Genomic DNA, 240,291 nt, shown 5'->3' with positions numbered 1-240,291 from the left:
ATGAACGGGAGCACCCAGAGGGATCCCACATGAACACGGGACAGCAAGTGTATCCAATCACATGACATCAGGAGGGTTTTCTGGCAAAACAAAAGGGTGCAAATGAATAAACAGATGAATTATATGAAAAACTTTTCTAACTGCAGACTTATTTTGTTTGTTTCTGACTACATGGTTTCTGGATTTGGTTCTTCTCTCTAACCTGCTTCCTCCTGGTTTTCATTTCTTCTTCAAAACGTGCATCGCTGCATTTTGTTTTTTCTGCAGTGCTGCAGTTGTCCTGTAGATTACGTTTATCCCAATGTTTTGTCCATGCAGTCTGGTTATATTCTCACATGTAGATATGTATTGATGGATGGAAATCCAGTGCATCTGGAAAGTATTCACAGCACTTCATTTTTCCCACATTTTGTTGTGTTACAGCCTTATTCCAAAATGGATGAAATTCATTTTGGAATAAGGCTGTAACATAAAATGTGGGGAAAAATATAAATTATATATAGTATACATAAATTATATATCGTATACTTAACTTTGCTGTTTTACCCAATAATCTGTATTTTTACACTGCTACTGCTTAAATTTAAAACAATTGGCAAGGATGCCAATCAATCAGTTTTTGTAGTTTTTTTGTTTGTTTAGTTTTTCCCACAATTTCATATCCATGAGCATAAACCTCCTGCCCAGGTCAAAGATAGCGATCCTGGATTTTATGGAAAAGGTGTCATTTTTCACAGGTCCCAAATTTAGTCAAATTTTTATAACAATTGGCACAGGTGATCTTCAGATCAAGTCCAATAGTTCCAGCTAGTACATGGCATTTCAATTCTTCAAAGCAGTGTCCCATAACAACCAATTAAATTTAACCCAAGAAAACAAACAAAAAATTAATTTATTGATATGGCCCAAACAGGAAGTGCCAAAATTTGAATCCACAGTAAAAAAGGAAATGTCAAATACTTCCTAGATTTGACAGATGAGATCCCATGGAATCTCGTGGGAACTCTGTGGCAAGTTCACACTGAAACAGGAAGTGCTAAATTTTAAGTCCACAGTGAAACAGGAAATGTCAAATGTTGAATACTTCCTGGCATAGGTGGAGCTAGAGGAGAGGCCAGGGTGGCACTGGACTCCCCTGAAATCTGACTGGCTACCCCAGGTGCCACTGCAGTTGATTGACATGTCACAGCACCACACGTCTGTTTGAAAAGAGCCATTTTGAAATCAGTGACATGTTGACTGCTAGGTCCCTCCTGCACAGTAGCTGATGCTGTGTACCACAAAAAAGTTCTAATCCACCTTAGTAGAAGAATAAAAATCTTTGAACCAGAACATGTCGTCTGAACCATGGACTTCTAATGACACCAAAGTTATATCAGTGAGTAAACGGCCATATTTTATGCCAGAAATGAGGTCCAGGTTGTTAAAAGTGGTATTGTGTGGTGGTGTCGTTTTTGGGCTGTTTGTCCCGGATAGAGATTTGGGCATTTTTGCTATTTTTACCCCATAACTCCATAGAATTCAGTCATAGATAATCCAAACTATCTTTTTGGAATCTTTATGATCAGACAAATACTGTGGAATACCTTTCAATATGATTGGAGCATTTTTAAATTGTGACCCTTGCAGTGGTGGTACCAAGGGGGGACTTGGGGGGGCCTAAGCCCCCCAATAATGAGCCAAGGCCCCCTCCCTCCCCAATAAGTCTGCCAATAATGTGAATAGCGACGGACATATTTGTGGATCTCAGCTGCAGTTTTGCACTGAGAATATCTCAATATTGCGTAACTGAGCAAAGTGATGAATGTGTGTGTTCGGTGATCCACCAATGCTAAATCACCCTTCACAAACAGAATTTTCAGTTTTGCAAATAAACATTTATTTGTAAAAACCCACACACAAGCTACAAATCAGAAATGTGTGTTTGTGGATAACAAAGCAGGTGTACAAACCAAAGGATATTTGTAAATCACCCTCTGTGCATTTGCAAGTAATAATGAGACAAATTTAACTCCATACTCCAAAAATTTAGGTTTCCTAAATATTGATTACGGCCACTTTAAAACTTCACTTATCTTTAGGATTTTCTTGCTGATAATTTTTAGAATTGATTTAGATGAGATATACTTATTATCTCACAGGAATATATCACAGTTATCTGGGAACAACTTTTTGCGCAGGAATTTATCAAGCACGTCGGCCGCAGCCGTGCACTAATACAATATACAAAAGCTGTATATCATTGTTCGGCCAAAACCTCTGTGTTAAATTGGCAATAAATCTTTGATATAGACGATTTGTGTAAGGTTGATTCCATGCATTGTCTTGAGCACCATTTCAGTGAATTCAGTTTGTATACCTATGTGCAAGTTTAGTGAACTTGCAGTCATTCTAAGTGATGTGTGTGTGCATTGATACCACATTTTAGAGGAGCACAGGCAATTAAAACATATACCTTGGTATTTATAAAGCAATTATTATATATTGTTCATTTCAACAACATTTTGTGGAGCCCCTCCAACTTTTACCCCAGCTCCCCCAACAAACATTTCCTGGCGGCGCCACTGGACCCTTGTGTAATTTTTCAGTTGACCCCTACCTGGCCGCCTATTGGAAATTTTTACAAAAGAATAATGTCTAGGGAGTATTTGTGCCAAACTTGCTGCTTGTAACACCATTTGAAGAATTCATTTGTAAAGATTCTCATATCTGTTGCACAATGTTGAAGAATGCTCATTTGACCCCCTCTCCCCCTCTCCAGAGTATCACGTGACTCTCCCGGCTGTAGTCACGTGCGGTGAGGGTTTTAGTTCCGTCATGGCGGCGTTTCGTTGTTGTCGGTAAAGTGTTTTTCGGGGTTAACATGGACTTCATACAGACGCAGCCTCGGGAGACAGTGGGTTTTTTTTTTTCTTTGCCGAGACAATTTTCGGTATGATTTTTAAAAGCTGTCAGAGTTTCGCGTGACCGGTTTTTAATAGAAAGCACGAAGAAGAGGAGCGTCTGAATCATCGTACAGGTAAACTAACAAAAGCAAACTACCACCGATTAGTTATTAAGGTTATTAAGATTATTTATTAAACTCACCGTCATTCTCCATACACGAGGATCACATTGAAAATAAGTGTTTTATGATTGTGTTATCCTAGATTTTATTTTATGTATTTGTTACGGGTATGAATTCTACTAAGTCGATCCAATCTGCGCTGATCGAACCGAACAAGTAAATTATTTGCTGAAAATTCAGAAATCTTTGATAAAGACTCGTGTTTCTTTTGATTTGATTAAAACATCTTTAAATGAAAATATTTTAAGCATTAATGTCCTTTTATAAAGCTTTTGGAAAGCGGGGGGGGGGGGGGTGGAAAGTAAAGATCTCAATGAAGTCATAAAGCAGTAATGATGTCTGAGGCAAAAAAAAAAGAGTGAACTTATCTTTACACCTGTATCACCACACAAAATTTTGATTTCATTCTCACGTTTATTGATGGATCTGTGAATTAAATATTATAAATCATGTTGCATGTTCACAGTGAGAAGGCCATGGGATCGATTCCCACCTGTAGCCTTCCTGTGTGGAGTTTGCATGTTCTCTCCGTGTTTGCGTGGGCTCTCTCCGGGTCCTCCGGCTTCCTCCCACATCCAAAGGCATATACGTTAGGTGGACTGAAAACTTTAAATTCTCTGTAGGTGTGCATGCTGGTGTGAATGTGTTTGTTTGTCTATACGTCTGTGGCCCTGAGATAGACTGACATCCTGTCCAGGGTGTACTCCACCTCACGCCCTATGACTGCAGGGATAGGCTCCAGTCCCTGCATGACCCTTAACTGGAGTAGGTGGATATAGAAAATGGATGGATGTTGTTTGTTGATGACAGTTTGTTCTATGCACAGTTCTTTTCTGCGCAGTTTTCCTCTGCTCAACATAAGAGCTAGAAAATACTAAAAATCTGCATCTGCATGATTTGAACTAAAAAAAAAAAAAATCCATAGTCTGTACCCATACCTTGAAAGTCACTCTGAAAATCCTCAAGTCCATTTCCCTTCTTCTTGGACATGATCATGGATTCTGCGGTTTTCTGTTTTCTAGATGGATTCATAATGCCTGAATCACAGATCTCTAATAGGTAGGCTGCTGCATAGGTTAGTAGGCTCATTGCTTTGACAATAAACAAACTTGCGATTAGTATTCCTGGATTTACTCTATGAATTTAGTACTCAGTATAGCCTCTAGTAACAAAGCTGCGGAAAACCAAGCAGGTCCGAATTTTGTTACGATGTCGAGGAATTAGGCTCAAATCAGAGACGTCTCTGGGATAAAATTTATCAGTTTATTGTTAGGAATAGAATAGAGCATTTATTGTCATTGTACATATATAGAGTGAGGCAAATAAGTATTTGATCAACTGTCGCTTTTACATTTCTCACCTACAAAGAAGAGAGGTCTGTAATTGTTATCGTGGGGTCACTTCAACTGTGAGAGACAGAAGCTTTAAAAAAAAAAAATCAAACTCACATTGTGTTGTTTCTATTTAATTAATTTGCCTTTTATTGCATAAAATAAGTATCTGATACAATAGAAATGTCCCCTTCGGGTCATTGACCAGGTCCTCCTCTAGTTCTGGGCTTTCTCAGAATCATCCTTACCCCACATGGTGAGATCTTGCATGGAGCCCCAGACTGAGGAAGAATGACAGTCATCTTGTTTCTTCCATTCTCTAATAATTGCACCAGTAGTTGTCTTCTCACCAAGCTGCTTGCCTGTTGTCCTTAGGTCATCCCAGTCTTGTGCAAGTCTACAATTTATCCCTGGTGTCCTTAGACAGCTCTTTGGTCTTGGCTATGGTTGTCAGGTTGGAGTGTGATTGATTGACTGTGTGAACAGGTGTCTTTTATACAGGTACTGAGTTCAAACAGGTGCCATTAATACAGGTAGAGAGTGCAGAATAAGAGGGCTTCTTAAAGAAAAATTAACAGGTCAATTAACGTGACTTTCTTTGCGGATAGGATTTTGACTATTGGGGAGGAGATTGTTCATGACCATCCCAAAGACATATCTTTATGTTCAGCTGCTTTCAGTAATGCTGGTATTTGGTTAGACTCTCTCTCTGATTGTTCTGTCTGAGTTACTTTCATTAGTCACTTCCTCCAAACCATCAACATGTCTATTAGACCCCATTCCTACCAGGCTGCTCAAGGAAGCCCTACCATTAAGCCCTACCATTACCATTTGAGCGCCTTGAGGCAACTGTTTGTTGTGATTTGGCGCTATACAAGAAAAAAGTTGATTGATTGATTGATTGATTGATTATCGATTCTGCTTATCGATCCGATTCCTTATCGATTCCCTTATCAATACCTCTTGTGAATTTTGTACTAAAAGTAGGCTTTACAGGTTTTCTGTGTATTTCATTGAGTCTTAAAGTAAATAAATATGAAATTGGTCACTGTATCCTTGATCTCTGGACATAAAAATAAACAAAGCGGTGTTTCGCTTTGAAGTTATTAATTCCGACTGGACTCTATTGTTCTAACTTGACTTGTCAGAGAGCCGCGCAGCGTTTGGAGCTGTGTGAACAGAACGGAGGACGATTCTTGTTTCTTTCTCGCAACAAGACAGGAGTCCCAGTTAGTAACTTTAATCCACACAAAAGTGACTCATGATTTCACATATTCGGGGATGAAAGTGGTGGAAAAACAAAAAAGCTGAAACACAAAATTACCCCCCAACACCACATGCATGAAAATGTTTCAGTTCTAGAAGCTCTGAAATGCAATCTGGGGCTATTCCAGACAATAAACTGCAGTGAGTGCAGCATCCATTTAGTGAGGAAAAAAAACAACTTTCCTTATTCAAATTCATTCCAGTAGTATTCTGCTCTTACTAGGATGGAGCAGTTTTCCAGCTTGGCAGATAGTTCTGGAGGAAATCACATTGAAAATAACACATTGAAAATATGGTTTGACCGAAACAAACTGTCATTAAACTTAAATAAGCCAGGGATGAAGTGGAGGTGTAAGAGTCACGAGGTGTTCACAGGAAACACTTATTTATTTCTGTATGTATGTATTTATTATGTATGTTCATTGTTAGTTGGTTTTATACTTTCTGTTTTGTTTTTATTGAGGTACTTTTTGTCTCTTTCTCTAAAATTGTATATAATCATTAGATTAGTTATTATTACTATTATTGTTGTGGTTGCTTTTATTAATATATAAACAAAAATAAAAAATAAAAAAAATTGTAATACATTTGACTCTTTTACAACAAATGCTTGACAGCTGCAACTGCTTAATGCTAACTTTAACATTGAAAATGCCATAGACATGCTAATGTGTTAGCATCGGCCCCGTTTTTAAGTTATAAAATAAATCTATCAACTGTTTCAGAAGACCATACAGGTCGGTTTAACATAAAAAAGGTAAATAATGCTCACAGCCATATGCTCTTTAGGGTTTTAGTGTGGGAAATTAAGATAAAGTGAAAGAAAAAAAAAATGAATCAATGAAGCAATGATCGAAGCACTGCTTCGATCTGCGAATCACTGCTTCGATTGGTTCAAGGTTCAAAGCAAAGCCGCGCTGCAGAAAAGTTGATCAATGTAGAGAAATTATAATTTTCCTGACAAACACCCCCAAAAACAATGGCCACTCTGAAGGACCGATAAGTAAAAAGGTTATTGATGTCGGTGGATCGAATCATTTCTTAACGATACCCGAAAGGAACCGGTTCTCGATACGCATCCCTAATCTCACATCAACAGCATGACCTGGTCAGGCTATTTCCACTTTCACCCCTCTCTCACGCCTCATGCTGCTCCTATTCTGGTTCACATTCCCGTCACTTCACGTCTTGACTACTGCAATTCCTTTTTATTTGGCCTTCCCCAAAAATCTCTTCCTAAATTGCACTTAGTTCAAAATTCTGCAGTACGCACCATCACTGTGACTCCATTCACTGACCACATCACGCCTGTACTCCAGCAACATCCACTGGCTTCCCATCACACCCTGCATACACTATAAAATACTGCTTTTGACATTTAAAGCCATTCACAACCTTCCCCCTCCTTATTTGTCTGACCTAATTCACCTCACTACACCTGCCCGTTCACTCCGATATTTCTCTTCTATCCATCTGACTGTTCCATTTGTTTCCCTTGTTACCATGGGAGCAGAGCAACTGATGCTCTGCTCCCCATCCTCAGCTTTGGAACTCACTCCCTCCTGACCTCCACAACACTAGGTCACTTCCCTTGTTCAAATCCAGTTTCAAAACACGTTATTTTGTGTTGCATATTCCATTTGAACCATTTTATAGTTTTGTATACTTTGTAATGTTTTGATTTTATTGCTTTTATTTAATGTATGTGTTTTAACCTTTGTGACCTTGAGTTCCTTGAAAGGTGCCCTTAATAAAAATTATTATTATTAAAGCCAACTATTTTTTCCTTGATTGTGTTTGATAGAATGTGTCGTCATGGCGGAAGACGAGCACAGAGCCAGCGACGATGTTATTACGATACGCCTGCAGAGCAAAAGCAAAAACACGAGCCAGGATTTCTCTCTGCACAGAGTTCGTAGCTCGCCCCTTCAACAATTGTTCTTATTTTGGCTGCATGTTTGAATGCAAACACTGTTCTCTTGTATTTCAACAGGAGACGCCACTGAGCTCCGTTTTAATCGATATCTGTCCGAGAGCCCAAGCTCTCAAAGCGCAAAGTGAGCTTTCAGTTTGACGGCTGCAAAGTGACGCACAGCCAGACACCGGCTCAGCTGGACATGGAGGACGGCGACATCATCGAAGTTTGGATTTGATCATTTAAACCTCCAGGTCGGCACAGTGTGTACAACCCCTGGCATAATTATGGAATTGGTGATTCTGGTGATTCCATAATTTTTGCCAGGGGTTGTATGTGTGAGAGAGTCACTTATTTTTAATTCATGTGATGAGAAAACATTTTTTAAATTAAATATCAGGTTCTCTCACTTTTTAAATTAAATAATTATAAACTATCTCCATTAATATTTTCAGCTGGAAATAATATTTCTCTTTTTCTGCGTAGGAACCGCAGGTGAGCTGGACGAGGATTGTGATGATTACACCATATGTAGTTTAGCGACGGCACATTATAGGATTTTATTTTTTATGTTATTGGTAAAATATGTGACTCCTGAATGCACTCAGTCTGTAATGACTATAAACTTCTCTTCAGAGAGTTCAGTCTTTCTGTATAAAGTTGCAAAGAAATGCTCAGCACAGTGTGTTCAGCTGCACCAGGGATTTCCAAAGTATGCCTAGAAAAAAAATTAATGTAAATGTGTTTTAATTTACTGTGTGTGTATTAATTCTCACCTGATGTCCATTGTCACTTTTTTCACCTTATTTTGAAGTCCTTTGATTTCATTTCTATTTTTGTTTGATGTCATTGTTGGGGTGATGATGATGCATGTCATTTTTGCTGTTTTACTGCCCCCTCATGGCCATATGAAGGCTGTGTTTGACTGACAGGGTGTGTAGCCCCCTGACCTGGCAGCTTGGGGGAATTCCAACTTGAATATGACACAGGCAGAGGAATAATTGATGTTTCACACATTTAATAAACTTTTATTTTGTAATTTACTAAATAATATTCAGTGTAAGGTTTCTGATCTCGACGTCTTGTCATGCCTTTGTGAGGGCAACGTTCTGTTCAGATACAACAGTTGAGCTTGTTGGTGAAACCTCACAGCGATCAACTGCAGAATCATTCTTTCATTGACTTTCTATACGAGTACACTCTTATTCCAATTAAGGGTCACGGGGGGTGGAGCGTTTGCCAGCAGTCGTTGGGCGAGAGACAGAGGACACCCTGGATCGGCCACCAGTCAGTTGGACGGGCCACATACTCTCGCCCTGATTCACCTAATTGTCATGTCTTGGAAGTGGGAGGATGAACGGGAGCACCCAGAGGGATCCCACATGAACACGGGACAGCAAGTGTATCCATCACATGACATCAGGAGGGTTTTCTGGCAAAACAAAAGGGTGCAAATGAATAAACAGATGAATTATATGAAAAACTTTTCTAACTGCAGACTTTATTTTGTTTGTTTCTGACTACATGGTTTCTGGATTTGGTTCTTCTCTCTAACCTGCTTCCTCCTGGTTTTCATTTCTTCTTCAAAACGTGCATCGCTGCATTTTGTTTTATGCCCAGATGGAACGTATCCTGCGGGCTATGTCCTCGACTCCTGGGGGTGTCTTGGCGTGTTGCATGTTGGTGCCTTTCTCTCCGTTGAGGACGTTGAGGATTTACATTTTTGGTCTCATGGCAGCAGGGCTTGTACTTTTTGGCTTATGTGCTGCCCTGATCTACCGGAAAATTGGCAAGACCGTGGCATCAAGAACCACGGGCACTTGCTTGTCCGTCATGATTAACGAGGTTGGCAAGGCAGTGCATTCTCGGACTGCATTGACTCTTGAACTCAGACGCAAATTGGATGACACCTTGGAGCTGATGCGTGCCTTGCAGTTGAAGCTGAAGGTTTCGGAGGCCAGTGAATATTCTTAATTCATAATTGGGATTTGGCTGTTCAAGTGGAACTGTTAAGTGTTTTTCACTGCTCAGCTACAACACTCCAGGCTTATCTAGCCTCAAGGACAAATTGCCCACTGTTTACCTCCAGAGTAATTTCTTCTCAAGCACAGTGTGTGATTTGTTTTGTGTGTGAGTATATCTTACAAGAATTAGCAGTGTCAGTTAGCTCAAATTATGTCTCAGGAGAGTCGTGTCCCCCCCCCCCCCCCCCGCGCGCGCGCACACACACACACACACACACTGGTCAGCGCTTGTGCTGGTGTGCGTGAACAACAAAAATAAGACTGTGTACGTCCTCAGTGCAGCAAAAAAAAAATCACATCAGAAATGAGTCCAGCTTTTGTTCTCTCTTCCTGCTAAAAACCTCCAGGCAGCACAGTGGATTGGATTTTTGTGTGTGTGTGTGCGTGCGTGTGCAAGCATGCGTGGGTGCACACGCACGAGTACGCTCGCATGTGCATGTGAGAGTGCAATGGTACCAAATGTATGGAACCAAATTTGCACTCTAAATGGAACCAAGCCGCACTCTGAATGCAATGCAACACAAATGGGATGAATTAATCCATGTCATGTGAGATACAAAGCACCAATCAAATGACAAGAATCCACTCAACCGTTATATAAAATGGATAGCTTTAACTCAGTGGGTGAACTGAGCTGAACTGACTTAAAACCGAGTCGCTGATCTAGAACAGTACACTCGTGTAAACAACATTATGGTAACCGGTCTGGAGACCGAACCCCGGGCATGTGCCTGAGCAGTGGCGAGGAGAAATGGAGAGGAGCAGAGTGTGGAGTACGCAGAATCAGTGAAGCAACAGGTGATGACTTTCATTCAGTCCACCCGAAAGGGGGCTGGACTAAAAGGAACAGGAGGTCAAAATATCACCGGAGTGTGCAGGAGGCCTGAAAAAGGAAAAAAAGTGCTGGCAGCGACCTTGCTCTCTACTATGTTGCTGTTTTACATACTTATTCCCACTCCCGCTGATTCACATACGTCGTGGAACGGCAGCAGCGATTCACAATTTGAAGTGGATGACAATTCCAAACCCTGTGAGCCTTAAAGAGGTTGCTGGTGATTACCCTTAACCCTTTTACTGCTGGGGACAAATTTATTTCTTGTTAGGACACTGAAATGCTCTTTTTTTCCCCAAAATCTGAGTTGAATTATTACTTAAATAAGCAGAATTTTCAAATATTGAGTTCTACAGTGTTCTGATATTATAAAATAAATTTTCTCCAGTGGATGAAAATTCCAAAGATAAATTCAGCAGTGAAAGACTTGCTTGTGCTAATTGCACCTTTCAGTCCACCCTGGGGATTGAGGGAGACGAGAACAGCATTGAAGCCTGTGGCTCTCTAGCACGAAGAAGCAAGACAGACAAACCTGCCATTATAATCTGATTTGCAAATACAAAGTGTAACCGTGAATTATTAAAACAAGGAAGAAGCTGAGGGACTCCGATGTATATCTGAATGAGCATCTGACAAAAAAAAAAAAAAAATGCTGACATTGCAAAAAAGGCTCGACTGCTTAGGAAACAAGGGAAGATTCAAGACACTTGAAACTAAACTCAATGGGACATCAGAAGATGCCAGGATGATAGTCATCCTTGACATCAATGACCTGGACAAATACAACTGAAGGAAAAAAAGCAAGTTAATGAACAAAACCTGTGAACAGAACACACAATTATGACAAAAACTGATAGGATTCAATCATCTTCATTTGGAGCTCAGGAACAACAACAAACATCATGGATAGTTGACTTTGGGGAAAAAAAAAAGGTTGCTGCATACCTTATGTACATGGAGCATAAAGAACAGGAGATAGAAAATAACATTGGTCCAGAAACAATTTACTTAGGGCCCCTTCACACATAACACAATGAGGCCGACTAGCGCACAAAAGAGGAATTGGCATGCCGTTCGTGAAAATCAGAGTTGCCTCCGACACATCGTACACGTGTTGCTACTATTTGCGAACACCAGCGGCAGAAAGACAGAGTGTGCCTCCGAGAGCCCATTCGATCCCTCTCGCTGCAGGTGTCGGCCATATTCCAGGTGACACACACGAACTCCAACACCGCTCGCTTGTACACTTAGAAAATGTGGCCGTTTCGCACTGTTACCACAAAAATAGTGAGCAGGACCATCACTTTCGAGCTGAAGGTGAAATTTGTCTAAGTGCCCCCACAAGTGTGGCATTGCAAAAAGCAACATGCATGTGGCTTGCATGTGTATTGCACCCTGCGCGTTGTGTCATGCCCCCCACCTCCACAACACACACACGTAGCGTGCGGGGGGAGAGCACACTTGCATGACATGCTGATGATATGATTTACAGACTTGATCATATGGGGGCCAGACAGCCACATCTGAGTGCACACAGCCCGGCTGCAGCGGCCGGCACACAGCGCACGTTGGCAGGCTGCTGCATGTGAAATGGTCCGTCAGATCACGCAGCCGGTGATCTGAATGTCACGCATGTTCTGCCCGACACAGGCACGCGCTCCGCAGGACTATGACTATATGACAAGCCAACAGCGCCACAAATACGCCACTTTCACTCACGTATCACCAAAAATATGCCATAACAAATGCCTTTTGTCAGTTATTACGGTGCATTTCCCTTTTTAAAAAAAAAAAACATTCATCTCCTTGTTCTTTTGAGCTATTTAATGCTCCTGTTATAAGGCAGTGATTGTAGCACAGTATTAAAGTTTCTGTCTAGTAATCAGAGCTTTTGTAAATTGCAGGTTCGAATCCTGTGAGTGGCATTTATTTTTTATTTAACCACAGGGTTCTGTATTGTGTCCAATATCAGCCCAGTGATATTCACTAATTATACAGCTGGTTTTTATTTTATTTTTCTCCACATCGGCACAATGTGGTGCAACACATTCTAGGCTGCTTGCACTGTGTTCGTGCACGCGCACAATGGTTTGTGATTCCCCATTTCGTGTTGGTTTGCGGATTTCCTTCCGGTTTCTGCGTCTTTCGTGTTATGTGTGAATGGGGCCTTAGTAATGTGATGAACAGCTGTAATTATCGCGCAGAAGATCAGTTTAATAGCGTGGTTAAATCGGAGCATAAAATATCAGTAATATACTTCAATAACAGAAGTTTGTATGACAGATTTGGAGCAGCTTTCATCTCATGAAATATTTGTACCATTGAACTCATTCATTATTTGTATACTAAGGTACATCTAAATATCTAAACATAAAAAAAAAAAGAAAAAAAAAAAAGAGGTAGAGCCTCCACCTAAGTGGCTCACGAATATGGACAGCATATAAGTGACATTTACGCAATCAGGGTAGTAAACAACATATACAAGAAATATAGTTACTACATAATATTACAGGAGTTAGCTCCTGACACCAAAGTGTCTGATCAAAACTGGCAAAATGTACTGCATTTCTGGGAAGACAAAAACGCATACTGGACTATAAAGCTTTACACATATTCTACTGCTGTTCATTATTTTTATCATATCTGTCTTACTGTGTGGAAGAATGGGGAAACAACTACAGAAGCACCCTGCAGCCACTATGCATACTACAGAAAGAAGCAATACAGATAATAAATAAAGTGGGATACAGAGGACATACCAACTCACTATTTCTAAAATCAAATGTCTTGAAGTTTATGGATTTGGTGGAATTTAAAACATCACCAATCATGTACAAAGCCAGAAACAATTTAATTCTGAAAAATATACACAATATATTTATGGGGAGAGAAGTGGCTATAATTTGAGGAGAATTCAACTTCAAAAAGAATAGAAGTCAAGCTAGTAAGAGAAGGATGTGCATATCAACCTGTGGAGCAGTTTGGAGCTGGAGCTCAAACAGAGCATCAATATAAATAATTTTAAAAGAATGTACAAAAAAATCTGTCTTAAGTAGTTACATGTTCACTAAAGTATTCAAATGGTAAAAGAAATTGAAGAGTACTAGTACCAGTGTACTGTTTGAAGTGTGATGGTAATGTTTTGTTTTTAATATTGACACGGTATAAGTGGGTTAGGGCATTTAAAAGCTAGATTGCGTCAGTCGTGGCCTTTTTCCGTCAGCTACATATTTTATTTTTTCCAGTATTTTATGTATTTTTTGTTTAATTTTATCTATTCATTCATTTATTTTCTGTTATTGCAGGAGTATTCTGACTGAAATAAATCAAATCAAATGTCTGTAAAAAAAAAAAAGACATGCCTGTTTAAAAAGGCCAAATTAGTTTCCATTTGCTCCTGGGGCCAAAATGGGTTAGTTCATGTTTTTTAAAAAATGTTGTTTACAGTAAATAAAGTAACTTCACATTGTTTTAGGAAACCTGGGATAAGTTTAAGAAAATATACTGAAAACAAAATTCTGTTACTATGAAAAACATTTTTATACCTGCTAGGATAAAAATGATTTAAAATTGTACTTTTATTTGGAAAAAGTCACAATATACTGACTGTTGCTATATAAGAGTAAAAGCATCATTTGAAATATTTATAATTGTAATATTGTAATTTAAGAAATGAGATATTCTTTAACAATTACTTTTAATAGTTTAAATATTGTAATAAAACTTTTAACAGGATAACATTTACTCAAATTGACAACAGTTTGAATTTTAGGACAAAAAATTAAGCAAATGTTTTATTAATGAAGTAATATTATGAGAAAAATCGTTTATTCGTTTTGTGACTGTTTCTGTGAATTGTTCTGTAATTTATGTCTGTAGCATGGCCCAAGCAGAGGGTCACCCCTCAAGCACCCCTCAAGACAAGAGGTCTGCTTGAGGTTTCTTCCTCAGATGGAGTTTTTCTTTACCACTGTTGCTCTGGTGGTTAGTTAGGTTAGACCTTACTTGTGTGAAGCGTCTTGAGGCAACCCTGTTGTGATTTGGCGCAATATAAATGAAAATAAATTGAATTGAATTGAAGAAAAGTGTTAAGAAAAAAGATTGTGTTGTCAGAAGTTAATGTAACTTTAATAAACCTTTGAGAGTTTTGTCTTTGAATGTGTTGATCTGATGTGGGGTGGGCGAGGGTCTACGGTCTGTGATTTCTCCTAGTTGTGTTTCAGGGTCACTGGATGCTCTTTGTCTCCACCGCCGCTGGCAGAAAGTCCCATGAAGAAACTGTCCAGAAAGGCCAAAAAGAAGATAAAGTGCGTCTGCAGTTCAACATATACACATTTTCAGATCCACAAAAAACTTCCAGGTTTCAGACATCCAGCTCCTCAGAACCAGATAGTCAGATTTGTCTAATTTAAGCCAGTTAGTGGTGGTGGTAGTGGCGGGGGGTGTCTGCATCTTAATAGCAGACCTGTCTGATTACTTTGATCCCTTGAAATGTTTTTCCTACACGGGTTGATCTGATTTGGTGTAAGGCTCCTTAGTCGTCATTCTGTGAACTGATATTCAGTATATGTATTTACAGATAATGTTCTAACCGTTTAATGTCCAAATAAATATCACCCTAACTGTGGAAAGGTTGACGTTCACAGAAATGTGTTTAAAGTACTCCTTTGTCTCAAATCAGTGAGGTGGACAGGAAGCTCCAGGCCTTGACCTCCCTTCTTAGTCCTTCTCCTGAGACACAGGGGAGGAAACCTCAGAGGCCATTGGTCTGAGCCATCAGAGGATGAGGACCCTAGGAAAGGTGATGTGAACATCCTCAGTTCCTCCGGTACCTTATCAGTCCGGGAGATCCCCCTTAAGGTTCGCTGTCGAATGGAGATCCACAAAGTCCCGGTTCTTTCTGTACGTGAACAGCAGCATGTGTAGGAATTAAACATTTATTTATGAAAGTATAAGAAAGCTAAGAAAATATAAAGTGTGATTGCTATTATACTAACACTATTTCAGTTTGAGCTAACAGCATACAAAACAACCAGGGCAAATTCTGTTGCTGCTAGCATACTAGCATGCTTACATGGTGTTTGCTGCACACACTTTCTCACTTGAGGGAGCTAGCATAAGGCATAACCCTCCTCAACATTAGCATTAACATGTCAGTTGAGAATAAAATTGACATTCACAGTAGCATTATAAAACTATTATTTATAGCACAGCTAATGCAATGAAATGCTACATCATCACTAATATTAATGATCATGATTTTGTGTGTTGTCAAGCTAGTGTCCTATTCATGTTGTGTGTGTGTGTGTGTGTGTGTGTATATGTGATATATTATTGGTACAAAAGTTTTTTTATTATTGATTATTAGTACAAAAGTTTTTTGTTGATGTTAAGTAGTTCACTTGTAGTTCTCTAATGTTATATAGCAGCTAAACATGCTGAAGACTAATTATCAGTGGATTTGCATATCAAAATATTGCAACTCTCGAGGTGCGGGATTTCGTCGTGTGACAATTTCAGTTTGTAAGTTGTAATCTTTTTTGGCTTTGTGTGGTAATCCTTAGTATGATCTCTTGATCGCAAGCACCATATCCTTGCCAGATGAGTTGCTGCACAGTGGAGCATCACAAAAACAACTTGTATGAACCATTTTCTTCTTTTCAGACAAGTTAATTTGGGTGAATCACTCAAAAATGGGTGCCTTCTGTGGCCCACCATTGTCCTCATCTTTACCGGAATTTGTTGCACGCTGCTTTTCACGCCAAAAATCGTAGTGGGTTGTAGGAAAACTACAGTGCATTTATGGAAACACAAAGCCACTGAATAGTTGACAGCAGGCTGGTGTTGGCACGCATCAGCTTGCGTACCTGCCAGTGCTGATCTATACCATAATAGAGGCTGTACATGTTATGTGTTCTGCCGTGTAGCGGGTTTCAAAAATTAGCATCTCTCTGGGCAACTTGTTGACACACAATCCATCACTGTTTCTGATGTACCCACTATCAGTGTTAACCAGAAAACAACTGCAAGAAATTCTGTCTAGGAAAGGACCACATGTATGCCACAAAAACAAGTTATTAACATTCGCAGAACAGGCAGAGGCAGGTAACTCTACAATCCACGGGGTAAACAGCCAGGTTTTTCAGTTTGCTTGCTTGAGATGTACATTTTGTAGCTATAGAGAAGAAAACCATGCCATCTGTGAACCATTAACCAGTAAATCACCATAAGTACACACCATATAACAAAACTGTAGAGTGACGTGATCACATATAGGCTGTTGACCTTTTTCCCCAGAATGCACTGCAGTGACGTGAATTTGTACGCACTAGTCGACAGCACACGGAACTCAGGCAGCCTCTATTGACCCAATTGTGTGTCTGTTATTTAGCTTGTGGGGTGGAAAAACTTAAAAAAAAAAAAAAAAAGTTTGTTTTTTATTGTTTGTTTTTGTTTTGTGTTTTTTTTTGGGGGGGGGGGGTGGGTTGTTGTTTTTTCTTTTCAGGCAATATGTAAAATTACATGAAGATGTGCCGTAAGAGTTAAGGCCCGGTCATACGGCACTTAACGAAGGGCAACGAAGCCCAAATGAAACAGAAATCTGGACTTTCATTGACTTGCTTTGGCATCGTTTAACCCTTTGCAACTTTGTTCCTGCAGCTGGCGCTTCATCAGGATTTTAAACTGTTGAAAAATTTGAATGAATGCTGCCAAAACCCTCAATTTGTCCGTATTTCCTTTTGCTGTAGTTCTTGGCGGGTTTTTTATCATTTGCTTAGTTTTTGTAACATTAGCATTTAGTTTGACTTCGTTCGACCAGCTAGATGTTTTCACACGGTGCAGAAGCCGGTTTTGAGTGCTGCTGCTACGTTTCATGTACCGTCGGAAATACAGGGCAAACTCAGCCTGCTGGATTTTTTATTTTTTAATCTGGTTTGAGGGCGGGGGGTGGTCAGCTTCACTGGGCACAGGCACCTTATATAGGTCAGAATTAATCTTTTTGTGTGGATCATTCATTATTTTACCAAAAATCAAATTAAAACACACTCCTGCTACAAGCAACTGCTGAATTTGAAACAAAAAAGTCGTGTAATATCCGACGGTACTTGAACGCAGCAGCAGCCATCACCTCCTGCGTGTGCTTATTATTTTTATTAAATATAATAATATGAGTGTAGAATGACAATCCAGCCATATGTACATATGGCAACAGGTAGATGATTATATAAGAGCTGTTCTTTGAAGGCAGAATTCACATTGTGGATCATGCTGCGCAGTGATCAGTGGTTGAAATAACCGCACATGGGGAGTCAATGCGCAGCGTTCACACGGACTGATCAATTTACTGCTCTGATATGTTCAGTCATCTTTACACTTATGTTATTCCCCTTTTGACAGTTTCTGTTTATAAATCATTATATATGGCCTTAGTAACATAATACAGTGATACAGCAGCCACCACAGCACACCAGCGTTTTTTTTTGTTTTTTTTTAGCAAGAGGAGAGCACAGCGTGTCATCACACACTGAGGATTCTAATGATGATCCCTCTTTGTTCTGGATGAGGAACTAGAGCAGGTGGATCCACCGACGTGCGCACAGATCTCAGTGGGTCGGATTACGCGCTTCTGTTTGCAGTTTCTCCAGGACTCAGGCGCTATGAGCTCCGTCCCAGCGCCGAGTCCTGGAACTCAGAGATGCAGACACACTCACTGCTCCAGCAGTGGCTCCGGGCGCATTTCGTTTAAAGCGTGGAGATCGACATTAGCTTCAGTTTCGTTTTGTTCCTCTTTCGTCCCTTGTGCGCTCTTGATTTGCAGGCCATTCGGTGATAAAGCTCATTTGTTCACCTTTTCTCAGCGATTTGTGACTTTTTTTTTTCTTTTTTTCCCTTCGTTCAGGAATCGTATGCCGTGTGCCCAGGCCTTTAAGCAAATTTGTAACTGTCAATATTTCTTAAGCACATTATAAGTCCCATTCCTCACAATGGAGGCAGTTCATGCTATATTAGCCCATTAGCATTGTACTATGTGATGCTTGTGAGTTTTCATACTAAGGTTAGCCTGCTAGTGTCACATTATGTGATGGCAGAAAGTTTTCATTACTGAGTTTTAATACGAACATTAGTTTGTTAGCATTGCTAAATGGCTGATAGCATGGATGTGTATTTATGTTCGCTTGTTTGTATGTAAGTATGAATTTTTAAGCACATTAGAAATCCCGCTCATGCTACCGTTAGCTGCTATGGAAGCACCTGGACATTGGACTTAAAGCCATGCTAGTGCCAAGCCAATTGTACAGTCTTATTTTTTAAAGAAGTAACCTTACTAAAATAAGGAAACAGTGCTACAACACAATGAAAGCTCTTATCCATTATGAACCACAACTGGATTAAATGTGTATATAATTTAGAAAATGCTTCCCAATAACTCCCCCTCTAGCTGCCACCTTATCGTGGTGGGGGAGTTTGCGTACCCGGATGATCCTAGGAGCAATGTTGTCGGGGGCTTTGTGCTCCCTGTAGGGTCTCCCAAGGCAAACAGGTCCTAGGTGACGGGTCAGATAAGGGCAGTTCAGAACCTCCATGACCAGTAAAAGATCAAGGACCGTGACGTCGCGCGGTATGGCAGAGCCGGGGTCCCACCCTGGAGCCAGGTCTGGGGTTGGGGCTCGCGAGCGCCTGGTGGTCGGGCCTTAGCCCATGGGGCCCGGCTGGGCTCAGCCCGAAAGAGTGACGTGGGCCCGCCCTCCTGTGGGTTCACCACCTGCAGAGGGATCCATGGGGGTCGAGTGCAGAGAGGATTGGGTGGCGGGTGAGGGCGGGTGGCCCGGCGGCCAGGTCCATGCTCACAGCCCCTGGCTGTTGGGACGTGGAATGTCACCTCGCTAGGGGGAAGGAGCCTGAGCTTGTGCGGGAGGTTGAGAGATACCGACTCGAGATAGGCGGGCTCACCTCCACGCACAGCTTGGCTCTGGTACCCAACTCCTGGAGAGGGGCTGGACGCTTCATTTTTCTGGCATCGCCCACGGGGAGAGGCGGAGAGCTGGGGTCGCATTGCTTATTGCTCCCAGCTAGCCAGTTAGCTAGCTGGGGACCCTCTCGTTCAGCCAGAACGAGAGGGTCGAGTCCCTACGCCTTCGGGTCGGGGACAGGTCTCTCACCGTTGTCTTGGCCTACGGGCCGAGCAGCAGTGCAGAGTACCCGACCTTCCTGGAGTGCCTGGGAGGGGTATTAGATAGCGCTCCGACTGGGGCCTCCATTGTTCTCCTGGGGGATTTCAACGCCCACGTGGGCGGCGACAGTGAGACCTGGAGGGGGGTGATCAGGAAGCAACAGCCTCCCCGATCTGAACCCGAGTGGTGTTCAGTTGTTGGACTTCTGTGCTAGTCACAGTTTGTCCATCACGAAACACCCATGTTCGAGCACAAGTGTGTCCATAAGTGCACGTGGCACCAGGACCCCTGAGCCGGAGGTCGATGATCGACTTTGTAGTATCATCTGACCTTCGGCCACATGTCTCGGACACGCGAGTGAGAGAGGGGCAGAGCTGTCGACTGATCACCTCCTGGTGGTGAGTTGGATCCGCTGGGAGGGTAGGAAGCCGGTCAGACCTGGCAGGCCCAAACGTATCGTGAGGGTCTGCTGGGAACGACTGGCGGAAACCCTCTGTCAGTGAGGTCTTCAACTCCCACCTTCGGGAGAGCTTCTCCCAGATCCTGGGGGAGGTTGGAGACATGGAGGTCCGAGGGGACCATGTTCTCCACCTCCATTGTCGATGCAGCTGCTCGTAGCTGTGGTCGCAAGGTCTCTGGTGCCTGTCGCGGCGGCAATCCCCGAACCCGGTGGTGGACACCGGAAGTAAGGGATGCCGTCAAGCTGAAGAAGGAGTCCTACTTATCTTTGTTGGTAGGTGGGACCCCAGAGGCAGCTGACAGGTACCGGCAGGCCAAGCGTGCCGCAGCCCGTGCGGTCGCACAGGCAAAAAACTCGGGTCTGGGAGGAGTTCGGGGAGGCTATGGAGGAGGACTAGCGGTCAGCCTCGAAGATATTCTGGCAAACCGTCCGACGCCTCGGGAGGCAGAAGCAGCTCTCCACCAGCACTGGTTACGCTGCGGGTGGGGAGCTGTTGACTCTGACTGGGGATGTTGTCGGGCGGTGGAAGGAGTACTTCGAGGATCTCCTCAATCCCATCATCACGTCTTCCGAAGAGGAAGCAGAGACTGGGGACTCGGAGGCGGACTCATCCATTACCCAGGCCGAAGTCACCGAGGTGGTTAGAAAGCTCCACGGTGGCAAGGCTCCTGGGGTGGATGAATCCGTCCTAAGTACCTTAAGTCTCTGGATGTTGTGGGGCTGTCTTGGCTGCCACGCCTCTGCAACATCACGTGGCGATCGGGACAGTGCCTCTGGATTGGCAGACGGGGTGGTGGTCCCTCTGTTTAAGAAGGGGGACCGAAGGGTGTGTTCCAACTATAGGGGATCACACTCTCAGCCTCCCAGGTAAGGTCTATTCCAGAGTACTGGAGAGGAGAATTTGACCGATGGTCAAACCTCGGATTCAGGAGGAGCAGTGTGGTTTTTGTCCTGCGCGGCACACTGGACCAGCTCTACATGCTCCATCGGGTGCTCGAGGGTTCATGGGAGTTTGCCCAACCAGTCCACATGTGTTTTGTGGATCTGTAGAAGGCGTTCAACCGTGTCCCTCGGGGCACCCTGTGGGGAGTGCCTCCGGGAGTATGGGGTCTGGGGTCCTTTGCTAAGGGCTATCCGGTCCCTGTACGACCGCAGCAGGAGCTTGGTTCGCATTGCCGGTAGTAAGTCAAACCTGTTTCCAGTGCACGTTGGCCTCCGCCAGGGCTGCCCTTTGTCACCGGTTCTGTTCATTATTTTTATGGACAGAATTTCTAGGCACAGCCAGGGTGTAGAGGGGGTCTGGTTGGGAACCACAGAATCTCAACTCTGCTGTTTGCGGACGATGTGGTTCTGTTGGCTTCATCAAATCAGGACCTTCAGCGTGCACTGGGGCGGTTTGCAGCCGAGTGTGAAGCGTCCGGGATGAAAATCAGCACCTCCAAATCCGAGGCCATGGTTCTCGACTGGAAAAAGGTGCTTTGCCCTCTTCAGGTTGGTGGAGTGTCCATGCCTCAAGTGGAGGAGTTTAAGTATCTCGGGGTCTTGTTCACGAGTGAGGGACGGATGGAGCGTGAGATCGATAGACGGATCAGTGCAGCATCTGCAGTGATGCGGTCGCTGTATCGGACTGATCTACATTCTGATCCTCACCTATGGTCATGAGATTTAGCTCATGACCGAAAGAACGAGATCGCGAGTACAAGCGGCGAGATGAGTTTCCTCCGCAGGAGATAGGGTGAGGAGCTCGGTCACTCGGGAGGAGCTCGGAGTCGAGCCGCTGTTCCTCCACGTCGAAAGGAGTCAGTTGAGGTGGCTCGGGCATCTTTCCGGATGCCCCCTGGACGCCTCGCTGGAGAGGTGTTCCGGGCACGTCCCACTGGGAGGAGGCCCCGGGGAAGACCCAGGACATGCTGGAGGGACTACATCTCTCGGCTGGCTTGGGAACGCCTTGGGGTTCCCCCGGAGGAGCTGGGGGGGGGTTGTGTGTGGATCGGGAGGTCTGGGCGGCTTTGCTTGAGTTGCTGCCCCCGTGACCCGACTCCGGATAAAGCGGAAGAAAATGGATGGATGGATGGATGGATGGATGGCCTTCCCAATAATTGCTCAAAAGAAGGACTAATAATTCAACAGAAATTAGCCATATTTATTGGTTGTGACAAAGCATATTAACTCAATTTCATACATACTAAAGAAACTTAAATGATAGCTGTTGGTGTTTGGGAGATTTTATATACTCATTGATTTAATAAATTTACTGAAATATTTGTTTTTATTTAGTGAATTTGGCTAGAGTTCAGTCGATTTATCCACTAGGATAGCGGTAGTATTACTAATCCTGTATGTTACAACAAAAGTGCTATTCTAGTGGGCAGACAATAACATTAGCGTTAGTGTGCTAACATGTTATTGATATGTTAATTCTTTAGACTAACACCATGTTAAATATCATAATTTGTGGACAATTTGTTGATGCTGATTTTTTTTTTTTTTTTTCTTTCTTCTTCTTTCAGTCGGCACCTTTAAGTGAGGTAGTCACTCAGCTGTCCATCAAGCTTAAAACCCCACCATCTTCGCTACTCTTGATGAAGCAGGAGGTGGAGCTTCAGACTCACCTGTCAGTTGGTGAGCTTGGCCTTGGTATCGCTGACATTATTGGTATGTCACATGACTCAGGACGCTGGGTTTTGGGCTGTTGGTCAAACTTTGGCCAGTGGCACAATGACAAGCTTCATATTTAATATATATATGTGTGTGTGTGTGTGTGTGTGTGTGGTGTGTGTGTGTGTGTGTGGTGTGTGTGTGTGTGTGTGTGTGTGTGGGTGTGTGTGTGTGTGTGTGTGTGTGTGTGTGTGTGTGTGTGTGTGTGCATACAGGTGATGATAAAATTATTATCCACTCTATAAATGCAGAATTTTTCTAAAATTTTCCAAGTGCTTTTTTAAACAAAGTAAGGAATTTTCTATACTTTCTATTTTGAAGCATTCTGATTTTACTGTTATGGGTTAGGACAGGGTTTGGATGTTAGACCCAAATGCAGGGAGCAGTAAGGCAGGCAGGGTGAAATAAACAAGAGTTTATTGAACACAAGGAACTGTGCAGTGGGAAGTGGGTACACCAGGATTTAGACAGGATGGACCACGGGGATCTGACCAGCTCTAGAGACAGGTCAGACAGGACAGGGATGGGAACCAGGTGACACGAGCCTGTGGAACTGCTTTAGACAGGCTGAACTGCTGGGGAGAGCAAGAGGGCAGGTGAGTGTGGAGATGCACTTGGACACACATCCAAATATGAAAAGTCAAAACTAAACTCAAATAAGTTAATTCAGAGTTTCAATTCAATATCAAAGTCTTAGTTCATTCCAGATTTCAGTTCAGATTAAAGGTTCCGGATCAAAGTCTCAGGAGTTCAGTTCAGATCAAAGTCTCAGTTCTACATAACTTTCCCAAAGGCATGCACATGTGGCAGACAGACGAAGTCCAATGACCACTGCAAGTGCCAAGACTTAGGAGCGAGCGCAGCACACTGTGAACTGCAGTACAGCAGAGTCAAAATTCTCTGAAAACCACAACTACATTCACTGGGAACTCAGCAGCTACATGCGGACCCATTCCAGACTGTTCAGCCATCGGAGAAACTGGATTACTGTGCACATTGTTCCTAAACAGCGCGGATGCGCACAAAGTCTGATAACTGAATAACAGCTGATTTTGCTGAAAAGACAGACTCTGAAAACTGAAAACGGTTGGGATTGCTGAACAGCACAGAGGAGAATGGACTCTGATGATGAACAGCTGATAATGCTAAACCGCGTGTGATGACACACCAGGCGAACAGCAGCATACGTCAGGGTAGAAGCAGAAGGCGTGACCGTGGAAAAAACACGAATGATCCACTTTTAAATAACTGAAGTAATATTAAGAGTTGGAGCTCACACAGCAGAAAAAAAACATGACAGACTCGACAGATTGTGTTCTGAGCCTGGAATATCACAGCAGGAAAAACACAAGTTAAATTCTGAGCCTGGAAGCTAAAAAGAAACACAACAGGTTGCATTACCTCCATAACGGGAGAGACACCAAAACAAGATCATTAAACAGACATTAAAGACCACGTTACCAGCTGGGTGTGTTGTTGCATCACAAGTGGAACCCGGTGGAAACCGGGTATCAACCTGGAGGAACACAGAGATTCTGGCCTAGAATCAGTGGATGATTCGAGGTTATATACTGGTGGTGATGGGGCGGGATGACAACCAGCTGTGAACGTGCCACTCTGTAGGAATGACGGTCGTTGGTGAGACGCCACTCTGACAGCACCCATGTACTGTCTTGACAGCGGGGAATGAGCCATGACGTCACCAACAGCCGACGCCACTGTCCAAATAGAAAACTGCCACAGTCAGCTTCACCTAGAAAAACAGACCAAACAGGAAACGGGGCAAACCCCAACATTTACAATGATTTTACTTTCCACATAGAAGCTAATTATGTCACAAAAACTACCAGGGTCAAAATCCCCCCCCTGTGCTAATAGTCAGTTGTGTGTCCTTTTTGCTGGATAACTGTCTGCAGTCATTTGGTGTAGTTTTCAGCAAGTCTCAGACATGACTCCTGAGGAATCCCAGCCCATTCTTCTTTGGCAAATCTCTCAAGTTCCTCCAGATTTGATGGTCTTCTGAAATGGACCTTGGTCTTCAACTCACCCCACAGCTTTTCATTCAGATTCAATCAGGGCTTTGTGCAGGCCAGTCAGTAAAGTTCACTTTGGTCTTCTGGAGATAACAGTAGTTCTTCACCAGGAGAGACTTATGTTTGTGTTGTTGTCATGTTGGAAGACAATGCGACAACTCAGACCCAGTTTTGCTGCTGTCTGCTTGAGGTATTCTTTCAAAATCTTCACATATCTTTCTTTCTTCATGATTTCGTCCACCTTGAGAATATTCTCACTTCTAGTCGCACTGAAGCGTCCACACAGTGTAATAGTCCCACCGCCGTGTTTTGGGGCAGCAATATCTCAGTTGGTAGAGTGAGCAGTCTTATGACCCAAGGGTCGGCGGTTCAAATCAGGCTCCCAAACCAGTCAAAAATCTGCATATTGCCAATGTGTCCTTGGGCAAGAAACTTAACCCATCTTGCCTGTGTATGAATGAGGTGGTGGTCGGAGGAGCCGTAGGCGCAGAATGGCAGCCATGCTTCGTCTGTGGCCGAAGAGCACTTGTTTTGTCTCATCTGATGGCAGACTTCCAGTATCTCCAAGTTGTCCTTAGCATACTTTTATTCTGGCTTGAAGGTGTCTCTTCTGCAGAAGTGGAGTTTTTCTTGCTTTACTACCTCGCTGTCCATTCCTGTCCAGGGCTCTAATGATTGTCTTCGTTGAGACTACAAAACCCACCTGGCTAAGTCATTCACTAGTGTCTTGGCAGTTGCTCCGGGGCCTTTGGACACATTGCTCATTAGTTTTTCTTTCTAGAGTCTTTCGCTTCCTGCCCCTGCCAGGCTGGTTCTGTACTGTGTGGTTCTTGAAATTCTTGATGGTACTTCTCATTGCAGTTCTTGACACTTGGAAATGCTATGATAACTCTTTCTCTTGCTTTGCGAGCATCAACAATTCTTTATCAAGTCTAAACTGATTATTTTGTTTTTGGCAATGTTGCTTTCTCAAGTGACAGCTCAAACCCTGGCGTTTTTATACTGTGTGTACATTGGAAGATAACACTGTTTTAACTTGATTTTATAAGCTTTGAGCATTACAAAGTTAAAACACTTTGCACAACTCATTGCACAACAGTGGTTTGTGCTACAATTCAACATATGGGTCCATTCTTAAGCGGGCTAATAATTTTGACCCTTGTAGTTTTTGTGAAATAGCATTTCAAAACATCCTAGTTTTATTTTGGATGCTAACATTATTTTACTTTGCAAACAGAAGCAAAACTGTGTTGAAAATTCCTTGCTCTTTAAAAAAAGAAAAAGTACTTAGGAAGATTTTGAAGAAAGCATTAAACTTCATAGGGTGGCTCATAATTTTGTCCGTGTGTGTGTATACACACACATACATACATACATAGTTTGTAACATTTTATTATTTTAAATAATTGAACAGTAATCGATAATGTAAATAATTACTTGAAACGCTTTTTTAAATCAATTCTCCGTTAAAGAGACTTATGTCTAATTTCCTAAAATTGAACAGTGATAAAACCAAGATGCTGATCATCGGCACTAAATATATCCTAACCAAAGTCCCCCAGTTTTACAGTTTCTCTTGACAACTCCTCCATTGTGCCCTCCCACCAGGTTAAGAGTTTTGGTGTCTCTCCTTCATATCTCACATAGGGCTGGGTATTGATTTTGAGTATAAGATTTTATCGATATCGATGCCATTATGTAAACACACCTCGTGAAGTATGGACAACAAGACATTTGGCACGGCAGAAAGTCCATCACAGGTGCTACACCTCTTCAAGATAACTCTCTCAACTTAAGACAACTTGTCATCATCATAATCGCTCATAACTCGTTGAATTGACACAATCTATGTCCTTGCTAGCCATTGTTTACATGGCTTTGAAACGCTGGAACTCTGCTGGAGCTGTGATGCATTCTGGGAAGCGCAGGGGGATTATGGGAAACGTTAGTCCCAAATAACTTTTTGGATGATATATATATATTTGTAATTTCGCCTCTGTACATAACCAGGACCCAAGTCTGTTCCATGCTGTGGAGCCCAGTGTGCTGCTCCCTGACCTGACAACACCACAATGTAGTTTTAATGCAACAGTCACAATGTGTGTGTAGTGGAGAGGTTTCGCTTTAATTCAAAGCGAAAAATAATAATCACATTAAACATTAGGAATTAAACCCATTTTCATACACAGTCCCTGCATTTTTGGAGGGTTGAATAAGTGGACAATGGACTGACCAGCTGTTCCATGGCCAGGTGTGGGCTGTTTACTCACTGTTCCATGGCGAATTGAAGCGGTCTGGCGATGATTCCAAGTTGAATTTGCATTTGGTAGCTATTCATTGATCTCAAGGTTCAAAGCAGTGATCCATATGAAGGACACTATAATTAGGCTGACAAAATAAAATGACCATAGTTACTCATATTGCAGAAACGTTAGGAGTCACCAATCAACAATTTGGTTCTTTCATTAAAAAGTAAAAAGCACTGGTGATCTGAACAACACTTAAAGAACTCGAAGATCACAGATGACTAACATGGGTGATGGCAGAATTCTTTTCTGTTTTTTTTTTTGTTTTTTTTAATAAGATAAATCCCTTCATAACATCTAGTCAAGTCAAAGCAACACCTTGGTCAGTGAAGACTAACATGGAAACAGCATTTTCTGATCACCTTAACCTGAATGAAGTCATAATCAGAGTAAGCAATAATGTACACTGTTGAAAATAATTAGGGGAACACAGTGTTCCTCTATTTTGAGCAGTATGTTTAAGACCTACAGTATTCTGTTCATGGTCAGATAGGGGACATAATGTGGCCATGAGTCATTAAACAGTAATATCCTTAATATGCAAAACAGGAATAAGAGGTGTATACTCTAAACAACTCATGGAAAAACTGTAATCGAAAACTGTCTTCTTTTGAATAAGATCAATAATGGGGCTATTGCTGTCCATGTAAACATAATGTCAGCAATCAAGAGGTGCCTTCCTCAGTGTAGATAACCGAGTTTATGACAAGCTGTAAACCACTGGAAACACTCAAGTATAGGAAGATCAGATTATAGTTTGCCGGTTCTGAAACTTGTACACCAAAATGATTGGAAGAGAAGAGTACAGAGGAGGAATGATCGGCGTGTTGATTTGTTCTGCCTTGCAGGGGCCTGGTTGCAGCGGGATGAGTGTGTTGGTTTGGATGGGTCGGCACCCCCGGGTCACATTGACTGTCGGGGTGCTCGGGGCACGGGTCGGGGAGGAGCGTTGGCAGCGGTCTTCCACTCCATCTTATTGATTGGTCGGGGACCCAAACGGAGCTTTGGTTCGTTTGGGGGCTTGGCTCTTGGTCTTGTCCATCCGGGTTGGAGGTCTCAAGGACCAGTTTTGTTTGTTGTTGTCTGTCGTCCGCCTGGTCGTTGCTGTGAGTTTCTTTGTGGTTTTTCGGACCTTTTGTCTGGCTTGGTGCTTGGCTCGGATGGGGTGATTGTGGTGGGTGATTTTGGCGTCCACATAGGTGCTGAGAATGGCGGCCTCGACACTGCGTTTAGTCTATTGTTGGACTCGGTTGGCTTCGCTCGGGATGTGGATGAGTCCACCCGCCACTTTGGCCACGCTTTGGATCTTGTTCTGACATGTGGCGTGGGGATTGGAGACTTGGCAGTGTTCCCTGGGGGCCCCTTTTTGTCTGGTCATTTCTTGGTAACGTTTGCATTTGCTTTGGGGGACTGCCCAGCAGTGGGGAATGGGTTTCGTTGCAGTGGAGGTCTTTCTGAGGGCGCTGTGACTGGGTTTGAGGATGTGGTTCGTTCTTTGTGTTCTTCGGTGCCATGTGCCGGCGCGGTGCGGAGTGGCTACCTAGACTCTGTGAGTGACGTGGATTGTCTCGCCAGTGGCTTTGCATCCTCGTTGGGCATGACTTTGGATGCTGTGGCTCCTCTGAAGGGGAGAGCCTTGAGTCGGGGGTGCCTGACTCCGTGGTGTGGCCCACGGACTCGCGGCTTGGGGCGGATGGCCCCTAGGCTGGAGAGGGGGTGGCGTCTCACTAATTTAGAAGATCTTCATTTGGCCTGGAGGGGGAGTCTGTTGCTCTATGGGGAGGCCCTCCGTGGGGCTGGGACATCTTGCTGCTCATCACTGGTTGAGGAGGGTGGGAGCGGCCCCGGGTTTCTTTTCGGCACTGTGGCCGGGCTCACGGGGAGTCGGCACTCTATTGAGCCGAGTATTCCTTTGGCTTTGACTGGTGGTGGCCTCGTGACTTTCTTTGCGGATAGGATTTTGACTATTGGGGAGGAGATTGTTCATGACCATCCCAAAGACATATCTTTATGTTCAGCTGCTTTCAGTAATGCTGGTATTTGGTTAGACTCTCTCTCTGATTGTTCTGTCTGAGTTACTTTCATTAGTCACTTCCTCCAAACCATCAACATGTCTATTAGACCCCATTCCTACCAGGCTGCTCAAGGAAGCCCTACCATTAAGCCCTACCATTACCATTTGAGCGCCTTGAGGCAACTGTTTGTTGTGATTTGGCGCTATACAAGAAAAAAGTTGATTGATTGATTGATTGATTGATTATCGATTCTGCTTATCGATCCGATTCCTTATCGATTCCCTTATCAATACCTCTTGTGAATTTTGTACTAAAAGTAGGCTTTACAGGTTTTCTGTGTATTTCATTGAGTCTTAAAGTAAATAAATATGAAATTGGTCACTGTATCCTTGATCTCTGGACATAAAAATAAACAAAGCGGTGTTTCGCTTTGAAGTTATTAATTCCGACTGGACTCTATTGTTCTAACTTGACTTGTCAGAGAGCCGCGCAGCGTTTGGAGCTGTGTGAACAGAACGGAGGACGATTCTTGTTTCTTTCTCGCAACAAGACAGGAGTCCCAGTTAGTAACTTTAATCCACACAAAAGTGACTCATGATTTCACATATTCGGGGATGAAAGTGGTGGAAAAACAAAAAAGCTGAAACACAAAATTACCCCCCAACACCACATGCATGAAAATGTTTCAGTTCTAGAAGCTCTGAAATGCAATCTGGGGCTATTCCAGACAATAAACTGCAGTGAGTGCAGCATCCATTTAGTGAGGAAAAAAAACAACTTTCCTTATTCAAATTCATTCCAGTAGTATTCTGCTCTTACTAGGATGGAGCAGTTTTCCAGCTTGGCAGATAGTTCTGGAGGAAATCACATTGAAAATAACACATTGAAAATATGGTTTGACCGAAACAAACTGTCATTAAACTTAAATAAGCCAGGGATGAAGTGGAGGTGTAAGAGTCACGAGGTGTTCACAGGAAACACTTATTTATTTCTGTATGTATGTATTTATTTATGTATGTTCATTGTTAGTTGGTTTTATACTTTCTGTTTTGTTTTTATTGAGGTACTTTTTGTCTCTTTCTCTAAAATTGTATATAATCATTAGATTAGTTATTATTACTATTATTGTTGTGGTTGCTTTTATTAATATATAAACAAAAATAAAAAATAAAAAAAATTGTAATACATTTGACTCTTTTACAACAAATGCTTGACAGCTGCAACTGCTTAATGCTAACTTTAACATTGAAAATGCCATAGACATGCTAATGTGTTAGCATCGGCCCCGTTTTTAAGTTATAAAATAAATCTATCAACTGTTTCAGAAGACCATAACAGGTCGGTTTAACATAAAAAAGGTAAATAATGCTCACAGCCATATGCTCTTTAGGGTTTTAGTGTGGGAAATTAAGATAAAGTGAAAGAAAAAAAAAATGAATCAATGAAGCAATGATCGAAGCACTGCTTCGATCTGCGAATCACTGCTTCGATTGGTTCAAGGTTCAAAGCAAAGCCGCGCTGCAGAAAAGTTGATCAATGTAGAGAAATTATAATTTTCCTGACAAACACCCCCAAAAACAATGGCCACTCTGAAGGACCGATAAGTAAAAAGGTTATTGATGTCGGTGGATCGAATCATTTCTTAACGATACCCGAAAGGAACCGGTTCTCGATACGCATCCCTAATCTCACATCAACAGCATGACCTGGTCAGGCTATTTCCACTTTCACCCCTCTCTCACGCCTCATGCTGCTCCTATTCTGGTTCACATTCCCGTCACTTCACGTCTTGACTACTGCAATTCCTTTTTATTTGGCCTTCCCCAAAAATCTCTTTCTAAATTGCACTTAGTTCAAAATTCTGCAGTACGCACCATCACTGTGACTCCATTCACTGACCACATCACGCCTGTACTCCAGCAACATCCACTGGCTTCCCATCACACCCTGCATACACTATAAAATACTGCTTTTGACATTTAAAGCCATTCACAACCGTCCCCCTCCTTATTTGTCTGACCTAATTCACCTCACTACACCTGCCCGTTCACTCCGATATTTCTCTTCTATCCATCTGACTGTTCCATTTGTTTCCCTTGTTACCATGGGGAGCAGAGCAACTGATGCTCTGCTCCCCATCCTCAGCTTTGGAACTCACTCCCTCCTGACCTCCACAACACTAGGTCACTTCCCTTGTTCAAATCCAGTTTCAAAACACGTTTATTTTGTGTTGCATATTCCATTTGAACCATTTTATAGTTTTGTATACTTTGTAATGTTTTGATTTTATTGCTTTTATTTTAATGTATGTGTTTTAACCTTTGTGACCTTGAGTTCCTTGAAAGGTGCCCTTAATAAAAATTTATTATTATTAAAGCCAACTATTTTTTTCCTTGATTGTGTTTGATAGAATGTGTCGTCATGGCGGAAGACGAGCACAGAGCCAGCGACGATGTTATTACGATACGCCTGCAGAGCAAAAGCAAAAACACGAGCCAGGATTTCTCTCTGCACAGAGTTCGTAGCTCGCCCCTTCAACAATTGTTCTTATTTTGGCTGCATGTTTGAATGCAAACACTGTTCTCTTGTATTTCAACAGGAGACGCCACTGAGCTCCGTTTTTAATCGATATCTGTCCGAGAGGCCCAAGCTCTCAAAGCGCAAAGTGAGCTTTCAGTTTGACGGCTGCAAAGTGACGCACAGCCAGACACCGGCTCAGCTGGACATGGAGGACGGCGACATCATCGAAGTTTGGATTTGATCATTTAAACCTCCAGGTCGGCACAGTGTGTACAACCCCTGGCAATAATTATGGAATTGGTGATTCTGGTGATTCCATAATTTTTGCCAGGGGTTGTATGTGTGAGAGAGTCACTTATTTTTAATTCATGTGATGAGAAAACATTTTTTAAATTAAATATCAGGTTCTCTCACTTTTTAAAATTAAATAATTATAAACTATCTCCATTAATATTTTCAGCTGGAAATAATATTTCTCTTTTTCTGCGTAGGAACCGCAGGTGAGCTGGACGAGGATTGTGATGATTACACCATATGTAGTTTAGCGACGGCACATTATAGGATTTTATTTTTTATGTTATTGGTAAAATATGTGACTCCTGAATGCACTCAGTCTGTAATGACTATAAACTTCTCTTCAGAGAGTTCAGTCTTTCTGTATAAAGTTGCAAAGAAATGCTCAGCACAGTGTGTTCAGCTGCACCAGGGATTTCCAAAGTATGCCTAGAAAAAAAATTAATGTAAATGTGTTTTAATTTACTGTGTGTGTATTAATTCTCACCTGATGTCCATTGTCACTTTTTTCACCTTATTTTGAAGTCCTTTGATTTCATTTCTATTTTTGTTTGATGTCATTGTTGGGGTGATGATGATGCATGTCATTTTTGCTGTTTTACTGCCCCCTCATGGCCATATGAAGGCTGTGTTTGACTGACAGGGTGTGTAGCCCCCTGACCTGGCAGCTTGGGGGAATTCCAACTTGAATATGAACACAGGCAGAGGAATAATTGATGTTTCACACATTTAATAAACTTTTATTTTGTAATTTACTAAATAAATATTCAGTGTAAGGTTTCTGATCTCGACGTCTTGTCATGCCTTTGTGAGGGCAACGTTCTGTTCAGATACAACAGTTGAGCTTGTTGGTGAAACCTCACAGCGATCAACTGCAGAATCATTCTTTCATTGACTTTCTATACGAGTACACTCTTATTCCAATTAAGGGTCACGGGGGGTGGAGCGTTTGCCAGCAGTCGTTGGGCGAGAGACAGAGGACACCCTGGATCGGCCACCAGTCAGTTGGACGGGCCACATACTCTCGCCCTGATTCACCTAATTGTCATGTCTTGGGAAGTGGGAGGATGAACGGGAGCACCCAGAGGGATCCCACATGAACACGGGACAGCAAGTGTATCCAATCACATGACATCAGGAGGGTTTTCTGGCAAAACAAAAGGGTGCAAATGAATAAACAGATGAATTATATGAAAAACTTTTCTAACTGCAGACTTTATTTTGTTTGTTTCTGACTACATGGTTTCTGGATTTGGTTCTTCTCTCTAACCTGCTTCCTCCTGGTTTTCATTTCTTCTTCAAAACGTGCATCGCTGCATTTTGTTTTTTCTGCAGTGCTGCAGTTGTCCTGTAGATTACGTTTATCCCAATGTTTTGTCCATGCAGTCTGGTTATATTCTCACATGTAGATATGTATTGATGGATGGAAATCCAGTGCATCTGGAAAGTATTCACAGCACTTCATTTTTCCCACATTTTGTTGTGTTACAGCCTTATTCCAAAATGGATGAAATTCATTTTGGAATAAGGCTGTAACATAAAATGTGGGGAAAAATATAAATTATATATAGTATACATAAATTATATATCGTATACTTAACTTTGCTGTTTTACCCAATAATCTGTATTTTTACACTGCTACTGCTTAAATTTAAAACAATTGGCAAGGATGCCAATCAATCAGTTTTTGTAGTTTTTTTGTTTGTTTAGTTTTTCCCACAATTTCATATCCATGAGCATAAACCTCCTGCCCAGGTCAAAGATAGCGATCCTGGATTTTATGGAAAAGGTGTCATTTTTCACAGGTCCCAAATTTAGTCAAATTTTTATAACAATTGGCACAGGTGATCTTCAGATCAAGTCCAATAGTTCCAGCTAGTACATGGCATTTCAATTCTTCAAAGCAGTGTCCCATAACAACCAATTAAATTTAACCCAAGAAAACAAACAAAAAATTAATTTATTGATATGGCCCAAACAGGAAGTGCCAAAATTTGAATCCACAGTAAAAAAGGAAATGTCAAATACTTCCTAGATTTGACAGATGAGATCCCATGGAATCTCGTGGGAACTCTGTGGCAAGTTCACACTGAAACAGGAAGTGCTAAATTTTAAGTCCACAGTGAAACAGGAAATGTCAAATGTTGAATACTTCCTGGCATAGGTGGAGCTAGAGGAGAGGCCAGGGTGGCACTGGACTCCCCTGAAATCTGACTGGCTACCCCAGGTGCCACTGCAGTTGATTGACATGTCACAGCACCACACGTCTGTTTGAAAAGAGCCATTTTGAAATCAGTGACATGTTGACTGCTAGGTCCCTCCTGCACAGTAGCTGATGCTGTGTACCACAAAAAAGTTCTAATCCACCTTAGTAGAAGAATAAAAATCTTTGAACCAGAACATGTCGTCTGAACCATGGACTTCTAATGACACCAAAGTTATATCAGTGAGTAAACGGCCATATTTTATGCCAGAAATGAGGTCCAGGTTGTTAAAAGTGGTATTGTGTGGTGGTGTCGTTTTTGGGCTGTTTGTCCCGGATAGAGATTTTGGGCATTTTTGCTATTTTTACCCCATAACTCCATAGAATTCAGTCATAGATAATCCAAACTATCTTTTTGGAATCTTTATGATCAGACAAATACTGTGGAATACCTTTCAATATGATTGGAGCATTTTTAAATTGTGACCCTTGCAGTGGTGGTACCAAGGGGGGACTTGGGGGGGCCTAAGCCCCCCAATAATGAGCCAAGGCCCCCTCCCTCCCCAATAAGTCTGCCAATAATGTGAATAGCGACGGACATATTTGTGGATCTCAGCTGCAGTTTTGCACTGAGAATATCTCAATATTGCGTAACTGAGCAAAGTGATGAATGTGTGTGTTCGGTGATCCACCAATGCTAAATCACCCTTCACAAACAGAATTTTCAGTTTTGCAAATAAACATTTATTTGTAAAAACCCACACACAAGCTACAAATCAGAAATGTGTGTTTGTGGATAACAAAGCAGGTGTACAAACCAAAGGATATTTGTAAATCACCCTCTGTGCATTTGCAAGTAATAATGAGACAAATTTAACTCCATACTCCAAAAATTTAGGTTTCCTAAATATTGATTACGGCCACTTTTAAAACTTCACTTATCTTTAGGATTTTCTTGCTGATAATTTTTAGAATTGATTTAGATGAGATATACTTATTATCTCACAGGAATATATCACAGTTATCTGGGAACAACTTTTTGCGCAGGAATTTATCAAGCACGTCGGCCGCAGCCGTGCACTAATACAATATACAAAAGCTGTATATCATTGTTCGGCCAAAACCTCTGTGTTAAATTGGCAATAAATCTTTGATATAGACGATTTGTGTAAGGTTGATTCCATGCATTGTCTTGAGCACCATTTCAGTGAATTCAGTTTGTATACCTATGTGCAAGTTTAGTGAACTTGCAGTCATTCTAAGTGATGTGTGTGTGCATTGATACCACATTTTAGAGGAGCACAGGCAATTAAAACATATACCTTGGTATTTATAAAGCAATTTATTATATATTGTTCATTTCAACAACATTTTGTGGAGCCCCTCCAACTTTTACCCCAGCTCCCCCAACAAACATTTCCTGGCGGCGCCACTGGACCCTTGTGTAATTTTTCAGTTGACCCCTACCTGGCCGCCTATTGGAAATTTTTACAAAAGAATAATGTCTAGGGAGTATTTGTGCCAAACTTGCTGCTTGTAACACCATTTGAAGAATTCATTTGTAAAGATTCTCATATCTGTTGCACAATGTTGAAGAATGCTCATTTGACCCCCTCTCCCCCTCTCCAGAGTATCACGTGACTCTCCCGGCTGTAGTCACGTGCGGTGAGGGTTTTAGTTCCGTCATGGCGGCGTTTCGTTGTTGTCGGTAAAGTGTTTTTCGGGGTTAACATGGACTTCATACAGACGCAGCCTCGGGAGACAGTGGGTTTTTTTTTTTTCTTTGCCGAGACAATTTTCGGTATGATTTTTAAAAGCTGTCAGAGTTTCGCGTGACCGGTTTTTAATAGAAAGCACGAAGAAGAGGAGCGTCTGAATCATCGTACAGGTAAACTAACAAAAGCAAACTACCACCGATTAGTTATTAAGGTTATTAAGATTATTTATTAAACTCACCGTCATTCTCCATACACGAGGATCACATTGAAAATAAGTGTTTTATGATTGTGTTATCCTAGATTTTATTTTATGTATTTGTTACGGGTATGAATTCTACTAAGTCGATCCAATCTGCGCTGATCGAACCGAACAAGTAAATTATTTGCTGAAAATTCAGAAATCTTTGATAAAGACTCGTGTTTCTTTTGATTTGATTAAAACATCTTTAAATGAAAATATTTTAAGCATTAATGTCCTTTTATAAAGCTTTTGGAAAGCGGGGGGGGGGGGGGGGGAAAGTAAAGATCTCAATGAAGTCATAAAGCAGTAATGATGTCTGAGGCAAAAAAAAAAGAGTGAACTTATCTTTACACCTGTATCACCACACAAAATTTTGATTTCATTCTCACGTTTATTGATGGATCTGTGAATTAAATATTATAAATCATGTTGCATGTTCACAGTGAGAAGGCCATGGGATCGATTCCCACCTGTAGCCTTCCTGTGTGGAGTTTGCATGTTCTCTCCGTGTTTGCGTGGGCTCTCTCCGGGTCCTCCGGCTTCCTCCCACATCCAAAGGCATATACGTTAGGTGGACTGAAAACTTTAAATTCTCTGTAGGTGTGCATGCTGGTGTGAATGTGTTTGTTTGTCTATACGTCTGTGGCCCTGAGATAGACTGACATCCTGTCCAGGGTGTACTCCACCTCACGCCCTATGACTGCAGGGATAGGCTCCAGTCCCTGCATGACCCTTAACTGGAGTAGGTGGATATAGAAAATGGATGGATGTTGTTTGTTGATGACAGTTTGTTCTATGCACAGTTCTTTTCTGCGAAGTGTTTTCCTCTGCTCAACATAAGAGCTAGAAAATACTAAAAATCTGCATCTGCATGATTTGAACTAAAAAAAAAAAAATCCATAGTCTGTACCCATACCTTGAAAGTCACTCTGAAAATCCTCAAGTCCATTTCCCTTCTTCTTGGACATGATCATGGATTCTGCGGTTTTCTGTTTTCTAGATGGATTCATAATGCCTGAATCACAGATCTCTAATAGGTAGGCTGCTGCATAGGTTAGTAGGCTCATTGCTTTGACAATAAACAAACTTGCGATTAGTATTCCTGGATTTACTCTATGAATTTAGTACTCAGTATAGCCTCTAGTAACAAAGCTGCGGAAAACCAAGCAGGTCCGAATTTTGTTACGATGTCGAGGAATTAGGCTCAAATCAGAGACGTCTCTGGGATAAAATTTATCAGTTTATTGTTAGGAATAGAATAGAGCATTTATTGTCATTGTACATATATAGAGTGAGGCAAATAAGTATTTGATCAACTGTCGCTTTTACATTTCTCACCTACAAAGAAGAGAGGTCTGTAATTGTTATCGTGGGGTCACTTCAACTGTGAGAGACAGAAGCTTTAAAAAAAAAAAATCAAACTCACATTGTGTTGTTTCTATTTAATTAATTTGCCTTTTATTGCATAAAATAAGTATCTGATACAATAGAAATGTCCCCTTCGGGTCATTGACCAGGTCCTCCTCTAGTTCTGGGCTTTCTCAGAATCATCCTTACCCCACATGGTGAGATCTTGCATGGAGCCCCAGACTGAGGAAGAATGACAGTCATCTTGTTTCTTCCATTCTCTAATAATTGCACCAGTAGTTGTCTTCTCACCAAGCTGCTTGCCTGTTGTCCTTAGGTCATCCCAGTCTTGTGCAAGTCTACAATTTATCCCTGGTGTCCTTAGACAGCTCTTTGGTCTTGGCTATGGTTGTCAGGTTGGAGTGTGATTGATTGACTGTGTGAACAGGTGTCTTTTATACAGGTACTGAGTTCAAACAGGTGCCATTAATACAGGTAGAGAGTGCAGAATAAGAGGGCTTCTTAAAGAAAAATTAACAGGTCTGTGAGAGATAGAATTCTTGCTGGTTGGTAGAATTCAGATACTTACTATCAAATACTTATTTCATGCAATAAAATGCAAATAATTTAAAAATCATACAATGATTTTCTGATTTTTTTTTTTTTTTTTTTTTTTAATTCTGTCTCACAGTTGAAGTGTACCTAAGATAAAAATGAAAGACCTCTCTATTCTTTGCACATGGGAAAACTTGCAAAATCGACAGTTGATCAAATAATTATTTGCCTCAGTGCAGTAAACTTGCACATACAATGAAATTTGTCCTCTGCATTTAACCATCCTAATTACAGTTAGACACAATCCAACCACTAGGATCAGTGAGCAGCCACAGTCTGGTGCCCGAGGATCAACTCCAGATGTAGAGACGCTGCCTTGGTCAGGCACAGAGGAGGAGGAGACCCTAAATAAGCATGTTTTTGATTGTAGGAGGAAACTGGAGTGAAATGGTAAATGGACTGCATTTGTATAGCGCTTTTCTGTCTGCATCAGAAGCTCAATGCGCTTTACAATTATGCCTTGCATTCACACAATACACTTACACACCAGTGTCAGGGTGCTGCCATGTAAGGTGATCGCTACACATTGGGAGCAACTAGGGGATTAAGGACCTTGTCCAAGTGCCCTTAGCGATTTTCTGGTCAGGCTGGGGTTTCAGTTCAATTTATTTCACTTAAATAGCGCCAAATCACAACAAAGTTGCCTCAAGGAGTGCGCGGAGGAAACCCTTGCAGACACGGGGAGAACATGCAAGGATGTAACAAGGATGCAACATGTAGGATGTGGATCGAGCTGGATTGCAGACCCCAGTCTGAACGGGACCTACTAGGATGAGCTACATTTGAAAAACAGGTCTAAACGTTATCTGGCTAGAAAGCAACCCGGATTGATACTGGCTTGAAATGGATTTCAAACCTCAATCTGAATCGGATCATCAGGTTCTAAACCCTTCTGCTCACCTTTGGGATGAGCTAGGTGTACACCTGGACAGTTTGACTGACTAATGCTAACTTGACTCAGTAGAGATGTTGGTTTTGTAACTGGACATAAAAATGGTTCTGATGGTCACCAAAACCTGCTGCATGTGCATGTATTGAACCGATCACTTGACTGTAGTCACATTCATGGCTGCCTTGAGCTCTTCTTCCTCTTTGTCTTTACTGCAACATTCTGCAGCAGATAACTGCTTTATGTTTGTCTCCTGCAAACTCTGACCTGGTTTTACGTTCATTTAAGAGCTAGATAATTCTTTGTGCATTATGTCAGTATTAGTTTTTTTTTTTCTCAAATCTTTTAACATTGGCCAGAAAAGCAAGATTAATAAAGGGCTACAAGAAGAATGTTGTTTGTTTTGTTTGTTTGTTTGTTTTTTACACCTTGAAACAAATGGATGATCTAATGTAACAAGACAATTTCTTCAAAAGTAAGCTGTAAAAATGAGAGCTTAATGAGAGATTATGTGTAACTTTTAAAGAAATCACAAATATATCAGTTCACAATGACATCAAACCTGTTCATCCTAACAGTCACTGTGCGACATTCACTTGAGCTGTAATTATACAGGATGAACACAAAAACACTCCTTGGTTTCAAATGTTTATAATATAAGTTACATGGATAATTTTAGAATTTTGAAGAAGAAGAATCTGCAAAAGAGAAAAAAAATATTTGTTGAGTTTCTGCAACTGTAGATACTAAAATTGTTAAATTATTCATTATTCAACTTTTGATATTATCTATATTTGACACCAAGGAGTGTTTTTGTGTTCACCCTGTATTTGCAAGGGTTCATCTGTTGTCAGTTCTACACTGCGTCATGTGAATTCACATGCATGTCTTATTTTTGTGTTGCCCTACGCTTTCAAACTTAAAAATGGGATTTCTGTTTGACAGTGTTGCGATTTACGAGGTCTATTAGAAAAGTATCCAACCTTATTATTTTTTTCAAAAACCATATGGATTTGAATCACGTGTGATTACATCAGACGTGAGCATGCAAGAGTTTTTTCATGCCTGTCGGTTCCGTCATTCGCCTGTGGGCAGTCTTTGAGTGAGGAGTCGCCCACCCTCTCGTCAATTTTTTCATTGTTTAGGAATGGCTCAGAGACTGCTCCTTTGTTTGATCAAAATTTTTTCAAAACTGTAAGTCACAACTGAGTGGACACCATTCGATAAATTCAGTTGGTTTTTGGTAAAAATTTTAACGGCTAATGAGAGATTTTGGTCTGGTAGTGTCGCTGTAAGGACGGCCCACGGCACCTGACGGCGATCTGCGCTTCGAGGCGGCAGCGTCTCGCCGTTTCAAGTTGAAAACGTCCACATTTCAGGCTCTGTTGACCCAGTAAGTCATCAGAGAACTTTCAGAAGAAGTCGGCATGAGGAGTTTATTCGGACATTCCATTGTTAACGGACATTTTGTAATGAAAGAACGTGCGGGCAGAGTCGCATGTCGGGCCGGACCCGACCGCGGGGGGTCGCGACAGGAAAAACACCTCCGTTGGAAACCGTAATGGGCAAGTTGGAACATGCCCAAGTTGTTAAACAATTTCTCAGTTACTCACTTGTTGAAAGCCTTCAAAAGCCGCCTGAATTTTACAAATAGTTTTCAACACAGAGGTGTTTTTCCTGTCGCAGCGCACACAGATTCGCCGAGTCGTCACGGAAACGACTCGGCGAATTTGCGCGCACGTCTTTCATTAAAAAATGTCCTTAAACAGTGGAATGTCCGCATAAAGTCCTCATGCCGGCCTCTTCTGAATCTTCTCTGTTCTCTCACGACGTCCTGGGTGAATTAAGCCTTAAATTAGGATGTTTTCAGGTCGAAACAGGCCGACGACGGCGCCTGGAAGCGCTGCACGACGTCCCGCTCCGTGGGAAGTCCTTACAGCACAGCGACAGAAACACCCCATAATCTCTCATCAGCCGTTAAACTTTTCACCGAAAACCAGCTGAATTTCTCGAATAGTGTCCACTCGGATATTCCTCACAGGTCCAGAAAAAATTTTGATAAAGCAACGCGCGCCGTCTCGAGCAGCGTGTGAAACAAAGGAATTCAGCCGAGAGGGCGGGACCACATCTCACTCAAGGCCTGCCCACAGGGAAATGACATCACAGACACGCGTGAAAAAACTCACGCATGCGCACGATGGTTCAAGCATGATTGGTGTAATCGCATGTCATTCAAATCCATATAGTTAAAAAAAAAATGTCGGTTTCTTATCTAATAGACCTCACATTTTTTGTATTTTTTCTTTGTAAATCATTAATTTTGCAACACCACGGTGGACTGACACACACACACACACACGTATATATAATATGTTTTTGAGTGCAGACAAGCATGAATGGCAAAATGATAAAACCTCTTAACACTGGTTATAACGCTGAAGTACTTTGACATGTTGTTCAACATGTTGTTCAGCTGGAACACGTGATCTTTTTGACTCTGGAGGCTAAAGCTGGTAGGATGAGTTCTCCACTGACTGGCCGAACTGGTTTATATATCGCAACTTCAGATCTTTAGTGTGTGCTCATGCGGGCTTTTGCTGCTCTTCACTACCTGTGGAACAGTGAGGTGAGCCCATATGGAGCTGACACCATGTTGTTTTTTAATTCACCCCACCTGAGCCCCATGTCTATAGACCTGGTCACCAGGTCATCTCCCGAGCGAGGTCTTTCAGACACATCCAACTGGAAGGCGGCTCCGAGGAAGACACATGACAGGCTGGAGTGATTATATCTCCCACATGTCTTGAGAATACCTCAGAATCCCCCAAGAAGAGTTAGAGGACTTGTCCAAAGATAGGGAAGTGTGGTCTTAGTTGCTTGATCTGCTGCCGCTGTGACCTAGTCGAAGATTAGTGGCAGAAAAGAATGAACGATGGTGGCCTAAATGAACTGTTTTGTTGATGATGTTCATCTTCTATGTTCCAGTAACATGTTGTCTTTAAAGTTGTGGACTATGAAATTCAGATGTGTAAAAAAACAAAACAAAAAAAATTATAATCTGGCCTAGATCAAAATATACCTGTGGAATGTACACCAGTCAGGGCTGTTTGACAGTCTCGGCTGTATTTTGGTCTAGGTAGATAGATAGATAAACTTTAATGATCTCACAGAGGAGAAATTCACGTTACTCAGCTCTTAAGACAACACACAAGGTGGGTGCAAGTAGAGGAAATTGTTCGTCGAACAGTGTGTGCAAGGATAAGCAATAATAATAATACTGGTAACAGTACAAGTCATAAGAAATGAGGTAGAAATAGAATGTGTATGTATGTATGTATATATGTGTGTGTATATATATATATATATATATATATATATATATATATATATATATATATATATATATATATATATATATATATATATATATATATATATATATATATATAAACACCCATATTTGCATACCCACATGCACACACATATACATATGCTTATACATAAACATGATTGGGATTGAAAGGGAGATAGGAGCATCTTCTTTACAATATGTGAAATGGAGTTTAGATGTGATAAGGTGACATTAGTGCTGGGATTTGTAAACAAGTTGTTCTTGCACATGATATTTGGACATATTAATAATATTGCACGTGATTTGTGGGCATATTATTGCATATGGTTATTTCACAGTGGTATTGTACAGCCTGACCACAGCAGGGAGGAACGACCTGCGGTATCGTTCCTTCTTGCACTGAGGGTGCCTCAGTCTGTCATTGAACAAGCTGTTCAGCTCAACTACAGTCCGTTGCAGAGGGTGAGAGGAGTTGTTCATGATGGATTTGAGCTTGGTTAACACCATCCTCTCTGTTACCTCCTCCAGAGAGTCCAGAGGACAGCTCAGGACAGAGCTGGACTTCCTGACTACCTTGTTCAGTCTTTTTCTCTCCCACTCTGTGCTGCCCGGGGCCCAACAGATGACAGCATAGAGAGCTGAGGCTACAACAGAGTTGTAGAAGGTCTTAAGCAGAAGCCTGCTCACTCCAAAGGATCTCAGTCTCCTCAGGAGGTGGAGACGACTTTGACCTTTTTTGTACAGGCCGTCAGTGTTGTGAGTCTAGTCCAGTTTGTTGTTGAGGTGAACACCCAGGTATTTGAGACTGTCCACAGCTTTTATGCCCTCCCCCTGGATGTTCACCGGTGGATGAGGTGGTGGTTTACTCCTGAAGTCGATCACCATCTCTTTCATCTTACTGGTGTTGAGACATAAGTGGTTGCGTTCACACTGGTACTCCAGCTCGTTCCCCTCAGACACTCGACCCACAATGATGGAGTCATCAGAGAACTTCTGGAGGTGGCAGCTGTCCATGTCTTAGGTTAAGTCCAAGGTGTAAAGGGTGAAGAGGAAAGGCGAGAGGACGGTCCCCTGGGGGGCCCCGGTGCTGCACCTTACACCTCAGACTAACAGCCGCGCAGCCGCACGTACTGCGGGCAGTCAGTGAGGTAGTCGATGGTCCAGGCAGCGAGATGTTCATCCACACCTGCGTCCTCCAGTTTCCCCCTCAGCAGTGCCGGTCTGATAGTGTTAAAAGCACTGGAGAAATCAAAGAACATGACTCTCACAGCGCTCCCACCGGTCTCCAGGTGGGTGAGCGCTCATTGCAGTAGGTAGATCATCTGCCTACTGCAATGAACGCTCACCCACCGATGTTGGGCCTGTAGGCGAACTGCAGTGGGTCGCGGGTGTTGCTCACCACAGTGTGGAGGTGAGACAGGACGAGCCGTTCCATGGTCTTCATGAGGTGGGAGGTCAGGGCAACTGGTCTGTAGTGGGCCGGTTCCTTGGCGTGTGGTGTTTTGGGAACTGGGACCACACAGGTGGTCTTCCACAGGGTTGGTCTAATCCAGATAATACCCGGTACACCGGAATATTACATGGGTTCCAGTGTTTTAAAAGTCTGTGGGCAAGTTAAGGTGTGATGATGATGTTGATTCTTGCCCTTCAGGAGCGGCCATGTCTGCAGGTGAGCCCCCGTCAGACTCCACCCCCTTCTTGTCTGATGAAAGTGAGGCTGAGGAACAGGGCGGGGTGTCGGCTCAGGGTCCAATAGAAGAGCCAGCCAGCGGAGTGTCCAGAGTCCGAGCTCTGCTGACGGTCTTCATCCTGTGCTATATTAACCTGCTGAACTACATGGACCGGTTCACTGTGGCTGGTAAGATGCAGCCAATCAGGAGCTGTCTTTTCACACAGGGTCCTCACCTGATTGGACAAATAACACAGTGGAATGTTTTCTCATCAATAAATGTTTTGCAGCTCTTTACCAATAATTACTAATCAGCTCAACCAACACTGTTCAGTTCACTTTTTTGTTCTATATTATATTAGTTTAACTTTTAGATTCTGTTGTGACTCCACTAGGTGTCCTCCCTGAAATCGAGAAGTATTTCGGGATTGATGATGAGAAATCTGGTTTGCTCCAAACAGGTAAGACGTTCTGACATTCCAATTAGCCAAACTAAGCATTGCTTGCATATTGAGTGCATATTTAATTTAATTTAATTTAATTAGCTTATAATGCGCCAAATCACAGCAAAAGCCGTCTCAAGGCGCCTTACATAAAACAAGTCAACATAAAATTGAATAAATAATTAAAAATTAATAAAAAAAAATTCAGATACATAAATAAAAACAGAAGTAAAAGAATAAAACAAATAAAAATAAAAACTATCCATAAGAAAGAGAATAAAAATAGGTTTTGAGTCTTGACTTACAAATGTGTTCCAGACAAATCCCAAACTGGTTTCTTTTTCAGTCCAAGAACAGTGATAATCACTGTGATAGTGTTTTGGTTATCCAAATCGATATGACTACACAATCTGTGAACTCAATGGTGTATTTGTCCTTTATTTACATAAAGGTGTTATTAATGGTGTGTCAAACATTAATACAGCAGCCATCAAACTATTTTCTATGTAACACAATTCTGTGTAGAGAATGAAGCAACACTCCCTCTGTGCTCTGAGCTTTTCTGTCCCATGTTTGCATTCTCAGTCTGGCTGGAAATATAGAATCTCACCCTTTGAAACTGTTGCTCCTCCCTCATTTATAAAGAGACAGCTGTATTCACAAGTCACCACTTAACCTTTCCATTTATTTATTTACCCCCCCCCCCCCCCCCCCCCCCCGCCCCCTCAAGCTGTGGGATGGCAGTAAATTTCCAGAAATATGTCCAGAAATCACATTTAGACAGGGAAGCTTTGTTTATGGTGACATCTATTGGAGGAAGAAAAAAAATCATTCATAGCAAGTTTAATGTAGATTAAAATATTTGTGTCTGAGAAACTGATAAGTTTATAAAATCCTACCAACAATAGAAGATTATCTTCTGTGATCTGAAATGTTTTTTTTAATTAATATTTTTCATATATGTAATAAAGTTCTCTGCAGTTTCTTGATGGTTCAAGATTGTTTATTGTTATTGCACATTCATACAGTGTACATTAGCACAACAAAATTGGGGCATAGTCCTCCTCCTAAAATATCGCAATGCAAAAAAATAAATAAATAAACCTTAGTGTATGAGCATGTAATCAGTGAAACAGTGTTTAGAAAGAATGTGACATTTTGACCCCTTAAAATAGGTCAAGGTTAGCCATCTTTGAACTTGTCCAAGGTCTGTGTCCCAAGAATATTCCCTGTGAATTTGAAGACTCTGGCATTAACAGGACTGGACTTACAGTAGTGTTCAGAATAATAGTAGTGCTATGTGACTAAAAAGATTAATCCAGGTTTTGAGTATATTTCTTATTGTTACATGGGAAACAAGGTACCAGTAGATTCAGTAGATTCTCACAAATCCAACAAGACCAAGCATTCATGATATGCACACTCTTAAGACTATGAAATTGGGCTATTAGTAAAAAAAAAAAAGTAGAAAAGGGGGTGTTCACAATAATAGTAGTGTGGCATTCAGTCAGTGAGTTTGTCAATTTTGTGGAACAAACAGGTGTGAATCAGGTGTCCCTTATTTAAGGATGAAGCCAGCACCTGTTCAACATGCTTTTCTCTTTGAAAGCCTGAGGAAAATGTGATGTTCAAGACATTGTTCAGAAGAACAGCGTAGTTTGATTAAAAAGTTGATTGGAGAGGGAAAAACTTATACGCAGGTGCAAAAAATTATAGGCTGTTCATCTACAATGATCTCCAATGCTTTAAAATGGACAAAAAAAAAAAAAAAGACGCGTGGAAGAAAACAGAAAACAACCATCAAAATGGATAGAAGAATAACCAGAATGGCAAAGGCTCACCTATTGATCAGCTTCAGGATGATCAAAGACAGTCTGGAGTTACCTGTAAGTGCTGTGACAGTTAGAAGACGCCTGTGTGAAGCTAATTTTTTTGCAAGAATCCCCCGCAAAGTCCCTCTGTTAAATAAAAGACATGTGCAGAAGAGGTTACAATTTGCCAAAGAACACATCAACTAGCCTAAAGAGAAATGGAGGAATATTATGTGGACTGATGAGAGTAAAATTGTTCTTTTTGGGTCCAAGGGCCGCAGACAGTTTGTGAGATGACCCCCAAACTCTGAATTCAAGCCACAGTGAAGACAGTGAAGCATGGTGGTGCAACCATTATGATATGGGCATGTTTCTCCTACTACAGTGTTGGGCCTATATATTGCATACCAGGTATCTTGGATTAGTTTGGATATGTCAAAATACTTGAAGAGGGCATGTTGCCTTATGCTGAAGAGGACATGCCCTTGAAATGGGTGTTTCAACAAGACAATGACCCCAAGCACACTAGTAAACAAGCAAAATCCTGGTTCCAAACCAACAAAATTAATGACTCGCAGATGTGAAGAAATCATGAAAAACTGTGGTTATACAACTAAATACTAGTTTAGTGATTCACAGGATTGCTAAAAAAGCAGTTTGAAAATAATAGTTTTGAGTTTGTAGCGTCAACAGCAGATGCTACTATTATTGTGAACACCCCCTTTTCTACTTTTTTTTACTAATAGCCCAATTTCATAGCCTTAAGAGTGTGCATATCATGAATGCTTGGTCTTGTTGGATTTGTGAGAATCTACTGAATCTACTGGTACCTTGTTTCCCATGTAACAATAAGAAATATACTCAAAACCTGGATTAATCCTTTTTGTCACATAGCACTACTATTATTCTGAACACTACTGTATACTCAGCACAGACAGACAGATGCAAAGTCTTCGCAATACCCGATGGTCATATTTTGGCCTCGGGTAAGAACCAGATAAATAATATACAACTAAAGAAGGCATGCATTTATCAAAGAAAGACACTATGTACAAATTGAACGACTAAAAACACAGAGACAAATCTATGATGTAAGAAAGATTATTGCACATTTGTTGTGTTAAAAGGTTGTTGTACATACATTTATTTTCACTTATACGACACATGGTTTTCAGCTGCTTGAATTTATCTATTCTAAAGTATTCACAGTTTAAACATGTAAATAAAAAAAGGTTTTGTTTTCATTTCTGTGATGGTCTTTGTGTATTTTCAGTGTTCATCTGCAGTTACATGTTTCTGGCTCCGTTGTTTGGCTACCTGGGCGACAGGTACAACAGGAAGTTGATCATGAGCTGTGGCATTATCTTCTGGTCTGTGGTGACGCTCGGCAGCTCCTACACACCCAAAGACGTGAGTTGCGTGTTGCTTTAAGATGCAGTCACATTAGCTACAAGCGACAGAGGCAAGCGATGACTTACCATTCATTTTCAATCAGAGTGGCCGTTTTGCAGCGGCAAGAGACAACAGTCACTCTGCTGCCAGGTTGGCAGGTCAAAAATAGATCTGAAGATGAACAAAATAATCTAAGATGGTGGAAAACACTTCGAAACAACTGTTTTTGCATCAGTCTAATGTGTTTGTCATATGTTTTGTAAAAGTTAGTGAGAAGTAAACACTTCGAAATCTGAAAACACTGTTTTTTTTAATCAGATAACACCTTTGAAGTGATTTACAAGAAATCTTACAGCAATGTAGCAGGCACGCCACGGGAACGCCCATGAAGCAACCAAGCCAAGTGTGCGTCTCCGCGCTTATAGCTAATGTGACTGTAGCATTAGTAAGATCTGTGCACAGTGCATGTTGGGTAGATTACTGTCTGACTTGACTTCTTGTGAAATCATGATGACATGAACAACAACAACAGAGCAAGCACCCAGACCCATTTATCTAATGGAAATGACTAAGCATATGGTGTGTACCATTTTGAAGGGTGTACCATGTGGTACCAGAAAAGTGGATCCTTAAGTGCACCCAATGATGGTCAAAGGTTAAATGAGAAAAAAAAATCCAGCTTGTTTTACAATTTTTTCATAAAATCATCTCAAGTTACCATAGAATCCAAAAAGAGGTACTGTGGTAGCCACATTTTTCTGATAGCTCAGTTGATAAATGGGTACAAAGGGCCCAATATTTGTATTGTAACCCTTTTGGAAGCTGAAGTCTTTTCTCGACTGTAGACTTCATTCTGTCCCACTTTTCTCTGTCAGACTTTTTCACAGTGTCGTATTTCGGGTAAGAGTCATAAACTTCAGGCTAGATCTGCCGTTTATTTGGAAAGATAGTTTATTCGATGAATAAATCATATGAGATTTAAGCCTGCGCTAATCCACTTTACATGTACAGTGGTCCCTCGTTTATCACGGGAGTTACGTTCTAAAAATAACCCGCAATAGGCGAAATCCATGAAGTAGTCAGTGTTATTTTTTTACAATTATTATAGATGTTATTATAGATGTTGTAAAACCCCTCACTACACACTTTATACACTTTTCTCAAACAGGCATGAACATTTTCTCATCTTTTCTCTCCTGTGTAAAAACTCTCTTTTTTTTTTTCTTCTGGGCGAGAAGATTATAAACAGACACATGCAGAACACAATGCACGTGCTCTCCCTTCGCTCACTGCCTCCGGGGATACGGATGTGGGACCCGCAAAGAATCCAGGTCATGGCTGCGGTTACCGAGACCATGCAGCAGACGCTGCCGATTTTTCCGCAAGAAGTCTGTCCTTGCGGGCTGGCGGAGCACTCTGCATCAAAACAGCGAGCGTGGTCTCTGGACCTGTTGCCAGAGTTGGCCGCAGCTCCGCACAGCAGAGAGGGAGGCAGTGTGAGTGGCCTGCTGCAGCGTTTACCAAGCCCGCAGACTCAGTAAGCGCATCGGAGGCAATGAGAGCAATCGCGGTGATGCTGACCGGCCCGCCTGATAAGGACGCAGAACACAGTGCGCTGTTAAAAAAAATAAAATAAAAAAAAGGCATGCAAAATTGCACAAAAAAAAAAATCTGCGAAACTGCGAGGCCGCGAAAGGTGAACCGCGTTATAGCCAGCGACCACTCTACACAATCTACAGTGGCGTGAAAAGGTGTTTGCCCCTTGAGCTTTTACATGTTAGAAATTTTTTAGGACATCAAAAAACAAAACAAAAAAAATTCAGGCTTTGTTTATGAAAATTTATGAAAATTAAAATGATGCCCTTTAAACTCACAGTTATATGTAATCTCTACATGATCAATTAAAAGAAATAAAAATCTAAAAGCCAAAATGATGGTGTGAATTAGTAAGTGCCCCCTTTAGTATAACACATGTAAACATCACGTTTACAACCAGTTTTCTTTGGACAAGTCGGGATGGATACATCAACATTCCCAACACTGTTTGTCTTGGATTTTATTTACATGAATTATGAAGAAATACAACCAGTATTTGTTTATACACATGTTTTAGTTGTCTCATCTTATTGTGAAAAGTAGGCTTTCAAAGTACTGGACAAAATATATTATTTTAAAGCACTTTTAGAAACAGAGTATTAATCGGACTTTTAATTGAAATAGAATTTAATACAAACTACGTATTTCAATTATTTCCATGAAAAAGTAAAAGCAAAAACATTTTTCACAACAAAATGTTCATAAAGACCAGTAATCTAACAATAATCTTTATGACGATTTGGACTGAACTGTTTGTAGTTATCAAGTCAAATAATTAAATACAGGGTGGGCCAATAAAATTCCTCTTCTTTGGATTACTTTTGTAATCCAAAGAAGAGGAGTGTGGATTGAACATGTCATCAATTATTGAACTGTGCGGAAAACAAAAGACAAAGTGGGAAACCTTTGGTATCAAATGTTAATTTGATGCTTCTTTTACAAGTCTGTAAATAAAATTTTCAAATAAGTTCTCATTTCAAAAATTTGTGTACGATCAAAAAGTGGCAACATTTTATTGGCCCACCCTGTAAAAAAACAAACAAACCTTTATGATAAATAAGCCAATAATTTTGTTCTCAACCCAGATTCACAGTCAGTTATATTCTGATTAAAGTTAAATTATCATAGAATAAGAAAGTAACTATTTTGTTGTGAAGCAAATATTATGCATGATTTAAATATGATGTAATATTTCTTATTTAGATCATCAGTGCAACAGTATTTATTGAACACTGGGTGAAGAAACACATGAATAATCTTTTTATTAGAACAAGATGTGATGTATGAGTTCTGCAGGAAACTGTTTTATTTCTCAGTTCATGTTAAGTTGAGCAGGTTTTCGTTGCCCTGCAGCACTTCTCAGTCCTGCTGTTGACGCGAGGTCTGGTTGGAGTCGGTGAGGCCAGTTACTCCACTATCGCTCCCACCATCATCGCCGACCTGTACATCAAAGAAACCAGGACCTACATGCTCTCCATATTTTATTTTGCCATTCCAGTTGGCAGGTACGTTTACAGCCTTCAAGGGTTTCACATTTATTTATTTAATTATTATCATTATTATTATTATTGTAAGTTACTTAAGTCTTTAAAATTTTAATATTTTGATCATTAAGGTGCTCAGAATATATTAAGAGGATAATTTCTCTTGTTTAGCTGTTTGATTTTTAAGAAAAAGATAATTTTTGTTATTGTTGTTACTTGTAATTTTAGTCTTTCAAACAGTATTTCACCTTAAAGTGTGATTATGAATGAATGAGTTTAAATTTAGGGTTTGTGGTGCAGCTAGGTGTTAAGGTCCTGACGAATCTTAACCCTCTGGGGTCCGAGGGCATTTTTTGGACAGTTCACTCGCCTGGCATAAATGTTTTATTATTGCTGTTAACAGCTCTCCCTGCTTCCCACAATCAAATTTTATGTCTTTTTTTTTCAGGACAACCTGTGCTTTCAAAATATATATGTTTTTGTTGTGTTTTTTAAGTGTAATAAAGGTTTACAATCAAAAATAGGCAAGGAAAACAAAAAGCGAAAAATTTTCCACACACATTTATTCAAAACACACAGCAAACTATAATAAACAACTGTTTTGACACTTTATAAAGGTACTTTGAGGTCTTGTGTGAAAGACTGAACAACAAAAAGGTTCAAACAATAAACACAAATGCACATTTTGAACAATATATACAAAATGGTCTATGCATTTTGTTGTCCATTGATATGGTAAACAGTGCTTTATGCAAAGAAAGCAACAGAGTTATCAGTAACATTCACATGCAAACTAGTGGAGCAATCCTGATAGTTACATACTCTTTGTTTGAGCACGTGAGAGGCTCTCCGTGTGCTCCTGCTTTCACTGATCGCTGTGCGTAATGGCGCAGGGCACACTGAGTATGTACTAATAGTATGTACTCATTGGAGCACCCAGGGGGCTATTCAAACGGGCCAACTAGTAACATATCACTCCTGAAAATTATCTTTGGTTTTTCACGTGAGATAAATCTGCCCTACGATTGGATTTTGGAAAACCATGTGAAGGTGAACCAATTCCGATTGGACACTCACATTGCGCACGTCATCACACAGCTTCTATGAGGAGTACAAAGATGGCCGATGGCTGGCTCACAAGTCTGCGGAGTTAACTTTTCAGCAAAAAAAGTATGTTTCTATCTCATATCATTAAAAAGTTATTTATAATTTAGTAAAGCTTTGTCTTAGCCATCGTATACGACGGCGTCAGCCCCAGAGGGTTAATGTCTGTTCATCTTTGTGGCTTTATACTTGTTTGTAAGCCCGACTTTGAGATCGGTTTATCGAATGGCTCAGAGTTTTAAGCTCTTCTTTAGACCGGGCTGGAGGAGTTGCTGGAATAAGAGCTGTGGCAATTTGATCTTAAAACCTGTGACGAGCCGTAGTAAGAGGAATCACTCTGCTGGTCTCAGTCTGTGGCGGCTATTATTCAAACACAGCAAGTGAACAGAGGTTTGCCTTGTCACCACAAACCATCTTTGTCAGTCACAAACAAAAACATTGCTGATCAAACCATTGCTGAGGTTTGATTCTCGTCTGTCATGGAACAGTCAGATCACTTTATGATTCTTTATTCTGGAAAAAAAAACCCTTTCTCTGCTTACTGGGTGTTTTTCCTTTTTATTTTCCTTCTGGTGAGAATGTCTGTGCTTTTGTTTGTTTTGTTTTTTTCTCAGTGGTCTTGGTTACATTGTGGGGGGGCAAGTCAAGAACGCGACCAACGACTGGCACTGGGCTCTGCGGGTGAGTTTGCATTTCTGAAACCACATTTAATCTGTTTTTGTTTGTTTTTTGCCCTGTTGTTTATTGATGCTTTGTTTGTTTGTTTTTCTGGTTTGATGACGCCGTACTGTTTGAGTCCTCGGAGGATGTTCTTCACACATCAGTCACTCGATTTGTCGCTTTGTTGAAATAGTCAAACGCTTTTTCGATCAGTCATATCAGTAGGAAGTAGCCGTTCCATTTTGCAGCAGCAGGTTATAGTTTTATGTTTGCGTGTGTTCATTGATAAACATTGTGTCGTGATGCTTGTGTGAGTCTGCTTTTCTGTGCAGGCTTTATGTCGTTTCATTTGAGATTCAGCTACATGACACGCACGCTCATCTGTGCATAGGTGTCTAAATACCGCCCCCTGCAGGACTGTCAGTTTGTGCAGACATATCTGCAGGAAAAACATCTAACAACAGTGATGTCATCAGCTTGTAGTCAGAGGTGGGATGAAGTCACCAGCAAGTCACTCTCAAGTCATGAATCGGCAAGTCTCAAGTCAGCTTGCAAACAATTGGTGGTCATTATGACTTGAGACTTGACTTGTGACTTGCCGATTCCTGACTTGAGTGACTTGCTGGGGACTTCATCCCACCTCTGGCTTGTAGGGCAGAACATTGCATCGTTGCCTCCTTAAAATTAGTTTAAAGAAAAGAGAAATACTGTATACTCAAAGTACAAGACTTTATTAACTCCAGAGTCACAAACGGTACAAAGCAGTTTCTGTCATCTGAACTCAGTAATGTCCTCACTCTCACCATTTTTGTTCACACCAGGTGACTCCGGCATTGGGGCTGGTCGCCGTGCTGCTGCTGCTCCTTGTGATTAAGGAGCCGAAACGAGGCGCCATCGAAGCCGGACCGGAGCATCACCTGAACCAGACGAGCTGGGTGACAGACCTTAAGGCTCTGTCCAAGAAGTAGGTTCAACCAAGAGAAATGAAATACAGTCAACGAATTCACACAACATACCATGCCCTCTGACCTTTGACCTACATCATATAAAGAGACACACTGGATGCAAATTGAACAAGTAGAACAGAATCTGGAGCTGTGATCAATTTAACAACAACTGGAATTGCTGAGTTGGAAGCTGGATATTCAGATAAATTCTGTTTTCATCTCAGTCATTTTGTAACATGATCATTTTGCACATTCTTAAAGTTTTGACTGATTGTTGATTTTGTTTCCTCTGCAGTACCAGCTTTTTGTTGTCCACCTTTGGCTTCACAGCGGTGGCGTTTGTGACGGGCTCACTGGCGCTCTGGGCTCCTACCTTCCTGTACCGAGCCGCCGTCTTCACCGGAGAGAAAACGTCCTGCATAAACGGAGACTGTGCCTATTCAGACAGGTCAAAAATAGAAGCACAAATGCAAAAATAAGAGACTTTGGCTTCATGCAGAATTCATCAGGTGTATTGCTACACATAGCGATTATAACTATTATTTTTTAAATCAGTTCATCTGTTAGTTATTTTTTTCAATTAATCTGTCAATTTTTTTGTAATCTGTTATTAATTAATCTAACAATAAATTTGCCCAAACTAAAATTTAAAAGCTTGTAACTTAAATTTCACAGCATGGTGGATTAGTGGTTAGCCCTGTTTCCTCACAGCAAAAAGGTCATGGGATCACTTCTGGCCAGGTCGTTTGTGTTTGGCGTTTGCATGTTCTCCCATGTTTGTATGGGTTTGCTGCCGGTGCTCCGGCTTCCTCCTAAAGACATGCAGGTTTAGGTGAATTGGTGACTCTAAATTGACCGTAAAGAAATCAGTGTATTTACGTAATTGACAAGTCACCATAGTCAGTTTACAGTTTTATAGCAACATATACAATGAATACTAATTATACAAATGAATATTAATTATAAAAGTAAATATTAATTAACAGCTTTTAATTTTCTTACATCAAAACAGAGATCTACATAATTGCTGCGTTTGATACTGTGGATCATCATATTTTGCTTGATAGGTTGGAGAATTCTTTGGGGATTACTAGAAGTGCCCTTGCCTGGTTGATGTCATATCTGTCCAGTTGTTCTCAATGTGTCTTGTATAATGGCACTACCTCTGACCTTGCTGACATGAGATTTGGGGTTCCACAGGGATCTGTTTTAGGCCCCTTGCTTTTCTCCCTGTATGTGGCACCCCTTGGGCATATACTGCGGAGTTTTGGGATTGCCTTTCATTGTTATGCTGATGATACTCAGTTGTACATGCCGATAACTGCGGAAAATCTCACTTCCATAAAATCCCTGGAGGACTGTCTTCTATCAGTGAGAAGTTGGATGTCTAGTAACTTCCTACTTTTAAACTTTGATAAGACTGAAATGATGGTTCTTGGTCCAGCGAGACATCGGCATCAGTTTGACCAGCTGGCGCTCAGCCTGGGTTCATATGTCATACATCATACGGACAAAATGAGGAACCTTGGGATAATTTTTGATCCCAAGTTGTCTTTTGACCTCCACACCAGGGCTGTTACTAGGACTGGTTTTTTCCATCTGAGAAATATAGCGAGGATCCGCCCCATCCTGTCCATGGCTGATGCTGAGACCCTGATTCATGCTTTTGTTTATTCTAGACTAGATTATTGTAATGTTCTATTTTCAAGGTTGCCACAGTCCAGCATTAGGGGTCTTCAGCTGGTTCAGAATGTTGCCGCAGATTTCTGACACGTAGCAGAAGATCTGAACATATCACACCCATTTTGGCATCTTTGCACTGGCTCCCTGTCTCTGTAAGAGCAGATTTTAAGGTTTTGCTATTGACTTATAAGGTTGTTCATGGACTGGCGCCATCTTATCTGGCTGATCTGGTGGAACTCTACGTGCCGGCCCGGGCTTTGCGGTCACAGGATGCGGGACATCTGTGTTCCCAGGGTGAAGAAGAAGTCAGCAGGTCAAAGAGCCTTTTCGTATCGTGCACCCACCCTGTGGAACAGTCTTCCTGTGACCGTGAGGCAGTCTGAGTCCGTGGACATTTTTAAGTCAAGACTCAAAATGTATTTTTATTCTCTTTCTTATGAATAGTTTTTGTTTTTATTTGTTTTCTTCTTTTACTTCTGTTTTTGTTTATGTATTTGAAATTTTTTTAAATTAATTTTTAATTATTTATTAAATTTTATGTTCACTTGTTTTATGTAAGGCGCCTTGAGACGACTTTTGCTGTGATTTGGTGCATTATAAGCTAATTAAATTAAATTACATATATATATATAATAGAACATTTTCCAAATGTCAGCATTAACTTTATTTATTTACTTATTTATTCTGTAATATTTTACAGTACCTCAAAATGTTTTTAGCACCATAACCAACTGCTGATTTTACACTATTTACTACATCTTCTGCTACCTTTGTGCTTTATTATATGCACAACTGCATTTTTTCCTGTGCAGTAATTTTACCATATCCATTCATACTATGCATATATATATATATATATATATATATATATATATATATATACACACTCAGTCTATTTCTATTTTTCACAAAATCTGTTCACATTAGTATTTATGCACCCACCAGCAAACATTACAATATACTTTAGTCACCTTTCTTTAATGGAATTTTTTTTCTTTTCCTTACTACTGTATGACTCTTGCTGCTGCAACGAGTAATTTTCCCCGCTGTGGGATCATTAAACCTTACCTTAAGGGGGGGTGGGGCAGGGTTAGTGATGCTCTTTAATTCCTTGTCAGATTTTTTTTTTTGATTAGCATCAGAAGCTTCCATGTGTTTTCCTTTGTTATTGTTTGTTCCTGAATGTCCCGTTTTGGTTTTCTTCCTGACAGTCTGATTTTTGGTGGCATCACCTGCGTGACAGGTGTGCTGGGCGTTGCCAGCGGTGTACAGGCTAGTCGGCAGCTGAGGAAGAGGACGCCTAGAGCTGACCCATTAGTCTGCGCAACCGGGCTCCTGCTCTCTGCGCCATTCCTATACCTGGCCATCGTGTTTGCCCAGACCAGCACTTATGCCACTTACGTAAGTTTTCATCACCTGACCCACGCTAACTTGAATGACTTTTCATTTAGCACCACCAACAGGAGATTTAATATAACGCCTAAATAATTCCTTGTTATTTGATTGGTTTGTATGTCACCTGATATTGATCATTCCTCCCATTTGCCGTTGTGTTCCATTTACCGTGCGAACTTGGTTTCATTTACCGTGCAGTTTTGGTTCCATATGTTCTGTACCACTGAATGCTGCAACTACATTGCACTCACACTAGCGGCAACACCACTTAGCTTAAAAACAAACATGATAGGGTTTGTTTTATTGATGGTGCTCATTCTTCTAACACACACACACACACACAAAAATGAAATCCAGTTGTCCTGATTTTTCACTGGGCTGAAGAAAGCAGACGGCAGTCTGTACACGAAAAAGTCAATGGACGGCATCAGGTACGGACTGCATTGTCAGGATTGTTAGGCATTATATAAAACAAATGTTTTTTTGTTTTTTTTCATTTGTACAATGGAGAGAATATGTAACATTTCATATTTCTCATGAAATATTCTTACCATTGCACAAATGAAAAAACATTCATTATTTGTATAATGTTGATTCAGTGGAAGGACTGAAGAGCTTTAATGTTGTTGGAGCATTTCAGCGTCATGCTTCAGTACTTTTAGAATCCTGAACTTCCTACAGTGGGAGGAAAGGTTTCAGCAGAGTAAGTTTGATGTTTTCTGTTATTACATCGAAGCAGTGACTTTATTTTGGGTTAAATGTGATGCATTTCCTGACAGGTCTTCATCTTCCTGGGAGAGACGTTTCTGTCAATGAACTGGGCCATCGTAGCTGATATACTGCTGGTGAGAACTTCTGTTAATTCACATTGTTTTAGAAAAACCATGAAATGTCACAATTATTAAGGAGGTGATTAGTTATTTATTTAAATTTGGTAAAGATATTTTGCATGGAGTTTAAATTTGGTAAACTCTTGGATCCGTTGTGTTTCAATCACAGCCCATGTTGTTACAACTGACCTTTCAGATAATGGTGGCCACAGCGTACATGGCTATTGTTTTAGCTAGCAACTATCCTTTTAGCTTGCAGCTATTGCTTTGGATAGCTTGAAGCATGACTTCATCAAAGTGTAAAATTTTACCAAAATGATCACGATTGTCTGAGACAAAACGTAACAGTATAGTTTGTTCTCTGGCTAAAACTATAAGCTACTACACATATTTAATGAATGATTTGTAGTTGGTAGTGGGCAATATTTTTGATGCTGGCAAATCAGTAATTATAAGCACAACCTGGGGAAAATAGCAAAAAAACAAACAAACAAAAAAACCTTAATACAGCAGTCTTCAGAATAATAGTAGTGCTATGTGACTAAAAAGATTAATCCAGGTTTTGAGTATATTTCTTATTGTTACATGGGAAACAAGGTACCAGTAGATTCTCACAAATCCAACAAGACCAAGCATTCATGATATGCACACTCTTAAGGCGATGAAATTGGGCTATTAGTAAAAAAGTAGAAAAGGGGGTGTTCACAATAATAGTAGTGTGGCATTCAGTCAGTGAGGTTGTCAATTTTGTGGAACAAACAGGTGTGAATCAGGTGTCCCCTATTTAAGGATGAAGCCAGCACCTGTTGAACATGCTTTTCTCTTTGAAAGCCTGAGGAAAATGGGACGTTCAAGCCATTGTTCAGAAGAACAGCGTAGTTTGATTAAAAAGTTGATTGGAGAGGGGAAAACTTATACGCAGGTGCAAAGAATTATAGGCTGTTCATCTACAATGATCTCCAGTGCTTCAAAATGGACAAAAAAAACAGAGACGTGTGGAAGAAAACAGAAAACAACCATCAAAATGGATAGAAGAATAACCAGAATGGCAAAGGCTCACCCATTGATCAGCTCCAGGATGATCAAAGACAGTCTGGAGTTACCTGTAAGTGCTGTGACAGTTAGAAGACGCCTGTGTGAAGTTAATTTATTTGCAAGAATCCCCCGCAATGTCCCTCTGTTAAATAAAAGAAGAGAGCATGTTGCCTTATGCTGAAGAGGACATGCCCTTGAAATGGGTGTTTCAACAAGACAATGACCCCAAGCACACTAGTAAACAAGCAAAATCCTGGTTCCAAGCCAACAAAATTAATGACTCGCAGATGTGAAGAAATCATGAAAAACTGTGGTTATACAACTAAATACTAGTCACAGGATTGCTAAAAAAGCAGTTTGAACATAATAGTTTTGAGTTTGTAGCATCAACAGCAGATGCTACTATTATTGTGAACACCCCGTTTTCTACTTTTTTTTACTAATAGCCCAGTTTCATAGCCTTAAGAGTGTGCATATCATGAATGCTTGGTCTTGTTGGATTTGGGAGAATCTACTGAATCTACTGGTACCTTGTTTCCCATGTAACAATAAGAAATATACTCAAAACCTGGATTAATCTTTTTAGTCACACAGCACTTCTATTATTCTGAGCACTACTGTATAATGGGTAATACTCAAATTATTTTTTTCAAAATTAATGCTAAAAATGCAGGTGGCCCCCTCTGCAGGCCCACCTCTCGGGTGCAGAGAGGATTGGGTGGCGGTCGAGGGCGGGTGTCCCGGTGGCCCGGTCCATGCTCACAGCCCCTGGCTGTTGGGACGTGGAATGTCACCTCGCTGGGGGGCAAGGAGCCTGAGCTTGTGCAGGAGGTTGAGACATACCGACTAGAGATAGTCGGGCTCACCTCCACGCACAGCATGGGCTCTGGTACCCAACTCCTGGAGAGGGGCTGGACGCTTCATTTTTCTGGCGTTGCCCACAGAGAGAGGCGGAGAGCTGGGGTTGCATTGCTTATTGCTCTCCAGCCTCAGTCTCCATGTGTTGGAGTTCACTCCGGTGAACGAGAGGGTCGCGTCCCTACGCCTTCGGGTCGGGGACAGGTCTCTCACCGTTGTCTCGGCCTACGGGCCGAGCAGCAGTGCAGAGTACCCGACCTTCCTGGAGTCCCTGGGAGGGGTAGTAGATAGCGCTCCGACTGGGGACTCCATTGTTCTCCTGGGGGATTTCAACGCCCACGTGGGCGGCGACAGTGAGACCTGGAGGGTGGTGATCGGGAAGCACGGCCTCCCCGATCTGAACCAGAGTGGTATTCAGTTGTTGGACTTCTGTGCTAGTCACAGTTTGTCCATCACGAACACCATGTTCGAGCACAAGGGTGGCCATAAGTGCACGTGGCACCAGGACACCCTGAGCCGGAGGTCGATGATCGACTTTGTAGTTGTATCATCTGACCTTCGGCCACGTGTCTCGGACACTCGAGTAAAGAGAGGGGCAGAGCTGTCGACCGATCACCACTTGGTGGGTGAGTTGGATCCGCTGGAGGGGAGGAAGCCTGTCAGACCTGGCAGCCCAAACGTATCGTGAGGGTCTGCTGGGAACGACTGGCGGAACCCTCTGTCAGGGAGGTCTTCAAACTCCCACCTCCGGGAGAGCTTCTCCCAGATCCCGGGGGAGGTTGGAGACATGGAGTCCGAGTGGACCATGTTCTCCACCTCCATTGCTGATGCAGCCGCTCGTAGCTGTGGTCGCAAGGTCTCTGGTGCCTGTCGCGGCGGCAATCCCCGAACCCGGTGGTGGACACTGGAAGTAAGGGATGCCGTCAAGCTGAAGAAGGAGTCCTACTTATCTTTGTTGGTAGGTGGGACCCCAGAGGCAGCTGACAGATACCGGCAGGCCAATCGTGCCGCAGCCCGTGCGGTCGCAGAGGCAAAAACCCGGGTCTGGGAGGTGTTCGGGGAGGCTATGGAAGAGGACTATCAGTCGGCCTCGAAGAGATTCTGGCAAAACGTCTGACGCCTCAGGAGGCGGAAGCAGCTCTCCACCGGCACTGTTTATGGTGCGGGTGGGGAGCTGTTGACTCTGACTGGGGATGTTGTTGGGCGGTGGAAGGAGTACTTCGAGGATCTCCTCAATCCCATCGTCACGTCTTCCGAAGAGGAAGCAGAGACTGGGGACCCAGAGGCGGACTCATCCATTACCCAGGCAGAAGTCACCGAGGTGGTTGAAAAGCTCCTCGGTGGCAAGGCTCCTGGGGTGGATGAAATCCGTCCTAAGTACCTTAAGTCTCTGGATGTTGTGGGACTGTCTTGGCTGACACGCCTCTGCAACATCGCGTGGCGATCGGGGACAGTGCCTCTGGATTGGCAGACCGGGGTGGTGGGCCCTCTGTTTAATTAGGGGGACCGGAGGGTGTGTTCCAACTATAGGGGGATCGCACTCCTCAGCCTCCCCGGTAAGGTCTATTCCAGAGTACTGGAGAGGAGAATTCGACCGATGGTCGAACCTCGGATTCAGGAAGAGCAGTGTGTTTTTCGTCCTGGTCGCAGCACACTGGACCAGCTCTACATGCTCCATCGGGTGCTCGAGGGTTCATGGGAGTTCGCCCAACCAGTCCACATGTGTTTTGTGGATCTGGAAAAGGCATTCGACCGTGTCCCTCGGGGCACCCTGTGGGGAGTGCTCCGGGAGTATGGGGTCCAGGGTCCTTTGCTAAGGGCTATCCGGTCCCTGTGCGACCGCAGCAGGAGCTTGGTTCGCATTGCCGGTAGTAAGTCAGACCTGTTTCCAGTGCACGTTGGCCTCCGCCAGGGCTGCCCTTTGTCACTGGTTCTGTTCATTATTTTTATGGACAGAATTTCTAGGCGCAGCCAGGGTGTAGAGGGGGTCTGGTTTGGGAACCACAGAATCTCGTCTCTGCTGTTTGCGGACGATGTGGTTCTGTTGGCTTCGTCAAATCAGGACCTTCAGCGTGCACTGGGGCGGTTTGCAGCCGAGTGTGAGGCGTCCGGGATGAAAATCAGCACCTCCAAATCTGAGGCCATGGTTCTCGACCGGAAAAAGGTGCTTTGCCCTCTTTAGGTCGGTGGAGTGTCCTTGCCTCAAGTGGAGGAGTTTAAGTATCTCGGGGTCTTATTCACGAGTGAGGGACGGATGGAGCGTGAGATCGATAGACGGATCGGTGCAGCATCTGCAGTGATGCGGTCGCTGTATCGGACCGTCATGGTGAAGAGAGAGCTGAGTAGGGGGGCAAAGCTCTCGTTTTACCGATCGATCTACGTTCCGATCCTCACCTATGGTCATGAGATTTGGCTCATGACCGAAAGAACGAGATCGCGGGTACAAGCGGCCGAGATGAGTTTCCTCCGCAGGGTGGCTGGGCGCTCCCTTAGACATAGGGTGAGGAGCCCGGATAAAGCGGAAGAAAATGGATGGATGGATGGATGCTAAAAATTTGGTGCAAAAAAATTACTTACATTGGGTCAACTTAGTGTTTTCTGGAGTAGTAAGTCACTTTTTTCTTTTTTTTTTTTTCTTTTTTTTTGCTACTTTGAGAGGTCCTGTGATGTATATAGTCTGGTGCGATTTACAGTTGTATATAAAAGTTTGGGCACCCCTGATGATTTCCATGATTTTCCTTTATAAATCATTGGTTGTTTGGATCAGCAATTTCAGTTAAATATATCATATCACAGACAAACACAGTGATATTTGAGAAGTGAAATGAAGTTTATAGGATTTACAGAAAGTGTGCAATAATTCTTTAAGCAAAATTAGGCAGGTGCATAAATTTAGGCACCCCAACAGAAAAAAAATACATCAATATTTAGTAGATCCTCCTTTTGCAGAAATAACAGCCTCTAAACGCTTCCTATAGCTTCCAATGAGAGTCTGGATTCTGGTTGAAGATGTTTTGGACCATTCTTTACAAAACATCTCAGGTTTGTTGGTTTCCGAGCATGGACAGCCCACTTAAAATCACACCACAGATTTTCAATAATATTCAGGTCTGGAGACTAAGATGGCCATTCCAGAATGTTGTACTTGTTCCTTTGCATGAATTCCTTAGTAGATTTTGAGCAGTGTTTAGGGTCGTTGTCTTGTTGAAAGATCCAGCCCCGGCACAACTTCAACTTTGTCACTGATTCATGAACATTATTCTCAAGAATCTGTTGGTATTGACTGGAATCCATGTGACCCTCAACTTTAACAAGATTCCCAGGACCTGCACTGGCCACACAGCCCCACAGCATGATGGAACCACCTCCAGATTTTACTGTAGGTAACAAGCGTTTTTCTTGGAATGCTGTGTTCTTTTTCAGCCATGTATACCGCCCCTTGCTATGTCCAAATAACTCAATTTTAGTTCCATCAGTCCACAGCACCTCATTCCAAAATGAAGCTGGCTTGTCCAAATGTGCTTTAGCATACCTCAAGTGACTCTGTTTGTGGCGTGTACGCAGAAAAGGCTTCCTCTGCATTACAGCATCATACAGCATCTCTTTGTGCAAAGTGCACTGTACAGATCAACGATGCACAGAGACACTGTCTGCAGCAAGATCATGTTGTAGGTCTTTGGAGCAGGTCTGTGGGTTGACTGTAACTGTTCTTACCATCCTTCGCTTCAGCTTATCGGAGATATTTCTTGGCCTGCCACTTCGGGCCTTAACTAGTGCTGTGCCTGTGGTCTTCTATTTCCTCACTATGTTCCTCACAGTGGAAACTGACAGCTGAAATTTCTGAGATAGCTTTTTGTATCCTTCCCGTAAACCCTGATGCTGAACAATCTTAGTTTTCAGGTCATTTGAGAGTTGTTTAGAGGCACCCATGTTGCCACTCATTAGAAGAGATGCAAAGAGGGGAAACTTTTGCAAATGGCCACCTTAAATACCTTTTCTTGTGATTGGATTCACCTGTGTATGAAGTCAAGGGTCAATGAGCTTCCCAAACCAATTTTGTGTTCTAATAATTAGTGCTAAATGCATTCACATCAATAAAATGACAAGGGTTCCCAAATTTATTCACCTGCCCAGTTTTGTTTAAATAATTATTGCACACTTTCTGTAAATACTAGAAACTTCATTTCAGTTGTCAAATATCAGTGTGTTTGTCTGCTATATAATATATTTAACTGAAATTTCTGATCCAGACAACCAATGGTTTATAAAGGAAATCATGAAACTTATACCGAAGAATACCAATTCGTTGAATTTCCATTACAGTGTAAATGAGAAACACAACATTCAGCTGCCTTTTTGTTCTAAATAAATGCATGGGAAATTGGGAAACTTCATAACAGGGCTCAATTACTTTCAGCATTTGATTTATACCAAGTCTGGTCACACTTAAAGCATTCATTATATGAATGATCGTGATGGCGTCACTACTTTGGGCTTTTCCTCATATTTTTTGCGATCATTGGGCTCCAGAGATAAAACAGTCATGTTCACTTCAAGCAAATCTAAATAAATGTCTTTACCAAATAGCAAAGCAACCTATTGAATGACACCACCAACTGACTAAATGTATGTCTGTTCCCGCGTGGTGCTGCAACGCACAGCAGAGAAACAGAACATAAACAATAACCGCTAAATGCCATAGTGAGCTGGGTTTGCACTGGACTCACTGTTTTGTTGTACTGTCAGTCACTTTGGGGAAATGTTCCACATACAGAAAATCTCCACAACCAAAATCAGAGTTTTCCCAACATCAGAGCCTGCACTGTGTTAATGGGTCACGTGTGATATATTAAATGAGGAACCCGAATATTCCAAAATGGCAGACTCCACACTATGGTAGACAATTAAATAAAATCCAGTCTTTCGTGCAATCACAAAAAGCTAATATATTAGCAGAGGTTACTTTCTCCTACTCGTCCTTCTAATATAAAGACATAGAGTGGAGAAGGAGGAGAAAGAACAATGTTCTTAGGAAACAAAGTTTTGTTTTGTTTTTAACCTAGAAGACCACACTCTTGAATAAAAAGCGGGGAAAAATTATTATATTTTTGAAACTTATTTGGACTATATTAAACAACAAGGACAGCTCTTGAAAGTGCTTTCAAGAAAATTAACGGTGAGTTTATCTTTTACAAATTGTACTACAAAAGAAAAAACATTTAATTGCATTACACATTTACCTCACATACATTGGCTTGCAAAAGTATTCAGCCCTTTGGTATTTCACGCATTTTAAGTTGTTTATGGCATTTCAAATGCAAAAAGTAAATCAGGCTTCTCATTATAAAAATTTGTAAAATGATCTTCCTTAGACTTGAACTGAAAGTAAATCTCTACAACTTGATATAAATTAATTAAAAATATAAAAGCCAAGAAGATGGGTTCCATAAGTAATTAGCTCCTTTGGTATAATACCTGTAAATAATAAGTTTATTTGCCAGTTTTCTTCAGACAAGTCAGGGGATGGATTTCCAAGTCACTAAATATTTCATGAACTTTAATTACATCAGTTATGAAGAAATGCAAACAGTATGGCACTCTATGGCAAATCTGCATGGAGTAGACAGTTCTCAAAAACTGTGTGACTGTGCAAGAAGAAGGGTGAGGAAAGCCACCAAGACACCCAGACAACCCAGAAGAAGTTATAGGCTTCTGTGGCTGTGATTAGAGAAATTGTGCATAGTGCATGTTTTGCATTTCTGTATCCCCAGTCAATGGTGGGCACAGTTCCGATAATCCAATAACCTATAATTATCGAAGATAATGTTTTCATTATTGGATTATCTTTTTAGATAACTTTAAAAACCTTTATCGGACTAATTATCTTGCGATAAATTTTTGTCCGATTATTTTTATGCCGATAACGTGGTAAATAAAGCTTAACAGCTACAAATATTTATAAAACTTAAAATCAGTTGAGCACCTACCTGTTAAATGTTTCGTAGCTGATGTGTAGTTCTACCTTCTGCAAAACAGAGAACTGCTTTAAGAAGAAACCGCTCTATCCTCTGCAGGCAAAGGAGAACTGATCCCCCAAAAAAACCTAATTTCTTTTAACCCCAAACTGGTACGCAGGCAATATCACCCAAGTCATCCAGAGGCATACATTTTAAACTTATGGTTCAACTTTGTCAACTAATGTCGGACGAGTTATTTAAATTAATGTCATGTCTGAAGTTTTATAAAGTGAAAATATCAGATATATTTTTAATTTTAAAGTAATGTGCTAATTTTTAAGGTTTTAGTGTGGATATATGCTGTGCCCAGCAATGCATTATGGGTAGGATAGGGTAATCTCAGTACGTTCACGACATGAGAAATGCATTTGAAACACTCTGATCAGGCTCTACGGACAACAGCATTAAACTCCAGTGCCTAAAACTCTCGTGAATATATTCCCTGGGTTTATAGACATTATTGTGTCTGCGTTTATTAAATTCCATGCATCTTAAATGTAGCAGACACGGATTATCTGGAATTTTGTTTTGGTAAGTTTTCAAGGTCTCTATTGCCATCTATTGGCCAGTAGTGTTCATTCGCCCTATTGACATATCCCATAATCCCTTGCATGCCAAAGAGTTGCTGCAGTCAAACAAACAACATATAGAGAATCAACACGATGACAGTTGTAAATTAATATTATACTACAAAAATGTATTTTTTATGCTTTTCGTCACGTTAATAAGAGACTGCATGCATGATACCCTGAAAATTTGCTAAAACAATTATAACAAATAATCTGTCTTTTATGTTTAATCTGCATGGAATTTAATAAACGCAAACCAAATTTCAGACATATATTAGTCTCAAACAAAGAGGACAAACAGTGTTGTAAAGAGCAAACTTCACTTTCCCCCAGAACGACATGATCAGGAAGCAATTATAGTTCACAGCAGCTCTGATTGAAAATAACAGAGAGACAACCTGTGATTCTCGCATGTTTACATAAAATAAACACAATAACAATGTCTGTAAACCCAGAGAATATAATCACGAGAGTTTTAGGCCCAATATAAAAATAGTTTTATGTTGCAATGTTAATGGTGTTGTCTGTGTGCAGCGGTTAAAGTGCGGCGTGATCAGAGCGCCTCATTGCAGTTCTCAATGTTACTGAGTTCTCACAGCACGGCGAGCCAACATTTATGTGTCAAGACAATATTGAGTGCACGTTTTACAATATAATAAAACATGTGCACATCATCATAAAACGTGCGCACATCATCATAAAACGTGCGCACAACATCATAAAATGAGCGCACATTCGCTCCACATGCAAAACATTTTGCGATGACACTTCCAGGGCTTCGTAAAAATGCCTGTTTTTACAAACTAAAAAATGGAATATTTTACAAAAGCACATTTATCTGTAAACACCAACACAGGACACACGTCACATTAACGTGTTGGTTTACATAATGAATGACTGAACCAATCATTGTTTAGCAGAGGTACATTTTACCCAGAATCCTTTACTTTCCTTTGTTACAAAACCTCAGAATTAGTGCATTATTCAACATTAAAAGATATGTTATATTTTAACTTTGTACAAATGACAGAATTGACATTAATGGAGATATTCTATAGGTATTAATGTTATTTATAAATCAAAACCATAAGTCAGTACTGCTTTATTTTCCAAGACCTCCGCCTGACTGGAGCGTTGTGATTGGGTAGAGAGCTGGCCTTTGTGGCTGCTCTCAGCTTGCTTCTGTGCTGGAAGCCATGTAGTAAACAAGAGCTTCCAGCAGGGGGCAAGATGTTCAAAGACAGAAGTGTGGGCTCATTGTTTGGGTCTGTTGTCACTTTTGATGCTACCAGCAACATTCGTGGTGTTAAAACTCAAATTCAGTTTATTAGTAATTGCAAATGTACCAGAGACAATACTGGAATTTATTGGTTATCTGTAACTTCCGATACATTTTTGGATGGTTTATCGTTTTATCTTTATCAAAGATAACTATTCAGTTATCTGATTATCTGTTATCGAAGTTAATTTTTTGGTTATTTATGCCCACCACTGTCCACAGTTATACAGCTTCATGATGAAGTGGTATAGAGGAGGGTTTTATTAAAAAGAAGACCTGAAACTTCAGCTACAGTTTGCCAGAAGGTGCATCTGAGATGCATGCCTAGATTTAATGCTTTGGTGAAAGAAATCCCTCAACATCACATTGTACAGATTTATTTTCAGTTTGAGTCTAAGAAAGATAATTTTAGAAATTTTTATATTGAGAAGCCTGATTTCCATTTTGTATTTGAAACGCCATAAACAAATTAAAATGCGTAAAATACCAAAGGGCTGAATACCTTTGCAAGCCACTGTATGATCATCTCTTCAGTGGCATAAAGAAGCACTTTTCTCTCGTTTTGCACTTGTTATATTAACATTATTTAGGTCTTATCTTCTGATCAAATCCAATCAATTTTATTTATATAGCGCCAAATCACAACAAACAGTTGCCCCAAGGCGCTTTATATTGTAAGGCAAGGCCATACAATAATTACGGAAAAACCCCAACGGTCAAAACGACCCCCTGTGAGCAAGCACTTGGCGACAGTGGGAAGGAAAAACTCCCTTTTAACAGGAAGAAACCTCCAGCAGAACCAGGCTCAGGGAGGGGCAGTCCTCTGCTGGGACTGGTTGGGGCTGAGGGAGAGAACCAGGAAAAAGACATGCTGTGGAGGGGAGCAGAGATCAGTCACTAATGATTAAATGCAGAGTGGTGCATACAGAGCAAAAAGAGAAAGAAACACTCAGTGCATCATGGGAACCCCCCAGCAGTCTAAGTCTATAGCAGCATAACTAAGGGATGGTTTAGGGTCACCTGATCCAGCCCTAACTATAAGCTTTAGCAAAAAGGAAAGTTTTAAGCCTAATCTTAAAAGTAGAGAGGGTGTCTGTCTCCCTGATCTGAATTGGGAGCTGGTTCCACAGGAGAGGAGCCTGAAAGCTGAAGGCTCTGCCTCCCATTCTACTCTTACAAACCCTAGGAACTACAAGTAAGCCTGCAGTCTGAGAGCGAAGCACTCTATTGGGGTGATATGGTACTATGAGGTCCATAAGATAAGGTGGGACCTGATGATTCAAAACCTTATAAGTAAGATGAAGAATTTTAAATTCTATTCTAGAATTAACAGGAAGCCAATGAAGAGAGGCCAATGTGGGTGAGATAATGCTCTCTCCTTCTAGTCCCTGTCAGTACTCTAGCTGCAGCATTTTGAATTAACTGAAGGCTTTTCAGGGAACTTTTAGGACAACCTGATAATAATGAATTACAATAGTCCAGCCTAGAGGAAATAAATGCATTAATTAGTTTTTCAGCATCACTCTGAGACAAGACCTTTCTAATTTTAGAGATATTGCGCAAATGCAAAAAAGCAGTCCTACATATTTAATATGCGCATTGAATGACATATCCTGATCAAAAATGACTCCAAGATTTCTCACAGTATTACTAGAGGTCAGGGTAATGCCATCCAGAGTAAGGATCTGGTTAGACACCATGTTTCTAAGATTTATGGGGCCAAGTACAATAACTTCAGTTTTATCTGAGTTTAAAAGCAGGAAATTAGAGGTCATCCATGTCTTTATGTCTGTAAGACAATCCTGCAGTTTAGTTAATTGGTGTGTGTCCTCTGGCTTCATGGATAAATAAAGCTGGGTATCATCTGCGTAACAATGAAAATTTAAGCAATGATGTCTAATAATACTGCCTAAGGGAAACATGTATAAAGTGAATAAAATTGGTCCTAGCACAGAACCTTGTGGAACTCCATAATTAACCTTAGTCTGTGAAGAAGATTCCCCATTTACATGAACAACTTGTAATCTATTAGATAAATATGATTCAAACCACCGCAGTGCAGTGCCTTTAATACCTATGGCATGCTCTAATCTCTGTAATAAAATTTTATGGTCAACAGTATCAAAAGCAGCACTGAGGTCTAACAGAACAAGCACAGAGATGAGTCCACTGTCTGAGGCCATAAGAAGATCATTTGTAACCTTCACTAATGCTGTTTCTGTACTATGATGAATTCTAAAACCTGACTGAAACTCTTCAAATAGACCATTCCTCTGCAGATGATCAGTTAGCTGTTTTACAACTACCCTTTCAGGTGTCCTCAGGAACTGCTGCAACCTGTTACCACGTGTTACGATTAATAGAACGTGTTGCTGGCGAATTATCAGGAACCATTACGCACGGTCAAGAATAATGTTCCGCGTTATTGTGCGTAACAGTGCATTGTTACGTTCTGTCACATTGTGAATGAGGCAAATTATCTCCACACACCCATATTCATTCAACATTTGTTGAACAATTCAGATCGCTCCAGTTTGCTTTTCAAAATCCACAGCAGAAGCTTAGTTGGGCTCTGTGCCATGGAGTGACACAGAAAGGAGGAGGAGACTGAGAGATCTAGATGTGTGGCTCCACACGGCTCTCGTCTCGCGCGTTTTCCCAAACATCAGACACATGCAGCAGGTGGAACATCTGCAGGAGCGCGCTGATGAGCTTTGGAATGAAACTTTTAGCTGACTTGGCATCACTGTCCTTCTTCAGCATACTGCAGCAATGAAACTGAATGCGGCGCAGCAGGGTTTAATTGTGCGCACGTCAGAGAAGAACGCTATCACGCACTATTAACGATCGCCACTAATCAAGACAGATCAGCACGCTCAGTTGTGACCTCCACGACATGAGGCGAAATGAGGGTAGTGTGTGACATTCGTGGAAGAGTTTTTGACAACATGCTCCACGAAAATCATGAATATCACGTACCAACACACACTATTAAGAAACCTATTCAGATGCGTTAGCTCACATTAAGAATGTCAGGAATGTGCCGAGAATGACGCAAATATGACATTCGTAACGCGTCCTGCCTATGTGTAAACGCAGCATAACGCAGTGTGTGCCTGATAAATAAATAATGCAGCAATGAAGTGGTAAATGCGACTTATTCTCTAGTGCAACTTGTATACTTTGTTTTTACCCCTCTTTGAGGCATTTTTGAGTCGGTGCGACTTATACTCCAGAAAATGCACTAATGCATTTGCCAATCACTGATGCACTTATTTAGGTCAGCCCAACAGTTCTCTGATTTTAGTGTGTTTGACTCAACAACAAAAACAAACTCTTTGCTTGCCATCCATGCAGCTGTGATGTTTATTCTGTTGTTTTAGTTTAGCTGTTCCACATCACATTTTATAAATAGTGATTTTAATAGCAACAGAACATTGCTAATGAATTACTGTGAAATTAAAATAGTGTCACTAAATTTCTTCGGTTTGTTTGTTTGTTTCCCCCCCAGTAACCATTTTAAATGTTTTCTGTTTGTTTGAAGCGTGTTCTTATAATGGAAATGTTTTCAGTACGTAGTTGTTCCGACTCGTCGCTCTACAGCCGAGGCTCTGCAGATCGTCGTATCACATCTATTGGGAGATGCAGGAAGTCCGTACCTGATTGGAGTGGTATGTTGTATTTGTCAGGAGACACTGATACACACACGCACATATAAAATTATTCTGTGCTGTGCTCGTTTATCAGTTTGTAGGCAAATGAAAATTCAGAAAGCCTTTGCTGAGTGCTTTTCACAAAAGCGTTTGAAGCAAAATGAAGTGTATTGTTTTTGTTTGTTTGTTTTTAAAGAGACTGACCTTTAGTGGACTAACAAATGTAGCAAATGCTTCATGAAGCCTCATTTGTCTACCAGTCGTGGTTTTATTCATGCTTATCGTCTCTGTGCTGTGCTTCCCTTCCCTCTACTTCCTTTCTGTGCTAAGCTAGACAGTGAGTTTCCCACTACTTCTGTTCTTTTTGTTTGCTTACAGGTGTAGGTCAGGGGTCTTCAACTCCAGTCCTCGAGGGCCGGTCTCCTGCACCTTTTAGATGTGTTCCTGGTCCAACCCACCTGAATCAAATGGCTGAATTACATTCCTCAGGATGCAGTCTAGTTCTCCAGAGTGCTGCTAATGACCTCATTAACTGACTCAGGTGGGTTGAAGCAGTGACACATCTAAAAGTTGCAGGACACCGACCCACAAGTACTGGAGTTGAAGACCCTTGGTAGGTCCTTTTTACCATTTAATTAATAAAAAAAAGGATTTTCTTTGGCACCACTATAATTTTGTTCATTAGTATTTAAAGTATTCAGAATCTTTAGATCACCTTTATGATCAAATTTCACCTTCGCTGGAAACTATTTTCAGTTTTGACCCACATGGGCTAAAAATAAAGAAAAAAGATGCCAGGACACACTGGGAAATTCAGTTTTCCAGCATGCTGTTTGAGGATCCAAGGACTCCGCTATATTATATATGCTGGTGTTGGCTGCATTGAGTTAAATAAACTCAGCTGAACTTCAGCTGTAGAGATGGGTATCAAAAATCGATTCCTTTTAAGAATCGTTAAGAAATGATTCAATCCACCGACATCAGTGGCCTTTTGCTTAACAATTCCCTTAAGGAATTTTGTAAAATTTGGTACAAGTACTTGTTATAGGTTGGTAATATGCATATTATCATATTGTTTGACTTGGGTCAGTTTTTTTTTTTTTTTTTTTTTTTTTTTCACGAGTTATGGCCCTTGATTTACAAATCTAGACTCATGAGTTGGTGTCTGCATTCTGAAATCAACTATCACATACTATGGAATGTTATCAGAATGTAGCAAGCACTTGTACCAAAGCGGCATTTGCCAGCCGGAGATATTGTGCTCTCAGAGCACTCTTATTTTTCATTTTCATTTATTTATTTTACCCACAGTGCATTTCTATGAGCTCCCCAAAACAGTACACTAAAAATCCCAAGAAATCCCTACATGGGAAATATTCATAATTTGCATAAATCCAATATGGCTGCCATCCTGTGCATCTGTAAAGTATTCACAGCGCTTCACTTTTTCCATATTTTGTGATGTTACAACCTTATTCCAGAATGGAGTAAATTAATTTTTTCCCCCTCAAAATTCTACTCACAACGCTCCATAATGATAAAATGAAAAAGGTTTTTTGAAATTTTTACAAATTTATTAAAAATAAAAAAACTACGTAAACACGCGTACGTAAGTATTTACACCCTTTGTTCAGTACTTTGTTGATGCACCTTTTTCAGCAATTACAGCCTCAAGTGTTCTTGGATATGTTGCCATAAGCTTGGTGCACCTATCTTTGGGCAATTTTGTCCATTCCTCTTTGCAGCATCTCTCAAGCTCCATCAGGTTGGATGGGGAGCATCGGTGCACAGACATTTTCCGATCTCTCCAGATATGTTCAATCAGACTCAGGTCTGGGCTCTGGCTGGGCCACTCAAGGACATTCACAGAGTTGTCCTGAAGCCACTCCTTTGATATCTTTGCTGTGTGCTTAGGGTTATTGTCCTGCTCAAAGATGAACGTCGCCCCAGTCTGATGTCAAGAGCGCTCTGGAGCAGGTTTTCATCCATGATGTCTCTGTACATTGTTGCATTTATCTTTCCCTCAATACTGACTAGTCTCCCAGTTCCGGCTGCTGAAAAACATCCCCACAGCATGATGCTGCCACCACCATGCTTCACTGTAGGGATGGTGGCTGGTTTCCTCCAAACATGACGCCTGGCATTCATGCCAAAGACTTCAATCTTTGTCTCAGCAGACCAGAGAATTTTGTTTCTCATGGTTTGAGAGTCCTTCGGGTGGCTTTTGACAAACTCCAGGTGTGCTGACATGTTCCTCTTACTAAGGAGCGGCTTCCGTCTGGACACTCTACCATCCAGGCCTGATTGGTGGATTGCTGCAGAGATGATTGTTCTTCTGGAAGGTTCTCCTCTCTACAGACAGGAATGTTGGAGCTCTGACAGAGTGACCATCAGGTTCTTGGTCACCTCACTAACTAAGGCCCTTCTCCCCCAATCGCTCAACTTTTGCATTTATTTTAGATCTTTTAAGGCTGTAAAACCCCTCACTACACACTTTATACACTTTTCTCAAACAGGCATTAACATTTTCTCACTTTTCTCTCCTGTGTAAACACTCTTTTTTTCTTCTGAACGAGAAGATTATAAACAGACACATGCAGAACTCTCCCTTCACTCTCTGCCTCTGGAGGTACGGATGTGGGACCCGCAAAGAATCCAAGTCCTCTCTCCATGGCCACGGAGCTCTGCAGCTGCGATCAACATCCGCATCAAAACAGTGAGCGTAGTCTCTGGACCTGTTGCACAGCAGACAGGACGGTGGTGTGAGTGGCCCGCTGCTGCGTTTACCGAGCCTGCAGATTCAATAAGCGCATCGGAGGCAGTGAGAGCAATTGCCATGATGCTGACCGGTGCCGCGACCGGCCCGCCTGATAAGGACGCAGAACACAATGCTCTGTTAAAAAAAAAAAAAAAGCATGCAAAATTGCACTAAAAAAAATCCGCAAAACTGTGAGGCCGCAAAAGGTGAACTGCGTTATAGTGAGGGACCACTGTACCTTGTACACAAACTGCCCCACGCTGTTGTTTGCTAAATTTTGAACTTCTTGAAATTAGCGCCACGCTCAGAGATGAGCCTTGTTAGCTGAATATTCTGCCTCTGAGCCACTATTCTCCCAAGTTTGTTGAATAACTGGACTCATACCCTAAAAAAAAAAAAAAAAAACATGCTACGTGGCTCATTATTCATCCTTCATTATTCGGTGGTACCAGGGCTTACTTCATCACAGACCATGGCCAAGAGGTTCCACATATGGCTGTGTGAGTCAGCTATATGTTAGCTATGTGATACAGAGGTGTGGTGCTGCTGCCAATCTTGGATGGCTATAGAGATGATCCGGCAACAGAGAATTCCACATATCTGACAAGAACAAGGACATGTGCAGGAGTGGTTGTGCACTTTGCTGGTGGAATAATATTCCTGAGCAATCAGGCCAACAGACAAAGATTGATACATCATCTTAGTGACAAAGTGGAAGGGGCTGGATGCTGGAGAGATCAAGCAAAACATCTGTTTACTCTGCTAAACACTATTCTATTGGAGATGACACAGACCTGTTTGTCCAAATGGAGGTACATGAGTTGTTTCTGGCACCTGAGCCTAAACCTTCATCAAAAAGAGAGTATGCTGCATAAAACAAGCCAAAGAATGTCTTGGTCCTGATGTTTGTCATCACTTGCTCTTTGTTTGTGCAGTACTGGGCTGTGGCACAACCGCTCACCTATTTGGACTGGGTAAGGGTTTGGCACCAAAGAAGTCTAAGAGTGATCTGTTCTGTAAACAGTGAGGGTGTTTTATCAATTAGAAGAGACACAAGACATTGTGGCGGGTACAAAGGGAAAGGCTGTATGGCGGAGATGTTGAGAAAGGACTTGATGTAAGACTATTCCATTTATTTTTTATTAAGATTGCAGAGTACATCACATGTGAAACCACAAACTCAACCACAAACCTCTGCAGCTGCAAAGTACCACAGTGTGAAAGTAATCGAGTGGTCAGGCACAGGTGGTGATCTGAAGCCAGCAGAGTGGGGTCGGCATATAGCTGAAGAGGAATGTCGGCCAGTACAGACAGATCTGCCTGCAGCACCATCAGGACTGCTAGGTGTCATATGCTGCAAATGCACAAAGGATTGCATCACAAGAAAGTCGAAAGTATGACGTGTCTTGCTCTGTCACTCATGGAAATTCTGCAGTACAAGTTCTAACTCACAGCTGCCAGATTTCACTGATGAGTCTGATGTTGACCGACCTGGTTGAACATAACGTTGTGTTAGAGTGTGCTTTATTTCAGATTGTCTGTAATTAAAGGCAAAAGTGTTAAGGTTTGCTGTAGTTTATTTTATTTTTTTTTAATACTTTTGATTTTTATTAGGTTTCACAATTGATTATACAAACATTTCATAACAATTTCACAATGACAAAACATATTAACAGTCGGCTATTGTAACATAATCTATCCGATGAATGATATAAACAGAAGTCAGGGATGAACATTAGCAAAAACTTAAGTTTTATGAACAGTAATTTATATGACATTTGGAAGGAGCTTAAGATCAATCATTCATCAGATCCATGTAAATTAGGCCATTTCCCCCACCTTCTTACATAGAGATCTGGTTGTAGTCTAAGCATATATGTTAGTCTTTCCATCTTACGAGTTTCTTCAAGTTTTCTCAGCCAATCTTCCAACGTTGGTGGATCTGGGTGAAGCCATTTTTGGGTAATCATTTTTTTGGCAGCAGCTCCCATCATTCTAATTAGATATCTGTCATTTTTTGTAATTTCCTCTGGGAGGTCTCCTAATAATAATGTCGACATGGGTTGCAACAGTTCTAAATCCATAATCCGTTCAATTTCTAGTATGACACTGTTCCAAAATCCAGCAATTTTTGAGCAGGACCAAAAAATGTGGGTGTGGTTGGCCTCCATGTCCCCACAGTCTCTCCAACACTTAACAGCTCCCGAATTTCTCCTTTGTTGTTTTGGGGTTATGAAAAATCGGACCAAACATTTCCAACAAAATTCCCTCCAATAAGAAGAACAAGAGGTAGACATTGCTGATTTACACGTATTTTCCCATTGTTCATCTGAAATATTCTTATCTAGTTCTTTCTCCCATCTTCTTTTAATATAATCTGTTGATTTACAGTTGCCATTCAATAGACCTTGGTAGAGTTTAGAAATGATCGATTTGCATTGATTGTGGTATGTCTGTGTAGCCAAACGCGTTATCTCATTATATTCTGTTATCTTCACCACTTTTGTAAGTAAGTATTGACGTAGCTGTAAGTACCTAAAAAAAAAATCTCTGTTTTCTATATTAAATTTCTGTTGTAAATTTTGGAAACTCGGCATGGCATTCTTATTTAATAATTTACAGTATGCAGTTATACCTTTATAAGACCAGTTTTTAAATGTTGAGTCCATTTGGTTAGGTATGAACTTTGAGTCGAATGCAGCCCATCTTAAAACTCTTATCTGATCCCACATTTTAATTTTTTCACCACCCCGAACCAAATCGATAATGTAAAAGAAACCAGCGGACTTAAATCTTTTTTACATGCCTCCGCCAATTTATAATCGCCAATCAAAGCTTGTATTGGAATATCTCCGTTTTTCCTTTCTATTTCTTTCCATCTAGCCTCATTTGTGTCATCACACCACAGTATAACTGCCCTAAGTTGGGCCGCAAGATAATAGTCGTGTAGGCTAGGAAGAGAAAGTCCTCCTTTTTCTTTTTTGATCTTCAGTGTACAGTATTTAACTCTAGGTCTGTGACCTTTCCAAATAAATCTGGATATTTGTTTATCCCACTCATGAAACTGCGATTGAGGAATTTTAACAGGTAATGACATAAATAAATATAATAACCTGGGCAGTATCGAGATCTTTATCACCTCTGTTCTTGCTCTAAGATCTAATATATATGTTGTCCATTGTGTGAGGTCTTCCTTAATCTTCCTATTTACATCGTCATAGTTTTTCCTATATAAATCTCCTAAATTGTGAGTAAGCCATACTCCCAAGTATCTAATTGCTTTCTTAGACCAGTCTACTGTGATTCTATTTTTATTCTCTTTTGAAGGTGTATAGTTAAAAGTCATAATTTGGGTTTTACCTATATTTAGTTTATATCCTGAGTAACTACTAAATGTGTCTAATAGGTCTAAGAGGGCCCGAATGGATTGTTCTGGATTCGAGAGGTATAAAATAACATCATCTGCATATAGTGCTATTTTGTGTTCTCTTGAATTTATTTCTAAGCCTTGAATATTGTTATTTCCTCTTATAGCCTGGGCTAGTGGCTCTATATATAAAGCAAATAAAGTAGGAGATAATGGGCAGCCCTGACGAGTGGATCTCTCCAGCTTTATTCGGTCTGTTAAACGTCCATTTATCTTTATTCTTGCTGTGGGTGCTGAGTATAATGTTTTGATGCTATTCATTGAGCTTTCAGAAAAACCGAAACGTTTCAGAACTAAGAATAAATATTCCCAGCTAACACAGTCAAAGGCTTTTTCAGCATCTAAACTAACCAGTACTGCTTTCTCTTTTTTTGCCTGAATGTGGTGAATTATATGTAGAGAGCGTCTTATGTTATCCTGAGTTTGTCGACCAGTAACGAATCCGGTCTGATCTTCTTCAATCAATTCCGAAAAAAATAAATTCAGTCTGTTGGATATTATTAGTGCATATAATTTATAATCTTGATTTAAAATTGATATTGGTCTATAGGAGCTGCACAGTGTTTTGTCCTTGCCTTCCTTAGGTATAACTGTGATAATCGCCTCTGACCATGAAGGTGGTATAGTCATTTTCTTTAGTGTCCAGTTCAGTGATTTTAATAATACCGGTAATAATTCTTCTTCAAACATTTTATACCACTCGGCTGGCAGGCCATCTGTACCTGGTGTTTTATTATTTTTTAGTTTTCTCAACATCATTTTCAGCTCCTTCTTGTCAATTGGTTTAATTAAACTTTCATTCTGCTTTTCTCCAATTGATGGTAAGTCTAATGAATTTAGAAATGTTTTAACCTCTTCTAAATTTCTTTGTTCGGGCTGTGTATATACAATTTTGTAATAAGTTTGAAATGCTTTATCTATTCCTTCAAGGTTGTTTGTGCTGGGATCTACTATTGTGTGTATTGACTGTTGCATTTGTTTTTTGCGGATTTTCCTAGCCAGTAATTTTGTTGCCTTTGGTCCTGTTTCGTAGTATGTTTGTTTCAAGAATTTATATTTCTTTTCCTCCTCTTCTTTATGGATATCTGAAATTTTTGTCTTTATCTGTCGAATTAAATCAAGGGTCTGAGTAGATTGATTCCTAATATGTTCACTTTCCAAATTTTTTAATGTTTTCCAAATCATTAAGTTGTTTTTCTTTTGCCCTCTTAATAGCTGTACTCAATTATATAAATTTCCCTCTTATAACAGCTTTTAAAGTGTCCCATAAAATATTAGGGTTAACTTGTTCGTTGTCATTTAGCTGTAAAAATTTTTTTATTTCTGCTTTGACCTCTTTTATAACTTTTTTATTATTTAATAAGCTTGTGTTTGATCTCCATATTGTCTTTTTAGGTCTATTGTCAAGATGAAGCTTTAAATAAATTGGTGAATGATCTGATATATCCCTGGTACCTATATCGCAGCTTTCTATTCTATGTCTATCATTCCTGAATACCAAGTAGAGATCTATCCTTGAGTATACTGCATGAGGGGGGGAAAAGTAGGTAAAATCTTTTTCAAATGGATGTATCTCCCGCCATACATCCAGTAAATGTAAATCGTCCAAGCCCTTCTTTAACAGCTTACCCTGTGGTGTGACTGTCCTCTTATTGTTGGTTGTATCATTTGCATTCAATATTGTGTTAAAGTCACCTGCGCATATTAATATACCTTGTGATTCAGAGGATATTATTTCTAGGATTTTACCCAGGAAGTGCTGATCATAGTGTGGTGGAAAATAAACGGAGAGGAGAGTAGTCAATTTATCCTCTATTTTTCCCTGCACCATTATATACCTGCCTTCGCTGTCCCGTTTTTGTTTAATAAATTCGAAATGCAGATAATTATGTATTAAAACCGCTACCCCTCTTTTGCTCTCTGATTTATAAGAACTGTAGTAAGTGTTTCTAAATCCATATTTTTTTAATTTCTCGTGTTCTGTTTGAGACAAATGAGTTTCCTGGAGGAACATAATTTGAATTTTCTCCTTTTTTATTTTGGACATTACTCTACTCCTCTTAATAGGGTTGTTCATACCATTAATGTTCCATGAAGCTGCTCTAAAATTATTATTAGTCATACCCGTACACCTGTTTACTTACACCGACTACACAATAAGAACAAAAACCATTTGAACGTGGAACAAGTAAAAGTAAAAAAAAACAAAAATAAGAATGAAATAAAGACTTCCAACCTTAGGGCCTCGTTCTGCCCTATCCACCCAGTACGTCCTATCCAGTCTTGTAGGAGAGATAATCCCATCCATGCTAGGGTCTCCTTTTCCTCTTGAAACAGTGTTCCTTCTCCTTTAAGCATAGCAAACAGTTATTTATTTATCCTGATCATCACTAAAAACTTTAGTTGACAGGGGGTCAACGAGACATAGTCTTCTAGTTATAAATATTCAGATGACATTAAGTAGGTCTCATTGTTAAACAGATTATACTTGCTGTCGTTGGAATTCACGGAGTTTCTCGCGGGCGCGATCAATGTGTGAACAGCTCACTTTGTTCCAGTGTGTGTCTCTGGAAAGTCGAGGCCCATCCTCATCTCTCGGGCTTGGCACTTGTACGGAGTATCCCCTTTTCTTCATGTCCTCAGCCGCCTCCGTCGCATCCTTGTACAAACATGGACCTTCTTCCCAGTGGATCCTCATCTTAGCCGGGTACGGTGTTTGAAAACGAATCTTTGCCTCTTTGAGGATCTTCTTGATGTGCTTATATTCTTTAAGCTTGTTGTTTACTTCTGTCGGCAGGTCATGTGCAAATGCGATCCTGTTGCCCTCAAAGGTTATCTTTTTTTCCCATGCCGCTTTTAATATCTTCTCTTTCATGCCATAGGTGAAAAAATTGACCAAGATAGATCTTGTTACCGTATTATCCCGGGGTTTCGGACCTAATGACCGGTGTGCTCTCTGTATCTGTAGATCGAGGTCTTCCTTCAGGGAGAGTTGTTCTTTTAGGAATGCTGTCATGAACGTTAACATAGCGCTCCCTTCGGCCCCTTCTTTAACACCGTAAATGCGGATATTGTTGCGGCGCGATCTCCCTTCTAAGTCGGTAACTTTGTCCTGAAGTGTTTTTTGCTGTTTAAGACAGTCGAGCAGTGTGTCCCTCAGATCCATGTTCACTGTCTCGAGATCGTCCACACGTTGTTCCAACTCTGTTAGCCTTGAGCTCTGGTTGCGAATATCCGCGCTCACCTCATCCAGCTTCTGATTCACTTCAGCCTTGAAGTTACTCAAATCTTGTTTGATATCCCTCTTCATTACGTTAATGTCATTTTGCATTTCTTTTATATTACCGCATAAATTCTGTAAGGCTTTAGCAGTAGTTAGCTCGCTTCCTTCGTCTGGCTGTATGGCCTGCATCGTGCTTATCTGGTCCTCAGCGTTTGAAGAATTAATCTTCGCTTGGCTGTCGTTTTTTGGACCCCCTTGTCTCTTCTTTGATCTAACTCCACACATAATATGTCATTATAAACATGTACAAAGTCAATTTATCGAGTTTTGTGGAGTTTTTCTAACATCTGATCAGGACCGTCGAGGTTCTAGACCGCCATCTTGAAGCGCTCACCCGGAAGTTCCACTGTAGTTTATTTTTTAGGTAAAATGTTCATATATAGTAAAGATATTTCAGTAAACTTTGTCATTCTTTCCTTGAATTATAAGCCAAAACATTTGTCATGGTATTTAATTAGGAATGTCATGGAAGCATAATTAGGGAATACTCTATATTTACATTAATGTAAGGTGCTATTTCCCAAGCCAAATTAAAGAGCCTCAAATGAATCCCAATGTCCAGAAACCCTGTTCTAGAATAGTAAAGTTCTCATATGTCACATGAAAGCAAAGAAGTGGTACATTAGTCATTTATCAACCGTATTTAATTTATACAAATGAATTATTCGGCCAATCAAATTTTGCAGTAATCCAAATGAATCTGTGTCCAAAAAAAACATTCTAGAATTTCAAATCACTCAAATACGTCACTTCACAGCAAAGAAACTTCAAACTATCAATTTAATTTATGTAAATTAGACATTTTCCATGATGGGATTTCTTGGGACCTTTCGTATGGTGTTTTGTGGACCTCAAAAAATTACCTGTAATTTAGTGACATGCCACTGAAAGTAAAGTACCTTATAATAACTAGATTTCAACACAAAGTGAATTTTCAGAGTGTTCACAGGAGAAACAGATGGTGTGGTTTCTTATATTTCAATACAAAATGAGACTTTGTAGGTTTAGTTGGTGTTGGAGCCATTTGATGTTGTTTTATTTATTTATTTTTTGTTAAGTTTTTCCAAACCATGAGCTGTGTCCTGTTGGTTGGGAGATGTAGTGGTGACGAGCGGTCGACTCAAGCAGTAACACGGGAAGTAGAAAACATTTCACAAAACTGATGTCTGATTGGTCTTCTGGCTTCTTGCCGTTTCAGCTTTCAGACAGACTGAGGAGAGCGGACTCTTTTCTCTGGCATTTCCGCTCGCTGCAGCTCGCGCTGCTCCTCTGCGCCTTTGTGTCGGTAGTGGGAGGGGCTTTCTTCCTAGCCACTGCCCTCTTCATTGAAAGAGACCGTCAACTCGCTGAGAACTACATTGCTTCAGGTGAGTTGGACTGTTTCCTACAAATTTTAATTCTGTTTAGTTTGTTGCTCTTTGGAGAGAGTGTCTGTTGAAGACCAGCAGATCTAGGCTTCAGCACCAGTTTGGTTCTGAGGCACACGGTCTGGATGTAGCACGTGATACATTGTGTTGCCCTAATCATTGAAGGTGACACCACGGTCTTGATGATCGTACCTGTTGGACATCTGTGGTACCAAGGTTCTTGAAGCTGATTCTCCAGTTAGCTGTGAACCACAGAATCTCTGTAAGATTGTCAAGGTGATGAAATGAGGGCAGGTAAAGCTGCAGGCGTCTGTGGTATCAGGACTGAGCTTCATCAGGCAGGTGGAGATGCTGTTCTCCTGGCTTTGGTAACAATCTGAGTTCATTTGGGAGACAGACTGGAAGAAAGGACTTGTTCCACAGTGGAAAGGAAAGGGTGGGGCAGTAACTGCAGGTAATACAGTGCTGTCTGTGCTGAAGAAGGTGCTTCCAAGGATTTTTCTTATTAGGATGCAGAACTAGTTGTGTAGCTCTTAGCCACTAGAACAGTCTGTATTCACATCCAAAACATCAACCATCAGCCACATTCTAGCTCTGCGAGTATTCATTGAGCAAGTGTGAATATCAGCAGGGCTTCTTTGCAGCCTGTGTTGATTTTCAGATAATCAGCCTGCACTCCTGAACTTCCTGAGGATTTGCATGATCCCCAGCAAGTTGTTGGACATCATGTTCCTAATGAAACCAGGCATTCCTCAGGGATGTGTTCTTCCTCTTGCACTGTTCATTGACTGGCTGTTGGCCTGAGATATGGAAACCAGCAGCTTAGATGTTTTGTTGGCAAGGCAAGGTTTACTGTCCTTGACTTTGCTGATGATGTCATTTTTGTGGAATCGATACCCTGATTGCAGCACTTGAGACTAAACTAGGAATCGCAGGTCTGGGTTTGGGAATGTCCTGGATCAAGATTAAGATGCTGGCTTTCAATGACTTAAACTAAATTAAACTGTCAAATGAAGTGTGATTTTTGTTTTCAGCTGAGAAGAGGCAGAAAGAACAAAATGCTTTATTCTCTGTTTCCAGATGAAGAACCGATTGTGGTACCAAAAAGTGGGCAGTCACCAAAGTGCCAGTATCCACCGTTCTTGTCTGAAGACCAGTGAAACCTGCTCATCCCTCCTTGTTTTATTTTATTAATTTAGATTTTATGGACTTTGCACACTGTCTGCTGTGCAGAATGTTTTTAGGATAAACTTTATTTTTTAATATTTTTGTCACGGGTGCTTTCAGTAACTGCTCTCGTTTTTGGAGGCTTGGTAGCAACACTTTCTGGAAATGTTTGCAGAGCGGGTGTGAAGCTACTCTGGAGGTCAAACAGTTTTCAAACCTTTCAGTGGTTTTTACTGACACGACCCCCTGGTAACAGTTAAAATTTTACCTCAGTGATCCCATGTTATAACAAAGAGCCAATAACAGTTTATTCCCCCCCAAAAGACAGGAAACACTTTGTTTTTTCGTAAGTGAAGAGGTTGGCTCTGATTTGGCTGTTAGGCAGCAGTCATGTAACAGGCTGTGATGTCATCTGACCCAGAAAACAAAATCTTGACCTCAAAACAGTTTTTATTTGGGAATGCGACCAGCTGTCAGTGTAAGATGCTCAGAATTTGTCCTGGGCTTTTATAAAAGTCTCGGCAGATACAATTCAAATCTCATCAGGTTTACGCGATAACCCAAATTAAATACTGTCATTTTTAAAATCTCTGCATTAAAAGGTCACATATGGAGGATAAGCTGATTCAAGTTTGGTTAATTTTGATGTGGCAGATCAATCCAAAAGTCAAAAGTTTTTGTTTTGCTTATGACTATGCTTGTCTGCCCCCTGCTGGATATGTGTGGGATTGTTGTAGGGAATAGTCCTAACACATGCATGAAGGAAATTAGGAGCAGGTACGGTTTAAAGTTACATGAATCTTAAGATGAGCTTCTTAGATGGACATTGTCAAGGCTGAGGTCTGACAACCACCCGAGACTCAGTGACTTGTTCATTAATAAAATTTGAAAATAAGACCTGAAACTGTTTATTAATTTGTCATTCAACAGAAAATTTGCAACTATTTTGATAATTAAAAGCAAAAGCATCTCAAATGATGAATTGCTGTGTTGTTGCTTAATTTAATCATTGAATGTACTTAGATTTTGGACAGTTAATCTTACAAGTATAATTTGTGCAATTTTGTATGAAAAATAAATAAGTTGTGATTATGCTGTAGGAATTTTCTAATTGTGTGTGTTCTGTCATTTTTGTGATGTAAAAGTAATAATTTTATAGTTTAAAGAAAAAACAAGATTGTTGTGATATGGACCCAGGCTACTGCTCAGTATGGTTTTACATTTCATTTTAACACCATTTCCTATGTGAGATTTCTTGAAATTTAGTAAAGCATTAAATGATGATTGATTATTGATATAATTATCTGATTAGTTTGGGCCTGGCCACTGGTGACTGATCATGAGCACAGTGAATCACAATGTTTTTTAGATCATCTAAACTAAACATCCCAATGAAACCTTAAATCCGCTGTTGATTTTGGGTCTGTTTTGACTTTCTTTTATGTAGAAATATTTTGATTGACATCTGTAAAAATAGTCAGATGATCTTTGAAGAAACCTGTCAGTCATACAGAAAACCAGTGTGGATCTGGATCAGGATCTCTGTCAGGTAAATACACATTCATACAGGGTTCACAGTGCTGGATTTTGACAAATCAAGATGCAGACGTGCAGTAATGTTGCTAATCCCAACAGTAAACACCGTATCCACGAATCAGCCTCAGGCTAAAAACAGCTCCTAATGATGTCATTCTAAGAAAAATCTTAAAATTCCTCAAATTCATAGACATTTCTTAGAATTTTCCCTTGGTAAGGTGAAAGTTGCCTGCAAAGCACCTTAGGCCTTAAGAGAGCTCCTAAGGTGCCAAACTTGTAAGAGGAGGGAGAAGGACTTTTAAGAAGACTAAGAGTGTCTTAAACAGAGAAAATGGCAGAAAAGACAGAGGAAGCAGAGATATTCTCCATATGTACATGCTGCCCGCTTGATCTTTGTAATTATATGTTAATTTACTGTCTTAATATACACTCAACAAAAATATAAACGCAACACTTTTGGTTTTGCTCCCATTTTGTATGAGATGAACTCAAAGATCTAAAACTTTTTCCACATACACAATATCACCATTTCCCTCAAATATAGTTCACAAACCAGTCTAAATCTGTGATAGTGAGCACTTCTCCTTTGCTGAGATAATCCATCCCACCTCACAGGTGTGCCATATCAAGATGCTGATTAGACACCATGATTAGTGCACAGGTGTGCCTTAGACTGTCCACAATAAAAGGCCACTCTGAAAGGTGCAGTTTTGTTTTATTGGGGGGGATACCAGTCAGTATCTGGTGTGACCACCATTTGCCTCATGCAGTGCAACACATCTCCTTCGCATAGAGTTGATCAGGTTGTCAATTGTGGCCTGTGGAATGTTGGTCCACTCCTCTTCAATGGCTGTGCGAAGTTGCTGGATATTGGCAGGAACTGGTACACGCTGTCGTATACGCCGGTCCAGAGCATCCCAAACATGCTCAATGGGTGACATGTCCGGTGAGTATGCCGGCCATGCAAGAACTGGGACATTTTCAGCTTCCAAGAATTGTGTACAGATCCTTGCAACATGGGGCCGTGCATTATCCTGCTGCAACATGAGGTGATGTTCTTGGATGTATGGCACAACAATGGGCCTCAGGATCTCGTCACGGTATCTCTGTGCATTCAAAATGCCATCAATAAAATGCACCTGTGTTCTTCGTCCATAACAGACGCCTGCCCATACCATAACCCCACCGCCACCATGGGCCACTCGATCCACAACATTGACATCAGAAAACCGCTCACCCACATGACGCCACACACGCTGTCTGCCATCTGCCCTGAACAGTGTGAACCGGGATTCATCCATGAAGAGAACACCTCTCCAACGTGCCAAACGCCAGCAAATGTGAGCATATGCCCACTCAAGTCGGTTACGACGACGAACTGGAGTCAGGTCAAGACCCCGATGAGGACGACGAGCATGCAGATGAGCTTCCCTGAGACGGTTTCTGACAGTTTGTGCAGAAATTCTTTGGTTATGCAAACCGATTGTTTCAGCAGCTGTCCGAGTGGCTGGTCACAGACGATCTTGGAGGTGAACATGCTGGATGTGGAGGTCCTGGACTGGTGTGGTTACATGTGGTCTGCGGTTGTGAGGCTGGTTGGATGTACTGCCAAATTCTCTGAAACGCCTTTGGAGACGGCTTATGGTAAAGAGATGAACATTCAATACACGAGCAACAGCTCTGGTTGACATTCCTGCTGTCAGCATGCCAATTGCACGCTCCCTCAAGTCTTGCGACATCTGTGGCATTGTGCTGTGTGATAAAACTGCACCTTTCAGAGTGGCCTTTTATTGTGGGCAGTCTAAGGCACACCTGTGCACTAATCATGGTATCTAATCAGCATCTTGATATGGCACACCTGTGAGGTGGGATGGATTATCTCAGCAAAGGAGAAGTGCTCACTATTACAGATCTGGACTGGTTTGTGAACAATATTTGAGGGAAATGGTGATATTGTGTATGTGGAAAAAGTTTTAGATCTTTGAGTTCATCTCATACAAAATGGGAGCAAAACCAAAAGTGTTGCATTTATATTTTTGTTGAGTGTATTTATAAATTGTTTAGGTTCTTGTTATCATATACACACTGTTAATATTATAATTATTTTTATTATTACCGGTATTGTTAATAGTTAGTCTTTTATTATTACTTCTATTTTGTCATTTGATTTTAAATGGACCACAATCTTGTCATGCATGTATTTTTTAATGTATTTACAATTATGTACTCACAATGAATGTACTAAATTAACTCACACATGCTTTTAATATATAGATATTGGCATGTGAATGAGGTACGTTCAAACATTTTGCTGGGTTTCATCATCATGTCAAAGTTATCTTCATGATTGCACGTCTTAATGCAGTTCAGATTATATGATCGGTTCATTCATTTCACTGTCCATTCATGGCTAGGAGGGTGGAGTACATTTTTTATGTCTCCTCCCCTTTCTGTGACAACCAATCACAGCTCATACCTAGCAACTGGGTCAATCCCACCTCCTCACAAAGATAGGAGTTTCTGTCCCCTCCTTGCCCAGACTTGCTCTCAGACACGTGCTGGCTCACTCTTAGGCTAAGATACCTTGCCAGGAAATTTTAGGCTCAGTTAGGAGCTCTGTGAGAGGGCTTTGAGTTGCTTCGTGGATATGGGCCCTGGATTATTTGGCTGTAGAGCTTCAAGTAAAAGATTAACTATCTGATCATCTCTTCAAATCTTAAATCATGGACAAATTGGAACAAAAACCACTGGGGAAGCTTAGTGAAGAAAATTATTACCCTTCAGCAGGTTTGTGGCCTGCCCTAATTTTATATATATATATATATATATATATATATATATATATATATATATAATGGTTGTGTGTTTGTTTTTTCAAAATAGTGTGATTTTCAAGTGTTAATATTTAATTATAGCAGCCATTACCAAAGAACACTGCAGTCCCCCCAAGCACTCAAATTTTGCAATTATGTGAATAAGATGATGTATTTGTGTGTCTTTAATGTATAATTTAATTTGTTTTAATACATCTGGTTACTTTTTTAATCTAAGATTTCTGAGTAATTTTAAATATACAATCGACTCCGACAGGCTGGCTGTGATATTCCCACCCACCCACCCCGACCCTTAATGGGAGTAAATGGGAGTAGTGAATGAATGAATGAATGAATTACAAAATTGAAAATCAAATTATTTTTTATGACCTCATGGCCCCAACTGCAGTACTGTCATGGCCCACTGGGGAGCCGCAGTTAACATGTTGGGAAAACCCTCACGATACAAAAGTAGAATTTTCTATGAGATTTTTATTTATTTGCCCTGTGACAGACTGGCGTCCTGTACCCCGCTTCATGCTCTATGGACTGCTGGGATAGGCTCCAGCTCTCCGTGACCCTTAATTGGATGAAGCGGTTGAAGGTGTGTGTGTATTTTTATTTATTTTCTTTATTGTTTTTGATATTACAACTTAAAATCACAGTTACCCTCCTGGTCTGAATTACTGGCATCCTTACATTTTAAATATTCATTTCAAAATATGTTCACAAATAAATTCAAACTAATTTTGTATGAATTTGCCGGTAATCATCAGTTTCACACCAGGGTTTTTTTTTGTTGTTTTTTGTTTGTTTTGTTTTTAAGATGAGTCTGGATGGATACATGAACATTTCCATCAATCATTAAGAACTACAGATGGTATGATGCTGTACAGTAACTCTGTCTGGAGGAGGCAGATCTCAAACACTGAGTGAGCCTGCAAGAAGGAGACTAGTCTAGACAAGACTATCTAGGCTTCACTTTCCCATGTGCCTTCTGACAAACTACCTGGAATTTCATGTTTTCATTTTAAGAAATTCCTTATACAGTTGTGCTCAAAAGTTAACATACCCTGGCAGATTTTTTTTGTTTGTTTTTTTTTTTTTTTGGCCATTTTTCAGAGAATATGGATGATAACACAAAACCTTTTTTTTTTACTCACGGTTAGTGGTTGGGTGAAACCATTTATTGTCAAACAACCAGGTTTCATCTTTTTAAATCATAATGACAACACAAACTACCCAAATGACCCTGATCAAAAGTTTACATACTCCTTTTCTTAATGCCGTGTGTTGCCCCCTTTAACATCACTGACAGCTTGGAGTATTTTGTGGTCGTTGTGGACGAGGCTCACTGATGGTAAAGCTGCCACTGAATATGTCTTGGACTTTATTTACATTATTTACAAAGAAATATAAACAGTATGGCACTTTATTGCAAATTTGCATGGAGTAGACAGTTCTCAAAAACTGAGTGACTGACTGTGCAAGAAGGAGAAGAGTGAGGAAAGACACCGAGACAACCCAGAAGTTATGGGCTTATGTCGCTGTGATTGGAGAAAGTGTGCACAGTGCAAGCTTTGCATTTTGCATCACTACTCTGAGCTTCATAGTGGAGTAGAGCAGAGAAGGATTTTCTTTCACCAAAACAGATCAAATCCAGGCTTACATCTCAGATGTACCTTCTGGCAATTTGTAGCTAAACTTTCAGGTCTTCCTTTTAAGAAAATCCTCCTCTATACCACTTCATCATGAAGATGGATAACTGGTGATACAAAATGCAAAGCTTGTACTGTGCATAATTTCTCCAATCACAGCCACGTGACCCTATAACTTCTTCTGGGTTGTCTTGGTGGCTTTCCTCACTCTTATCCTTCTGGCACAGTCACTCAGTTTTTGAGAACTGTCTACTCCATGCAGATTTACCATAGAGTGCCATATTGTTTGTATTTCTTAGTAATTGATGTAAATAAAGTCCGAAACATATTCAGTGGCAGCTTCACCATCAGTGAGCCTCGTCCACAACTACCATAAGACTCCAAGCTGGCATTGATGTTAAAGGGGGCAACACACGGTATTAAGAACAGAGGTACAGTAGTGTTCAGAATAATAGTAGTGCTATGTGACTAAAAAGATTAATCCAGGTTTTGAGTATATTTCTTATTGTTACATGGGAAACAAAGTACCAGTAGATTCAGCAGATTCTCAAAAATCCAACAAGACCAAGCATTCATGATATGCACACTCTTAAGGCTATGAAATTGGGCTATTAGTAAAAAAAAAAAAAAAAGTAGAAAAGGGCGTGTTCACAATAATAGTAGTGTGGCATTCAGTCAGTGAGTTCATCAATTTTGTGGAACAAACAGGTGTGAATCAGGTGTCCCCTATTTAAGGATGAAGCCAGCACCTGTTGAACATGCTTTTCTCTTTGAAAGCCTGAGGAAAATGGGATGTTCAAGACATTGTTCAGAAGAACAGCGTAGTTTGATTAAAAAGTTGATTGGAGAGGGGAAAACTTATACGCAGGTGCAAAAAATTATAGGCTGTTCATCTACAATGATCTCCAATGCTTTAAAATGGACAAAAAAAAAAAAAAAAAACAGACGTGTGGAAGAAAACGGAAAACCATCAAAATGGATAGAAGAAGAACCAGAATGGCAAAGGCTCACCCATTGATCAGCTCTAGGATGATCAAAGACAGTCTGGAGTTACCTGTAAGTGCTGTGACAGTTAGAAGACGCCTGTGTGAAGCTAATTTATTTGCAAGAATCCCCCGCAAAGTCCCTCTGTTAAATAAAAGACATGTGCAGAAGAGGTTACAATTTGCCAAAGAACACATCATCTGGCCTAAAGAGAAATGGAGGAATATTTTGTGGACTGATGAGAGTAAAATTGTTCTTTTTGGGTCCAAGGGCCACAGACACTTTGTGAGACGACCCCCCAAACTCTGAATTCAAGCCACAGTGAAGACAGTGAAGCATGGTGGTGCAACCATCATGATATGGGCATGTTTCTCCTACTATGGTGTTGGGCCTATATATCGCATTCCAGGTATCATGGATCAGTTTGGATATGTCAAAAATACTTGAAGAGGTCATGTTGCCTTATGCTGAAGAGGACATGCCCTTGAAATGGGTGTTTCAACAAGACAATGACCCCAAGCACACTAGTAAATGAGCAAAATCTTGGTTCCAAACCAGCAAAATTGTTTTGGAGTGGCCTGCCCAATCCCCAGACCTAAATCCAATTAAGAACTTGTGAGGTGACATCAAAAAAGCTGTTTCTGAAGCAAAACCAAGAAATGTGAATGAATTGTGGAATGTTGTTAAAGAATCTTGGAGTGGAATAACAGCTGAAAGGTGCCACAAGTTGGTTGACTCCATGCCTTGCAGATGTGAAGAAATCATGAAAAACTGTGGTTATACAACTAAATACTAGTTTAGTGATTCACAGGATTGCTAAAAAAAAAAAAAAAAAAGCAGTTTGAACATAATAGTTTTGAGTTTGTAGCATCAACAGCAGATGCTAGTATTATTGTGAACACCCGCTTTTCTACTTTTTTTTTTTACTAATAGCCCAATTTTAGTCACATAGCACTACTATTATTCTGAACACTACTGTATGTAAACTTTTGATCAGTCATTTGGGTAGTTTGTGTTGTCATTATGATTTAAAAAGAGTAAACCTGGTTGTTTGACAATAAATGGCTTCACCCAACCACTAACCATGAATGTAAAAAATGTTTTTATGTTATCATTCATATTCTCTGAAAAAATGGCCAAAAAAAAAAAAATTTCTGCCAGGGTATGTAAACTTTTGAGCTCAACTGTATTTGTGACTCCATCCTAAAGCTGTGACTGGTGATGGAACAGTAAAACCTGTCTCCAGTCATGACCACAGTGGCCTGTTATTCTATCACAGTTGTGATGGAGGGCTTGGTGGCTTCCCTCACCTGCTCTCTCACTTGCACAGTCACTCAGACTGAGATTTTAATTAAATTCAAATCATTCATCTGTTCTCTGAATCCGCTTATTCCAGTTAATTTATGTCATGGTGGAGATTTTTTTTTTCACCATGAGTTTAAAATGGAAGAATTTAGAAAAAAAAAAAGATCATAGAGCAGTCTGAATTTATTCTACTTGGATGTTAGTAAAAGAGTTAAAATGTTCCCAAACTTTTTATGTTGTTGTAATTTCAGATGTTTGGGTAGAAACACAGTGGATTTGTTTGTGAGGTCTGTGTGTGGAAATGACCACTTTGTAAAAACTATTCTTAGTTTTAATGTTGTCACTTCACTTCCTGTAGGTAGGTGTCCTTCACTTCCTACTGATTCAAGATTCAAGATTTGGTTTATTGTCATTCTACCAAGTATACACATACACTGAATGAAACGAAAAATCATTTGGCATCAACTCCTTTCTTGCAGTGCATTAAAATAAAATAAAATAAAAGCTGCGCTAAAAAAACAAAGTAAGTAATAAAAATTAGACAAAGTAAGCAAGCATTACAATCATATGTGCCGCGGTCACATGATCATTGAGCACAATCACTGTTCAGTGTATTTTTGTCCATAATAATCATAAAGTGCTTTAAGTGGTTTTTGACAGGTGAACAACTGTCAAACAGTGCTATGGGATAGACATTAGGTTGATAAGTGGACGGGGACACAATCTCTTTACCAGCCAGGACAGCTTGTGGAAAGAACCTGTTTATCATTCTGCTGGTTTTGCAGCCAATGCTCCTGTAACGCTTCCCGGATGGCAGGAGGGAGAACAGGCCATGAGAAGGATGATGAACGTCCTTGATGATGGAGGTCGCCTTTCAAGTGCAGCGCTGCTCTTAAAGCTCCATCAGGAATGGAAGAGGGGCACCAATGATCCTGCTGGCTGTCTTCACTATCCTGTTTAGCCGCTGTTGTTCATAGGCTCTGCAGCACCTGTACCAGGAAGTAAAGCTGTATGTTAGGATGCTTTCAATAGTGCCACTGTAGAAGGTGATAAGATAAGGAGTGAGAAGGCCCGCTTTTCTGAGTCTGTGGAGAGGGTTGAACCGCTGTAATGCTTTCTTAGTGATTGCCGTGGTGTTGGTGGAGGACAGGTCATCAGATAGGTAGACTCCCAAGAGCTTGATGCTGTTCACCCTCTCCACAGCAGTCCCATCAACATTCAGCGGCAAGTGATGTTCTTTTACAGACCTCCTGAAATCAGTCACCATCTCCTTAGTTTTGTCCACATTGAGAGCGAGGTTGTGAGTTCTGCACCATGTTGTCAGCTGCTCCACCTCCATCCTGTAAGCAGACTCATCGTTATTATGGATGAGACCCACTACCGTTGTGTTGTCGGCAAATTTTATAATGTGGTTGGTGCTGAATCTAGCAGTGCAGTCATGGGTGAGCAGGCTGAACAACATGGGGCCCAGAACTCAGCCTTGAGGTGAGCCTGTTCTCTCTGAGATGGATCTAAATATGGACCTACCCACCCTGACTGTTGCCGATTTGTGAGGAAGTCCAGGATCCATTTACAGGTCCCAGTGTTGACCTTCAGCAGTTTCAGCTTTTCCACCAGCTGTTGTGGGATGATTGTGTTGAACACCGAGCTGAAGTTGATGAAGAGGATCCTGGCATAGCTGTTTTTCCTCTCCAGCTGTGACAACGTGAGGTGGAGTGTAGTGGAAATAGCATCCTCTGTTGAGCAGTTGGGGCTGTATGCAAACTGTAGGGCTCCAGGTTTGCAGGGCGGAAGTCATTCGGGCAAAGTGGGTTTGATTTCTTGGGAACAGGAATAATAACGGCACTTTTCAGGCAAGTGGGCACTTCTGCCTGGCAGAGTAAGGTGTTAAAAATGTCTGTAAAAACATCTTTCAGTTGCTCAGCACACTCCTTTAGAACACAACCAGGGATGTTATCCGGTCCTGCAGCTTTGCGTGGATAGATGCTAGCGAAGACCTTTTTCACTTCAGCTGTAGATACCTGAAGTACCTGTTCGCTGGGCGACTGCGGGAGCATCTGTGTCTGAGTGGTGTTGTTAGCCTCAAAACGTGCATAAAAATGATTCATTTCGTCTGGTAGAGAGGGATCATTGTGGCATGTTCGCAGGGGAGGGGGGTTATAATCAGTGATGTTGTGAAATCCCTGCCACAAGCAGCGTGAATCCCGGACATTGGTGAAGTGACTGTTCAATTTTTGTGCGTACAGCCTCTTCGCCTCCCTGATCCCCTGGGACAAGTTTTTCCTGGCAGGTGCTCTTCACTTCCTGTTGGCAGGTGCCCTTCACTTCCTGTTGGCAGGTGCCCTTCACTTCCTGTTGGCAGGTGTCCTTCACTTTCAGATGTTTGGGGAGAAACACAATGGATTCGTTTGTGAGGTCTGTGTATGGAAATGACCACTTTGTAAAAGTTATTCTTAGTTTTCTTGTTGTCACTTCACTTCCCGCTGACAGGTGTCCTTCACTTACTCCTGGCAGGTGTCCTTCCTCTAGGCAGGTGTCCTTTCCTTCCTGCTAACAGGTGCCCTTCACTTCCTACTGGCAGGCGCCCTTCATTTCCTACTGGCAGGTGCCCTTCACTTCCTACTGGCAGGTGCCCTTCACTTCCTATTGGCAGGTGCCCTTCACTTCCTACTGGCAGGTGCCCTTCACTTCCTGTTGGCAGGTGCCCTTCACTTCCTACTGGCAGGTGCCCTTCACTTCCTGTTGGCAGGTGCCCTTCACTTCCTACTGGCAGGTGCCCTTCACTTCCTGTTGGCAGGTGCCCTTCACTTCCTACTGGCAGGCGCCCTTCACTTCCTGTTGGCAGGTGCCCTTCACTTCCTACTGGCAGGTGCCCTTCACTTCCTACTGGCAGGTGCCCTTCACTTCCTGTTGGCAGGTGCCCTTCACTTCCTACTGGCAGGTGCCCTTCACTTCCTGTTGGCAGGTGCCCTTCACTTCCTACTGGCAGGCGCCCTTCACTTCCTGTTGGCAGGTGCCCTTCACTTCCTACTGGCAGGCGCCCTTCACTTCCTGTTGGCAGGTGCCCTTCACTTCCTACTGGCAGGCGCCCTTCACTTCCTGTTGGCAGGTGCCCTTCACTTCCTACTGGCAGGCGCCCTTCACTTCCTGTTGGCAGGTGCCCTTCACTTCCTACTGGCAGGCGCCCTTCACTTCCTGTTGGCAGGTGCCCTTCACTTCCTACTGGCAGGCGCCCTTCACTTCCTGTTGGCAGGCGCCCTTCACTTCCTGTTGGCAGGCGCCCTTCACTTCCTGTTGGCAGGCGCCCTTCACTTCCTACTGGCAGGCGCCCTTCACTTCCTGTTGGCAGGTGCCCTTCACTTCCTACTGGCAGGCGCCCTTCACTTCCTGTTGGCAGGCGCCCTTCACTTCCTGTTGGCAGGCGTTCTTCACTTCCTACTGGCAGGTGCCCTTCACTTCCTGTTGGCAGGTGCCCTTCACTTCCTACTGGCAGGCGCCCTTCACTTCCTGTTGGCAGGCGCCCTTCACTTCCTGTTGGCAGGCGTTCTTCACTTCCTACTGGCAGGTGTCCTTCACTTCCTACTGGCAGGTGTCCTTCACTTCCTGCTGGCAGGTGTCCTTCCTGTTCTGTTGGCAGTTGCCATTCACTTCCTGTTAGCAGGTGTTCTTCACTTCCTACTGGCAGGTGTTCTTCACTTCCTACTGGCGGGTGTCCTTCACTTCCTGTTGGCAGGTGTCCTTCCTGTTCTGTTGGCAGTTGCCATTCACTTCCTGTTAGCAGGTGTCCTTCACTTCCTGCTGGCAGGTGTCCTTCCCTTCATCCAGGTAGGTGTCCTTCCCTTCCCGCTGACAGGTGTCCTTCCCTTCCCGCTGCCACAGTGTCCTTCCCTTCCCGCTGCCACGTGTCCTTCACATCCCGCTGCCACGTGTCCTTCACATCCCGCTGCCACGTGTCCTTCACATCCCGCTGGCAGGTGTCCTTCACATCCCGCTGGCAGGTGTCCTTCACTTCCCGCTGCCACGTGTCCTTCACTTCCCGCTGCCACGTGTCCTTCTCTTCCCGCTGGCAGATGTGTGCATGTGCATCGGCTTCCGTTGCCAAATGGCTGTGAGCGGCATCGGTTTTGCCTTCCTCATTTGTTTTTGTGTGTGTGTGTGTGTGTGTGTTTTTCTTTTTTTTTTTTTGCTGCTTCTCTTCGCTGTCGCTGCTGTTTGACTTTCGTCTCTTCAGGTAGAGAAACGAGGCTGAGGAAGGCGAGGAGTCACTGTGGTTTCCTGTTTGTAGGTGAGAGGATGTCTACAGAAGTGAGACGGTTTCTGCAATGTTCTCACAGCCTGCAGCTTGTGAGCACGTTAAGCAGAGAGATTTTGTGATTGGTTAGATTTTTTTTTTTCTCTTCAAAGCCCTTTTCCAGTTGCTCTCAAAGACCAGTTTGATCGTCCCACGCAGGCTGTGAGAGAATCCTGTGAGTCACATTTTTACCGTGCGCTCGTTTACTGAAACCTCCACCTTCTGTTCACTGCTCACAGACCCAGTGACACGCCCTTTGTCTTTACTCGGAGGTCGGCTGGACATTTGTGGACAAACGGCACATGGCGTTGTGGTCCAGCATCACCTTCATATGATGAAGACTTCAAAAGATCAGAGGCCCCTTGTGGCGGAATGAAAACCGGCGTGTGACAGAGCCATGAGATGATTGGCTGCAGCGATGATGATGATGGAGGAGGAGGAGGAGAGTTTGATAAAGAGTGGGAGTTAGAGGGAGGCGCCAACATATGCCACATTAGAGACATGGTGGACACACTCATCAGTCATGGAGGACATTTGGTTACCGTAGATGCCTGATGTGCTGGAGATACAGAGCACGAGACCACCCACACGCTCCCAAACCTCAACTGACCTTCATCTCTTTAGGCTTTTCCTCAGGTGAGTCTCCTCTGTGGGAACCATTCCCAGGATGCACCTGGGCCCTGGCAGTGTCCAGGAAGGCCGACGGGTTTTCACATCGAGGACAAAAACTATGAACGTGAGAGATGATGATGAAGGGATCAAACATTAAAATGAAGTTGTTTACAACTGAAAATGTGAACAAAATGTTCTTTCTTAATGTTTAAATTTCTGTGATGGAGAAATGATTTTTTGTGTTTTGGAAAGAGAAAAGCCTTCAATTCTGAAATTCATCAACATGGGCAATTTTGGAACAAGTTCTGTTTTACTTCCATCTCGAAGCTTTAAGAAAAGTTGGAGCATAAACTCCTGGAGAGAATGTGAAGGAACTAGTCCGGTTTCTAGCAGTGTTCTCATCTCAGCTGTACTCAGAACACAGGAAGTAGTTTTATTGTGAAAGAGTATCGCAGGCAATCAGGCTAACTGGAGAGTAACGAGAATAAGCTAATGAAAAGTAGTTCAAGAACACGAAATATGTTGTGTCTCATGAACGGAGTGAAGGAAATGTGTGTGTGTGTGTGTGTGTGTTAAAATGTTCAGTAATTACAAGGCAGCACGGGGTTTCACTTTCCAATCTGCTAACAAACGCAGCAGAGGGCAGTGTTAGCTACAACCTCAACTTGTTTTTTTTTTCCACACTTTAACATAAAAGTGAAATAATTTGTTTTGTGAACCAGCAAATAGATTCATTCATTCGCAGAAGACCAAGGATCTCATCCCACATCTCCCTATTGTTAGCCAAGTCCCCTAATTCTTCCTGGGGTATCTCAAGACATTCCCAAGCCAACTGGGAAATATAATTGTTCCATTGTGTCCTGGATTTTCCCTGCAGCCTCCTCCTCCCGGGTAGACATGCCTGGAAGACGTCCCAAGGAATACAACCAGTAGCCATCCTCAACAAATTTCTAGAACCACCCATAAGCTGGCTCCTTTTGATGTGAAGCAGTAGCTCTACTCAGAGTCCCTCCCACATATTTGACCTTCTCACATGTCCCAGAGTGTAACCCCAGGTACCCAGCAGACGACCCACATTTCTGCCACTTGTATCAGTAATTTTGTTCTTTTGGTCATTACCTAAAGTTCATGACCATAGGTGAGGATAGTGTGTAAATTGAGAGACAAACCTTCTGACTCAGCTGTTTCTTCACCACATGTGGTCTGGTACAGCATCTGCAGGACCTCAAATACAGCTCCAGTCCACTGATCCAAAGTGTGCTTTAAAATCCTGTCCATGAGAATCAAAAACAGGATTGGTGACAAGGAGCAGCTCTGGCGGTGTCCAAAAAATATTTGAAACAGGTCTGATGTGATGCCAAGACTACGGACACAGCTCCAAATTTGATCGTATAGATGCCGGATCGGGTGTTTGCAAGAGTCCTGGCACCCCATACGTCTGCGGCACCCCCACCCCCACCCTGCACAACACCTCCAGACACCCAGTTGTATGCTTTTTCCAAGTCCACAAAACACATCTAGACTGGAGGCGTGTACTCCCACAATCCACTCTCATATCCTTATAAGTGTAAAGAGCTGGTCCAGTGTTCCACAACTGGGACAGAACCCATATTGCGCCTCCTGAATTTGATGTTCGATTGTCTATTTAAGACTTCTGTCTAGTAACCTGGCATAAATCTTCCAAGGGAGTTTGAGAAGTGTGATTCCTCTAACGTTTAACTGGACATATTCTCCAGTACCCTTTATTTAAAGATGGGAGCCCTCACCCTTCCATGAGTACCCAGAGGTACTGTCCCAGACCTCCATGAAACACTGCGTAAGTGTGTCAGCCAAGACAGCTCAGCAACATCCAGAGACTTCCACATCTTGGGACAAATCTCATCTGCTTCCGGCGACTATTCTGTTTATTTCATTTATTTAGAAAATATAATGTTTCCTCTGTAATCAAAATAAACTTAAAGCTTACTGATCATTTTTCTTACTTCTATTCGCTAATTTAGAGCAGGTAGTTTAGGTTTCAGTTTCAAGTTTATTTTTCACTTGTATGTTAACACACAGGTCAACCTTACAGTGAAACACATTTGATAAGAACACGAGTCACTCAGCATTGTGTCTTAAAGACAGTATATCATGATACGAAGTATGCAATTAAATTAAGGGCAGGAAGAGAATAAAAAAGCATAAGTAATAAAAGTATAAAACATAAAGGTGAAAAAGTCAAAAGTTGCTGTATTGCATGTTGTGAAAGTGTGAGGTCTAATTTGCCTGCAGTCTGTACAAATCCAATGAAGTGAGGTCATCGGTGATAAAATGACCAGTGCAATAAAGTATCTAGTGTACAAATCAGGGCCGTATATAGGAATGTGAAAGGGGGGGGTTCAAATCCTTGAGTTGGGGGTCCAGTGGGCGACTGGGCGCCCGGTGGGGTTGAGGGGCAACGCCCTTGTGGGGGGCTCAGGGGGGCAAAGCTCCCCAAAACAGAAGCTTTTTGAGGATTTCGAGGGGTAAAAAGCTGCATAAATTTCATTTGAAAATGTATCATTTTAGGAAATACATTTTTATATACAAATAGTCCTTGCTTGGGATTGGACCAGTTGCCATAAGAACCACCCAGGAAGAACCAAGATAACATTAATGAAAACTTTATGCCTGCCTGTCGGTTGTGAATGACGCAACCGACAGGCGTGAAAAAACTCACGCATGCGCACGAAGGTTCAAGCTTGGCTGATGCAAGCGCACATGATTCAAATCCATATAGTTTTTGCAAAAAATAAAAAGGTCGGATAGTTTTTCTAACAGACCTCATATTTAGCGGTATTAATATTCACGTTTACATTATGAATATGTACGTATATGTACGTTATGTATTAAAATAGTGGTATTTAATTTGGCGACCTTGTTTAACTCGCAAAATTCGCATAATAAATCCCACGCGAATATTTGCACCTTTACAGTATTTGCAACAGGAAGGAGAAGCTCCCTTTATTTCTCAGCTTATACATACAAACATGTTTTTACAAACCAGACAAGTGTAACTGTGTCTACATGGGTATTTACAAGTCTACTAATCTGTTTGATATCAGAGGAGGGTAGGGACCAGGGAGCAAAAATTCTCAACCCCCATGGGAAAGGTTGTGATAATAGCTGTGTAACAGTTAGTGCTTGTTGCTTATTATCAATGAAAAGAAAATACATAACGTTGATATCCAGATCAGAACAAAATCAGCAGAAAAAAATCATGTACTATATACGGGCATGCAAATAATGAATGTTTATAAGTTCAATGGTACAAATATTTCATGAGGTGAAAGATGGAACATACCATTTTTCACCTCATGAAATATTCTTTCCATTGCATGAATGAAAAAACATTATTTGTTTTATATGACACAATTCTGACGATGTACTCCGCTTCTCCGAGTTGAATGGAACATTCCGTCTTTCACCTCATGAAATATTCTTTCCATTGCATGAATGAAAAAAAACCATTCATTATTTGTTTTATATAACGCCTAACAATCCTGAAGATGTAGTCCATCTCCTCGGGTTGAATGGAACATTCCATCTTTCACCTCATGAAATATTCTTTCTATTGCATGAATGAAAAACTATTCATTATTTGTTTTATATAACACCTAACAAATCCTGAGGATGTAGTCCGCTTCTCTGAGTTGAATGGAACATTCCATCTTTCACCTCATGAAATATTCTTTCTATTGCATGAATGAAAAAAAAAATTCATTATTTGTTTTATATAACGCCTAACAATCCTGAGGATGTAGTCCGCTTCTCTGAGTTGAATGGAACATTCCATCTTTCACCTCATGAAATATTCTTTCTATTGCATGAATGAAAAAAAACATTCATTATTTGTTTTATATAACACCTAACAATCCTGAGGATGTAGTCCGCTTCTCTGAGTTGAATGGAACATCCCATCTTTCACCTCATGAAATATTCTTTCTATTGCATGAATGAAAAAATATTCATTATTTGTTTTATATAACACCTAACAATCCTGAAGATGTAGTCCACCTCCTCGGGTTGAATGGAACATTCCATCTTTCACCTCATGAAATATTCTTTCCATTGCATGAATGAAGAAAAACATTCATTATTTGTTTTATATAACGCCTAACAATCCTGAGGATGTAGTCCGCTTCTCTGAGTTGAATGGAACATTCCATTTTTCACCTCATGAAATATTCTTTCCATTGCATGAATGGAAAAAAAAGCATTCATTATTTGTTTTATATAACACCTAACAATCCTGAGGATGTAGTCCGCTTCTCTGAGTTGAATGGAACATTCCATCTTTCACCTCATGAAATATTCTTTCTATTGCATGAATGAAAAAAAAATTCATTATTTGTTTTATATAACACCTAACAATCCTGAGGATGTAGTCCGCTTCTCTGAGTTGAATGGAACATTCCATCTTTCACCTCATAAAATATTCTTTCTATTGCATGAATGAAAAAATATTCATTATTTGTTTTATATAATGCCTAACAAATCCTGAAGATGCAGTCCACCTCCTCGGGTTGAATGGAATATTCCATCTTTCACCTCATGAAATATTCTTTCCATTGCATGAATGAAAAAAAACATTCATGATTTGTTTTATAGTATAACGCCTAACAATCCTGAGGATGTAGTCCGCTTCTCTGAGTTGAATGGAACATTCCATCTTTCACCTCATGAAATATTCTTTCCATTGCATGAATGAAAAAACATTCATTATTTGTTTTATATAACGCCTAACAATCCTGAGGATGTAGTCTGCTTCTCTGAGTTGAATGGAACATTCCATCTTTCACCTCATGAAATATTCTTTCCATTGCATGAATGAAAAAAAAACATTCATTATTTGTTTTATATAACACCTAACAATCCTGAGGATGTAGTCCGCTTCTCTAAGTTGAATGGAACATTCCATCTTTCACCTCATGAAATATTCTTTCTATTGCATGAATGAAAAAAATATTATTTGTTTTATATAACGCCTAACAATCCTGAAGATGTAGTCCACCTCCTCGGGTTGAATGGAACATTCCATCTTTCACCTCACGAAATATTCTTTCCATTGCATGAATGAAGAAAAACATTCATTATTTGTTTTATATAACGCCTAACAATCCTGAGGATGTAGTCCGCTTCTCTGAGTTGAATGGAACATTCCATCTTTCACCTCCTGAAATATTCTTTCTATTGCATGAATGAAAAAATATTCATTATTTGTTTTATATAACGCCTAGCAATCCTGAAGATGTAGTCCACCTCCTCGGGTTGAATGGAACATTCCATCTTTCACTTCATGAAATATTCTTTCTATTGCATGAATGAAAAAAAACATTCATTATTTGTTTTATATAACGCCTAACAATCCTGAGGATGTAGTCCGCTTCTCTGAGTTGAATGGAACATTCCATCTTTCACCTCATGAAAAATTCTTTCCATTGCATGAATGAAAAAAAACATTCATTATTTGTTTTATATAACGGCTAAAATAGATCCTTGTCATTTGATGTTTTATTCATTTATAAACAGAAAAGGGTCTTACATTTTGTTGATCCACTGCTGCTTAACAGTCCAACACCAACTTTAAATTGGAGTCCAAAATGGTGGTGATGTAGTCCATGATGCCGTGCACTGACTTCATGTACTTCCAAAAAAAAAAAGACCTCGTGTAGTTCCTCAGTCCAACAAAAATTGATATCAGAAATTTGTTCAGCTTTTCATCCTAACAGCTCTTCATACCTCCAGATGGCTACAGCGTAGTGGATTTGTTTTGTGTGTGTGTGTGTGTGTGTGTGTGTGTGTGTGTGTGTGTGTGTGTGTGTGTGTGTGTGTGTGTTAGAAGAATTAGCAGCGTCAGTTAGCTCCTTCAAATCCTCATCTGAAAGCAAAACAAACTCCACTATGTTTAGCTAAACACCACCGTTGGTTGTGTGAGCATGCGTGGTGGTCGAGGCGTGCAATAGCACTTTTCATATAGCACCAAAATTTCATGCTAAAAAAAAGTATTGCACGGTCAATGAAACACAACGGCAAATGGTACAAATTATCCATGTCACGTGATATACAGCCCACCAATCACATGACAAGGATCCACTCAGCCGTTATATAATATGAATTATCAGTGTTAAGTGCAAGTCCGGTGCAGGGAGGTATAGTCTATGTGTGGGAGTTGAGAAGCCTGATGGCTCGGTGGTAGAAACTGTTCTTTAGTCTTGTGGTCTGAGCAGTCAGGCTCATGTATCATGTGTCTGATTGTCACAGGGAGACTGTCTGGTGTGCCGGGTGGTTGTTGTCTTTGATGATGCGGTGTGCTTTCCGCAGGGCTCATTGGTTGTAGATTTCCTGTAGAGCTTTGCACCAGTAGACACAAACGCCTTCAGCCTCCTTAAGAAGCAGCGATGCTGACATATTTTTCTGCATATGTTGTCTGTGTGCTGAGCCCACATTAGGTCGTCTGTGATGTATACGCCAAGGTAATCGAAACTGCTGACTCTTTCAACCTCAGCAGCACTGATCTGGATGGGCTGGTGTTCTCTGTAGCTCGTTGGGATAAGGAATTGGTCTACCAATTTGTAGAACTCAGTTCGATTCCCAACCACACTGCCTGTTCTTAGACAAGATGCTTCATATGCATAGTCTCAGTCCACCCAGCTGTAAATGTGTACCAGTCTTGACTGGGGAAGTAATCTGTGATGGACTGGTGTCCCACCCAGGGGGCGTCATAGACTCTCGTTCGCTTCACACTACAGATTCCTGGGATAAACATACACACACACATACACCAGCGAGCCTCAAGGCCTTTATGGGACTTGCGTTTTCATTCGCTAATAAACTGGAAGGTTCACCAATGGAAACAATCATAATTTTCACTGTTCAGTGCCCTCCAAAAGTATTAGAACACATGATATTTCACACACTTTAATTTGTTTGTGCCACTTCAAATACAAAACAATAAATCAGGCTTCTCAATATAAAAATTTCAAAAATTATCTTCCTTAAACGCAAACTTAAATCAAATCTCAACAGCTTGATATTAATTAATTAAGAATATAAAAGTCAAGATGATGGGTTGCATAACTAATGGGCCCTTTGGTATAATACTTGTAAATAATCTGTTTTATTGTCAGTTTTCTTCAGACAAGTCAGGGGATGGATACATGAACATTTCCGAGTCACTGAATATGTCTTGGACTTTATTTACATCAGTTATTAAGAAATACAAACAGTATGGCACCCTATGGTACATCTGTGTGGAGTAGACTGTTCTCAAAACTGAGTGACTGTGGAAGGGGGAAAGTGAGGAAAGCCACCAAAACACTCAGCCAGCCCAGAAGACATTACAGGTTTCGGTGGCTGTGATTGGAGGAATTGTGCATTGTGCATGTTTTGCATTTTGTATCCCCAGTTCTTAAAAAGAAGAGCTGAAAGTTCAGCTACAATTTGTCAGAAGGTACATCTGAGATGCAAGCCTAGATTTGATGTTTTGGTGAAAGAAAATTGTTCCATTACTTATGCAACCCATCATTTTGGCTTCCATATTTTTAATTAATTTATATCAAGCTGTAGAGATTTGCTTTCAGTTTGAGTTTAAGGAAGATATATATATTTTATTTGAAATGGCATTTACAAATTAAAATGTGTGAAATACCAAGTATTCCAATATTTTTGAAGGGCACTGTATCTCCAGTCAGGGCTTTATGATATCACAAAGCAGGAATGTCAGAGAGATGAAAGGAAGGATTTTAGAGCGTGAAAATGTGCTTGTAGTGCTTAAGGTGTCATCAAAGTTTGTCTTTTTGAGATATCGTGCCTATAAACAAAGTGAAAAGATCAACACAGTAAAGTTTAAAAGAAGGAAAAGTGCAAAGAATATTTTCATGTTGTTACAGTGTATGTGGGCGAGATTAAACGGTTTGAGCAGAACTATGCTTTGCTGCCTCCAGATTAGTAAAAATTTTATATGAACAAACAAACAAAAAGAATCAAAGTGAAAATAGGAAAACTAAACAAATCCTGAAAATGAACAGCAAAAATCAACTGTCTCTGACTTCTGTTTGGTTTCTGCAGAAGCTTTCTCCAACTTCACCTTCATATCGATATTAAAATATCAAAATCCAAATGAAAGAAAGAAGTAAACTTTATCTTCTTTTTTCCTTCATGTTTTATGTGAAATTTGCAGTTGAGTAAAAGTAGATGAGAGACAAAATTTTCAAGCTCGGAGCCTAAACTTTGCAGTTTGATGTCTGATGAAAATGTTGGCAGGTTTTTGCAGCTTTATCGCGTTTCCGGGTTCAGATCTGTTCTGTGGCTCGTTTCCAGGCTTCAGAGTTGGTTACTGGTTAGTTTTTCTAACCACAGAGAACGAGTGCATGAAAATATTTTTTCTTACACTTTACCTGAGGAGAGACAAAAGTTTTTCTTTATTCACTGCAGCAGGATTCAGCAGGATTTTTTTCCTATATTCAGCTGATCAGTACAAGATGAGATTAAACTATTTTGAATATTGCTTAACCAATAAAACATTTTTCTGTTTGTAAACTATGAGGATCATAAAGGTTATGTTTTCACTCGCAGGTTGGATGCTTTTAAAGTTTGTGTCCAAAGTGATGTCAGAAGTAAACATTTTAATATTTTATCTCTATATTTATATAGCATTTAATAAAAGCAATAGCATGAAAAATATGGAAGCCCATTTCTGCTCAGATTGTTCAGGTCTGGCAGATGTACGCGTCCTTCAAGTGCCTCATTAGTTTACTGCTGATGGGGGGGGCTGGTCCTGAAGACAGGCCTTCCAAATGATGGAGGTTGGGCTGACGTAGCACAGCACCTTAAAACAACCAGGACATTCGCTAAAGTAGCTCAGATCCACAGGTGAAGATGACAAACAGTTTGCTCTCTTGGTCACTGTAGAGCTGTGACTGTGTGCACGAACTGAATGTGTGATGCAGAGAAAACCCTGTGTCTTCTATACTCAAAATAAAATGCTTTCACTTGTATTTGTTTTTCTTAAAGTATGTTTAAAAAAAATACTCATTGATCTGTTTTTAACATTTTTTTAAATATAACTTCAGTTTTCAGTCAAACTAAATGGAAAAACAAATAAAAATAAGCTGTAATTTAAACAGCTAAACCATCACCCCACACGCGACATATAAGGACGTTACATATGACAGAAATGTGACAAATGGGAACATGTCTTTCCCAAGATCCTAGAGGCCTGGGAATCAAATTCTTTCTGACCCGTGCTTACAGGAACATGTCCATCATGAGTTTTTGGCTAGGGCTATATTTTGGTCAAACCTGATTTTTATGCTACATATGAGGACACTACGTGACTAGGGTTGGGTATCGAAAACCTGCCGCGGGCAAGAAACGAGAATCATCCGCCGTTCCGTTCGACTGCTCCAAACGTTTTGCCGCTCTCTGCCGAGTCAAGTTAGAAAGATAGTCTGATCAAAAATAATAACTTCAAAGCGAATCGCCGTTTTAAATCAAATGACACCTGTTTCCAAACGTTGTAATACAGACAACAGACCAAATTTTTTTTTCTCCAAAAATGTGACATCCTTCATGTTTTATGAATTACATCCTGACATGTAGCGCATCCGGCTGAGCTCAGCTCAAAGGTATGGAGTTACATTTGTACCATTAATGTCTGAAAGGAAATGCTTTTGACAAAAACTACAGATTTTGTTTATTTCTATTTATGTCCAGAGATCTGGGATCCAGTGACCAATTCCATATTTATTTACTTTAAGACTCAATAAAATGTTGTTGACATAGAAAACCTGTAAAGCCTACTTTTAGTACACAGAAAATTCACAGGAGGTATTGGTAAGGGAATTGATAAGGAATTGGATCGATAAGCGGAATCGATAATGGCATCTATATCGATAAAATCTTATCAATACCCATCCCTATACATGACTTATGAGTACAACAGCATCACACTAAAACTGTGTGAAAAGTGTGTTAAGTTCCAAAACTGGCCACTAGGAGGTAAAATTGAAGATTAGCAAAAATGATAAAACACACTTATTTTCCAAAAATTGTGATATTTTAGGACTTCTGAGATTTTTGGTCTGGGAGTATGTTGGGGGTTCTAAAATGCTTTATAGTGCTCGGAAAAATAAGGACGGGGAAAATGTCATAATTTTTCCCAGTGTCCTGATATTGAAGGTGTGTTATTCAAGGTTCTAGCCATGGTGGGCGGTGCCGGGTGGCCCTGCCTGGTACTGCAAATTTCCACCTGGCTCCGGGGATCAAATTGGTTTGTCCGCCCAGCACAGAATTTCTGAAAAATGAACTGAAATGTTGCCGAAAATGTACCAATTTGATCATATTTCAAGCTTATAGAGTCATGGTTTTGCCATTTTAAACCAATAATTAAAGTAATGAGAATGATGATAATGAGAAAACACCATTAAAATCCTAAATTAAATAATCCAGAGGTCCTTCTGTGTTCGTATCTGGTGATACATTTAGAAATGTACGGTTTATTTTACAGTTGAAAGGCTTTGTGTTTCCAAAAAGCTCCAAGTTTGAAAAACGGCACACGGTGTGAGTGATCAGCGAGGGAGGGGGAGGGACAGAGACAGAAAGAGGAGGAGGGGTGGCAGAGAGAGGGGGTGGAGAGGAGGAGGGGCACAGCGTCAGTGAAACAGGAAAGAGAAAAACTGTTCAGAAAGTTTTTCATTTAAAACAGCAGGTTTGACAAATCAGTCCAGGTTCAGCTCTTGTTCAAAAAAGGCAGTTAGGTGTTATATTATTTACAAAGAAAAAGTAACACAATCCCACTCAAAAAATGTTGAAACCCCCCCCCCCCCCCCCCAACTGTCAGGATGACAGAAAAACTGCCTACTTCACTGGAGTAAAGCTGTGTGATCACTGTGTGATATTTGAAGAAGACAGCGAATGCTATGGCCATCAAATATTAATGCGTTTTTAATCTTTTCAACGTTATTTATTTTATTAACTTATTGACATTAACAGAAACATGCAAAAAGAACTTTGATCTTACAAATATTACAAAATAAATATCATTTTTGTTTGTTATTCTTGCTTTCAGTGCATCTAAAACCACTCAAAATTAGTTAAAATAGGGCTTGCCAATAATGTTTTAATGGTATAAGGCGGCCGCAGGTCTCTGAGCTGCGATCACATAATTTACCCGCCACTAAAATGGTCCTAGCTAGAACCATGGTGTTATTATAAAAATGTCTTAAATTGTCATGAAAACTATATATATATGTACACACACACACCACTTAAAGCCACACCTCTTGCAGGAGCCAACCTCACAAGGTTAGAGGGAAACAAACACTTTTCAGTCAAATAAACCATTAGTTTCATGATGTTTTTCAGCAGTTACAATTGCAACGCATGTGGAAAGCATTTTTCTTTTTTTTTTTTTCTTTTTCTTTTTTAAATCAGTGCTGTTGAAAGCTGGAGGAGACTTTCCTTCTAAAAGTCCTTTGAAGTCAGATTAAAGACAGTTGAACTCATTTTATCTGACCACCTTCTGATCATTTCTGTTTAGTTTAGTTGTAAATCTCTGACCTTTCAGTTTCAACTTTTTTTTCTTAAAACTAAAATACAGTAAGACACAGACACATCTTTGTGTGTCTGTGTGCACAGTAAGATCACACACTTAAAAATGAGTTTTGAAATTTGTTTTGCACAACTTTCCTTTCATGACCATCTCTTGCCTGTATGACATCACAACGCTGTGACAGGGATAAAAGTCAGACACCTGAGCACCGTTCTTGTCTTTTTGAAATTTTCAGCCACTGAATTCCAGATGTCAAAATAAAATAAAGCTCTCTGTCTCGACGCATTACTTAAATTTTCTACTTAATTTCTATGGCACACTTTCATTATCTCACATCTGTTCTGTAAATTTTATTTACTGAAGTTCTGTGGAAATCAAACATTGTAGAAACAGGAAATGTCTCAGATTATCATTTCACTTCACTTGAACTAAAAGTTGAGCCAGATTGATTTTGAATTGTGCTGCTCTAACCTCGCTGAATTTAACAGTTTATTTATTTAGTGCCAAAAATATAACAATCTCAAAGCACTTACAAACTTTAAAAGATTAAAACATAACAAAATTACAATATTTGACTACAAATAAAAACGCAAAAGTAAAATAACAATACTAAAATTGACTCAAAATACTTGCTTGAAATAACAATAATAGTTTACTGTCAGATTTAAGTAAAGTTTTTATTTTGTTGATTACATTTGTTTTTCCAGTCCCAGTAAATGCTGACTGACGTCCACGTGTCATCCTCAGATAATCCATGGACGTCTCCGGGTTCACCTGGGTCTTTGCGGTTGCCGTCTTGGCCTGCATCGTCGTCCTGCTCGCCATCTGTCTGGACTGCAGCAACAGCGGCCCGCTGGGTGAGATTATCTCATGCTTCATTCTGCACACCTGAATGTCATGTGGTTTGAGGAGGGTCGAGCTCAGTCACAATTTAAGATAAAATACTCAAACACGATTGCAGGGATTAATTACCCTATTATCCAGGGTATAAATCACACTTGTCCAACAATGTCTCTTTAAGAGAGACATTGTTGAAAAAGAAGTATATAAATCACATCAGGCTGTGTCACAAGGCCTCTCAAACTAGTAAAAAATTTAAACGCGGCTTTTACTCCAGAAAATGCAGTAAAAGTGTCGCAACACTAAAAATAAATAAAAATGAACACTATGAAATTGCAGCTCACTTTAAAATTGCAGAAAATATGGTGTCAAATTAATATTGCTATTCAAATGTCGTTAGCATAGTAAAGCTAAGTTTAGCATTGCTGCATTAAGCAGGTAATGCTAGCATCATAATTGGCATACTTAAAATTTTGCTTTTAAATTAACCAAATGTGTGTGAGACCTGAACAAATAAAAGTTTTAGCAACTAAAAATAAAAATGTCACAATCATCCAAATTAAGTGAATAGTATACTGTAATTACATTTAGTATAAGTAGCTATGTGGCGGGGCACTGTGGTAGCCGGGAACTTCCCACTAGTCCTAGGGTTCACTAGTCCTAGTCGTAGTATTACCGAGAGCATGCTGAACTTGTTTTTACATTTATGGTAGGCTATATGTTGCACTAAAGTAGGTTAAGTAATGTTACAAAAGTGTGACAATTACAAAACAAACAAAGATTTAATTATGGTGAATTACCATTATTTGTTGATTTTTAATTCAACAGATTTATAGACAACAGTACAATTAAAGGTGATTAATGGTGTATGTCAACAGAATCATATGTTTGATTTTTGTAAATTGAACAAAACTGGATCTGGTTTGTCAGCTTTTTGAAAGTAGTACATTTATTTGTGAACTTTTAAATCAGTTTGGGGTTGTAATATACACCATTGTTATTTCTTCGCCCGGTTCTTTCTGTAATACTGCCCCTCACAAAGTACAAAGTACAAACTCAAACTATTCAGCACTTTTAAATTTAATAAAAGTCATAGCAAAAATACCAGGCCTGCTGTCTGTAGGAACTTCTCTCACAAACGAGATCCGCCTTTACAGAACCTTGAAAAATGGACACAAACAGTTTTTATACAGGATTACATATGCATGACAGAGGCAGACCTTATTTCGAAAAAATCCTTCTCTTATTTTCCACCGTGAGCATTAAAGTGAGGTCCAGCCCCCTGCCTGAGACCCGTGCAGTAACGGGAGACATATGATTTATAATTGTACCCTAACTCTCTTTGTCTTAAATGGTAGAAACTGGTTAAATCCAGTTCAACCTGCACATACCAACAGAGAACAAAGGAAAGTGAGGATAAGAATGAAAACTAAAAAAAATACAATCCTAAGTAAAATAACTACCTTAATGCCAAAACATGTACAAAAAACAAATAAAGAAAACCTTAATTGAACACACAAATATGTCTAATGCCATCAAATAATATAAAGAGGTTAGGACTAGTGGACCCTCCTGTGGTGGCCCTGCGGTTAGTGCGCTTGTTTCCAGAACAGAAGGTTCCCAGTTCATGACCGGCCATTCGCCATGTAGTGTTGAGTTGCGTTAGGATGGGCATCCAGCGTACCAACAGATCCTTATGTGCTCTGCTGTGGCAACCCCAAGTTAAAAAGGGGGGAAGCCAAAAGAACTTACCTTACATTAGCACTTAGCTAGTGGCGCTAAAATCACACGTCATACTCGTCTTTGGCTGTAACACTGACCCTTGTTTAAAGTGTCTGTCAGTCAAACACTTACAGTTGTGTATTAATTAGGTGGATTGATCGTGGATCAATAAATTATGAATAATTTCTGATCATTTAAGTGGGACTTTAGAATTAAAAGTTAGTGTGTATGTGTATAAACATGTTGTGTAACTATTAAAATATTTTCTGTTTCAGCCTCCATCAGTCAAACGAACGCTTCAGATGAATACATGCCGTAAGTCCTTCATTTCATTGAAAGTTATTATTCATTTGTGCGGAAACTCAGAGTGGCAACACTTGAAATGTTTGTTTAATGCCATTATCTTGACCTTGAGACAACAAAGTTTGTTTTCTCATGATAATGGATAATTTTTACTCATTATCTTGAGAAAATCTGACCATTGATGGCAATAATAAAACATTAGTATTAGATGTTTTGTAACATATGCAGTATTTCTCCACAGTGAAATCTAGTGTTGAAATTCATGCTTCGTTTTCAAAAAAAATGAAAAACTGATTGGACAAAGTGCTCTTATGAAACTGGTGTGCAATTGTAATGTCTGTATTTGTATATGTGTATGTGTTGTGTATTGTAATTTTTTGAAACTGCTTCACTTTTGCCTTCGCTGACAGAGACTGACTGACATTTTCTCAAGATGAGCTAAATTAACTCACATTCATCTTCAACTGCTAATCCAACATCAGGATAAAGCTGGAGCCTGTCCCAGCAGTCATAGGGCATGAGGCGGGGTACGCTCTGGACAGGACGCCAGTCTGTCTTTGGATGTGGGAGGAAACCGGAGCACCCGGAGGGAACCCACACAAACACAGGGAGAACATGCAAACTCCACACAGAAAGGCCACAGGTGGGAATTGATCCCATGACCTTCTCACCGTGAGGCAACAGTGCTAACCACTAAGCCACTGTGCTGCCATAAATAAACCCATTACAAGAAAATGAGCTCTGGTATCTTGAGATAATGGAATCTGATCTGTCTGATCTAATTAATGCTTTAATTGGTTTAATTTATTTGTTTTGTCTAATATGCAAAGTTCAGGTACAAACAAACATTCATTTCACAGTCATCACAAATGCCATTTTTTGTAATCACTATTATAAATTTGAGGTTGTCAGCTTTGAAATTATAATTTGATTTTGTTTTACTGTGATTTTATGAACTAAACAGTTAGCTGTATAATAAATAATTGTAGGATTAATCTTTGAATGGTAGTTTATTTTTTGATTTACCAATAACCAGCAAAAATCTATTTAAGCATAAAAATTCAAAAAGAAAAAATAATATAGCACCTTCAACTGCACCACAGACTAAAACAGTTAAATGTGGTCTATTAAACATTAGATCTCTCTCTTCTAAGTCCCTGTTAGTAAATGATATAATAATTGATCAACATATTGATTTATTCTGTCTTACAGAAACCTGGTTACAGCAGGATGAATATGTTAGTTTAAATGAGTCAACACCCCCGAGTCACACTAACTGCCAGAATGCTCGTAGCACGGGCCGAGGTGGAGGATTAGCAGCAATCTTCCACTCCAGCTTATTAATTAATCAAAAACCCAGACAGAGCTTTAATTCATTTGAAAGCTTGTCTCTTAGTCTTGTCCATCCAAATTGGAAGTCCCAAAAACCAGTTTTATTTGTTATTATCTATCGTCCACCTGGTCGTTACTGTGAGTTTCTCTGTGAATTTTCAGACCTTTTGTCTGACTTAGTGCTTAGCTCAGATAAGATAATTATAGTGGGCGATTTTAACATTCACACAGATGCTGAGAATGACAGCCTCAACACTGCATTTAATCTATTGTTAGATTCAGTTGGCTTTGCTCAAAATGTAAATGAGTCCACCCACCACCTTAGCCACACTTTAGATCTATAGATAGAAATTGAAGACTTAACAGTATTCCCTGAAAACCCCTTTTTGTCTAATCATTTCTTAATAACATTTACATTTACTTTAATAGACTACCCAGCAGTGGGGAATAAGTTTCATTACAGTAGAACTCTTTCTGAAAGTGCTGTAACTAGGTTTAAGGATATGATTCCTTCTTTGTTGTTCTTCAATGCCATATACCAACACAGTGCAGAGTAGCTACCTAAACTCTGTGAGTGAGATAGAGTATCTCGTCAATAGTTTTACATCCTCATTGAGTACAACTTTGGATGCTGTAGCTCCTCTGAAAAAGAGAGCTTTAAATCAGAAGTGCCTGACTCCGTGGTATAACCCACAAACTCGCAGCTTAAAGCAGATAACCCGTAAGTTGGAGAGGAAATGGCATCTCACTAATTTAGAAGATCTTCATTTAGCCTGGAAAAAGAGTCTGTTGCTCTAGAAAAAAGCCCTCCGTAAAGCTAGGACATCTTACTATTCATCACTAATTGAAGAAAATAAGAACAACCCCAGGTTTCTTTTCAGCACTGTAGCCAGGCTGACAAAGAGTCAGAGCTCTATTGAGCCGAGTATTCCTTTTAACTTTAACTAGTAATGACTTCATGACTTTCTTTACAAATAAAATTTTAACTATTACAGAAAAAATTATTCATAACCATCCCAAAAACATATCTTTATGTTCGACTGCTTTCAGTAATGCTGGTATTTGGTTAGATTCTTTCTCTCTGATTGTTCTGTCTGAGTTACTTTCATTAGTCACTTCCTCCAAACCATCAACATGTCTATTAGACCCCATTCCTACCAGGCTGCTCAAGGAAGCCCTACCATTAATTAATGCTTCGATCTTAAATATGATCAATCTATCTTTATTAGTTGGCTATGTACCACAGGCTTTTAAGGTGGCAGTAATTAAACCATTACATAAAAAGCCATCACTTGACCCAGGTATCTTAGCTAATTATAGGCCAATCTCCAACCTTCCTTTTCTCTCAAAAATTCTTGAAAGGGTAGTTGTAAAACAGCTAACTGATCATCTGCAGAGGAATGGTCTATTTGAAGAGTTTCAGTCAGGTTTCAGAATTCATCATAGTACAGAAACAGCATTAGTGAAGGTTACAAATGATCTTCTTATGGCCTCAGACAGTGGACTCATCTCTGTGCTCGTCCTGTTAGACCTCAGTGCAGCTTTTGATACTGTTGACCATAAAATTTTATTACAGAGATTAGAGCATGCCATAGGTATTAAAGGCACTGCGCTGCAGTGGTTTGAGTCATATTTATCTAATAGATTACAATTTGTTCATGTAAATGGGGAGTCTTCTTCACGGACTAAGGTTAATTATGGAGTTCCACAAGGTTCTGTGCTAGGACCAATTTTATTCACTTTATACATGCTTCCCTTAGGCAGTATTATTAGAAAGCATTGCTTAAATTTTCATTGTTACGCAGATGATACCCAGCTTTATCTATCCATGAAGCCAGAGGACACACACCAATTAGTTAAACTGCAGGAATGTCTTTCAGACATAAAGACATGGATGACCTCTAATTTCCTGCTTTTAAATTCAGATAAAACTGAAGTTATTGTACTTGGCCCCACAAATCTTAGAAACATGGTGTCTAACCAGATTCTTACTCTGGATGGCATTACCCTGACCTCCAGTAATACTGTGAGAAATCTTGGAGTCATTTTTGATCAGGATATGTCCTTCAATGTGCATATTAAGCAAATATGTAGGACTGCTTTTTTGCATTTGCGCAATATCTCTAAAATTAGAAAGGTCTTGTCTCAGAGTGATGCTGAAAAACTAATTCATGCATTTATTTCCTCTAGGCTGGACTATTGTAATTCATTATTATCAGGTTGTCCTAAAAGTTCCCTGAAAAGCCTTCAGTTAATTCAAAATGCTGCAGCTAGAGTACTGACAGGGACTAGAAGGAGAGAGCATATTTCACCCATATTGGCTTCTCTTCATTGGCTCCCTGTTAATTCCAGAATAGAATTTAAAATTCTTCTTCTTACTTAATAAGGTTTTGAATAATCAGGTCCCATCTTATCTTAGGGACCTCATAGTACCATATCACCCCAATTGAGTGCTTCGCTCTCAGACTGCAGGCTTACTTGTAGTTCCTAGGGTTTGTAAGAGTAGAATGGGAGGCAGAGCCTTCAGCTTTCAGGCTCCTCTCCTGTGGAACCACCTCCCAATTCAGATCAGGGAGACAGACACCCTCTCTACTTTTAAGATTAAGCTTAAAACTTTCCTTTTTGAAAAAGCTTATAGTTAGGGCTGGATCAGGTGACCCTGAACCATCCCTTAGTTATGCTGCTATAGACTTAGACTGCTGGGGGATTCCCATGATGCACTGAGTGTTTCTTTTTATTCACCTCTTTTTGCTCTGTATGCACCACTCTGCATTTAATCATTAGTGATTGATCTCTGCTCTCTTCCACAGCATGTCTTTTCCTGATTCTCTCCCCTCAGCCCCAACCAGTCCCAGCAGAAGACTGCCCCTTCCTGAGTCTGGTTCTGCTGGAGGTTTCTTCCTGTTAAAAGGGAGTTTTTCTTTGCCACTGTCGCCAAGTGCTTGCTCATAGGGGGTCGTTTTGACCGTTGGGGTTTTTCTGTAATTATTGTATGGCTTTTGCCTTACAATATAAAGGGCCTTGGGGCGACTGTTGTGATTTGGCGCTATATAAATAAAATTGATTTGATTTGATTTGATTTATTGCATCACAACATTTTTCCTATTTTATTTTAACTGTTTTTGTCTGTTTTTCTTTCCCTCAAACATTTTTCCACTTTAACATTTTTCTGCTTGAAATTTTTCTCTTTATTTGTCTTTACCTTTTTTAAGAACTTTTTTTTTACTTAATGCTTTTTCTTTAATTGTTACATTTTAGTCTTGAACTGTTTTTCTTGGGCTTTTTCTTGAACTGTTATTTGTCTTTGTCTTTTTACTTTTTGTTGGTTTTTCTTTAACTGTTTTTGTAACAGTTTTCCTTTGGCTGTTTTTTGTTTAACTTTATTATGTTTTTTTAATTTCTTTTTTACTTTTTCTGTTATTTATTTAACATTTTTTGTTTTACTGTTGTTAATGTTTTTACCTCTGCCAACAAAGTTGGAGGAGGTTGTTTTCGCCCCTGTTTGTTTGTCTATTTGTGAACAGCCTGGAGCCCACAATTTTTCATAAATCGTTATGAATTTTTTATTGAAGATTTGTATCCTGATAGGAAAGAAGTGATTCAGTTTTCAAGGATATAGGTCAAAGTCAGGAAAATCCCTATCTTTAACATTGAACGAATTTTCAAAAATTAATAGCTGTCGAAAAAGATAAAATGTCTTTCATATTTGACATTATGTAGGATAGTATCCTTTATCGACTGACAAAGATTTATCCAGATCTGATCCAGGCATTTAAATTTAACATTGAAAACCTCAATTAATGTATATTTTACATTCTATCTTAATCAACATGTCCCAATCACTTTCATATTTGAAAGTGAGGTGCAGACTGGCACTCACTATCACATGACAAAGTTTGATCCGGATCTCAGTTGAATTATGGATTTTGTGGACATTTGAATTCATTCACTCATTCCCCTCATGCCATACTCCCGCAGCACCTCCCACAGTATCTCCAGGGGTACCCAATCCTGCGCCTTTTCCAAATCCACAAAACGCATGTAGACTGGATGGGCATACTCCCAGGCACCTTCCAGGATACTTGTGAAAGTGACGAGCTGGTCGGTTGTTCCGTGACCAGGACGGAACCCGCATTGTTCCTCTTCAATCAGAGGTTCAAATATCGGTCATACCCTCCTTTCCAGCACCCTGGAGTAGACTTTACCAGGGAGGCTGAATAGTGTGATTCCCCTGTAATGGGCACACACTCTCTGGTCCCCTTTTTTAAAATATGTGGACCACCACCCCAGGTTGCCAGTCCTTAGGCACTGTCCCAGACCTCAACGCAGTGTTGAAGAGGCATCTCATCCAAGACAATCTCTCCACAACCTCCTTCCCCCACAGTGAGGTGACACTCCACACCCCCAGAGTTAGCCCCTGCCACACAGGTTTGGTCCGTCGAGGCACTCGACTTTCACTGCCACCCATGGGATAGCGTACCCGACACCAGCGGTTCCCCTTGCAAGTGGTGAGCCCACAGGGTGGAGATGAAAGGCCCACGTTGCCTTTTCGGGCTGTGCTCGACTGGGCTCCGTGGCAAGCCCAGCCACCAGGCACTCGCTGACGGGCCCTACATCCGGGCCTAGCTCCAGACGGGGGCCCCGGGCTTCCTCCAGGCCGGGTCACGTTTCCTCTACCTCGTTTTTTCATGGTGGCTTGTGAACCATTCTTAGTCTGGCCTCTCGCCTGAGACCAGTTTCCCATTGGACACTCTACCAGGAGCACAAAGGCTCCAGACAACACAGCTCTCAGGTTCATAGCAGCACACAAACCTCTCCACCACGATAAGGTGATGGTTCCTGGAGAGGGACATTTGAATTTAATATTGAAAAGCCTATTTGGTGCACATTTTACATTATATCTCAATCAAAAATGCCTCAATCACTCTCATTTTTCTGTCATGGATAATTTTATGCCTGTTTGTCTTCCAGTTATCAGTTGGAAAACAAGTTCCAAAAACCAAAGACAAACTGTGCATAGCAAAGATAACCAATGTTCTGTGAAAATTATCTGAAAAAGAATTCAGAAACTGAAAAAATTGAGGGGGAAAAAAAACCCTGACAACACCACAAAAAACTTTGATTCAAGTGCATGAACTAAATACATACTCCTGACAATTGATCACATCTAATTTAGCTTATGAAAAGCCACTTCTAACAGCACTTTGACCTCAAAAAACTTTTTCCAAGGTAAAAATTTGTGGAACTGGAAATTAGTGTTGGTGGAGGTTTGCACTGTATGAGCGCGGTGCTCTAGTTTATTTTTATTTTGATGTGCATATGAGGTTTTTTTTGGGGGGGGGGGGTGATCATTAACGTTAAAACGTTTGTTTCTCTTGCAGATCGACAGAATTCCGCCTCATTCATCCATGTAAGTCCACAAAAGGTCTTCACCTTTCTGTTAACTGCCTGTACTAATCTCTCATGGTCTGATGTGTTGTGTCTGTCATATTACTGCAGCGTGCTGTTTTAAGGGTCTTACTCAGTGTGTGTGTGTGTGTGTGTGTGTGTGTGTGTGTGTGTGTGTGTGTGTGTGTGTGTGTGTGTGTGTGTGTGTGTATTTTGCAGCAGCTCCCCCGTTCCCAGACGTGAACTCCACTCATGCTTTGTCCAACTTGCTGTTACCTTAGTGAGTCGGCTTCATAACACAAACGTAATCACGCTGTGGATTTGTGCAGATGTTTGATCGTAAAGCGTGTTGGTGCTGCTGAGCTCTGAGGCCTACACCCAAAGGTGATGGTCTGTAAGAGACTAAAGTGAAGGACTCGAGCTCAGAGAGATTCGCTGTCAGACCAGATAATCATTAAGGTCCATTTTGGAAGGACCTTCATCCCCACGTTTCTCCAGGTGTGCAGTTCAGATGGCAACACGCTGACGTGTGAATGTGAGGTATCATTGTAAAGGGTTTTGGATTAAAAAGGACTGTATGAATGCAATTTCTTTATTAAATAGCTCTTGCTCTTGCTTGCCTCTACTGGTGGTTGGCTCTCACTGCGGTATTGTATCACTTCCTGTTCCGGAGCACAGCGGTGTTTTTCTGTATCTGTTAGCTGTTTAATCTGCGCAGTTAGATTGATCTAGTTATCTAGATTACGATTTGTTTCCCAGTGTAATCTTTACGTGCCTTAACTAAAGCATTCCTTCTGCTGAATCACCTCTAAATTATTTACACATTATTCACTTTGCGTGTTTTTAGGAATCCGCTAGCTTAGCGTAGCTACTAGCTCTTAGCCGATTTAGCATGGCGGCTTCTCCTGTCTCTCCCGCACTTTTCTGCTCTGGGTGTGAAATGTTTAGTTATTCCTCGGCCTCCTTTAGCAGTAATGGTACTTGTAATAAGTGTAGCTTATTCGTAGCTTTGGAGGCCAGGCTGGGCGAATTGGAGACTCGGCTCCGCACCGTGGAAAATTCTACAGCTAGCCAGGCCCCTGTAGTCGGTGCGGACCAAGGTAGCTTAGCCGCCGTTAGTTCCCCCCTGGCAGATCCCGAGCAGCCGGGAAAGCAGGCCGACTGGGTGACTGTGAGGAGGAAGCGTAGCCCTAAACAGAAGCCCCGTGTACACCGCCAACCCGTTCACATCTCTAACCGTTTTTCCCCACTCGACGACACACCCGCCGAGGATCAAACTCTGGTTATTGGCGACTCTGTTTTGAGAAATGTGAAGTTAGCGACACCAGCAACCATAGTCAATTGTCTTCCGGGGGCCAGAGCAGGCGACATTGAAGGAAATTTGAAACTGCTGGTTAAGGCTAAGCGTAAATTTGGTAAGATTGTAATTCACGTCGGCAGTAATGACACCCGGTTACGCCAATCGGAGGTCACTAAAATTAACATTAAATCGGTGTGTAACTTTGCAAAAACAATGTCGGACTCTGTAGTTTTCTCTGGGCCCCTCCCCAATCAGACCGGGAGTGACATGTTTAGCCGCATGTTCTCCTTGAATTGCTGGCTGTCTGAGTGGTGTCCAAAAAATGAGGTGGGCTTCATAGATAATTGGCAAAGCTTCTGGGGAAAACCTGGTCTTGTTAGGAGAGACGGCATCCATCCCACTTTGGATGGAGCAGCTCTCATTTCTAGAAATCTGGCTAATTTTCTTAAATCCTCCAAACCGTGACTATCCAGGGTTGGGACCAGGAAGCAGAGTTGTAGTCTTACACACCTCTCTGCAGCTTCTCTCCCCCTGCCATCCCCTCATTACCCCATCCCCTCATTACCCCATCCCCGTAGAGACGGTGCCTGCTCCCAGACTACCAATAACCAGCAAAAATCTATTTAAGCATAAAAATTCAAAAAGAAAAAATAATATAGCACCTTCAACTGCACCACAGACTAAAACAGTTAAATGTGGTCTATTAAACATTAGGTCTCTCTCTTCTAAGTCCCTGTTGGTAAATGATATAATAATTGATCAACATATTGATTTATTCTGCCTAACAGAAACCTGGTTACAGCAGGATGAATATGTTAGTTTAAATGAGTCAACACCCCCGAGTCACACTAACTGTCAGAATGCTCGTAGCACGGGCCGGGGCGGTGGATTAGCAGCAATCTTCCATTCCAGCTTATTAATTAATCAAAAACCCAGACAGAGCTTTAATTCATTTGAAAGCTTGTCTCTTAGTCTTGTCCATCCAAATTGGAAGTCCCAAAAACCAGTTTTATTTGTTATTATCTATCGTCCACCTGGTCGTTACTGTGAGTTTCTCTGTGAATTTTCAGACCTTTTGTCTGACTTAGTGCTTAGCTCAGATAAGATAATTATAGTGGGCGATTTTAACATCCACACAGATGCTGAGAATGACAGCCTCAACACTGCATTTAATCTATTATTAGACTCTATCGGCTTTGCTCAAAAAGTAAATGAGTCCACCCACCACTTTATTCATATCTTAGATCTTGTTCTGACTTATGGTATGGAAATAGAAGACTTAACAGTATTCCCTGAAAACTCCCTTCTGTCTGATCATTTTTTAATAACATTTACATTTACTCTGATGGACTACCCAGCAGTAGGGAATAAGTTTCATTACACTAGAAGTCTTTCAGAAAGCGCTGTAACTAGGTTTAAGGATATGATTCCTTCTTTATGTTCTCTAATGCCATATAACAACACAGTGCAGAATAGCTACCTAAACTCTGTAAGGGAGATAGAGTATCTCGTCAATAGTTTTACATCCTCATTGAAGACAGCTTTGGATGCTGTAGCTCCTCTGAAAAAGAGAGCTTTAAATCAGAAGTGTCTGACTCCATGGTATAACTCTCAAACTCGTAGGTTAAAGCAGATAACCCGTAAGTTGGAGAGGAAATGGCGTCTCACTAATTTAGAAGATCTTCACTTAGCCTGGAAAAAGAGTCTGTTGCTCTATAAAAAAGCCCTCCGTAAAGCTAGGACATCTTTCTACTCATCACTAATTGAAGAAAATAAGAACAACCCCAGGTTTCTTTTCAGCACTGTAGCCAGGCTGACAAAGAGTCAGAGCTCTATTGAGCTGAGTATTCCATTAACTTTAACTAGTAATGAGTTCATGACTTTCTTTGCTAACAAAATTTTAACTATTAGAGAAAAAATTACTCATAACCATCCCAAAGACGTATCGTTATCTTTGGCTGCTTTCAGTGATGCCGGTATTTGGTTAGACTCTTTCTCTCAGATTGTTCTGTCTGAGTTATTTTCATTAGTTACTTCATCCAAACCATCAACATGTTTATTAGACCCCATTCCTACCAGGCTGCTCAAGGAAGCCCTACCATTATTTAATGCTTCGATCTTAAATATGATCAATCTATCTTTGTTAGTTGGCTATGTACCACAGGCTTTTAAGGTGGCAGTAATTAAACCATTACTTAAAAAGCCATCACTTGACCCAGCTATCTTAGCTAATTATAGGCCAATCTCCAACCTTCCTTTTCTCTCAAAAATTCTTGAAAGGGTAGTTGTAAAACAGCTAACTGATCATCTGCAGAGGAATGGTCTATTTGAAGAGTTTCAGTCAGGTTTTAGAATTCATCATAGTACAGAAACAGCATTAGTGAAGGTTACAAATGATCTTCTTATGGCCTCGGACAGTGGACTCATCTCTGTGCTTGTTCTGTTAGACCTCAGTGCTGCTTTTGATACTGTTGACCATAAAATTTTATTACAGAGATTAGAGCATGCCATAGGTATTAAAGGCACTGCGCTGCGGTGGTTTGAATCATATTTGTCTAATAGATTACAATTTGTTCATGTAAATGGGGAATCTTCTTCACAGACTAAAGTTAATTATGGAGTTCCACAAGGTTCTGTGCTAGGACCAATTTTATTCACTTTATATATGCTTCCCTTAGGCAGTATTATTAGACGGTATTGCTTAAATTTTCATTGTTACGCAGATGATACCCAGCTTTATCTATCCATGAAGCCAGACGACACACACCAATTAGCTAAACTGCAGGATTGTCTTACAGACATAAAGACATGGATGACCTCTAATTTCCTGCTTTTAAACTCAGATAAAACTGAAGTTATTGTACTTGGCCCCACAAATCTTAGAAACATGGTGTCTAACCAGATTCTTACTCTGGATGGCATTACCCTGACCTCTAGTAATACTGTGAGAAATCTTGGAGTAATTTTTGATCAGGATATGTCATTCAAAGCGCATATTAAACAAATATGTAGGACTGCTTTTTTGCATTTACGCAATATCTCTAAAATCAGAAAGGTCTTGTCTCAGAGTGATGCTGAAAAACTAATTCATGCATTTATTTCCTCTAGGCTGGACTATTGTAATTCATTATTATCAGGTTGTCCTAAAAGTTCCCTAAAAAGCCTTCAGTTAATTCAAAATGCTGCAGCTAGAGTGCTGACGGGGACTAGAAGGAGAGAGCATATCTCACCCATATTGGCCTCTCTTCATTGGCTTCCTGTTAATTCTAGAATAGAATTTAAAATTCTTCTTCTTACTTATAAGGTTTTGAATAATCAGGTCCCTTCTTATCTTAGGGACCTCGTAGTACCATATCACCCCAATAGAGCGCTTCGCTCTCAGACTGCAGGCTTACTTGTAGTTCCTAGGGTTTGTAAGAGTAGAATGGGAGGCAGAGCCTTCAGCTTTCAGGCTCCTCTCCTGTGGAACCAGCTCCCAATTCAGATCAGGGAGACAGACACCCTCTCTACTTTTAAGATTAGGCTTAAAACTTTCCTTTTTGCTAAAGCTTATAGTTAGGGCTGGATCAGGTGACCCTGAACCATCCCTTAGTTATGCTGCTATAGACGTAGACTGCTGGGGGGTTCCCATGATGCACTGTTTCTTTCTCTTTTTGCTCTGTATGCACCACTCTGCATTTAATCATTAGTGATCGATCTCTGCTCCCCTCCACAGCATGTCTTTTTCCTGGTTCTCTCCCTCAGCCCCAACCAGTCCCAGCAGAAGACTGCCCCTCCCTGAGCCTGGTTCTGCTGGAGGTTTCTTCCTGTTAAAAGGGAGTTTTTCCTTCCCACTGTAGCCAAGTGCTTGCTCACAGGGGGTCGTTTTGACCGTTGGGGTTTTACATCATTATTGTATGGCCTTGCCTTACAATATAAAGCGCCTTGGGGCAACTGTTTGTTGTGATTTGGCGCTATATAAAAAAAAAATTTATTGATTGATTGATTGAATTGATTAAACGTGACGAGTGTTGGGTACAGTTCCGCTAATCTGCTAACCGCTAATTATTGCTCTGGAACAAAGAAGACAAACAGTGTTGCAAAGGACAATAAGCAGGACATTAAAGAGCAAACTTCACTTTCCCCCAGAATGACATGAACAGGAAGCGATCACAGCTCACACAACCTCAACTTGTGGCGTAAAACAAACACAGTAACAACATCTATAAACCCAGAGAATATATTCACGAGCGTTTTAGGCACAATATACAAAGAGTTTAATGCTGTTGTCCGTGTGCAGCCACATCAGAGCGTCTCAATGCATTTGTCCTGTCGTGAAACATTACCCATAATGCACTGCAGCATGTGTGGTCCAAACACTAAAACCTTTGAAATTAGTGTAGTACTTTAAAACTAAAACATGCAGCTGATATGTTCACTTCATAAAACCCAGATGTGATGTTATTTTAAATAACTTGTCTGGAATTAGTTTGGTTAAAACTGTATGGTGATGACTTGCGTGATTATGCTGGTGAATCATTATGGTGCAAAGAGAAATTGTCTTTATTTTTCCTCCTCTGCCTTAGTCACCAAGTCTCTTTTGCTGGGAAAAAGCTAATCTGGCACAGAAGCGCTGGCTCTTTGTTGTTAGTAGCTGTTAGTGTACTGAAATCAATACTGAAAGTTATTGGCTTAGTTTTTATTTGTAACTTCCACTAAATTTTTTAGGGGTTTATTGGTTTAGCTTTATAAAAGCTGACTTTTCAGTTAGCGGATTAACTGTTATCGAAGCTAACTTTTTGGTTAGCTTTGCCCACCACTGAACGTGATGCAGCTATCGTATTTGTTAGCAGACTGATTCACAGCTGCTCCAAAAACACATCAAAGCTCCGCCCTTTTTGCAGGAGGATAAAAATGTGTTTGTTGAATCATAATCATTATTTCTTATCCTGTTTCCCCCAAACTTGCAAAGATGACACTGTCACAAATTGTTTTTGGATCGTAATGCAGCTATTTTCTCTGTCAAAGCAATTTACTGGGATGAAAAACAACTTTGATTTTAGTAGTTGTGCATGATCATATTTTTGCTTTTAAATAAATCCACGTTTGTTGTTTTATTAAAGTTGTAAACAGTTGTTTTTTTTTAAAAAAAAGATAAAAACAAATGTGAAATATATGAAGGTGAAGAATTTCAAACACCACCTCCCCCCACCCCCGAATACGAGGGACGTAGCGATCAGCATGTCCGTCCGTCCAGCCGCCCATTTTCGCTTGTTAGAGCGATATCTCAAGGACCGGTTGGCCAATCTCATTCATATTTAGCGTAAGGGTCCATTACAGTGACCTTGGGGTCAATTTCAAGGTCACAGTGACATATTCGAGATATTGTCATTGCCACCAATGTTAGCGTGATATCTCAATAACCAGTTGGCTAATATCATTCATATTTAGCATAATGATGTACTTGAGTGGTCCCCCGACACTTTGTATGGCTGATTTTGGTGACGGGTGTCACCGGTGTCATGTCCTGATGACTCTTGATTGTTTTGCTTTTTCTTTTCCTCAGTTCGCCATCAGTGGATGTGCCCCCGCAGCGCCGTACACACTCCTTCACACCAACAGAAACTGGTGAGAAATTTCGTGATAAAACCTCCAGCCATCTACTTCTTTAGATAATTTAATGTATCAATCCCAATCTGGGAAATTCTCATATTTTTGCAGGAAGTTATCAGCACGGTGACAAACACTGCAGTTAATAAAAAGCTAAAACTTGCTGCAAAAATGTAAAACGCTTTGCATGTGTGTGAGGGATGCAGCAGTCTGTGCAGTTTCTGATAATGCAGCTGTAAGAAACATGGTTACGAGTCGTTTTGTCTTTGAAAACACAACACTGTTTACTTCTGTTTCTTACAGAAAGTAATCCCAGTTATGAGAATCCTGCAGAAGGTAAGAAATACTGACTTAAAATTAAAGTATGTTTCTGTTTTTGTTGTGAAATTTCAAATATGTGGTGGATCTATGTATGTCATCGGGTCTTAAACTGTGGAGTGGGTCCCTGGTGAGGGTTACGGAGACATCACAGGGGGCTGCAATGGACTGATTAAGAAAGATCAATTTTGTCACCCGCCATGAAATAAGGGGGACCGTTGAAAAGGACGCCGTGCGTGCCTCTGTGACTCCATGCATGTCACATTTTGAGAGCCCGAGATTTCCCTGTTGCCCCTTTCTGAGACATTACTTACCTGTATCATATTGTAAATGGACACAAATGTGCCATCTGCACATATGACCTTGACCCAGATTTTCTAGGTCAACTAAGATGATGGCAGAGAAACACACTGTCTTACCTCAACATACCACTTTTTCTCTCCAAATATCAATTCTCAATTTTATGTTTGTATTAAACACCTTTTGTAAATCATGTATGCTGACTCCCTTTAGCACAATGCATGTTTGACCTTGAACATCAGGGTCAAGGTCAAACATGCAAATGGATAAAAAAAAAAAAGAACTTTTTCAGGTGTATTTTGCCTTCTCACCACCAAATTTCTCTTTATTGTCTACATTTGCATTGAACACCTATAGCAAATCAGTCATTCCAGCTCTCTTGAGCCAACTGGATTTAACCTTGGACCTTAGGGACAAGGTCGCCCTGTATTAATTGCCGTTTTTCCACTAATTCGTCATTGATCTCCATGAAATAGGGGGACCACTGAAATGGGCTCCATGTGTTTGCCCTTTCTTGTTTGTTCAATTTGTCACCTATCAGCTCTTTGTCACCTATCGGCTCTATCAGCATAATAGGCAGCGGACCTCAGCTGAGTATTGGCTAGTAATGTTTGAGTGAGTTTGTTGGATTTAGGATCCAGATGCATGCTGAGTCTGCTGTCTGTACAGGAGGACGATACTATTCTAATCCCGTTAACTGTCACAATGAATGCGCACGTGAAACTCACCATGACGCTGTTGTAACCCAGCTGTGTGTATTTTTATTTTATTTTATTTTATTTAATTTATTTATTTATTTATTTTTTGCCATGCATCGAAATTAACACAGTTATCACTTCAAAAACAAGTCGTGACACGACATCACACTTATATAAACTTTGCAATTAATCCGCAGCTCCATTTTGAACATTAGCAACAGTTTGTTTACATTCCACTAAACGGCTTCATACACTGCAAATTATTTGGTTCTTACCAAGATAAAAAAAAAAAACTTTAGATTTAGAAGTGTGAGATAATTTATCTTGTTTTAAGGGTTAATTTCTTATTTTAAGTGCTGGACGTGCTTATCTCTAGATTTAACAATCTTAATTCACGACGTCAAGTGAAATTATCGGTCCATGCAGCAAAATAATTTCCCTCACATTTAGTGTTTATATCTTGTTTATAAACTCCACCCCCCACCTCCACCCCCACCCCGTGGTAACTCTGATAGCGACAGCCGAGATAGTCATTTTAAAACTGCACAAACAGATACATTCTGTTGTTAAATGTAGTTTCTCCCATGTGGGACTTTTATCCAGGTTAAACCTGTTTTATCTTTCGATGGTTTTGAATGTGCTATTCATGCTTTTATCAGAATTCATTTAGACTACTGCAATGCCCTCTATAGTTTGGTCTTAGCCACACTTACAGCTAGTCCAAATGACTTTTAACACACACTCTCAAATGAGAGCATATTTTCCGTATCCTTGCCTCATTATGGTGACTCTCGTTTCATTTTAGGATATATCTTAACATTTTATTAATAAAAATAAGATCAACTTTATTTATCTCGCGTATTGAAACAGTGACAGTAAACAGTGACCATGTTTTTTTTTTAGACATTTGCACAAGATGTTCAAGAATACTGCACATAACTCTGAGTAACTGAATAAGTTTGTTCATTATGTATTCATCCTGCAGGTTGTGGGGGGGGGGGGGTTATACAGTCTGATTGCCACAGGGAGGAAAGACCTCTTGGGGGGTTCTGTGGTTCACCTCTGTGGCTAATCAGCTAACTGAAAATTTATCGGAAGCTACTGCTAACCGATAACTGATAACTTTCAGTATTGCTTCCGGTACACTTACAGCTACTAACAAGCTGATTTTGAGTTTTAACACCATGATCGCTTCTGGTAGCATCAAAGGCAACCACAGACCTAAACAATGAGTCAGTATTTCTGTCTTTGCGCACCCTGCCCACTGCTGGAAGCTCCTGTGTACTATATATTTTGCAGCAGTGAGTGAAGCAATTAAGAGGAGCTAAGCTCAACTACACACACAAACACAAAACAAGCCATTATTCCTTAACAGAATACAGTTGTGCCGCAGTGAGGCAGAGGTCTTGGAAAATAAAGCAATTTTGTCTTCTGGTTTTGCATTAAAAGTCAATCAATCAATCAATCAATTTTTTTATATAGCGCCAAATCACAACAAACAGTTGCCCCAAGGCGCTTTATATTGTAAGGCAAGGCCATACAATAATTATGTAAAACCCCAACGGTCAAAACGACCCCCTGTGAGCAAGCACTTGGCTACAGTGGGAAGGAAAAACTCCCTTTTAACAGGAAGAAACCTCCAGCAGAACCAGGCTCAGGGAGGGGCAGTCTTCTGCTGGGACTGGTTGGGGCTGAGGGAGAGAACCAGGAAAAAGACAAGCTGTGGAGGGGAGCAGAGATCGATCACTAATGATTAAATGCAGAGTGGTGCATACAGAGCAAAAAGAGAAAGAAACAGTGCATCATGGGAACCCCCCAGCAGTCTACGTCTATAGCAGCATAACTAAGGGATGGTTCAGGGTCACCTGATCCAGCCCTAACTATAAGCTTTAGCAAAAAGGAAAGTTTTAAGCCTAATCTTAAAAGTAGAGAGGGTGTCTGTCTCCCTGATCTGAATTGGGAGCTGGTTCCACAGGAGAGGAGCCTGAAAGCTGAAGGCTCTGCCTCCCATTCTACTCTTACAAACCCTAGGAACTACAAGTAAGCCTGCAGTCTGAGAGCGAAGCGCTCTATTGGGATGATATGGTACTACGAGGTCCCTAAGATAAGATGGGACCTGATTATTCAAAACCTTATAAGTAAGAAGAAGAATTTTAATTCTATTCTAGAATTAACAGGAAGCCAATGAAGAGAGGCCAATATGGGTGAGATATGCTCTCTCCTTCTAGTCCCCGTCAGTACTCTAGCTGCAGCATTTTGAATTAACTGAAGGCTTTTTAGGGAACTTTTAGGACAACACGATAATAATGAATTACAATAGTCCAGCCTAGAGGAAATAAATGCATGAATTAGTTTTTCAGCATCACTCTGAGACAAGACCTTTCTGATTTTAGAGATATTGCGTAAATGCAAAAAAGCAGTCCTATATATTTGTTTAATATGCGCTTTGAATGACATATCCTGATCAAAAATGACTCCAAAATTTCTCACAGTATTACTAGAGGTCAGGGTAATGCCATCCAGAGTAAGGATCTGGTTAGACACCATGTTTCTAAGATTTGTGGGGCCAAGTACAATAACTTCAGTTTTATCTGAGTTTAAAAGCAGGAAATTAGAGGTCATCCATGTCTTTATGTCTGTAAGACAATCCTGCAGTTTAGCTAATTGGTGTGTGTCCTCTGGCTTCATGGATAGATAAAGCTGGGTATCATCTGCGTAACAATGAAAATTTAAGCAATACCGTCTAATAATACTGCCTAAGGGAAGCATGTATAAAGTGAATAAAATTGGTCCTAGCACAGAACCTTGTAAAAGTCATCAAATTAAAAGTCATCAAATTCATCAGGATAGAATAACTCCATTAATGTCAATTCTGTAATTTGTACAAAGTTAAAACACATATCTTTTAATTTAAAATAATGCACTAATTCTGAAGTTTTGTAACAAACACAGACAGATGCCAAAGGGATTATGGGTAAATGAGCCTCCGCTAACACTGATTGGTTGACTCATTCATTCTATGTAAAAACCAACACGTTAATGTGAGTTGGTGTTTACATATAAATGTGCTTTTGTAAAATAGGCTTTTTTTTAATTAGTACAAAAAAAAATTTGCAAAAGCTAAAAAGTCAAGTTGTGATTAGACAATTGTCTGATATAACCGGGTTGAAAATAAATACAACACTGCCATCTACTGGCGTCCAGATGCTCATACTGCCATGAATACTACTGGCCAGTAGATGGCAGTAGAGACCATGAAAACTTGCCAAAACAAATATTCCAGATAATCCGTGTCTGCTACGTTTAAGATGCATGGAATTTAATAAACGCAAACTGAATTTCAGATGTCTTATATATATTACTCTGGAACAAAGATGGCAGACAGTGTTTGACATAATCAGGATATAAGCTCTAAAGAGCAAACAGGAAGCGATTGCAGCTTACAATGATTCCAGTTGAAAATAATGGAGAAGCAACCTGGGCTTCTTCTGGCATTTTTACATAAATAAACACAATAACAATGTCTGTAAACCCAGAGAATATATTCATGAGAGTTTTAGACACAATATACAAAGGGTTTAATGCTGTTGTCCGTGTGGAGCCTGATCAGAGTGTCTCAAATGCATTTCTTCTGTCATCATTGTACTGAGATTACTCATAATGCACCTGGACATAGCATGTCCACACTAAAACCTTCAAAATTAGTACATTACTTTAAAACTATAACATATATCTGATATCTTCACTTTATAAAACTTCAGATGTCATGTTAATTTAAATAACTGTGGCTGAAGGTGCACTGACAGGACATCAGTGTGGCATGCAGGGGGTGGGAGGTGTTGTCCAGGATGCTGAGCAGTTTCCTCAACATCCTCCTCTCTGCCATCTCCACCACAAACTCTAGTTCATCCCCCAGGACAGAGCCAGCTCTCCTGATGAGCTTGTTGAGTCTGTTCATGTCAGCTGCATTCAGCCTGCTGCCCCAGCACACTACAGTGTAGAAGATGACGCTGGAGACCACTGAGTGATAAAACATCTGCACACATTGAAAGATCTGAGCCTCCTGAGGAAGTACAGTCGGCTTTGACCTTTCTTATACACAGTATCTGTTTTTATTGCTTCTATTATTTGTTTATACGTCTCTGAATGTGTTGCCACCAACGTGTATATCTGAACTATTGAAGGCATATATTCCATCGATGTCACTAAGGTCTGTGGATCAGCTGATCTTAGTCATCCCGAAAACACAACTAACTAAGTCTGGAGCTCCCAGACTTTGGAATGAGCTCCTTCTGTGTGTTAGTTTGGTCCCCATGTGGCTTGTTTTTAGGATCTAGTGTGATCCACTTCATAATCTCTGATTACTGAAGTCAGAAGTCAGAAAATGGGAAAGTAATGCTCAGTAAAATTACAGCACTACAGTATTTGTGGCTGTACCGTAGTGTTTGGAAAAATGTGCTCCAGAACACGATGGTTTACCGTAATATCCGACAAACTATCATAAAAGCTAAAAGACACGTGCTCACTCTGAGAAAAATGTGCAGTTCAGACAGCAAAAAGGAATTATTAGTCATTATTATCACTTACTGAGGCGTTGTTGGGTTGGTAGCATAGATTTGCATTTACGCTACCTGTCTATACCTGCCCGCAGTAGCGGGCGGGTATCCCAATACCTGCCCACTGTGCATAAACTGATAACTTCATAACACGCAGCCCAAGAACTGTTCGCAGAGGAAAAGATGAAAAGGCGAGAAGTGTGTGTTGGTCCCAATATGGATATTACAGATGATTTTATCATGGATAGTCCGACAATGAACAGCAGCCAAAGCAGCCAGCTTGATGAGGACGCCCTGCTGAATTTGGAGAGCAGCACGCGCCAGCCAATACAACAAAAGTTAAAGTGAGCCAACTTTTTATGTATGTGTTTGCGTGTTTGTACGTATTGTTAATGTGATTCCACGTGTTGTGTATAAGTGATAATAATGCAAATAACATGCACTTATTGTGCAGTATGCATTTTGTGATTCCCTCCATCCATGCTCGTCTAACTCGGGCAAATATCTGTCATTTTGGGTGACTGGGCATTTTTGGACAGTTTACCCGCCTGGCATAAATGTTTTATTTTTGCTGTTAACAGCTCTCCCTGCATCCCACCATCAAGTTTTATGTCTCGTTTTTTTCAGGACAATCTGTACTTTCAAAATATATATGCTATAGTTGTGTTTTATAAGTGTAATACAGGTTTACAATCAGAAATAAGAAAGGAAAAAGTAAAGCGGAAAATAATTTTCCACACACATTTATTTAAAACACATAGCAAACTATAATAAACAGCTGTTTTGACACTTTATAAAGGTAATTTGGGCTCTTGTGTGAAAGACTGTACAACAAGAAGGTTCAAACAATAAACACAAATGCACATTTTGAACAATATATACAAAATGGTCTGTGCGTTTTGTTTGTCTTCATCTCAAAGCAGTTCTGTCTGCTATTACACAAAGGTCACATCACAAACTTCTACTATGAAGTTGACTGTGTGTTAGTTCTCTCCTGCTCTGAAAGCAACATTCACACTTTGAGGCTCATTCAGTTTGAGGAGTGGCCCCTCCCCCTTCGCTCCATTGATATGGTAAACAGTGCTTTACGCCAGAGTGAGAGAGCTTGCCACAGGCTTATCCAGTAACATTCACAGGAAAACTAGTCGAGCGATTCTGATACTCACACACTCTGTTTGAGCACGTGAGATTGTATGAGAGGCTCTCTGTCTGCTCACTTTCACTTTCGCTGTGCGTAATGGCGCAGGGCGCATTGGAGCAGCCAGGGGCTATTCAGACGGGCCAACTAGTAACACATCACTCCGAAAAACAATCTTTGGTGTGTCACGTGAGGTGAATCTGCCCTATGATTGGATTTTGGAAAACCATGTGACGGTGAACCAATTCCGATTGGACACTCACATTGCTCACGTCATCACACAGCTTCTATGAGGAGTACAAAGATGGTGGATGGTGGCTCGAAAGTCTGCGGAGTTAACTTTTCAGCAAAAAAAAAAAGTAAGTTTCTATCTCATATCATTAAAAAGTTATTTATAATTTAGTAAAGCTTGGTCTCAGCCATCGTATATGACTGCATCAGCCCCAGAGGGTTAATATGACCACGTGCGCACCAGTGAGCTTGCATTAATGCCTTCAAGGTGGCACTGTTACACAGCCCAGAGGAAAACGTAGCATGGCACAAATTCCTTCATTCTCTCAGCTGTGTGTGGTTTTTATTAGTAATATTTACAGTGTAAATTAAGGCTGTTAAGCTGAATTATCCATTTTGGGAAAAATAAAGTCTGAATCTGTTCATCATAAGGTTGACAGTGGACCATAAATGACTGGCTCAGTGTCCTCAGCGGGCCCCCAGTCCACCAGTTTAACATCTCTGCTGTTACTCAATATAGTGGTTGTGTGTGTGTGTGTGTGTGTGTGTGTGTGTGTGTGTGTGTGTGTGTGTGTGTGTGTGTGTGTGTGTTTTTTGATCCAGTCAGGAAGTGACATCAGAAAAGGATGATGTGATCTGTATTTTTAATTATTTAGGGTGTGGTTTACTGATATTCCAGGTAACTCGTGCTCAGTTGTGTGAGCAGTCCCATCTTTTACATGTTGGGGTGGCTGACAGTTTTGAGGGTGATTTACTGAGACTAACTGCTCAGCTGATAGCAGGTGGTAACATGATGTAGACAGTAGTGTGTGTGTATGTGTGTGTGTGTGTGCACGCACGTGTGAGTGTAACATAAAGCATGACACCTCAGTTACTGTACAGGGATTAAGGTTCTCCGTCGCTGTGACGGATTTCCGTCAATTGGGCTGCCAAAAGCCAGGGTTCGCGCTGATGCAAACTCAAGGCTGGATGCAAAGTATAACATTTTACCGCATTCAAAATGTTCAAAATTCGATTTTTAGAATACCGTCTCTTGTTTTTTGTCCTGGCAGCAGGTCTATGCGTTCTCTCTGCAGGAGGGGGTGGAGGAGTGCAGAGTTTTACAAACATATTTACCTCCGCCAAGGAGGTTATGTTTTCATTGGTGTCCATTTGTTTGTTGGTTGGTTGGTTTGTTACCAGGATTACTCAAAAAATCTTCAACGGATTTCAACAAAATTTTTACCAGGGGTGTATCTTGGCCTAACTTAGAAGTTATTAAATTTTGGTAATGATCCGGAACACGATCCGGATCGAGTATTATTTTTTTTTAAAGATTCTTTATCATTGCAGGATAGGGCCAATTTCAACATTTTTGCATCTAACTTCATGAAGACGGGTCACAATAATAGACTTTTTGTTTTTGTGCAAATATTTGCTCATTTTGAAATGGATGCCTGCGACACAATTATAACATTGACATTTTTTTGTGACTCAGATCATGTGATACAAAATGGTGAGTGACATGTTTGTTTGTTTTTTGTGCAGGATCTGATTACCAAAATGACAGCGACGCGGAAGACACGGGCTACATGTACGTTTTTGTTTGTGGCATCAGTCAGAGGGCATTTTGACTTTTATTCTCACGTCACTTCTTGTCTGGTTCTGCAGAATCGTTCTGGGTGACTCGCCTCCTGCCGGGGATCCTTCAACCAATCAGAGTCGAGCCTCAAGCCCCAGTTCAGGTCTGTCTGAAAAATCATTCAGCTGATCTGAAATCAGGTTTTTCCTGTCACACTGAGACCTGTCTGTCTGCTGAGGAAACAAGGCAAGGAAAGGAGTGAAGGAGATGAGAAGTATAGAAAAATTAACGAAGGAGTGTTGATGTAGAAAAGAGCACAAAATGTCTGAAAAGGTAAGAGTTTAAAAAAAAAAGAATAAAGAGAAATGATGAAAAAGGAAAAAGAATTAAGTGAGGGTAAGAAAGAAGTAAAATGAAGGGAAAATGAAGAATGAAAATGAGAGGAGAGAGGGATGAAGGAAGAAAAATAAATGAAAAGAAGTAATGGAAGAAGAAAATGGAGAGAATGAAAGTGGAGACAACAAAGCAGTGAGGGAGGACTGAAGATAAAAAAGGATGGATCAAAAGAGGAAACACGAGTGAAAGACAAATGAGAGGTGGCAAGAAAGGAAGGAAAGGAAAAAAGAAATGTCAGAATAAAAGCAAAAGAAGAAGAGAAAAGGTGACCGATGACCTCAACGTGCCGCAGGTCATGTGACCTCTGATCCACTTTTTGTCTGCAGATGCTGGACACGACTACGTGAATTTTGCAAAAGGTATGAAATTTGTCTTTTACATATAATTTTAATTTATTTATTTATTATTATTATTATTATTTAAACTAGAATCATTTTGTTTTCTTGTGTTTATCAAAATTACTCGAAGGAACAAATGAAAATGTTAAAGTGATCCAGAAAAATAGTCAGAACACAGAATCTTTTTTCTTTTTTTTTTAGTGTGAGTTTGTGGATGTCCAAATTGGTTTCTTCTTAAAGTTGTAAACTGTTGTTGTTTTTGTTTTTTAGTTGTTGTCTCCTCAGAGGATCGGGATTATCAGAACGTGGACCCTGAAAGTGAGTGAGTCTGAACTTTGAACTTTGACCCAACTCTGCCTCTTGTTCTCTTCGAGTCCAGAATCCGATCACGCTGATTTTAGAAAAATGTTTTTATTTGTGACATAAATTGCGTCATGTTTGAGCTGGTTGAGGCCACGCCAAGCTCCGCCCACATGTGGCGTTGGCAGTGACTATATTCTGACAGCGGCCGTGCGGGGGTCAATCTGGGTCTTGCTCAAAGTTACTTCGGCACATGGGTTGGATTAACTGGGATTTGATCCCATGATCTGCTGTGGTGCTCCACCAATATCTAAAACTCCCTGAATCTCAACATCAATAAAAACAAAAGCAGCTTTGTTTATTTGGTTTAGCTGCTCCGGCCGCAAGAGTCCAAGAACACTGAGGTTGGGGTTAGAGGTCAAAGTTTATGAGCACAATAACATCATTGTTCAAAACCTGGGCCCCATTGCACAAAAGTAGAATATGGGATTAAGCCGGGATTTCGTGGTTATTCTGGCTCAATTTATCCGGGATCCACTTGCACAAAAATGGGAAAGTGGTACATGTTTTGGCATAAGACACCATGGAGATGTTTTGTGGAGCTAATCTGCTCCAGTCCAGGCTAAGTGCCAGGATTTAATCCTGTGAAACCCCAAAACGTGAATCAGATGTAAATTGTAAATTATCCGCGCACCATGAATTACAAAACGTGAATACTGAAAATTTTCTCCTGAAACATGAACACATATGTCGCAAATCGTGAATTTCTTCACAATCTGATGTGCTGTGTGCTTGGCTGAGGAGCCAATACAGCCAGCTACCATCTGGGGGATTATGACTGCGCTTCACGCCACCCCTCGACACGTGCGCGTTACCGTTTGACAGGTGTACTGTCCCAATCAAACCCGCCACCTGCCACTGTCCCCAGAGCAGGTCACGCCCACTGAGGCCGGGCACTTGACACCAGAAGCGCGAGCCCGCTTGAGGCTCACCTCCCCGCCTCATTCGCCGTAATGATCTCTCCCCCTCACCCCATAGAAAATATTTCTGCAGGGGTGGGGTTTGCGATTAAGATGTCCTGAAGTAATTGATGGACATCCGTAAACTACTTAAACTGAAAGAAAATATGACATGAATGAAATTCACAGTTTGCGAGACCTGCGTTCAGATTCTTTTTTTTTTTTTTTTGTCGGGGTTACTACAGTCTGAGTATGTGATCCAAGCAGCTCTCATTTCTGTAGTCAAGTGCCCAGTCTCGCTGGGTGTGTCCCGCTCCGTGGACAGTGTCAGGTGAGGAGTTTGACTGGGATGGTCCACCTGTCCACCTTATTTTTATACATATGAGCCGTCCTCTGAGCTGAAAAAAATAACACTGATCTGAACAAGCAGGCGGCGGAGAAACGAAAGCTTAGGGACCGTCTACAAAGTGCAAAAACAAGGCACCAGAAAAATATTCAATACATTCAGGTGTGGTGTCACCAAATTCACTGAACATATCAATGGTCTCCTGCTGGTTATACTACAGCACTCAGTTTGTAAAAATGTGCAAAAAATTAATTTTTATTGCTCATTTTATGAATTATTTTAATGCTACAAAATCACTAACATTCTATTTTTGTACATTTGTCCAAACTCAGTGCTGTAGTATAACCAGCAGGACACCACTGATGTGTGCTGTGGACTTTGTGTGACTGCACCTTTTAACAATGATGCTATTGAAAATTTAACCAATAAAAAAAATCTCCAACGTTTTTCACAATGACATTTTTCCAAACTGAGTGCTGTAATATAACCAGCAGGAGACCACGGATGTGTGCAGTGAATTTGGTGACACCACACCTGATAGTTATTCCACTCCCCACAACACATTATCACATTCAACTAGACCCACTGTGATCATTAATTCCAATTATTTTAGATAAACGATGATTTTAGATGATGTTATAATAATTTACATAATGTACACGTTGCCATTGACTATGTGTTGATTTTCTTTTATAAATCATTGGTTGTTTGGATCAGCAATTTCAGTTAAACATATCATATAGCAAACTAACAGTGATATTTGAGAAGTGAAATGACGTTTATAGGATTTATAGAAAGTGTACAATAATTCTTTAAACTAAATTAGGCAGGTGCATAAATTTGGGCACCCCAACAGAAAAAATACATCAATATTTAGTAGATCTTCCTTTTGCAGAAATAACAGCATCTAAACACTTCCTATACCTTCCAATGAGAGTCTGGATTCTAGTTGAAGGTATTTTGGACCATTCTTCTTTACAAAACATCTCAGGTTTGTTGGTTTCTGAGCATGGACAGCACATAGATTTTCAATAATATTCAGGTCTGGGGACTGAGATGGCCATTCCAGAACATTGTACTTGTTCCCCTGCATGAATGCCTTAGTAGATTTTGAGCAGTGTTTAGGGTCATTGTCTTGTTGAAAGATCCAGCCCCGACGCAACTTCAACTTTGTCACTGATTCATGAACATTAGTCTCAAGAATCTCCTGATATTGACTGGACTCCATGTGACCCTCAACTTTAACAAGATTCCCAGTACCTGCACTGGCCACACAGCCACACAGCATGAAGGAACCACCTCCAAATTTTACTGTAGGAAGCATTTTCTTGGAATGCTGTGTTCTTTTTCAGCCATGCATACCGCCCCTTGTTATGTCCAAATAATTCAATTGTAGTTTCATCAGTCCACAGCACCTTATTCCAAAATGAAGCTGGCTTGTCCACATGTGCTTTAGCACACCTCAAGCGACTCTGGTTGTGGCATGTACGCAGAAAAGGCCTCCTCTGCATTACAACATCATACAGCAGGGGTGGCCAAATTCGGTCCTCGAGAGCCACCTTCCTGACACTCTTAGTTGTCTCCCTGCTCCAACACACCTGAATCCAATGAAAGACTCGTTAGCAGACTTTTAATGAGCCTTTCATTGGATTCAGGTGTGTTGGAGCAGGGAGACAGCTAAGAGTGTCAGGAAGGTGGCTCTCGAGGACTGAACCTGGCCACCCCGTCATACAGCATCTCTTTGTGCAAAGTAGGCTGTATAATTGAATGATGCACAGAGACACTATCTGCAGCAAGATCATATTGTAGGTCTTTGGAGCAGGTCTGTGGGTTGACTATGACTGTTCTCACCATCCTTCGCTTCAGCTTATCTGAGCTTTTTCTTGGCCTGCCAGTTTGGGCCTTAACTAGTGCTGTGCCTGTGGTCTTCCATTTCTTCACTATGTTCATCACAGTGGAAACTGACAGCTGAAATATCTGAGATAGCTTTTTGTATCCTTCCCGTAAACCATGATGTGGAACAATCTTTGTTTTCAGGTCATCAATAAAATGACAAGGGTGCTCAAATTTGTGCACCTGCCCAATTTTGTTTAAATACTGTAATTATTGCACACTTTCTGTAAATACTAGAAAGTTCATTTCATGTCTCAAATATCGGTGTGTTTGCAGTGTGTTCATCTGCTATATGATATATTTAACTGACATTTCTGATCCAGACAACCAATGATTTATAAAGGAAAATCATACAACTCTGTGTGTGTGTGTGTGTGTGTGTGTGTCTATATATATATATATATATACATACATACATACAATGAAGATACAGGCTGTTGGAATACCTGCTGGGCATTGCTGCCTGATGCACCTCCACCAGTGCACTCTATGCAAGTGTGCTCCCCCATACACCTATGGGCAGGAACGGGTCATCAGCTGGGGACCACCAGTCACCGATGTTTCGCTCCTTTAACCCCAGTACATCTCTTGGTGGCGGAGCGATGGCAGGTGTCTTCACCTGCCACCCCCTGCTGATGCCCTAGGTGTTCTGCCCCCACCCCCTATCTCTCCTCCTTAGCCATAGCCAGAAGCTGCCCTCTCCACCTCCTCTGCTAGCTCCTTGATGGCTTTGCAGCTCCCTGCCCCTGTGCAGCCAATGTCTCGCAACAGACGAACTGTTGAGGAGCCCACAAAGCCCTTACACCCCACCTCGACGGGGCATGTAATGGCTTTCCAGCCAGCCTCCTGACACTCCGCCGCCAGGTCAGCGTACTTGGAACGCTTACGTTCATTAGCAGCCTCCATCCCCTGTTCCCACGGGACAGTTAGTTCTACCAGCAGGATGGTCTTGTGTGGGATTGACCACAAGATCAGGTCTGGCCGGAGCGATGTTTCCACTATCTCCCTGGGAAACTGGAGCTGCCTCCCCAGATCAATCCTCATAGTCCACTCACCACCGGGTGAGAGGAATCTTGATGTTACTCTCTGGTGGGTGAGTTTGGGGTTCTCCCCAGCTCTTACAAAAGGGATGGGAGGTCTCGCTGGGACAGGAGGTTTGCTGTTGGCCCGTTGTCTGCATGCCTCTGCCACCTCTGCCAGCTTTTTCAGCACCAGGTTATGCTGCCACCTGTAGCGGCCTTGAGATAGTGCGGTCTTGCAGCCTGAGAGGATATGCTGGAGGTCTGCATTGATGGTGTTGCACAGGGGACAGCTTTCTTCCATACCAAACCAGAAGTGGAGGTTTCGGGGACAAGGCAGGGTGTCGTAGGTGGCCCTAATAAGGAAGCTGAGTCTGGCCTGGGGGATCTTCCACAGGTCAGCCCATGACATGGGCCTTTCTGTGACGCCTTTCCAAGTCATCCAGCCTCCTTGACGGCTTTGAGCTACCGCTTTGACACGTAGCCGGTCTTGCTCCGTCCTTGCCACCTCTGCCACCACCATGGCTCTTCTTCGTTCCTTGGAGGCCTTGGACCAGAAGATGGGGGCCTCACCTTTGCCCAACCCTGCTCGACCCTCCTGGACTCGTCCAATGACCTCCCGGTGTTTCAACCTGCTGACTGCCATGTCAACCTCCTCCTGGGCTTTCCACTTCCTCCCTGTTCGCACTTGAGAGCCAGCTGCTCTCACTAGCTGGTCAGTGGAATCCCTTAGCTCCAGCACCAGTCGGGCCTTTTCCTGCCTGTATCCCTGGCTGATGGATTGAAAAGGCAGTTGCAGCGTGTTCCTCCCGAATAGCCCCACGTCCGAAAGGCATCTCGGCAGTCCCAGCCACTTCTTGATGTACAGGTTTGCTAATCTGTCCATCTTATCTGCCACTGACGAGGGGACTTCACACATTTTCAGCGGCCACATCACCCTTGGATACAGCATGAGTTGGTAGATCCATACTTTGTACTTGCCAGGGAGCTGGCTCTCGCTGATCCTTGCCAAGCCATTGGCAAGCTGCTTCCTCACTGCATCCCCCATCTGCTTGTCGGAGAGGTCTGCCATATAGGTCCGCCCGAGGCTGCGGACGGGTTGGCTAGCCAGCAACGGGATCTCCTCGCCACCTGCGACAAAGATGGTATGGTCGCTCCTGACCCCTTTCCTTAGGGACAGGCTACGTGACTTTGCAGGTTTGATTTTCATTCTTGCCCAGCCCACAAGCTCGACGATCCGCTTCAGCAGTCTCGCCGTGCATGCTGCTGTCTGGAGGATGGTGGTGACATCGTCCATATAGCCTCTCACTGGTGGCAGCCTTTGTCCAGATGGTAATTTCACCCCTCCCACCATCTTCCTTGCCCCTATGAGGATGATCTCAAAGGCTGTAACGAACAGGATGGGGGAGATTGAACATCCCATGGCAATACCAACTTCCTGTCATTGCCAGCTTGTGATGAAATCTTGATGGGTACAGCACATCTGAAGGTCTGCGAAGTAGCTTGACACCAGGGCGAGAATGCAGATGGGGATATAGAAGAATTCCAGGGCAAATTCGATGAGCTGGTGGGGTTCTGACCCGTATGCATTGGCAAGATCTAGCCAAACTACATGCAGGTCACTTTTCTTTTTACTCGCTAGATCTGCTCCCATATTACAGCCGAGTGTTCCACGCACCCTGGGAAGCCTAGCACCCTGGCCTTCTGGCAGCTGGTGTCAATGTACCCATTGTTTGTGAGGTAGCTGGTCAACCTCTTGGCAAGGATGGCAAAGAAGATCTTGCCTTCGACGTTCAGGAGTGCAATACTTCTGAAGTGGCCAATGGTGGTGGAATTCGCCTCCTTCGGGATGAAGACAGTGGCTGCTCTTTGACACTCTGACGGGATGACTTGGTTCTTCCAGCCCACTCTCAGGAGCTTCCATAAGTGTTTCAGGACCCCTGGGCAGTGCTTATACAACCTATAAGGTATCCCGTTGGGGCCTGGGGCTGAGGTTGCTCTTTCCTAACAACCTCTACTGCCTCACTGAGCTTGGGCAGAGCAAATTATATATATATATAAATAAATCAATCAGCACACACACACACACTTGCATACATATAAACTAATGACACAGTAGAGGAGCAAGCATAAGAAAAGAAGAACTTTATTTATCCAAAAGGGGAATTCAATTAAGTCAGTGAGTTTCTCTATTTATCAAAGACTGTAGTTACATTTACACAATTTCAAGTATGTATTTTGTGCACTACTTGCGCATTCAGGCAGTCTGCAGTACTTTTCCACGTTTTCTGTCGTTTTATAACTGTGGTGGTGTTACCTTTCTTTTTTATTTGATCGTTTACCTCCCTGTGTGTCTCCATGAGGATTCCGCTTCCACCAGGGAGACATACGCCGCTCTGGTTGCCTTGGTGCATCTAAGAATTTGTGATCGATGGTAGGGTCTGTTTGAGGAATCTGTGTGCAAGGAATTATCCAGGATTGGTGTCACCTGGCTCGTAATATCCGTGTGTCTGCTCATCATGGATTGGTTTCTGAGCAACTGATTCAGCCTGACTGCTCCTGTTTTGGATACGATGAACGCAGCTCATTCATTTATCCTGGATATCTGAATCCTACATTTCGTGCAATGGGGCCCTGATCAGGAAACTGGCTCTAGAGTGGAGACCCTGACTCTAGATTCTGCCGCTGAAAACACTTTTTGAACTTTGTAACTTTGATGTTTGCCATCAGGGCCGTCAGCAGCCTCACCGCAAAGTGACAGCGATGACGAATACGAAGGAAATTATGTGAACCAACCAGAGGTACATAGAACTGAACTCACTGACGTTTGCATGTTTTCATTATATCTTACCAAATAACTCTCCCCACCCCCCATCATCTTCTCCAGATGATTCACAGACAGCCGAGTATATGATGGACATGTGAGTGCCGGACCACCGTCCTCCATCTTTGACCTGAAACAGGTTTTAAAGCAAGCGGCTGCAGATGAAGTGCACAGTTTTCTTAAATGATACTTGTTACCTTCACCAAGGAAGTTGGAGGTTATGTTTTCACCCCTGTTTGTTTTGTTTGTGAACAGCCTGGAGCCCAGTTTTTCATTTATCTTGATGGAATTTTCACAGAGGATTCATACCCTGACAGGCAAGAGCTGATTGTGCCAAAGGTCAAAGTCAGGACAAATATTGGAAAAATCCCTATCCTTTAACACTGAATGAATTTTCAAATATTCTTAACTTGGTCAAAAAGAACAAATTTTGTTTCATATTTGGGAGCATTATGTAGGATGACAACTGACAAAGTTTGATCCAGATCTGATCCAGATGTTGTGTTTGAAAGTGAGGTGCAGACGGGCACTCACTATCTCCTGACAACGTTGGATCCGGATGTGATCTGGATTATGGATTTTGTGGACATTTGAATTGAAAAGCTCATTTGGTGTACATTTTGCATTATATCTCAATCAAAAGTGCCTCAGTCACTCTCATTTTTCTGTTATGGATTTACCTACAGCACCAAAATTGGATGGATGTTCCAATTTTAGGGCCCTGTCCCACTGGCGTTTAGGAGGATTTGCGTATGGATTGCGCACAAAATTGGCCCATATTCGCCAAACATCCGCAATATCCGTGTCACATGCCTGTATGAGTCGGCCATCATCCGAACACGCACGTGATCATCCGCAGAGGCACGCATGTCCGCAGCCAGGATTTTTGAGCTGTTCAAAAATCTGGATGCGGATGACATCCGCCTTACATACTCAATTCATACACAATACATACTCACTCTATGCGCTGTATATCTGCCGTTAACCGCTGATATCCGCAACTGACGGGGATTTGCGGCTTGGCAGCGGACCGGGACAGTGTGTAAAACAGTTATATATCGCGTGCCCATCATGTCCACATCACAAACTAAAATATGTTGTAGCAAATGCATACAGAATGGCCACGAATAAAACGTTTTTATTACATCTGCTTTGCAGCTGATTTGCGGACAATCTGTGAATACATAACAAACACGTCACGTAAACCCAAAGTATTATATGTGGCAGTCAGTGCCGGTCCGGCTGTGTAAATCCACAAAGATGTAATAGCTGCTGCAATCCAGAACTTTTATTTAACACCAACAAAAGGAAGAGTTGCTGTTTAGCCACAACTCACGCTGAAGTCTGTTTTCTGTGACACTCTCAAAAAAAAAAAGCAAAAAAAAAAAAAAAAAACACCACCTCACACCCCAAGTGGCTTCCCCCCCCTCCTGCTCCCCAAACTCATTAACAGTTAACCCTCGCATGACAAAATGAACATTGACTCGGTGATCAACTTGTCCAAGTCCAGCACTTGCTCCAGAGGCTGTATTGTTGGTGTGAATAGTGATGCCGACGGCCCAAGTGCGCTTATTTTATGATCGCAATGCAGAGGCCATGCACGCGTAACACGTGCACGATGCATTCATAATACACCCGTAATACTGCCGTGATAATTTCAATGTGTCAGATCAGTTTCCTCACTACATGCGTTATATAACCGTGATTGTTCATCATATATTCGCTATATATTATTAATATATCCGTAATTCATACTGGGACATTTGTCATTTTTGTTGCGGACGACAACGAACGCCCACAATTTGTATACTCAATTCATGCGCAATTAATCCTCTCCCCAGTGGGACAGGGCCCTTATACCTGTTTGTCTGTCTTCCAGTTATCAGTCAGAAACCAAGTGCCAAAAAAAAAACAAAAAAAACAATGACAAATTGTGCAAACATAACCAATGGTCTGTGAAAATATTTGAAAAAGAATTCAAAAACTGAAAAAGTTGGGGGAAAAACCTGACAATACCACACACACACACACACACCCACACCCAAAAAAACCCCATTTCAAGTACATAAACAAAATACATACTCCTGACATCTGATCACATCTAATTTAGCTTATGAAAAGCCACTTCTAACAGGACTTTGTTGTTCATTCAGTTGTTCCTGTTTTATTTTTTTATTTGTTTTTTGGTCGCCACAGCGGATACAGCCAGATCCGCATTGGTATTTGCCACAAGGTTTACGCCTGATGCCCTTCCTGACGCAACTTCAGTTTTACCTGGAGAAACACACAGCCGCTGGTGTTTCAAAGAAGTCTCCCATCCAAGTACAAACCAGATGCTGCACTGCTTAGCTTCTGAGCTCTGACGGGATCAGGCTGACACAAAGCGGACCGGCTGCCTTCTAAGAGGACTTTGATCTTGAAAATTGTTTCCAAGGTAAAATTTTGTGGAATTGGAAACTAGTGGTGGTGGAGGTTTGCGCTCTACGAGCGCGGTGCTCTAGTTTGCCTGTTTGTGAACAACCTGTAACCCACAATTTTTCATATACGTATCATTATTTATACCCTGAGAATTTATACCCCGATAAGCAAGACCTGACTGAATTTTTAAGGTCATAGAACACTTTTTTGCCCTGCAGATGGAAAGAGACCTCCTTTGCAGAGGGTTTGAATAAAATCAACCATCTAACTGGAGTTATGACCATAAGATTTCAGTAGATTTTATTTCTCCTAATAGTCACGAATGCTTCAATTTCAGCATTGGTTACCTGAGAGTCACATGACTACCGGTAGTTGTGACATTCTATGGAACTGGTTCTAAGTACCAGATTCGTAGCACCTGCCACTTCCACTTATGTGCGTGCGCACAAATATACGCCCAAAACATTTGATGTTCCAGCTGGAACAACTGAGTGTTTTTTGTTTTTGCGGTTTTACAGTGAGTCTGTTTTAGGAAATATTAAGACAACTTATTACAACAATATTACTATATAAGTAATATTCCCTCCAAGTTTGACAGAAACCTGTTCAGCTGTTTTTGATTTCTCTTGTCCACAGACAAACAGACACACACACACCGCTGAAATAAAAAACCCCGCTCGCCACTTTGCCAGTGCTTACGGTAATTACAGCACTCTCAGAACCTCATATTGTGTAGAAGTTAATTTACTTTCCTCTGGACAGTCACACCTTGCAAAAATCAGAAAATGACATTTATGAATAGCGCAGGCTTCCCCAGGGTTGTCTGAGTAATTGATGGAACCCACATCCAAATTATTTAAAGAGGGACCAGAGCATGAACATTTTTCTCATTTGTATAAAATGCATTCAGTACAAAATTAACAGTCTGGTACATCAAACGTAAAAAACAAAAAAACAAACAAAAAGAAAAAACTAAATGTGGGTGTGGGTCATTAGGGTAAAATATGCAAATAGTTATTTCAGAGTAAAGCTGTGTGTGTGGGTGTGTGTGTCACACACACACAAAAAAAAATCAGTCTTCAAAAGAATGTCATACATATGAATAGGGTCAGACCCGCCTTTGTCTTTTTCTTGATCAGAGCTAAGCTAACAAGACTAGTAGTGAGACATTTTTAAGATAATTTAGCAACTCTGAGGGGACGCTTAATCTAATATGGGCCCTGGTGTCTTGGAACGTTTGTGGGGGGATCATCACATAATCAGATCACCTTGTTTTATAATAACAGTTGTGGCTGAAGTTGCGCACTAACCCAATTTTTTTCCAAGGATGTTTGGTATCAGTTTATATTAAGATTTGAATCAAGAAAGTTTTAATTGTGTATTTATTTTGTTTTCTGTCCAATTTCACATAAAGCCACTTTGATAAAATAATCATTTCATAACCGACAACGCAATTGCTCTCAGAATATGGCTGATAAAACCATTGTCATCGCTCCCAGAATCACAGAGAAAGTATCTACAGCTGCAGGTTGGCTCGTGCGCGTCGTGTGGTAGATAGCACATTTGGAATCTTGACTCATAGGTAATTGTGTGTGTGTGTGTGTGTGTATGTATATATATATATATATATATAGTAATGGATTGGTAAAACAATTGCATTTTCATTGGTTAGACAATGTATCTGTAAACTTATGTTTTATTATAGATAGCTCAGATGCGTTGCGAGCAATAAAACGCAGTGACAGTGTTTCCGAATAGGCTGTGCAGTGTTCAGGATTAGTTCACGAAATTAACGTGTGCCAGAAGTTTTGAACATTTCAACATTTTCTTTGCGCACTGGCACACAGCCACGCGCAGTTTATGGTGAGCTTATTTGCGGGAATCAAATTGGTGCAAGTGTCAAAGCACCTTTAGTTTGTAATTTGAAGTGGCTACATACAAGCTTTAGTTTGTTTTGTTTTGCTGACAACTCCTGAGAATGTTTTTGCTGTATTTTTTGTTACCATGGTTACTGTTTTCTGTATTAGTGCAAGTAAATGTTGAACGGAACCAAAATATAAGTGTCATTTTGTTGATTCTTTTATGATGTCAAACTGGTTTCCATCAAGGATTTTTTTTTTCCTTTCTATGAGGGTAAAAAAAACAAAACAAATCTCATTCTCAATTTTTTTCATTGAACATCTTGCTAGCAGCTAATGTTAGCATCATGCTTCTTTCACTGACTGTTCAGATCTGTAATTTCCCAGAAAGCAATACAGCTGCAGAGCACAAAATTTGATCAGATCATATCCGTTTGATTTGGTGTCATAAAATAAAACTTAAAAAAAAAAAAAAAAAACCCTACAGAGGTAGGTGATTCCCACCCCGGGGTCTTTTAAAGTTTCTGATGAGACAGCTGAAGACAAAATTCACCCTGTGAGTGCGTGTAAAAAAAGAGTTTAAAACAAAAACGTTAGTAATAACCAAACACCCTGTGAAATTAAGAAATAAATACATAAAAACAAAAAACAAACAGCAATAGCTTATAGTAGTCCAGTTAGTCCTTTTAAAAATAAAAAATCCAATCCCCCCCAATAACTTTCACTATTCCAACCTCAAAAAAAATTTTTTTTTTTTTGCCCTTTCGCAATTAAATAAAATCAGAGCTCACTGTTTAACACAAAAAGAGAACACGCTGCCACATTTCACTATATTTATATTACGTCATAATCATTAATTCCAATGTAGTACCTGAAATTAACACAGGGGCAGACAGACTGGCTGACCGCACACAGTCCCAGCGAAGGTCGAACAGAGACAGAAAAAGGCACAAAGAGTCCAAAAACACACAAACTCAAAGCTGATGACAACAACAGAGAAAGGCACGAGTAGAAAAAGTTCCTACTTTGTGTTTTTTGACGGTTTCCCGCTTGGTGAATAAAATCTTGGACAAACAGGATTGTTCTTTTGTCCTCCACAATAAAAACAAAAGGCACAGACATTTTCAACTGAATTACAGGATGAGGACCAAAGACACGTTACACGTAAGCATCAAAGCAAAATTAATACTATTATTTCCATCATTTCTCCACACTCAGACAGTGCAAGAGAGAGAGAGAGAGAGAGAGAGAGAGAAATAAAGTGATGCTGACTCAGGTAACAGTTTTTTGTAGTTTATGTGCCACTAAAACCTACCAACGTTTGGGAGTAAGTCCCAAAATGCTACGTTTGTCTGGGACAGAGGATCAGTTACAGGACAGAGGAAAAGTTACTGTCATTCCAATCCTTATAATTTTAAATTGAACTGGCTGTAAATGTAACATTTTACACAAAGGCAGCATGTATTTAATGTATTTTATTTTTGTATTTTAAATTAAAAAAAAGGTTTCTTTTGGGGTTGGGGGCTATTGTCAACGAAATCTAGTAGTTTGGGCTTATACATATTCCAGCTAAGGCTAAACTTTCTGTCAAAGTTTGACAACTCATTAATTAGTATCTGTCATCCTGCTAACAAATTAAAATATCTCAGACCTGCAAACCTCTTTATCATACTTTCCTGATGGCAATCTGCATTTTACAGGTGCACGTCATTCTGATTTGCAAGGACATATACCTGATCTTTGAGCTGGTTCACTCATCTGATTCTGACCTTTAACATAGAATATGTGGTTTTTCCTGAAGATGCTTGACTGTTAGGTCTTTCTGACATTAAACTGCCTCATCAATTCAGAAGGAATCACATGTTATTCAATTATAATCACTTAAATACTGCCAGTTACAAATTAACCAGTTAGCTGCTCTGTATGTGACCGTTAAGCCCCTTAGTTACTGAGTCACTCAGTTACCTTAATGTTTAGTCGGCTACCCACAGTCAGTTGGCAAAACTGGTTACTTCTATAATTACCTTAAGTGAATTAACTTCTATTACATTTATTTGCCTTTAATTAATGACTGAAGCAAAGATCTGAATTAGCACTAAAATTCAACCAGCACATCCTTGGGCCAATGTTGAGACTGACGCCAAATTACATTTATTTTTGGTGGTTGCGGTTTTTTTTGGGGGGGGGGGGGGGCGTCCTGCTGACAATGAGCAACAAAGCATCCTCTGGATCTTCATAAAAAAGGTCTAATGTCAGTAAAAATATGACAAATGTAATTAAATCCATTATGTTTTACAGCTGACTGGTTTTAGACAAGAACATTTGAAGAAATGCAACTCCTGGCAATAATTGGGTGATTCTTAGACTACGGGCACTTATGTCCTTTGATCATATTGTATGGAAAACAGAAAAAAGGGGAAATTTCACACTTTTATAGTTATCTTTACAATGAAAGTGTGTTAAGAAATTTGTTCTAGTAGTCTATGATGACTTTTTCATCTTTTTCAGCATCATTATATGCAAATATTGGTCGTTTGTGCTTGTCCCACACCCAGACTTTTGATCTTCAATGATAAAAATGAATGGTAAAGAAACATTTTTTCTAATGTTTTAAAATATCTCTGAATAAAATATCAGTAAAATAATCAAAACATAATTGGGATATTCAGTGTCATACAACTGTTGTGATGTTTTTAAACAAAATGTAGTTGTCCCACACTATTGCCGTAATTTCCACCACAACACTAATGTCCCTTTAAACAGTTTGTATGAAAGATTGTTTGGGTAGTTTTTAATGGAGATAAACAGTGACATCAGAGCACATGTATATAGCGCCAAATCACAACAAACAGTTGCCCCAAGGCGCTTTATATTGTAAGGCAATGGTGTGGCGGAAATTACATTTACAAAGCCAATAGTGCCCGTAGTTAAAGAATCACCCAATTATGGAATCACCGGCGTCGGAGGATGTTCATTCAGTTGTTTAATGTTGTAGAAAAAAAAGCAGATCACAGACATGACACAAAACTAAAGTCATTTCAAATGGCAACTTTCTGGCTTTAAGAAACACTATAAGAAATCAGGAAAAAATAATTGTGGCAGTCAGTAACAGTTACTTTTTTAGACCAAGCAGAGGGAAAAAAAATATGGACTCACTCAATTCTGAGGAATAAATTATGGAATCACCCTGTAAATTTTCATCCCCAAAACTAACACCTGCATCAAATCAGATCTGCTCGTTAGTCTGCATCTAAAAGGAGTGATCACACCTTGGAGAGCTGTTGCACCAAGTGGACTGACATGAATCATGGCTTCAACACGAGAGATGTCAATTGAAACAAAGGAGAGGATTATCAAACTTTTAAAAGAGGGTAAATCATCACGCAATGTTGCAAAAGATGTTGGCTGTTCACAGTCAGCTGTGTCTAAACTCTGGACCAAATACAAACAACATGGGAAGGTTGTTAAAGGCAAACATACTGGTAGACCAAGGAAGACATCAAAGCGTCAAGACAGACAACTTAAAGCAATATGTCTCAAAATCAAAAATGCACAACAAAACACAATGAGGAACGAATGGGAGGAAACTGGAGTCAACGTCTGTGACCGAACTGTAAGAAACCGCCTAAAGGAAATGGGATTTACATACAGAAAAGCTAAACAAAAGCCATCATTAACACCTAAACAGAAAAAAACAAGGTTACAGTGGGCTAAGGAAAAGCAATCGTGGACTGTGGATGACTGGATGAAAGTCATATTCAGTGATGAATCTCGAATCTGCATTGGGCAAGGTGATGATGCTGGAACTTTTGTTTGGTGCCGTTCCAATGAGATTTATAAAGATGACTGCCTGAAGAGAACATGTAAATTTCCACAGTCATTGATGATATGGGGTGCATGTCAGGTAAAGTTCACTGTGGAGATGGCTGTCATTACATCATCAATAAATGCACAAGTTTACGTTGGTATTTTGGACACTTTTCTTATCCCATCAATTGAAAGGATGTTTGGGGATGATGAAATCATTTTCAAGATGATAATGCATCTTGCCATAGAGCAAAAACTGTGAAAACATTCCTTGCAAAAAGACACATAGGGTCAATGTCATGGCCTGCAAATAGTCCGGATCTTAATCCAATTGAAAATCTTTGGTGGAAGTTGAAGAAAATGGTCCATGACAAGGCTCCAACCTGCAAAGCTGATCTGGCAACAGCAATCAGAGAAAGTTGGAGCCAGATTGATGAAGAGTACTGTTTGTCACTCATTAAGTCCATGCCTCAGACTGCAAGCTGTTATAAAAGCCAGAGGTGGTGCAACAAAATACTAGTGATGTGTTGGAGCGTTCTGTTTTTCATGATTCCATAATTTTTTCCTCAGAATTGAGTGATTCCATATTTTTTTCCCTCTGCTTGGTCTAAAAAAGTAACCGTTACTGACTGCCACAATTGTGTTTCCTGATTTCTTATAGTGTTTCTTAAAGCCAGAAAGTTGTCATTTGAAATGACTTTAGTTTTGTGTCATGTCTGTGATCTGCTTTTTTTCTACAAAATTAAACAACTGAATGAACATCCTCCGAGGTTGGTGATTCCATAATTTTTGCCAGGGGTTGTATAAAGATGAGTCTGTTTTATTTTTTTACCGAAAAACAACTATTTAAACTACTTATAATTTTGAGCCCCCCCCCACACCACCACACATACACACACTGAGATAAAAAAAAAAAAAAAAAAAAAAAAAAAACATTGTGGAAAGAAGCCTGAGGATTTATATTTTATTTTATTTATTTAGTGAGCTAAAAGCGTGTGAGGACTTTCACTTTGTGGCCTGTTGGGGGCGACAGTGAGGTATCACAATCGCGCTCTTGCCTGCCGTGAGGTAAAGCGGCTAAAATAAAATTTTAAAAAAATGTACGGCTCCGTAGTGTTGTGAAGTGCTCGTGTTCTCTCTCTCTCTCGTTTAGTGTTAGTCGTCTTCCACGTGGTGCTGAGGAAACTAAACTGGTTACGATGATCCAGTCGCACGTCGACTCCTCTTCCTTTCATCAGAAGAAGGAGTACTGGTTATCGATGGCTCGCGGTGCCCTCGCTGCGTCCCACTCTTCGCCCTCCACAGCTTGGAGCTGGCGGAGGGGCGTGTCCCGATCTCTCTCCTCCCACTCCTCTACTCCTCCTCCGCTGCTTCCACCTCCACTACCACCACCGCCTCCTCCTGACGGTGCTCCTCCTCCCAGTTCCATCTCATTTCCTCGCTCCTGAGGGGAGTTGGAGGTGGCGGCCGCCCCGGCGGCAAAGGAGGCGGCTGAGGAGGGCTACGGGGTCTGCTGGTCAAGTCTGCAAGGAGAAGAAAGTAAGAAGAGAAATAAAAAGAGAGAACTGTGAATAAAGGCGGAGCAGGGGGAGGAGCATCAGGCCACAATGACTGATGGGTGGAAGACAAAAACATGAAATGCTGGTTAGGTGGAATGAGTCTGCAGTCATGGAGTCCATGGGAGTCATGGAAACCGTCCAATCCAAAATACACACATATACACGCACATTTACACATTTGTTTCTATGATTGCATTTCCCATCAGGCCCAGTGAGGGTTATGCTGTGATTTACAGATCATGTGACGTGCGTATTAACACCGGGTACGAGTGACGTGTGCACGGACACTTTGCTTTGATGTCATCTCAGCATTTCATCTGCTGGAGTGAAATGTGTAAGTGACCAGGGGAAGAAAAGCCGTGGAAAGTGATGTGTTACAAAATTCCAGCTTCCTGATCACTCCTAGCTTTACATTTTTAAAACTGTTAGTCTGTTTAGCTTTTTTTTTTGTGCTTCACTCACTCACACATGGTACCCAGGTGATGCCCGGGTGTGAGATTTAGTCAACATTTCTGATCACTTCTCCCTCCGACAGATGTGACCAAATAATGACAAAATGTGATGTTTTATATGAATTAGTGCAAGATGTCACAGAAGGGACGTCGGTCAAATAGCAAAGCTTCCTATGATGATTTCAGATCGGTGGCTTCATGAGATGCTGCCATTTGTGCAAAATCAAACAAATTTATAACAAAAATTGAAGGCAGTCTGGCATGACATCAAAAAGCCACATAACTCACTGCACAGTAAATTCATCAAGAGATGGAATCCAATTCAAAAAGGTTTAATTCCAAAAAAAGAAAAGCCACATAACTCGCTGCAAAGTAAAATCATCAAGAGATGGAATCCAATTCAAAAAACGTTTAATTCCAAAAAGAAAGGAAAGCCACATAACTCGCTGCACAGTAAATTCATCAAGAGATGGAATCCAATTCAAAAATGTCTAAAAAAAAAAAAGCCACATAACTTGCTGCAAAGTAAATTCATCAAGAGATGGAATTCAATTAAAAAACGTTTAATTCCCCCCCCCCCAAAAAAAGGCAGTCTGGCACGACATCAAAAAGCCACATAACTCACTGCGCAGTAAATTCATCAAGAGATGGAATCCAATTCAAAAATGTTTAAAAAAAAAAGCCACATAACTTGCTGCAAAGTAAATTCATCAAGAGATGGAATCCAATTCAAAAACGTTTAATTAAAAAAAAAAGCCACATAACTCGCTGCACAGTAAATTGAAGGCAGTCTGGCACGACATCAAAAAGCCACATAACTCACTGCACAGTAAATTCATCAAGAGATGGAATCTAATTCAAAAAGGTTTAATTCCAAAAAAGAAAAGCCACATAACTCCCTGCAAAGTAAATTCATCAAGAGATGGAATCCAATTCAAAAATGTTTAATTCCAAAAAGAAAGGAAAGCCACATAACTCGCTGCATACTAAATTCATCAAGAGATGGAATCCAATTCAAAAATGTTTAAAAAAAAAAAGCCACATAACTTGCTGCAAAGTAAATTCATCAAGAGATGGAATCCAATTCAAAAACATTTAATAAAAAAAAAAACATAACTCACTGCACAGTAAATTCATCAAGAGATGGAATCCAATTCAAAAACATTTAAGTTAAAAAAAAAAAAAGCCACATAACTCGCTGCACAGTAAATTCATCAAGAGATGGAATCCAATTCAAAAACATTTAATTAAAAAAAAAAAGCCACATAACTCACTGCACAGTAAATTCATCAAGAGATGGAATCCAATTCAAAAATGTTTAATTAAAAAAAAGCCACATAACTCGCTGCAAAGTAAATTCATCAAGAGATGAAATCCAATTCAAAAACGTTTAATAAAAAAAAGCCACATAACTCGCTACACAGTAAATTCATCAAGAGATGGAATCCATTCAAAACGTTAATTCCAAAAAAAGAAAAGCCACATAACTCGCTGCAAAGTAAATTCATCAAGAGATGGAATCCAATACAAAAAGGTTTAATAAAAAAAAGCCACATAACTCGCTGCACAGTAAATTCATCAAGAGATAATAATAATAATAGTAAGTCTACGTTTCCACCCTGTCACACAGTGCTCCCTGCTTGACAGAGCTCAGCTCTCTGCTGAGATTAAAGCTCCCGTATGTAAGTTTCTAAACACGGGCGCAAATGCTATTTCCATCTAATATGAAGGCCTTATTTATGACCTATGCATAACATCAAATGATCTGAAATACAACACAAAACAATGAAATCAACATATTTAACTAACTGGCTCATGTTGTGGCTCCTACAATCAATAGTGGTGATTATGGAGGTTTGGATAATTGTTTCCGTAAGAGTTTAAAAGTGTGATTTTTGTGTCATGGTAGCTTGTTTTCAATGTGATAATTGCATTCATTTGAATGTATTTATGGTAAAAATCAGTCTAAGTGGAAGAAATGTGGCTGTTCGACACACAGCCTGTTTTAAAAACAAACAAAAAAAGAAAATAAATAAATAAAGCAGTCTCAGAGAGAGGCCGGTGCTCCGGCTGTCGCTGCAAGCTCAAGCAGTCTTTAGCCTTGTGCTGCACTATATACAACAGACTCAGTGGATGCACTTCTGCAAATAAATAAAAATCTCAGTTTACATCGAGTTGTTGCATCCATGAGCAGCCGTGAATCCACTGAACAGAGCATCGTGCTTGAGGCACACAGGCGAAGTGGCTGAAGTCCACATCTCTGAAAAATAAGTATTCAAGACTTTATTTGCTTGTGAGTAAAATTAATGTATTTATCCGGGAAAGGTTACAAATAAAATTCATTATTGTTACCTACACATCTGACAATATAAACATCATCCTATGAAAAAAAAAAGAAAAAAAAGCTGAAGTTGCAGAGATCAATTTTGTTCCTTTTTTGAACTTGCGATTTTGACAAAGGCTATTTTTTTTAATTTACAGATACTGTTCATATTGCAACTTAATACAACAATTAAGCATTTTACCTTAATATATTACGTAAAACACTGGACACCTTGTCCTCATTCAGGACCACAGACAGAAGGTCCTTTTCATTACTCAAGTTATTTTTAAAAATAAAAAAAAACAAACTTTTTTTTTTTATCTGAAAAATGATTCAATCTGCAGCTTTAAAAAATGTATCCGATATGAACCGTGGCGTTTGTGATCTATGACAAGCCTTAAAAAACAAACAACAACAAAAAAAACAACACAGTAATACATCTTCAGTTTATTTTATTCCGCTTTGCATATGCCCATTACTTCTGAGAAGGGTCCATCATATGGAGAAAATGGTCCATTTCTAGGCCCTCAGGGGTCATTAGCCCATACCACCCATTTTAAAGATGATTAAGGATATTTATTATTTTTCTTCACATCTCAATTCTAATATTGAATATTTAAATGTTCATTGCTCTTTGAAGGCTGCACTAGCATTTTATGCTGCATCATCATTATGCAGTGCATATGTTACAGAAAATGAGTCTACTCACCAGGGTTCTAGCTAGGACTATTTTAGTGTCGGGTAAATTATATGATCGCGGCTCATAGCTTCAGGGGTCCAGAAGCCCCTGGATCCGTGGCCCCCCGAAGCTATACGATTTTATACCACTAAAATATTCTTGACAAGCCTTATTGTAACTAATTTTGGGTGGTTTTAGATGCACTGAAAGCATCTAAAACCACCCCCCCCCCTCTCTGATCATTCACACGTCTGCTGTTTTTCAAACTCGGAGCTTTTTGGAAACATGAAGCCTTTCAACTGTAAATTTCTGAATGCATCTTCAGATATGGATACAGAAAGATCTCTGGATTATTTAATGAAGAATTTTCATTTTTTCTTTTCTCTTCAGTGCAGAGCGGAGCAGAGACACTTTTCAGCTGCTGCCGTTCACAGCTCTGTGGCCACAGAACGTGCGGACTCTCTAATCTCTGCTGCTGATAAGAAAAAATGAGAAATATATTTCTTATTACTTTAATTATTAGTTTAAAATTGCAAAACCACGACTTTAAGCTTGAAATATGATAGAATTGGTACATTTTCAGCAACATCAGTTCATTTTTCGGAAGTTCTGTGCTGGGTGGCACAGCCAATTTGAACCCAAGAGCTGGGTGGAAATTTGAAGTACCAGGCGGGGCCGCCTAGCGCCGCCCACCGTGGCTAGAACCTTGCTACTCACAGTACCCCATAATGGCAACATGCAAGTTTTTTTTTTTTTTTTTGCAAATTTATTAAAAATAAAAAACTAAGACATCACATGTCCATACGTACTCACACCCTTTGCTCAATACTTTGTTGATCCACCTTTGGCAGCAATTACAGCCTCAAGTGTTCTCGAGTATCCTCCTGACTACGAGGATATGATGCCACAAGCTTGGCGCACCTATCTTTGGGCAGTTTTGTCTATTCCTCTTTGCAGCACCTCTCAAGCTCCATCAGGTTGGAGGGGGAGCGTTGGTGCACAGCCGTTTTCAGATCCCTCCAGAGATGATCAATGGGATTCAGGTCTGGGCTCTGGCTGGGCCACTCAAGGACATTCACAGAGTTGTCCTGAAGCCACTCCTTTGATATCTTGGCTTTGTGCTTAGGCTCATTGTCCTGCTGAAAGATGAACCGTCACCCCAGTCTGAGGTCAAGAGCACTCTGGAGCAGGTTTTCATCCAGGATGTCTCTGTACATTGCTGCATTCATCTTTCCCTCAATCCTGACTAGTCTGAAAAACATCCCCACAGCACGATGCTGCCACCACCATGCTTCACTGTAGGAATTATGGATGGGTACTGAGAAGATTTTATCAATATCGATGCCCTTATCGATTCCGCTTATCAATACCTCCTGTGAATTTTCTGCATAAAAAATAGGCTTTACAGGTTTTCTATGTCAGCAACATTTTATTGAGTCTTAAAGAAAATAAATGTGAAATTGGTCACTGGATCCTAGATCTCTGGGATGGGTTCATGCAGGAGTTGGCAAGACCTTATTTAAGACATTGTTTTGGTGATTAGGGATGTCCTCATGTATTGTAATAAACATTCCAGAGAAAGGCAAGAGCTTCTCTCAGAATTGAGATGAACAGGCCTGAAAGAAGTTTCTCTTAGAAATCTTTTAGACACAGGATCAGCAGGTTAAGTGAATTGGAAACTTTATAGTTGTCCAGGTCTCCCTTGTAAAAGATATCGTGATCTCAATGGGACAAACCTGGTTAAATAAAGATTAAATTAAAGTAGTAGGGGAATTGTTGGCTTTTAAATACTTGAAAGACACTGGACTCAAGAGGATTTAGTACTGCTATAGCGGACTGATGCATAAGGTGGCAGCAATGCAACCGGCATTCATGTCTGGATGCCAGCTGCCATTAAACACCACAGAAGAGAGGGTATGTTTGGTTTATATCACAGGAGCTGTCTTGTCAGTGCACATTTCTGCATTCACAAAATGCCTCAAGAAACCACACACACACACACACACACACACACACACACACACACACACACACACACACACACAAAATGCATCAAAGTACTTAATTTACTCACATTTGTTGTCAGTCTGGGTAAATATTTGGACTTGTTCCCATTGTCTGGTAGCTAATCTCGTTTCCTCAGAGGAGTATGCACAAGACAAAAATAAACACGTTTTTGTTATGGCGAGTGGTTGAAGCCATCTCTGACCACCAGCTAACTCTGGTATAATTTGAATTAAGAATAACCAATAAGGGAATCGTTAAGCAAAAAGGCTATTAATGTCGGTGTATCGAATCATTTCTTATTGATTCTTAACAAGAACCAGTTTTCGATACCTATCCCTAGTAGGGATGGTGCCTGGTTTCCTCCAAACATGACGCCAGGCATTCACACCAAAAAGTTTCATTCAGAGAATTTTGTTTCTGATGTCTCAGAGTCCTTCAGGTGCCTTTTGGCAAATTCCAGGCAGGCTGCCATGTGCCTTTTACTAAGGAGTGGCTTCCATCTGGTCACTCTACCATACAGGCCTGATTGGTGGATTGCTGCAGAGATGGTTGTCCTTCTGGAGGGTTCTCCTCTCTCCACAGAGGAATGCTGGAGCTCTGACAGAGTGACCATCGGGTTCTTGGTCACCTCCCTGACTAAGATCCTTCGCCCCTGATCGCTCAGTTTAGATGGGCAGCCAGCTCTAGAAAGAGTCCTGGTGGATCCAAACTTCTTCCATTTATGGAAGAAGCAGCAGAACTGTTTCTGTACCCTTCCCCAGATTTGAGCCTTGACACAATCTTGTCTCAGAGGTCTACAGAGAATTCCTTTGAGTTCATGCTTGGTTTGTGCTCTGACATGCACTGTCAACTGTGGGACCTTATATGTAGACAGGTGTGTGCCTTTCCAAATCATGTCCAGTCAACTGAATTTACCCCAGCTGGACTCCAATTAAGCTGTAGAAACATCTCAAGGATGATCAGTGGAAATAAGTTGTACCTGAGCTCAATTTTGAGCTTCATGGCAAAGGCTGTGAATACTTATGCACATGTGATTTTTTTTTTTTTTTTTTAATAAATTAGCAGAAATCTCAACAAAATCTTTTTCATATTGTCATTATGGGGTATTGTGTGTAGAAGTTTTAGCAAAAAATTCATCCATTTTGGAATAAGGCTGTAACATAAAAAAAATGTGGAAAAAGTACAGAACTGTGACTACTTTATGGATGTACTGTATCAATGGCATAAAATGGACTTATGAGAATATGAGAATATCATGATATAATTTCCAGTGATATACTGCGGCAATATATTATACAGTAAAATTATTATTGTGGCAGGCCTAAATGTAATAATGTGTGAGATTTCCTGAAATTGGGTTTGAATTTGAAACATTAAAATTCTGTCCTGGTGTCTCACTCACACACGCATGCGCACCACAGACACGCGGCTCCGTCTCAAACATTCGCTGAGTCCGGCCTCACTTACACACAGTCAGAGATGGGGGTTGATGGAGAGTCTGGATGGCGCGTGGTGATGACATCACAGACTGTAGGCCGACTGCCTGCTCTGTCTCGGCCTGTAAGGAATGAGCCAACGCAACGACACACAACAACAGAGAGGTCAGAAAACAAACAGAATGAGACGGTAAACACAAAAAATTAACTTTATGTGTTTAACGTCAGATTCTGACAGAATGTCTGAAGCATTCATTATTGTTAGCATGTTAATCTCTAACGTTTGTGTATGAATCTGCAATTTACAGCAAAACTTGAATCAAACTGATTTAAGTGGGAACAAGAAATGTGAATGTGGCGGGCTAACACCATTTTAAAATAAATGTGTCAGTGAAACGTACAACTGGACAAAAAAAAAAAAAACAGCTCATTTTCTGTCACTGTTTCTTCTCTTTCAAAAGTTTGTCTCAACTCAGAAAATTTTAGCATTTTTTTAACCAGTAACTTATAAAATCAAGAATTAGAATGCACATTAATCAGCGAGATCCATTTGCTAATGTTCAGCCATCAGAAAGTCTCTATTCAACTCAGAATGTTGGATTCTATAATTTTTAAGACTTCACATTAAAAATTATTTTCTGCTACGACATCATTTTTCTTGCCTGTAGATGGCAGCAGATTCCAAACATCACGTTTATTTCCTGTTTGTTTACGTCATACCTACCTGGCTGGCGAACTGCGGTGGCACCCACAAAGCTGATGAGCGTCACATCAGAGGCGCCCCCAGATTCCAGAGGGATCGGATGCACCCGGAAGTGCTCCAGCATGTCAAAAATGGACTGGAACCAAAGGTGCTGCACTCGGCACTGACCGTCCTCGTTCAGGGACAGACGGAGGTGCTGGTGGGGAAAAAAAAAGACAAGCATTTGAAAACTGAACTAAGACATGCAATAAAATTCAGTTTATTTGAACAGACATTCTGCTGTGGGCACTTGTTTTGTCTGCAACGACACAAACCAAACAAAGAATTGCCAAAAACAAAGTAAAACATGAAAGTCGCTCAGCAGATCAACTCAGTTTTTTTTTTTTTTTTTTTTTTTTTTTTTTTTTTTTTTTTTTTTTTTTTTTTTTTTTTTTTAAATCCAGTGATGTTTTAACTAAATCAGAAGTGGTGGTGGCGGTGGGGTGCGGGTGTTGGCACTGGGGGGCGGGCGGCTGCTGGGGGGATGTGGTCTCCGCGGGATGGGTCTCGCACGGGTGGTCCCATGGTCATGGGCTTTGGTGGCTGGGGTGGGATCCGGAGTAGGCTGGGGGGGCTTGGGGGGCACTGCTGGTTGCGCTGGGGGGCCTGGCTGTCGGGAGGCCTTGTGCTCTTCCTGGCCCTGGGGTTGGGCCTTGCCTCTTGTCTGGGGGCTGGGCCCCGCACTCGTGTGGCTCGGTGGTCCCTACCTTGTGCTTTGGATTTGGTTGCGGTGGCTCCTTTGCTCCCCGTCGTTGCCGCCGCCGCTCGCTCCTGCCCACGGGGGCCGTGGCCCGGGTGGCGTGGTTCTGGGGGTGTTGATGGGGTGTGTTCCGGCGCCGATGGACCGCTCCCCTGTTGGTTTGCTGTGCTGTCTGGTGGCTGCGGGGGCTGCCTTGCCTGGCCCCGTGCCCATCCGCTGCCCCTTTTCTCCTGGCTCCCCTGGGGCCCTGCGTCCTGGACCCACTTCCGTCGTCGCTCTCGGCCGGCCGCATGGCTTCTGATGTGCTGGAGTGGTCCATGTCATATGGTAAGGTTCTGTACTCGTCTTGGCCCAACACACCAGCCACAGTAGTGATCGGATATTTAGCTGTGATCTGGGTCTCTGTGTGTGGATGGTTGCGCGTTTGTGGTCGTCACCACAATTCGGTTTTTGGGTGCTTAACACTATGGTGTTCTATATTAGGGTATGGATGTTCACTAATTAGACAACAGACTGTTGCTGTCACTGTTTGTTCATGTGTGGTTGTTTGTCCTGGTCCAGTAGTGTTCACAATAATAGTAGTGCTATGTGACTAAAAAGATTAATCCAGGTTTTGAGTATATTTCTTATTGTTACATGGGAAACAAGGTACCAGTAGATTCAGTAGATTCTCACAAATCCAACAAGACCAAGTATTCATGATATGCACACTCTTAAGGCTAAGAAATTGGGCTATTAGTAAAAAAAAAAAAAAAAAAAAAAAAAAAAAAAAAAAAAAAAAAAAAAAGTAGAAAAGGGGGTGTTCACAATTTTCTACCAACTTTGCATGTTAATAATGAGCTCTCTATATGCCTCACCATATATTCTTACATACCACAGATAATATGCTGCAAATATGGTGTTATTGAGCTTCTTCTTGTGATTATAAACAGACATTACCATGACACATCGGCTATTTTGGGTGGATCTGAACATCTTGGGATTAGGTCACTTCCCGAATATTGAGCAACACCTTGGTTGTGTCACTAGAAATTGGGAAAACCATAATAACCATATTCCTATTATGTTATTAGACAAAAATGGCAAAATATCTATTTTAAGAGAACTAGGTCATGCTGGGATTAGGTCGCTGAGCATTGGGCAATACATCATATCAACATATCAAACTGACAGAAAAAACTGAGGTGTGACCTGGGAGCCTCTGGCTGATTTGAGATTAAACAACCCATATATAGGATGCTGAGGATGGAGACACCAGGCAGGAGGAGAAGAGGGAGGCCAAAGAGGAGTTTTATGGATGTGCTGAGGGAGGGCAGGTAAATGGTGTGTCACAGAAAGATGCAGAGGACAGGATGAGATGGAAATGATAGATCTGCTGTAGCGGCCCCTAACGGGAGCAACTGAAAAAAAGATGATGTATGACTGACAACCTTTATCAAGATTATTTTTTTGAAAAACTGCAGCATTGTGACCTGACCCAACAGTGACCACCTGAAAAAGCATAAATAAACATGTGCAGTCTGACTTCACTCTCTCAGACTCTTCACCTTGGCCTTGCCCTGGAAGTTAAAGGTGAGGACATATTCCCCGCGCCGCGTCTCACTCTGCCGAACCAGGAAGACACCATGGCTTGCTGGTCCACCAGCCAAAACCAGCTGGGCCGCTTTGAGGCGTGACAAGGTGCCGTGGAACCACTGACACTCACTGAGTGGGTGCTCCACTGCCTCAGCAGACGTCACCTCTGAGAAGAGGAAGGACCCTGGAAGAAGAAGAATACAGACAAATAACTTAACACTTATACATGCCATTAAACTCAAGTACTTCGTTCAAAGGTCTCAGGACAGTATTCACCGGTGGCATCTGGTGTCTCAGCAAAAGGTGTCCCAATACTAGCCCCGCCTCCCCCAAGTACTCGGTTGTCTGGTTCGTCTAGTGGAGCTCGAGGTGGCAGCTCTGGCGGTAGGGGATCCATCAAAGGGGAGGATCCTGCAATACCGCCGTAACACACTGAGACAGCAAAAAAATAAATAAATAAAAAAACAACACAAAGAATAGTCAAATGTGGGACGAGTAAGTAACTAGAGTATGAATTTCCCCTCATACTGCATGTAAACATTTTGAATGGATTCATTTGGTGGTTGATTTCTGCTGCCTCCTCTTCTAAAATCTACACCACATTTGGAGGTGTTCACAAGAGAATGAGTTAATTAAAGAGGTGGTTTGACACCAACAAATTATTACATTTCAACAAAATTTACTTTGTACGTGTGTGTATACACACCCACACACACACACACACACACACACGTGTATACAGTTTATCTGGAAAGTATTTACAGCATTTCATTTTGTTATGTTACAGCCTTATTCCAAAATAGAGTAAATTCATTTTTCCCCTCAACTTACAACACCCCATGATAACAATTTTTTTTTTTAACACATTTTTGCAAATTTATTAAAAAAAAAAAAAAAAACTAAGAAGTCACGTGTACATAAGTATTCACACTCTTTGCTCAATACTTTGTTGATGCACCTTTGGCAGCAATTACAGCCTCAAGTTTTCGATGATGACCCAAGGTTGGCGCACCTATCTTTGGCCAGTTTTGCCCATTCCAGGGGAGGTAATAGTCTAGTGGTTAAAGCGTTGGGCTTGAGACCAGAGGATCCTCAGTTCAAATCCCAGCCTGACCAGAAAATTAATGTGCAGTGAGTACCTTGTATGGCAGCATCCTCACATTTGTAAAGCGCCTTGAGTGTCTGATGCAGATGGAAAAGCGCTATACAAATGCAGTCCATTTACCATTCCATTTATTCCTCTTTGCAGCACCTCTCAAACTCCATCAGATTGGATGGGGAGCGTTGGTGCACAACCATTTTCAGATCTCTCCAGAGATTTTCAGATCTCTCCAGAGATGTTCAGTCGTATTCAGGTCTGGGCCACTCAAGGACATTCACAGAGTTGTCCTGAAGCCACTCCTTTGATATCTTAGCTGTGTGCTTAGGGTCACTGCATTTATCTTTCCCTTTAATCCTGACTAGTCTCCAAGGTCCTGCCACTGAAAAACATCCCCACAGCATGATGCCGCCACCACCAAGCTTCACTGTAGGGATGGTGTCTGGTTTCCTCCAAACATGACACCTGGCATTCACACCAAAGAGTTAAATCTTTGGCTCCTCAGACCAGAGAATTTTGTTTCTCACAGTCTGAGAGTCCTTCAGGTGCCTTTTGACAAACTCCAGACGGGCTGTCATGTGCCTTTTACTAAGGTGTGGCTTCCGTCTGGTCCCTCTACCATACAGGCCTGATTGGTGGATTGTTGCAGAGATTGTGTCCTCCTTGAAGGTTCTCCTCTCTCCACAGAGGAATGCTGGAGGTCTGACAGAGTGACTATCAGGTTCTTGGTCACCTCTGTGACTAAGGCCCTTCTCTGCCAATCACTGAGTTTAGATGGGTAGTCAGCTCTAGAAAGAGTCCTGGTGGATCCGAACTTCTTCCATTTATGGATGATGGAGGCCACTGTGCTCACTTTGACCTTCAAAGCAGCAGAAATGTTACTGTACCCTTCACCAGATTTGTGCTTCAAGACAATCCTGTCTTGGAGGTCTACAGACTATTCCTTTGACTTCATGCTTGGTTTGTGCTCTGACATGCACTGTCAGCTGTGGGATCTTATATGTATACAGGTGTGTGTCTTTCCAAATCATGTAAATCAACTGAATTTATCCCAGGTGGACTCCAATTAAGCTGTAGAAACATCTCAAGCATTATCAGTCGAAAAAGGATGCACCTGAGCTCAATTCTGAGCATCATGGTAAAGGCTGTGAATAGTTATGTACATGTGATTTCTTAGTTGTTTTTACTAGGTGTGCTCAGCCAATGAGGAGCTGACCTACACCAGAATTAAATAATCAGGTGTGAGTATAGCAGGGATGTCCTGTGCAGGGTGTGCCCCACCTCACGCCCTATGACTGCTGCAGGGCTGGCATTGAGACAATATGGCTAAGCCCGAAACTAAGTTGTTGAGGGGTTTGGGGAGTGCCTAGGTCCCCAATGGGGTCCAGGGGCAAGGCTCTGGGCTGGGGGCTGTGATTTTAGGCCTTTTCAAACCTGTTTGGAAAGCTCTCAGGAACACCCAATGTTAAAGATTTTAAACAATCATTACCATCTTTGAGGTCAAGTGGTTTGTGTTTTACAATGCAGCAAAAATAAAATAACCACAAACAAAAATTCCCCTAACATCTGCAGGTTTTGCCTACATACTACCATCACTGAACACTGTTGCTGCTGGGCTCATATTTTCAGGGCAATTACTTTACAGTTTATTCAACAGACCAGTCCAAGCAAACACCAGTGTAGAAAGAAAAGCAAGGCAGAAAATGAAAAGGGTCAGGTTCGCATCCACTCCGAGTTTCAAATATATGAAAAATAATTATTATTTCAATAAATGAATGGTTATTAACTTACAACATGAGCTAGCATTTTGTTTTCGAAATGCCAAAATTCGTAAGCAATTTGAATTTTGAAATTTATTGAACACTCGTCATGGATGCTTAATCCTTTTACTAAGACCTCTTCAAACTACATAGATAAAAAAAATAAAATACTATTAACGGCAATCGGATGCACTGGTCAAAATCATATCCCCTAAATAATCTTTCTTCAATTTGATCGCTTTGTCTAACAGGCACCTGCAAAATGCTAAGAAAAGATTTTTGTTCTGATACACATCGAGCCACATTAAAACACGTTCAATGATTGGTTATCACATCGAGCTAGAGCAATGAAAAATCATGTTATTAAACAAAGAACGGTATATTTCCCTGCGCTAAACGTCATTCGCGGACCATCCCCTCAAACTCTGTCATAATTGTGTTATAAACCAGTCACCATTTGTTTTATTATACATCTGTGTAATTAATATAATGATCTTCACGGACAATTCGTTCGTGCTCCCCGCGCAACGCACGGCGAAAAAAAAAGAAAAAGGGAAAAAAAGAAAACACCGGCTGCTGCTGCACTTCCTCGCTTTCTCCCCCTCAAACTCTGTCATAATTGTGTTAAATAAAAGACAAAAGGGACATAAGTCCTGCTCACAGGCTGATTGCCAGAGACAGGACATGTCCACGTCAAGTATAAACTCCAGACACGACATTCTCCACGTCACTACATATCCACAACGCGTCCTTCCATAGGGATTACATGGGCAACCAGTCGCCTCTACTGCATATATCCGGATCCAAAAGCCGGAAATTCCGGCTCAAGCCGGCAAAAAACCAGGCCTGCTGCTGGAATAGGTTCCAGTTCAACTGGAACCTATTCCACTAATAAGTGGTTGAACATGAGTGAGTGTGAGAGAGTGGAGCAGATAGACATGGAAACATGCAGGACAAGTGCCCTCCAGGAACAGATTTGGGCAGCCCTGTACAAAGCAACAACTTAATTTTCTATTAAAATGCAGTTTTATAATAGATTCATACTATTTATATTATTGTTTGGAATCAGAGCAGTCTCTCACTCAAGCACTTGCCAGTTTATTCAAGTGAGTTACTACAGTGACTCAATGCATATACGGTGGAAAACCTAACAGTCTGGAAATAACATGAATTGGCACCTGTTGTGTCATACTGTGGCAGAGTCAATGTGTGACACTAATAAATAGAATCCTATAATTCTCTGGACTGCATATGATCACACTCTGGCCACTGTCAGGGGCACATTATTATTATTTACCTAAGTTTGAATCAATTTACAGTCAGCCATTTTTCGCTGTGTTCTAACTCGTGCAGCCATTCTTAGAAATACATCCAATAAATGTAAACCAAACTGAACAAACTAATAATAAATACATAGCCTGCAACACAACCACATACCACTGATTTTACTTCTTAAGTGGTATACAGCAATCACGGAGAATATCATTCCGCTGTTCAACGCCGCTTCCTGCTTCATAATCTTACAAACTTTAAAGTTCCACATGATGCCATTAAACATCTGGCTGCATCATCACCTTTGCATCTTTTGATTCTTTCATTTGTCCAACAACAATCAATAAGCGGGTAAACATAGCCACTGCTAACTGCTTCAAAGCCTTGTGTCCACACACCACAGCTGTTCCACTGAGATAGCTAACGTGACATCGCTTCCTCTCCAAGCCGTCATGGTCACACTCTTGCAAAAGCAGATAAACCTCTGTGGCTTTCTCTTAGACAGACGTATAAATAAATAAATAAATAATAAAAATGGCATCAAGTATGGTAACAATGGGACCAAAAATTCGTGTGACCCCGGGGGTGGGGGAGTTGTCGAAGCAATGGGTCATTTTTCATATATGCGGTAAGTGAGAGCTTTTGCATATTTGCTTCCAGACCAGGAGTGAAATGGGAGGAGTTTTTCCTGAACAAAAACACTTATTAGATATGTAAACAGCTCTGCCCTACCTTGTGAAAGATGGTCAACAATCTCAGGTGTCCCGCTAACATCCAGTGGCCCCCCACACCCGCTTTCAGCTTCATCTTGTTCACTGAAGGAAAAGCAACCAAAAAGCTTCAGACCACAAACAGGACAAAGTCCTTCAAAAGCTTTAAGAGACAGAAGAAAAAGTTTATAAAGCCTCAGAAAAGCTTCACTGCGCACTTCAACGTTTTTAGTCAAAGAAATATTTGAAACAATCATGTGTGCGTAATGAAGCCTGAAGACAGCAAATGTTTGTTGTGACCTGAGACAGACACCGTTCCTGATGTCGCTGAGCCAAGCTCTCATCTGCACAGCGTCACGTGTCTCGATCACATACTGCGCCGACCCATCCAACTGAGAAAAAAACAAACAGAAAATGCATCATAAGAAAAATAATTGGTGACCTGTAAACTAAATATAACCAAGATGACAAGTCAAATCATGAAATTGTTTTTTTACTTTCACAGTGCATCCAGAACATATTCACAGCGCTTCACTTTTTCTACATTTTGTTATGTTATAAGCTTATTCCCATATGGGTGAAATTCATTTTTTTTCTCCCTCAACATTCTACACACACTACCCCTTAATTGACACAGAAAAAAAATATTTTTTTTTTGCAAATTTATTTAAAAAAAAACAACAACTAAGAAATCACGTGTAGATAAGCATTCAACAGCCTTTACCATGAAGACCAAAATTGAGCTCTGTGCATCCTGTTTCCACTAATCATCCTTGAAATTTTTCTATAGCTTAATTGGAGTCCACCTGGGTAAATTCAGTTGATTGGACACGATTTGGAAAGACACACACCTGTCTACATTTAAGATGCCACAGTTGACAGTGCATGTCAGAGCACAAACCAAGCATGAAGTCAAAGGAATTGTCTGTAGACCTCTGAGACATCAGAAATCATCATGATTCAAGCATTTGTAAACAGTTCTAAACCTGAGCTCTATGAGGCTGTTTAATTAACAATTATTAAAACCTAATCAGTGACAGAACAGATGTTCAACCAACAAAACCCCACATTTGAGATATAATGACAGTTATTAAAACAAGTTACTTTGGTTTGAAAAGTAACTAAGTTATTGTTTTTCTTTGGTGGTACTAAACTGTGCGCGCGCGCGCGCACACACACACACACACACACACACACACACACACACACACACACACACACACACACACACACACACACACACACACACACAAAGTGTCCAAAGGCAGACATCCAACCAGTAATTGCTCCCAAAAACACTGTTCACAGAACAACTCAGTGCCACCAAAACAAAAGGAATCAAAGTGCAATTAATCGATTATTATCGATCGATGCTATAATTAATTTATCTAATGCATTATTTTGAAAGCCATGCTTTTAAATCATTGCAGCTCATTAAGTTTTTTCCCTTTTCTCTTAAGGGTCATTCCATTTGAAATCACCAGACCTTCCAGCTTGATGGTCTCAGAAGTACTTAGTTCTTTGATATTTTGTAGTCTGTGGGTAGATAGAAGATAATAGCAGTTTGGTTTTAGCTCAATATCTCTCTCCGTTCAGATTTATGGGGGTTTGAAAAAGGGGGCGTGTCAGCGTTAACCATCTATGGCCCGTTTGTGAGCATTTTCAACCTTTTCATTTCGAACTTTAAACAAGATATTATGGCCATTGTTTTCAGAATATGTTTATTATGTCCTCAATTCTTTGTAGAAAATACCCAAAGCATCATTAACCCCTTGTGGACTGTGCTGTTGCCAAACAGAAAGCGAAATTTGATCGACGTGGTCAAAAAATGAGCCATTTTAGGGGTGTATTTTCTTACACTTTTAAAACAATGTAGGTTTTGGAGTTTCTCTTGCCCATAGAACACATAAAAGGCTATCCAAAAATGCATAGAGAACACAAATACTAATCTTGAATTCTGAGCAAAATTAACCCCTTTCCGCCCAACTTGGTGGGCGGGGCCCTTTTTGGCCCATTATTTGTCCATGTGGGTACCCTTAGATTTCCAAAATGAAGGTGTCATTTGAAAGCTCTTGATGAGTACTACAAAATAAAATCAAAGCAAACATGGAACAAACATCCCTTCATAGAAAACAATGGCATGATTTTGAAGAAAGAACATGTTTCAGCAGATCCCTGTGATGTACAGCAAATGTACACAAAATGTACACTGATGTTATATTAAATCACACATGACTTTTTTGAAATATACTGGTGGAACCCATTTATATACTGGTGGAACTTTAAACATGATGAATGTATTATCTTGCTGGACTTTGCAGAGAATTATTCCTTTATAGTGCAGGATGCAGCCCAGGGGTACCACTGGGACAATTCCCAAGCCACTCTGCATCCCTTCACTGTGTACTACAAAGTAGATAATTCCTTGCAGTGCCTCAGCATTTGTGTAATTAGTGATCACTTAAAACATGACACCATTGCAGTTCACTACTTTCAGACTAAGGTTTTGCCACTGGTGCAGGCTGCAGTTCCCACTGAGATAAACAGAATCTTTTACTTCAGTGATGGTGCTGCTAGCCAATACAAAAATTTCAAGAATTTTTGCAACTTGATTCATCACTATGAAGATTTTGGGAGTGAAGCTTCGTGGCACTTCTTTGCCACTTCACATGGGAAAAGCCCATGTGATGGAATAGGTGGCACTATTAAGCAAGAGGCAGCCTGACGAAGTCTGCAGGCCACAACTTCAGGCCACATCTTAACACCCCAGCATCTCTTTCAGTGGGCAAGTACAAACATTAAGGGCATTCTGACAATCTTTATTTCAACAGAGGATGTCAAGTCCCATGCAGTAAGTCAAACAAAGCGCTTTGAGGGGGCAAAAACTATACCAGGCACCAGGGATAACCACTGCTTCACTGTTTCAGAAAATAGCACCATTCTTGTGAAGAGGGTTTCTGGAGGTGATGTGGGAGGATTTGAATATGGAATCCCTATGCCAAAGGTCCTTGAACTTAGTGAATGTACCCCTGGTCAATATGTTGCTTGTTTGTATGATGGTCAGTGATGGCTTGCAACCATCTTGGCACAGTCTGAAGAAAATGAGGATGTACAGGTGTCATTCATGCATCCACATGGCCCTGCAGCTAACTTTCACTGGCCACGGAGGGAGGACCTCTGCTGGGCGCCGCTGATCAATATTCTGTTGGTTAATGCCCCAAGCACCTCTGCCCTAGGGAGGAATTACACCCTTTCTCACAATGGTTTAGAGAAAATTGCAAGATGGTTCAAAACATTTAAGACAGGCTAACTTAAAATTGCTAGCCTCAGTCATTCTTGATTTTGTTTAACCCAGAGACATTTTGGTCTAAAAACTGAGATTTTACACAATTTCATGTATTATTTATTTGGCAAGAAAATAGATCAAATAATAAATAATATGATAGTAACTGGTGCATACTATGGTCAAAGGCTTGTAAAGTGTAGTTATGTTGAGTATTCACAAACTCCTACATGTGATTTAATGTAACATCAGTGTACATTTTGTGTACATTTGCTGTACATCACAGGGATTCTGCTGAACATTTTTTTTCTTAAAAAGCATGCTATTGTTTTCTATGAAGGAATGTTTGTTCCATGTTTGCTTTGGTTTTATTTTGTAGTACTCAAGAGCGTTCAAATGACACCTTCATTTTGGAAATCTAAGGGTACCCACATGGTCAAATAATGGGCCAAAAAAGGCCCCGCCCACCAAGTTGGGCAGAAAGGGGTTAATTTTGCTCAGAATTCAAGATTAGTATTTGTGTTCTCTATGCATTTTTGGATAGCCTTTTATGTGTTCTATAGGCAAGAGAAACTCCAAAACCTACATTGTTTTAGAAGTGTAAGAAAATACACCCCTAAAATGGCTCATTTTCTGACCACGTCGATCAAATTTCACTTTTTGTTTGGCAACAGCACAGTCCACAAGGGGTTCATGATGCTTTGAGTATTTTCTGCAAAGTATTTGAGACATAATAAACATATTCTGAAATAATTAACATGATATCTTGTTTAAATTTCGAAATAAAAGCAGTTGAAAATGCTCACAAACGGGCCATAGATGGTTAACGCTGACACGCCCCCTTTTTCAAACCCCCATAAAATCTGAACGGAGAGAGATATTGAGCTAAAACCAACTGCTATTATCTTCTACTACCCCAGACTACAAAATATCAAAGAACTAAGTAATTCTGAGACCATCAAGCTGGGAGATCCCTCAATTTTGGGTGATTTCAAATGGAATAACCCTTATTTGTGATCAAATTATTTCTTTGTCAGACTGGATTAAACTGCTTTCAAGTAACTTCAAACTAAAAACCTCAAAAAACCCCAAGGCACAAGTTGTTTTTTTTTTTTTGGAAGTACAGGAAGCACTCCTTTTCAAATACTTTTGCTCTTCAAAGTAATTTTAAACTAGTTAAAACCAGACAACTACCAACTACCTCAAGATGGCTTTACGCTGATTACAGAATCTGAAATTTAAAACAGTTCCACACCAGACAAAATGGTGTGTTGGAACAGTACATTTGTCTTCCAGACACAGATGATGTACAGGGTGTGCCATCAACATGTCTGGAGCAGTTGGACACATCTGGAGCTGTTAAAAAAAGAAAAAAAGATAATACAACCTGAGGTAATTTCTCTGGATCAATTTATAGTCAGTAAAAGGCGGAGACTGCATGGATGCATGCAGTCTGTATGGCACATTCCAATAATGAGGTTTTCACTTCACCTCCACATAAAGCCCGTCCTGCCTGAATAAATTATGCAATAAGGGATTTATTAATCTGATCAGATTTTTATGGAGGCAGAAAAAGAAATATTCTGAAGCTTTTGTGCACTGACCATGATTAACATATGAGAAACCAAACCCCATTTTAACCCATATGTTCCTGAAATAATTTAAGAGTGTATGTGACTCATGTGCCACATTAGTCTAATATCCCCAGAAAGCGCTCTTGCTTGCCTCTACTGGTGGTTGGCTCTCACTGCGGTATTGTATCACTTCCTGTTCCGGAGCACAGCGGTGTTTTGCTGTATCTGTTAGCTGACAGTGGACTCATCTCTGTGCTTGTTCTGTTAGACCTCAGTGCTGCTTTTGATACTGTTGACCATAAAATTTTATTACAGAGATTAGAGCATGCCATAGGTATTAAAGGCACTGCGCTGCGGTGGTTTGAATCATATTTGTCTAATAGATTACAATTTGTTCATGTAAATGGGGAATCTTCTTCACAAACTAAGGTTAATTATGGAGTTCCACAAGGTTCTGTGCTAGGACCAATTTTATTCACTTTATACATGCTTCCCTTAGGCAGTATTATTAGACGGTATTGCTTAAATTTTCATTGTTACGCAGATGATACCCAGCTTTACCTATCCATGAAGCCAGAGGACACACACCAATTAGCTAAACTGCAGGATTGTCTTACAGACATAAAGACATGGATGACCTCTAATTTCCTGCTTTTAAACTCAGATAAACTGAAGTTATTGTACTTGGCCCCACAAATCTTAGAAACATGGTGTCTAACCAGATCCTTACTCTGGATGGCATTACCTTGACCTCTAGTAATACTGTGAGAAATCTTGGAGTCATTTTTGATCAGGATATGTCATTCAAAGTGCATATTAAACAAATATGTAGGACTGCTTTTTTGCATTTAGGCAATATCTCTAAAATTAGAAAGGTCTTGTCTCAGAGTGATGCTGAAAAACTAATTCATGCATTTATTTCCTCTAGGCTGGACTATTGTAATTCATTATTATCAGGTTGTCCTAAAAGTTCCCTGAAAAGCCTTCAGTTAATTCAAAATGCTGCAGCTAGAGTACTAACGGGGACTAGAAGGAGAGAGCATATCTCACCCATATTGGCCTCTCTTCATTGGCTTCCTGTTAATTCTAGAATAGAATTTAAAATTCTTCTTCTTACTTATAAGGTTTTGAATAATCAGGTCCCATCTTATCTTAGGGACCTCTAGTACCATATCACCCCAATAGAGCGCTTCAGCTCTCAGACTGCAGGCTTACTTGTAGTTCCTAGGGTTTGTAAGAGTAGAATGGGAGGCAGAGCCTTCAGCTTTCAGGCTCCTCTCCTGTGGAACCAGCTCCCAATTCAGATCAGGGAGACAGACACCCTCTCTACTTTTAAGATTAGGCTTAAAACTTTCCTTTTTGCTAAAGCTTATAGTTAGGGCTGGATCAGGTGACCCTGAACCATCCCTTAGTTATGCTGCTATAGACTTAGACTGCTGGAGGGTTCCCATGATGCACTGTTTCTTTCTCTTTTTGCTCTGTATGCACCACTCTGCATTTAATCATTAGTGATCGATCTCTGCTCCCCTCCACAGCATGTCTTTTTCTGGTTCTCTCCCTCAGCCCCAACCAGTCCCAGCAGAAGACTGCCCCTCCCTGAGCCTGGTTCTGCTGGAGGTTTCTTCCTGTTAAAAGGGAGTTTTTCCTTCCCACTGTAGCCAAGTGCTTGCTCACAGGGGGTCGTTTTGACCGTTGGGGTTTTACATAATTATTGTATGGCCTTGCCTTACAATATAAAGCGCCTTGGGGCAACTGTTTGTTGTGATTTGGCACTATATAAAAAAAATTGATTGATATTATCCAAGTAGTAGTAACAATAATAAATAGTGGTATTAGTAACATTTGTTCGATGTTCCTGTTTGTGCTCAAACTACATGTGGCCATAAGTCAGCTGAACCATGCTGTAGAAAAGTTCCTTTTGGAAATATGTAATTTAGGAAGCATAATCTAAAACATCCTTTTACTCAGGAGCATGTGAGCACTCACTCCACAGAAAACTGGACTCATTAGTATTTTACGTTTTCATGGCTTGGTCTGGCGCCCGGGCACCACAGAACCAGTGGTGGACACAGCTAACCAAAAAGTTAGATTCAATAATCGCTAATCCGCTCACTGAGAAGTTAACTTTTATAACGATAAACCGCTAAGCTGAAAAAAATAAAAATAGCGGAAGCTACAACTAACAGCTAACTTTTAGCATTGACTCCAGTATACTATAAGCTACTGATAAGCCAGTTTTGAGTTTAAGCACCGTCGATGCTTCTGAGTAGAATCAAAGGCGATCACAAACCCAACACAACCAACGAGTCAGTGCTTCTGTCTTTGTGCACCCTGCCCACTGCTGTAAGGAAGAGTCATTTACATTCAACATACACTGCCCCAGACGTGTAGCAAAAGGCACAAAAAGAAAAGCAGGTTTGACTAGTGGTTTGATTTAAAAACCAAGCTCATTTCGGACGGTTTACTGATATTAACATTAACTGTAATTTTTACAAAGTGAAAATATCACAAATATCTTAGTTTTAAATTAATGCAACAGGTGTCTGTTAGGAGTTGATTGTCAGTGCACCGAATTAGCCAAACAGCTTGTGGCACAGCAGGGAGAGATGGAAAATGTGCAGGTTCAGGGGTTCTTGAGGACCAGATTGAGAACCCCTGGTATACGGTTCCCTTTAACAATCAAGTACATACAAAAGAAGGTTCTCACATTCACAGCTTTAACATTCTCACCTTCAAATCATTAAGCTTTGATGCTAACCAAATCCAAACGTCCTGGAAAACTACAGTAAAAAAAAAATAAATAAAAAATAAATAAATAAATCCCTTTTTTTCCTAGTAAACAAGGAACACAGATACAACAAACACGATGACAACAGCCAGGTGAGGACTGAAAGGCAAAAACCTGATGAGTTAACAAATATAACAGCAGCAAAGAAAAGGGGAAAAGAAGAAAGCTAACCTGCAGCAGGAAAGTGTTCTCCTTGTCAGGGACCTCCAGCGCTGTGGTGCTCCTTACATCGATGATTGAGCAGCACGAGACAGTCAGCCTGGGCTTTGATGACTACGGAGACAAACCAACGCAACACCTGATGTTACCTCAACCTAGTGAAGTCATTATCAGCCCTGATCCCGAAGCAAACATTAAATTAATACAAACCTCACTTCTACTGGGCAAAAGTACAATTTACTGCACGTGCATGGGTGGGAGAACATTTTGCACACATTTAGTGGCAGCATCAGTGACACTCGGTTGTTATGATCCTGGCTGATGGCAATACATGTGCTTTGATTGAGACTTTAACACCATCTATGAACTGAATTTTTAGACAAAGTTTAACACTCATTTGTCAAAGTGTAGGAAATCTCAAACTATCACTCAGTAGAAATCTGCCAGTTGTAGAGAAAAAATAAAAACCAATCTTTTTCCTCAAGTCCCTGTTCAACTGATTTATTCACAAGATTATAAAATTGTCATCAACGAGAACTATGAAAATCTAAACAATAAATCACAGTTGCAACAGTAACAGTAAGCAATTAATTATGAAATGACAGATATTAGAAGCCAAGTAAAACTTACAAGATCCTAAATCAGAATTAAGAGACGCCATCTTCTTATGAAAGAAACATCAGTACTTTCTGACAGAGAAACAATTAGGTGTTAAGTCTGCATTTCCTTTTAATTTTCAAAATTTGTCAGTTTGAGGGGTTACGCTCAGATCCAGATCTGGCAGGAAGAGATTTGATGGGTGATAAATGCCGCTTTACGTTTCTTGATTTAAAGCGTAGAACATGTAGTTTAGAGAGCGTATGCCATTAGTTTCCATGAAGGGCAACGGTCTTCAGAATTCAGTTAAAACTGAACAAATCAGCAGCTAATTTTGTTGATGAACTGAATTCTTCCCATCTATTCAAAGTTGTGTTTGTCAGTGAAATCAGCTGCTGGATCTGTGGCTCCAATTAAAACTCTAAACACTAACATAACTGACAAGAAAAGCAAAGTAATAAATTACAGCAAATGCAGCATGAATAAATATGTTTTATACTTCTGTCAGAGTTAAAAACTTACTTTTGGTGGAATGAAGAATTCCAAGTAGTATTCCTCTCCCCGCTCAGGACCTTCCCTTTCCCTCTCCCGAAGGACCAGACGGCATTTGTGCCAGCGACTGCCTCTCCAAGGCACATTTCCTCCGCTCACTACAGGCTGCAGCTGTCCGCTCTGAGCTGCAGCAGAGGACGCTGAGGCAGCGTTGCTGTTGTCCGTACTATGATGCAGCAGGCCAAACGAGAAGCCAGAAAAACCATGGCTCCCGCTTAACTCGTCGCTAGATGAACTAACGCTAACCCCACCCTCTCGCACTAGCCGGCCCACCTTCCGAGGGGTTTCCATGGTAGTGGCTGCAGCGGCAGCAGCAGCACTGCTGGGAGGCAGCATGGAAGAGATAACAGTCGCTGAGGTGAGGACAGGAGGAGGGGATCGTGATAGTCTGAGCTTCTCTAGACGCTGGCTCCATTTTTCCTTCTCGCCACCTTCGCCGTTGCTCCGCCGCCGATCCCGAGCGGCCTCCGAAAAAGAAAGAGATGTGGCGCTGCTAGAAGATGAGGGGGGAAGAGAGGAAGAGGAGGAGTGGGGCAGGGAGAGAGGCATGGAGAGAGACACAGGCATGGAGGAGATAGGTGTGGGAGGCTGTGTACCAGAGTTCCTCTTAGAGTTGGACACAAAAGTAACATCCTGCACCCCCATGGTGTAGCTATAGCTGGAGGGCAACTGGTTCTGCGCAGAGTCACTGGAGGAACTTCGCCACTGTAGGATGCCCCTGACACTCCCACGTACACTACGACCCACACTCCGCAGAGAAAAACGTTTCTTCAGTTTGTTTTTGGAGGAGTTGGGTGTGCTGTTGCCCTTGGAGCCAGCTGGAGGAGTAACAGAGGAAAGAGGAGTTTGTGGAACACACGAGGGATCCGCACTGTCCACGCAAACCTCCGAGGATGCTGCATCCCTCTCTTCTGGATCAACATCCTCCTCCACAGCTGCCACCTCCAGCCAGCTGTCCACCTCCTCCTCAACTGGTGCTTCACCATTCCTGGGGACCATCATGATGCCCTTCTCTTCACGGCGTCCGTTGTTGCCTCCTACTGAGGAGGAGCAGGACGATGAGGAAGATGGGGGGAGGACTTGGCTGTGTGCATAAGAATCTTGAAGCCTGTCCCCGCTGCGGTTCTCCAATACTAGCCGTGTTGGTGCAGGCTTAGGTAGGGACCGCGTTGTGTTAGGTGGCGCACATGGATGGACGGCACCCCCAGATGCCGATAGAGGGGAAATGGCCTCCTCTTCCAGGGATGTAGCATCTGACTGAGGAGCCCAGATCACCATTTCCTCTCTTGCAGAAGCACAGATAGGTGGAAGCACCCCTTCCAGTTCACTCTGGAAGTGGCGGACAAAGCGGTCAGTGAAGCGACGGCAGAAGGCGGCTGCTGAGTCAGGGGAATAGTGAGGGTTTTCCAGGAGAAACGCCCTAAAGTGGCGCGCAAAGTCACCCGCCGCAACGCGGGCATGGAGCTCACAGAATTCGGTCCAGCTGAGACAAGGAGATGGGGATGGTGTTGGGGTATCCGAGAGGGAAGACGGGTGAGTCTGAGGAGGTGGGCTCACAAGAGGCGGAAGAGGGGGAGGTCGGGAGGACAGAGGCAACATAGAAGGAGATGGTGGCGATGGAGATGGTGAGGGTGAGGGAGGCAAAGGAGAAGTGTTGGCTGCCCGTGGGCTGGGTGGGGTTAAAAGAGAGCCGTTCATCCTCTCAAGTGGTCAGCAGCACTGACTGATGGTCTAACAAATCACTTCCGATTTAAAACACGAAGCAGGTGGAGGGCTAACATGGCACACTAGTCTAACAATTTACTAACTTGAATGAACTTTAGTGTGCTCATCCTTGTTTCAAATGACACACCAATCCCACACATGAAAGGATTAACAGAAATACCTACAAGGTTAAACTTTTTAGGCTACATTTTTTTTTCCATAAAATTAAATAGTTTAATCATTTCAATCAGACAACAAGAGCCAGTAAGTGGACGAGCAACTGAGGTTAGATGATTGTGATTCGAGGTCTGCCTCTTCTTCATTAGCTGTCATATGTCCAATGGAGCAAGGCCACATCCTGTCAACAACAACAAAAAAAAATGTTATTAAAGTTCTTTTACAACATGCAAAAATATATTATTGTGATTTGGATTTACATGATGAAACACTGAATGTTGTATTTCTAAATCAATCCCTCCATTTTCCCAAGACTTTTAAGGCTATACTGATTTAGTCCAGATGTCTTGATCCAAAATAATTGCTTAAATATTTTCTGGGTATACCATGGAAGTGTCTTCTTTGTTGAGAGTACTCAGAAAGCCTTCAAAAGTAGCCATCCAAGAAGCAACTGAATCAGCTGAACAACCTAAAGTGACTCTGACCACGAAGGAACGTTTTTGTTGTGAGCTCCTCGCCCACTCTCTAGCAGGCTCTCAGGATGAGTCCATCCACAGTGAAATCACATCAGTCACTGCAGTGCACCGACAGTGACTGTAGGTGGCACTCAGCAAACCATGCATTAAGCTCCACCCCCACACCAAGAGTGTTGATGCTCTACGGTCTTAAACACTCATGAAATGCAACTCTACCTTCATTGAATGAAATCATGTGCTTTGTATCGGCACGTCTTTGGACAAAACTGAAAGCAAAAGACACAGTAGCACAAATGTGCATCCCGTGTTCAGAGCTGATCCTTAATCATAGGAATAAGTATCAAAAAGAATTGAGAGTGAATTCACATTTTGTCAGTTCATCGTCTCTCCTGCAGCCCTCTCTCACTCAGCCTTTCATTCTCTGGCTCTCTGCCTCTTAGTATATATTCAGTGATGTGAAAATATTTGTGTACCCATGAGCTTTTACATGTTTGAATTTTTTTATGACCCCCCCCCCCCCAAAAAAATTAATTTATAATAAAAATTTCTAAAAAACATTTTTTGGGAACGATCACCTCCGGACAGATTTACCACACAGTACCATACTGTTTGTATTTCTTAATAACAGAAGTAAACAAAGTCTAAGACAAAATGTTCAAGTCTCCATCCACTGAATTGCCTGACGAAGACTGGATGTAAAAGTGATGGTTTACATGTGTTATAATAAAGGGTGCACTTACTTATTCACACCATCACTTTGGCTTTTAGATTTTTATTTCTTTTAATTCATGTGAAGATTGATTTCACTGTGAGTATAAAGGGCATCAATCTAAATTATTTAATATAAAAAGCCTGAATTTTTTGCTTTGTTTTCAATTGTAAAAGCTTAAGTGCTTTCACGTCACTGTGTGCACATAAATAATAACCATAGTTGTACTGAATGGGTTAGGTGGTTGGGTAGATATATCTATTCATACTAGTATAAGAGCTACTGTTCTTGCATTTCCAGATCTTATCTGCCACCAGTAGTCTCCATACAGGTGGACTTCAGCACACTCAACTGTAACTCAACTTCATACTCAAAACTTAAAGTCCAAAACCTGTTTTTTTTTTTGTTTTTTTTTTGTGGCGATACTAAAAGGTTTCAGTCATAGTCAGTCTGAGACTCATTACACCAGTGATTAAAATTTAGCATCAGACTAAAAAAAAATTATACCCACGCTATTAGGGATGGTACAACCCCTGGCAAACATTATGGAATCACCGGCCTCGGAGGATGTTCATTCAGTTCTTTAATTTTGTAGAAAAAAGCAGATCACAGACATGACACAAAACTAAAGTAATTTCAAATGGCAACTTTCTGGCTTTAAGAAACACTATAAGAAATCAGGAAAAAAAAAATTGTGGCAGTCAGTAACGGTTACTTTTTTAGACCAAGTAGAGGGAAAAAAATATGGAATCACTCAATTCTGAGGAATAAATTATGGAATCACCCTGTAAACGTTCATCCCCAAAACTAACACCTGCATCAAATCAGATCTGCTCGTTAGTCTGCATCTAAAAAGGAGTGATCACACCTTGGAGAGCTGTTGCACCAAGTGGACTGACATGAATCATGGCTCCAACACGAGAGATGTCAATTGAAACAAAGGAGAGGATTATCAAACTCTTAAAAGAGGGTAAATCATCACGCAATGTTGCAAAAGATGTTGGTTGTTCACAGTCAGCTGTGTCTAAACTCTTGACCAAATACAAACAACATGGGAAGGTTGTTAAAGGCAAACATACTGGTAGACCAAGGAAGACATCAAAGCGTCAAGACAGAAAACTTAAAGCAATATGTCTCAAAAGTCGAAAATGCACAACAAATGAGGAACGAATGGGAGGAAACTGGAGTCAACATCTGTGACCGAACTGTAAGAAACCGCCTAAAGGAAATGGGATTTACATACAGAAAAGCTAAACGAAAGCCATCATTAACAGCTAAACAGAAAAAAACAAGGTTACAATGGGCTAAGGAAAAGCAATCGTGGACTGTGGATGACTGGATGAAAGTCATATTCAGTGATGAATCTCGAATCTGCATTGGGCAAGGTGATGATGCTGGAACTTTTGTTTGGTGCCGTTCCAATGAGATTTATAAAGATGACTGCCTGAAGAGAACATGTAAATTTCCACAGTCATTGATGATATGGGGCTGCATGTCAGGTAAAGGCACTGGGGAGATGGCTGTCATTACATCATCAATAAATGCACAAGTTTACGTTGATATTTTGGACACTTTTCTTATCCCATCAATTGAAAGGATGTTTGGGGATGATGAAATCATTTTTCAAGATGATAATGCATCTTGCCATAGAGCAAAAACTGTGAAAACATTCCCTGCAAAAAGACACATAGGGTCAATGTCATGGCCTGCAAATAGTCCGGATCTTAATCCAATTGAAAATCTTTGGCGGAAGTTGAAGAAAATGGTCCATGACAAGGCTCCAACCTGCAAAGCTGATCTGGCAACAGCAATCAGAGAAAGTTGGAGCCAGATTGATGAAGAGTACTGTTTGTCACTCATTAAGTCCATGCCTCAGAGACTGCAAGCTGTTATAAAAGCCAGAGGTGGTGCAACAAAATACTAGTGATGTGTTGGAGCGTTCTTTTGTTTTTAATGATTCCATAATTTTTTCCTCAGAATTGAGTGATTCCATATTTGTTTCCCTCTGCTTGGTCTAAAAAAGTAACCATTACTGACTGCCACAATTTTTTTTCCCTGATTTCTTATAGTGTTTCTTAAAGCCAGAAAGTTGACATTTGAAATGACTTTAGTTTTGTGTCATGTCTGTGATCTGCTTTTTTTCTACAAAATTAAACAACTGAATGAACATCCTCCGAGGCCAGTGATTCCATAATTTTTGCCAGGGGTTGTACAAGTTGGGGAAAAAACAAAAAACAGAAAGCCACATCCCATCGACATTTCAGCAAAATGTCAAGACTTTGGCACAGTGACACTGTGCGAGGGAGAGTCCTGGACTACTGATGTATAAAAACGCAAAGTACTTTTTATCAGATTACTTGATTAATTGCCAGAATAATCAATAGACTACTTGATTACTAAAATAATCTGATAGCTGCAGCCCTAGTATAATGTCAAATGACACAGGGAAAAAAGTATTGAACACCTGAAGAAAGGGAGGTGCAAAAAGGCATGAAAAGCCAAGACACCGGGTGAAATCTATCAGTAACTACAAAGCAATCCTGCCCCTTGTCAGTGCAAATTAGATAGTTCAGTCCCAACTGATGGCCTATAAAAAGGTGCCTCATTACCAAGATGTCACACAAGAAACATCTCCTGATGGGTAAAAGTAAAGAGCTCTCTCTTCGCAATCTTAATGTTGCAAAACATACTAATGGCATTGTTTACAGAAGAATTTCTAAACTTCTGAATCTTCCAGTGAGCACTGTTGGGGCCATAATCAGGAAGTCAAAAGAACAAAATTTCACCATAAACCAGCCAGGACTAGGTGCTCCTCGTAAGATTACTTACAGAGGACTGAAAAGAATTATGAGAAGAGCTGTCCAAGAGCCAAGGATCGCTTCAGAAAGACCTGAAATTAGCAGGTACAATTCTTTCAAATAAAACAATAAGTAATGCACTCAACCGCCATGGCCTGTATGCATGCTCACCATGCAAGACTCCACTGCTGAAGAAAAAGCATGTTGAAGCTCATTTAAAATTTAACTCTTTGTATGCCATAACACATACATAACACATGTGCCATAAATGGCACAGAACATCACCCCCAAAACATGATACCAACAGTGAAGTCTGGAGGTGGAAACATCATGGTGTAGGGATGTGTTTCAGCAGACGACACTGGCAAACTTCCTGTATAATTGAAGTAAGGATGAATGGTAAAATGTACCGAGACATTCTTGATAAAACTCTACCAAGATGATGAGAATGAAAGGAGGATGGACATTTAGGCAAAACATTAACCCCAAACACACAGCCAAGGAAACTCACCTTCAACAAAAGCTGCTCTTTTGTTTTGTTTCTTTATTTTTCTTAAAGACAATTTTTCTTTTATATTGCTCCTAAATTCCACTTAGTGCAGAATTGCATGAGTAAAACTAGGACACAGAGGAATACTGACTGAATGTTTTAGTTGTTAAAATATATTCATCATCATTACCAGTATTATTATAGTAGTATGTCCAAAATATCTTTAAAATTACTTCAAAATTAAATCTTCAGGTCTCTCTTGGGGGTTCAAAAAAACTGTTAGCTACTGTGGGTAATTATTGGCTATTTCAATTAGCCACATGGGAAGTTGATTAGCCACACATTCATTCAAAAGAAAAAACGCAAAAGTGCAAATTCGAAACAACATTCAAGACAGCTATCTACGAGCTATCTCGGAAATCCTTTTGTTTGTTAACCCTCTGGGGCCGACGCCGTCGTATACAACGGCCAAGACCAAGCTTTACTAAATTATAAGTAACTTTTTAATGATATGAGATAGAAACTTACTCTTTTTTTTTTGTTGTTGTTTTTGCTGAAAAGTTAACTTCGCAGACTTTCGAGCCAGCCATCGGCCATCTTTGTACTCCTTATAGAAGCTGTGTGATGACGTGCGCAATGTGAGTGTCCAATCGGAATTGGTTCACCGTCACATGGTTTTCCAAAATACAATCGTAGGGCAGATTTACCTCATGTGAAAAACCAAAGATCGTTTTCAGAAGTGATATTTTACGAGTTGGCCTGTTTGAATAGCCTCCTGGGTGCTCCAATAAGTACATACTATTGGGCTCCAATGCGCCCTGCGCCATTACGCACAGCGATCAGTGAAAGCAGATGGAGAGCCTCTGATGACAATCTCACATGCTCTAACAAAGAGTGTGTAACTATCAGGATTGCTCCACTAGTTTGCATATGAATGTTACTGGATAACTCTGTTGCTTTCTGTAGAGCAACTCTGTAGAGCAGAGTTGTAGTCTTACACACCTCTCTGCAGCTTCTCTCCCCCTGCCATCCCCTCATTACCCCATCCCCGTAGAGACGGTGCCTGCTCCCAGACCACCAATAACCAGTAAAAATCTATTTAAGCATAAAAACTCAAAAAGAAAAAATAATATAGCACCTTCAACTGCACCACAGACTAAAACAGTTAAATGTGGTCTATTAAACATTAGGTCACTCTCTTCTAAGTCCCTGTTAGTAAATGATATAATAATTGATCAACATATTGATTTATTCTGCCTTACAGAAACCTGGTTACAGCAGGATGAATGTGTTAGTTTAAATGAGTCAACACCCCCGAGTCACACTAACTGCCAGAACGCTCGTAGCACGGACCGAGGTGGAGGATTAGCAGCAATCTTCCACTCCAGCTTATTAATTAATCAAAAACCCAGACAGAGCTTTAATTCATTTGAAAGCTTGACTCTTAATCTTGTCCATCCAAATTGGAAGTCCCAAAAACCAGTTTTATTTGTTATTATCTATCATCCACCTGGTTGTTACTGTGAGTTTTTCTGTGAATTTTCAGACCTTTTGTCTGACTTAGTGCTTAGCTCAGATAAGATAATTATAGTGGGCGATTTTAACATCCACACAGATGCTGAGAATGACAGCCTCAACACTGCATTTAATCTATTATTAGACTCAATTGGCTTTGCTCAAAATGTAAATGAGTCCACCCACCACTTTAATCATATCTTAGATCTTGTTCTGACTTATGGTATGGAAATTGAAGACTTAACAGTATTCCCTGAAAACTCCCTTCTGTCTGATCATTTTTTAATAACATTTACATTTACTCTGATGGACTACCCAGCAGTGGGGAATAAGTTTCATTACACTAGAAGTCTTTCAGAAAGCGCTGTAACTAGGTTTAAGGATATGATTCCTTCTTTATGTTCTCTAATGCCATATACCAACACAGTGCAGAGTAGCTACCTAAACTCTGTGAGTGAGATAGAGTATCTCGTCATTAGTTTTACATCCTCATTGAAGACAACTTTGGATGCTGTAGCTCCTCTGAAAAAGAGAGCCTTAAATCAGAAGTGCCTGACTCCGTGGTATAACTCAGAAACTCGCAGCTTAAAGCAGATAACCTGTAAGTTGGAGAGGAAATGGCGTCTCACTAATTTAGAAGATCTTCACTTAGCCTGGAAAAAGAATCTGTTGCTCTATAAAAAAGCCCTCCGTAAAGCTAGGACATCTTACTACTCATCACTAATTGAAGAAAATAAGAACAACCCCAGGTTTCTTTTCAGCACTGTAGCCAGGCTGACAAACAGTCAGAGCTCTATTGAGCCGAGTATTCCTTTAACTTTAACTAGTAATGACTTCATGACTTTCTTTGCTAATAAAATTTTAACTATTAGAGAAAAAATTACTCATAACCATCCCAAAGACATATCGTTCTCTTTGGCTGCTTTCAGTGATGCCGGTATTTGGATAGACTCTTTCTCTCCGATTGTTCTGCCTGAGTTATTTTCATTAGTTACTTCCTCCAAACCATCAACATGTCTATTAGACCCCATTCCTACCAGGCTGCTCAAGGAAGCCCTACCATTAATTAATGCTTCGATCTTAAATATGATCAATCTATCTTTATCAGTTGGCTATGTACCACAGGCTTTTAAGGTGGTAGTAATTAAACCATTACTTAAAAAGCCATCACTTGACCCAGGTATCTTAGCTAATTATAGGCCAATCTCCAACCTTCCTTTTCTCTCAAAAATTCTTGAAAGGGTAGTTGTAAAACAGCTAACTGATCATCTGCAGAGGAATGGTCTATTTGAAGAGTTTCAGTCAGGTTTTAGAATCCATCATAGTACAGAAACAACATTAGTGAAGGTTACAAATGATCTTCTTATGGCCTCAGACAGTGGACTCATCTCTGTGCTTGTTCTGTTAGACCTCAGTGCTGCTTTTGATACTGTTGACCATAAAATTTTATTACAGAGATTAGAGCATGCCATAGGTATTAAAGGCACTGTGCTGCAGTGGTTTGAATCATATTTATCTAATAGATTACAATTTGTTCATGTAAATGGGGAATCTTCTTCACAGACTAAGGTTAATTATGGAGTTCCACAAGGTTCTGTGCTAGGACCAATTTTATTCACTTTATACATGTTTCCCTTAGGCAGTATTATTAGACAGCATTGCTTAAATTTTCATTGTTACGCAGATGATACCCAGCTTTATCTATCCATGAAGCCAGAGGACACACACCAATTAGCTAAACTGCAGGATTGTCTTACAGACATAAAGACATGGATGACCTCTAATTTCCTGCTTTTAAACTCATAAAACTGAAGTTATTGTACTTGGCCCCACAAATCTTAGAAACATGGTGTCTAACCAGATCCTTACTCTGGATGGCATTACCCTGACCTCTAGTAATACTGTGAGAAATCTTGGAGTCACTTTTGATCAGGATATGTCATTCAATGCGCATATTAAACAAATATGTAGGACTGCTTTTTTGCATTTGCGCAATATCTCTAAAATTAGAAAGGTCTTGTCTCAGAGTGATGCTGAAAAACTAATTCATGCATTTATTTCCTCTAGGCTGGACTATTGTAATTCATTATTATCAGGTTGTCCTAAAAGTTCCTTGAAAAGCCTTCAGTTAATTCAAACTGCTGCAGCTAGAGTACTGACAGGGACTAGAAGGAGAGAGCATATCTCACCCATATTGGCCTCTCTTCATTGGCTTCCTGTTAATTCTAGAATAGAATTTAAAATTCTTCTTCTTACTTATAAGGTTTTGAATAATCAGGTCCGATCTTATCTTAGGGACCTCATAGTACTATATCACCCCAATAGAGCACTTTGCTCTCAGACTGCAGGCTTACTTGTAGTTCCTAGGGTTTGTAAGAGTAGAATTGTAAGAGTAGGCTCCTCTCCTGTGGAACCAGCTCCCAATTCAGATCAAGGAGACAGACACCCTCTCTACTTTTAAGATTAGGCTTAAAACTTTCCTTTTTGCTAAAGCTTATAGTTAGGGCTGGATCAGGTGACCCTAAACCATCCCTTAGTTATGCTGCTATAGACTTAGACTGCTGGGGGGTTCCCATGATGCACTGAGTGTTTCTTTCTCTTTTGCTCTGTATGCACCACTCTGCATTTAATCATTAGTGATTGATCTCTGCTCCCCTCCACAGCATGTCTTTTTCCTGGTTCTCTCCCTCAGCCCCAACCATTCCCAGCAGAAGACTGCCCCTCCCTGAGCCTGGTTCTGCTGGAGGTTTCTTCCTGTTAAAAGGGAGTTTTTCCTTCCCACTGTCGCCAAGTGCTTGCTCACAGGGGGTCGTTTTGACCGTTGGGGTTTTTCCGTAATTATTGTATGGCCTTGCCTTACAATATAAAGCGCCTTGGGGCAACTGTTTGTTGTGATTTGGCGCTATATAAATAAAATTGATTTGATTTGACTTTCTTGGCGTAAAGCACTGTTTACCATATCAATGGGCGAGGGGGAGGGCAGCTCCTCAGACTGTAAGGAGCCAAAGTGGGCCAAAGTGTGAATGAAAGCTGCTTTCGGAGCAGCACAGAACACTCCAAAACACAATAGAAGTTTGTGATGTAACCTTTGTTACATCACAAACATAATAGCAGACAGAAATTGCTTTGAGATGAGACAAACAAAATGCATAGACCATTTTGTATATATTGTTCAAAATGTGCATTTGTGTTTATTGTTTGAACCTTTTTGTTGTACAGTCTTTCACACAAGACCTCAAATTACCTTTATAAAGTGTCAAAACAGTTGTTTATTGTAGTTTGCTGTGTGTTTTGAATAAATGTGTGTGGAAAATAATTTTCCGCTTTACTTTTGCCTTTCTTATTTCTGATTGTAAACCTTTATTACACTTATAACACACAACAAAAGCATATATATTATGAAAGCACAGGTTGTCCTGAAAAAAAGAGACATAAAACTTGATTGTGGGATGCAGGGAGAGCTGTTAACAGCAATAATAAAATATTTATGCCAGGCAAGTGAACTGTCCAAAAAATGCCCATGGACCCCAGAGGGTTAATACAGTCTGTGTGTGACATGGTATGTGGTAGTTGCTTGTGACAGGATTTTATTATTCCATTATTTTGTTTGTTATTTGTGTTGATGTTGTTAGCAGGAGCGGGAGTCAAGTGGTTACTGCACTTGGTTTCAGTGCGGAAGACTCCTGCTTCAAACCCCACCTCTGCTGCATTTCTCCATGTAATGTGAATTTGCATCAGGAGGGGCATCTGGCACAAAACTTGTACCAAATCTACATGCAGATCCACCTTGGATCTGCTGTGGCGACCCCGAGTGAAAACAAAGGAGCAACCGAAGGGACTTTCTTTTGTGTTGATGTTATTATGTGTGTTCTCCAAAACAATTTGGTGGACATTAATGTGGAGTCCCCATGTGAATTTGGGCCACTGCCCACTGGTTTTCAGCCCAGGCAAACTTGTGTTTTAATCTTCTCCTGGTTCTGGTTAATGATTGGAGCAAATCGCTTCTACTTTTTACTCACAGGTGTACTGTAGCTTCTGTCAGAATTAGAAGTACTGCCATAATTTTTAAGTTTTTTTTTTTTTTAATGTTCGACACAGCAGCAATTCACAGGCAAACTGTTTCTCACAGCGTGCATCCATTCACCATATGTGATGTAATGAGGGCTAGGGAGATCCTTGAACCTTTACTCAAAGGGAGTTGGGGGGTTTTCTGCCCCTCATAATGATAATCCTGTGAGCGAAAGACGACAGTAAGTGGTATGTGTAGCATCTGTTTACACAATCTTTGTGTGTGGCCTTTTGTTCCGACATATTCATCTCATAGCACTGTAGGTAAATCTCCCTGTCATATTTACCTATTACAATCTTAAACTTTGCAATCACTTCTTCACACAGGGAGCGTTACAATTTTCTCAGATTCTGGGTCATATTCCTCATCATTCCAACTATTTTTGCTGCTCATCTCTGTACATTTTCCAATTAATTTTCTTTTTTTTTTAGGTTTTAGAAAGCTGGCACTGGTGATCACACTGTAACTTTCACTCTCTCTCTCTCTCACACACACACACACACACACACACACACACACACACACACACACAATTTTCAACCGCTTATCCAAGATTGGGTCATGGGGAGCTGGAGCCTATCCCAGCAGTCACATGGCATCAGACCGGATACACCCTGGACAGGGCGGCCGTCTGTCGCAGGAACACTGTAACTTTATAAATCCCAATAAAAGTAGGCTAATTTAGATGTCTGGAAGTCCTCCTGATTAAACGCATCATGCTTCTGTCATTGATAAACTTCTGCCTGATGTTATTCAAAAGAGAGATGATTCATGACTATACAGAAGTCATTTTCCTTGGTGACTTCATCCATGATGACATCATTAAATACAAATATGTTCATATGCAGACAAAAGCGTATTTGTGCCTCAGAATCAAACTGCTGACAAAAATAGATCAATTAACACGTTCATGTTCACAGAACCACTGGACAAAAAGTAACCAGCTCATCACGTGACTGTACACGTCAGCCATAGCAGCCTTCTCATTGGTCTGTTTTTATATTATGATGTAGGACGTCACACACAAAAATAATGTTAAACCAAGAACTTTTCCATTTAACCATGACACGTCATCACTGGTTATAATATTCAGTTTACATTTCATTCGAATACAGTTTTGACGTTTGCTGTCACAAAGCTAACAGCAGTGCTAATCGATGCTTACACATCACTCGCTAGCATGCTGTGGCGTTGGCCGGCTAACAATAGCTACCCAGCCTCGGTGCGGCAACATGCCTACCGTTAAATCATACCACCGTTTAGAAACAAGAACCAGATTTACAACACGTAAGTAATGACTAATGTAGTCTCTTCAATCATCTAAACGCCAAGACCTTCAACTAAGCTAACGGCTAAACTAGCTGCCCTTAGCCAGTCGGCTAAACTTGAGCCAAGCAGTTCCATATTATTCTTTCATATATACCTGAATATCACAGTGCAGAGCGTCCACGCATGTCTGTCGGTGAAAATGAGTAGCGGCGCGTCATTCTATAAGTCCACGACACGAAACGAACATTTTAGAACGGTTGTTATTGTTGCTAGCCGTGAACATTGCTGTCTTGCCTATACCCGAGCTTCTCGTACCGAGTTCTCGCGATAGTTCGACGACAGGGCCCACCCTTATTAGAAATTTCGGCACGTGTTGCCTGACACGCGTCTTATTTCAGCCCATCTTCTCTGATGGGTCTTATTTCGCCACTTCTTGTTTGACATGCGTCTTATTTTGGCACTGCTACAGTGGATCTGGAAAATATTCACATGCTAAAATTTTTCCACATTTTGTTATGTTGCAGTCTTATTCCAAAATGGATGCAATAATTTTTTCCTCAAAATTCTACACACAATACCCCATAATGACAACATGAAAAAGTTTTTTTTTTCTTTTTTAGTTTTGCAAATTTATAAAAAAAAAAAAAACAAGACATCACATACATAAGTACACAGCCTTTGCCATAAAGCTCAAAATATATCTCAGGTGCATCCTGTTTCCAATGATCATCCTTGAGATGTTTCTACAGCTTAATTGGAGAAAATCTTGGGTAAATTCAGTTCTTTAGACATGATTTGGAAAGGCACACATCTGTCTACATATAAGGTCCCACAGTTGACAGTGCATGTCAGAGCACAAACCAAGCATGAAGTCAAAGGAATTGTCTGTAGACCTCTGAGATAGGATTGTCTCGAGGCGCAAATCCGAGGAAAGGTACAGAAACATTTCTGCTGCTTTGAAGGTCCCAATGAGCACAGTGTCCTCCATTATCTGTAAATGGAAGAAGTTCAGATCCACCAGGACTCTTCGTAGAGCTGGCTGCCCGTCTAAACTGAGTGATTGGGGTAGAAGGACGTTAGTCAGGGAGGTGACCAAGAACCCATTGGTCACTCTGTCAGAGCTCCAGCATTCCTCTTTGGGGAGAGGAGAACCTTCCAGAAGGAAACTATCTCTGCAGCAATTCACCAATCAGGCCTGTATGGTAGAGTGGCCAGACGGAAGCCACTCCCTAGTAAAAGGCACATGGCAGCCCACCTGCAGTTTGCTGAAAGGCACCTGAAGGACTCTCAGACCACGGGAAACAAAATTCTCTGGTCTGCAGACCACTTTAATTAATTCCACATGGTAAATCTATTTTTTGTATCATACTGAATTAATTCAGCTTTGAGTAAAATTCCATTCCAAGTGGTTTCTAAGGGCTCCTTCACACATAACACGATTTAAGCCGACTAGTGCACGAAGGAGGAATGGCAATCCGTTCGTGGATAATCGTAGCTGCCTCCAACGCCTCGTACACCTGTTGCTACAACTTTTCGCGCATACCAGCGGCTGAAAGACAGAGAGTGCCCTGTGAGAGCCCATTTGATCCCTCTCGTGGCAGGTGTCAGCCAAATTCCAAGTGACACACATGAACATCCACCAACGCTCGCTTGACACTTAGAAAATGTGTGGCCATTCATGCTGTTAGCACAAAACAGTGAGCAGACAATCACTTTCGAGCTGGATGTGAAATTTGTCTAAGTGCTCCCACAAGTGTGGGGGCACAAAGCAACAAAGCACAAGCACAAAGCAACACATGTGGTGCATGTGTCTCACAAAGGGAGCTGCATGTCAGCTGATCACAGCACACTGACAGCTGGATGACGGCTCAGTGCACACGATGCAGAGTTCTCCCACTGAACTAGAGTTCAGTGGGTTCTCCCCAGACAATGGAACAATGGTGCCACGCTATTATACTGCCATCTAGTGCTGCTATAGTGTAGTGTCACCTCATGATGTTTTAGCGGGAGACTTGGTGGTGCTCTGTGTCAGCCTGATCCCGTCAGATCTCAGAAGCTAAGCAGAGCAGGATCTGGTTAGTACTTGGATGGGAGACCTCCTTGGAACACCAGCGACTATGAGTGTTTCTCCAGGTGAAACTGGAGTTGCGTCAGGAAGGGCATCCGGCGTAAAACTTGTGCCAATTACCAATGCGGATCTGGCTGTATCAGCTGTGGTGACCCCGAACAAAAACCGGGAGCAGCTGAATGAACAACAACAACTTGGTGGTAATGTAACGGCGCGCAAACCCGCTTTTGCAGGAAGTTTCGCATAAACAACTTCAGCTCTTTATTTTATCCTGTTTATATCCAGATGACACAAACCATGACAAAATGCAAGCGTTGATCACAGGAGGATCTCTGCATTTTTTGTTTCATCAGCAGAGTTGTAGTCTTACACACCTCTCTGCAGCTTCTCTCCCCCTGCCATCCCCTCATTACCCCATCCCAGTAGAGACGGTGCCTGCTCCCAGACTACCAATAACCAGCAAAAATCTATTTAAGCATAAAAATTCAAAAAGAAAAAATAATATAGCACCTTCAACTGCACCACAGACTAAAACAGTTAAATGTGGTCTATTAAACATTAGGTCTCTCTCTTCTAAGTCCCTGTTGGTAAATGATATAATAATTGATCAACATATTGATTTATTCTGCCTAACAGAAACCTGGTTACAGCAGGATGAATATGTTAGTTTAAATGAGTCAACACCCCCGAGTCACACTAACTGTCAGAATGCTCGTAGCACGGGCCGGGGCGGAGGATTAGCAGCAATCTTCCATTCCAGCTTATTAATTAATCAAAAACCCAGACAGAGCTTTAATTCATTTGAAAGCTTGTCTCTTAGTCTTGTCCATCCAAATTGGAAGTCCCAAAAACCAGTTTTATTTGTTATTATCTATCGTCCACCTGGTCGTTACTGTGAGTTTCTCTGTGAATTTTCAGACCTTTTGTCTGACTTAGTGCTTAGCTCAGATAAGATAATTATAGTGGGCGATTTTAACATCCACACAGATGCTGAGAATGACAGCCTCAACACTGCATTTAATCTATTATTAGACTCTATTGGCTTTGCTCAAAAAGTAAATGAGTCCACCCACCACTTTAATCATATCTTAGATCTTGTTCTGACTTATGGTATGGAAATAGAAGACTTAACAGTATTCCCTGAAAACTCCCTTCTGTCTGATCATTTCTTAATAACATTTACATTTACTCTGATGGACTACGCAGCAGTGGGGAATAAGTTTCATTACACTAGAAGTCTTTCAGAAAGCGCTGTAACTAGGTTTAAGGATATGATTCCTTCTTTATGTTCTCTAATGCCATATACTAACACAGGGCAGAGTAGCTACCTAAACTCTGTAAGGGAGATAGAGTATCTCGTCAATAGTTTTACATCCTCATTGAAGACAACTTTGGATGCTGTAGCTCCTCTGAAAAAGAGAGCTTTAAATCAGAAGTGCCTGACTCCGTGGTATAACTCACAAACTCGTAGCTTAAAGCAGATAACCTGTAAGTTGGAGAAGAAATGGCGTCTCACTAATTTAGAAGATCTTCACTTAGCCTGGAAAAAGAGTCTGTTGCTCTATAAAAAAGCCCTCCGTAAAGCTAGGACATCTTTCTACTCATCACTAATTGAAGAAAATAAGAACAACCCCAGGTTTCTTTTCAGCACTGTAGCCAGGCTGACAAAGAGTCAGAGCTCTATTGAGCTGAGTATTCCATTAACTTTAACTAGTAATGACTTCATGACTTTCTTTGCTAACAAAATTTTAACTATTAGAGAAAAAATTACTCATAACCATCCCAAAGACGTATCATTATCTTTGTCTGCTTTCAGTGATGCCGGTATTTGGTTAGACTCTTTCTCTCCGATTGTTCTGTCTGAGTTATTTTCATTAGTTACTTCATCCAAACCATCAACATGTTTATTAGACCCCATTCCTACCAGGCTGCTCAAGGAAGCCCTACCATTATTTAATGCTTCGATCTTAAATATGATCAATCTATCTTTGTTAGTTGGCTATGTACCACAGGCTTTTAAGGTGGCAGTAATTAAACCATTACTTAAAAAGCCATCACTTGACCCAGCTATCTTAGCTAATTATAGGCCAATCTCCAACCTTCCTTTTCTCTCAAAAATTCTTGAAAGGGTAGTTGTAAAACAGCTAACTGATCATCTGCAGAGGAATGGTCTATTTGAAGAGTTTCAGTCAGGTTTTAGAATTCATCATAGTACAGAAACAGCATTAGTGAAGGTTACAAATGATCTTCTTATGGCCTCGGACAGTGGACTCATCTCTGTGCTTGTTCTGTTAGACCTCAGTGCTGCTTTTGATACTGTTGACCATAAAATTTTATTACAGAGATTAGAGCATGCCATATGTATTAAAGGCACTGCGCTGCGGTGGTTTGAATCATATTTGTCTAATAGATTACAATTTGTTCATGTAAATGGGGAATCTTCTTCACAGACTAAAGTTAATTATGGAGTTCCACAAGGTTCTGTGCTAGGACCAATTTTATTCACTTTATACATGCTTCCCTTAGGCAGTATTATTAGACGGTATTGCTTAAATTTTCATTGTTACGCAGATGATACCCAGCTTTATCTATCCATGAAGCCAGAGGACACACACCAATTAGCTAAACTGCAGGATTGTCTTACAGACATAAAGACATGGATTAATCTAATTTCCTGCTTTTAAACTCAGATAAAACTGAAGTTATTGTACTTGGCCCCACAAATCTTAGAAACATGGTGTCTAACCAGATCCTTACTCTGGATGGCATTACCCTGACCTCTAGTAATACTGTGAGAAATCTTGGAGTCATTTTTGATCAGGATATGTCATTCAAAGCGCATATTAAACAAATATGTAGGACTGCTTTTTTGCATTTACGCAATATCTCTAAAATCAGAAAGGTCTTGTCTCAGAGTGATGCTGAAAAACTAATTCATGCATTTATTTCCTCTAGGCTGGACTATTGTAATTCATTATTATCAGGTTGTCCTAAAAGTTCCCTAAAAAGCCTTCAGTTAATTCAAAATGCTGCAGCTAGAGTACTGACGGGGACTAGAAGGAGAGAGCATATCTCACCCATATTGGCCTCTCTTCATTGGCTTCCTGTTAATTCTAGAATAGAATTTAAAATTCTTCTTCTTACTTATAAGGTTTTGAATAATCAGGTCCCATCTTATCTTAGGGACCTCGTAGTACCATATCACCCCAATAGAGCGCTTCGCTCTCAGACTGCAGGCTTACTTGTAGTTCCTAGGGTTTGTACGAGTAGAATGGGAGGCAGAGCCTTCAGCTTTCAGGCTCCTCTCCTGTGGAACCAGCTCCCAATTCAGATCAGGGAGACAGACACCCTCTCTACTTTTAAGATTAGGCTTAAAACTTTCCTTTTTGCTAAAGCTTATAGTTAGGGCTGGATCAGGTGACCCTGAACCATCCCTTAGTTATGCTGCTATAGACGTAGACTGCTGGGGGGTTCCCATGATGCACTGTTTCTTTCTTTTTTTGCTCTGTATGCACCACTCTGCATTTAATCATTAGTGATCGATCTCTGCTCCCCTCCACAGCATGTCTTTTTCCTGGTTCTCTCCCTCAGCCCCAACCAGTCCCAGCAGAAGACTGCCCCTCCCTTAGCCTGGTTCTGCTGGAGGTTTCTTCCTGTTAAAAGGGAGTTTTTCCTTCCCACTGTAGCCAAGTGCTTGCTCACAGGGGGTCGTTTTGACCGTTGGGGTTTTACATAATTATTGTATGGCCTTGCCTTACAATATAAAGCGCCTTGGGGCAACTGTTTGTTGTGATTTGGCGCTATATAAAAAAAATTGATTGATTGATTGATCTTGGCAGGACCACAGCCCGTGCGGGGCGCAGTGATCGCTGTCCTGGCTGGGGAAGAGGCATGCCGGCACAGAGCGTCACGGAGACAGGTGCACAGCCAACTCGATCAACGCTGTCTGTCGCAGGATCGATCAGATCAGAGGATGAGAATGATACTGCAGCCTCTGTGACAGTGAACAGGGAGGCGTTTAATAAGAAAATGGCAGAACGGAATTCGAAATTATTCAGATACCGAGACACACTTTGAGAATTTGGGGCTGGAGAGCGGCGAGCATTATTTCCATTTTTCTATGTTTTAAAGAGCATGTCACAGTAAAATCAAAACATTTCAGAGTGTTTCCGACAGCGTTTCTTAGAGGAAAACATCTCAGCGCGCACTTGAATGCTGCTGTCAATAAAAAATGGAACCAGAGATTAATTACAAAATTCACATAAGTGTGATATTGTGTTATGATGAATCATTATTTTAAGTGATAACTGTTCATTTTGTTGCAGTCACGGAAAAAACAGCAGCCGCTTTCCACTGTGCAAAAACTTAGTGCGCGTGCACATTGCGCGAGTGTGGTTGTGCGCTGCTCCGTTACAGAACAGTCTCACATCAAGACAGACACTCAAAGCAAAATAAAAAAATAAACCTTACCAGCTCCACTGAGAAGAAGGAAAAAAAAAACCCTGAACAGTCATCCAGTTGTGATTTCCAAAGTATGCTCCACCAAAAATGGAGACATTCTGTGTGCACGCTCATGGCGGAACAAAAATAGTGTCCAGCGACACAAACAGCAGCATCACCACACGTTAGAATCCAAAATCCGACAGACTCTGAAAAAATTAATAGTTTTAGGGTGAAGTGTGTCACCTCCTGTCTCTCTGTACAGCCTCTGTAAATCCGAACCTTCACTTTCAAATGAAAGCTCAGAAGCTTAGTTTAGTTATCGGATGAAGCAGTGTTCATTTCTTCACTGTCTGTCAGCCATCGGGATGTTTCTGCTTTTTCTAAAACGTACATCACACTCTGAGAAATGCCGACAAATGCAGAGTAAAATGCAGAGCATGTTTTCCAGAAATGCACCTGCTGACTCTTAGAGGAAAGCTGGACCTTTTGTTTTTCTATTTTTATTTTATTTTTTGACAATGCAGAGGGGTGTCAAAAACTGAATCACAAGGACAAGGTGAGATTTTCACAGTGAATGCCCCCAGCCTGGTGATATTGTGACTTGAAAATTCAAACTTTTCAAATTGAAAATTTTGCAGGGAAATGTGTAAAAAAATCTGGAATCTCCCACATTTTAAATTGTTTTTCTGTACATTATTTTTTCTTTAAAATAAGTTTATTGCACATTCGGAACATAAAGTGTGTCAATGAAACACAAACATTTTAGATTAATTTAACAAATCAACAATTCAGCACAGAATTAGACCAGAAACAGGACTAAAAGATTTTAATTTTTGGCTTCTGGACACAAGGTCGGATAGGACCCCAAGTGGAAGTGTTGCGTGCGGTGATAGTTCCCAACAGCACCGTTATACTAAAGATTTCTGGGGAGAACCCTGCGACTTGTAACATTACAAACACAGAGACCACATCCAGGACAGGTATGTTAATAAGTACTACACTACCTACATACACAATTACATAACAAATAACTAAAACAAATTGATCACATAACACAGAAACAGAGTGACACATTGGTGTGTGCACTGGACGGACATGGGGGTGTGTCCGCTGACAGCAGCTGCTGTTGAGATCTCTGGTTCTGGATGCCCCAGTTGGGCAACATGTACTGTGTTTGGACAGACGTGATCTAACAACTGTCAACTATGACACGCATGTGTCTGCTTGCTGTCCTCACGTGGACATACATAAAAACATATATCGTTGTTGTGACAGGATGCAGTGAGTAAGCGCACGGTGGACACATTGACAGGCTGCCCCAGGTGAAACGGACCATCAGATCATAACACACAGCAGGCGATCTGAATGTCACGTCACCCACGTGAGCTCTGTTCCACATGATTCTGTGTCTGTCCTGCGGCGCACCATCTATAGGACATGCGTGTTGGGCCGGGCATGCATGGGGTCGGCTGGACACGCTGGGCCAGCAGATGTGGACATGATAAGAGTGCACTGCTTGATTCATGCCATGTCATGATTGTTTGTCTGTGACCATGAGTCATCTACAGAGGAACAGACGATTCATACTTGTATTGTTCACTTGATAAGAGGGATTCAGTAAAATGCAGTGTTTTTTATGGTGTGTGGTTTTATTTTTTTAAAATACATTGATCTCCTTGTTGATTTCGGGCATTTTACGCACCTTTTATAGGACAGTGATGGTAGCACAGTGGTAAAGTTTCTGGCTGGCAATCAGAGCTTTTGTAAATTGCAGGTTCGAATCCTGTGGGTGGCATGTTTTTTTTCCACAGCAGCTGCGCGATGTGGTTATACATGCTCCAGTTGCTCGCACTGTGTACCCGCTCATTCATGCCTGCCTGACCGTGTGTCTCTCCCGACGTCGGCTCGATGTTTTCGTGCAGGCTGTTTCACCATGATTCACCCTGATTCCTACTTATTTATGCTATGTATGAAAAGGCCCTAAATCCTCAGACTGAGTACAAGCTCCTCAGAAGTTACAGTAAAAACAATCAGTTCTTTCGTTGATGAGTCACATTTTATTCCAGGCACTACCAGGCAATATCGTATATACACAATCCTGTCTCACGCCATGTTGTGATTCAGGAGCACGAAATATACATTAATCTATTGGTTTGTGATATTGTGACGAAAAGCGCCTTATCTTCGTCACGGCAGCACAAATTCATCCTCATTTATTCCGTGATGGCTGTACGAAATTAAAAGTGAAGCGGGGGGTCAGGGTGGTTATGGTTAGGGTTGGGGGAAAGAGTAGGATTAGGTTATGGTTAAGGTTAGGGTTGGAGGTAGGAGTAGGGTTAGTAATAGTGAGTTAAAGAAAACCCTGTCACGAAAATATAACTCATTTTGTGACAGGAGCACGCAAAAAAAAAAAAACGTGAGACTGGGCTGATATACACGGTTACTTCATATTCATGCATTGCACAGGCATGACGCTCTGCAAGATACACTAGTTTATCGCCAAAAAGTCACTGAGAAAGTAATCAAAAACAACCAAACTAATTACTTATGGAAGGACATGTTGTCTCCCTCTCCAGTTGTGGCACAGCCAACACGCGCAGCTTTCCAGCATTTTCCAGCTGTTTCTTGGTGAGACTCTATGAGTGACTGTGCATGCTCGCCACTGAGTTTTGAAGCCGGGTGGCTTCAAAACGGTGACCACGCCTCTGAGCCAGGATGTGTCTCAGTGCAACTGCAGACTCTAGTACTCATATAGTATTATATATGATTTTGTGGTGCAAACTTACTTGGCAATAAGTTTGATTCTGATTCTGAAAAGACTTGAGGCTGTAATTGCTGCCAAATGTGCATCAGCAAAGTATTGAGCAAAAGGTGTGAAAATGAACGTACATGTGATTTTTTATTTTTTTTATTTTTAATAAATTAGCCCCCCAAATAAAAACTTTTTTCATGATATCATTATGGGGTGTTGTGAATAGAATTTTGAGGAAAAAAAAGATTTTTCTCCATTTTGGAATAAGGCTGTAACAAAACAAAATGTGGAAAAGTGGAGCGCTGTGAATACTTTCTATTTGCACCGTATTTGATATCTATATTACAAGCTCTAAGAAACTTCAACATGGTCACTACAGCAGTAGCATAAAGCACTGGAATCTGCAGAATAAGGACACATTTATTTATCAGTATATTTTACTCACAATGCATTGCATTGACGCAGCTTGAAGTGGTGGCCAGTGATTGTTCACCTTTCGACGCATGTGCATTGGTATGTTAATCATATGTTAACCGTGTGAATGATGTAGTGGCTATTGACTTTCTGATTGGATGAAAATTCACATACAAGTACTACCAGAAGTATCCTATGAATAATATTCTTGCGAGTGGGCCAACCCTCTAATGAAAATAGAGATTTTGAAAATTATTCCACAAAATTTTCATAATAAAGGCTGCACATCATCGTGCCATGCGCAAGACATACGAGGTCTATTAGAAAAGAAACCGACAGTTTTATTTTAAAAAAAAACTATATGGATTTGAATAACGTGTGATTACATCAGCCAAGCTTGAACCCTCGTGCGCATGTGTGAGTTTTTTCACGCCTGTCGGTGACGTCATTCGCCTGTGAGCACGCCTTGTGGAAGGAGTGGTCCAGCCCCCTCATTGGATTTTCATTGTCTGAGAAGTTGCTGAGAGACTGGCGCTGTGCTTGATCAAAATTTTTTCAAAAACTGTGAGGCACATCCGAGTGGACACTATTCGAGAAATTCAGCTGGTTTTCAATGAAAATTTTAACGCCTGATGAGAGATTTTGGATTGTTTCTATCACTGTAAGGACTTCCCACAGAGCGGGACGTCGCGCAGCGCTCCGAGGCGACATCGTCATCCTGTTTCAAGCTGAAAACCTCCAAATTTAAACCTCTGTTGACCCAGTACATCGTGAGAGAACAGAGAACTTTCAGAAGAGGTCGGAATCAGCAGTTTATCCGGACATTCCACTGTTAAAGGAGATTTTTTTAATGAAAGACGTGCGGACGGATTGGCGTGTCAGCTCGCAGCCGGCGCGGCGCGCCCGCCACAGGAAAAACACCTCCGTGTTGATAACCATTTGTAAAATCCAGGTGGCTTTTGCTGGCTTTCAGTTGAGTGAGTATCTGAGAAATTGTTTAACAGCAGGGCATGTTCCAACTTGTCCTTAAGGCTTCCAACGGAGGTGTTTTTCCTGTGGCAGGCGCGCCGTGCCGGCTGTGAGCCGACGCGCCAATCCGTCCGCATGTCTTTCATTAAAAAAAATCTCGTTTAACAGTAGAATGTCCGGATAAACTGCTGATTCCGACCTCTTCTGAAAGTTCTCTGTTCTCTCACAACGTCCTGGGTCAACAGAGGCTTAAATTTGGAGGTTTTCATCTTGAAACAGGATGACGACGTCGCCTCGGAGCACTGCGCGACGTCCCGCTCCGTGGGAAGTCCTTACAGCGATAGAAACAATCCAAAATCTCTCATCAGCCGTTAAAATTTTCACCAAAAACCAGCTGAATTTCTCGAATGGTGTCCACTCAGATGTGCCTCACAGTTTTTGGAAAAAGTTTGATCAAGCACAGCGCCAGTCTCTCAGCAACTTCTCAGACAAAGGAATTCCGACGAGGGGGCTGGACCACTCCTTCCACAAGGCGTGCTCACAGGCGAATGACGTCACCGACAGGCGTGAAAAAACTCACGCATGCCCACGAGGGTTCAAGCTTGGCTGATGTAATCACACGTGATTCAAATCCATATGGTTTTTTAAAAAAATAATAAGGTCGGATACTTTTCCCACAGACCTCGTATAAAGCTGAGGCCAATCTGACAAACAGAGAGATATGTGAGCCACATACTTGCACTCACACAGAGGTTTCTTGCTTTATAGATAGATAATAGCCAGGTGGCCTCTGTGTGTGTATGTGAGTGTGTGTGTGTGTGAGTGTGTGTGTATTCAAATGTCTGGATGGCAAACATGGGACTGGAGTAGGAGCCAACGCTGTACTCCCTTTGCACAGGACCTGCCAGTACTGGACATTAAATTACAACCAACGTATGGACCAGACTCACGCCATATGTGTCAAAGCCAGTGCCGCCGACTGAACAGCTCCCCCTAAAAATCGATCTGCCCTGCCTTCACTGCACATGTCATTTCGGAGTGTCAGCAGCAATTCAGCGATTATCACCTCGTTTCTGCTTAAAACTGAAATTAAAACAGATATCTGAAACTTTTGTATGACAATCATTTGTACATAAATTCAGCATTATTTCATAATGAAAGACGGGGGGAGCGATCAGAGTGCAACAGCAGCACATCTAGGGATGGATATTGATAAGATTTGATCAATATCGATACCTCTTGTGAATTTTCTGTGTACTGAAAGTAGGCTTTACATGTTTTCTACGTCAACAACATTTTATTGAGTCTTTGTAAATAAATATGAAATTGGTCACTGGATCCTTAACTCTGGACATAAATAAACTCTACATGGTGGATCCTTGATCTCTGGACATAAATAGAAATAAATAAAATCTGTAGTTTTTGTCAAAAGCATTTCCTTTCAGATAGGGATGCACCAATCCATATTTTTTTTCACTTCTGATCCAATCCTGATACCTGAATTTGGATACTTTTCCCTTTGCTTTAATATTATTCTCATTATTGTTGATTTTATACAAGGATTTTCTTAAAAAGGAGACCTGTTGGGAAAGTGTAGGAACACGGACCCACAACAGGGGGCGCAAATGAACGGACAATGGAGGAAGTCAAATCACAAAGTTTTACTGTTGTGAACTCACACAACAAACACAACAGATTACAAATACAGCAGTAACCGAATTCCAAAGGTGTCGTGTGGGCAGGCTCGACGATAGGAGACGTCTGTCCGAGTCGAACCGGAACCACCCGATTTCCTCTGCCACCGAACCCCGGGGATACTGGAGCCGCCAAGTCCCGAACCCCAGGTGGCCACTGCCTCCGCTCGTCGGATCCGGTACTGCTGGCAAGGAACAGAAACAGTCAGGTGTGGGTGCGGCTGCACCCAGCAACACACAGGGTGGAACACCACCTCCACCTCTTGTCAGGAAAACACTAAAGTGCAGGAGTGTGAGTACTTATCCAAATACTGTTTCCTGCTGCTCTTCTCTCTCTCTGTATAAAGGCAAAAGGTAATTAAGGTTGATATAATCGGCTGGATACGTTACCTCCTTGGTAAAGCGATATCTCGGCAATGAGGTGGAGATGCCGTCCTGCTGATATACCTCCCTGTTGATTGATATCAGCTGTCTCGTCTCAGGTGATGGGTGACAGCTGTCACCCTGGCTGCTCCTGTGAGGCGACAGCGCCCTCTGGTGCCTGGAGCCCGCACTCCAGACAGGGCGCCCTCTGGTGGTGGTGGGCCAGCAGTACCTCCTCTTCGGCGGCCCACACAACAGGACCCCCCCCTCAACGGGCGCCTCCTGGCGCACGACCAGGCTTGTCCGGGTGGCGACGGTAGAAGTCGGCCAGGAGGGCCGGATCCAGGATGAAGCTCCTCTTCACCCAGGAGCGCTCTTCGGGGCCGTACCCTTCCCAGTCCACCAGATATTGCAAACCCCGGCCCATCCGTCGGACGCCCAGGAGCCGGCGTACAGTCCAAGCCGGCTCGCCGTCGATGATCCGGGCAGGAGGTGGTGCCGGACCCGGAGTGCAGAGGGGTGAGGTGTGATGAGGTTTTATCCTGGAAACATGGAACACTGGATGAATCCGCAGTGAGGCCGGGAGCTGAAGCCTCACTGCGGCAGGATTGATGACCTTGAGAATTTTAAACGGACCAATGTATCGTTCCTGCAGTTTTGGGGAGTCCACTTGTAGGGGAATGTCCTTGGTGGACAACCACACTTCCTGCCCAGGACGATACGTAGGAGCCGGGGTCCGCCGCCGGTCTGCATGGTTCTTCGCCCTCGTCCGGGCCTTCAACAAAGCAGAACGGGCGGCACGCCACACCCGACGGCACTTCCGTAGGTGGGCCTGGACCGAGGGCACACCGACCTCTCCCTCAACCACCGGAAACAACGGGGGCTGATACCCCAAACACACCTCAAAAGGGGAGAGGCCGGTGGCTGATGATACCTGACTGTTGTGGGCGTACTCGATCCAGGCCAGGTGGGTACTCCAGGCCGTCGGGTGCGCGGCTGTCACACAACGTAGGGTCTGCTCCATCTCTTGGTTGGCCCGTTCTGCTTGCCCGTTGGTCTGGGGGTGATACCCGGACGAGAGACTGACCGTGGCCCCCAGTTCCCGGCAGAAGCTCCTCCAGACGTGCGAGGAGAACTGGGGACTGCGATCGGAGACGATGTCTGATGGTATCCCATGCAGACGGACGACGTGGTGGACCAGGAGGTCCGCTGTCTCCTGGGCCTTTGGTAGCTTCGGGAGGGCCACAAAGTGGGCCGCCTTGGAGAATCGGTCCACTATCGTGAGGATGACGGTGTTTCCCTGGGACGGCGGGAGGCCCGTGACAAAATCCAGGCCGATGTGAGACCAGGGGCGATGAGGCACGGGCAGCGGCTGTAGCAATCCCGATGTCTTGCGGTGGTCGGCCTTGCCCCTGGCGCAGGTGGTACAGGCCTGGATGTAACCCCGGACGTCGGCCTCCAGGGACGCCCACCAGAAGCGCTGCCGGACGACTGCCACGGTTCTTCGCACCCCAGGATGACAGGAGAGCTTAGAACAGTGACAGAAGTCCAGGACTGCAGCCCTACCTTCTGGTGGGACGTAGAGTTTGTTCTTCGGTCCGGTTCCGGGGTCCGGGTCTCGTGTCAGGGCCTCCCGGACGGTCTTCTCCACGTCCCAGGTGAGGGCGGCCACGATAGCGGACTCCGGGATGATGGGATCCGGGGGATCCGACGACTCCGTTTTGACCTCATCTTCATGTACCCGGGACAAGGCATCCGATCTTTGATTTTTGGTCCCGGGACGGTAGGTGATCCAGAAGTCAAAACGGCCGAAGAACAGTGACCAGCGGGCTTGCCTGGGATTCAGCCGCTTGGCGGTCCTGATATACTCCAGGTTCCGGTGGTCAGTGAAAACCGTGAACGGCACGGACGTTCCCTCCAACAGATGTCTCCACTCCTCAAGAGCCTCTTTCACCGCAAGGAGCTCTCGATTGCCGACGTCATAGTTCCGTTCGGCTGGGGTCAACCTGCGGGAAAAATAGGCACACGGGTGAAGGACCTTATCGGTCTTCCCGCTCTGGGACAGCACGGCTCCTATCCCTGAGTCCGAGGCGTCCACTTCAACCACTAACTGGCGACTAGGATCGGGCTGCACCAGAACAGGTGCAGACGAGAAGCGCCGTTTCAACTCCTTGAACGCGGCATTGCAACGATCCGACCAGGTGAAGGGGACTTTTGGTGAGGTCAGGGCTGTCAGGGGGCTAACTACCTGACTGTAGCCCTTAATGAACCTCCTGTAGAAATTAGCAAAGCCTAGGAACTGTTGCAACTTCCTACGGCTTGTGGGTTGGGGCCAGTCTCTCACCGCCGCAACCTTGGCCGGATCAGGAGCGACGGAGTTGGAGGAGATAATGAACCCCAAGAAGGACAAAGATGTGCGGTGGAACTCACACTTCTCGCCCTTCACAAACAGCCGGTTCTCCAACAACCGCTGCAGGACCTGACGTACATGCTGGACATGGGTCTCAGGATCCGGAGAAAAGATGAGTATATCGTCTAGATATACGAAGACGAACCGGTGCAGGAAATCCCGCAAGACATCGTTAACCAACGCTTGGAAAGTCGCGGGAGCGTTTGTGAGACCGAACGGCATGACCAGGTACTCAAAGTGCCCTAAGGGGGTGTTAAATGCCGTCTTCCACTCGTCTCCCTTCCGGATCCGAACCAGGTGGTACGCATTTCTAAGATCGAGCTTAGTGAATATTTGGGCTCCATGCAGGGGCGTGAACACTGAATCCAACAGGGGCAACGGGTATCGATTGCGAACCGTGATCTCGTTCAGCCCCCTATAATCAATGCATGGACGAAGACCGCCGTCTTTTTTACCCACAAAAAAGAAACCTGCACCCATCGGGGAGGTGGAATTCCGGATCAACCCGGCGGCTAACGAGTCCCGGATGTAGGTCTCCATTGATTCGCGCTCAGGCCGTGAGAGGTTGTACAGCCTGCTGGACGGGAACTCACTGCCCGGAACCAAATCAATGGCACAATCATAAGGACGGTGGGGGGGAAGGGTGAGCGCCAGATCCTTGCTGAACACGTCGACAAGGTCATGGTACTCCACCGGCACCGCCCCCAGATTGGGCGGGACTCTGACTTCCTCCTTAGCTCGGGAGCCGGGAGGAACCGAGGAACCTAGACACACCCGATGGCAGGTCTCGCTCCACTGAACCACTACCCCGGACGGCCAATCAATCCGGGGATTGTGCTTCAACATCCAGGGAAATCCTAAAACCACACAGGAGGTGGCCTGAGTCACAAAAAACTCTATCACCTCCCGGTGATTCCCTGACACCACCAGAGTTACAGGTGGCGTCTTATGCGTGATCGGAGGGAGTAGGGAGCCATCTAGTGCCCGAACCTGTACAGGCGAGGTAAGCGCCACCAGAGGGAGCCCTATCTCCCTAGCCCATCTGCTATCCAACAGATTCCCCTCAGAGCCCGTGTCCACCAGTGCTGGGGCCTTCAGGGTTGAGTCCTCATAAAGGATCGTGACTGGGAGTCGTGTGGCAATGTGGGTGTGTCCCACGTGAATGTCTCGGCCCACCCCTAGCCCTGTCTCTAGGGGCGGGCGTTTGGAGTTTGACCGCTCGGGGCAGTCTCTTACGTGGTGCTCTGTCGAGCCACAAACAAAACAAGCTCCGTGGGCCTGCCTCCTCTGTGCATCTGGTGCCCTAAATGTTGCCCTACTTGTGTCTTTAGCTTCGTCAGCAGGGGGAGCTGTGGCCCCACAGAGCGCAGGGGCCGTGGAGCGTGGGGAAGGCGGAGCGCGGTCGGATCCGGAAGGGAGAGGGACGGCGCGTGCCCGGCCACGCCCTTCGTCTCGTTCCCGCCGATGTTCTTCTAACCGGTTGTCTAATCGTATGACAAGATCGATGAGCCCGTCTAAATCCCGCGGTTCGTCCTTAGCCACCAGGTGCTCCTTAAGAACCAATGACAGTCCGTTTACAAAGGCGGCGCGGAGGGCAGTGCTATTCCAGCCGGACCTCGCAGCCGCGATGCGGAAGTCGACTGCATAGGCAGCTGCGCGCCGACGCCCCTGTCTCATCGACAGTAGCACAGTTGAAGCGGTTTCTCCTCTATTGGGGTGATCGAACACGGTTCTGAAACTCCCTCACAAAACCCATCATATGTCTGAAGGAGCCGTGACTTTTGCTCCCAGAGCGCTGTAGCCCAAGCGCGTGCCTCGCCGCGAAGCAGGTTTATGTACATAAGCTACCTTGCTAGCATCGGTCGCGGTACATGACTGGACGCTGTGCGAAGACGAGCGAACACTGCATAAGGAAATCCGCGCACGTCTCCACACAGCCTCAGTACGGCTCTGGGGGGCTTATGTATGCTTCAGGGGAAGGTGGAAGGGGTCGTTGAACGACCAGTGGAACGTCAATGTTACGCACAGGGTCTACGGGAGGGAGAGCCGCAGCGGCGCCCGGGGGGGCGCGCTTCCACCTGCGCGGCGAGAGCCTCCACCCTGCGTTCAGGAGGACGTTCTGCCTCGGTCATCAAATCTAACCGAGTCGTGACAAGCGGAGAGGATCCGCTGCAACTCACCGATTACCCCTCTGCGGACGCCTGCGCGTCCGTGTTCTTCCATTGGCCGTTCAACAGCCAGGTTGACGCCCCTCGGGATCCATGACGTGGCCGAGATATCCTGTTGGGAAAGTGTAGGAACACGGACCCACAACAGGGGGCGCAAATGAACGGACAATGGAGGAAGTCAAATCACAAAGGTTTTACTGTTGTGAACTCACAACAACAAACACAACAGATTACAAATACAGCAGTAACCGAATTCCAAAGGTGTCGTGTGGGCAGGCTCGACGATAGGAGACGTCTGTCCGAGTCGAACCGGAACCACCCGATTTCCTCTGCCACTGAACCCCGGGGATACTGGAGCCGCCAAGTCCCGAACCCCAGGTGGCCACTGCCTCCGCTTGTCGGATCCGGTACTGCTGGCAAGGAACAGAAACAGTCAGGTGTGGGTGCGGCTGCACCCAGCAACACACAGGGTGGAACACCACCTCCACCTCTTGTCAGGAAAACACTAAAGTGCAGGAGTGTGAGTACTTATCCAAATACTGTTTCCTGCTGCTCTTCTCTCTCTCTGTATAAAGGCAAAAGGTAATTAAGGTTGATATAATCGGCTGGATACGTTACCTCCTTGGTAAAGCGATATCTCGGCAATGAGGTGGAGATGCCGTCCTGCTGATATACCTCCCTGTTGATTGATATCAGCTGTCTCGTCTCAGGTGAATGGGTGACAGCTGTCACCCTGGCTGCTCCTGTGAGGCGACAGCACCCTCTGGTGCCTGGAGCCCGCACTCCAGACAGGGCGCCCTCTGGTGGTGGTGGGCCAGCAGTACCTCCTCTTCGGCGGCCCACACAACAAGACCTGAAAGTTCAGCTACAATTTGTCAGAAGGTTTATCTAAGATGAAAGCCTAGATTTCACATTTTGGTGAAAGAATGAAGTACTTTTAAGTGTTAAATAGCAAAAATTAAGTCCTCTGTCTCTGTCTCCCTCTCGTTCTGTCTCTTGTTTTCTCTCTCTCTCTTTTTCTTTCTCTCTCGCTGTGTTCGTGCTGCGCAGACTTTGAACTTTTGGAAACATGAAGCCTTTCACCGGTAAGGGCCCCTTCACATGTAGTGCGAAGTGTGGTCGAAGTGCGCATGATGCAGGAATCGTACGTAAACTGTGTAAATTCGTCCCTGCCTCCAACACTTCGTACACCTGTTACTACAACTATTTGCACACACCGGTGCAAAATACAGAGCATGTGCTGTGTGAACCCATCATACCTTCTCGTGGCAGGTCTCGGCCAAATTCCAGGTGACACACACAAACATCTAACACCGCTTGCATGGCATTTAGAAAATGTGTGGACAGTTGTACTCTTGGCAACAGCTGGACAACACCTGTTTTTATATGGTGTGTGATTTTAATTTTTTTTTGTAATACTTCCATGTCCTTCCTGATATGAGGCAGATTCCCGCAGCTTTCAAACGACAGCTCTGTAGCTCAGTGGTAATGTTTCTGACTGTCATTCAGAGCTTTTGGAAGGCACAGGTTTGAGTCTCATGGGTGGTATGTTTTTTTTTACTTTTTTTTAATTTATTCCACATAAGCAGTGCAATGTGGTCCCACAGGCACCAGCTGTTTTTTTTTTGTTGTTGTTGTTGTTGTTGTTTTTTTCCACATAAGTGGCACAGTGTGGTGCACCTCACACTGTTCCTGCTCGAAAGACACCGGGATCGTGCATGCCTGCCGGTCGGCGCAATGTTTTGTGGTGCGCAAATTCGAACTGTTTCGCGCTGTTTCACCATATTCATCCAAACGTCATCTAAACTTCACACTATGTGTGAAGGGGCCCTAAAATTAGTGCATCATCATCAACGCTCACACGCAGGATTTTAATAGAGACTTTTCCCCCTTTCAGCTGACAGACCCTCTGTTCAGCTCCTCCTCGGCTGGATGCTGAGCTGGTGTTTTACAGCCTCGGGACAGAGAAGCGGCTAACTTTTTAGTGCACATTTTCAGCAATAATTCGGTTATTTTTTTGGAAAATCCGTGCTCGATGAACCGACAATTTGAAGCTGAGAGCCGGGCAGAAATTTGCCGCTAACCGCAGCTAGAACACTGTGGAAGAGAGCTCTCTCAAACAGCTCGGCTTCAAATATCTCCCCCTCTCCTCCTCCCGTTCGGCAGTAGACAAGCAGAGAGCAAACAACAGCAGTTGGGAGGATTCACAGTGGCATTGGAAAATGTCACGGGTTGGATCGGTATTTTCCGATACGGGAATTACGTCGGTATTGGAACCTGATACCGATCCGGGATCGGATCAGTCCTGTCCCTACTTTCAGGCATTATTGGCATGAATCTCACTCCATACCTCTGAGCTGAGCTCTCGCAGCTGGCTGTGCTACATGTCAGCATCAATGTAATTCATAAAGAACGCAGGACGTCTCATGTTGGGAGGGAAAAAAAATATTTTAGTCAATTGTACATTATTGTCTGTATTACAACGTTTGGAAAGAGGTGTCATTTGATTTAAACGGTGATTTGCTTTGAAGTTATTAATTCCGACCAGATTCTGTCTCGGCAGAGAGCGACTCAATGTTTGGAGCGGTACAAACGGAATGGAGGACGATTCTTTTTGCTTGTCTGCAACAAGACAAGAGTCCCAGTTAGTGACTTTAATCCACACAAAAGTGACTCACAATTGACATATTTTAATGGCTTTGGGAGGGGTTAAGAAGTGGACTTGCCACTTCTGAAGAGCAGTGAATCAAAGAACCAACAAAGCAGCGGATCAAAGCACTGCTTCATTGGTTCAAGTTTCAAAGTGGAGTTGCGCTGCAGAAGCGGTTGATTACAGAGCTGCTGAAGGGTCTGTAAGCAACGTAGAGGAATGATCATTTTCCCGACAAACACCCTCAAAAACAACGGCCACTCTGAAGGACTGATAAGGGAATTGTTAAGCAAAAAGGCTATTGATGTCAGTAGATTGAATCATTTCTTAATGATGGCCGAAAAGAACCGGTTCTTGATACCCAACCCTAAGCATGTCTAAGTCTGATTCTCTGAGTCTGACTCTACACCCAAAGCGATCAAAAGGAATGTGATTATTAGCCATCAGATGACAAAGTAAAACCTCTTAAATGGTAAATAAATTTTCAATGGACTGCATTTATATCGTGCTTTTCCATCTGCATCAGACACTCAAAGCACTTTGCACATCAATGCCTCACATTCATACTGATGTCAGGCTGCTGCCATACAAGGCATTCACTACACACCGTGAGCAACTAGGGGATTAAGGACCTTGCCCAAAGGCCCTCAGTGATTTTCCAGTCAGGCTCGGATTTGAACCAAGCAGTTTTTCCAGAGTCTTGCTGTGCAAATAGCCAAATGAGAGTTAGGGACACAGCTGCTGTGCGAATCGCAACGGCCTTATTTTAAAGTCACAGCGACAGGTCTGATCAGATACAGAGAGAGAGAGAGAGAGAGAGAGAGAGAGAGAGAGAGAGAGAGAGAGAGAGAGAGAGAGAGAGAGAGAGAATGTCTTCTCTCTATCAGACTCCTTAAAATAAAAGCGCTCTGTCTCGTGCGCACTCTCCCCCCCTCTCTTTTATGAAACGACAACAGTCAGCTTTGCAACAGGGTGAACAGTCCTCATATAATGAGTCCAGTATGATAAAGTGAAGCAACGATCTTGCAGTATTTATAGTTCTAGAAGAACAATGGAGCCCGGCAGGAGGTGTGAAATGGCGTACAGTACCGTGTTGCAGCATGGGTGGGCTCACAGTAGCGGACAGCAGCACTGCGCTGCGTGTACTCACGTGAAGGCTCCATGCTGTGCTGTACGCCGAAGAAAATTAAACATGTTTAATTTCTTCCGCCCTATGCGCGTAGCCCTCAACATACTGCTGCGTATTGAGAAAAAACTCCACGTGAAGTGGACGGAGAGCCGCTCATTGCAGCGTAGACGATACGCTGTAATGAGCAGCTCTACCAATACGCCAATGTGACAGGGGCTTAACGCTCTGCCATGATGTATAGGCACAGCAGCACATCAGACTCAGACGTGCTGCTGTGGCACTCTGCTCACGCCCCTGTCTTTTATTATGAAATAAAGCTGAATTTATATGGAAATGATTGTTGTACATTAGCACTGTTGCCTTACAGTGAGAAGGTCATGGGTTCAATTCCCGCCTGTGGCCTTTCTGTGTGGAGTTTGCATGTTCTCCCCGTGTTTGCATGGGTTTCCTCTGTGTGCTCCGGTTTCCTCCCTCATCCAAAGACATGTGGGTTAGGTGGATTGGGATCTTTAAATTGTCCATAGGTGTGTATGTGTGTGGGTGTGGGTGTGACTGTGTTTGTTTGTCTGTTTGTGTCCCTGTGACAGACTGGAGTCCTGTCCTGGGTGTACCCTGCCTCACGCTCTATGACTGCTGGGATAGGCTCCAGCCCCCGCGACCCTTAATTGGACTAAGCGGTTGAAGATGTGTGTGTGTGATTGTTGTACGTACAAAAGCTTCAGATATCTGTCACCGAGATAGATGATGACTGGAATGCAGCTTTAAGCAGAATCGAGGCGATAATCAGTAAATCGCTGCTGACGCTCCGAAATGACGCATGCGCAGTGAAGGCAGGTGTTAGGTTCTTTTATCACGGTGAGTGATTGCCAAGAGAAATGGACAGGAAATGGACTTCAAAGTTTAGATGTTGTATTGTAAAAATTCTTAAACTGATACAGAAAGTCATCTCAGCGCTGGAAACTTGACCAGGTCACATGCAAACACCTGGAACAAAGAACACAGATTTCCTCTATACACTACCTTTTGTTCCTTCAGTCTAAGCCACCCCCATATGGGCGGTCCGTAACCTGGCTTGAATCAGTGCCTATATGAGATGGCTGCAAAGTGAGGTGAAAATAGACGGCGTTCATGGTTGTTATGTAAAAATCTTATAGAGTGTATGTTTATGTCTGTAATGTAGTGTCACACAGTAAAACAGAGTGTTCCATCATGCTAATTGGTTTTAACAATTAAACATCTATAAAAAGATCAGATGGTTTTATCAATTAGACAGTTGTAAAAACATCTGATAGTTTTACCAAATACAAGGACATTTTGTGCGTCAGCCATTTGGGAAAGCAGTTAGGTTAGGATCAGATCGTTACAAGGACATTTTGGATGTGCATCAGCCATTTTGTGTTATGCATCATGGAACATTCTTACAACTCCCCCTGTTGACGTGACCTTAGTCACATCACTAAAGAAGAAAAAAAAAAATAAAAGTGAGATGCAAAAAACAACAAAAAACAAAACAAATAAAAAGAGAAAAGAAGAAAAAGAGAAGAAAAAAATTACAATTAAAATACGAAAATAGCAAAACACCTGAAGGTACATGTGCCCTATGAGAGTCCTAGTAGTTAAATTTTAATTAGTTCGATTTCAATTTATTTTCCATTTATATAGCACCAAATCACAACTAAAAAAGGTAAGTTCTAACCTTACCTACTCCCAGAGCAAGCCAGGAGGTGACAGTGGCAAGGAAAACTCCCTCTATTGATTTGAATGATTGAATGATTTGAGGAAGAAACCTCGAGCAAACCAGACTCAAAGGGGTGACCCTCTGCTTGGGCCATGCTACAGACAGAATGTGAAAATTCTAACAATGTGTGGCTATATGGTGGAAATAAACATGAAATAGTATAAAAAGATAAAATATATTTAAACATTTCTAGTCTGTGAGCAAAGTGTAACCATGTGATAGCTTTAGCAACAAAATGAGATCAGTTAATGTAGACTCTAACCATAGACCCTATTCTGTCTATATCAGGTGGAAGGAGGTGATGTCTCCCCAGCGTACGGTCCTTTGGTGCCAGGGTCCAATTCTTTGGGCGAATCCGTTTCAGCATCACCTGGAGACTCAAAACAGAGCTTTAACTTCGCACATTTGATATGGGGCGATTTAAGGGAATCTTGTTAGCAATATCAATAAATCTGAGACACAGGGCATCATGTCAGTATTTGCATAAAAATAAGATGAACATTCTTTAAGGTTAGAAAAATTAAAGGCAGAAATAATGTATCATTCTAGCGATATTGATGGGTACACTGATAAGGCTGATATTGCTGGAATTTTTAGCAATAAATATAAAAATTTGTATAACAGCATCCCATATAGGCATTTTTAAAAGATTATATATATATATATATATATATATATATATATATATATATATATATATATATATATATATATATATAGGAAAATTTCAAATAGAATTAATAAGGGTATGAAGTTGAGTATATAATCTCTGTACATAAAGTTTCCAAAATAGTTCATCAACTGAAACATGGTAAATCTGATGGAGAGGAAGGTACACAGTCAAATCATATAATATATGCTCCACCCACATTTATTATTAAGTCCAATTCTGACAAATTAAGAGCATGATTTCCAATTCAAATAATTATCGTGCCATTACCTTGAGCAACATTATTGCAAAAATTGTTGATATCATTAAAGAAAAACAAGCCTTGATGAGCTGTGACGTGCAGTTTGGTCTTAAACCAGGTGTCTCCACTACTCAGTGCACCTTTGTCATGAATGAGGTCATAAGTTATAACTACAAGAAAAGTAATATTTTTGTGACCATGCTTGATGCAACTAAAGCTTTTGATAAAATTAACTACAGCAAACCATTTCGATTTGAGTCATTCCAAGAGAATGGTTGGAATTGGACCTCAACATTTTCACTTTTTTTTTTTTAAACCAAATTGTATTATTTGTATCTATATCCCGCAGCATTAAGGACATTTGACTATCACAAAAAATATTTTCCCATCTCAGGCATTAATTTTATTATTATTTTTGGTCATTTCAAAATGTGGCATCTGTCAACCCTGTTATGTGCACTATGGAAGCTATCTGAATATGGTCATAAAATGTATTTTTAAAGAAATTAATATTTTTATATTAATCAGATGTTCCCCTCACTGATTTAATCATTTTAAATATAAAAATAACATTAAAATCTCACTTTTTTGTTATCCTAAATCCTGAAATTGTTGTGTGGGCCGCCAGAAGAGGAGGTACTGCTGGCCCACCACCAGAGGGCGCCCTGCCTGAAGTGCGGGCTTCAGGCACGAGAGGGCGCTGCCGCCTACAGGAACAGCCGAGACAGCTGTCACCGATCATCTGCATCTCATCTGGGATAAAAGCAGGATGACACCTCCACCACCGACTTCTGCGAGAGGTAACATTCTCAGCCTTAATCTGTGCCGTACTGCACTGTGTGTTTCTGATCTTTGTACAGGAGGTTTCAGTCGTTTGTGTCAGCGGGAAGCTGAGCTGGTCGGTAACGACAGGGTGACGGATCGCACCCTTCACGATCAGTGAGACAAGTGACTGTTCAGGTTCTGTAAAAGACTGTGTTCATATTTTCGGAGGTGGAGGTGGAATTCCCACCATTACTGTTACGGGGTGTACACACACCCACACTTGACTGTTTTTGTTCTCCGCCAGCAGTACCAGATCCGACACGCTGAGACGGTGGCCACCTGGGGACTTCGGGACTTGGCGGCTCCAGTATCCCTCGGGTTCGGTGGCGGTGGAAATCGTGTGGTTCCGGTTCGTCTCCAGACGGGCGTCTCCTATCGTCGAGCCTGCCCACACGACACCTTCATTAATTGACTTGTGTACATTCTGTAATCTGCTGTGTGGTTGTGACATTCACAACAGTAAAGTGTTCTAATTTAACTCCCTCTATTGTCCGTTCATTTACGCCCCCTGTTGTGGGTCCGTGTCACTACACTTTCCCAACAGAAATGTACTTATGTGTGAAAGCATTCTTGGGATCTTTCATCAAAAATATAGTGTAGTTGAAGTATTGTAATCAAAATCAATGATCTTATGATAGCTTATGATAGCTCTCGACATTTTAGACAGTAGTCAATCATTACCCTCAAATTCAGTGTATAGGGCTTTCTATTAGCATTATATTTCATTATGCAGCCGTAAGAAGGACAACGGATATAAATTGTAAAGTGAATTGAGTTTTATTAACCTAAAGTAAAAACAATTTCAGCAGCATATCAACAGCACTGTTAGCTACCCATTGCCCTAACCTCGAAGATCTCTGCTGTGGAGGATCTTCCTGATCTGGACTGCTGTTCTCTTTCACTCAGGTCTTTGATTGCTTTCTTTTGCCTTACCTTTACATTCTTTTTCCATCTCTCACATTCACTCTGCAGGTATCTCTCCCTTCCGCCAGGATCAGGTACAGAAATAAATAATATGTTTTTAATGATTAATTAACAATTAATTAAAACAAAAACCATCCCCAGCAAAAGAGCACAAATTGATGTTTTTGTTGATATCAAAATTTATTGACTTTATTAATATTTTTATTTGGTATTTTCAAAGTATACTTTCATTGAGGTCATGGGGGACATGACCTCAATGAAAGGACATGACAGGACATGACATGACATGACCTCAGGTAGTGTCAACTGAAAAAAAAAATGTTTTTATTTGTCATGAAAAGATAAAATTTAGTTCATGTTTTACAATGTTTTAAAGGACATATTCCAAAGTTTATATCAAGCTGTTTAAATGAAATACACCTCAAGAGATGAGAGGGACTCAAATTGTGCCATTTTCACAGAATGACTCATTTCTCCTATTGTACTTAGGTTATTATTTTTTATGTCCACCACTCAGGTACTTAAAGTAAAATGATATCATCACTATGTTCTTTCTCCCATTCTGTTGATGACCTGTTAATTAAGTTAAAATAAAGTGGTATCGGATATTATCTTGGGAAAAATGATGTTGGTTGTGTTATGTGTCGGACGCAGCCCGGAGAACCGACCAGCGTTTGAAGGACCCAGTATAAAATAAGCAGAGCACGGTACAAAGGATAACAGAGTTTAATGAACATAACAGTGCTGTGAAAAATATACAAACAAATAAGCGCGGTCTGGCGTGGTGGTAAACGGTGCGCTCCCAGCAGCGCTAACGGTCCGGAGCCAGAACCAGTTCGGACCCAAGGACCCCGCCGACACCCCCCAGGTGGCCGCGACAAACCGAGTCTGTGAATGAAGAAATCATCTTGTAAGTCCACACTCAACACACAGAGAGAACGCTCAAAAGGTGTACAAACAGCAAACACTTCCTGGCTTAATTACTAATCAGCTTCCCACCCTGCAGGCATGGAACATCCAGTTCACAAACTCACTGCAGTGGAAGCTGATTAAAAAGGACTAACATAACAGCTCAATATAACAAGGTGTGAGGGACACCACATATACTGACTGTATAAATGTTAGTCACAAAATCTAACGTACCTCAGGAAGTGTGCTGACGAGCGTGAGACCTCACCCCCTCCTCTTTCACAGACCATGCATCAAACCTGGACGTCCTCTGCATCCACTGATGATGAGATGGCTCTTGAGACGACGATCTCACCCGTCTGGTCACAAGGTCGAGTCTCTGGCAAATACACACTGTGTACTCCAGTCTTAAATGCCACCATGTTCCAATCCATGAAGATGCACCACAGCTGTGAGTCCTGACGAGCCGCAGGTGATCAGCCGCAGGTGATCAGGGTGAGGTCCTGATAAACTCAGCTACACAGCCACTCAGTCCCAAATGCAAGCCACCTGGAAGGAAAAACAAAAGACAGAAACAAAAAGGCAGCCAGGCCCCCCAGCCATACAACAGGTTGTTTGAGTTACGCTGATGTTTTAACCCTGCTAGGTCCTACCAAAAGGCTTTTCAAAATCTCATTGAAATATGTGAAAATCATGTCTCAGAATTTGATATTACATTTAATGGCAAAAAAAAAAGTATATTTATGGTGTTTAAAGGCTTTAAATGTGAATGAATTAATTTATTCGGCACACACAGATCCAAAACAACAAAAGACTTACAAATAAACAATCCAATAATACACCCATGTGCCCGAAAGGCTGTAAGCAGAAGCAATACAGTGGGGAAAATAAGTATTTGACCCCCTGTCAGTTTTGCAGGTTGTCCCACCTACAAAGAATGGAGAGGTCTGTAATTTTTATCGTAGGTACACTTCAACTGTGAGAGACAGAATCTAAAAAAAAAACATAAAATCACATTGTATGATTTTTAAATAATTAATTTGCATTTATTGCATGAAATAAGTATTTGATCCCCTAGAAGAACAGAGCTTAACAAAAAAACATTTGTCTGCCATTACAGAGGTCAGATGTTTCCTTTAGTTCTTGACCAAGTTTTCACACATTGCAGCAGGGATTTTGGTCCACTCCTCCAGACAGATCTTCTCCAGATCTTTCAGGTTTCGAGTTTCAGCTCCCTCCAAAGATTTTCTATTGAGTTCAGGTCTGGAGACTGGCCAGGCCACTCCAGGACCTCGAAATGCTTCTTACGGAGCCCCTCCTTAGTTGCCCTGACTGTGTGTTTGGTGTCATTGTCATGCTGGAAGACCCAGCCATGACCCATCTTCAATGCTCTTACTGAGGGAAGGAGGTTGTTTGCCAAAATCCCGCGATACATGACCCCATCCATCCTCCCTTCAATACGGTGCAGTCGTCCTGTCCCTTTTGCAGAAGAGCACCCCCAGAGTATGATGTTTCCACCCCCATGCTTCACAGTTGGCATGGTTTTCTTGGGGTTGTTTTCATCCTCTAAACATGGTAAGTGGAGTTGATTCCAAAAAGCTCTATTCTGGTCTCATCTGACCACATGACCTTCTCCCATGCCTCCTCTGGATCATCCAGATGGTCACTGGTGAACTTCAAATGGGCCTGGACATGTGCTGGCTTGAGCAGGGGGACCTTGCTGCCCTGCAGGATTTTAAACCATGACAGCATCATGTGTTACTAATGTAATCTTTGTGATTGTGGTCCCAGCTCTTTTCAGGTCATTGACCATGTTCTCCTGTGTAGTTCTGAGCTTTCTCAGAATCATCCTTACCTACCCATTTATCAATATCTCTGCAAACAAATAAAAGCTTATCATATTTTTGTTCTATCATACATGTCTATTAGTGGATCCACAAAAATATTCATAATTAATCTAGGAGCTCCATAAACAGTTTATATATATATATATATATATATATATATATATGTGTGTATATATATATATATATATATATATATATATATATATATATATATATATATATATATATATATATATATATATGTGTGTGTGTGTGTGTGTAACGGGGTTGAATTGTACCTGTTAAATTATGGCAAAAAGGTGCAACACCGCCATCTAGTGGCGCAGTGGTGGACTTGGGTAAAGCACAGAAAAAAGAGGACTTCACTGTGGTAAGACGTCCTTTCCTACGGTCCGGGATAATTAATTATTTTCTTTACATTCCAAATGGTTATATTTAACATTTTGCCGCGGCATGTACTCACTGTGGCTTAAGCTAACTGCTTGAGCACTTTCTGTTAGTTATTGGACCAAGAAAAAGATGTTTAGAGACTTATTAATGATGCTAAAGTAGCTTAAATGTTTTCCCTCGTGGCAGGTGTGTTCAGATTGTCCCGACACTGACGCAATCTTTCCCACACCACTGCGGTGCTATATGCTGTGTTGCAGGTAATATTCTTTTTTTGTGCATTTTTCCTATAAATGTAACCTTCCCTGATGTTTTATTTTGTTATCAGCCTGTGTGAGCAGCTTTTGGTTGTTCAGTTAAAGGGCTCGCATTTGTTCACATAGTTCTGTATTTAATGTTAATGAGTCACTAGTAAAATATCTCATAGTAGATGTTTATTGTGTTCTTCAAAGATGCTTCATGTCATATAATGATTATGTAGGGATTGTCAATTTAGAATGTTAGAACAACAAAATAATACACTATATGATCACATTAGAATGTATTTTTCTTTTTATTTTATATGAACAGATTTCTGTATTTAATTGCAACAATTGACTTAATTACTGTCCAGCACAGAAAAAAAGAGGACTTCACTGTGGTGTGTTCAGATTGTCCCGACACTGACGCAATCTTTCCCACACCACTGCGGTGCTATATGCTGTGTTGCAGTGCTGTAATAAAGTACCATCATAATCCACCTGGTCGTCATCTCTGGAGGCAACAGCAATGTGGTAGCCTGCGACCCGTCACATTGGTGCCGTGACCTGTCGATCTGTTGCTGGTTCTTCACCCTGGACCGGGATTACCTTGCTGGAGAGCTTCACCTTGCACTTCCAGGTGGACAGAGTATCTGCCGGTCTATAGCATATCTGGTTGTTGCTCCACCAGTTCTTTTGTCTTATTATATTCTTTTCAGTTTTTATTGTGTTTTATGAGATCCTTTTTGTGTGGAGATTTGAATATGAGCTACATACAAGGGAATGCTAGTACGCCTCCTTTTATTGGTAGAGGTAGGGGTAGGGGTATGGTGTTGCAGTTTCATAGCCCTGTTCAGGGGGGGGGGGGGGGGGTGTTCATGTGATGGGGGGTGAGCACGTGCTGTCTGGGACCTCTTCAGTCAGTGGGGATGGGGTTCCTTCTCAGAGCTGTCATGCTGAGCCTACACAGAGCACACCGGTTACTGCTACATTTACACAAAACCCGGTTTCACCCTCTCCTGATGTAGTCATTCAATTGGGCGACATTATCAGGCAGGTTGGACAACAGCTGGTGGATAGCGTAATTGCACGCCTCAGCCCAGTGCATAGTACACCTACACCGAGCCCCCAGAATGTACACGATGCCCCCACTAACTTGTATACACATAGTCAGAATTTGTCACAAGTTCAACTACTGTCTCCTAGGAAGGTGAAAGAGCCTCCAACCTTCACAGGAGATAACTCTGACTCTGTGGATGTGCACGAGTGGGAAGACCTGATGAAGGGTTACATACAGAGGGCGAATGTCAAGCCAGAGCAGCAGGCTGAGGAGATACTCATCCACCTCAGAGGTCGAGCTAAAGATGTTGTGAAGTTTGGGATGAGGAACAGCGGCATCGACGTGACTCTAAACCCAGATGCCATTTATGCCCTCCTCCGGAAACATTTTGCTGCTGTCCCCTGTTCCCCTCTTCCTCTGGCAGACTTTTACACTACACTCCCGAAGAGTAGCGAGGATGCGTATGACTACTGGCTGAGGCTCAACCAAGCTGCAGATGTCGCTGCTGACCGCCTCAAAGAACAGGGCAAGGAACTACATTGCCCCAGTCTGGAAGTTACGCGTATGTTTATAAAGAATTGTCCTTGCAAAGAGCTTGCTATGACTTTCAAGTCAAAGACAATTGATAAGTGGACTGCGGTGGAGGTTCAGGATGTGTTGGAGGAGTACCATGCCGAGAGAGGTTTGAGAGGTGCTACTGCTGCGAGTAGGAAGCCCAGTGAGAATGTGTATGTGAACAATGTTGAGGTACTTCACACTGCGGTACCTCCACCTGACTTAACAGACTCTCACGACGAGCTTGGTTTATCTGATTTGGACTTGGATTCATGTGCAGTCTCTGACCTGTGGAGGGACAGGCTTCTCCAGATCATCGAGAGGCATAAGTCAATCTTCTCACAACACAAAATGGACTGTGGGGAGGCAACTGACTTTGTGCACAAGATACATCTAGTGGATGAGAAGCCATTTCGGTTGCCCTACCGCAGAGTGCCACCAAGCCACTATGAAAAGCTGAGAACAGCCCTCAGTGAAATGGAAGAGAAAGGCATCATTCGCAAGTCCTCCAGTGAGTACGCATCACCCCTTGTCCTTGTTTGGAAGAAAAATGGAGATCTGCGCATTTGCACGGATTTCAGATGGCTCAATGCTAGGACAGTGAAGGATGCGCACCCACTGCCTCATCAGGCTGACGCTCTCGCTGCACTGGGTGGAAATGTCTTCTTTTCCACCATGGATCTCACCTCTGGCTTCTACAACGTGCCCTTGCATGAGGACCACAAGAAGTACACTGCCTTCTCATCCCCTTTTGGTCTGCATGAATACAACCGGATGCCTCAGGGTTTGTCCAACAGCCCAGCTACATTCATGCGAATGATGCTGTCAATCTTTGGAGATGAGAATTTCACCAGCCTTTTGTGCTACTTGGATGATCTTTTGGTCTTTGGGCCTAATGAGCAGATTGCACCTGAGCGCTTGGAGATGGTGTTCTCTCGCCTGAAGAGTCATAACCTCAAACTGGCACCAAAAAAGTGCCACTTCCTGCAGAGATCTGTTAGGTTTCTTGGACATGTCATCTCTGAGTCAGGGGTGCAGACAGACCCTGGAAAGGTTGCTGCCATTAATCATGTACAGGTGTCTGATTTGATGGACAGTGACGGTGTTACTCCTTCGCAAAAGATTCGGTCATTCTTGGGGATGGTGTTGTATTATCAGCACTTCATTGAGGATTGCTCCACTAAGGCGAGACCCCTTTTTAAGCTCCTCTCAGAACAAAAGTCTGGGGGAAAAACCAGACGCAAGAGGATACATGAGAAGAAGTGCTCTGGTCAGGTGGCACTCTCGGCAGATGATTGGACATCCGAGTGTAAGGAAGCATTTGACACCCTCAAATACGATTTGTCACATAGTGTAACCCTAGCCCATCCTGACTTCGGAAAGCCTTTCATTCTCGCCGTAGACGCCTCATTTGATGGAGTTGGAGCCGTTCTTTCCCAACTTCAAGATGGTGAGAAGATTGCAAGGCCAGTCGCTTTCGCTAGCAAATCACTGTCAAAATCCCAGATGAACTACCCAGCTCACAGGCTAGAATTTCTTGCATTGAAATGGGCCATATGCGACAAGTTCTCCTACTGGCTGAAAGGAAGGCATTTCACTGCATGGTCAGACAACAACCCTTTGACTTGCATCCTGACGAAGCCCAGGTTGGATGCCTGCGAACAGAGGTGGGTGGCAAAGCTAGCAGCATATGACTTTGACCTGAAGTATGTCCCTGGGTCTAGGAATACTGTTGCTGATGCTCTGAGCCGTGAACCCTTTGTCCAGTCCAGCATTAGCCATCGTCTGGTGAAGGAGCCCTATCTGTCTCTGTTGAATGAGATTAGTGGGGTTGTCACTGGCACAGTGCAAGACGCCTTCCGACTTACTACCAACTGCCAAGTTATTCAGACTGCTGATGGCTCCAGTAATGAGGATTTTAGCCCAGGACAGGACACCTGTCTGTCGTCTGGAGGTGCAATTGGTGCAGAAAAGGTGTCTGCCGTATTGGACGCTCATTGCACGGGTGGTGTCTCCCGTCTGTCTGGCGTGAGTCCTTCCTCACTGCAGTTACCAAATGAAGACCCATCCATCGTCATTCCCCTCAGCCAGTTGCATAACATGCAGCAACAAGATGAAACAGTGTCCAGGGCCCTCTTTTATGTTCAGCGACATAAGAGGCCAAACATGTGTGAGAGAGCAGCTGAGCCAAGCTGTGTACTCAGGCTGTTGAAGCACTGGAAGAAATTGAAAGTGCGTAATGGGATTCTCTGCAGGGTGAAGAGGGATCGTCATGTTAACAGGAAGATTTTCCAGTTTGTCATACCCGAGTCTTTGAAACAACAGGTCCTGCATGGTGTTCATGATGCAGCTGGTCACCAGGGCCGTTCAAGAACCCTCTCCCTGGCCAGTGAGAGATTCTTTTGGACAGGCATGGGCAGGGATGTTGTGATGCATGTGAAGCGTTGCCAGAGATGCATTTTGGGTAAGACATCTGAACCAGATGCCCGAGCTCCCCTTGGGCCTATCCGCACCTCGGCTCCTATGGAACTGGTCTGCCTTGATTTTTGGACAGCAGAGACAAGTGATGAGAAGACTACTGATGTCCTCGTTGTTACAGACCATTTCTCAAAGCTGGCGCATGCCTTTCCCTGTAAGAACCAATCTGCAAAGCAAGTTGCTCGCTGCTTATGGGACAAATTTTTCTGTATTTATGGATTCCCCAACCGGATCCATTCTGATCAAGGAGCTAACTTCGAAAGTAGGCTCATCAAGGATCTTCTTGAGATGGCAGGTGTGCACAAATCTCACACTACTCCTTATCATCCAATGGGCAACGGCATAGCAGAAAGGTTCAACAGAACTCTTGGAGGCATGATGAGGGCTCTTCCCCCACAGTACAAGTCTAGGTGGCCACAAATGCTCCAGATGTTGACCTTCTGTTATAACTGCACAGTTCACGAGACGACAGGCTATGCACCATTTTACTTGATGTTTGGATGGACCCCACGCTTGCCCATTGACATCATGTTCCATCATGTCCTAGAGAATGACAGCACTGTCAGCCATCATGAGTTTGTAAACCACCTGAGGAGGGATCTCTCTGAAGCCGCACAGGTTGCTCGCCGGCATGCATGGGGTCAGCAAGATCGCCATGCCAAAATTTACAATCGTAAAGTGAAAGGTCTGCCGTTGACTGTGGGTGACAGGGTGCTACTTGCCAATCGGGGAGTTAAAGGCAAGAGGAAGGTTGCAGACCGGTGGGATTCGACCCCTTTTGAGGTGGTGTCTGTGAGATCTGGCATTAACGTCTACAGGGTCCGCGATAATGTTACTGGAAAGGTGAAGGTTGTGCACAGAAACTTGCTGCTCCCAGTTGATTTCCTGACATTTCCTGAGCAAGATGGGCCTCAGGCAGTGCCTGGAGAGTCGCAGTCATTTGTGTCAGGTGCCAGTGGCCAAAGCTCTGTTGTTGATGATCAAGAGGACGCTCAATCACGCACTATGTATGGGCTCTTGCAGTCGCCTGTCCGGGCTGAAGCTGGGAGTGGGAGTGTTTCGGAAGGGGGTGACTTTGGTGACACCTCTCTTGTGCATGCAATGGAGACAGGCCAGTCAGGGAAGCTGCCAGACTGTGCACCTGATGGCTTTGAGCATGACCACATCCCTTGTGCGCATCTTTCCTCATCCTCAGTCTCGGTGCATGTTACAGGACACACACCTACTGATACATCTGTTGTCTTGGGTGACTTTCTCTTTCCAGATGGGGTTGAGTTGGAAGAGGTAGTCTGCACACATCTGCTATCCACACCGGCCCCTTCAGTTTTTACGAGATGTGGGAGGGTCAGCAGACGCCCAAATAGGCTTATTTGTGAGATGTTGGATCAGAGATTTGTGCAGAAAACTGAACCTGTGTTGGGGTCCATGTTCGGTCCCGTTGCATCTAATGTGCGCATGTCAGTTTGTGTGTAGACCTGTTGTGTTTTTTTTTTTTTCCTTCTCCTGCTCTTTTCTTTTGGCTAGTGTAGTTGACTTTAGAATTGGGTATATGTGATTCCTTACACTGTAAGAGCAAAGGTATGTCCATGTTTATGAGATGTAGAAGGCATCTCTGTTAGTCTGTGATAAGTACAGGTTTTGGTGCCAGCCTGTCCTTGCACACTTCCTTGGGAAGAATTTCTGACATTGACTTTTTCGTGCATCACTGCTCGATACCCACAACCCTCTTGTCTCTCCCTCTCCCTTGTTTTTGTTAGATCCATATTTTTCTTTTTTTTTTCTCTCTTTTTTTTGTATGTCGGTATTTTGTTTTGTTGTTGTTTGCTTTTATATTGGAGGTTTGTTTGGAGTTGCCCCTATTTAGCATAATTTAAGGGGGTGTATGTAACGGGGTTGAATTGTACCTGTTAAATTATGGCAAAAAGGTGCAACACCGCCATCTAGTGGCGCAGTGGTGGACTTGGGTAAAGCACAGAAAAAAAGAGGACTTCACTGTGGTAAGATGTCCTTTCCTACGGTCCGGGATAATTAATTATTTTCTTTACATTCCAAATGGTTATATTTAACATTTTGCCGCGGCATGTACTCACTGTGGCTTAAGCTAACTGCTTGAGCACTTTCTGTGAGTTATTGGACCAAGAAAAAGATGTTTAGAGACTTATTAATGATGCTAAAGTAGCTTAAATGTTTTCCCTCGTGGCAGGTGTGTTCAGATTGTCCCGACACTGACGCAATCTTTCCCACACCACTGCGGTGCTATATGCTGTGTTGCAGGTAATATTCTTTTTTTGTGCATTTTTCCTGTAAATGTAACCTTCCCTGATGTTTTATTTTGTTATCAGCCTGTGTGAGCAGCTTTTGGTTGTTCAGTTAAAGGGCTCGCATTTGTTCACATAGTTCTGTATTTAATGTTAATGAGTCACTAGTAAAATATCTCATAGTAGATGTTTATTGTGTTCTTCAAAGATGCTTCATGTCATATAATGATTATGTAGGGATTGTCAATTTAAAATGTTAGAACAACAAAATAATACACTATACGATCACATTAGAATGTATTTTTCTTTTTATTTTATATGAACAGATTTCTGTATTTAATTGCAACAATTGACTTAATTACTGTCCAGCACAGAAAAAAAGAGGACTTCACTGTGGTGTGTTCAGATTGTCCCGACACTGACGCAATCTTTCCCACACCACTGCGGTGCTATATGCTGTGTTGCAGTGCTGTAATAAAGTACCATCATAATCCACCTGGTCGTCATCTCTGGAGGCAACAGCAATGTGGTAGCCTGCGACCTGTCACACACATATATATATATATATATATATATATATATATATATATATATATATATATATATATATATATATATATATATATATAATTTCTTCACATACAATTTCCCTGGTATCATATGGCCATAATAATAACTAAAGAAACTTGCATACTATTCTACATAATAAAACCTCAATGAATTATATTGATAGTAGTAATAATAATCATCAGTAATTGCATTCTCTCACCATAACTGTAACTCTCTTACCACAATCCATACTTACCCTTTCCTTCAGGCTGTTTGTGTTGCGTCCTCAACACCCAGACTCCTACCTCCACAGGTTCTCACACGCCAACACAGGCGTGTGAGTGTGTCGTGCATATGGTGCCATGCAGAATATGACCCAACAAGACGCCACCGCGAGGCGTGTGCATCGGCGGGCTCTCCTTGCATGGTACTAATTACAAACACATATCACCTTTGAAACGCGGTCACCAGCGTGCACTAAAGCGCTGGTGACTGCGTGCACTGAAGCAATGGTCACCACCAGCAGTGGTGTCCATTGCTCACCAGCAGTGTGCTGTTGAGTAGTGTGTGCTGGTGACAGAGGGACACATGGAGCCGGCTGATGTGTTAATGGTATCAGTGCATCAGGCCAAGAATAAAAGGAAGAAACAGTCATCCATGTCAGTTCATTACTTCCTGGTGTATGTCCAGGAGGATTGTCTGGTCTTTATAAGAGGAATTGAATATTAAAAAGTGTGTGTTGTGTGGGCCGCTGAAGAGGAGGTACTGCTGGCCCACCACCACCAGATGGCGCCCTGCTTGGAGTGCGGGCTTAAAGCACGAGAGGGCCCCGGAGCCACTGGGAGTGACAGCTGTCACTCATCATCAGCACCAGCTGTCACTCATTCATCTCATCACCATCACCATAAAGGCCGGACTGCAACTAATATAGTTGTATAATTGACAGTCCACCATATTGTTATTGTCTGTACGTCGTTGTGCGATTCACAACATTAAATTGTTACTTTTGGCTTATCCATTGTCCGTTCATTAACGCCCCCTGTTGTGGGTCCGTGTCACGACACTTTCACAACAGGATTTCTCGGCCAGCGTCATGGATCCTGAGGGGCGTCAACCATCGCTTGAACAGCCAATGGAAGAGCGAGGTGCACAGGCGCCAGCAGGAGGCGTGCTAGGTGAGCTGCAGCACATCTTAACCGCCTTTACCGCTCGGTTGGACTTAGTTACCGAGCAGAGCATTGTTCTCAATCGTAGGATGGAGGCTCTCACCGCCCAGGTGGAAGCGCATGCTCAGGGCGCTGCTGAAGCACCTCCTCCTGCTGACCGTGTGCCAGTGACAGACATTCCGCTGGTCATTCAACGAACCCCCCACCTTCCCCTGAAGCATACATAAGCCCTCCAGAGCCGTACGGAGGCTGTGTGGAGACGTGCGCGGACTTCTTGATGCAGTGCTCGCTCGTCTTTTCACAGCGTCCCGTCATGTACGCGTCAGACGCTAGCCGGGTGGCTTACGTTATAAATTTGCTTCGAGGAGAGGCACGCGCCTGGGCTACGGCGCTCTGGGAGCACAATTCACGGCTCCTAACGGTTTACACTGAGTTTGTGAGGGAGTTCCGACAGGTGTTCGACCACCCTCATAGAGGCGAGACCGCTTCAAGCGTGCTGCTGTCGATACGGCAGGGGTGTCGGAGCGCAGCGAAGTATGCAGTGGACTTCCGCATCGCGGCAGCGCGAGCCGGCTGGAATGCTGTTGCACTCTGCGCCGCCTTTGTAAACGGACTGTCTCTGGTCCTTAAGGAGCACCTGGTGATGAAGGACGAGCCGCGGGATTTAGATGGGCTTATCGACCTGGTTATACGGTTAGACAATCGATTAACAGAACACCAACGGGAGCGAGACGAAGGGCGTGGTCAGGCACAAGCCGTCCCTCTTCCTCCCGGGTCTGAAAGGGAGCCGACTTCCCTACGCTCCACTGCCAGGGCTCTCCACGTGACAACAGCTCCCCCTGCTGATGTTGCTATGGAAACGAGCAGGGCCAAAAAGCGATCAGATCAGAGACAAAGGAGGCTGATCCGTGGAGAGTGTTTTCTCTGCAGCTCACCTGAGCACACACAGAGAGAATGCCCCAAATGGTCAAAACAGCAGCACTCGTCCTTAGAGACTGGGCTAAGGGTGGGTCACAACACCCACGCGGGGAAACCCCGAAGATCTGCACGAATCCCAGTCACGATCCTGAGCGGGGATCTAACCCTTCACACCCCAGCACTGGTGGACACGGGGTCGGAGGGGAATCTGCTGGATAGCAGATGGGCAAAGGAGGTTGGGCTCCCTCTAGTGGCCTTACCGTCACCATTGTCGGTGCGGGCACTAGATGGCACCCTTCTTCCACTAATCACACACCAGACACAGCCAGTGAAATTGGTGGTGTCTGGGAATCACAGGGAGGAGATTGTGTTTTATGTAAACACCTTCTACCTTCCGAGTGACTTTGGGTTTTCCATGGGTGTTGAAGCACAATCCCTGGATTGATTGGCCGTCTGGGGTTGTGGTTCAGTGGAGCGAAACCTGCCACCGGGAGTGTTTAGGATCCTCGGTTCCACCCGGTGTGACAGCTAAGGAGGAGGTTTTAGTCCCCCCCAATCTGGCGGCGGTGCCAGCCGAGTACCATGACCTTGCTGACGTCTTCAGCAAGGATCTGGCACTCACGCTGCCCCCACACCGTCCGTACGATTGTGCCATTGATTTGATACCGGGCGCTGAGTACCCGTCCAGCAGGCTGTACAACCTCTCACATCCGGAACGCGAATCAATGGAGACCTACATCCGGGACTCGTTAGCTGCCGGGTTGATCCGGAACTCCACCTCCCCGATGGGTGCTGGTTTCTTTTTTGTGGGCAAGAAGGACGGCGGACTCCGTCCATGCATTGATTACAGAGGGCTGAACGAGATCACGGTTCGCAACCGATACCCGTTACCCCTGTTGGATTCAGTGTTCACGCCCCTGCATGGAGCCCAAATATTCAGGAAATTGGACCTTAGGAATGCTTATCACCTGGTTCGGATCCGGGAGGGAGACGAGTGGAAGACGGCATTTAACACCCCGTTAGGTCACTTTGAGTACCTGGTCATGCCGTTCGGCCTCACCAATGCGCCCGCGACGTTCCAAGCGTTGGTTAATGACGTCTTGCGGGACTTCCTGCATCGGTTTGTCTTCGTATATCTAGACGATATACTCATCTTTTCTCCGGATCCTGAGACCCATGTCAAGCATGTACGTCAGGTTCTACAGCGGTTGTTGGAGAACCGGCTGTTTGTGAAGGGCGAGAAGTGCGAGTTCCACCGCACTTCTTTGTCCTTCCTGGGGTTCATAATCTCCTCCAACTCCATCGCCCCTGATCCGGCCAAGGTTGCGGCGGTGAGAGATTGGCCCCAACCAACAAACCGTAGGAAACTGCAACAGTTCCTCGGTTTTGCAAATTTCTACCGGAGGTTCATCAAGGGCTACAGTCAGGTAGTTAGCCCCCTGACAGCCCTGACCTCCTCAAAAGTCCCCTTCACCTGGTCGGATCGATGCGAAGCCGCGTTTAGGGAGTTGAAACGTCGGTTCTCGACTGCACCAGTTCTGGTGCAGCCCGATCCTAATCGCCAGTTCGTAGTTGAAGTGGACACCTCTGACTCAGGGATAGGAGCTGTGCTATCCCAGAGCGGGGAGTCCGACAAGGTTCTCCATCCATGTGCCTACTTTTCCCGCAGGTTGACCCCGGCTGAAAGGAACTATGACGTCGGCAATCGGGAACTTCTTGCGGTGAAGGAGGCTCTTGAGGAGTGGAGACATCTGTTGGAGGGAGCATCGGTACCATTTACGGTTTTCACGGACCATCGGAACCTGGAGTACATTCGGACTGCCAGGCGTCTGAACCCCAGGCAAGCCCGCTGGTCGCTGTTCTTCAGGCGTTTTGACTTCCGGATCACCTACCGCCCCAGGACAAAAAACCAACGATCTGACGCCCTGTCCCGGGTGCATGAAGAGGAGGTCAAGACCGAGCTGTCAGACCCCCCTGAAACCATCATCCCCGAGTCCACTGTCGTGGCCACCCTTACCTGGGACATGGAGAAGACCATCCGGGAGGCCCTGACATGGAGCCCGGACCCGGGGACAGGTCCGAAGAACAAATTGTACGTCCCACCAGAGGCCAGGGCTGCGGTCCTTGACTTCTGTCACGGTTCCAAGCTCTCCTGTCATCCAGGGGTGCGAAGGACCGTGGCAGTGGTCCGGCAGCGCTTCTGGTGGGCGTCTATGGAAGCCGATGTCCGGGAGTATGTCCAGGCCTGCACCACCTGTGCCAGGGGCAAAGCCGACCACCACAAGGCCCAAGGCCTTCTCCAGCCTCTGCCCGTGCCTCATCGCCCCTGGTCTCATATTGGCCTGGACTTTGTCACGGGCCTCCCACCGTCCCAGGACATGACTGCCATCCTCACAATAGTGGACCGGTTCTCCAAGGCGGCCCACTTCGTGGCCCTCCCGAAGCTCCCGACGGCCCAGGAGACTGCAGACCTCCTGGTCCACCATGTTGTGCGTCTGCATGGGATTCCATCGGACATTGTCTCGGATCGTGGTCCTCAGTTCTCCTCCCAGGTCTGGAGGAGTTTCTGCAGGGAACTGGGGGCCACCGTCAGTCTCTCGTCTGGGTACCACCCCCAGACGAACGGGCAGGCAGAGCGGACGAACCAGGAACTGGAGCAGGCCCTCCGCTGCGTGACCTCCGCGCACCCGACGGCCTGGAGTAACCATCTGGCCTGGATCGAGTACGCTCATAATAGCCAAGTTTCATCTGCCACCGGCCTCTCCCCATTTGAGGTGTGTTTGGGGTACCAGCCTCCATTGTTTCCGCTAGTGGAGGGAGAGGTCGGGGTGCCCTCGGTCCAGGCCCATCTGAGGAAGTGCCGTCGGGTGTGGCGTACCGCCCGCTCTGCCCTGCTCAGAGCCCGGACGAGGGCTAAGGCCCATGCAGACCGCCGGCGTTCCCGGCCCCTGCATACCAGCCCGGGCAGGCGGTCTGGTTATCAACAAAGGACATACCTCTACAAACGGAATCCCAGAAGCTTAAGGACAGATTTATAGGACCCTTCACCATCGTGAAGGTCCTCAGTCCAGCCGCAGTGAAGCTGAAGCTGCCAGCTTCACTGTGGATACATCCAGTATTCCACGTCTCCAGACTCAAACCCTGCCACACCTCTCCCCTCTGTGCCCCTGGACCGGCACAATTTTGTTTTAGCACTCTGGGGTCAATCTGAGCTGGGAATGAAGGACTGGATGTACTTATTGTTATAACATAACTTTGTTTTCGCAGCCTCTAACGACTGGGAGCAAGAGAACGTTTTGACTATTGTGATGTGGTGTTTAGTGTGAAGGAGTGTGGAAGACAGGACACTTCAGGCAGATGCAGAACAGCTGATACCTGCAACAGACGAACGAGATGTGCTGACCTGAAGTGTTCTTCCTTACAGCTGCACTTGACGTATGCGTTTATGTTATGGGAAGAAACTTGTCTTGCGTCATTACCCCCACCCTTAGGACAAGTTTCTTGTTTATGTGATGAGGGCGTCTCTTAATAAAAAGAGCGGAAAAGCAGGCCAGACTTTAGTGTAGCCTTGGTGTACAGCCTGGCCGCACTCCGCGCGTAATATTTGATTTTCTGTCTCACTGGTGTTTCTTGACTCTGTTTGTCTTGTTAAAGGTTTTAAAAATGTTTGGAGGAGAAAATACCCAACATTGACTGGGGGCTCGTCCGGGATCTCAACAACACCGGAGGTGTCCGGCGGAGGTCGTCAAGTCCAGACGTAAATCCTTGGCCAAGGTCTGATCGATCGATTGATCGTGTCTGCAATTGTCGACCACCGTTGGCATCGTCTGGTTGACGAGATTTTCCCGAAGAAGACAGACAGGAAGTCGAGTCAGTGAGTAAAATTTCTTTGTAAACAGTACTGAGTGAGTGGTGATCAGATCACATAAAACAGTTAAATTCCGCAAGCGATGATACAGAATCGCCTGTTAATGCAAAGCAGTTAAACTCTGTAAGGAGGGTGCGGACTCCTCTGTTTTAATACGCGTACCGGTAGGGGATAAAAGTGATCACATAAAACAGTTAAACTCCGTAAGCGATGATACAGAATCGTCTGTTAATGAAACACAGTTAAACTCTGTAAGGAGGACGGACTCCTCTACGGTTGCGAGGGACGCAAGTAGTTAAATTCCGGAAGGAGGATACGGACTCCTCTGTTTTAATACGTAAAGGAAATCCCGGGTAGAAATACGTGCACTGTAAAAAAGTAGTTAAATTTGGCAGGGACGGCGGAGTCCCCTAAGGCAGGACATTAGTTAAATTTCACGGGAGGGCGAGCTCCCCTGACATAAGAATACGCGTACGATTATTAGGAGTGTTTCTATGTGTAAATAGTGTTTTGCGCAAGTGTAAATAACTGTGTGAAAGTGTAATACTTTGGACAACGTTAGTGACAACCGTGCGTGTGGAAGCAGAGGCAAGTGATTCCGCTTCCTACGGGGAGGTGAAAGGAATCAACCACACGACGGCAAATTAATTGTCACGTCCAAAGAAAGTGTGAAAACTTCAGATTTAGAACACCCTAGGTGTGCCCCCGTCTGAAGTCCAAATTATAACAAGGGATAATAAAAATGGGGGGTAAGACGTCTAAAAATAAGGAAAATTTATCAACTGACGACTGGAAAGTTATGGAGGCAAAAAATCCAAAAGCAACAAAGAAATTGGAGACCTGGATAAATAAACATGACTTTGACGGACGACTGAACCTGATCAGTATACAGAAGCTAAAGAAGGAGTTAGAACGGGAACATAAAGGTGATGAGAAAAAGATGCAGAAAGTAGGGGCAGATTTAGTGGCATTTTGGGAGGAAGAAGCAGAGAACAGACAGAAAGGAGCAGAGAAGCGACGATTAGAGAAAGCAAGGAAAAAGAAAGCTGTAGGTAAGGCAGAAGAAGATGTGATAATTCAGCACAGAGAGCCAGAACAGCCTCAACAATCACCGCCGGCTGGATCGTCGGTGACAAAGAGACCTTTATCTCCTCTACCAGAGGATGACGATGTACCGCCACCACAGTATGATTTGGCGGTAAAACCTAAGGTAAAAAGAGAAAAACCAGAAAAACCACAAACACGCAGTCAAGCGAAAGTGCCTACAGCCCCTCCCATGGTGGAACATAGTGATCAGGGAGGTGCCTATCCTATGATAGAAGTACCAAATCCTCGTGCAGGAACAGCAGGACAGCTACCAACCATGCTCGTTTATCGGACATGGAATGCTGATGATATCAAAGCAGCAGTCGACATGATACCATCGCCACATGTCGATATTGAGGGATTTATGCAGGATATAGAAAACATTAGAACATCTTACCACCTTAATGGACCTGAAGTCCAACAGGTGTGGATGAAAGCATGTGGCCCTAAATGGAGTCAGGTACGCGGAGACTGGAATCCTGCAGATCAACAAGGCGTGCCACTGACACATGATGATCTAGTCTTGAAAACAAGAGTGGAAGCTATGATTACACGTGCAAAAGGAGTGTTAGGACCAAAGATAAATTATACTGAAATTACCAGGACAACTCAGAAAGAAGGAGAGCCATGGACAGAGTTTAGGTGCAGATTTGAGAATGTGTTTAGGGTCCATAGTGGCATATTGCCAGAAACACCTGTGTATGAACAACAATTGAAAAACGCTCTGATCCAACATTCCAATAAGGATATAAAAGCTTGGATACAGAAACATTGGATTGGATTGCCTACAGGCACATTGGAAGACACACATACACACTGCTGTCATGCAGAAGAAGTCTTAAAGCAGAAAAAGACAAGAAACAGCGACAAAGGAGTGTATGTAGCACATGGAGATGACGAAATATATTACCAGCAGGGTAACTTAAGACAGCAGAAGCAGTGCAAACGCCCCAAAAAGCCATGGCAAAATAGACAAGGTGGACAGCCACAACGTCAAGGACCATGGCAACCACAACAGCAGCCCAGACAGGGAGGGCCACCACGTGGTCCCCTGATTTGTTGGAACTGTGGAAGAGAGGGACATATGTATAGAAATTGTCCGAATCCACCTACTGAGGGAGCAGCAGGAGGAATTCCACAACGGAATAATCCTCCTCAGCCACAGTATCCACAATGACTAGAATCCATAATCCATGATTCCACATCATATAGGCAGTCTGATTGCGATATGGATCTGTGTGCCTTGCTGGGAAATCCGGTACCAAAACCAGAAGTGACTTTGTTGGTAAATGGACGACCAGTGACATTCCTTTGTGATACAGGAGCATGTAGAACCACATGTAATGACAACATACCTGTCCATCAATTAAGCAACGAACTCTTTAGGGTTCGCTCTGCAAATGGACAAACATCAGACGTCCCTATCACCAAACCCATAACGTTGACAGATCCATTTGGCCTGACGTGTACTATGTCAGTGTTAAGCATGCCACAATGTCCAGTTAACCTCCTAGGACGAGACGGATTGACTGCATTGGGCTTGTCCATAATTGTGGAACAAGGGAAATTAGTTGTTGAACGCACAGGAGGCGTTAACATGGTAAGAGAAGAAAGCGCTGACCCCACATTCCACTATTACTATACATTTGACATCTCAGAAGAAGATGCTGCAGGATGGGGTAAAGATGTCGTCTTGCAAGCGACAGCCCTACTAAAAAATCCTGAACAACAGATGTCACCACCTGACCTGCATGTCACAATGTGGCATAAAGATCCTCCAGGTCCGGATGGTGACTATGAAACTAAATTGAAAAATGTTTCACCTGTGAAACTGACAATGACCGATTTGATTCATGATGGCAACTCAATAGCCGTCATAACAGTAACAGGCGCCACTGAAGATGTATCAAAATTGAAATTCACAGGTATGCCATTACATATGTCACTTTGTAAGCCATATTTGACAGAATGGCAAGAATTGGGACTGACAGTCATAACAGCTTTGTCAGCCTCTGATTGGAGTAGAGTTGGCCCACGAACGGAGTTCAGTCCATCAACCAAGTTGTATAAAGTGCTAGTTAATGTCTCATTGGTGCTGACAGCTGGAACACACATTGATGCGTCCACTTCACAATCCTGAGTGTTTCAGTTGAGTCCTGAAGAGGATGCTCTTCTCTCTTCAGTACCGTCAGGATTGTGGACAACAGGTCCTTCAGACGTAGGACTGATTAAAAATGCACAACCTGTAGTTATAAGGCCAAAAACAGAATACAGACCATGTGTAAGACAGTATCCATTGAAACCTGATGCAATTGAAGGAATCAGGCCAGTAATAGAGGATTTATTAACAGCAGGAGTAATAGTGCCATGTCCAGATTCACCATGTAACACACCCATATTTCCTGTGAAAAAGGCTCCGCCCTCAGTGGGGTGGAGAATGATTCAAGATCTGCAGGCAGTAAATGCTGCTGTGATTAAAAGAGCACCATGTGTCCCAGATCCACACACCTTGTTAAATTCGCTGAGACCAAATTCTAATAGTTTCTCAGTAATTGACATAAGTAATGCATTTTTCTCTGTGCCAGTACACCCAGATAGTCAATTCTGGTTTGCTTTTACCTTTAAAGGACAACGATATACATTCACCAGATTACCGCAGGGTTACGCAGAGAGTCCAACTATTTATTCTCAAGTCATGTCAGCATGTTTAGCCAATTTCGTTCCACCGGCAGATAGCCAACTATTAGTGTATGTTGATGACATTTTGATTGCCTCTGACACACGAGAAAACTGCATAACTGACACAGTAGCATTATTATGTTTCTTATTTGACAATGGCCACAGAGTGAGTAGAAACAAAGTTCAGTTGTGTAGGGATAAAGTAAAATATTTAGGACATGAGTTATCAGCCACAGGGCGCACGATCCTGTCTGACAGGAAGGAAGCAATTTTGCACGCTCCAAAACCACAAACCAAAAAGCAGATGATGTCATTTCTTGGATTGACAAATTACTGCAGGGCATGGATTCCTTGCTATGCAGAGTTGACTAGTCCACTTTCTGATTTGATGTACAAAGATGATATTTCAATGTCAACCGTGTTGGAATGGAACAAAGATGCTGAGGAAGCCTTTGTAAAAGTAAAACAAACATTAGTGTCATCCACAGTTTTGGCACTACCAGATTATAGTAAACCATTTACTCAAACAGTTGATTGTAAGAATAAGTTCATGACTAGTGTTTTGGTTCAAGTGTATGGCTCAAAATTGAGGCCAGTTGCCTACTACTCATCTAAATTGGATGCAGTAGCAAGTGCTTTACCACCATGTGTACAGGCTGTTGTTGCGGCCTCTATGGCTGTTCAAAGTAGCAGTAATGTTGTTCTATTCCATCAGTTGACATTGAAAGTTCCACATGCAGTCTCTGCACTTTTGTTGCAGACAAACATGAGCCTTTTGTCCCCAGCAAGACATCTTTCGTGCATGTCCTTGCTATTATCACAGCCACACCTTACGATAGAGCGCTGTACAACATTGAATCCCTCCACATTGATACCTTTACCTGCAAAACAGCATTGTAGAGCATGCATGATATGTGCAAAACACAACTCACAAGGCAATTTGAGACCCCAAAGAGGTAAATTTCCAACACCACAATATCCCTTTCAAGTGATTCATATGGATTATATACAGCTGAGTAAACATGAAGGGAAGGAATTTTGTTTAGTCATAATTGATGCCTTCTCAAAATGGGTAGAATTGTTCCCTACAAAACATGCAGATTCACTTACAGTGGCTAAAGCATTATGCAAAGACATCATCCCACGATTTGGAATACCAGAAACAGTCTATTCAGATAACGGAGCGCATTTTGTTAATGCAATAGTGCAATACGTAGGAGAAGCACTACAGGTTAATCTCAAAAATCATTGTGCTTATCATCCACAAAGCGCCGGATTAGTGGAAAGGATGAATGGAACAGTAAAAAACAGACTTAGAAAGACAATGGAGGAAACAGGCAGACCATGGACACATTGTGTAGATTTGGTAAAAATGTATATAAACATAACTAGTACCATGGGGTTGACACCGTATGAAACATTGTTTGGCAGAAAATATCGATTGCCATATTATGGACAAATTTGGGATGTACCTGAGGAAGCCAATTTGGCGGATTACATGAGAAAAATGTTAGAAGGACAACGAGGGAGAGTTCCAAACACTGATGATCCCATTTCTCCACAGGAGGACCCTAAAGTGGTACCTGGAGACTGGGTGTTGATAAGAAGCATCAAGAGAAAACACTGGCATTCACCTAAATGGGAAGGGCCCTATCAAGTACTACTCACAACACCCACAGCTTTGAAAATTGGGGAAAGAAGTACATGGATTCATTTAACTCACTGTAAGAAAGTCATTTCTGCAGACACAGACAAACAGTAAGAACAGTAGGACAAGACTAGTAATAGTGTGTGAGCTTGGTGTTAAGATCCAGGTTAGACACGAAAGCTAGCAGAAGACATTAAGAAGCCACTGTTCTGAACATAGGTGTGCTGTAGTGTGCAGAAATGGCGAAAGAAAAAGATAAAAAGAAAGGGGGTTTCTGGACCCCACGGACAGTCCTTGTTATGCTACTTTTCTTTTTTGAATTGGTATTATTATTAAAAGCCATGAGCACGGGACATGATAATAAGGATCACATCCGCAGATTGCAGAGACCAAAAAGAAGTAACAAAGACCCCAGTCCGATAATCAATGCCACAGTACATAGCTGTGATGGGAATAATGCATACCGATTTGGTGTACAGGCCTGCATTCCTAGAAATACTTCTGTGATCATCTCTGTACCATATAGTGCTCTTATCCATGGAATGCCGGATGGTGACAGAGGGACTAATTACGGAAATAGTTTCTCATGGTATATGACCAACGATCAACAAGATAGGAGATGGGAAACGTTGGTAGCCGATGAATGGAGTAGATGGACACCAAGATGGGCACAAACCGAGTGGGCTAAGTACCAGAGTCAAAGTCTCAAAATGTATCAAACAGATGATAAGCTGTCTATAGTGGTGAATACCACAGAAAAAGGAACCATATTCCCACCTGATATAGAGGGAGACTGTTGGTTGTTCCTCCTTTGGGTATACAAACAAGGAAAAGATCCGTATTTCCATTTCTTCCTCTGTGAAACAGATAGAGTACAGCAACCAATATTGACCGACTTAAGTACGTCAAAGGGGGTGTCCATACAAGCAAAGGGGGTGCCCATACAAGCAAAGGGGGTGTCTGTACAAGGCACAAAAGACATGAAGGCAGATGACTGGTTCCTAGTAACTACAGGAATTAGTGGACAAAATAACAATTGGCTTTTAATGGCAGAACAAGCAGGACTAGCAGCAAAGAAGGACTGTGTTGTGTGTATGGGACCCAGACCTATATTACAGGTAATACCGGCAGCATTACCCAAAGACTGTCTACTGACTGCTATGACACAGACATACATTGCGGCAAACAACAAATGTTCTAAGTGGGACAAGATCTATCCAGTGACCAAATTGACTAAGATTAAACCTTTATTCTCAAGCAAAGTTGGGCATGCTAACCATACATGTGTACACTTGACAGGGACAAGTAAGACTTTGGGTAGCTTAAACCACACCGCCTGGTGTAAGAATGTGGTCCATAGTACTCCCACATTCAAACCTGTCGGGAGGAGTGACGTATGGTGGTGGTGTGGGGATAACAGAATCTTTGACAGACTGCCACGAAATGTGTCAGGTTATTGTGCATTAATATCATTATTGTTACCAGTTGAAGCCATACCCATGACCCCTGAAGACGTTACGACATATGCAGCCTCTCTTATTCCTGAAGATTGGCAGAAAGACGTAGCCAGACATAGAGTGAAAAGAGATTGGAAAGGAGTGGGAAATCCAACATATATTGACGCAATAGGAGTCCCCAGGGGAGTGCCTGACGAGTATAAACTGGTTAATCAAATAGCAGCTGGATTCGAATCTTCCATCTGTTGGTGGTGCTCCATTAATAAAAACGTGGACAGAATAAACTACATCCACTACAATGTACAGAAATTAGGAAATTGGACTGAGGAAGGATTTAAGGCTGTCCATTCACAGTTAGAAGCCACGTCCCTTATGGCCTTCCAGAATCGCATTGCTCTGGATATGTTGTTGGCAGAGAAAGGAGGTGTTTGTGCCATGTTCGGAGAACAATGCTGCACATTCATTCCCAACAACACAGCTGCAGACGGCAGTCTCACTCAAGCCATTGACGGGCTGAGAACGTTGAACAGGAAGATGAAAGAGCACAGTGGAGTAAACACCGAAGGCTGGGATTGGTGGCTGGAAGGGATGGGAAAATGGAGGTCTTTGATTTCTTCACTATTAGTGTCTATAGCAGTATTTGCTGCAATTCTAACATTGTGTGGATGTTGTTGTATTCCATGTCTCCGAGGCCTTGTAAATAGAATGATAACCACAGCAATAAGTCCAGGACCAGGAGGGGGTCCAGCATCATATCCACTTCTGGGGACAGATGACGACAAGGAGGACGATGGCTCTCCTGACCTGTACCCAGACCAATGGAAGTATGATGACCCAGACACCGATGATGGTGACAATGATGACATCACCTCTGGGGTGTAAGCCTATAGAGAAAACATACCATGATGAACCTCTTAGTGAAAATCTCAAAAAGAAGTGCTAAGCTGAGTGATGCCTACTGTATGTTTAACAGGCGATAAACAGGAGGGGAATGTTAAAGATTTTGTATATATGTTATCACTGTTAAACGTTTGTACATTTGTCTTCTTTCTCATGAGAACGGTGTTGTGCTGTTTTGCACTTCACCCTGAGAATGTATGTGTTATTCAACCTTGTTTAGCTTTGTCTTCTTTCTCATGAGAACGGTGTTGTGCTGTTTTGCACTTCACCCTGAGAACGTACGTGTTATTCAACCTTGTTTTAGCTTTGTCTTCTTTCTCATGAGAACGGAGATGTGCTGTTTTGCACCTGTCTTAATGCAATCCTGAGAATTCAATTTTGTTTTAGCACTCTGGGGTCAATCTGAGCTGGGAATGAAGGACTGGATGTACTTATTGTTATAACATAACTTTGTTTTCGCAGCCTCTAACGACTGGGAGCAAGAGAACGTTTTGACTATTGTGATGTGGTGTTTAGTGTGAAGGAGTGTGGAAGACAGGACACTTCAGGCAGATGCAGAACAGCTGATACCTGCAACAGACGAACGAGATGTGCTGACCTGAAGTGTTCTTCCTTACAGCTGCACTTGACGTATGCGTTTATGTTATGGGAAGAAACTTGTCTTGCGTCATTACCCCCACCCTTAGGACAAGTTTCTTGTTTATGTGATGAGGGCGTCTCTTAATAAAAAGAGCGGAAAAGCAGGCCAGACTTTAGTGTAGCCTTGGTGTACAGCCTGGCCGCACTCCGCGCGTAATATTTGATTTTCTGTCTCACTGGTGTTTCTTGACTCTGTTTGTCTTGTTAAAGGTTTTAAAAATGTTTGGAGGAGAAAATACCCAACAGCCGCCTGCCCGGATCATCGACGGGGAGCCGGCTTGGACTGTGCGCCGACTCCTGGACGTTCATCGAAAGGGCCGGGGGTTCCAGTATTTGGTGGACTGGGAAGGATATGGACCCAAAGAACGCTCCTGGGTGAAGAGGAGCTTCATCCTGGACCCGGCCCTCCTGGCCGATTTCTACGCCCGGCACCCGGACAAGCCTGGTCGGGCGCCAGGAGGCGCCCGTTGAGGGGGGGGTCCTGTTGTGTGGGCCGCTGAAGAGGAGGTACTGCTGGCCCACCACCACCAGTTGGCGCCCTGCTTGGAGTGCGGGCTTCAAGCACGAGAGGGCGCCGGAGCCACTGGGAGTGACAGCTGTCACTCATCATCAGCACCAGCTGTCACTCATTCATCTCATCCCCATCACCATGAAGGCCGGACTGCAACTCCACCTCCTCGCCGAGAAATCAGCTACCATTCAGGTAATATTCTCTGCTGTACTTAACACTGACTAATAGTCTGAACTTCTTTGCAGCCATTTTCCTGTGGGTGTTGCCTTATCTGTGGGATTGGCGTTTGGTGTGATCAGCGACGGCTTCGCTTCACACCCCAACCAGATAAGTGGTTAGACAGGAGCTGCCCGTTGTGTGATTGGAGGTGGAGGTGCTCCCTCCTTACTGAATACAGACTGTGGGATTACTGTGTGCGCGAACTCACACTCATCAGGACTGTCTCTGTTCTCTGCCAGCAGTACCGGGTCTGACTGCTGAAGACAGCGGCCACCTGGGGCGCAGGGCTTGGCGGCTCCGGTGTTCTTCAGCTCCGTTGGTGGTGGAAGCTGTGTGGGATCCGGCTCTTCTCTCGCCAGGCGTCTTCTATCGTCGAGCCTGCCCACACGTCACTTTGTGTATAATTGACAGTCCACCATATTGTTATTGTCTGTACGTCGTTGTGTGATTCACAACATTAAATTGTTACTTTTGGCTTATCCATTGTCCGTTCATTAACGCCCCCTGTTGTGGGTCCGTGTCACGACACTTTCACAACAGTGTGTGTGTGTGTGTGTGTGTGTGTGTGTGTGTGTGTGTGTGTGTGTGTGTGTGTGTGTGTGTGTGTGTGTGTGTTTTATTAATTTATTTTTTACAGTGAGAACATAATTATGGCCAGTAACATGTTTTTCTTACATTTAAACAGTACAGTCATTGTTCTTATGTTCTGTGCACTCACATTATTTTGTGCTTTACACATTTCCGTTGATTTATGCACAGCATAAATAATATGTCCAGCATGTAATCGCTGCTGCTGCTGTCTGAGCGTGACGTACCTCCTGGCACTGTGCACATGGGCCTGCATGAAACCATCCCTACGTACGACCATGTGTCCCTCCTGACAGCAGGTGGAATTTTTTGCCGTTCACCAAATAGTTTTTTTTTTTGCTTCCTGCTTCTGTTGCCCAACTTCGTGTTATGTTTGAAGGGGCCATTATTTTGGCACACCTTCGACATGCGTCTTACTTCGGCACATTTTGCCAGAGGCGCATCTTATTTTCGCACATCTTTTCTGACGTGTCTTATTTTGCCACATCTTGTCTGACATGCCTCATTTTAGCACGTCTTATTTGGACATGTCTTTTCTGATGTATCTTATTTCTGCATGTTTTGTTTGACATGCGTTTTATTTTGGTACTTTTCTGATTTGTGATCGTGTGATTATTAACCACTGATTTCATTTCAAGTATCAAGTTGATTTTTTTTTTTTTTATTTCATACCAAATTTAAATGAACACAAAATCAGGGACAAAATCAGAGGCGGCGCCAAGATGGGGCTTGGGGGAGATTAAGCCCCTCCCCAATAATGAGCCAAGCCCCCCTCCCTCCCCAATAATTCTACCAATAATGTGAATAGCGACTGACATTTGTGGATCTCAACTGCAGTTTTGCACTGAGAATGTCTCAATATTGCGTAACTGAACAAAGTGATGAATGTATGTGTTTGGTGATCCACCAATGCTGAATCACCCTTCACAAACAATCAGTCAATCAATTTTTTTTTTATATAGCGCCAAATCACAACAAACAGTTGCCCCAAGGCGCTTTATATTGTAAGGCAAGGCCATACAATAATGATGTAAAACCCCAACGGTCAAAACGACCCCCTGTGAGCAAGCACTTGGCTACAGTGGGAAGGAAAAACTCCCTTTTAACAGGAAGAAACCTCCAGCAGAACCAGGCTCAGGGAGGGGCAGTCTTCTGCTGGGACTGGTTGGGGCTGAGAATTCTGTTTATTTGCAAAACAGAATGTTCAGTTTTGCAAATAAACATTTATTTGTAAAAACCCACACACAAGTTACAAATCAGAAATGTGTGTTTGTGGATCACAAAGCAGGTGTACAAATCAAAGGATATTTGTAAATCACCCTCTGTGCATTTGCAAGTATTAATGAGACAAATTTAACTCCATACTCCAAAAATTTAGGTTTCCTAAATATTTATTACGACCACTTTTAAAACTTCACTTATCTTTATAATTTTATTACTGGTAAATTTTAGAGTTGATTTAGATGAGATATACTTATCTCACAGGAATATAGTTATCTGGGAACT

At 42.0% G+C, this 240,291-nt stretch overlaps 4 protein-coding genes across 5 annotated transcripts; 3 read left to right on the top strand and 1 right to left on the bottom strand.

Annotated features, from left to right (window-relative positions):
• Positions 1-10,328: 10,328 nt before the first annotated feature.
• nfatc2ip (nuclear factor of activated T cells 2 interacting protein) lies at positions 10,329-32,679 on the top strand. Its single transcript, XM_034191389.1, is given in 8 exon segments — positions 10,329-10,376; positions 14,648-14,742; positions 15,117-15,191; positions 15,193-15,337; positions 22,579-22,723; positions 31,491-31,597; positions 31,680-31,857; positions 32,092-32,679. Coding segments are annotated over 7 exon segments (777 nt in total). The 3' UTR covers positions 31,842-31,857; positions 32,092-32,679.
• Positions 32,680-35,813: 3,134 nt separating this feature from the next.
• On the top strand, positions 35,814-83,718 carry spns1 (spinster homolog 1 (Drosophila)). The gene is made up of 13 exons (XM_034190064.1): positions 35,814-35,985; positions 43,911-44,117; positions 44,324-44,389; positions 47,456-47,592; positions 50,524-50,675; positions 52,373-52,439; positions 53,240-53,382; positions 53,661-53,813; positions 56,260-56,449; positions 57,223-57,288; positions 70,604-70,702; positions 81,351-81,519; positions 82,600-83,718. The coding sequence occupies exons 2-13, from the start codon at positions 43,919-43,921 to the stop codon at positions 82,677-82,679; spliced, it is 1,521 nt and encodes a 506-aa protein (XP_034045955.1). The 5' UTR covers positions 35,814-35,985; positions 43,911-43,918; the 3' UTR covers positions 82,680-83,718.
• Positions 83,719-95,405: 11,687 nt separating this feature from the next.
• On the top strand, positions 95,406-141,489 carry LOC117528460 (linker for activation of T-cells family member 1-like). 2 transcript variants are annotated; one of them, XM_034191095.1, is made up of 13 exons: positions 95,406-95,909; positions 108,205-108,314; positions 110,295-110,334; positions 117,036-117,064; positions 117,265-117,322; positions 123,888-123,949; positions 124,235-124,267; positions 132,700-132,745; positions 132,823-132,896; positions 133,456-133,488; positions 133,738-133,785; positions 140,715-140,785; positions 140,872-141,489. In XM_034191095.1, exons 2-13 carry the CDS (start codon positions 108,212-108,214, stop codon positions 140,896-140,898), a joined length of 624 nt encoding a protein of 207 aa, XP_034046986.1. In that variant the 5' UTR covers positions 95,406-95,909; positions 108,205-108,211; the 3' UTR covers positions 140,899-141,489. The 2 variants fall into 2 exon arrangements, with proteins under 2 accessions (XP_034046986.1, XP_034046985.1); XM_034191094.1 differs by having other exon boundaries at positions 117,262-117,322.
• An 8,353-nt stretch (positions 141,490-149,842) lies between these two features.
• Positions 149,843-187,787, bottom strand: sh2b1 (SH2B adaptor protein 1). Its single transcript, XM_034190007.1, is given in 10 exon segments — positions 149,843-150,344; positions 150,347-150,415; positions 158,073-158,247; positions 160,338-160,549; positions 160,642-160,797; positions 165,229-165,311; positions 165,507-165,598; positions 173,023-173,124; positions 174,130-176,221; positions 187,521-187,787. Coding segments are annotated over 9 exon segments (2,835 nt in total). The 5' UTR covers positions 175,858-176,221; positions 187,521-187,787; the 3' UTR covers positions 149,843-150,126.
• Positions 187,788-240,291: the final 52,504 nt, after the last annotated feature.

This window comes from Thalassophryne amazonica, chromosome 16, assembly GCF_902500255.1.
Source record: "Thalassophryne amazonica chromosome 16, fThaAma1.1, whole genome shotgun sequence".
NCBI lineage: Eukaryota > Metazoa > Chordata > Actinopteri > Batrachoidiformes > Batrachoididae > Thalassophryne > Thalassophryne amazonica.
Note: the sequence above shows the minus strand (reverse complement) of the source record. Positions and strands in the feature narration are given on the sequence as shown.

Coding starts and splice junctions, on each gene's coding strand:
- spns1 (XM_034190064.1), top strand. CDS start 43,919: ATGTCTGCAGGTGAGCCCCCGTCAGACTCCACCCCCTTCTTGTCTGAT. Junction 56,450..57,222: donor CCAGCACTTATGCCACTTAC/GTAAGTTTTCAT, acceptor ATTTCCTGACAG/GTCTTCATCTTCCTGGGAGA. Junction 81,520..82,599: donor TGAGAACTACATTGCTTCAG/GTGAGTTGGACT, acceptor CTCTGTTTCCAG/ATGAAGAACCGATTGTGGTA.
- LOC117528460 (XM_034191094.1), top strand. CDS start 108,212: ATGGACGTCTCCGGGTTCACCTGGGTCTTTGCGGTTGCCGTCTTGGCC. Junction 117,065..117,261: donor ATTCCGCCTCATTCATCCAT/GTAAGTCCACAA, acceptor TGTATTTTGCAG/CAGCTCCCCCGTTCCCAGAC. Junction 132,897..133,455: donor AGCCTCAAGCCCCAGTTCAG/GTCTGTCTGAAA, acceptor TTTTGTCTGCAG/ATGCTGGACACGACTACGTG.